Source organism: Rana temporaria, chromosome 3 (genome assembly GCF_905171775.1).
Source record: "Rana temporaria chromosome 3, aRanTem1.1, whole genome shotgun sequence".
Classification (NCBI taxonomy): domain Eukaryota; kingdom Metazoa; phylum Chordata; class Amphibia; order Anura; family Ranidae; genus Rana; species Rana temporaria.
Window position 1 is genome coordinate 424,777,963 of NC_053491.1, and position 288,358 is coordinate 425,066,320.

General features: G+C 43.4%; 2 protein-coding genes and 1 long non-coding RNA gene across 11 annotated transcripts; 1 reads left to right on the forward strand and 2 right to left on the reverse strand.

The window, feature by feature from the left end:
• Positions 1 to 15,628: 15,628 nt before the first annotated feature.
• Positions 15,629 to 213,909, reverse strand: NSD3 (nuclear receptor binding SET domain protein 3). 7 transcript variants are annotated; one of them, XM_040346229.1, is made up of 23 exons: positions 213,225 to 213,909; positions 190,076 to 190,839; positions 160,516 to 160,678; positions 158,686 to 158,840; positions 147,007 to 147,603; positions 124,480 to 124,609; positions 88,578 to 88,678; positions 82,777 to 82,822; positions 82,328 to 82,458; positions 80,953 to 81,072; positions 74,882 to 75,008; positions 71,511 to 71,708; positions 67,369 to 67,551; positions 55,885 to 56,028; positions 43,904 to 44,063; positions 43,111 to 43,313; positions 41,736 to 41,848; positions 37,644 to 37,913; positions 34,428 to 34,544; positions 34,190 to 34,331; positions 31,742 to 31,848; positions 27,403 to 27,607; positions 15,629 to 21,276 (listed from the first exon to the last, which is right to left on the reverse strand). In XM_040346229.1, exons 2-23 carry the CDS (start codon positions 190,793 to 190,795, stop codon positions 21,038 to 21,040), a joined length of 4,371 nt encoding a protein of 1,456 aa, XP_040202163.1. In that variant the 5' UTR covers positions 190,796 to 190,839; positions 213,225 to 213,909; the 3' UTR covers positions 15,629 to 21,037. The 7 variants fall into 7 exon arrangements, with proteins under 7 accessions (XP_040202163.1, XP_040202162.1, XP_040202161.1 ...); XM_040346228.1 differs by having other exon boundaries at positions 43,904 to 44,060; positions 67,378 to 67,551; positions 160,516 to 160,708; XM_040346227.1 differs by having other exon boundaries at positions 67,378 to 67,551; positions 160,516 to 160,708.
• A 7,008-nt stretch (positions 213,910 to 220,917) lies between these two features.
• Positions 220,918 to 222,528, reverse strand: LOC120930907. 2 transcript variants are annotated; one of them, XR_005747778.1, is made up of 3 exons: positions 222,445 to 222,528; positions 222,226 to 222,340; positions 220,918 to 220,959 (listed from the first exon to the last, which is right to left on the reverse strand). It is a non-coding gene; the product is annotated as an uncharacterized LOC120930907 (long non-coding RNA). The 2 variants fall into 2 exon arrangements; XR_005747777.1 differs by lacking the exon at positions 220,918 to 220,959 and adding an exon at positions 221,504 to 221,582.
• A 20,083-nt stretch (positions 222,529 to 242,611) lies between these two features.
• LETM2 (leucine zipper and EF-hand containing transmembrane protein 2) lies at positions 242,612 to 278,462 on the forward strand. Of its 2 annotated transcripts, none has more exons than XM_040346233.1 (11): positions 242,612 to 242,715; positions 248,744 to 248,813; positions 254,545 to 254,929; positions 258,531 to 258,674; positions 261,151 to 261,291; positions 261,379 to 261,582; positions 265,103 to 265,222; positions 270,929 to 271,045; positions 272,088 to 272,174; positions 275,462 to 275,536; positions 278,122 to 278,462. In XM_040346233.1, exons 2-10 carry the CDS (start codon positions 248,767 to 248,769, stop codon positions 275,531 to 275,533), a joined length of 1,317 nt encoding a protein of 438 aa, XP_040202167.1. In that variant the 5' UTR covers positions 242,612 to 242,715; positions 248,744 to 248,766; the 3' UTR covers positions 275,534 to 275,536; positions 278,122 to 278,462. The 2 variants fall into 2 exon arrangements, with proteins under 2 accessions (XP_040202167.1, XP_040202166.1); XM_040346232.1 differs by having other exon boundaries at positions 275,462 to 275,521.
• The last annotated feature ends 9,896 nt before the right edge of the window (positions 278,463 to 288,358 follow it).

Sequence of the window (288,358 nt, forward strand, 5' to 3'; positions counted from 1 at the left end):
GGACAGCAGGAAAAACCTCAGCAGCCTTTCCCTCTCCTCAGGTCTTCCAGGCAGCCATGCACATTGAGTCTCAACTCCACCCACCTCATCTAGAGGCTCCTGAAATACCTACAGAGTAGGAAGAGCTTCTCTTAAAGGGGAATTAACCCAACTCCACCTGTCTACAAACAGACTAATTTAATCCTTATGGGCATGGGCAGCCAAACATGCATCCACCTATACCCACATCTGGTCAGGCCTGGAAAAGCAGACCTGGCTTTAAGCATCTTGTGTTCAGTTTGATGAACCTGAATAGACCCGGATGAACACAGTACATATCTATGGGTGTCTCTCAGGTTACACTGAAGTCCATTTTATATCCGTCTAATTACAAGTCAAAATCAGACTGACCATATGAAAGGGGCCTTACATTACATTACACAAAATAGGTGAGGTGGGCTTGTCACCTTCAATATAAAAAAGGCAATATAAAAAAATATGAACCTCTGGTTGAAATTACATGTTTGGTGGGCAAGATCTTTGCACAATCACAGACCAACTTATGGCTTCTAATATACAGTATATATAACAGGAGGTACAGTATTTCCAGTATGCAATGCACTGACAGACTCCAGGCTGGCTGCTTTTAACAGGAAAGAAATTCATCGATTGAGAGGAAAATCTGTTCAAATAACCTGCAAATGTACACTGGTCAATGAAAATAATTCCATTGATTAGAGAAGAGAGGAAAGAGATGGAATAAGAAATGTAATTAGAATGACTTAACAATTCTGTTCCAAAAGCAATTTCCTAAAGCACTCGACATAGTTTTGATAAGGATATATAGACTATCAATAATAAATATTGTCCATTTTCAGCCCATATACCAACTCAAAGGCCTGGAGGAACAATAGAAAGGCAGGTGGTGTCATTTAGTCAAAAAGTCAGGGACAGCCAGGCTCCAGTAACAACATTTAGCTACCGTATATAAGAGAGAGGCAAAAAATATGTTCTTCTGACTACTAAAGATAATAATGAGCATTTATGCCTGTACATAGGATGGACTTTTACTTAATTAAAAAAAAAAGAAGAAGAACAAAAGAGAACTAAAACAAAAAAAACTAGTTTAGCTGTATTAAAAAGGTTGTTAAAGTGTTTTTTTAAGATAACACTGTGCTGAATATATAAGGTGAACTGCTTACCAGAAAGAATGATCCCACCATATATATGAGCTTGTATGAATCCTGTAGGTGAACGGCCACACAGATTTTAAAGCATAGAATCAGGCTTGAGTAGCACCTTATGGAAAGACCAAGAGATCGCATGAACCTGTGTGGATCCACCATGTAGGCTGATGGACAGCCAGCTTCAAAGCATGGAATCAGGCTTGGATAGCTCCTTGCTTCCGCATGTCACATCAGGAAATATGTAAAGCAATGGAAGAGGCGCATTACTGTATTAAAAATTGTTTTATTAAATGAAAATGCACCTACATCCAAAATAGATGAGCTAGAGCAATGAATCATAAAATTGTGCTCGACCGCCTGCAGAACGATTGGCACAGATGGAAGTACGCTATGCATGAAGCCATTGCTGTTTACCTGAGCGTGGCTGAATACGTTTATTCACTTGTGTTCAGCTGTACATGCCACATGTGGCTCTCTGGGTGTGGGAAAGTGCAACAGATTGTGTGCCTTGGTACATAGTAGCTGGTAAGCATCCATGTGCATGAGACTTTATGGTTATACAGAGGCATTGAAGCCCACAAAATGTCAGGTAACATTAACACAGTGTTAATGTTACCTGACATTAAAGCGCCCTCTCCCTTCTAAAGAAGGTCCTTGTTCAGGCACTTTGTGTTATGGGGTGACAGAACTCTGTTGCTGTCTCCCAATTCTTCCTGAGCTTTGATGTTGTCACAAGCTCACCCAAAAGATACTATAATTAGCCGTGGCAATGCACACTGCACAGTCATGATCTACGCAGTGGCGACCGGTGGAATTTATTTTTGGGGGGGCGGCAAACAATATGCCACCCCAGCCCTAGAGGCTTCCCCTGCTCGGAGGCAGCGGCCTCCCGCTCTCCAAGGGTCATCATTGCGGCGGCGGCAGCTTCCGTGTCCTCCCTCCTCCTCAGCAGCCAATCGGGATTCTTTTCTTTTCGGCCAATTGGAACACGGGTCTCACACCCACTTCTGGTTGACTGGATTAAGGATCAGAGTTTCCACAGCAAATATTAATTTGCTGTTCTAACACACGTGGGGTGCGATCGTAACGCATTCTCAGCGACCCAAAGCCTATTAGAGCCTCTGTCTCTGGCTCTGGTTAAAAAAAACTGTAATTTATGCGACCAGTGTCCTATCCATTGCATATAGGGGGTGGTGTGGAGAGAGGGGGCGTGGCCAAGTGTCCTTAATGGATGGGCCACCACTGGTTCTACGGTTGTCGCCAACAAAACAACTACATGCAAAGCTGTCTGGAGTCAGTGCATGTAGATGGATGAAAACAGGCTGAGACAAAAGGATTTAAAAAGGTAAAAGTAAATACACAAATTGGTTTAGCAAACTAAGAGAAGTATGGGCTAGGTTAATAATTAAATATAATCATAATCATAATCATAAATCAGCTGTTATTTCTTTCCTCCCTCCTTTTGTTTTTCCAGCAGGGGCACTTCATCTATCATGTAGGTCGGTTAATTTGATTTGATGTTTGAAAGTTTAGAGGGGGCGGTTACAACTTCAACAGTTCACCCCTTCTTTAACAGTGAACAAGTTCAGGCACTGTGCATAGTGGAAAATACATACGTGGTATAGACATGGCTGGATCTGATGCTGTGCCCCCCCCCCTCTATGGAAGCTGTGCTCGTTGGGCTCCTTCCTACATCCCTGTGTAGCATACAGTCTGGATCCAGGCAGCACGGATCCTCTCACACAGCTCAGATGGATTCTCTTACAGACAGCCTCTATCTGCAAACTGCTATGCTGCACAGCCGATCTGGGAATTTCACAGGACAAAAATGCAGCATAGTAGGCAGTTACACAGTGTGCAGACAGAGACTGTTTGTAAGAGAATTTATCTGAACTGTGTGAGAGGAGGAGCAGACAGGCCAGAGCCAACATCAATCAAACAAAGCGGAAGGAGGTGGATCACGACACGACTGTCGGCATAACCATCCTGGGAGGACTGTAGCCCCTCTCAAGTATTTACCTTGATTTTAACAGAAAGGTAAAAAGCAGCATCTTTCAATGCACGTTCATGCGCCTGCCATTAATGCATTCTATTGGCCAAAATGTTCATTTATTCTGGCCATTAGAATGTATTAACATGAAAACTAGCGTTAACGTGTGTTTAGGCGCCTGTGAGCATTTTTTATACTTAAAAGCGCCTCTCCTGAATGTGACTTTGGTGGGGGTTTTTCTGCCTCTAAACTCCTGTAAACACCTATAGTGTGCATTGACACATAGGCTAACATTGGGGGTCGTTTAGAGGCAGAGAAACGAGCCTAAAAAAAAAATGCTCAAATGCCTGTAAAAGCAGCATTCTTTTAACTTAAAGCGGTAGTTCACCCTCACCCACATGATTTTACCATCGAGACAGGCATTGTAGCGCGAGCTACAGTATGCCTGTCCCGATTTTTTTAACCCCGGACTCACCTTGTAATCGGACATCGTAGATTTCGGCTCCCGCGGGGAATGGGCGTGCCTATGGAGAGGGAGGATGATTGACGGCCGGCCCTGGCACGTCACTCTCCCCGAAGACAGCCGGAGTAGGTCTCGGCTCTTCACGGCGCCTGCGCAAAGGCTATGCGCAGGCGCCGTGAAGAGCCAAGCCTATTTCGGCTATTTCCGGAGAAGCGTGACGCGCCAGAGCCGGCCGTCAATCATCCTCCGTCTCCATAGGCACGCCCATTCCCCGGTATCTTCGATGAACGATTACAAGGTGAGTACGGGGGTAAAAAAATCGGGACAGGCATACTGTAGCTCGCGCTACAATGCCTGATTTTATGGTAGTAGAATTATTTTTTTTTTTTTTCCGTTCATAGGGTGAACCCCCGCTTTAAGTGTGCATGAGTCCTTTAATCTGAATTACAGCCTTACCTTCAGTCTTGCACAGTTGCACAACCTCCTTTTCTGTACTGAAATTGCTCACTCTGATTTCACTTTACATTGTGAGCTTCTCCCATCGTGTGTTAAACACTGCAGTAGGTTAGATAGAGAGTGTCCCTTTTATTGACTGGTAACTGTCGAGCATTATCTAGCGCTTTCCTCCATCAGCATCACATGTGGGTATTACCTAGTGTGGTCTGCATGCAAATGCCATCTGCTTAGGTATTCCCACTCCTTCAGACTGATGTCTTCCCAATAATGCATTGTTGTAATTTCATAACTCCTCCTAAGAGTTTCCCTTTGCTTGCAAAAAAAATAAGGAATTTTGACTTACCTATAAATTCTATATTTAGAAATACAGTACAGGATACAGGCTGTAAATTACATAGAATCTGAGTTATAGGCTGCTACCTTCAGGTGATCGGTCACTGGCAAGGCTTTTAGACACGTCTCCTGGACATACAGCTATAACCGTTTCCCATGTCGGGAAACCTTTAGTTTTTAACAAGCAATGCAGAGTAAGACAGGGACAGAAGGGAGTGTGGCCTGTACTGTACTCCAAAATATGGAATTCTCGGGTAAGTCAAAATGTATTTTATGGAAAACAGAACAGTGCCAACAGGCCCAATAAAACAAACAAGGGTCTAAGCCCCAACTCAGAGTTTCTCTGGAAGAACCTTGTGGCTAAAGGCTGTATGCACAGAGGCCTAGACATCCACCTGGTGGAACTTGGAGAATGTATGAACTAAAGACCAGGTGGCGGGCTTTCAAATCCGGGCAATAGAAGCTTGATGTCAAAAAGCCCAGGAAACGCCCAGTGATCTGGTGGAGTGAGCATGTAGAGGTACTGGATGTACCTTTCCCTTAAGTGCATAAGCCCCCAAATTGAGTTGTTTTATCCACCTAGCAATGGTGGACTTAGAAGCAGGGTGTCCTTGACGAGATCCTGTTGGTAAATAAGTATGTTTTTTCGAATAGAGGTTGTGAGCCTGAAAGCTCTGGCCACATCTAAACAGTGATTTCTTTGGGATGCTTTGAGGCAGGGCACAAAGAAGGAAGGATGGCGTGCTCATTAAAGGATAACTTTACTTTTGTGGGGAAAAAAAATTGCAAATATAAATAGATAATATAGCATATAAAATTGCAACACAAGTCATATTGTTACTGAATGTTATTAAAAATGACCTATCCTTTTCACTCTGCAGATATGTAATTTTTTGTAAAATGCAATGCAATGTACGGAACGTACGCGGATGTTGTACATAACCCTCCCAAGAAATGTAAGTCAGATTTTTTGCCATCCCCTGCAACAAATTTTTGGTGTGATACTCCCAAAGAGAAATCAAGTCGAAAGAGATGTAGCCCTGGCCCTTTTGCTCATTAGAACCCTCCAAGTGCAGCAGCTGACTGAAAATTATAAAATGACTCCAATTTACAATAATTTTGCACATGTACACAGCTATTTTTTTAGAATAACAAATGGTAGGAATCTGCAACACAGTTTTTTTAAATCCTTTCAATGTAAATAGATCACCCAGAGGGGATTGGCTTTATAAATATCAATCAGCACCTGATTCAGCTTCTGCACCTGCGGGGCTCTACTAACGCCTGCATCACTTTAGATGAGATATCCTTTTGGAAGCATCTCACCAAAAATTACATTTTTGTTTCAGCTAATGCCAAAAATCTGACTTGTATTTTAGCGCAGACTTCTGGGAAAATCAGTGAGCCAATCACTCAAGCAGGAAATTACATATTTGTGGGGCGTTCTGTACACCATCTGTGTACATAAAGTCTCCTGGTTGCCATATTGCATTGCATTTTACAGAAAATTACAGCTTTGCAGATTGAAAAGTAAGAGTCATTTTGAATAACATTAATTTACAATACAACTTGTGTCGCAATAGTATACGCTATATCGGGCATCACTAAATGGCGGACCGCGGTCCGGTTCCGGCCCCAGTGGCCATTCTATCCGGACCGCAGCCCCGCCAAGTAGTTTCCCGTGTGTCCTCTGTCACCGGCTCGCTCGCCCGCCTGCCTGCCGCTGCGGATGCCGCTATATACACAGCATGGCAGGTGCGGCAGGTCCGTGCCTTCTCTCACATCGCTGCACTCCCCCCTCGCTACACTCCCCCCTCCCCACACTGCCTGTCTTAATCACACAGGACACGGAGTGCGACTGCTCTGGACAAAGGGCGGGACTTTTTAAGTTAAAAAGTGGGTGATTGGTTGCTAGGCAGCGGGGGCGGTCCCAGCAATAAATCACTCACTTTTAATTGGCAAAGTCCCGCCCATTGTCCAGAGCGGCCATGCTTCATTTCCTGTGTGATTAAGGTAGGGTTCTGTGGGGAGGGGGGAGTACAGTGCAATGCAATGTAGGACAGGACAGGACAGGACAGGGGAGGTCTGTGATGGGGAGTCTGATGTGTCAGGACCCGTCTGTGATGGGGGTTTGTGATGGGGGGGTCATCCTGTGATAGGGGGTCTGTGATGGGTCAGGACCAGTTTGTGATTTGGGGGGGTCAGTCTGTGATAGGGGGTCTGTGATTTGGGGGTAAGTCTGTTATGGGTCAGGACCAGTTTGTGATGGGGGGGAGGTCAGCCTGTGATAGGGGTGGTCTGTGATGGGTCAGAAACAGTTTGTCATTTGGGGGGGTCAGTCTGTTATAGGGGGTCTGTTATGGGTCAGGACCAGTTTGTGATGGGGGGGGGGTCAGCCTGTGATAGGGGGTCTGTGATGGATGAGAACCAGTTTGTGATTTGGGGGTCAGTCTGTGATAAGGGGTCTGTGATTTGGGGGTCAGTCTGTTCTAGGGGTCTGTTATGGGTCAGCAGGACCAGTTTGTGATGGGGGGTCAGTCTGTGATGAGTCAGGTCAGTCTGTGATAGGGGGTCTGTGATTTGGGGGGGTCAGTCTGTGATGGGGAGTCTGATGTGTCAGGACCAGTTTGTGATGGGGGGGGTCAGTCTGTGATAGGGGGTCTGTGATGTGTCAGGACCAGTTTGTGATGGGGGGTTTGTGATGGGGGGGCAGTCTGTGATAGGGGGTCTGTGATGGGTCAGGACCAGTTTGTGATTTGGGGGGTCAGTCTGTGATGGGGGTCTGTGATGGGTCACGTCAGTCTGTGATGGGGGGGTCAGTCTGTGATAGGGGTCTGTGATTTGGGGGGGTCAGTCTGTAATAGGGGGTTGGGGATTTGGGGGGTCAGTCTGTGATAGGGGGTCTGTGATAAGGGGTCTGTGATGGGTCAGGACCAGTTTGTGATGGGTCAGGTCAGTCTGTGATGGGTCAGGTCAGTCTGTGATGGGTCAGGTCAGTCTGTGATGGGGGGGATTAGGCTGTAATGAGGGGTCTGTGATTTGGGCGGTCAGTCTGTGATGGGGGGGGGGGGTCTGTGATGCGTCAGTCTCTGCAAGGGCAATAGAAAACAATTGTTTTCTATGTGTCCTGTTCACACTGCAACAGCGCCCCTGCGTACTGAGCAGTGTGTTGCAAAATGCATTCTGTTTCTATGCACCGCAATTGAACTGTGGTGCATAAAAATTAATAAAAGGTATTTTTACATTTCAATAAAGTTGAAAGAAAAAAAAGTGCGATGTGTGTGGGTCATGAAGGTGTGTGCATGTGTGTGGTGGTGGTGGGGCGCTGTGATGGGAGGTTGTCAAGTGGAGGATATCATGTGGCGTCATAGCACCAATTTGGCATTCGGACCTCCGCTGGAAGAATTTTCTTCCGACTGGACCCCCGTGAATTTTAATTCAGTACCCCTGCGCTATATTATTATTATTTTTTTATTTGCACATTTTTTCCCCATGAAACCCTTTAAAAGAGATAGAAGCATCTGAGTAGAGGTATTTTGGAGGCTTTTATTGTGGGAGAAGTTCCTTTTCCCCGTGACCTCTTTGATGAACTTGTCAAAATGTATCACCAAAGAGACCTCCTCTTTCAAAAGCTATATGAATGAAGTGTCTTTTACAGGCAGCTTCAGCTGTCCAAGATTTTAGTCATAGGATTCTACACATAGGGACAGAAATTAGTCATTCTGGAAATCTGTCATGACTTGTTCTAGGGCATCAACACAGAAAAGTAGAGAGGAACACAAAGTTTGTAAGGCAGCCCATAAATGATACTTTTTTTTGGTTCGACCAGAAGGTTAAACCAAAAAAAAAGACTTGATTTCCTTCTCCACCTAGGTGCTCGGGTCTGTCACCTGATTGGCAGAAACGACAGGCGCTATGATTGGACACCTATCAGGAGGAGAGGACGGGAGGAGACGCATGGAGATCACCGCTCGCCGACGTCACCCGCTGCCCCACCAAGACAGGATTTTGTTTGCAGCCCCCCCAATTATTTGAGCACCAGCTGCCACTGACTTTACCTATACATGTTAGTATCCTGTTATATTATGTACATTTATGAAAGAATATAGGCCTTTTTTAAAGTTATAGGGGTCTAGGAATATCCAGCATGTGTCTTGTACTGTATGATTAAGATAATAATCAGATTAACATTCAGCTTTATGGGAAATCTCAATATCTATTGCTTCCTGCATATTATTACAATAAAACCAGACTCTATGAGGTTGAGACATTCAGAACAATTTTTATTGAAGTCAACAAGCAAACTTTGAAATCAGCGGAATGTCATAAAAAAAACTTTTTTCTTTTTTTTCTTTAATATTTGAACAGCTAAAACACACATTTAAAAACCAAAGAAAAACATTTCTCCATAAAAAGAAAAAGAAAATAACAATGGTATAGGCAATGTCGTTTACTGTACAAAAAGTTGATATGCACAGACTGGACATTCAGTGATTAAGTAAAGTGGTACAGGTATTCCTAAAATGACTAGTGTAATATTTGTATCGCTCTATATATACACAGTATAAATTGATCAGTCCCACCTAAGACCAAAGGTTACTATTAACTGATGGGTTTAAAAAGTAAACTTCAGTTATTAATGCCATTCATTTAAAGCACTTATGATTTTATTTGCTTGGTTAAGTGACACAGAAACTTTTAGGTACTTTAGCTATCGGGATCATACAGAAGACAGGGGTTGGGTAGTGGTGGTGGTGAGGGGGGGGGGGGGGCGTCACAGGTACTAAAGTGCAGTCTCCATCGAGGCTAATGGAACATTTTCAACATCCTATGTATTACTACATGGAATAAAGTGCCTTTTAAACTCTTAGTAATGAGATCAAACTAAAATGGCAAATTAATTTCTTTATTCCAGTATAGTAACATTATTGCCCTGACCTGAGGAGGAGAAACAATGAAAAAAAAGAAGTTTCACAGGAAACTTTTGGAATATAACAGATCACAGTCCTATAGACACAGCAGCCAGTTTTTGAGACAAGCATTATTCCTAAAAGGTATAATTCTGGGAAAATTCAAGATTGTGCTTGTAGCTAGCTATATACAATAAACCCCCAAAAAACATAACATACATAACATTTATAAATGTCTCCAAAAACAAATTTACAGACGTACGTACTCAATTTTGCATTAACCACCAACATGTATCGCCATAAACACATCAGTCTCATCACAAATTCATCTTACGTGGGACTGACCTTTGGGGGGGGGGGGGGGGGGGTAATTAAAAGGAATTAAATCCAGATTTACACAGTCAATACTATTACAATCCCACATACTCTGTACACTGTATAATTGATGCTTATCATGGTCACATCAAGTCAAAAAAGAACAGAGAACACCTGGTTCAACTGAGTGGCTCTGTTCACCTATTTAGAGTTAAATCATCATTTTAATGGTAGTTTGTACAATTCACAAGTCCAGCAGACTATCAACCACTTGAATTCTCCTGGATATTCCCTCATCCTATGTCTACAGGATAGCGATAGCATTTCAAGGTGTGAACTATTCAAAGTTCAGTACTAGAGTATAAAAATAAATGCACAATTCAGTGTATAACATTACAAAGTGTTCACTAACAACTTCATTATTTGGCTGAGTGGTGGAATAAAAAATGTACAAGGTATAAAGAAATGTGAAATGGTAATACAAAGCAGCCTTTTTTGTTTCTTGACGTTAACTGTCACTACAGTGAGAGAACACATTAATAAGTCTTGAATAAAACACCATAGTTCAAATTACAACTAAGTCAATAAAAAATATATATAAATAAAAAAATGAAATAGAAAAATGTACTTTAATACTAAATTGAAGGACATAATTGAATCCCAGTTATGCTTGCCATTAAAACAAGTAGAATATAAAGATTATTTCTAATACATTAACAATTAATGTACTGTATATGTGTTAGATGATGTTTTCAGTCACAACATTCAAACTTGACACAGTGATGTCACTTCCTAGTGAACCAGTTCTGGTTTAGCACAGAGTATCTATAGTACTGGACAATAAAACTGGGCATGATACAGTGGGTGATCTTACAACTTTAAAGAGGAACTGAACCCTCCTAACCTTCACAGCCAAGAAAGCTGCCATCTTAGTCTCTGTTTGATCTGCAGTTGCCATGGTACTGCACCGTGTGATCAGTTGACACCCTTTGACGCCTTGACAATTTTAGTTGCAAGCACAAGAAAATGTGATAGTTACCATTTACAGCACACCTTGAATGTAACTGTTTTGGGAAACAGTTAAATTGATGAGTTAGTTTAGATTTAAATGGCATGGAAAAGAAACTACTTTTAAAACTTCACATTAACTATACAATTTTTTTTAAACCGGTTTATGTAAAAAAAAAAATATGGTGAGGGATAAAACTTATTTTAGGTTTTAATGCCACCTGTGTCCCTACTGGGCATGTTTGCATTCCTCATCTGTCCAAAATTTTGAGTTGTCAGGAAAAGAGGGTAAATCTTCTACAGGGCAGGACAAAAAAAGCCTGAAAAAGTTTTTTTAATCATCCTCTGTTCTTTCAAAATGGAAAAAAAATTGCCTTAAATATACTTTAAGATGCCCGCATAAAGGGCTTTTTGGTCATCTCATGCTCTTTAACCCACACATACACCATTGTTACAGTACACCTCCACTAGTCTCCCCCTGAACTGAAAAACAATCTATATTACAGATAAAGCACTATTACAAATAATTATATAGATTATAATCCAGTCACAGGTAAGTCCTAACCATTGTGGTAAGAATAGCAAAATAAGCATATAAACAGAAACAGTTCTCCTGAAAAAAATATATAATAAATCATAAAAAAAAAACCAGGGGGAAAAAAGGCAAAATTTACTTCTATGGAAATTTAATAAATTGAATATATTTAGTTTCCGACTCATATAAATGTGCCTAACCTGCTGCAATAGTTCCTTCATATTTGTTTTAATTGTTAATGACACTTTTTATGGTCTTGCAATTGCTACCTTAACTTGGCAGTTACAGAAAATTCCTAGAAATGCTAGGTGCTTAGCTAATCCCATTGTTACTAAGTTTTCCTATCTAAACACCCATTCCAAGTCAGTGTTTCAAAGTAATAATGTTAGAGGGTCAACAGGAAGGCATTTATTAGGTCAGCAATGGCAGCCTCTGTTTTTCCCCATGATAGGTTTGTTGGAATGTTTTCATACTATTAAAGATTAAACAGTAGTATAAGTATCATTATTATTCTAGAACTATCAGTAGCCAGATATTATCATGCACAGGCATATTTCTGTACTTTTTCCCACTTTCAGTCTTCAGCATTGCTTGTTTTCCAGACGTTAGATTGGTTTTCTGTAAATAATGGTCTAATTTAAGGCAAGAGAAATGTTCAAGTTTCAGTAATTGATCAGCAAATTATTCTAATTACTCTATAATTGCGGTCCTACAGCCTACTCTACTCATATTTATTGCTCTTTGTAAGACTATCCTTGGAATTCAGTGAAGGCCTGAATAGCATTGAATCAGTCAGATTGTGATTGCTTTGCAAGTGTTAGCAATCCAGGTCAAGTATATCTCAGTTTGGTTCCATTGCTTAACTAAAAGCATGATGCAAGGAATTGAGTTGCTTGCTAATGGCAGATAACTTCATCAGTTACACCAGTTTAAGCTGGCATCCTCAAAAAGGTTTTTTCACTTGATAATGATGCTGTAATACTGGTTTAGATCAGGTTTGCAACCAGTATATTCATAGATATGTGCAGTTTCTTGATAAAGGTTGGCATATACAACTCTTGAAGGAGGTATATTGCATGTTGAAGATCTTGAAAAAAATCCTTCATATTTAGTCAAATAATTCCATGTTTTATCTTATGACTTTTTCAGTTTGTTATTTTCACATATCAGAGATAGTCTGGCTATAGGCAAATTTAACAATTGTCTTTGCATTTCCTACATATTCCATGCATTTGTTTAATACTGTTTTTCTATTACCAGGATAAAGTTAATGTTTAGATGTCCACAGAACACAAAAAGTATAGATCCACCTCCCTGACGCTGTGGCATCAGTCTCATACAGCATGGCTCCTGTTAGCCACCATACAGTTCAAGTAGACAAAAACGCTGGTGTTTGACTACAATCCTTATTTTATTGGGAAAAAAAATACCAAGGTATCCAATACACCAACATGATGCTTTTATTTTAGTCAGACACAAGGGTTTATGTCTACTAATGCTCACATGGTATAATTATAAGATATTCTACAAGCATCTAAAAAAAATTACTGTTTGGTGGACATGCTGTCATTTTGGCAGCTCCTTTGGCATGGATGTCATTTCACTGAGAAGCAGATGTGAGATGAAGATATGACTGTCCAAGAATAACTATTTCTGAATGATTAAATCAGTTAGTGTACGGTCAGCTATAATGGGATGGTTTACTAAAACTGGAGCATGCAAAATGTGGTGCAGCTCTGCATAGAAACCAATCAGCTACCAATTTAGTTGTCAACGCTTAATTGAAAAAGCTGAAGTTAGGAGCTGATTGGCTACCATTCACAACTGCACCAGATTTTGCACTCTCCAGTTTGAGTAAATCAACCCCAATGAGTCCATTACGGTAAGTAATTGCAGTAATCAGTTGCAGAAAGACTTGGAAATGTAATAATTAGCTAAGCAGCACCACTCAGTGCCATATGGGAGCTACAAAAGTAAATAAAATCTTGGGATGTACTAAAAATGTGATTGTACTATAGCGTACCCTCTGTGTAAATCACTTGTAAGTCCACATCTCCAATTGAGGTCCAGCCTTGGGCCCTATATTGTAAAATGGAAATGATTAAATGATAAGCAGCTGCATTATTAAAACAGATGCAAAAATGTACTCACTGTGAAAGATGAAAACAACTGGGTATGCGCAGTTGGAGAAAAAAAAATGTGATGCTATGATATACCCAAGGGAAGCATAAGGATTTGGCGCATATACCACGGATAATACAAATGACACGAAGACATCAGTTGTGTAAGTAAATAAGATTTGACCATTGGGTAATTAAAGTTAAGCTATGGAATGCCTTACTGCCTGATATCGTCTTGGCAAAAACAACTAATAATATCCAAAATTACAGTTACTAAGCCATAACGTTGCAATAGAATTAGGCAGACCACATTACAGGATAGGGAGGAGTTTTTTTTCCCTCCTGTGTTGCACAACTAGCGACTGGGGTTTTGGTTTTACCTTACTGTGAACCAAAGCTGCAGGAGCTTTGAACTACGTACCTATATATTTTACATGAACAGAGTGTTTGTTTTTGGTCACCTGGGGCTCAAATGAAACGGAAATTGGTGGCCTAAAGCAGTTAATTTAAATGTGTGCTATTGTATCAACTTAGATAAAGTCCATGTACACATTTGTTTTGTAGTTTGATATCTTTTGTATCCATTGCCTCAAACAGTCCAGTGTTTGCCCGGGTTCACACTCCGTGCGACTTCAGCATGACTTGCATGCGACTTCTTCAACAGAAGTCAATGCAAGTCGAACCAAAAGTAGTGCAGGAACCTTATTCTAAGTCAGAGCGACTCAAGTCACACCGATTAGAACGGTTCCCGGTTCCATTGCACAGAATGGGGTCTGACTTCTGATGCTGCAAGTGCTCCAAAGTCAGAGCGATTGTTGCAATCAGTGTGAATTGGGCCTTAAATAGAGTGTGCGCAGTTCTTCCAATCAGTAAGTATCAATATCTCCACAAATGGTCCTGCTGTTTTTCTCAGCAGTGTCAGCCCGAAACAAATCCCCATTTTACACCAATTAGCATTGGACTGTTTGAGTGAACGAGGCTGTGAAGTGCTCTGTATCAGCAGTTTATCATTTTGTTTTGTATATATTTTTTTTCCTTTATGCTGTTGCTTGTTTGACTTCTAACCGTGCCTTATTTGGATCTTTCTTCTTTTTATATAACTAGCAATTCCGAAGAATTTGTAGATAATTTGTCTTGAACTATGTTGCAAGGGATAACCTACTGATGCTAGATATGGTCTTTTGTTCTTACAGTTAAAAAAAAATGAAGACTATTGTTAAAAAAAATAAAAAATAAATGTAAATCCATGTAAAGCATGGATTCACTTTACTTCTCTAGAATTTATAAGCCCTCATGCTGATGACATCAGAAAGAAAGCCAGTATCAGAAAGACATATGAGTATATTTGTTTATTAAAATGCTCAATATATGTGTTAAAGGTCCATTCACATTGGGTGCTTTACTGCAGGCCCCTCGTGAAGGTCTGTGTTTCCCAGGCATGGGGATGCACAGATGTTGCATGCATCCCATTCATTTTTATTGGGACACACAGCTGCACGGACACAGCTGCTGTATCCTAATAGAAATGCATGGGATGCCAGCACAGGGATGCACGCAACACCTGTGCATCCCCATGCCAGGGCAACACAGACCTGCATGGTGCCTGCAGTAAAGGGTTTTCTCAATCAAAATGCAACTTGTTCTGAAAGAGCTGCAGGTGGTCCCTTGACAAATATTTCTGTGGTGTGTCAGAAGCACCTTTTTCTTTGATGTTTTGTATATTATATATCATTGACGCTACAAGGTGGTCTCTCTGACTGCTAGGTTTTCATTATTTACTTCTACTACTGTTCATTTGCAAGGAATATATAGTTTATCCAAAGCATATGGGGGGGGGGTTAGTGCAGCAGAACTCAAGCATGGAACACTGTTTTGGATTTCGGTGCAGCAGAGGCAGCATTGCCATATCACTACAGAAAGTTAGGCGCTCAGGCAGATCAGCAGGTACTTTTCTGTACTTGTGGTGTTTTTGAAGACACTAAATATTGGGAAATGTCCATGTTTTGTGGCGAAACCCAAAATATGTTTTTCTTTTAATTAGCTCAGACATGGATTTTATACATACCTCTAGAGCTAACTACACGTGTGATATTCTATCACTGGGTCTTTATGTGAGAAATGTGACAATTTATGGACCATTGTTTGAGTCCTTAGGTTTTTGAATTTAATTTGAGAATTATTTGTAGGTAAAGTAAGGCAGATGTACAAACTGGCAGATCTCATCTATGGAGTCCCAAAGAGATATGAGAAATGGGAGATTTACTGGATAACCATCGCCTTATAATGGAAATATATATTTTAGGTCAATTTACAGAAAACAAACCAAAACACATTGGGACTTACTATTGAGTATATTTAGTAATAAAAAGTACAAATATTCAGTCTTGATTTTTTTTTTTTAGAACAAAAATGTAAAACACAAATTGCATTTATACGTAGACACCAGCAAGTCTCAGTGGGTGGAAAAACACATAAAAAACAAAAAGAAACATACTAGTGTATTTTAGTAGGTCTTTATGATCTAGTTTGCCTGCAGCCAAAGTACACAAAAAAAATCTGTAGACGATATAAAATAGCAGCATGTACTGGATTTCATGGAAAGGACACTGGTATGGATGACACTATACAGGAAGAAAAAGACTTTAACACTGCTAAACATCAAACAATCTGAACAGTAAAACCTGTACAATTAAATTGTAAATACAATAATTTGTTGGCACATAATAACCAAGACAACACAATAGAAAATTCTTACTTTCTCCCCATAATAAAAAAAAAGCTTGTGTGTTTGGCACAATATGGGCAGACCCTGTAATTAAAGTTGTGTTGATTCATATATCATTTACTTCTTAAAAAAACTTTAAGGATTTTTCATTGGTAAATTTAAAATGTTACTCTTGATTGAGATCCATTTGGGTAATATCACAAATTGTAGCCCTCTCTGAAGTCCTCTTTTAAGCAACTGCTGGTCTCTCTTTCCATTGTTTTAGTTCCCTCCTAGATCAGCTTTCTAAAATATAAAAACTTTTCTACAGAAGTGATTTCTCACAACTGTCAGGAATAAGTCATGACTGGTCACAGGTTTTATAACCAATGTCACCTAAAGCAGAACACCAAACATATATAAAAGAAACAGCTTTTAGTCTATTTAACCTGTGCCTGTGCCCAAACTATGTGCATTCAGTTAATTATATTTCTAACCAGAAGTAAAGGACCTGTAAAGCAGGACATTGTGGAGAAATTCATCTCCAATATTCATAACAGAGGCACTGAGATCACAGCTCTTTACCCTTTTATAAGTTCTGCCAGAACAGACTTAGTAGTCTGCCAGTCCTCTATTGTAAACAAATGGCAGTTGCCACAAGCTGGTAAACACTGACTGGAGCCCAACTTTAGGCTGGGTTCACACTATTGCGATGTCAGACATCGCATGTGATTTGCACTGCATTGCTGCGCAGATCACATGCAGTGCAAATTTAGCCATACAAACTGTATAGCTAAATTTACATCGCATTTGGACAAAAATGGTGCAGGACCCTTTTTTTTGGTCACCACGGGAATCGGATTGCATGGTTGTTCACACCCATACGATACGATTCGATTCCTGCACCATTTTACAGTTCGCACTGCAATCTGTGAACCGATCTGGGGGTGTCATTAACTTTATATTGACACCCGCATCGGTTCGCATAAGGCAGTGTGACTTGCCTGCAGGAGACATGCGAAATGCGAGAACTCGCCCTGGAATTGCGCTGGTTCCCGCATCGCATATGTGTGAACCCAGCCTTAGAGTCTCATTTGTGGTCTTTGAGGGTCAATTTCTCCACAGTGCCTGCAGCTACAGAGGTCAGTGATGGACTTTTTTTTAAGCTCTTTTACTGTTTGTTAAGGGGATGTTAAATGTTAATGTTCATAGTCTGGGCATTTTGTTTTACTAAAAAACACATTAGCATATAGCTTATTTTACATTCCATTAAACATTTTTTGCTTTTATTAAATAATTAATTTCTGCTTCCTGGTTTCTGATGATGTAACCAGGGCCTCACAGCTCCATCCTGGGAAGTTCTATTTCCAGGATGTATTCACATGCCCTTAAGTTAAAAAGGGCAGCGTGAGAAGAATAGGGGGGAGAAAAGATTGCCATTACTAAGTGTTTCTAAAGGTGCATTTGTGGTGATTTCTATAATAAGGGCAAAGTTCCTTTTTAACGGTAATAGTTGAAAGTCTAACGGTAATAGTTGAAAATCTATCTTTATGGCACTTTATCACAGTCTCCTGCACAGTCGTAAATCATTCAGACTATGAGTGTCTGTGCTGTAAGCCAATCATGTGCTAATGTATTACCAAGGGATTTTAAATCAAACATGTTTTGGGGCAATGGAAGACAGAGGGGAAGTGTTTAGACAGCATATAAGAGGAGTACAAAGAGACTTCAGAGGTATGGTGATGTTAGTTCTCAGTCCGGTGAGCAGACACGCAACATTGGAAGCTGCTGCAGAGAGCAGGGGTGTCACCCAGCTTTATTATAACACATGGGAAATGTATGCAAGTCAAAAAGGCTGCTGAGCAGAACTAATCATTTATATTACAAACCTTTTGGTAGATAAATTAGTTCAAATATATTTATCTGAGCTGTGTATGTAGCGATCTAGCTGGAGTTCAGCTTTTATGTTACCTCTCCGCCTGCACAGAACATCACACCTTAGCATACAAGATGCATAATGTGCTGCTTCTGTTTTCTTCTACCTAAACTTTTCTGTAAATCGGAATGATGGAAAGTGTTAATTGTTTTTTTATTGTAAGATTTGAGATTTGTTTTTCTTTTAAACCAATATCATGACTATTTGCCATTATACTAGAATTTTTCATTGTCACTTGCTGCATATGCTCATATTACAGCACTGCATGGTCATTTACTTCCAATGTGTTCCACCATGACATGTGCAACAAGTGACGATGAGGCTTTGCACACCCACAAGCTGCATGTTAGGCTCACCTGAAGCCTGTACTGAGTTCTGCTCTGTTACTCATCCCCACAAACAGCAATATAAGGGAGCGGGGAGTGCACAATCAGCACCTTTTGACCCTGCAGTCTCATTTATACTTAACCATTCTGACCAATACAAAGCTCTAGTGCCAAGCATAACCAATCTTTCAATGGTCATGTCATAAGCTTCAATGTCGTTTGTTACTAAACAAATGTTCACTGGTGGGTCAGCAGTGACAATGTCACCAAAAAACACCATAAAACAAAGCTCTTATTGTGCTCATAGAGCATCATAACCCAACTGTAAAACCTGAGGCCACAAGCCCTAGTCCTTTTGAAGTAAGGGCCAGCCAGAAAGTAAAGTAAACCTGTCATCAAAGCAACACTGGGATGCTATTGCTGAACTTCCTTGCTTCAGCTGTTATGCTGTTCATCGGCTTACATATTTTTCAGATCACTGATCCAGAATAAGTATACCAATCTGGAAAGCCACAAGTCCTTATCTGCCTACTTGCTCTTTTTAAACAGGATAGGTCAGTAATGGCAACCTCCATGTTCTTTCATGACAGATTTCCTTTAAGTAAAAGTCCATTATGCATGTTCCATTGAGAAAACCCTTTATAGAAAGGTGAATTATTTACTATCTTGTACATGTCGTCTTTTATTGTTCCTAAAGCACACTGCTTCATCCTTCAGGTTTAACTATTTGCGTTCTCCTCGTGCCTATCAAGCAGCCTGTAATGCCGGTCACCGTGGCTCCCTGAATACAAAACAACTGTATTCAGAGAACGGTTCACTATCACATCTGAGCACAACAAAAAAATCTCCTATTTGATACTTGGAACAAAGGTATGGCTAGAAATAATAATATAATAAATGCACTAAAAAAAAACAAATGACCGTTGTGCTCCAATAAACGAACGTACATGATCTATGCAATTTAATTAGATCATACCAATTTTGACAGCTAATGCACCTCAAAAGACCTCATAGTCTTCGACTCATTTAATTCAACCTGTAAGCTAAAACCATCGCACCAACATCGGCACAGTGCATTCAAGCTGAAGGTTACAAAGAACAATTGCTGCTTTATAAACTAAAGCAGAATATAAAAGAAAAAAAAAACATGTAAAAATAAACTACCACCATAAACATATTTTGTACTTAATAACAATCTCAAGTCCAGACAAGGATATACATCATTAAAATGCCAGGCCAGGAGTGTCTCGCTCATATATAGAGGTGCATACATCTGCATGCATGTGCATTTCAGGTTGTGCAATTTTACTGTAGTTTGTGCAATTCGACTGTACCGCTGTCAAAAGTGTTGACAACATAAAGGGCTAGCGCAGGTCTCGAATGGTCGCCACACAAAATAGAACCTTGGAATGGAATTGTGTGCATTTAGGACTATCACACAGAATGGGGACTGTAATATGTGAACAACCCAAGACCATTAGTGTTGAAGATCTACCCTTCTATCTCCATTCCCTTCCTGTGACATAGGGTGGGTTGGTGGATGGCAACAACTGTAATTGCTTTTGATACAGTGGAATAACACCACAAGATTTGACTGTACATAGTGAGGAATGATAATCAAGCACTTATTCCTTTCTCTTAATAAAGTGAACAGTCTTGGATGGTTCTAGAGCACTGATAACTCATGTACAGGCACAATCAGAACAACTGACTATACTGTTATATTAAAGTGACAGCTGAAATCCCCTTCATGTCCTTTTACAGAAGTATAGAAAAAAGACTACATGAAGTCGCTGGAAAATGTCACTGTCCATCCTATGGTAAACCCTTTTATAGTAATAGGATATTTTTCCTATAGAAGGATCACTGTCAGTGATTGCGCCGTTTGATGGTTTTTGCTTTGTTCTTTAATACTTAATGAGTGATGCACCAGAGGGGTGACAAGAGCATCCTCTAAAAATGTACTGTGTAGATGCCAATTTCAATGCAAGAGGACAGTTATTTACCCTCAATTCCTAAAGGATAAATTCCATTTAGGTCTTGATCACTAACAAAAAGGTCATTTTAGAAGGATGGAGAATGATAGGAGGCCAAGAACATATCCATTAAAGTCACAGGGAAAAATAGGATCTCTGTGCTTTCCTCTTCACTTCATGAAGACGTTAGGCAGACATTGTTGCTTTGTTCTGTTTTTAAGTATATACTGTATAACTGTATCCGTTCACTGAATGTCCTGCTCTTGTATTCCACCAGGAGACGCAAAGGGGTTTATAATCTGTTGAATTCCCATATAGTCTTAAGAGCCAGGTAAACATATGCCTTTAATTCCTGCTGCAACCGTTTTTTGTTTTTTTTTTTCTTTAAAAGAACATTCTAGAATTCATCCAGGATCCATATTTTTATACATGTTTATGATTACAAAAAATGAAATTTTTCTGTTTCTTTCTTCAAAATACCTAAAACTGGGGAAGTTGGTTGCCCAAGCCAAAAAAATTTTTTCATCATCCAGATGAAAAATAAAAAATATAATAAATATAATAAATACAACTTGTTGACCACAACGGTGGGGAAAAGAGGGAGACCAATTCCACCATCAAAATAATAATAATAAAAAAGATGAGTTTCTAAGAACAAGGAAATGACACTAATAGGTCATGTACAATTCAATCCTGGCAATAAAACACGATGTGCACATTACGCATCCCCGCTATTGATCGAAGGGGAGAGTTCACACTGTATGAAGAAGAGGTTTCAATCTGATGTGCATCATCTTTTTTAAAACTCTGATGGTAATGAGGAATCCTCATGCTCGATTTTAAATTTAAATTTCTTCTCTCCGTATGCCGTTGGGCGCTTGGGGTCATGCTCAGAGCAGCACAGTCTCCCTTCCAGGGATGAGATTGTCAACTCTCCTTTATCATGCTCTCTGCAGAAAGACGAAGGGCAGAATTCACAGAAGGATGAGGAGGTGGATCCGCATTTGTCACACTGGTGCCAAGGACAGTCCCATTTCCCTAAAAAAAGAGAATGCAATCATTACAGCAGGCATTTAAACAGACTTTTCATTAGCTTTACAAGACTTCATGAATAAATTCCTGAAATGTTTCTATATATATATATATATATATATATATATATATATATATATATATATATATATATATATATAGTACAGACCAAAAGTTTGGACACACCTTCTCATTCAAAGAGTTTTCTTTATTTTCATGACTATGAAAATTGTAGATTCACACTGAAGGCATCACAACTATGAATTAACACATGTGGAATTATACATAACAGAAAATTGTGAAACAACTGAAAATATATTTCATATTCTAGGTTCTTCAAAGTAGCCACCTTTTGCTTTGATTACTGCTTGGCACACTCTTGGCATTCTCTTGATGAGCTTCAAGAGGTAGTCACCTGGCGCAGCACCCCATCACTCTCCTTCTTGGTCAAATAGCCCTTACACAGCCTGGAGGTGTGTTTGGGGTCATTGTCCTGTTGAAAATAAATGATGGTCCAACTAAACGCAAACCGGATGGAATAGCATGCCGCTGCAAGATGCTGTGGTAGCCATGCTGGTTCAGTATGCCTTCAATTTTGAATAAATCCCCAACAGTGTCACCAGCAAAGCACCCCCACACCATCACACCTCCTCCTCCTCCATGCTTCACGGTGGGAACCAGGCATGTAGAGTCCATCCGTTCACCTTTTCTGCGTCGCACAAAGACACGGGGGTTGGAACCAAAGATCTCAAGTTTGGACTCATCAGACCAAAGCACAGATTTCCACGGGTCTAATATCCATTCCTCGTGTTCTTTAGCCCAAACAAGTCTATTCTGCTTGTTGCCTTTCTTTAGCAGTGGTTTCCTAGCAGATATTCTACCATGAAGGCCTGATTCACACAGTCTCCTCTTAACAGTTCTAGAGATGTGTCTGCTGCAAAAGGTAGCTACTTTGAAGAACCTAGAATATGAAATATATTTTCAGTTGTTTCACACTTTTTTGTTAGGTATAATTTCCACATGTGTTAATTCATAGTTTTGATGCCTTCAGTGTGAATCTACAATTTTCATAGTCATGAAAATAAAGAAAACTCTTTGAATGAGAAGGTGTGTCCAAACGTTTGGTCTGTACTGTATATATATATATATATATATATATATATATATATATATATATATATATATATATATATTAACATGGTTAGTCAGGTTGAAAAAAGACACAAATCCATCTAGTTCAACCAAAAAAAAAAAAATAATAATAATGCAATCCCATATACACAATCCTTTACCCACAGTTGATCCAGAGGAAGGCAAAAAAAACAGCAAAGCATGAACCAATTTTCTACAGCAAAAAAATTCCTTCCTGACCCCCCTTGCGGCATATTAGGAGCAATGCACACTGGGAGATTTTGTTCGTGAAAAACTTCAATCACGTCGGGTCACAAGTTATTAACATAAAACACGCCCCCCTGTTCCAAATTTGAATTAGGCGGGCTTACGCCGGCCTTTTTATGCTACGCCGCCGCAACTTACGGAGCAAGTACTTTGAGAATACAGCACTTGCCCTTCTAAGTTGCGGAGGCGTAACGTAAATCGGATACGTTACGCCCGCACAAAGATACGCGGATCTACGAGAATCTGGCCCTAAATGTTTTTTCCTCTAGTATGTAAACAGTGCTCCCTTGTCCTGTGCGATGAATAACTCAACACCAAGTTCACTATATGGACCACTTATGTAATTGTACATGTTGATCATATCATTCCTTATTCTCCTCTTCTCAAGATTCAGTTGCTCTAATCTTTCCTCATATTTGAGCTCCTCCATGCCTCTTATCAGAGAGCAAAGTTCCCCCTTGTGGGATTTTAAAGGCCCTGGTGGTGAAATAACACCAACAAATGGTATACGTATTATGTATAAAAATATAAATGTATTATGCTATATGCAGTTCAAATAATTGATAAGGAAAACGTGGCTAATACAATTACACATCAACATGACACAATGGCTAAATGCTGTAAGGGGTTTCATGGATACCACATAGTAGAGATGGAGTGCAGTTTCTCCAGTTCCCCGATATCCTTTTGGGAACCGGTGCCCAAAACTGCATATTCCATATGAGGTATTACTAATGATTTGTACAGGGGCAAAATGATATCCCTCTCTCTGGAGTCCATACCTCTCTAAATACAAGAAAGGACTTTGCTCGCTTTGGAAACCACACCTTGGCATTGCATGCCATTATTGAGCTTATGGTCTCCCAAAATCCCCAGATCCTTCTCCACCATTAATTCCCCCAGTTGTACTCCCCCTAGTATGTATGATGCATTCATATTCTTAGCCACCAAGTGCAAAACTTTACATTTATCAACATTAAACCTCATTTGCCACATAGTTGCCCAATTAGACAATGCATTGAGGTCGGCTTGTAAATTGGAGCCATCCTTTAAGGACATTATTCCACTGCATAGTTTGGGTCATATGCAAAGACAGAAATGTTGCTTTTAATCCCAGACCCTGTATCATTTATAAAGATATTTATAAAGATATTAACTCCTTCAGACCCACGCTATAGCTGAATGACGGCTACCGTGCGGACCTACTTTGCCGGGAGGCCATCAATAGATGTAATTTGCACACTGCAGGGGGTGCGCGTGGCGTGTGATCACCAAGTCAATGAGACTCGGGTGATCACAGATCCCAGTAAGAGGTAATTATCCCACTTTTACCTCAAGAGGGGACAGTCTGCTCTCACTCTGTATAGCATGTCTCAGCTGCAGGTATCTATAAAATTGCGTTCTATCAAGAGAGAACTTTTCTCTAAGGTCAGCAAATGATTTAAAGATCGACCCTGTAAATAACTGGGAGATGTAGTATATTCCTGCCTCCTCCCACGAGCGAAAATCCGCAAGCTTAAAAAGTTCTTTATAGTAAGTAATTCTCCAAATGGGTGTAAATGAACACACACCCCTAAACTTCAGAATAGACCTAATGTATTTCCACAGGGAGTTCAACATGGTAGGGTGGGCGTGCGATAAATGAGTGGGATAGAATGGGAAGCTCAGATCAACAGGGGACTAACAATGACCTAATTGAATCGCCCGCATCTGCCCCTCCCCAGTTACCAACATGTTGGATTAGGGAGGCCACGAAGTAGTAGCAGGGCATGTGGAACTGCCATGCCCCCCTGATCTTTAGCTAACTGTAATGTGGATAGACTTATCTGCGCCACTTTGTAGCCCAAAATCAAGTCCCTAAACTGTGCATCAATTTGAGTAAACCATTTATGTGGTATGCAAATTGGGGTATTATGGAAAATGTATAGGAGCTGTGGGGCCCAAACCATCTTAATTAGATTTTCCCTTCCCGTCGCTGAAAGGGGGAGCTTCGTCTAAGCCAAGCATTTCTCCCTAAATTTACGGAGCAGCGGAACCAGGTTCAGAGTCACCTAAATAAATGCCCAAGTAACGAAATTCGTCAACTACAAGTATGTCTTTGGCGCAATTAGGTAGGGGGCTTATTAAAGGGTCTAAGGACATAAGCACCGACTTGTTCCAGTTAATACTGAAACCCTACAGTTCTCTGAAGTCTGCAATCAAACTCATCGCATTCTTCAAAGGATCATCAGTGTCTCCAAGATAAATTAAAGTGTCGTCCGCATATAAAGAGATAACATCCTGCCTGGCTCCCCTACTGAAACCGGTGACACCTGGCAAGGCCTTGAAGTGTATTGCCAGTGGCTCTAGAGCCAGGGCGAACAACAGGGCTAAAAGAGGACACCCCTGCCGTGTACCCCTAAAAAGCCAGAAGGGCTCAGATACATCTCCATTAATTCTCATTTGCACAAGGGAGAGCTATATAAAAATTGAACCCATTTTAGAAAAGAGGGACCCACCCCAAATCTACTCATTACTTCCCATAAATAGGGCCATTCAACACTATCAAACGCTTTGGCGGCGTCCATGGAGAAGATGGCCCTATTACCAGGATTGTCAGCGGGTACTCGTATATTGAGGAACGGTCTACGTAAATTTTGGGATGTGGATCTGGTTGGTATAAAGCCAGATTGATCCCTGTGCACCACGTGATGGATACACTTGGATAATCTTGTGGCCAGGACCCTGGCTGAGAGCTTCACATCAAACGTCAACAGGGAGATAGGCCTGTACGAATCCGGGGAAAGGGCATATTTTCCAGGTTTCAACAGGACTACTATCAGAGCCTCATTCATAGAGGGAGGGAGCGTGCCAGTTTCAAAGGCTGTATTATAAACTTTCAAGAGGGTAGGAATCAGTTGATCAGAATAGCATTTATACACCTCGGATGGTAGGCCATCAGCCCCTGGCGCTCGCCCATTCTGAGCATGCGCCAGAGCTTCTAGGAGTTCCTCTTCGGATAAAGGGGCATTAAGTAGGGCCACATCCGAGGCGTATAGACAAGGTATAGGGTATCTATCCAGAAAATAATGGAGCTCCTCTGGAGAGGGTTGAACTTTGGACGTGTAGACATCCTGGAATGGACTGTGTGGCGTAACATAGTACACCTTTAGCATCGGTCACTGCTACAATATGCGATGGAGGTTGTTGTGACTTAGCCAGGAGTGCTAGCATATGACCCGTGTTTTCCCCCTCCTCGAAGTGTTTCTGCTGCAAAAATAACCTTTTATTCTCTGCTAACTGTAGTGACAAATCTTTAAGCCTAGACTGAGAAGCCAACCATTTTCTCTTGTTAGTATCTGTAGGGTCTGTTACATAATCTGCCTCTGAGCGGTGCGCCTCCTCTAGTACCTGCAGCTCCTACTCCTTAGTATTAGACTTAATGCGGGAAATAACTCTGATAAATTGGCCACGTAAGTAAGCTTTAGCCGTGTCCCACACTGTACTCAAATCTGCAGAATCCATGTTAACTTTAAAGAAATCTGTAAGAAGTAATGGGATCAGGTCAGGGTCTGGTAGGAGGGACAGCCAGAATGGATTAAGCTTCCAGAGACTATTACCTTTCCTCGCCCACACCCTCAAATCTATAGTTAGCGGGGAATGGTCTGAAATCTGCCTCGGATGATTTTGAGACGATTCAACCATGGGCAGCAGAAGAGTATTACCCAACCCCAGGTCTATTCTAGATAAACCTCCAACGGAGGCTGACTGGCAAGAAAATACTCTGGCACCTGGATTACGCATTCTCCAAACATCTGTGAGGCCCATCTCCACTAGGAAGGTGTATGACCCTGTACCCCCCGTGGCTCAGCACCCAAATTAGATCTAAACTTATCTTTCCCATGATCCAGATAATTATTGAATCCCAGAGATCTTTTGACAGTGCCTTGCCACCCATTGTTAATATATATACTAAAAATATGTTTCCGTAATTCTGCATTTTAGCAATGCAGGAGGAAGATACACATACACCCAGAGATTAGAAATACATGTCAATACACCCAGGAAGAGTAAACAAAGCATGACATATACAACCTAATAGTGGGTATGGATAAGAACACCTACACTCAGTAATTGGCAAACGCAGGAGGATATACACCAATCAGCTATAACATTATGACCACCGACAATAACATGACCACCCACTTAAACTTGGGTAGGCCCCCTTTTTCCTGCAAACAACAGCCCAGACCCATCAAGCCATGGACTCCACTAGACCTCTGAAGGTATTAGAATAATAAACCAGTGCCGCGCTGCATTCACAACATTGTTACCCAGTGCCACATACAAAACAATTATAAAAATAAAATATTGCACATCAAATAAACTTATAATAAATAACGTAAGTCCTTCAATAAATATAGTCCATGCAACAGTACTCGTGTCGGTGCCCTTATTTTGCACTTATCTGAATAAAAAAGGTTCTCATGATCTCATCACATACATTCATGATCAAGATCACCATTAATTGTGCAATCCCCATCACCTATACATAAACACTTTGATGACATAGAAAAACAGAAGATTTTCCCTACAGGGTTTAAAAAAAGTAAATGGAAATAAACACATTTAAAAAAAAAAGTAAAAAAAAAAAAGATAGGAACACATGGTGGGAGAGTGTTTAGTCATAATGTGAGGGAACCCTGTGCAGGTTTTCAACAAGTACAAATATTACATCTAATTCACAAGGCTTACCATAGGGAGGCTGTGTCAGGTTAAGGCAGAGGAGATGATAAGCTTTAGGACAGTCTCTCTTATCACACATCACCAACTCCCCCCCATCACCACAGCGGAAACAGAAATCTTCATGCATCTGTTTTTGCTCAGTTTTGATTTTGCGTTTCTTTGCTTTCAAGCGGGCATTTTTGGCCTTTTCTTCTGTTGCTGTAGCACAAGCTGTCTGCATGATGAAAAAATACAACAATTTATAGATTATAACAATGTAACATAGACAACAGAGGTGTAGCACTACTCAGTGTATTCAGATTAAAACTTGTGATGTCTGGCATTTTATACTTTCAAATATTTTTGTTGTTTTAATTAGGTGTTAGTGTAATTATATTCCCTGTGTTGTTTGCCTTACCTTGTAATAATGGGCTCACATGTTGTGGTTGCAGTTTGTAGTGTCATGGCTGATCGATTCCCCTATGTTCATGTATTGCTGCAGCCAGCCTGTCCCTATGCACCAAGGGAACAGGACAACTTCCTGTTGTGGATCACACAGTACCCAATCCATACCTCACCATCCTCTCTGTGTTGTATCACAAGTGTGCTAACACATACCGTATTTGCCGGCGTATAAGACGACCCCCTAATTTTCCAGCTAAAATTTGGGTTTTGGGATATACTCACTGTATAAGACGACCCCTCACTGTGCCATTATACATGCCTCACTGTGCCATCTATACATGCCTCACTGTGCCATCTATACATGCCTCACTGTGCCATCTATTCATGCCTCACTGTGCCATCTATACATGCCTCACTGTGCCATTCCATTCCCTGCCTCGATGATCTCCCTACCTTCTCCTGTTTGCAAAGTCAGTCAGTCAGACGGCGGCCATCCATTATTCAAAAGTCGCGCCTCCTCCTCAGGCTGTTCCGTGATAGGCGGAACACTAATTTTCCCAGCAGAGCCTCTGTTCAGTGTTCCACCTATCACAGATGTCCTCTCGTCCGAGGCTGAGGATGAGAAGGCATCGGTGATAGGTGGAACACTGAACAGAGGCTCTGCTGGGAAAATTAGTGTTCTGCCTATCACGGAACAGCCTGAGGAGGAGGCGCGGCTTTTGAATAATGGATGGCCGCCGTCTGACTGACAGGTACCCGGCGTATAAGACGACCCCTGACTTTTGGGGCATGATTTTAGATGCAAAAAGTTGTCTTATACGCCGGAAAATCTCACCCGAAAGCACACTAGACTGACAGACCCAGGGATTGTGTGATATGTAGCTTATTCATAGGTAGTGTCTAATTACAGACAGACATGCATTAGCCTGTGCACAGCCATGCTGATTACCTCATGTTTCATGACAAAAAAAAATGATCATACAGTAACGGGAAGATTTACTCTATTAAATAGGCATGTATTTTGTTGGGATTTTATGTGATAGACCAACACAAAGTGGCACATAGTTGTGAAGTGGAAGGAAAATGATAAATGGTTTGAAATTTCTTTTTACAAATAAATATCTGACAAGTGTGGCGTGCATTTGTATTCAGCCCCCTTCACTCTGATACCCCTAACTAAAATATAGTGGAACCAATCGCCTTCAGAAGTCACCTAATTAGTAAATAGAGTCCACGGGCCAGATTCAGATAGAATTGCCTATCTTTAGGCGGGCGTAGCGCATCTCAGATACACTACGCCGCCGTAACTTAGTGAGGCAGGTACCGTATTCACAACGAACTTGCGTCCTAAGTTACGGCGGCGTAGTGTAAATGGGCTGGCGTAAGCCCGCCTAATTCAAATTGTCCAGGCAGTGGGCGTGTTGTATTATAATGAGCCTTGACCCCACGTAATTGACGCTCCTAACGAACGGCGCATGCGCCGTCCGTGAACGTATCCCAGTGCGCATGCTCGAAATCACGTCGCAAATAGTCAATGCTTTCGACGTGAACGTAAATTACGCACAGACCTATTCGCGTACGACTTACGCTTACGACGCAAACGACGTAAAAATCGACGCTGTCCCGACATCAATACTTAACATTGGCTACGCCTCATATAGCAGGGGTAACTTTACGCCGAAAAAAGCCTTGCGGAAACTACGTAAATCAATGCGTCGGGCGGACGTACGTTTCTGAATCGGCGTATCTAGCTCATTTGCATATTCTACGCGTAAATCTACGGAAGCGTCCCTAGCGGCCAGCGTAAATATGCACCCTAAGATACGACGGCGTAGGAGACTTACGGCGCTCGTATCTAGGCCAAATCTATGCGTAACTGATTCTAGGAATCAGGCGCATAGATACGACCGCGCTCATTCGGACATACGGCGGCGTATCTGGAGATACGCCGTTGTATGCCTTTATGAATCTAGCCCCACCTGTGTGTAATTTATTCTCAGTATAAATATGGCTGTTCTGCGAAGCCCTTAGAGGTTTGTTAGAGAACCTTAGTGAACAAACAGCATCATGAACACCAAGGAACACAACAGACAGGTCAGGGATAAAGAAGTTTAAAGCAGGGTTAGGTTATTTAAAAAAATCCCAAGCTTTGAACATCTCACGGAGCACTGTTCAATCCATCATCTGAAAATGGAAAGAGTATGGCACAACTGCAAACCTACCAAGACATGGCTGTCCACCTAAACTCACAGGCCGGGCAAGGAGAGCATTAATGAGAGAAGCAGCCAAGAGGCCCATGGTAACTCTGGAGGAGCTGCAGAGTGCCACAGCTCAGGTGGGAGAATCTGTCCACAGGACAACTATTAGTCGTGTACTCCACAAATCTGGCCTTTATGGAAGAGTGGCAAGAAGAAATCCATTGTTGAAAGAAAGCCATAAGAAGTCCCGTTTGCAGTTTGTGAGAAGCCATGTGGGAACACAGTAAACATGTGGAAGAAGGTACTCTGGTCAGATGAGACCAAAATTTTACTTTTTGGCCTAAAAGCAAAACGCTATGTGAACCGGAAAACTAACACTGCACATAGCCCTGAGCACACCATCCCCACCGTGAAACATGGTGGTGTCAGCATCATGTTGTGGGGATGCTTTTCTTCAGAAGGGACAGGGAAGTAGGAAAGAGTTGATGGGAAGATGGATGGAGATAAATACAGGGCAATCGTAGAAGAAAAGATTCTGCAAATAACTTGAGACTGGGGCTAAAGTTCACCATCCAGCAGGACAACGACCCTAAACATACAGCCAGAGCTACAATGGAATGGTTTAGATCAAAGCATATTAATGTGTTAGAATGGCCAAGTCAAAGTCCAGACCTTAATTCAATTGAGAATCTGTGGCAGGACTTAAAAATTGCTGTTCACAGACGCTCTCCATCCAATCTGACAAATGTTGAGCTATTTTGCAAGGAAGAATGGGCAAAAATGTCACTCTCTAGATGAGCAAAGCTGGTAGAGACAACCTCCAAAAAGACTTGCAGCTGTAATTGCAATGAAAGGCGGTTCTACAAAGTATAGGGGAACTGAATACAAATTCATGCCACACACTTTTCACATATTTATTTGTAAAAAATATTGAAAACCATTTATCATTTTCCTTCCACTTCACAATTATGCGCCACTTTGTGTTGGTCTATCACATAAAATCCCCAAAAAATACATTTATGTTTTTAGTTGTAACAAGACAAATTGTGGAAAATTTCAAGGGGTGTGAATACTTTTTCATAGCACTGTATGTAGTTTAATTTAAAGCGGGGGTTCACCCTAAAAACGATTTTCTAACATTACATCCAGCTCACTCTCTACATTCACAGTATGCCGTTTTTTTTTTTTTGCTGTACATACCTTGTATAGCTATTTTCTTCCCCGTCTTCCGGGTCGGGACTCCCGCGGGAGTGGGCGTTCCTATCCAGCAGGTGATTGACGTGATGACAAAAACGACCTCCCCCCGTTGCATAAGGAGCGACACGAGTTGCCGAAAGAAGCCGAACGTCGGTGCGCAGGCGCCGTATAGCGCAGACTCGCCGTTCGGCTTCTTTCGGCAACTCGTGACGCTCCTTATGCGAAGGGGGGAGGTAGTTTTTGTCATCACATCAATCACCTGCTGGATAGGAATGCCCACTCCCGCGGGAGTCCCGACCCGGAAGCCAGGGAAGAAAATAGCTGTACGAGGTATGTACAGCAAAAAAAAAAAAAAAAAAAAAACGGCATACTGTGAATGTAGAGAGTGAGCTGGATGTAATGTTAGGAAATCGTTTTTAGGGTGAACCCCCGCTTTAACTTACTTAGGAATTCTAGAAAGTTTGTTACCAAGTCCTGCTTAGCATGAATCCCATTAGTAAGTATTCGATATTTTATAAACAACAAAAAACATCAAGTGGTATAACTGACAGGATGAGAGGCCCACTTACTTTTGGTCGTACCCCCAAGAAACCACTGCAGTTATCTGCACCACAATGACACTCCGTTCGACCGTTTCCCAAACAGTCAAGGTTATAGTTAAATGTTAACTCAGTACCTGGAAACATACAATGTTTGGGAGATTTCAGATGCACAGCTGTATATGTTACGTCATATTTGATTCCATCACTCAGTATCATTCTTACATACAGAACGTTCAATCAATATATCTAGGACCTAATAGCAAAAGTGTTGTCAAACTCATACCTTTTACTCGATAACTAGACTCCATCCCAAGGCATATTCACGCTTAATTGCTTGGAAAGGTTGCAATATAGTAATTATGTATTAGCCAAATAAAGATATAATTTCAATAATATGTTTGCTACCTTTAACACTGTAGATTATTTAGACCAGTGTTCTCAATTGCCTGTCTGTGGCCTTCCTGCCACCAGATAGTTGCTTTCCAGCTTGTTTATGCAAGCTGATAGATACTGTCTAAGGCCGGGTTCACACTGCTCCCACATGAAAGTCCCATGACTTCCGATCTGACTTTGCCCTGCAAAATCGGTCAGACTTTAATGAACAGGATCTGACTTGAGATGAGTGCAACTTGGGTCTGGTATGGATTTGGGATTTTTTTTTTCAATACATTTTGCAGTGCTAACATTGCCTCTGAGCACAAGTCACAAGTCAGATTAGTTAAGATGCTGATCCGACTTCAATGATATTCAATGGGCTGAAATCCGACCAAAGTAGTGCAGGAATCTTTTCCAAAGTTGGACCAGTTTAGACGGCTCTCATAGGGAATCACTGACTTATACACATCATGCAACATGTGTTCTCTAATAGTAGGAGTGAATTTCGCACAAGTGTGAACTGGTTCAGTGCTTTCCCTCCTGCTTGGCCACTGTGATGCTATTTAAAGCGGATTTCCACCCAAAAGTGGAACCTCTGCTCATCTGCTTTCTCCACGCTTTGGTGCCACATTTAGCACCTTTCAGGGGGAAGGGGGGAATGGGTATCTGTTGTTGACAAGTACCCTACCCTGCTTGCGGGAGACTGATGTGGCTCCATCCCTTGGAAGTTTGGTCCCCCTCCTCCTTTCTTGACCGCCGGGCTAGTTAGAAAGTGCAGCATGCTTCGTGCATGCTTAGTAGGGAACCGGCTGTGAAGCGGAAAGGCTTCACTGCTGATTTCACTTGCTGCCGCTGAATGACAGCGGCAGCACCCGACAGCCGATCTGAAAATCAGCGGGGGTGCCGAGGGATTTATAGAGAAAGGTATAAGTCTAGGTTCACATCTGTGTGCACCATCACAGCAGCCAATTCCCACGTTTCCCACGGGGAAAAAGGCCCTGGCCAGAAAACCTGCCACATTTTCCAATGTGTGGGGGTGTCATTAGGAATTATTGGCACCCCTGTGCATCTGCTAAAGAGCAGAGCATTTTGGTTGTAGGTACCTGTGGGTGCAGGAACACGTGCAATTTACACACATTTCAGCACCCACAATAGTGTGAACCTAGCTTACTCTTATGATTATACAGTATTTTAAATATATATTTTATTGTATGATATCAAACTTTTTTTTATTGTTGGGGCATGGAATAATGTGAACTTTTTTTACCAAGTCATGGGGTTTCACTAAGGCCTAGTACACATTGATTGAACAAAAACAAACTGACAGCTTCGAAACCGATGTACTAACAATCCGATGTTAGTACTGTGCAGCTGCAGCCCCCCCGACTGCCATACACACTGGCTGAATGTCGGACAGTTTTTATTGAACCGGCTATTGTTGCCCCCGGCATTTTGCCCATGTGGACTAGGCTTAAGGTTGAGAACCACTTATTTCATTTAGACACATTTATTGCTGCGTAATACACTGCAACCAACTGCAATGTAACTTTTTTTTTTATGCACTGACAATGTTATACTATGCTATTGCTATAAGCTGTAGTGGCCCATGCACACTGGGCAAGAGATCCCAGTGTATTTGTATGGGTGGAAGGCATAGGTGCACCATCCAGCCAGCCTGTAAAACTCTATGAGAGGCTGAACACTGCTGCAGCTGAACAGGGCTGGACAGTGCACTTAACATTTAGTGCCGTATGCGCTAGGGAGAAATGTCCGAAACACAAGAGATCCCAGCATTTACTTTTAAGGGTTCTGCTCCCAGTGGAAACATTGGGGCATATGAGGTACACTGAAGGTTCTTGCCATTCAAAATTTCTGACGACTTTTGTGCGACCGTGTGTATGCAAGACAAGTTTGAGCCAACATCCATCGGAAAAAAATCCGCTGCATAAGAGCGGCATAAGACACTTTTAAGATATGTTTTATTATATCAACAAATCATTAAACCTGAGGGTCCTCTAAATGATATGTTATTCGGTAATAGTAAATAAACCCCAAAGGACAAAATTATATGGCAGGGTAGAAATTGTTAAATTGCTGTACCTTGAGGTATGTCACAAAGAGCAAACAGTCCGACTCGCACATCGCCATTCACCGTCCACTTTTGGGTTTCGCAGTTGGGGTTACAGCTGTGATTCATAAATCGGGAATAATTCCCCTTAGGGCCAGCATCTATGATACGATCCTGAAATTCACGGACAGAAAAAGGAACAATCAATATGCTAGATGACAGAAAATTTAAATAATGCACACATAATGTACAGTAGAAGTCTGTTCTTACCTTGGTGACAGTAAGCAAGTAGAAGTTGGTGACTCCGTTTTCATGGGCTCCTTTCAAGCGAAGTCTGCACTCTTCCTCATCGATCAGCTCCCCTACGTATTCATTCACAAACTCACCCTGAAACAAACCAACAAATACAATATTGAGAAAGGAGCAGATATAATCTTATGTTATTGAATCTTCAACAGTGTTTCTACCACATGAGGAAGCCAATCAAAAAACAGAGTCTAGACTATTGCAGTAGTAGCAAATAACACTTGCTCCTGAATGCCTAACATTGTTGATGCTGAAAAACTGATACAGGCGGTTCCCGAGTTACATACATTCCACTTACATACAACTCCTACTTACAAACGGAAGGAGACAAAAGTGAGAGGAAATCTACCCTCAGGAAGGGAAATTCACTCCAGTGAGGCCCCGTACACACGACCGGGTTTCTCGGCAAAAAACAGCTTCTTGCCGAGATTCCCGTTAGTGTGTACGAGGCATTCAGGTTTCTCGTCTGGAAATCTGGCCAGAATCTCGACGAGAAAAAAAGAGAACCTGCTCTCTTTTTTCTCGTTGAGATTCTTGTCGGCCTGTTTCCCGACGAGAAACCCGAGAGTGTGTATACTTACCTGTCGCCGTGGAAACCCGCGCATGCTCGAAATTACTTTGACGCATGCGCGGTAGCTTCCACGGCATAGGTAGGGTGAAGCAAGATGGCGGCGATGGCATCGAATGTGACGAGCGCATTTCAAGAGAACCGCGGTTCTTTTGAAATGAAAATCAGTACACTCTGGCGGCAAGAGTTTCTTGCCAAGAATCTCGTCAGGGAAAACGACGGGTTTTTCCTGACGTGTGTACGAGGCCTAATGCCGCGTACACATGATCATTTTTCGCATGGAAAAAACAACGTTTTTAAAAAATGTAATTTAAAATGATCGTGTGTGGGCTTCACATCATTTTTCAGGGTTCTGGAAAATGACAAAAAAAATATTCGAACATGCTGCATTTTTTAACAACGTTTTAAACCATGTAGTTTTTCGGGTTGTAAAAAATTATCGTGTGTGGGCTTAAACAACGTTATGAGACGGGAGCGCTCGTTCTGGTAAAACTACCGTTCGTAATGGACTAAGCACATTCATCACGCTGTAACAGACAGAAAAGCGTGAATTGTCTTTTACTAACACAAAATCAGCAAAAGCAGCCCAAAGGGTGGCGCCATCGGCATGGAACTTCCCCATTATAGTGCCGTCGTACGTGTTGTACGTCACTGCGCTTTGCTAGAGCATTTTTTTTTTTCACGATTGTGTGTAGGCAAGGCCGTTTTAATGATCAAGTTGAAAAAAAATTAGTTTTTTCTAGAGCCTGAAAAACGTATTTTTTTACAACCCGAAAAATGATCGTGTGTACACGTCATAATGCAGCGTACATACGATCATTTTCCGGTATGAAAAAAAACAAAGTTTTTTAAAAATGTCATTTAAAATGATCGTGTGTGGGCTTCACATCATTTTTCGGGTTCTGAAAAACGACAATTTTTTTTTCCGAACATGCTGCATTTTTTAACAACATTTTAAACAATGTCGTTTTTCGGGTTGTAAAAAATTATCGTGTGTGGGCTAAAACGACGTTAAAAACGCGTGCATGCTCAGAAGCAAGTTATGAGACGGGAGCGCTCGTTCTGGAAAAACTACCGATCATAATGGAGTAAGCACATTCATCACGCTGTAACAGACAGAAAAGCGCGAATCGTCTTTTACTTACACTAAATCAGCTAAAGTTGCCCCAAGGGTGGCGTCATCCGCATGGAACTTCCCCTTTATAGTGCCGTCGTACATGTTGTACGTCACCGCGCTTTGCTAGAGCATTTTTTTTAAATGATCGTGTGTGGGCAACGGCATTTTAACGATGAAGTTGAAAAAAACGAAGTTTTTTCGAGATGCTGAAAAACATCGTTTTTTTCATGCCGAAAAATGAACGTGTGAACGCGGCATAAGAGTTATCATTGGAAAAAAGTGTCTCCGATTAAGTTTTTTCTACCAGTCCTTATTTCTACAACGACCCAACATTTTCAAAATGCAATTGTCACAGGGACAGAAAGTGAGGTGAAATCTTCTGAATAGGGGCACATACAGCAAAACAAATGCTACAAAAGTGAAGCTCCACCCAAAGGGGCAAGTTCCGCTTGATCCCCCCCCCCCTCCACTGCCACATTTGGCACTTTTTAGGGGGAAGCAGGTACCTGATTTTGACAAGTACCCACTCCCAGTTTTAGCTCAGATCACTGCAGCGATCTGAGACAGAAGTGCTGACTTACCCTTTTGTGCCTTATATTACAATATCTCAGCATGAGTTCCCAGCTCTACCACCTGTTTTGACCATTATATGTGTGCCTCTTGTGAATGAATTTTCCATGCATTCTGCATTTCAGAACATGCAAACTACCATTTGGTTCAGCTGCACCAGGTTGCACAGCAAGAAAAAATGCAATTAAGGAATCTTGCCAATTAATTCTTTAACAGGTATAACAAGACAGGAGCTGACCAAACATAGCAGTATCTGCGAAATAATAGAAATGTATGTTTTTAGTGGAATATTTCATGTATTCATTATTGTTAGGTATTTAAATCTAAACCTTGGTTTTTAGTGCCGAGGCGCCGGGGGACAGATGCAGCATCAGACTGATGCTGCACCCACCTAGGTAAGTATAAAACTACAAGAAAGAAGGAACCCATAATTCTCTTTTAATGCATTCTATGCATTAAGATAAAAAAACCTTCTGTGTGCAGCAGCCGTCCTCCAGCACCCCTAATACTTACCTGAGCACCATCTCTCTTCAGCGATGTTCACGAGTTCCTTGGCCGTTCAGAACTCTCCTCTCCTTGACTCTGCTATCAATCATAGTCAGTTAGCAAATCAAGAGAAAGGGGGGGTGCGAACTGGGGCTTTGTGTCTGAATTGACACGGGGAGCTATGTTTCGGCTCGGGTGCCCCCACAGCAAGCTGTTTGCTGTGGGGGCACTTGACAGGGCACTCGACAGGACAGAAAGTGAAGGGACAGGAAGTGAAAGAAAATCTCCCCAATGGGACTAGGATGGTGAAAAAAAATCTGTCAGGGTTCATAACCCTCCCTTGCTCTATCCAAAATGAAGAAAAAAAAAGTTTTGATTATAGTTTTACCCTAAGTAAAAAAAAAAAACTCAAAGTTTCTTCTACTCGTCAGAATACTACCTTTCGAATATCTCTCTTGCACAGAAGGCCCCAGCCTCTCCTCTCAGTGCGGAACAGCTCAGTCTCTGGGTAAAGCCGTTTGGTAAAGCTCTGGTTTTGGCATTGCTCCCCAGCAGGGCACACCTGTGGGTGACACTCATAAAGCAACATACGGTTCAGGCACTGGGAGTCCAGGCCACACGGAGATTCATCAGAGGAACGACAGTTACAACGAGGTATTTCTGAGATATCGGCCACCTGGATCTGAATTTTCCCCACAGGTTTGTTGTTCTGAAATATGAAAAAAAATTATCAAAAACACGCCATTGACAGTTTACTTACAATAAAAATGACCGGTGCTGCTCAAGGCTCCACCAGGTCCTCTTGACAAACTGCTGACAAGGACAGAGCTTGTCATAGCTCAAAACATCGAGTAGCAAAAGGAAGTCCTAAAAGTCGCACATCAAAGCAAAACCCTGTAAGTAGGTGTATGACAGCCTCAGCCCAGGCTCCAACAAGGCCACGCCCCCAACGCGTTTCACACTGCCCTGGAGTTTAATCATGATTAAGTGCCGGGGCGGAATGAAATGCATTACAGTAATGTGCTACTTTTAGGATTTCCTTTTGCTACTGAATAAACAGTTTAATGTCGCCAAGGATCTGAAACGAAAATGCCTGGTTAACCTCCCTGGTGGTATGATTCTTTCAGAAAAAAACATGCTGAAAGCGGTACCATTATTTGCAAGGACATTTGGCGTTTTATATTGTAGGCCTGTAATCCTTAGAAATAACTCACTTAAATCTGACCAAACCAGAGTCTAATAGGCATCCCGGGTATGAAATTTTTTTAAAAACAAAATGATAAATTATAATATAATAAATAATTATAAATAATTATAACAAATAATAATATAATTATAATAAAAATTATTCAATAATGTAATCAACTCAAAATCACTGAAATTTGCTCAGTTGCAGAATTGTCGCTGTCATTTTTTTATTTTTTATGACGAATTTCCCCACAAATCGCTATCGCACAATTCTGCAAGTGATTATAATTTATTATCGCTGTTTTCTAGCTGATCTAAAACCATTTTTGACATAAAGGGACACTTTTGGTTGCTATGGACAATCTACAGTTTGCAGGGAGAAAGAACCGTTTTTATTATATAAAAGAACATGTAGGACACTGGGCAGACCACTAGGGACAAGGGGGGTGTATTTTTTACATACAGTACTGTAATCTATAAGATTACAGTATACTGACTGTATAGTGTTTGTTTACCTTTTTGAATTTGGCGCCAATCTCCGCCCCCATGCGTCGTAACGTCGCAGGGAACGGAGATCGGCGGCACAGGAGGACATTGTGTGGATCGAGCGAGGTCCCGCATCGCTGGATCCAGGAACAAGGTAAGCCAGCGTGCGCTGCAGGCTCTGCATAGCTACCCCGAGCGTGACTCGGGGTTACCGATTTTGGCACAAAAAATCCACCCTGAGTCACGCTCGGGGATACCGCCAGGAGGGTTAAACAAAGGACTAATTGCATTTTCCTTGGGACTGGATGATTATTTATTTTATAAAAAACAAAAGTTTCTTGAACTGAACATACTGGGGTTGATTTACTAAAGGCAAATAGACTACGTACTTTATGAAGTGCAGTTGTCCTCTGCAAGTGCAGTTGCTCCAGAGCTTATTAAATGAGGCAAGGCTGTACTTTGCAAAGAATACCCAATCACATGCAAGGGAAAAAAAAAAAAAAAAAAAAAAAAAAAAACAAGCATTTCTGCTTGCACGATTGGATGATGGAAGTCAGCAGAGCTTCTACTCAATTACTAAGCTTAGGAGCAACTGCACTTGCAGAGTGCAACTGCAGTCTATTTGCCTTTAGTAAATTAAACCCACTAGATATACAGAACACGTCTATGTTCGTTGGGAGCAAAATGATTTGAATCTATCCATGCAGAAAACAAGCATCCAGGCTCTACTTGCCTGTGAGCTGCAATTTCAGATATTATCGACAACAGCCTACTTGAGAGAGCTGGTATTGAAGCATAAGTCATATGTTATAATGGCTTTATAGATGTGCTTGTACTATCAACCTGCTGAGTAATGTATACAACAGGGATGCCGAAAAGTTAGATAAATGTGTCTGAAGACAGTAAGGGACCTGTACACAACTTTGTGGTTTTAGGTACTTGCATGTGCATTTTACATGATAGTCCAACAATAAAAGGATGTACAATGCTGCCAGAAAGATCACCATCTAGATAGATTTAGCATAAATTTATAGATGACAGTGCTCCTTACTCCCCATAGACATTGCAGGTTCAGGCTTTAATCACACCCTTTCTGTACTACGTTTCCATTGATGTCAAAATCAGAACTTTCTTTCCTGCAAGTTCAAACCCAGTCTTTGTACCTTATTCCTTTTAACAATCATTGATCAAACACAAAAGGCATGACACATACTAGTTTTGTTGTATAAGTCACAGGAATTATATCCACCATGTTTCACTTCACTTGTATCACGCACAGTCTTGGCATTCATGCGCCCAAGCTTCACTCTTCTGTGGTCCGGCTGATCGAGCTTCACTATTAGGCCCCATACACACGATAGAATCCATCCGCAGATAAATCCCAGCAAATGGGTTTCTGCGGATAGATCCTATGGTGTGTACACGCCAGCGGATCTTTTTCCGCGGAGAAATCTCCTCTGGGATGGATTTCAGCAGATCGAATATTTGCTGTGCTGCACAACAAATCCATCTGCTGGAATCCATTCCAACGGATGGATCCGCTCGTCTGTACAGACCTACCGGATCCATTCGTCCAAAGGGATTCCCCGCACGCGTCGTAATGATTTGACGCATGCGTGGAATTCCTTATATGACAGCGTCGCGCCCGTCGCCGCGTCATAATCGCGGCGACGGCGCGACACGTCATCGGCAGAGGATTTCCGCGGGGATTTCAATGCGATGGTGTGTACACTCCATCGCATAGAAATCTGCGGAAATCTTTGAGAGGATTTATCCGTGGAAACGGTCCGCTGGACCGTATCTGCGGATAAATCCTCTCGTGTGTATGGGGCCTTAGACTTTCTCCAGTGTTTCTTCCACCAACCTTGGACAGACCAGCTTCTACTGGGGCTGCAAACCTCCCACCTTCTTTTGCCCTCTCTAAGGGGTTTCCACTTTTCTTCATCCTGAAGATGCCAATTTGTTCCAGAATCCCATAGTGTGGGTGGAATAGGGCTTGGGATGCACGAGTGGCGAGATTGTAGTGATACAGGTGAAACGGTATATATGATTCCTATGACTTGCATAATAAAACATATGTGTGATGCATTATTACACAGGGAATGTGTTTGATCAATAATTGCCAAGAGGAATAAAAGGTAAAAAGGCAGGGTTTGAACTAGCAGGAAATACATTACAGAGTACAGAGAGGGTATGATTGAAGCCAGGCTCTGCAAGTGTGTTTAGAGAGAAAGAAGAGCTGTCATCTTTAAATTTGCACATTTTACTTGAGTTACCACTGAAATCCATTTAGCAAGCTTTCTGTTGCAAATCACATTAAATGCAGCAGACAGGACTTTTTAATGGCACCACACCTACAACTCATCAAAAGTGTGCAGATGTAAACAACTGCCATGTGGGACTAGCTGTCAATGAATTATAGGCATCTGATTCTTAAAATAATGCTACTGTAATCACGAGAAATATGCAACAAGTGGAGTAGGGACTCTGCTATGAAAACGTTATTTTTTTTTCAGTATTTAGAGGATCTAAACAACAGCTCTGAAAACTGGGCAGCACCAAGCATGCATTTACTATATGGTACTTGGGGGCTTGTGCCTAATGCAGCAGGAATAGAGAAGCAAGCTCAAATGCACACAATTTACATTTTTTATAGGCTTTTCCTTTTCCTCACCTGACATAGGTAAATCATAAAATAAATGAACTGGTGAAAAAAGGAGCAGAGGGTCTACTGAGAAGTGTCTCAAAATGTTTGCAAAGTTTTTCCAGTTTCCTAAACTAACTTGGCCACCAAGCCATTGTATGGGCATGCAAGTGTCAAAGTAAAGCCAATGAGGGCCTTTCCATGGTTTCATACCCTGATGTGCTTGTATGGAGGGGGTTTTCTGGAGTTTCTCTCCACTTCCAGTGCTTCTTTGCTCTCCCGCTGTGCCTTCAGTTCATGGAACCTCTTAGCAGCCTCTTCCAGAGCTGCACATAACATTAAAACAGAGGCAGAATCACTAAATGTATATACAATGTGTATACTGTATGCATTTGCACAATGGTTAACCAGATTTGCAGGACTTAGAGTACATCACATTACACAACAGAAAAATAAGGAAACTTCCACAACTGAAACACAGGCAACAACTAAAACCTTTCAGATGCTCTAACCCAGGCATGTCCAAAGTCCGGCCCGGGGGCCAATTGCGGCCCCCGTTCCAGTTTAATGTGGCCCCCTGGCAATTTGGATATATACTGTATTTATCGGCGCTGCCTCAGAGGGGACAGGGAGGGGGGAATGAGTACTGTCAAATTACATACAGGTGAATCTCCCGTTTACTCTGCGGCATCTGTAATAGGAAGTCTTGTCTCCTTGGCTGCCATTGGACGACTCCTCTGTCTATCATAGGAGGTGGGACATTGTATTAAAGAGGCTGCTGTGTAAACAGGAGATTCTCCTGTATGTAATCTGTTGACGCTCATCAGGCCCCCACCCCCCCGAGGCTGCAGATGGGCAATGGAGAGGCTGCATTTATGGCAATGGCGAGACTGCAAATTGGCAATGATTGGACTGCATTGATGGGCAATGACCCTTATTTTGCTTCACAGTTCCTTTATTTAAATTTTTCCTGAAACTTCCCTAATGTCAAGGTGAGTGTTATACGATGATAAATACAATGTATCCAAATAATACGCCCAAGATCATCTCTTCACCACACACAGCCACAAAGGCAGGAGAATTCTTATTGGGCCGTATATTAGTACTCGGGCAAACACACTTAGACCAAATTTTAATGGTTCAAAGAATGTCAGCAAAATGGTCGGCCCTGACGCATTTTCACTTCATCAAATCTGGCCCTCTTTGAAAAAAGTTTGGACACCCCTGCTCTAACCCTTCCCTATTGTAATGTTACATTGGAGAGATTCCCCCTTACTTCCTGTCCTGGTACTAAAATAGAAAGTAAACTTTACACTAACCGTAATAAAAACCATTATTGCGATTATATCTCTTCCCCACGCCTTCCAAAACAAGTACCAAATAAATTTAACAGAATTTGTGCTCTCTTATAAACTTGTATGGAAAGTATATATGAGTTTGAGGTAGCCATCGTGAATAAACATCTTTGTTTGGGATGTGGTGCCTATATAAATGGGTGTTTCTATCTGTGTTTGGACGACCTTAAAACAAATAAGTGAAGAAACAGTGTTTGAGGTAACCTTTTCTTTTCATCATTCCACATACTAACCTTTCTTAAAAGTTTTGTTCATACTGGTCTGGCCCTCTGCAAAGCTTTTATCCCCTTCTACATAGGGAAAGACACGACCATGGTGTACCCAATAATAATCATGAGAACCAAAGAAGAAAACTGGAAAATCTCCTATGTCATGTTTCAGGCCCTGGATATTGAGTGGGACGGACCTCGGATTGCAGATCTCAGCTGGCCACCATCTGGAGAAAAAAAAGCAAAATGGTATTTTAGAGTACATAACCAGAAAATCAGTGATATATAGACAAAGTATCTTTAGCCCTTAACTTAACCCCAGGAAGATTTCCCCCCCCCCTTCCTGACCAGGCCATTTTTTGCAATACAGCACTACGTTACTTTAACTGACAATTGCGTGGCCGTGTGACACTTTCTTTTGGTGGTATTTGAAAAAAAGGCTGACGACAAAAAAAAAAAAAGTAAAAAAGTCGTTACTTTTTGCTATAACACATATCCAATAAAAAAAAATTAAAAAAAACAAATTTATTTTTGGTAAAAAAAAAAATCCTAATAAGCGTATATTGATTGGTTTGTGCAAAAGTTATAGTGTCTACAAACTATTTGATATCTTTATATATATATATATTCATAAAAAAAATGTACTATTAATGGCGGCGATCAGCGACTAGGTATGTGATCTGGCTGCCCTGCCGCAGTACATGTATGGTGGCTGGTCCTCCAGTGGTTAAGAATACTGGCTACAGACATACTAGAAGGGCAAAGTACCTTGTCTACACTCATAATCACACAATGATACCATGAATTCAGCACTTGCCTGTAATTCCCAAGCTTGACCCACACAATCTGTTTGTAGTGCAGCTTCTTCCCCGTCCTACAGTCATTGCAGCTCCAGGATCCTTGTGGCATCTCTATGTTGAGACAGGAAGGGTGGAAGGCGGCTGGACACGAATCGCAGCATAGTAGCTTGCCGCCTCCTCGAATGAACACATAACACCTTATTAAGAATACTGATTAGGGTGCCATACCAACCCTTTCATTGACACCCAAACAACAAAAGGGTTACAAGCTAAGTTATGACGGACCAACTGGCTTCTGACTGGGCAGAACGGACGAGCAATCAGAGAATGTCACTCTGTAGGAAACACCCAAAATACTTAGTGGTAACACTAGTAGTTTTTAATGGTCCATGTGGGCTTTTTATGTCACGCTCTGCTGAAGGGGGGGGGGGGGGGTGTAAACCAAAAAGCTGAATGCAACCTTAAGATACATATTGGCAAAACTGTTGCATTAAGCATTGCTGGCATACACCATCATCTCTAAAATGGTTTTACACTCAGGAGATGTGCTATGCCAGATTTTGACTTGATGGGAGTAGTATGCACATGTACAGAATCAATTCCTTTCCTGATAAATTGCAAAAAGCCAAACAGTGCAAAACCTGTACAATTTAATTGCTTGTTAATGTGGGTATACTAACGACTGTGCATGAGGTGCTCTATTGTATATTATCTGTGTTCATGTGGAAGAAGCCCATCAACACAATGGATGCTGGTGGCATAACTAAAGCATGACTAAAAAGCACATATAGAGCCAAGGAGGTGAGCCAGTCCTTATTTTTTATTAAACTGCCAGATAGTCTTTTAACATGACTGGCAGGATATCTGGATGAACATATGATGCCTGGTGGAAACAAAATCAGAGAGATTTATAAAGATTTAATTATATATAGATTTTACCCATAGAACCCATTACTTATAGAGTACAGTCGGTAAGTATAGATAAAGCTTACTCAGGCATTGAAAGTGACTTTTGCATTTCAGATTTGTAAATGCTCTTTCTAGTGGTCATCTGTTGTTATTATTATTCAGACCCAAGTGAAAAAAGCCTCTTTAACCACTTCCCGACGGCCGTACGACTATATACGGCCGCAGGGTGGTTCTACTTCTCTGGGGCGCCGTGTTTCTACGGCCGCCCCTTTCCGCGTTCCCAACGCGCGCTCCCGAGCGTGCAGCGGGGAACTTCTGTGCTGGCCGTGTCCCTTGGACACAGCCAATCACAGATCGCCGTGAACGGCCAATCGGAGTGGCCGTTTGCTAGGCGATCTGTGCGGCGAATGAGAGATGATCTCATATGTTTACATATGAGATCATTTCTCATTGCCGGCTCTCACAGACAGCGGTGCTGTCAGGGAGAGAGGAGACTGATCTGTGTCTCTTGTACATAGAGACACAGATCGGTCACCTCCCCCAGTCACCACCCCTTCCCCCACAGTTAGAACACTATATAGGGAATACATTTAACCCCTTTCTCACCCCCTAGTGTTAACCCCTTCCCTGCCAGTCACATTTATACAGTAATTAGTGCATATTTATAGCACTGATCGCAGTATAAATGTGAATGGTGCCAAAAATGTGTCAAAAGTGTCCGATGTGTCCGCCATAATGTCGCAGTCGCAATAAAAATCGCAGATCGCCGCCATTACTAGTAAAAAAAAAAATAATAAAAAATAATAATTCTGTCCCTCATTTTGTAGGCGCTATAACTTTTGCGCAAACCAGTCGCTTATTGCGATTTTTTTTTTTTACTAAAAATATGTAGAATACGTATCGGCCTAGACTGAGGATAAAAAAAAAGTTAAAAAAAAATTGAGCTATTTATTACAGCAACAAGTAATTTTTTTTTATTTTTTTCAAAATTGTCGCTCTATTTTTGTTTATAGCGCAAAAAATAAAAACCGCAGAGGTGATCAAATACCACCAAAAGAAAGCTCTATTTGTGGGGAAAAAAGGACGTAAATTTTGTTTGGAAAGGCACGTTGCATGACCGCGCAATTGTCAGTTAAAGCGACGCAGTGCCGAATCGCAAAAAGTCCTCTGGGCAGGAAGGGGGTTTAAGTGCCCAGTAAGGAAGTGGTTAAAGCCCACCCTGTGACCAACTTACACTCACCAATGCAGCGCTCCTCCTCTGTTGCAGCTGCTGCAAAATATCCATGTCGAAGTTTACAGAGGGCTGATTGTATAATCTTTATGCCACATGATAACACTTGGGCCAGTCGACTGGCTGCTTGTGACCATGCACTGCATCATGGTGTGTGGTTACATACTGGAGTCATGATAGGAGCGACATAAATATTTTGTGGCAGCTGCGATAAAGAAAGGAGCAACATGGAGCCCTAGGAAGGTGAGTGTAAGAGAATCCAAGGGGTGGGCTTACAAAAAACTTTTAAACATCCACTTACATATGTCCCTAATAAAGTGTCTGTTGTCATTGTCAGGTCAGACCTCACACCTTGCAATAAAGTACAGTCTTTGAGCAGTATATATATATATATATATATATACCCCCATGTACATGCTTATCTGCCAACTATACACAATTTTTTTTTTCTGTTTTAACAAACTTAAATAAGATCATTTAGGGCCGGGGGTTTACAAACTTTCTAAACAAATGGAAAGTTTACCGCCCTTCAGACTTTAGGGGGGCAGGACTATGGCCATTGGGAGCAAACAAATATCCCGGCATCAGTAGGAATAAACAATTCCTCCTTCTTTAATGTCATTAAGATAAAGTATTCAGATGCCTTTTCCCTAGCAAGAGCATTTTATTGGGCTGCCATCAGAGAGGAATACTGCTTATCGTGGTGGTTTATTGAATGAGAGTTTACCTGTTCCTTAGTGGAGGCTGGATTTCGTTTATGCTGAATATTGATTGATCTCTGGTAAGAGTCAGTGTGTTCCATTGGTGGAGGTCTCCTGTCTGCTATTCATCACAGCATATTCATTCCGCGGACATGTTCGGTCGTCTGTACGGCCGACCGGACAGTTTTCCGGCGGATCGGACATGTTTCCAGCGAACGAATGTTTCTTAGCATGCTAAGAAACATGTCCGCTGGAAGCCTGTCCGTCGGACATGGTCGGTCGTCTGTACGACTCACCGCTCGGCCGAAAGCCCTCGCATGCGTCGAAGTGATTCGACGCATGCGTGGAAGCATTGACCTTCCAGGGTCGCGCACGTCGCCGCGTCATCGTCGCGGCGACGGAGCGGCCACGTCACAGTGTTCGCTGTCCGCGGGAAATTTGGTCTGATGGTGTGTACAGCCATCAGACCAAAATCCGCCAGCAGACATGTCCGATGAAAACGGTCCGCGGAAGGTCAATGCTTCCACGCATGCGTCGAATCACTTCGACGCATGCGAGGGCTTTCGGCCGAGCGGTGAGTCGTACAGACGACCGAACATGTCCGACGGACAGGCTTCCATGTTGTACTAAATGTTGTACCCTCATTAAACGTAACCATATTCTACACTTAGAGGCGCCTCTCTTCTGTTTAATACTCTGTAGCTCCTGCTGGATTTTGCTTCTAATCCCCTTGTGGAGGCTTCCATTTGTGGATAGACATTTTATGGTTACACAACCTTTCACATTGCTATAATCTTTTTATATGGACTATAAACTGAAGGATTTATGAATAAATGGTTGTGGAATGAATCATCTGAGTTTCCATTATTTCTTATGGGAAAATTTGTTTTGATATACAAGTGCTTTGGATTACAAGCATGCTTCCGGAAAGAAATTTTGCTTGCAATCCAATACACTGATCAGTCATAACATTGTGACCACAAAAAATAAATAAATTACAGGGTTATACAACATATTATATTGGGAAAGGGAAAATGAGGGTTTATAGAGGGAAAGACATATAGATAGTAATAGGGTGAATTATACTTCATATAGAGCAGTGAAAATTCCGAAATATTGCACAATGGTAAGTAACATATTGACAAAACCCTGAACAAATGAAGCTGTGAACATTATTGAATTGGCAAAAGAAACAAAAAAAATTCCACCAGGCAACATACATCCACAATGTTCTGCCCAGAAGCATTTCTTTCTAAAAACAGGTGTGTCCAAACCTACCAGTTATGGTGCCCATGGATCCCTCTTATCACCAGACACAAAATTCATCAAACAGTGCCACTTGAGTATAAATGGAGAAGGACGATGGAGGCGTGGCCGACAGCAACCAATCAGATGCTGCTGTTCATTTCTAAACAATAGAAATGACAGCCAGAATCTAATTGCTTTGGGAACACATCCACTTTCCTTCCCTATTAAAGAAAACCCAACAGCCACAAAGACCTCCCAGCAGGATATATTTCCTCTAAAAAAATGCCTACATTGTTCAGATTGTCCAATAACCAGTGTTTTAGAGGAAATATATTTCAAGCTCAAGCAACACAGCAGACATTGGCATAGCTTATAAGTAATGCTTCAGCATCAAAGCCAAAAGCAGCCAGCGCAAGCAGAGGGCTGAAAATAATTGTGATCGTAAGCATAAACCCACAGGGGGTATTAATAATATTATTACTAATATTACATTATTAGGCATCAAAACAAAGTTCTAGTTTTCTATCAAAAATGTTTGCAATCACTGTTCTGGGTTAAAAACAAAAAGGGAAAGATTTATAGTAGTTTATATACTATACAAGTGATTTATATGAAATAAGAGCAACATTTTTTAGGCTCTTTCAGGAAAGTGGGAAACCTACAGATGAATGCAGCTATTAGGAGGATGGAAAAGCATGTCTACATAGACTGCTTTTTAAAGGAAATGACAAATTAAAGCGGGGGTTCACCCTATGAACGGAAAAAAAAAAAAAAAAAAAAATTCTACTACCATAAAATCAGGCATTGTAGCGCGAGCTACAGTATGCCTGTCCCGATTTTTTTACCCCCGTACTCACCTTGTAATCGTTCATCGAAGATACCGGGGAATGGGCGTGCCTATGGAGACGGAGGATGATTGACGGCCGGCTCTGGAGCGTCACGCTTCTCCGGAAATAGCCGAAATAGGCTTGGCTCTTCACGGCGCCTGCGCATAGCCTGTGCGCAGGCGCCGTGAAGAGCCGAGACCTACTCCGGCTGTCTTCGGGGAGAGTGACGTGCCAGGGCCGGCCGTCAATCATCCTCCCTCTCCATAGGCACGCCCATTCCCCGCGGGAGCCGAAATCTACGATGTCCGATTACAAGGTGAGTCCGGGGTTAAAAAAATCGGGACAGGCATACTGTAGCTCGCGCTACAATGCCTGTCTCGATGGTAAAATCATGTGGGTGAGGGTGAACTACCGCTTTAAGCATTTACAAAATCTTATAAAGTAGCACTGTGGCCAGGCTATTAATACTATTTTTTTTTTTTTATTACAGGTACTTATATAGTGCTCACCTATACAGTTTAGGTAAACAGTGGCGCTAAAGTGCATGATCAAATACACAAAAAAATATATACAAAATATACTGATATTACTGATAAATACACATCAATAATGTGATAAGTGCATGAAATCACCTATGTGATCATAAACATAAAAAGTGAAAAAAATAAAAGAATATAAAATTGTAGTATAGAACTACATGTCACAGTGCAATCAGAAGTCCTCCAAATATTTAGCGTTCTTCACACCACACTGCTTGTGCGCCAATTGCCTCTTACCCATAAGAAATGAACTCACCAAAACAAATTGCCAAATTACATGCTCGGAGGACTTGAATAGAGAGTAGCTACTCTCTATTATAGAGAAAAAACAAAAAGAAAAAATGTGCCTACTAATAAGTGCAGTATGTCTGATAATATGGAATTTATTAATTCATTAAAACAGCCAAATGGCTACTCACTAAAAAGTAGTACAAAATGCGCTCATAAAAAGGGGAAGTGTAGTCACTGTAGATCGTCAGCCGATGATGGTGGCTTCTCTGGTGAAGATATTGTTGGTTGCTGTCCAGGAAAGAAGCGAGGCAGAGCACTGCGGGAACAGCAAATCCCGGAAGTACCTGTTCGGCGGCGTGCTTTCGGTCTGGAGCGCACACGGCTCTTGGCGACAGGAAGTGACGTCAGACGGGCTCATAGTGATGACGCGTTTTCATCAGATCAGTGCAATCCCAGGGAGTCACGGTCTTTCCCAGCAGTTGTCAGAAAAAAAATAATAATAATAATAATTAGAAAGCAGCAGCAGGACTAAAGCTGTACGTCTGTACAGCTTTAGTCCTGCTGCTTCCTAATTATTATTATTATTATTTTTTTTCTGACAACTGCTGGGAAAGACCGTGACTCCCTGGGATTGCACTGATCTGATAAAAATGCGGAAGCATTGAAACGCGTCATCACTACGAGCCCCTGTCTGACGTCACTTCCTGTCGCCAAGAGCCGTGTGCGCTCCAGGTCGAAAGCACGCCACCGTGGTCCGGGTTGCTGCTTAGAAAAGGAGTGAGTTGCTTCATAACCGAAGAGGTGGATATCGCTATATTGGATTCATTAACCCAGTGTGGCTAAACGGCATTATTGCCAAACATGAGAATGTGAGGCAATTTGTTTTGGTGAGTTCATATGTTATGGGGAAGAGGCGATTGGCGCACAAGCGGTGTGGTGTGAAGAACTACATATTTGGAGGACTTTTGATTGCACTGTGACATGCTTTGTCATGTAGTTCTATGGACTAGTGTTATACTACAATTTTATATTCTTTCCTTTTTCTCACTTTTTATGTTTATGATCACTTGGGTGATTCCATGCAATTACTTCATGCTTGTGTCACTTATCACATTATTTTTGTGTATTTATCAGTGTACGTGTTTATATATTTGTTTCTGTATTTGATTATGCACTTTAGTGCCACACAGAGTTTACCTAAAGTGATCTGTACAGGTGATAGTTTGAGATTTTCCCTATTTTTTATAGAAAGTGGCAGCTACACGTTAATTTAGTTTAATATGTATATATATTTTTTTTCTGTGGCGCATTGGTGTTTTATACATATAGTGCCGTCAATTTACAGAGCGCTTCACATATACAGTATATTGTACATTCACATCAGTCTCTGCCCTCAAGGAGCTTACAATCTAAGGTCTCTAACACACATACTAGGGCCAATTTAGTCTAGAGCAAATTAACCTACCAGAATGACTTTGGAGTGTGGGAGGAAACTGGAGTACCTGGAGGAAACCCACAAAGGCACAGGGAGAACATGAAAACTCTGGGCAAGTAGTACAATAGTTGGAATTTGAACAGATTGCCCTAGTGCTTCCGGGTGGAAGTGCTAACCACTTAGCCACTGTGCTGCCCATAATATTTACATATTCTTAGCAAGCAGTGAATAAAATTGTAAAACACGCCCTGTGACCACTCAGTAGTCTCTGTAGCGTGACCACTCAATGACCACTGTGGAGCAATTCTAATTCACATTTTACAACAGAAGCGCTAAAGTTGTTCAAGTTGTTCCCATAGCAGCTCAGATTATTCTCCCCCAGTCCTGGTATATCAGGTTAGCTCTGTGGGAAGGGCAGGGAACGCGGAGTACAACTTGGGCAACTTTAAGGGTGAAGCGCTTCACAATGTCCACAACTACTGAGGTCAATGTGGGTTTTCTTTAAATCTTATTTTCTGCTTGTTAGTAATATTTAAATACTATTATGTACATATGTAAATACATATAAGCTGGCTACAGGTTTGCATTAAATATAAGTACTGTTTCAGAAAAGGTGACATGTGCAGCACTTTTTGGTCTTCATCACTACACATTTACTGTTTATTACAAATGGCAGATGAAGGCATGCCACTGCCATTCTGCTGCTTTATATAGATTTTTTTTTAAATGACCACGTTTACTGGGTGCATGGTAATGTGCTTTTCAAATATACTTGGAGCTTCTAAATAGTGTAGTGTAAATAACATGAATGAGTTAATAATAAAAAAAAGTGCCAGAAGCAGAGCCCAGTCATGTGACCTGTCAAAGTTGTGACTGGAGGACTCTCCTCCAATCACGGCGTTCTCTTTACTGAGTGCGCAGCAATAAGCAGAGACAACTCCATTGGATACATCCGCAAGATAATGGCACTGCAACCCAATCAGGGCTGGCAAGAGCTTTCTGTTTCCATTCACCGTGCCTTACTTGTAGTCTCCACCCCACAACACAAGAGTCCTTTCATGTAGCTTAAAGTGATTTTAAAGCTTTTTTTTTTTTCTTTTTAAATAACAATGTTATACTTACCTCCACTGTGAAGCTCGTTTTGCACAAAGTGGCTCCGATCCTCGACTTCTGGGATCCCTCGGTGGCTCTCGCGGCTCCTCCTTGCATCAGATAACCCCCCCTAGGAGAAGCGCTCTCCTGGAGGGTTACCTTACGGGCGTGCTCCTGAGTCCAGCATTTGCGTCCATAGACACGAATGCTTGACTCGGCCCCACTCCCCACATCATTGATCAGGATTTGACTGACAGCAGCGGGAGCCAATGGCTGTGCTGCTATCAATCTATCCAATCAAGAGCCGGGCCCAGTGCAGAGAGGGACAGTGCATCTCTGCCGAGTGAATTCCAGGGCTCAGGTAAGTAAAATGGGGGCTAGGGGGCCGGTAACTGCCAGATGTTTTTTCACCTTAATGCATAGGATGCATTAAGATGAAAAAAACACAAGGGTTTACATCCCCTTTAAGTCAGCAGGTGAGGATGAATGAAATGTCTCTTTATTTAGTCGAAAGAGTACACATGTTCCAAACATAGCCAACATTAACACGTTTCAGCCTATCAAGGCCTTACACAATATGAGTAAGGCCTTGATAGGCTGAAACGTGTTAGTGTTGGCCCTGTTTGGAACATGTGACATTTTATTCATCCTCACCTGGTTGCTGACTTTATCTACATGGAAGAACTCCATTGGATGCTGTGGTGTTGAACAACATTACAGTATATAGCAGAGAGTGGATGGCAATATCTGCACTCTGTTGTAAATGAAGTCCATACTCTAAACTGACAGCTGAGTCCTGCCCAGAATCATGGCTTTCCTTGTATTTTGTACACTGGCAGGGGTCTCCTATAGAGAGAAATGGGCCATCTCCATAGACTCTGGAGGCTGCATAATTTTCCAGGAGGAGATACCTGTGTATGGTTGGGACAGCAGAGGTACAAATCCCTGCAGGATGTAAATTAAGCCACAGAAGTAATCTGTAGGAATCTAAGATCTACAGTATAACATAATCAAGATGTGATAAGGATGGTTTGGGGTACTTTTAACTATTGTTATACTGGCTCGTCTGATAAAAGGCTAAGGAGGGACAAGACCTGTAATTGTATCACTGAACTGCAGCAACAATTTATTCTTCTGGCCTGCCACACAGGGATGGTAGATGGGCCACAGGAAGTGGGTGGGCAGATACAAATACAAATCCTGTGGCAGGCAAAACAGCTCCCATATACATGAAGTTCAGATTTGTAATTAGCTGTTTGCTAATGCCGCGTACACACGATCATTTTTCAGCATGAAAAAAAAAATAGTTTTTCAGCATGTTTAAAAAAAACGAAGTTTTTCCAACTTCATCATTAAAACGACATAGCCCGCACACCATCGTTTTTAAAAAATGATCTAGCAAAGCACGGTGACGTACAACACGTACGACTGCACTTTAAAGGGGAAGTTCGATTCGCCTTTAGGCTGCTTTAGCTGATTCCGTGTTAGTAAAAGACGATTCGCGCTTTTTTGTCTGTTACAGCGTGATGAATGTGCTTACTCCATTATGAATGGTTGTTTTACCAGAACGAGCGCTCCCGTCTCATAACTTGCTTCTGAGCATGCGCAGGTTTTTTTCGTTGTTTTAGCACACACGCGATCAATTTTTACAACCCGAAAAACGACATTGTTTAAAACGACGTTAAAAAATGCAGCATGTTCGTAAGCAAGTACTCACATTTCTGCCACAAGTAAGCAAGGAAATTGGCTTCAGAACTTGCATCTTTAGCAATGGTAACTTTTATATTTCTATATATACACAAACTCCATTGTAATGGAACTTTCCATGTACATTCAATTTCTTATAGTAGTAAAGTCTCTATGACAATAAAAAATAATGTGCACCCCTGAAGTTTAAGCCATAATGTACTAGTATGCACTGCATACTAGTACATTATGATAAACTTACCAACAAACTGAGCCCTCCAGCAATATGCTGTCAGGGCTCTCCCCGATCCTAGATGCTTCCATCTTCCTCCGGTCTTCGTTTCGGGTTTCGCATCTCCGGGCACTTGATTGGCCAGGCCGTTGTGACCTCACTCCCGTGTGCGGGAGTCACATCGCTGCAGCATGCAGAGCAAGACGTAAATGTAATCTGAGCTACGCATGTGCAGCTCAGATCACATTAGTCGTTGACAGGCATGGAGGACATGTATGACAGAAGAGACCGCTAGCGAGAGTCTCTTCTTTATAAAAAGCCTGCCTGTCGGCAGATTTGACAGTTTACTACCACTTTAACACAAAGAAAAAATTCTCTAAAAATTCACAATTTGGAATTCAGTGTAAAGTTAAAACCACAAATATTGAGCTTATATTTCTGCTTATAATTATTAAAATATCAGGTGGAAGTCCATTCTTGGAAAGGTATTCTGAAATGGGAGGGGGTGACAAGTGAACACGTTACGTTTTCCCTGTATTAACGAAGTGCATGGTTACTTTAAATTTATTGCAGTCAGATCACTAAAAACGAGACTGGCTACTGAGGGCTATTGTATCGTACGTTATATTTTATTACATTTTTACAAAGTAGCCTTCTGAGGGTAAAGAAAAAATGGCGGCAACATAACATTAAGTCACTCAATTCACACACTGGGCCTTAGTGCTATGCTAAAATCTTATTTCTAGACTGTATTTTGGTAATGATGACCAACTTACAGCTTGGGTGTCAAGGCCTACTAAAACTGGCACATCTGTTTTTTTGTTTGTTTTTGAGGGGGAGGGAGGCATGCTAAAAACCCACTGTGTTTTAATGACTCTCAGGCACTCAGGCGGTATGGGAATGAAGTCCTGTGCCCACATCTGTGAGTGCTGGCCGGGAAGGGAGCTTGTCTATGCTCCAGGCAATGGTAGAGGGTGACTAGGTGTCCTGGGAACCACACATCAAGTCAAGACTTGCTATATGATAGTGAATAGCAGTCTCAGCCTGGACTCCCGGCAGGCCATGCCCCCAACGTGTTTCACTCCACCCACCAGATCTTACTCATGGGGATGGGAAGCCATCCCCATGAGTAAGTTCCGGTGGGCAGAGTGAAAAACGTTGGGGAGAGTGGCCTGGCAGGGGTCCACCTGAGACTGCCATTCACTATTGTACAGTATGTCTTGACCTGATGAGCAGTTCCTGGGACACCTAGTCATTCTCGGTCATTATTTTTTGAAGCTGGATTCCCTTATTAGTTTACATACCTGAGCTTTCAGCATGTCCTGTTTTATGAGATTTGAGTTAACCTAAGCTTTAAAATACGACTAAAAGAATTATGAATGTAATAGTGGGTAGTGGCACTAGTGGGGAGATGCCTCTTCCCCTCCTTTCCAAACCATGGAAGGGCCATGACCATGATGACCAGAGAACTGCTGTAAACCGGCCTTCAGGTCCATAAATTCCTATGTTGATTCCACAGTGACAACAAAATGTATTTTCTGAAAACAGCATTTTAGCTTTTGCCATCTGTGTTTTATAATTTAAAGCAAACTAAAGAAAATGAATTTTAAGTAAAAAATAAAAAAATAGGTAGAATTATTTTGAGCCCTTTAAGCCATAACAGCACACAGATATCAGGAAGGAGACACAACACACCCAAAATAACTCAGCATCCATTACAAGTTCACAAGGCATGCAAAGCGAGAAAGCAGCGCAAGGAAAGCCGCGTGCGAAGCAAGGATGGATTTTTTATGGTTTTATATCTTTATAAACACAGTTAAATGCAGATGTGAGTGGGTTAAATGGGAGAAAAGCTATTTTTAGTTACCTTTCTCAGATTTCTTTAGGAAAGCTGGCGAGGAAGAAGGAATCATAGGTATTTTCATCAACTCTGCACGCTTTGAGTCATTCAGTAGAAAGTGGGACTTAAAGGACATAGAACTGACCAGGGTATAATCCTGAACTATCAGCCCTATACAAAACAAACAGAGAGATGCGGTCAATGAAAGCACCCATGATTCCACAAGGATCAACACAGAGTGGGGAGGGGGTGTGGAGGTTCAGGGAAGAAGAAGAAAACAATACAAATAAATAAAAAGACACAATGAGAAAATGAAAAGTAAACATGGGTGAAAAGAATGACATAAGAACAACTAAAATTAGAAAATGACATGGGTGGTGTCAATATGTGGCTCTGATTAGGTTAAAGTGGTTCTAAAGGGAGGAGGTTTTATACCTTAAGGCATTCTCTGCATTAAGGTAAAAAAAAAAAAAAAAAGCTGCTGTTTGCAGCTCCCCCCTATACTTACCTGAGCCGGATCCCAATCCAGGGCTGTGCCCGATAGCAGCTGCTCTCTCGGTTCTCCCCCTCCTCACTGGACAGAGAGGCAGCAGCAGGAGCCAATGGCCCCTGCTGCTGTCAATTACAGCCAGTGAGCAGAGAGCGGAGGGTGAGGCCGAGACGCAATCTGTGTTTTAAAGGACACACAGAGCATGGCTTGGGATCAAGCCCACACAAGTGCCTCCATAGCAAACAGCTTGCTATAGAATGCACTGGGCAGGAGGGAGGAGCCAGAAACGTTGGAGGGGCAACCGAGAAGAAAAGGATCAGGGCTACTCTCTGTAACGTCATTGCACAGAGCAGGTAAATATAACATGTTTCTTATTATTTTTTTAAGTTGGTTTACAGTTACTTTTACTAGGACCTGCCTAGTAGGAGGCCAGATCATAGGGGTGGATCAGCTGACATCACTGTGACTGCATCATGATTGGGTTATCTCAGTGCACCCCATGAAATTGCAGTGATTGTGACATTTGGAGGGGGGGGGACACTCTCCAAACACAAGAATAGCAAGTAGAACCCCCCTGGCTGCCTTTCCTTTCAAAGGGTTAAGGGAATTTGACTGGCTGATAAAGGCTGCACATTTTCTTATGTTTTCAAAATGTAACCTATATGTTTAAAAAAAAGGACATGCAAGCACTTTGTGTTGCATGCCATAGTATGACTTCTTTAAACATTCTCTCCATGGGCCAGTGATAAAATGCATATGCGTCAGAAGCAAACCTGTTATAACAAAGACCTGTACCATCCATCAATCTTATGCAAATCCCCAAAAATTTAGCATCTACTGTTCTAATACTGAATTTCCAAAAGGAAGACTCCTGCCACTCACAGTGTAGTTCCAGTGGCTCACTGACAGACTGCTCTGTGGGATAAGATTGTAACATTTATAAGCTGGCAATACACTAGAAGAAAACTTTTGTTAGAAATTTTTCATATCAAAAACCTTTATTCAATCTTTTGTTATTGGGACCAAATAAATGTTCGTTTTAGATCGCAGTGACGAGAAAATTCAAAGAAGCAGGATGAAAAATATTTCTTGAATAAACTAATTTCTAATAGTGTATGTTGTTTTCTTTCAGAAAAGTTAATTTGTTCCAAAATATTTAAAAGAAAGTAAAATGTTCAAGTACTTTTAAATATTAATTGAACATACTGAGAATTTACATACAAATTCTACTAGTGTATGGCCAGCTTTACAGCAAAGCTGAAATAAGCCTGGACAACGCTGACCAAGCTTATGATGAGGTTACCTTCAATCTATGATCCAAAACAATCTGTAGTTTCAGATATATACAGTAGACATCTGAAATACTGGAAGAACACAAACTATCTTTTGGTAGTAAATGTCACCTCTACCTTTTCCAACAAATACAACATTTATATATAACTTAGCTTATACGGTTTTGTATGTTTATGTTTTTATGTTAGTTATGCCCATGCTTGTGGCAGGTTTAGTTTAAGGTCTGACTTTAAGGAATTCAGCATTTTCATACTAACACTAGAAAAGTATAGGCCACTCTGCTGATAAAGAAGTTATATACTGGCACTTTCATGGCGATTGTAACCTTTAATTTTCTCTTAATAATTTTCTGTTGATAATCTTTGAATTATAAGCTGTAGCAAGATTTTTTAGAGGAACCTTGTACAGGATAGTATTCTGGAACATTGGGTTATACTGCTACCTGTAACAAACATATGGCCCCTGCCCCCATCTATACCTGGTCTTCACAACAAGAAGCATATGGAAGGGCAATGCAAGAAAGACAAAACCAGGGGAAATTCCCAGCCCAACCAGTCTGCTTACCAAACGAATTAACCTGTCCAACAGTATGCGTTAAAACAGGGGTTTAGTTAGCACACATTTGCAAATGCATGTGTAAGCTACAAGGCCCCTTCAATGCACCCTATATTACTTGCAGTCCTAACCTTTTAAATGTATGAGAGTCTCCACAGTGGTAGCATAAGAATTCTAATGGATGGATAAGGGGCAGGTGGGTCTGGAAGTAGCCCAATCCCCCCTAAAGGCACAGGGGCACACTGGACACCCAGCACATACAGTGGGGATCGAAAGTTTGGGGACCCCAGGTAAAAATTTGTATTAATGTGCATAACGAAGCCAAGGAAAGATGGAAAAATCTCCAAAAGGCATAAAATTATAGATTAGACATTCTTATAATATGTCAAAAAAAGTTAGATTTTATTTCCATCATTTACACTTTCAAAATTACAGAAAACAAAAAAATGGCGTCTGCAAAAGTTTGGGCACCCTGCAGAATTTATAGCATGCACTGCCCCCTTTGCAAAGCTGGTTGATAAAGGCTGCACATTTTCTTATGTTTTCAAAATTTAACCTATATGTTTAAAAAAAGGACATGCAAGCACTTTGTGTTGCATCCCATAGTATGACTTCTTTAAACATTCTCTCCATGGGCCAGTGATAAAATGCATATGCATCAGAAGCAAACCTGTTATAATACTATCCTACATCCTGTATTTCTGTGTCCCCGTCCCCGATATGTGGCTATTGTATTTTGTAGCACATTGGAAATTGTATGTGTATGTTTTTTGTGTTTGTTTTCAATAAAAATGATCTGATAAAAAAAAAAGAAAGGAAGAAACCACACTGGGAAGAAAGGAGGCCATGGGCCTTAAAACAACCTTGTCCTTGTGTAGCACAAGAAAGGGTTCTTTATAGGTTCAGGTTGGCAACTCAAAAACTAGCCTTGCAGAAGTGGTGGTGAAGAGAAAGGCAACCCTGCCAGTAAGGACAGACAGAGGAAAATCCCTAATAGGTTCAAAGGGCCGTTACTCGAAGAGTCAACAGGTTGATATCCCACTGAGTCACTTAGGAAAGTATAGGGGGAACAATGTGAGCAACATACCTCCACAAGGGAAGGAGAAGTAAGTGGTCTTTGAAAAATAATCTTTAGGGATGAGATTTGAACCATGATGGTATGCAAGGCCAACTGTTGATCCAGACCAGACTGTAGAAAAGACAGAATTCATCCCATGAAGTACTTCCTGAGATGGAAATTCCTGGCCTCGCACCACGTAAAATATGCTTTTCAGGTGTAATCATAGACATCGCGAGAAGTCAATTTTCTAGATATCAAGATCATAGGCATAACTGAATCAGGTAGGCTGTTAAAGCCAGCAACCTAGAAGCAGTATTGTAGACTGCCACCTAGGACAGAGTATTCAAATGATCCAGAGGAGCCCACAGAGTCTGCCAGGAGCTTGACTATGTCTTGGCACCATGTTCTCCTGGGCAAGTCCAGTGAACTGATGATTACTGAAATGCCCTCTATCTTGATCCCGTGGAGCAGGCAAGGAAGAAGTATCATAGGAAGAACAGCATAGCTTAGATTAAATTGATCCTGCAGAGTCACCAGAACATCCAGTGTAAAAGCCAGAATATCTCTGGACCTGAATATAAACCAGCTCAGTTTGTTGTTGAACGTGGAAGCCAAGAGGTCCAAATACAGTACTCCCCACCTTCAACAGAGGTCTAGAAACACCTTAGGTTGAAGAGACCTCTCTCCTGAGTATAGACACCGACGACTGAGGAAGTCTGTTTGCCAATTATCTACGTCAGGAACATGCAAGGTGGACAGAGCTGGACACTTTCCATCCAAGTGAGAATCAGATTTGCTCATCTTTGAGCTGCAAGACTTTATGGTCCTTCCTGATGGTTGATGTAAGCCACACACCTATGGCATTGTCTGACAGAATCCTGGTCTGATGTCCCTGTAGTCAAGAGGTCCAGGGTTGAAGAGTTAAACAAATTGCTCAGAACTCCAGAATATTCTTGTTCAAGTCCCTAGCACCGGGAGAGTAACGAGGACTCATTGTGCACTCAGGCTGGCATCTGTCAGGAGAACTTTCCAGGCCACCAGGAGAAAGGATTATCCCATTTCCAGCACAGGACTTTTTATCCACCAGGCCATAGTAAGCCTGTTTTGGGAGTCAAGGGGATTCTGCAGCAGAGCAAGAACCAGCGCTAGCACCTTGGTGAATACTCAAGGTGCACAGAAAGTCCAAAGGAGGGGACACAAATTGGTCATGTTGCATGTCCACAGCAAAACGTAGGTAGCGTTGATGAGCTGGGAGGTGAGGATATGTAAGTAGGCCTTCTTGATGTCAGAAAAGGCCAGAATATCCCCCGGGTGGAGGGAAGTAAAGACTGGGTTGATTCCTCACATCATTTTTGAACTGGGTTCACAACTTTTTTTTTTTTATCAGTCAAAACTCAATAATATATTGTTAGCCAAACCCTTGGGAGGGGAGAAGATCTTTTTAGGCTAAGATCAGTCACTGTACAATACAGGCTGTAAAAGAGAGTGTAGTGGTAAAGTTTTAAAAGTTTGAAGCATTTACAGAGAGTCCAGGCTAGGGAACATTGCCAAGGCTGAAGCAGGGTGCTCTAAGTCCAGGTATGTGTGCACAATAAAAAAATAAGTCATGAAATTGTATCATAGCTTTTGGAAATAGTTCAATATTCTGAATCTCCTCATGTGCTGAATCCTCAAAACTGGACAAAGTACCATACTTATCTTACATTCAAATGGGTAATAGCAGTTGCTGCAACAAGAAGATCAGAGATAGACTCTGTGGGATAGAATGAAGGGACCAACTTGCCACAGGCACTCCAACAATGCCCAAAGCTTATCAATCTGTGTGTCCAAAATGGCACATGCATGGGCAGTGTGCCAGACCTAGAAGGAGATTGCACAGGGCGCCTAGGTCAAACAACTGGTAAACAATATAGTGCCAGATTTAAAATGAAAACAGTTTCACTCCTGCTGCCCACTTCCAATGTGTTGCACAGTATGCTCTTCTGTTTTACTCTTAGAGGACTGGCACAGCACACCTAGGCTTTAATGGATAAGGGTCCTTACCATATCAGTGTTCCATCCTGCATCTTTCCCCAGGCAGATAGACAGAGAGATAAGTACAAGCCCTATTCAGTGGTCTTCACCCATCTGGTGGGCATACTCTGTAAGGAGTCTTCAGGGACTGGGTTCAACCAGACAGAGACACCTTAGCCCTGGACCCCTGGCAAACTCAACACTGCGCCACATGTTTAAGCACCAAAAGCAGGATCCAGTGCCTGGAGGCTGACATTATAGGCCAGCCCCATACCTTATTTTTGGCAGGGCGAGGGTACAGTCAAAAATGAGCTTCAGTGACTTTGCAGCAATGGAAGAATCTTGCTAGAAGAAAAAATATCTTGATAAAAAATAAAATGGTTTTGTTTCTCTAGGAGCAGTGAGATGTCCAATCGGCTAAGGACACTACCAAAACCCTGAGGCATTGTGGGAGTGGGAGGCTATACCTCGCCATTATCCAGTCTCCTAAAGATGACAGCATAATCCAACATTCCAGAATACTGGCCCTCTGCCACATAACGTATGACCAAAAACGTATTTACTGTATGTAAAATTGCTGCTAATGCATAGGAAGCATTTGTTATGGCCATTAAAGTATATATACAATAGAAAAATCCCTTCTTAGGCAGCTGTCACTGGAACTGTTCTGGAGATGACTGTAAAATTTAAGATTTCCAACCACACAGTGTTAATTCCATCAGCAAGAATCTGTAAATTCCTGCAATGGAATGACGTGTGTGTGTGTGCAAGAAGTTGTGGCTGCTGAGCCATTACAATATAATGATAGTTTGATGTGAGGCCTCATCTATCCATGATTGTTTGCAGCTTTTCACACAGCCAGCGATTATCTGCAGTTAGGGACCGGTAATCATGGCTGGATGATTCTGGATGGCAGATTCATGCCTCTGGATTTAGCAGTGTTTTGTTTAGAGTGTATAGTGTGCACAGTGTGAATTAGGCCTTAGATAGCAGGGAAAGAGCATCTAACCTTTCTCAACTCAACTCAAAACCTACCTAAACAGAAAAAATGTTTTGGCTTTACATGCACTTTAAAGGCAAAAGGGTACATCTTGCTTTTAAGAGGTCTTTTGGAAGTCTATGTTTTTGCACCTACTTACAACTGGTTACAATTGGTTATTGTTTCTCAACAATCTGCTACAATCATCAGCATTTGTCTAACTTTGGCTTAAGAGTGAAATTATGACTTTGGACAATGATGTTTTAGTGTGGCCAGAAATCCTGTAATATAGCCTGCCTCATCAGCACACACAATCAAATGTGAGAGCCATCAGCTGCAGACATTATTTTAGTTCTGAACTTTTGCATGCTGAAAGGTGATTGAGCCAAAGGCTGGATAGTCCAGCTTCAAAAGTTTACCATGGATGATCAAAAAAAAAATATATATATATTTATACATGTACAGAAAAATCTACACTGCTCCCGCAGTTAAGTAAATTAAGTAAAAATTGTACCCTGTTATGTTTTGGTGGAAAAAAATCAGCCAGGCTCCACCATGTTTCTGGGTACACTCTAATACAGAGCCAATGCTGAGCTGATAAGAAAGGTCAAATTTCCTGGTATGCTGGTCCTGTGATATCAGCAACCTCCTTACATCCCAGCCCTGGCTACATTAATGTCCAAATTACCAATGTCTTTTAGCCAAGGAGGCAAAAAAAAACACCAGGAAAGCTGCGTCTATGCAGTCCAACACTGATATGAAATCTCTATTACGGTATACAATTTATATCCAGGAAATAGAGGCAATATAATAGGCTCAATGCACTAAACAAACACAAGGATAAGGATATTCATTTTCAGCTATGTGACTTTAATTTTCAATTCTCATTGGACTGTCTTTTTGAAAAGAAACATCCTTACCTTGCTGAATTGAGGCTCATGTGTGAAATAGACAGCAGTGTTTTCTGGTCAGTGGATAAGGTAATTTGAAATGCTTACATTCTTCTTTAAAGAAAAGGCTTAATATTGAGACTCCAAGTGGAAATTATCCATACTGGAGGTAAAATGCAGAATGAAATTAAATATTAAGTTGTTAAAACAGTTAAATCCCAGAAGCTATATGAAACATTCAATCACGTCTGCACGGTCATGTCTCTCACTAATGTGTGCATTATTCAATTAATGTCTATCTCCGACTGGCTGCATCACAAGGGAAACTGGTTCAGAGATTATTAGAAGATATTAGATTTGATTATTAGAGGATATTTCAAAAGAAGGAGATATCACTGGAGAAAATGTTTTAAAGTAGATACCCTGCCAGGCCCTGGCCGGTATATCTAAGGAGAGCTGCTAAGTAGGTTGGACTTGGCATTCCAAGAGAAAATAGAGGGTGAGGAACTCCTATGGGCAATTAATGACTTAGTGACAATGCTGCTAAACTTTAAAAATATGTAAAGCCAAAACATTTTCTTTGAATTTAGTGTACACTAAGGAAAATCTATCTGTTTTTTTTTTTGCTATCTATGGAGATTTCCCTTCACTTTCTGACCTATAGACGCAACAAGTGAGAGAAAAAATTCTCCAAAGTTAGCGGAATTCCCTTTTAGATAGGTGTCATCAAACAAGCGTTCCCACTGGAAAATTTTGCCTCTGTTCCTGTTCTGGGGACAACTCATACCTTGGATTTTCCCATCTCTTTCTCCACTGGAGAACAATGGTCACCAAGACAAATAGAGAGAGAATGCACCACAATACCCAAAACAAAAAGGTTTTGGCTTTATATATACTCTAGAAGCTGTGTGTAAATTGCCACAAATAGACCAGGAGATTGCATCCTATCATGCCCAAACCAAAAAGGAATTACAATTCTTGGATAACGTTTTTATTCTTAATTTCCAAAAAGGTGGAGTTGACTGCAAATATATATTTTTAAATGTTGAATTTCTCTATGAAATATAACTGTATAGCTAATAGATGAAAGTGTCTATTGTAGAGCTCTTCCCTTGCACATACTACAATAAATACAGTGTCCTGATGTTGACCTGTTCTGTGTTCTGTTCTCATCTGTGTGAACCTTTAATGAACCATTCCATGTACTGACGTTACTAGCTCATGTGATCCATGCATGGGCTAGATTCTGATTTATGGTTTTTATCATGTGTATTTGCTGTTTGCAAAGCACATTAATATGAGTAATGAGTTTGAGGAAACAAAGAAAAACGATGAAGGGAATATGAATAAATGAGAACAAAATAATCTAGAGGCTTCATCTGGTCAGGGAATTTAACACATTCTGGAACATTTGTTGCTAGGGTCTTCTATAAATCTTATTATCACCATTACACTTGCAATAGACACATATAAGTATTTCTAAGTAAGCAAAAAATTCTCACCAAGCTAGATCAAGCAGTTTTCACAATAAACATAACGTTATATACAACACAGTTTTGGAAATGTCCCCAATTCATAAAGCTCAAGATCCCAGCAGCACTAATCGAATATCACTCTGTGGCGGAGTGATCTCATGAGCAGAAAATTAGACCAGGTTTATTTTTATACATTACCTGGATACTAAGTTAAGGTGATGGCTTGCTTTAAGACACTTTCACCCAGCTATTCTGTAAACACCCACCCACATAAAATACAGACAGGATCCTTTGGAAGCTCTGGTAAAAGAGGTGTGAATGGGGGTCTAGCCTGGTGACCCCTTACCAAAAATAGCAAGGTAGTTCGTTCAAAATAGGTCAGCTAATAGGTTGATTTCACTAAGGGTTTGATAATAAAATATCATTGATGGTGCTGTTTATTAGCCATTAAGTAGAATCTACTAGAAAAACGGTGATTAATGTTCCAGTTTAGCCCTGAAGCAGGGCCTTGAGAAGGCCACTCATGTTCCTTCACGCCAAACTTGTTAAACCATGTCTATATGGAGCTGGCTTTGTGCATAGGGCACAGTCATGCTGGAACATAAAATAGCATTCTCCTAAATACAAGGTTGATGGCACAAGGGTATTCACAAACTTTTGGACACATAAAGTGTACAAAGGGATCACAAGCACCAACAAAAAATATATCGTAAGGCCCATTTACACCTTTGCATTTCAGGCGCACTGTAATGCATGTTTAAGCTGTACCTAAAAGACATGACGAGACAGGCGAGAGGCCAGTACCAATATTTTTAGGGGTACAGGTTTTATCTATGTTTTTGTGCATGTTTGATGCTTTCTATATCTTGGTTGTGGATTTCCATTATCCACGTGGTATTGCAATAGTAAAAGTAGAATGTAATTAATATCACGCTCTGAATTGGATGGTAACTAGACCAGTTATTTATGGTCAGTGTTGGATTTGTCTATAGCCAGTATAGACCATGGCCTTAGACGGTAGGGGCAGCACACAGCCAAACACAATTCATGTTGCCTAATGTGTCCATACACATAGCAAACAGCGACCAACAGAATGGGGTCACTGTTTTCCCTACTCTTCAACCTGTTGGTCTATGTATACTGAGGTAGATTGGGTAGACTGTCTCCCTAAACCTCTCAGTGTGCCTTGTGTGGCTATATAGTCTGATCTTGTGATTCTAGCCCATCAGCTGGGGTAGAAGGAAAACAGCTAGCATAGGGGGCTGGGAGTATAATTCCTGTCTTGGTTATAGGCCATCCAAATGTGGTGGAATTACAATTCTTTCGTATCATATATAAATCTACAAATCTCAGCATCCTGGCAGTGCCAGCTTCCTGAAACTAAATAGATAACAACTTCAGAATGACTAGATCTGTTCAGTATTGTACGTAGCAATGATGATGTACAAAATTCACAAACCCACAGCAATCAAACTTTATTAAAAAATAAACAAAAGACCTTTAAGTAAAAGCTATGGATTACTGAATCTTGCATAATGAACACCAGCACTGCGTACAGAATAAACTACCGGTATGTGTTAATCAAACATGGAAGAAAATTGTATTTTGGAAAATAAAGTTATCAGCATTGTTTGCATGGTTTCCCTATTTACCCTCATAGTCTAACCCCACACTAAAACAAATGTCCTTAAAAAAATAAAAAGATCAACTGAGAGACGTTACATGCCATAAAGAACTATTCTGTTCAGGCAGTAGTTCATGGCAGCATTTCCCCTAACAATGGATCTTGTTCAGTGCAAATTTCAGACAAGGACTCAGGCTTTACACAGCTTACAATATTCAAGGTTAAAGTGTAATGCCAGAAAATACTTTCTATTTTGCTTTGGACAGAATGTGGAAGAATCCAAACCTATCTGTATCATTGCCTCCTGTCCTCATAGTACCTCCCCAAAAGAAAGATTTTCCTCATTTCCAGAAGGGACGTCTCTCTAACAAGGGAACAACACAATAACACAGTGAGGGAAGTGTAGAACCTCATCGGTATTCTATTATCTCATTCTGCCCCCAGTAATGAAAGAAATAATAACCTGATAGAGGCTGTAACCCTTCCCTACTCTGTTTAACTCACAAAAAAAAGATTGTCAGGATTAATACCTTAAGCTGAGGGCTGTTAATCACGCATAAACAACCCGTTCTAAAAACACATAAGTGTGTAATAAAACAGAGAAAAGATAAAAGATAACTTGCCCATTTCAGCTATTAAACCCCCCCCCCCAAGAAATTAAACAAGGATTTATGGGCAACAACCCAACTTGTGTGGCGAATGTTTGTTTCTTACATTTTTAAAAATAATCCCCTATCTCTTTCCTGGATAACTTTTTAACTTCTAACGACTTATAAACCTAAACCATCTCTCCGTATTTCCCTCCCTGGAAGGTCACACTCCTATATCTCCATTATACACCCTGCCTTCCCTCAGTGATGCATTTTGCTTGTCCCCAGAAGTGCATGTTTCCTTTGTTTATATTTTCTTTCCTTTCTTCTCCCATTCCTAGTTTAGCATCCACTCTGACCTACTCTTTACATATGTAAAAATACTGTGTTTGGCAATATGTCTGCCCCAGTTTTGCACCTAGTAGGTGTATTTAATGCATGTGTCTCGGTTGCAGTGCCTTAGCCAATCTTTTGCACGTTACTCAAAGGGTGATTCTGATATTACCCAGAAACTGCATAGTGAAAATCATCACATAACTCACATTGCTTACCTCGAGCACAAACGAAGCAGAAGCTCACGTTGACAGCAGAGGAAGAATGTCCACTGCGCTTGGAATGGTTGCTGCAAATGATGAGATTACCAGTGAGGATGAGGCTGCCTGCAGCCACACAGTTGTCTCCACTGTGATACGCCACTGGGCATCGTACACAGCGTAACATGCGCCCTGAAAAGAGAAAGACACAATGAAAACCTCATATGAATGCCTTCAAAGGCTACTCATAAAGTAAAACTTAGCTATATATATTTTTACTGCATTATAAAGGCTACAGCTGCTAAATGCTACTTAATGCAATCATACACTTTTCTCATAAAGGTGTGCTTTAATGCCCCTCACCCCAGCAACATATACTCTTCCCTTTCTTTCCAACCACTCCATTTAGCTGTCCAAAGCAAGGAAGGGAAGCCCTGTGTAAGCCCTGAGACACTGTAGTTAAAGCTTATGTCATGTGACAGCGTTGTGCTGATCACAATGCACCAGAGCTGACACCTTAAAAAAAAGGGGAGGAAGTCCCATGCTTTTCTATATCTCAAAGTACTGGGTATTTTCTCCGAAACCCATAAATACAGCAGCGGAGAGTGGAGATAAAAAGGGAGTTTGTGCTGCTAGGCAGAGAGCAATTAAAGCATTGACAAAGGATATGTTTGCTTGAAGGCATGGTAAATATTCCCATCTGAATCATGTGTTTTTCATTTGCATAAGATATGCATTGATCCTGTAGTTTCACAGAGTCATTTGTTGCCCTGCATGAGCAGCCAATGTTGTAGAGTACATTTTCACATTCACGTGTCAGCAGTTTAGGTTTGTGTTGAAACATGAGACATTGCTCTGCAAAGGTTATTTCATAACCTCTGTCTGTAGTGTGAGACCTGACACTTACTGTACAAAAACTATATATCCTACAAACCCTGTGTCTCTCGGTGCAGGTGAGAGCTACACAGTTGTTAGATCTGATAGACACAAGCAGGCAGATCTGAATCACAGGCACACAGAGAGTTCACTTTCAGTTTGGAGACAATGGGGTTTATTTACTAAAGGAAAATCCACTTTGCACTAAAGTGCACTTGGAAGTGCAGTCCCTGTAGATCTGAGGGGAAGATCTGAAATGAGGGGAAGCTCTGCTGATTTCTATCATCCAAACACGTGCAAGCAAAAATGCTGTTTTTTATTTTCCTTGCATGTCCTTCTCAGATCTACAGTGACTGCACTTTCAAGTGCACTGTGGATTTGCCTTTATTAAATCAACCTCCATGTGTTTTACCACAAAAGCATTCCCACATATATGATGTAACACAGAGGGGGGAACTAGGCATGCATCAGTTGCTGTGTGACCCGACACAGGAAGTTGTCTCATCCCTTTGACAAACAGGGACAAGCTAGCTGCAGCAATGCTTGAACATAGAAGGATCGAACAGCCATGACAGTACAAACCTTTTTCACAAAAGGTGAGCTAGTCATTACAAGGTAAGGTGAACAAACATTACAATGAATAAAAATACACTAATGCCCAGTTAAAATATTAAAAACATTTGAAAGTTTACAATGCTTTTAAGCAAAAATATAAGTGAATTTTCAATGAGTACACATTTTAGGTTGTCAGATGTGTCATTTCTGATGTGACTTTCCCATTTTACATTTTTTCTGTTCTACACTTTTTTAATATATATTTTTTTAAAAGACTTTTCAAGTTTCTATCCACTGGAATATACATCAGAAAATCAGCATTCCAACAGAAAAACTGGAATGCAAGCCACAAGCAGCCTGACAAAGTTGAATTGGGAAAGCAAAGCAATTGGCCCAGTTATTGCATTGGTGCACTATCACAAAAGAGGAAGCGCAGCCTGCATACATGACGTCTGAATAGAACAGCCTCTGTATATTATATATAGTTTGTATGTATTAACAAAGTATACATGAAAACAAGGTTTTTTTAAACATACCAAAAGACTGTTTACATTTTGATAGACACATTTGAATATCTACTGGAACTTTCAAAGAATACAGCTCTGACCAAAAGTTTTGAGAATTACACAAATATCAATTTTCACAAAGTCTGCTGCCTCCGTTTTTATGGAGGCAATTTGCATATACTCCGGAATGTTATGGAGAGTGATCAGATGAATTGCAATTAATTGCAAAGTCCATCTTTGCCATGAAAATAAACGTAATCCTCCCCCAAAAAAAAAACATTTCCACTGCATTTCAGCCCTGCCACAAAAGGACAAGCTGACATCATGTCTCGTTAACACATGTTCCCGTGCTGACAAGGACAAGGCTGGAAATCATTCTGTAATGCTGATTAAGTTAAAATGACAGACTGGAAGCTTTAAAAGGAGGGTGGTGCTTGAAATCATTGTTCTTCTTTTGTTAACCATGGTTACCTTCAAAGAAACACGTGCAGTCATCATTACTTTGAACAAAAGGGGATTCACAGGCAAGGATGTTGCTGCTACTATGATTGCACCTAAATCAACCATTTATCCGATCATCAAGAACTTCAAGGAGAGAGGTTCAATTGTTTTGAAGAAAGTCCAGCAAGCGCCAGGGCCATCTCCTACAGTTTATTCACCTGCGTGATCGGGGCACCACCAGTGCAAAGCTTGCTCAGGAATGGCAGCAGGCAGGTGTGAGCACATTTTCCTGCTTAGTGAGGCAAAGACTTTTGGAGAATGATCTGGTGTCAAGAAGGGCAGCGAAGAAGCCACTTCTCTGCAGGAAAAATATCAGCGACAGACTCATATTCTGCAAAAGGTACAGGGATTGGACTGCTGAGGACTGGGGTAAAGTAATTTTCTCAGATGAATCCATTTTCCGATTGTTTGGGGCATACAGAAAAAAACCTTGCCCAGAGAAGAAAAGGTGAGTGTTACCATCAGTCCTGTGACCCCCAGGTGGTGTAGTGTGCCGCTCAAGGTCGATCACTATGGAGAATAGTGTGGGTGATGCTACAACCACTGCAGGAGTGCCAGCAAGGGATGGAGATCGCCCCAGCTTCTGTATTCACTGGAAGGAAGAGAGAAAAGATCCCTGGTGCTGCACATCCACGGAGTCCTATGGTGGTATGAGAGAGACAACCTCATACTGGGCTCCCACCATGCCACACCCGCTAGGGGCATGGCTGGGTGGGAGCCCAGGCTGAGGTTGTCTCTCTCATACAAACATATGACTCAGTGAATGTGTGGCACCAGGGATGTTTCCTCTCTTCCTTCCAGTGACCATAAGTCCTGTGCCATGCCAACAGTAAAGCATCCTGGTACCATTCACATCCTCCGAGAGCAACTTCTCCCAACCATCCAAGAACAGTTTGGTGATGAGCAATGGCTGTGCCAGCACGATGGAACACCTTACCATAATGCAAAAGTGATAACTAAGTGGCTTGGGTAACAAAACATCAACATTTTGGGTCCATGGGTAGGAAGCTCCCCAGACCTTAATCCCATTGAGAACTTGTGGTCAATCCTCAAGAGGCGGGTGAACAAAAAAAAAAAAAACACAAATTCTGACAAACTCCAAGCATTGATTATACAAGAATGGGTTGCCATCAGTCAGGATGGGTCCCAGAAGTTGATTGACAGCATGTCAGGGCGAGTTGCAGAAGTCTGGAAAAACAAAGGTCAGCACTGCAAATATTGACTCTTTTGCATAAACTTGTAATTGTAATTGTCAATAAAAAGCCTTTGTCACTTATGAAATGCTTGTTATTATACTTCAGTATAGCATAGTAACATTTGCCAAAAAGATCTAAAAACTCTGAACAGCAGACTTTGTGAAAATTATAGTCCTTCTCAAAACTTTTGGCCAGGGCTTACAGTTACAATTAACCAATTTCCTATGATCCTCAGCTCCACCTAGTGGCCATAATGCAGTATTTTTCTTCAAATACCTCAATCTGGAAATATGGCCCCTAGATGTATTTGGCAGTTATGGGAAATGACTGTATTAGGTAGTATAACGTGACAGCTGAATTTTCTATACATAGACCCCTAGGTAATTTAGTGGAAAATATATTATCTTTATATTGTGCATGGAATGCAATACGCTCTAGAACAGTGGTTGCCTGGAAAGTAGCAAAGGGCTGCAAGTTGTGAACCAAGGCTCTACATGCTCCATAAACCTCAATTCACCTTTGGAGGCTCTATACGTGTCCTTGTCAGCACTGCAGGAGCTGCAGCAATGGTGTGGGCACCGGAAGCCCTTTGAATCGAAGACCGTTGCTGAAAACTGGCGGGCACAGGATTCATGGAAAAACTTTCCACATGAAGGTACAGAACAGCGCTTGATACTAGTACTGGGTATCTTGCAAGAGAAACAAGTGTGGAGACCTGTTCAAAACATAAATAAACATTTAATTAGAAAAAGCATTTCAAACTCTGCTGAGAAAAAAAAGAATTCCTTTGCTGTACCTTGCTTGATTGGCATAACAGATTTAAAACCAAACACCAGGCAAAAAAAACAAAAAAAAACCACCAGTTCATGCATATAAGTATTCATTAAAAAAACATTACCAGTATTTGGCCTGGTATCAGTCTCTTGCATCCCCCAGTACAGGAGAGCTCAGGCTTGGAGAGGCAGAAACAGCACATGGAGCCAATCAGTTGTGCTGCAATGCTAATGTGCTAACCAGCTACATGCTGAAGAGAAGGGTTTTAGAGCAGGGGTCTCCAAATTATGGCCCTTCAGTTGTTCAGGAACTACAATTCCCATCATGCCTAGTCATGTCTATAAATGTCAGAGTTTTACAATGCCTCATGGGACGTGTAATTCCGCAACAGCTGGAGGGCCGTAGTTTGGAGATCCCTGGTTTAGAGTAACAGAGAGATGAGCTCATCAGTCTCCTGCTTCTTCCTTATTGCCTAATCACAGACTAGGGCAGGGATAAGACCTAGCTGACATGAAGTAAAGAAAAGGTCTGCTGGCCATGCAGTGTCACAGGGCTGTGTAAATCTGACATAAAGCTAATGTCTGGGATGCCCTGTGTAATGTGCTTGGTGTTTGGGTGATAGGACACTCGCACCCTCTGTATTAATCCCCCTTTGCATCTCCATGGGGTATTGACATCCCTAGTTTTCACTGATTTAAGATGAGGGATTGATCCTGGCAGCATACAGCTAACGTATGCCAAGACATATGTGTGTGTATGAATTTCAATACACACTTTCACTTCTTAATAGACTTCACTGTGCTTTGAAATGTTTTCGTAATCATCTCTTGCCTGTCCACATCTTTATCTCAGATATCTTTTGACAGTGCCTTGCCACCCATAGTTGATTGTTTTCTTCAGTTGCACTCCTGGGACTGAAATGCTCCAGGAAAGCTCTTTTCATGCTGAGCTAATCTATATGACCACAGCTGATCACAGTTGAAAGTCAAATGTCTTTGTTTGCCACTGAGAAGGTGATTAGCTACACCTGATAGAGTTTACAAGTAATTTTTTTTTTGGGGGGGTCATTTTTCCAACTCAGTGATTCTGTTTTATTTATTTTTTATTTTTGCATAACATGTTGGTGTTATAACTTTCAATTGGATGTTATAAGTTGCAAATACAGCTGGATAAAACAAAAACTGTGTCTGTCTTCATTTTAGGCAGCAAAGCAAGAAAGTGGGATTAGTTTAAAAGGGGGGGTTGATTCTTTTCTATACCCACTGTATGTAAGTGCATGATCTCCAACATGTTTATTTTGGTTGACCCTTTAAATCCTGAAGAAGTGGACTGTCTTGAATATGGGAAACACTTGAGCTGAATCATCTGTCACAACCACTATAGGAGTAAATAATTACATAGGAGTTGCATCACATAGGACTATAGGAGATCAATACAAAAGAGACCTTCTCCCCCAGGTTACTTATATGTACTTCAGTCAAGTGGGTGATAGAGTTACATAATTATGGACATATATATATTATATGCGATTTTATATGCGATTGATGTAATTTGTGAGGAGCCCCCTTTTATAAACCTAATCTCATTGTCATATTGGCTTTTGACCACATGATGGAGTGTCCGTCCATAAGTATTTATTATTGGGTGTCCTTATCTTATTCACCACATGAGGGAGCACCTGACGGCTAAGATCATTTAAAAGTTTTTATAGTTTTAGTTCAGCTACTTTAACATGTTCTTATTGGCCCCCTTTGTGAGATGGCAACATTCGCCATTAAACTTATTGTGTATCAACCTCTTACACATAGCCCGCCGACATGTTGACATCCGTCTCCATGACGACGCGGCACTCTATAATAGTCATCGCCTTCACCTACGGCTTCAGATCCTATGACTAAGTGGCATGACCAGCCACGTAACGCGTGAGGAAAGCTGAGCCGTCGATGATGTCATCTCCACTCTTGGCCGGGAGCGGAGAAGCCAACACATCTGATGTTCTCTATTGGAATCCTTAATGAGTGTATATTGCGTTTTAATAAAAGTTTGTTTTTGCGATTTTACACTATTGTGAGCGTTTCCTCCTTATATGCACCTTATGGGAGCCATTTGTCTGAGGAAGGAGGGACTTGAACACTGGCCAAACGCTGCTGCTGGTGTGGAATTATAAGTGACCTGCACACGTATAAGGACAGAGAAGCTGCGGCCATTGGGAATTCATTAAGGCTTATTGTAAGCCTCCTAGAGGTGAGAGGCTGGTACTACTGGTCATTCTGAGTGGAGCACGTTTTTGGATTTGTTTTCTTGAGCACTGCACTTTGAAAATTACCCTGTGGACATTCTAATAATTACCTCTGGGCTGCATGTTTTGGATTCTGCCCTGGATTGTTATTTAATATTGCACATTTGCATGAGAGACTTTTTCACCATTCCTTAATACGTTATGGACTTTTAGTTTTATTGATTACTCAATCTACCTATTGATGCACTTTATCACATAATTCTGATGCACCTGATCAGCACCTATCACTTTTATGCACTTTAAGAAACTATTTATTGCTGCACATTATTTACATGGATATTTGTGTGATCTATTTATTGCCAATTTTTTCATTGATGTTATCACTGGTTTATTTATTGGTTTGTAATTACTCATTCATTATCAGTGAGCACATTGCACTTTTTATTATTAATTGTTAGGTATTTATTTATAATATATTTTTTTAATTATATACTAGTAAGCTCCCCAACACCCCCCATTTCTCATATACTACCAGTGTGCGAACATTATATAGTTGTGGCTGCTGCCTAGGTTGTTTACCCCTTTAATTTCACTATATTATTATATGGTGGATGTAGTTTTAAATATTTGATAGCTATTCTCAATTTAGTGTGGTTTGCCCATTAGTTCCCCCATTGTTCAAATATAAAACATACAGTAAAGTGATCTTTATGGATGTGCAGTGTGACAGGTGTGTAAATCACAAGAATAGAAAAATAAACGTACAAATGTTGTGGCAAGTGAAACAGTAGACTACAACAATGTCTTTTTCTACTGTGTATTTAGCAGTATGCCTAAAATATCACTCTAAGACAGGGTAAGAGATATGGACATACCAGTTTTGCACTCCATGCAGATAAATTTCCCATCTGGCAATGCATCCATGCCCAGACACTCGAGGTGGAAGAGACGAGAGCAGTCCCCATTGCAAGCCACCAGCGAATCCCCAAAAGTTTCACAGATCTGGAAAGGTTATTTTTAGGTTACTTCTACTAGACCATATGCCATCAAGAATAAAAGTTATACTGCATAGACAAAAGTACCGTAAATATATACAACAATTCATACTTCAATGCACAGTATTCACCTATGCTTTTATTTAAAGTTATTGTAAACTATTTTTTTTAAAAACAAACAGGTTTATACAAACCTAGTATAAATAATAGATTTATAAATTGCACAGAGCGGCCCCGAACCTCCTCTTATTGGGTTTCCCACCGGTACTCCTGGCTCATCCTCTTCATGGTGTGCTCACACAGCAAGCCGTTTGCAGTGGAGGCACACCTGTGGGCTCGTTCCTGAGCCGCGCTGCATCTACAGACACACAACACAGCTTGGCCCTGTCCCATCACAGAAATTGACTGACAGTCAAGCCTGTGAGAGTGGGAATAAGGGAGAGAGCCTCTACTAATGGGCACAGCAATGAATCAAGTGAGGACTTAGGTAAGTATAAGGTGGGAGGGGGGAAGGGGGGCATACTGCTACCTATTTTTTTTTTAACCTTACTGCAAGAACCACTTTAAGATAGATGCCAAAAAAAAATGTACTGACAGAAAGCGTTATTTTCCACAAGGCATAGATTTATCGCCCTGGCAGAAGTCTTAACGTGACGAAACGTGTAGGGTGGAGGGGCTAGGTCACATCATCACACTACCCAGAAGTGAAGACAGATGTCATCTTACTTGACCGGGATTGTTTTGATGGAGACATCCACATGTTCTTTTTACCTTTGTAAGCAGTACTCATTTTTAATAAAGGATTCATTTTAAGGTTTTACACTATGCAGTGTTTTTTTACCCATATGTACTATGCTTTTGGCGGTTGCTGTTATCTGTTCCGGAATATATACCAAGATATCATCACGAGGCTGCTTGATTCTGACTGGAGTAGTGCTATAGGGGGAGAATTTCCAAAGCCTGTTTGACCTGCCTGTTTACAGGGGGTCCTTGAGCTCTGGTAAGAAGACATCTTATTTGGGTGTTGGTGATTGGCCTCTATGGTGGAGGGAAGAAGATATAAACTATCTTCGATTTTTGGTTGTTGGAACCATTCACCTCTTCACTATTATTTGTTGGACTCCTTTCTCATGTTGGACATTTATATGTTTATGATATATTTGTATTTTGATTTAATTATTAATTATTTCTTGTTAGCGCAACACTTTGAATAGATATAGAATTATGTAGATGCAAAAAACTAAATGGGTGGGACTTTAAATGAGGCGCAAGGCATAGAGCCAAGCGCTTCCATCCCCGATATTTTGAACAATAAGGAATAGGGTGGGACTTTAAATGAGGCATGCACCCCAGGAGAGTAACATATAAATATAGAATTATGCCCACATATATAGGTTTTTGGAAGAGGTTATGTGAATTTATGTCAGCTATTTTGCTGGGCTTGTTTTCAGGTCGGACGAGAAGCCACCTTTACTTTCACGGTGAGCAGCCACTAATTAAATTTGTTTTTCATAAACTGAAAGGAAAACAATTTTTGGAACTCTTTGGACAAACCAGGATACAAACATTGAAACCTTATAAAAAAACAACTTTGCCACCAAATAGTGAATAAAAAAATGCTCCTTGTAAAAAAAAAGAGCTAAAGCTCAATTCTGGCAGGTAACACATAATAAAAATTGTGGCCTTCTGTTTTGTCAAGGAGGCAATTAAACTTTGAAATTGTAGGTGTATATGAGCCTTAAAGTGGAGGTCTGCCCACCCCTGCAAAAATTAAAAGTCAGCAGCTACACAGTGCAGTTGCTGACTTTTATTAATAGGACACGTACCAGTCCTGGAGTCCAGCAATGTCGGCAATGCAGCTGATGTTTCCATCAGCTGTAGGGTGCTGCCATTGCCGGTGACTTGTCCTTAATGTTCCCCTAACGAGAAAGTTCCTTTAAGGACTGTGTAGGCGCAATCCTTGCCGATGGAAATCTCCGAACCTCGGCCGGCATCCAGGCTCATTCTTTAACATCCCCGTGGATTGGAGGATGTTAAAAAAAAGAGCCAGGAGGCCGAGCGAGCGGAGCTAACCGCCCGAGCAAAGCGAGGACGTGAGGCCGACTGGCCACTTTCCTCCACGTTGCCCTGGATGCCGGCCGAGGTTCGGAGATTTCCGTCGGCAAGGATTGCGCCTGCGCAGTCCTTAAAGGAACTTTCTCGTTAGCCGGAACCATATCGGCAGATCACCGGTAAGGGAACCCAGTAGTTCATTAAAGCATTGCGGCTTTACGCCGGGTCCCTACTGGCATCTGAGGCTCCCCTGCGCTCTCCTACTGGCCCCGGAGAAGGAGGAGGGAGCTGAGCTGCTGGCATATAATGTGCCGCATGGACAGGTATCCGCTCCCTCACAAATGAGCGGAAGTTCCACTTTTGGGTGGAACTCTGCTTCAAGCTATTTTTATTTCCTTTATATATTTATTCAAACCCAATCAGAAACATATTTTCAGCAATAAATCACTTAGAATAGTAATCCACTGCGTGTACAGCGGTATTAATACACTGCTTCATGAGCTCCTGCTGCTTAACCCTTTCATGACTAAGCCTATTTCTGACATTTGGTGTTTACAAGTTAAAATCTGTATTTTTTGCTAGAAAATTACTTAGAACCCCCAAACATTATATATATATATATATTTTAGCAGAGAATCTAGAGAATAAAATGTCGATTGTTGCAATCATTTATGTCACAAGGTATTTGTGCAGCTGTGTTTTAAACGCAACTTTTTTGGAAAAATTAACTTTCATGAATTAAAAAAAAAAATGAAATGTAAAGTTAGCCCAATTTTTTTGTATAATGTGAAAGATGATGTTATGTCGAGTAAATAGATACCAAACATGTCATGCTTTATAATTGCACGCACTTGTGGAATGGCGACAAACTACGGTACCTAAAAATCTCCATAGGCGACGCTTAATTTTTTTTACGGTTACCAGGTTAAAGTTTTAGAGGAGGTCTACGGCTACAATTATTGCTCTCGCTCTGACGATCGTGGCGATACCTCACATGTGTGATTTGAACACTGTTTACATATGCGGGCGCGACTTCCATATGCGTTTTCTTTGCTGCACGAGCTTGCGGGGACAGGGTGCTTTAAAAAAAAAAATATTCTTATTTATTTTTATAATATGAAATTGTGTTTTTAAAAAAAAAAAACATTTTGATCACTTTTATTGCTGTCACAAGGAATGTAAACATCCGTTGTGACAGTAATAAGTGGTGACAGGTACTCTTTATGGAGGGATCGGGGGTCTAAAAGACCCCCGATCCCTCCTTTGCACTTTGAAGTATTCAGATCGCCGTTTTCGGCGAATCTGAATACTGTATATTTTTTTAAATCCGGTGCCATTGGCAGCCGAGTAACCCGGAGGTGACATCATGACGCTGCTTCCGTGTTTACATTGAAGAGACTGAATCAAAGCCATTTGCGGCTTAGATTCAGTCTCTTGCTAGGCGCCGGCGCATCGTGGATCGGGTCTCCTGGTGGGACGGGAGGCCGGGTAAGAGCGGCGGAGGCGGCGGGAGAGGGGGGATGTCCCCTCCCGCTCCTCCGGGATAACAACCGAGCGGCTTTTAGCCGCATTGGTTGTTATCCCTGGAAAGCCAATCGCCGGGATGATGCCTGCAGCTGCGGGAATCACCCCCGAAAGCCGAGGACACATATGTGGGTACGCTCAGCGTGAAAGGGTTAAAGTGTTACTAAACCCACAACTGTACAATCAGTCTGTATATGGAGTAAAGCAGGCTTGTTATACTCACTGTGGAACTTAAGGGGTTAATCCTCCGAATTGTGTAACAAGGCTGTTTGATCCTGTTTGCTCTCATCCTCCCTTCCTTCCACTGTCCTCTAATAATTTCCTGATAAGACTATGGAGTCAGACTGCACATGCTCACTTTAGTGTGTATTGCTAGAGAGGTTTTTTGTTTCTTGGGAGGGTGCATGTGATCAGCACAGGGCCAATCATCACTGTCCAGACAGAGGGTCAGGGGTCCTGCAGTCTCAAAGGACAGTCAGAAAACTTCTCCTACAAGCTTTAATTAGTGCATGGCTGGACACTGATAGAAGTCACAAGACTGCTACAGTGGGGATCGAAAGTTTATAGTGGAATAGTGTATCACAACTCCAGTGTCTGTCAGATCTTTCTGGAGGGATCGTGCAGTCAAACGTGGGTTTTAAATTGCTTTTCTCACAATCCTGCGAGCTGTTCTGTCTGATATTTTTCTTGGTCTTCCAGAACTTGCTTTAACTTCCACTGTTCCTAATGACTGCCATTTCCTAATTACATTCCGAACAGAGGATATTAACATCTGAAAACACTTTGCTATCTTCTTATAGCCTTCTCCAGCTTTGTGAGCGTCAACTATTTTCAGTTTCAGTTTTCTAGACAACTGCTAAGAAGAACCCATAGTGCTGATTGTTAGGGCAAGGTCAGATAAGTCTGGGCATTTAAAACCTTTGAGATTGACATCACCTGGTCTTCCCAGACAATGATTGAGAACAATCCATGACACTGGCAGGTCTCAGCTTTGCATGCTATAAATTCTGCAGGGTGCCCAAACTTTTGCAGACGCCATTTTTTTGTTTTCTGTAATTTTGAAAGTGTAAATGATGGAAATAAAATCTAACTTTTTTTGACATATTATAAGAATGTCTAATCTGTAATTTGATGCCTTTTGGAGATTTTTCCATCTTTCCTTGGCGGTATGATTATTTCAGAAAAAAAGGTGCTAAAAGCGGTACCATTATTTGCAAGGAAATTTGGTGTTTTATACTGTAGGCCTGTAATTCTTAGGAATAACTCACTTAAATCTGACCAAACAAGAGTCTCGTGGGCATCCTGGGTATGAATTTTTTTTAAAAACAAAGTTATAAATTATAATATAATAAATATTTATAACAAATAATAATATAATTATAATAAAAATTATTCAATAATGTAATCAACTCAAAATCACTGAAATTTGCTCAGTTGCAGAATTGTTGCTGTCATTACTTTTATTTTTTTATGACAAATTTCCCCACAAATCGATATCGCACAATTCTGCAAGTGATCATAATTTATCATCGCTGTTTTCTAGCTGCTCTAAAACCATTTTTGACATAAAGGACACTTTTGGTTGCAATGGACAATCTACATTTCGCAGACAGAAAGAACAGTTTTTATTATATAAAAGTACATGTAGGACACTGGGCAGACCACTAGGGACAAGGGGTGTGTGTATTTTTTACATACAGTACTGTAATCTATAAGATTACAGTATACTGTATGTATTGTGTTTGCTTACCTTTTTGAATTTGGCGCCGTTCTCCGCTCCCGTGCGTCGTAACGTCGCAGGGAACGGAAATCGACGGCACACAGAGGCACTGTGTGAATCGAGTGAGGTCCCGCTCGCTCACACAGCGCGGTGGCATCGCTGGATCCAGGGACAAGGTAAGTAAACCAAGCCTGTGGATTCAGCGAGGCGAGCCCGAGTCTGACTCGGGGTTACCGATCGTAGCCCAAAAATCTCACCCTGAGTCAGACTCGGGAATACCGCCAGGGGGGTTAATACAAATTTTTACCTGGGGTGCCCAAACTTTCGATCCCCACTGTATATACTGCCGATGAGAAAAGGGATTTAGCAGTTTATATTTACTAAAATAATTGAATTTCCATGTTCTGTGTACTGTGGGAGACCTGAGTTTAGTAACACTTTAAACAGCAGTGGGAGCTCTACAGAAAATCCTAAAAAGAAGGACAATGTGTGTTTTGTTTAAAAAGAAGCACGAAATATTTCACCTGTCTTGCTGTGGACAGAAAAGGAAAGCATATTCTGTAAGTGGTCTCAAAAAACTAAGTTAGCTGTTTGTAGGACTTTAATGCCACAGATTATGTGATTTCCTTATAAACCAAGCAGCTTCCATACATACCTGGCACACTGTGTCTCTCTTGCTTGACCGCCGAGATACGCTGGAATCTACAGATTGCACATCAGAGGCATCTGCATCTGCATTGGCCGATGGGCTGTCCGGCTGCTTATCAAAGCTGATCTGTGTTCAGAAGACCAGGTATTACAGAAAGCATAATTCACAGCTCATGTGTATACATGTAGTAAATGTGGACACAAACAACAGGGATATTTGGGACTTGTTCAGTGATAAAAGGCTGACTATATAGTTAAAGGTGTAGTTATCCATGGCATCTATATTTTTTGCTCCATGTGAATTATAATACCGTGCACACACAAGAAAACTGTGTATTTTTTTCTGACGGAATGTTGGCTCAAACTTGTGTTGCATACACACGGTCACACAAAATTCCGACCGTCTAGAACGCGGTGACGAACAAAACTACAAGCCAAGAAAAATGAAGTTCAATGATTCCGAGCATGCGTGTATTTTTGCGCATCGGAATTGCATACAGACGATTGGAATTTACGAAAAGAACTTTTCTTGTCTAAAAAATTGAGAACCAGCTCTTAAATTTTTGCTGTCGGAAATTCCGATAGAAGAAGTCAGATGGAGATTAACACACAGTCGGAAGCTCACATCAAACTTTTCTTGTCGGAATTTCCGATTGTGTGTACGCGGAATGAGAATCTGACTAGTTGTAGTTTTTTCCCCCCTACTTGTCTTTATTCTAGTTTTTGTAAACCATGCACTCTATGTAACTATAATGCTGAACAAACACCTTAGTACAACACAAAAGGTTCTATTACTTACATTGTGAACAAAAACATTGGCATCTCCCCTATCAGGCAATCACCATAGTACAACACAAAAGTTCTATTACTTACGTACTGCGCCTAACCACACTGGTTGCGCCACGTGCCAAGGTGAGCACTAAATGCAGAATCCAGTGCCTGAAGCAAACATTACAGAAAGGCCCTGCTGATGCGGGGGTCTGGGTACAGTTCCAAACTGCTTTGAATGTGCATAATCTGGCAAAATTTCTACTTTAAGGACCTCATTCCATCAATTTGAATATGGACAGCAAAGGAATGTTATGCTCAGGAATTTTCACTAACAAATGCCAACCCTGCAATTCTGCACTGTCTCTATTTACCTGGATTTGCATACCCAGGCAAACACTAAGATAAAAGAGGTGCAAGAGCACCTGTTTTTGCCATTTGGCACCATGATGTTTTCTGTTTTGGCTATTTACATGCAGATCTCAAAAGTGATGCCAACCAACAAAGTTCAACAAATGGTTAGGAAAGACAGGAACCCAAAATAGGCTTCTGTGGGTTACTTTTGCAATTTAGACATTTATAATTTGCAGTTACGAGTAAGATGGGGAACTCACCTGTGCATCATTTAGGCCACGGGAGTCAGAGTCTGAAGCATCACGGTAGGAGGAATTCGCAAGCTCCACATCGGTGGAGGCCCGGCTTCTCTTCTTCAGGGGCTTGCATGCGTCAGAGATCTCACTGGCCCCTTGAAACAAGGAGCGTCAGGATTCACTAACACACCACGTGGTAAGTACCATTCGTTTCAATGATGGTGGATGCAGACATGTGGTAAATGTAGAAGCTATGTGATTTCTGTATCTTCTAGAGGCAATAACTTTAAAAATGTTTCAATTCAGAGCACCGCATGCCAGATAGTATGCTTGCAGTATAACCCCTTAGGGACATTCTAGAAACAATTCTTTGAGTGCAGCTTATTTAATATAGAGATGTGATGATTATGGTATAGTGTTACTGGTCTGCAGTGGATATTGTAGGCAGGAGCTCCATTCTCAGACAGACTCACCTTTCTGCAACCCAGTCTGTACCGCTGTTAGAGGAGTGTCTTCCACCTGCACATGAAGACAGACAAGAATAAACTTATACAAATAACAGCATGCATGTCTTTGGCTGTATTTAAAAAAAAACTTTACACTAGATAATTTAACAGAACATTAAAGGTGTTCTTTGGTCAAAGCACACTATTTCATTTATTACATCAGCATTGTAGTAGTAATAACATTTTTGACAGTCCGATATAAGCTTAGTAAAAAAATCTCCTTTCTTTTTGTGAGTGTTGTGTGTCTTTCCACAACTTCCAGGATTCCCTGCATGCGTTGTGTCTTCTCTACTAATTACTTTCAATTTCTAAGGACTATATGTCCCATGGTACCTTGCTGCCTGCAACCTGTGATTTCTGTACTGACTACACTTCATGAAACGCCTCCTCTCAGCACCTCTGTAGTTCAGAAGGCAGGCTCTGTGAATTCTGTGGCACAGTAGTGCCTACTAACAGTACCGTATTTTCCAGCGTATAAGACGACTGGGCGTATAAGACGACCCCCCTAATTTTCCAGAAAAAATGTTGGTTTTGGGATATACTCACTGTATAAGACTACCCCCTTCTTACTAGTCTTTCTGGAAGCTGAGGGGTAGCCGGAACCGCTGACAGAAACAGGCTTTTTCAAATCTCACTGCACTGTGCCATTACATTACATTCCTCACTGTGCCATTACATTACATGCCCCGACTGTGCCATCACTTGCCCCCACTGTGCCATCACTTGCCCCTCACTGTGCCATCACTTGCCCCCTCTCTGTGCCATCACTTGCCCCCTCTCTGTGCCTGAGCTTGCCCCCTCTCTGTGCCTGAGCTTGCCCCCTCTCTGTGCCTGAGCTTGCCCCCACTGTGCCTGAGCTTGCCCCCACTGTGCCTGAGCTTGCCCCCACTGTGCCTGAGCTTGCCCCCACTGTGCCATCACTCACTTTTTTTTCAGGCGGTGCGGTGTGGTGCGGTGACAGTCTCTGTGCTGCGCGCGTCAATGATTTAAAAGACGCGCCTTCTCCTCAGACTGTCCTGTGTTAGGCGGAACACAAATCTTCCCAGCAGCGCCTCTGTTTTGTGTTTCGCCTTCGCCAAAACTTCACAGGAGACTCTGATCAACTTAATTGTTTCTAGAGCCTCCTCCCATTCATTGGGCTGAAAGGTACTTATTCGCTCATTTCTGTTTACAAACTAGCTATGAATAAGCACTAAGGCATAGTGCGAAACGTCAGCTTTTCTTTTGTTGTGCTGTTTTTTGCTGTGGCATGCGTTTTGTGCTTTTTAATTAAAGGAGGAGTTTTTTTGGAGTGCGGCTATCCCAGCTTCTTTTCTTTCATCCCAACCTGCATTTTGATTGCACTGCCTGCACCCTAGACTCGGATCACAGGAAATAGATCACCTGGTTTTCTTTGAGCGGTTACCCACTTTCTCGTTCGATATACAACTAGCATGCAAAAAAAACGGACTATCTGTCGTCAGATTTTCGGATCGTGTGTACGGGGCATTAGCGTGTGCTTTGCCTGTGCTCTGTGCCTGAGTATGTAGTCTCTCTGCTGGGAATGACTGTCCGCACAGACAGGGAGAGGGAAATAAACCCAATGAGACGTGTAAGGAGCCTTCTGGGTGCTTTTCTTTATTACAATACAAGATATAAGAATATTAACCCCATAAACTAGGGGGACCATCTAGTTTGCTGGTATGGATACTAGGGATAGAGTAGTATATGCTGTCTGTAGGATTCACAGTTGACTGGGAGTGGGGGGGGGGGCAGAATCCCCCATGTGAAAGTGGCACTTAGCAGTAATACTCTATAGGACAAGATAGTATAGAATGTGAATTTTCAGTACTACTATAAATTGTATCAGTCACATTCAGGAATGGACACACAATTACTGTTCTTGTGAGGTTTTCATCAGTCATTACAGGGTAGTCATCAGAGAGTATGAACGTTTCTAAGGCATCTTGAAAACATTATTGAAAGCTGTATTTAGCCACATGGGCAGTATTACATTTAATGTTATGGAAAAGGAAAGCCATTGTGATGTACGCTCAGCAATGAAGAAAGGGCAGTACTAGGTCACAACAGACATTCTCACATGATGAATACTGTTGGGATGAAAGGAAAGCCACAAAAGTCTAAAAAATAAACTTCTCACAGCACACCCTTGTATTCACTGAAGAGAAGACTGCAAACATTTACTCTTGTAAGAGACCATTTACAGTGGGTATAGAAAAAAAACACCCACCTTTAAAAGAATCACATTTTGTTGCTTTGTAGCCTGAAATGAAGACAGACACTGGTTTTGTTTTATCCAGCTGTATAACTTATAACATCCAAGTGAAAGATAAAACAACAACATGTCAGAAAATAAACAAAAAAACAAAATCACTGGTTTGGAGAAAGGATCACCCCTTGTGTCAGTATTTTGTTGAACCACCTTTTGTTTTAATTACAACCTTTAGTCTTTTGGGATACGTCTCTACTAACTTTGCACATCTAGACTTTGCGATATTTACCCACTCTTCTTTGCAGAACTGCTCAAGTTCAATAAAATTTGATGGTGACCACTTGTGGACTGCGGTCTTCAAGTCATTCCACAGATTTTCAATGGGATTTAAGTCTGAACTCTGACTAGGCCATGCAATGACATTCACCTTTTTCTGCTTCAACCATGATGTGCTAATTTTTGCTGTGTGCTTTGGGTCATTACCATGTTGGAAGATAAACCTTCTTCCCATTGACAACTTTTTGACAGAGGGGAGCAGAATTTTATGGTACTTTTCCTTCTAATGGTGTTATTTGGATGGTGAGCTGTATTGGATTTCCGCCAGACATATCATATGGTGTTGAGGCCAAATGATTACATTTTAGTTTCATGTGACCATAACACCTTTTTCTATGTGGCCTCAAAATCTTCAAGGTGTGTTTTGACAAAGCTCAGTCAATGCTGCATGTGGCCTTTCTTGAGGGGAGGCTTTTTTCTTGCAACCCTGCCATACAAGCTATGTTAGTGGAGAATTTGTGATATTGATGTCACGTGCACACAATGACCACTCTTTGTCATAAATTCCTGCAAATGCCTCAGATTTGCTGTAGGCCTCTTGGTAGCCTTTCTGACCAGGGACTGAAATTCTCCAGGAAAGCTCTTTCCATGCTGAGCTAATCAAAATAACCACAGCTGATTACAGTTGAAAGTCAAATTGCTTTGTCTGCCGTTGGAAAGGTGATTAGCTACACTTGATCGAGTTTACAAGCTTTTTTAGGAGGCGGTTAATCCTTTTTCCAACTCAGTGATTCTGTTCTTGATTTTTTTTCTGACATGTTGGTTTTATATGTTTCACTTGGATGTTATAAGCTGTACTGGGTAAGTACAGCTGGATAAAACAAAAACTGTGGCTGTCCTCATTTCAGCCTGCAAAGAAACACAATTTGATTATTTTAAAGGGGGTGATTCTTCTCTATACCCACTGTATATCGTATTGTATTACAATACTAACTTATGCTGACTGCAGCAAAGAAGACTGGTTGGGGGGATACAACAATAAATTGGACAAAAAAACACAAAGAACAACTATATAGACAGATTAAAACTGATAAATATTATAAAAACATTACTTTCCAATATTTCCAATGATTATAAACACACTGGTATCTTTTTATTTGACAAGTTACCTACAAATATATTTGCTAGTACCATAAAGGATGCCACATCATAATGAACATTTTACTTTGTTGGCCTATTTTTATTAATACATTGTACAGTTGTGCTCAAAAGTTTACATACCCTGGCAGAAATCATACCAAAAAAAATGTCCTTTATTTAAGTGATAGTGATCATATGAAGCCATGTATTATCACATAGTTGTTTGGCTCCTTTTAAATCATAATGATAACAGAAATCACCCAAATGGCCCTGATCAAAAGTTTACACCCCCTGGAATGTTTGGCCTTGATACAGACACACAAAGTGACACACACAGGTTAAAATGTCAATTAAAGGTTCATTTCGAACATGGCTGTGGCTTTTTTAAATTGCAATTAATGTCTGTGTAAAAATCGTCAACGAGTTTGTCAGCTCACACGTGGATGCACTGAGCAGGCTAGATAGTGAGCCACAGCCAGCAAAAAAGAACTGTCAAAAGACCTGCATAGAAAGGTAATGGAAATTTATAAAAGATGGAAAAGGATTTATTTCTTTTCTCTCCCCTTCTTTCTCTGCATGGGTCAGTGATTGTCGATATATGTTTCTGCTCAGCGGAGCCATGGTAGGTTGTTCATGTTAAACCCACCACTTATTTTCTATTTTATGGTATAACTAACTTGTATACAACCAGACTTGTCTGTATCCTGTCATAAACGTGACTGTACTTTCCTTGCATTTTTTTTTTCTTTCATCATTCAAATGTCTGGACTTTGTGATTACTTTGTCTGATTTGAAAAATTTATAAATAAACAATTAAAAAAAAAAAGATGGAAAAGGAAATAAAAAGATATCCAAGGCCTTAAACATGCCAGTCAGTACTGTTAAATGACTTATTAAGAAGTGGAAAATTCTGGGATCACTTGATACCAAGCCAAGGTCAGGTAGACCAAAAAAGCCACAACTGCCAGAAGAATTGTTCAGGATACAGAGAAAACCCCACAGGTAACCTCAGGAGAAATATAGGCTGGGCATCTCATGAAAAAAGATGGCATGGTTGTTTCAAGGAACATAATACGATGATACTTGAACAAAAATTAACTGTCTGCATGGTCGAGTTTCCAGAAAAAAACTTTACCGTGCCAAAGTCACAAAAAAGCCTGGTTACAATATACCCAACAACACCTTCACATGCCTCACAGCTTCTGGCACATTGTAATCTGGAGTGACAAGACCAAAATAGAGCTTTATGGTCACAACAATAAGCGATATGTTTGGAGAGGGGTCAACAAGGCCTATAGCGTCAAGAATACCATCCTCACTGTGGAGCATGGTGGTGGCTCGCTGATGTTTTTGGCGGGGTAAGAGCTCTAAAGGCTTTTCTGTGCGAAAGCTGCACATCAGACGTTCGGGAACTTTCCAGCACGACAATGACCCTAAGCACAAGCCTAGTTATAGCACAAAAGTAATAAGGTTCTGGAGTGACCATCACTGTCTCCTGACCTTAATATCATTGAGCTCTCAAATGTGCCGTTAATGTAAGACGACCAAAGATTTTGCATGACCTGGAGGCATTTTGACAAGCCATACCAACTGGAAGAATTGGAGATCTCATAGTCAACTATTACAAAAGACTAAATGCTGTAATTTATGCTAAAGGAGAGGGGAGGGAATAAACATTATTAAGAACTAAGGGTATGCAGACTTTTGAACAGGGGTCATTTCATATGTTTACTTGTGCAATTGTGTTGTGAACTACAGTTGAATCCCATAAGAAATAAAATAAATGTGTTTTGCTTGCTCACTCATGTTTTATTTATGTATATATATTACCAATTTTCCAAGGTTATGCAAACAATTAAGCACAACTGTGTACTACGGGGTCTATTTTTATGTTTGCTACTGCTCTACAGTGGTCCTGCAGATTCCAGATGTACAATATATAACACTCAGTGTGAGTATTCAGCTACCTGTACGTAATACCATCACCCTGAACAACATGGATCTAACTTTAAAAGGCACCCACATACATTATGTGTTGGATTATGTGTGTGCGTGTGTATGGTCATTTGTACATGGCCTTTATTGTATGTTTGCCATTTGTCACTAAAGAATGGTACGGTTTTGGCTTCTTTCCACCCACCTGCTCTTTCTTCACTTTCTTCTTTGGCAAAGAGTCCAAGGACTTCTCAGATTCTGAACGAGTCCGATTAGATCTTCTCTGGTGTTTCTTCTCTGAGCTCCCTGGTAAAAGAAAACTTTGTTGTGCATTAATCCAGTATTGGGTCAGCCCCTAGCAGAGCTGTAATGACCCACATTATGATACATGCTTCTCCTATGTACTTTTGTCAGTAACAAATTACACAGAAGACATGAATAATAAACCACTGTATGCGGTACACTCCCTTCCCACCAGCCCCCCCAAGCTGAACTCCAGGCAAACCATGAAATACCTTTATAGTAACTGTTTTACATTACATACAGTTTTGAGAGATACACAGGTCTGCTACACAGGTCTTGTCCCTTCCCCAGTCTGTGAATAGACAGTGAAAGCAGAAGCAGTAGAATGATGGGCTCATCCTCTTGTCCCTTTGCTCTCTCCTCCTATTAAGGTGCTCATTGTTAGCACATAAGCACTGCGGCACAACTGACTGACTCTTTGTGCTGCTTCTCCCACTCCAAGAATGAGCTCTCCTGCACAGGGATTGCAAGAGACTCCTAACTGGTAGAATTCAAGGGCCTAATCCTCAAAAGAGATACGACGGAGTAACTGCTGTTACTCCGTCGTATCCCTGGTCCTAACTATGGAACTGATCCACAGAATCAGTTTTCCATAGTTAGGACGAAGATCCGACATGTGTAATTGAATTACACTGTCGGATCTTAGGATGCAGTACCGCATCCGCCGCTGGGGGCATTTCGCGTCGAAATGCCGCCTCGGGTATGCAAATTAGGACTTACGGAGATCCACGAAGCTTTTACGCTTCGTTTTTTCTCCGTAAGTTTTATTTTGCAAACGCAAAATTAGGGCTGCTTTTACAAAGTGTAAACTGTTTACACCTTGTAAAAACAGACCTTTCTTGCTAGCGACGCGATTTTTTTTTAATTTAAAAATTTTTTTTTGGCGCCGTATCTTTTTTTTACCCGACGCAACTTTATTGTTCCGTCGCAATCCACAAAGCCCGACGTAACGTAATTTCGCGCTATGCACGTCGGGAAAATGACGTCACGAGCATGCGCAGTACGGCTGGCGCGGGAGCGCGCCTCATTTAAATGGGAATCGCCCCCTGGAGAAGAGGAACGCCTTGCGCCGGCCGGATTTAAGTTACACCGCTCAAAATTTCTAGGTAAGTGCTTTGTGGATCGGGCACTTAGGTAGAAATTTTGTAACCTAAATAGGAAAAATTACGTTACGCCCGCTGGCTGAGGATTTGGCCCCAAGTTACTTCCACTTATTATATTTAAAAAAAAATTATGATTTAATAAAGTATACAAAGTTGCATTAATTTGAGTCACTTATTAATGCCTGAAGTTCAGCTTTAGGCTGGGTTCACACTAATGCGAATCGGATGCAGGTTTTCCCCAGATCCAATTTGCAAGGCAGGAGATTTTGCCCATCTCAGTATGGAGCCCGTTGACACATCTCCGGAGCGACTCCAGTGCAAATTGGACAGGAGTCCTGTGCGTCTTCTGGTCCGTTTCAGGTCCGAATTCGGCCTAAAATTTGGGCTGAATTCAGGCCTGAAAAGGTGAATGGAGACGTACCGGACTTCTGTGTTCTAGTGTGAACCCAGACTTAAAGTCCAAATCCAGTCAAATACTATCAAAAGCTTAAACCTGCTCCCACCACCATTCTATACACTATACAAACTACCCTGTAAACGGAAGATACCTATACTTAGCTATTCTGAGGACGGTTTGGTTACATGATCTCCCCAGCGGTGGGCTTCAGTGAACAGGAGAGATTGCCAACAATGGATGCAACGCCTATGCGGTGAAATCATCCATCGGCTTACTATGGAGCATCTGTTGTCGGATGTCCCTCCACTACCCTGGAACCAATCACGTGACCGGACTGGAGCGTTCTCAGAGCAGGTAAGAATAAACATCTTTCCTTTACAGGGTAGTTATTATAGGGCTTAGAATGGGGGTGGGAGCAAGTTTAAGCTTGAATAATATTTGACTACTTTAAGTATGATGTGTTAAACCATACCAATTTCTAAATATTAACTTATTTAATAAATAATTACATTATCAAACCATTTTTAAATACATCATATACCCATGGTCACACTTTCTTCCAGAAAAACAGTGGAAGATAAGTAATGCCGCGTACACACACATGACCGTTTTTCGGGTTTTAAAAAATGAATTTTTTTTTGAACGTCATTAAAAACGATCGTGTGTGGGCTTCAGAGCATTTTTCGGGTACTGAAAAACTGGCAATTTTTTTTTTGAGCATGCTCTATTTTTTCACGACGTGTTTAACGTTGTTGTTTTTCGGGCTGTAAAAAATGGTCGTGTATACGCGGCATAACTGTTTCTGGAAATAGACAACAGAAAAAATGGTTATTGCCTAATGCGTTTTATTTCTTCCTTTATTGCTAACAAGTATTATTATTATTATACACAATTTATAAAGCGCCAACAGTTTATGCAGTGCTTTACAATGTATAGGGGGGACAAGTAACAAGAAAACTTTATCTGAAATGTGGTTATGTTCTGTATTTACAATCGGATTAAACACAGTTTAAAGAGACACTAGACTCTGGTAAAAAAAAAAATACAAATAAATTGTAATCAAGTACCTTCTATTGCTCTCAGCCTCCTCCAAATCTCTCTATTTTTGTTGCAGTGATCCAAATTCCTGTAAGAGGGTGACTACGTTCCTTCTCAATGTCTCACTGTATGTAGGAACGTAGCCACCCTCTCTTGCTCACTCTTGAGATGGACTATTGGATATGTTATGTGCATAGAGCAATGGTTTGGAGATGTTTGGGAGCTCACAGAGGATGTTACAAGGAGGCAGAAGTCACAGTAATAAACAATTTCATGAAAAATAGATTACAGGATAAGTAGTGAATTTGTATGGATTAGCTTTGGAGAAAATGAATATAGTTTTGGCCCCTTTCACAATTTTCGTGGCCGCAGTTTTGCCTGTGTAAACTTGAGGTCTATGGACCTCAACTCGCATCAAAGTTGAAGTGTTGCAGGGACAACCTGAAGTCGCACAGATATGAATGGTACTCATTAGAAATCATAGGGGAACGACTTGTCATGTGTCGCTGCAGTCCCAAATCGCAGGACAAGTCGCACAAGTGTGAAAGGGGCCTTAGTGTTAATTTAAGTTAAACACATATTAAATACAATAATGTAATGCAATTAATAAGGCTGTCAGCTATGTATATTTGCCCATCTTTATCTGCTGAAGCATAAAAAGTTTATTCTGGCTTTGCTTGTGGTGATTACCCTGCAAGGGCAGCTCTGAAAATGGTTTGTACAAAAAACTAGTAATTTGTGTAAATGGTTAAAGTAAGGGCCCTTTCACATGTGCGGACAGTATGTCCGTATTTCATCCATCCATTTTCGGATGAAAAAGGAACATACGTTAATCCCTATGGGATAGAGGGTGTCAGCGGCTGAACATCGGCTGACACCCGATCTCATCGGTCCCCGCTATGGTCCGATTCTGCAGACGGAGGAAAATCCTATTTTTCCATCCGTCTGTGGATCGGATCAGGTGAACACGGACAGATGGTCAGTGTTCATCCGATCCCCCCATAGAGGAGAGCGGAGATCTGACAGGGCGGTCCCTGCACAGTGTGCGGAGACCGCCCTGTCATCTGCCGGCTCAGTGAGGATCAACGGAGCGATCCCCGCTGAGCAAGCGGATATTTAAGGAACGGATTCTCACGGAATCCGTCAGTGTGAAAGTGCCCTTAAACTGTGGGCAAGCTATAGAAATTCAAATATTTACTTATTCTTAATAAAACAACAAGGGCCCATTTACATCTATCCACTGCAGTGTGTTGCAGTGCCATTCATAACACCTCTGACACACATACACTGCAGCACACCACTAAGCATTGTAACAAAGTAGCGTGTCAAAAAAAATGAGCTTGGCTGATTCTGATGCATTAAAAGCCCATTCGACAAAATGGGTTTCCTTAAACCAACACACATCAGCACAAGACATAACATGTGTATAACTCTTAAAAGGTCAAACTGACCTATGTAGCAAGAGGCACTGTGGAGCAATTTATTATATGTGTTTGTATCAGAAAGTAGTCCACATCTCAGTTCATTCTGCCCCTCTCCAAGAAGTAACTTGCAGCCAGCCACCTTTCTGATCTAACATAAGTAATGAGCAGGTGCACAGGAAGAGGATAAAGAGCAAAGAGCTGAGACCCGACTTGAATAAATACTTCTTTTGTGAACATGGAGGGTGAGCTGTTCCAAGGTGGCAGTGACTACAGAGGCATTCTTAAAAACAAAAGGCAAATTCTGCTTCTCTGCTTGTCCAGGGTCCACTGTAATGCCAATACCAACCAAAATACTCGTCTAATATGGCTCTGCTACAGAGCTTCTCACTATGTGCTTTAGAAGTTACATCGTTACATAGTAGGTAAGTCTGAAAAAACAACAATAGTGTATCCAGTTAAACCTGTGTAGGTGTACGTGTTTCAGTGTCTATAATAATTTCCCACATCCCTGTATTTTGTGTTTTTTAAGATGCACATCCAAAAGTCTTTAAAAAATATCCATACTTCCTGCAGCCACCACTAATTGTGGAATAGAGTTCCACACCCTTATTGCCCTAACGGTGAAGAACCCCCTACGCAGTTTAAGGTTAAACCACTTCTCCTCCAGTCTCAATGTGTGGCCCCGTGTCCTCTTACACTTCCTGGGACTGAATAGTTTTTTTCCTATGCTGGGATCCCCATTGAGGTATTTGCAGATCGCTATCATGTTCCCACTCAAGTGTCACATCTCCAGTGAGAATAAATGTAATGTTTGCAGCCGGTCCTCTTATTAATTTCATTGCCCTTCTTTGGTCTCTCCAGTTCCAGCACATCCCTTTTGAGGACTGGTGACCAGAACTGGACAGAATACTCCAGATGTGGCCTAACCAGGGTTTTATAAAGTGGCAGGATTATAGTTTTATCCCTGGAGTATATCCCCTTTTTTATGCATGCTAATATTCTGCCTGCTTTGTAGGAAGTCAGATACAGCCTGCCTCATTACCTGCCTGGAGGATGTCCAGCATCTTCTACTCCTTTCCTCCACAGCCTTACTTACCCCTTTTGTTCACTGGATTTCAGTTCTTTAAGTCATGGAGGCTCAGCATTATATGTGAGTATAACTTAGGGCAGCCTGCATGCAAATGAAGGCAAATACTTTATATGGTATGTAATAAAAAGGGAAAAGTTTATTATTTTTTTTATTTCATCAAGATATTGATGAAGGGAGGGGGTGGAGGCAAACTATAAGCTATGTTATAAAGAACATTTCCAAATGTTAACTCTGCCTAGGTAGTACTTTTAAAAATGTACCCTTCGTCTTAAATTCCTTCTGAAAAACATCAGTTCTGTCTGTGACGTGGAATCTCCAATGGAACCATAGATAGCAGTAAAAACCTGACAGAGGTTTCAATCCTTCCTCACTCATTCATAATAAAAAAAGCTGCTCCACTTCACCATAGAATAGCCACAACCTTGTCAATGCCATCATATACAATGCAGACCCAGTAGTATTTAAGTGTAAGTAAACATCCCTATAGTTTTTAGACAAGGAAGTTGCCATCTTTGCCTCTGTTCCATCTACAACTGCCATGATGCTGCACATGTGATCAGTTATGACACCAGCCATTGGATGTTTAGACAGTTTGGTTGAGAGCACAACCAATGGGAGTGTTACATTTCCGTCACGTGCCGGAAATGAAACTGTTTTATGGATGGGTTTACTTCCGCTTTAAACCTAGGGGGTACCTTTGATTACAATAAAATAAACATTCCCCAGTAAACTATTTGTTAAAATTCTTACCCCAGCACTTGTAGTTTACAACTTTCAATGCTGCTGGCTCATGCTTCCCTAAACTTCCGGTCTTCACAATGGACAGTGCAGTCTCCAGCCAGTATGTTAGTTTGGTAAAGAAAGAAGGGAGGTGCATGGAGAGTACCTTTCCCTCCTAGACTACGGAGCTATGTGTTTTCATTAATGCACACAGTGTAAGGACACACCACGCTAGTCCCTGCATGCAAGTGTGGCTCCATAGGATTCTGCAAAAGAAAGGAGCCACCCTGAAAAAGAAAAACCTGGGGCCAGAGCGCCTCCCTGATGGAGGCCAGCGTGAAGGTCTTCACCAGATGGTATCTTACCCCCTCCAGATTGGCTTCCATGTTCCCTTCTGCGGATCCCCTCTGTTTTCGGGGGTGTCTGCTGCGGGGCACCATGGCGCACATATGGTGGGAATGTCCTAGAATCCGCTCCTTTTGGAGAATTATATTCAAAATTATTTTCAAAGTTACTGGGCACCGGATTACTGGGGCTCCCAATACGGCCCTCCTAAATGCCCATATACCACAACTTAACAGGCCCACACAGAAGTTGGTTCACTTTATCCTACTGAGCGCAAAGATAGCCATTGCTAAGTCTTGGAAACAACCTAGACCACTCATCTCGGTGGTTAAACGAAAAGTTTCATGGATCATGATTCAGGAGAAGTTGTCCAGCATACTGCACGATTCCTCCGAAGCATTCCGTGAGATTTGGACACCTTGGGCTGACTATGTTGGTATTACTCTTACACCTGTACCTGATTAGGTCGGATTATGATCTCAACTGGTTTTAGGCATTCAACTGCTCTCATCCCCTTGATCCCCTTACCTCTATTTCCTTTTCCTCTGTCCTTTCTTCTTTACCTCTTTAGCTTTCCTTAGTATACTTAGTATTATTCATTATTTGATTGAACAACTCTTTAAGGGTCATAGCCCTAGAGTTTCAATGCTCTTATTGTTTGGTCTCTTCCGGGGGAATATTTGTTTGCTACTTTCCCTAGAGGGCTTTTTGTTCCTTCCCCATACTAGTGAGAGGTGTGGGTGGGGGATAAAGGTTCGGGGCCCTTCGCTTGACACAGTTGGTTCCCAATTGGGGTGTCAAGGGTTGGGTCCCGGATCTTTCTTTATTAGGTCCGGCCCCTCGGGTGTCAAGTACTAACTATAGAGGCACTTAGGTCCTCTTCGGTACCCTAGCGAGTTAGTTAGGCAAGATTTCCCCAATTTCTGCCCGCTCCACCCGGAAGAGACGGTTATTTACTACATTTTATTGTAACCTCACTTTGGTCTCATTTGCCTCATGGGGCTTATGTTATGTTTACTGATTTGTCATGACTGTAACCCTTTTGATGAATATCAATAAAAATCTATTGAAATTAAAAAAAGAAAAACCTGGGGCACTGGTCATAGCACCAGCTTAAACTCGAACATAAGCAAAGTTTTAATATAAAAAGCTGCATATTTAGTAAGTGCTGAGTTGTAAAGGCATTCTATCCATGAATGAGTGCAGCTCCCCCCCCCCCCCATACTTACCTGAGCCCAATCATGATCCAGTCAAGACTGATGCTCTCCTGGTTCTCTCACTTCTCATTTGATTAGAGACAGCAGCAGGAGCCATTAGCTTCTACTGCTGTCAATCACAGCCAGTGAGGAGGGAGTGAGGGCGGGGCCGAGCCATTCTCTGTGTGTCTTATGGACAAGCCTGTAGCTTGCTATGTTGGCAAGAAGGATTAGGGCTGCTCTGTGCAAAACCACTGCACAGAGCAGGTAATTATGGCATGTTTCTTATTTAAAAAATAAAATAAAATCTGAGGGATTATTATCACTTTAGGTCTAGCCAGCATTGATTTGCTCCTCTGAGATCAACTTATAGGTCAAGCCTTTCAGTAACCTTAAGTCACTGTTATTTAAAAAAAAAATCCCTTGACTCAACATTTGAAACTTGTAACTAGTTAGAAACAGAATGAAGATAATAAAGATGTAAATGTGAAACACGTGTATTCCCCTCCAAAGAAAAAGAGGAAGAGCTGTGGGTGATGATGCACAAGATTTGGGTGAATCATTTCCTTAGACAAATAGGCACTCCCCACCTAACAAGATGACAATGAGCACAATTCTCTGAAGTTTCTGTATATCAGGCAAGTTTACTTCCTCTACTATAATATTAAAGCTGTATCTATGGGCTGCCTTAAGCCCCGTACACACGATCCGAAAATCGTACGCTTTCGAAACGATCGTACGATAATCGGATCGATAGTACAGAGCTTTCGACAGCCGATCAGGACAGTCCATCCTATTTTATTCTATCGGACATGCACGGAATTTTTTTTCGTACGATGCCAGATCCTACGTTTTTCGTTTAATCAGTACAGCTGTCGTTCGAAAATGCAATACAAATGCATTACAACACATGACATCACTTCCGATTTTTTATTCTGCCGTACGAGAATTTTCGTGAGTTTAGTAAACTCATCAGATTCGACGTGAGATTAGCATACAAAAAAAAACGGACGATCATTCGTCCGATAATCTGATCGTGTGTACCGGGCATTAGAATACAGCCAGGGAAGGACCTATGTAGACACCAGTGGAAAGCTATGTAAAAGAATCCTGCTAAGAGAGAGTCACGGAAGTTGCTATCACTGAGCTCTCTTTTAAAAAACTGCTAGATGTCTGGCCGCCATGTTGGTTCCCTTGCATCACCACCTTGAAACAATAACCTTTTTCTAATGACTTCTATTTTATCTCTGCTTTTCCTAAAATGCATACACGTTCTGTGTCGGTGACTAACAAAGTATTATGCCGCGTACACACGACCGTTTTTAATGTCATGGACAAAACAAAGTTTTTCTCGACGTGATTTTTGTCAATATGGAAAACACCTATGGAAGACCTATCCCCAATCTCTATCCATGGAGGTCCCTTTTTGGGAACCCCAAGTTTTTACCAGATTTCCAGCCTGCATGGTGGGGTAATCCACCTCAGCTCCCATGGGCTGTTGTTCCTCCGACCGGGCCCCCCACCTTCTACGCCTATACCCATAGCCACAGGCATACCTGTAAGTTACTTTAGGAATTGCTATTACTCTATTTCTCCCTCCTTCCCCACACACAGATTCAGTTTACCTATCTACCCTAAATCTTATTGCTTTCATTTTTTTAGACTCCTACTTCATATCTGCTCCTGAAGAGTGGCAGTAGCCATGAAACGCGTTGAGCCAATAAGATGCCTCCTCACATACATACTGCTACTGCATCACCTACTATCTCATACATCGATTGGAATTTACCAACCAATCCAGGTCATAACTACTTTGGAGATTTATTTTAAGGGAACTGGCTTTGTTCAATAATATTTACAAAATTTACCAAATATGCTTACTGTGAGCCAATTAGACGCCCTTTTGCATATATATATGGTAATACCATTACTACCAACCAGTCCCTATACTAAGTGGACTGTGCCAGCTTATGTAAGTTTTATATTTTTTACCATGGAGACACGTTTGAATGAATTGGCCTCCCTCTCTTTTACTGTTTTTATATATGAACCAAAGATGTTACTATACTCTAATACCATTGATTGTTATAGAATTATGTACTATTCAATTTTTGACTACCATACTAGATGTGTTATGTCATTATTGTTTTTGTTATATTTTTTATGCGATTAAAAAACTGATTGTCAATTGTCGTCATGCAATGCTCTCATGTAACGTTTTTGGTTCTATCGGACTAGATATCTGCCATATTCTATTTTTCCGTGTTTTCTCCTGGGATGCACGTTTCATTCAAAGTCCCACCCTTGTCTTTTTCTGTTTGTGATTCTTGTCAAGCCCGCCTTGCATACACACGATCGTGAAAAAAAAAAATGCTCTAGCAAAGCGTGGTGACGTACGACACCGTTTTTTTTGGGGACCAATGACACAAATAAAGTGATCAGTGCTAAAAAAATATGCACTATCACTGTACTAATGACACTGGCTGGGAAGGGGTTAACATCAGGGGCCATCAAAGGGTTAACTGTGTTCCAAGCAAGTGTTTTTCCACTGTGTGGGAGGTGCTTTTGCTAGGGTAAGGTGTGGATCCTAGTCCCTGCTTTGCAGGAACACAGGATCCATGCCTTCCCTATTGACAGAACAGCAATCTGCCTTGTTTTACACCGTTCTGTCTCTCTGTTGAATCATCTGCGCTAAAACTGCTATAGGAAAACTTAAAAGTGTATGTTCAACCTTTTTTTTTTTTTTTAACAATGTGTAAGGATTAGAACCTCTCTCAGGATGTGGAGATTTCCCCTCACAGTGACAATAGTTTCAACTGGCAGATATCAACATCTATACTACTGTGCAAATGTTTTGAGCAGGTTTGAAAAAATGATGTAAATTAAGAATGCTTTCAGAAAAAGAATTGTTAATAGTTTATTTTTTTTAATCAATTAACAACATGGAAAGTAAATAAACAGAAGAGAAATCAAATTCCAATCAATATTTGGTGTGACCACCCTTTGCCTTCAAAATAGCATCCATTCTTCTAGTTACACTTGCACAGTTTTTGAAGGAACCCGGCAGGTAGGTTGTTCCAAACATCTTGGAGAACTAACCACAGATCTTCTGTGGATGTAGGCTGCCTCAAATCTTTCTGTCTCTTTAGGTAATCCCAGATAGACTCCATGATGTTGAGATCAGGGCTCTTTGGGGGCCAAACCATCACTTTAAGGACTCGTTGTTCTTCTTCACATTGACGACAGTTCTTAAAGACATTGGCTGTATGTTTGGGGTCACTGTCCTGCTGCAGAATACATTTGGGGCAAATCACACACCTCCCTAATGGTATGGCACAATGGATAAGTATCTGTCTGTATTTATCAGCATTGAGGGCACCATTGATCCTGATCAAATCTCCGACTCCATTTGCAGAAATGCAGCCCCAAAATTACAAGGAACCGCCACCATGCTTTACTGTTGCCTGCAGACACTCATTATTGTATCGCTCTCCAGCCCTTCATAAACAAACTTCCTCCTGCTACAGCCAAATATTTTAAAATTTGACTCACCAGTCCAGACCACCTGCTTCCATTTTTCTACACACTGGTTGGTTGTTTCCACGTTGGAGATATGGATTTTTGGCCACAATTCTTCCATAAAGACCACTTATGGCCAGTTTTCTCTGGACATACTCTGCCAGTTCTGTGCTGATGGCATTGCTGGACATCTTCCAATGTGGAAGGGAAGTAAGCATGATCATCGAAGTTTCGCGTTTCTTTGTGCTTCTTCATAAGAGCTTGAACAGCACATCTTGGAACCCCAGTCTGATTTGAAATCTTTGCTGCCTGGGACAGACCTTGCTGATGCAGTATAACTACTTGTGTCTTGCTGCTTTGCTCAGTCTTGGCATGGGGTAGGACCTGTAACATGAAACTGTCTTCCACAACCTCGCCTTAGTAGCAGAGTTTGGCTGTTCCTCACCCAGTTTTGGGCCTCCTACACAGCTGTTTCTGTTTCAGGTAATGGCTGTTTCAACCTACATATGAAATTGATGATCATTAGTATCTGCTTGGTATAATTGATTAATCGTCAACCTGTCTATTCCTACAAAATCCCTGACGTTGTGCAAGCGTACAAAGTGTGCAAGTGTAAGAATTGATGCTGGTTTGAAGCCAAAGGGTAGTCACACAAAATATTGAGTTGATTTAGATTTTTCTTCTGTTTGCTCACTTTGCATTTTGTAAATTGACAAAAATAAACAATTAAAATATATATTTTTGAAAGCATTCTTACTTTACAGCATTTCTTCATAAACTAACTGTCTAAAACTTTTGCATGGTACTGGAATACAGTATAAAAACAATTTGTGTAGAGTAGATGAAGGCAAGAATCCCTATCAGCTTTTTATTTGCTATCTGTGTCTTTTGTTGCAGATTTTCCCTCGGTTTCCATTTGGAAAAAACGTTGTCAGCACAGAAAGTGAGGGGAAATCTCTCTAACAGAGCCCTGGATAGCAATAAAAATGCTACAGTAGTTCTAATCCTTCCGTTCTCTATCCAAAAAAAAAGAAAAGGAAAAGGGTTGGGCTGGCCATCCACTTTAACCTTCCTGGCGGTATGATTAATTCAGATTTTAGGTGCTGAAAGCAGTACCATTATTTTGCATGGAAATATGGCGTTTTATATTGTAGGCCTGTAATTCTTAGAAATAACTCACTTAAATCTGTCCAAACAAGAGTCTAGCAGACATGCCGGGTATAATAAAATTACAATAAATAAATATAAATAATTATAACAAATAATATAATAATAATAAAAATTATTACTTTAAATTTTTTCATGATGAATTTCCCCACAAATCACTATCGCTCAATTCTGCAAGTGATTCTAATTTATTATCGCTGTTTTCTAGCTGCCTAAAACCACTTTTGACATAAAGGGACACTTTTTGGTTGCTATGGACAATCTCCAGTTTCCAGGCAGAAAGAACAGTTTTTATTTGATAAAAAGTGCATGTAGGGCACTGGGCAGACCACTAGGGACAAAGGGGGTGTGTATTTTTTTTATACAGTACTGTAATCTATATGATTACAGTATACTGTATGTATTGTGTTTATTTACTTTTTTAAATTTGGCGCCGATCTCCACCCCTGTGCGTCGTAACCGTCACAAAGAACGCAGCTCGGCGGCACTCGGCACTGTGACTCGAGCGAGGAGACAGCTCGATCACACAGCTGGGAGGCATCGCAGGATCCAGGGACAAGGTAAGTAAACCCTGCCTGTGGACACTGCGAGGCGATCCTGAGTCTGGCTCTGGGTTACCGCTTTGGTCCTGAAATTCCACCCTGAGCCAGACTCGGGAATACCGCCAGGGGGGGTTAAAGTAGTCATGACTTATTTTAGTGGCAGACTCAGACAGACAGCAAAACTGTATAGTGATAATTTTTCTAATTGAAAGGGTCCATTCACACCAGGATAGTCTGTTGTGGTGCTTTAACACACGTTATGTCATGATAATTGGCATTACAACACGCATAATGTGCACTGCCACAGTGCCGGGGTACATATGAGTTTAAACACTTGTGTACCAGCCTGTAATACCCCCTCATTACTAGGCAGTTTTTACAGTTTTCAGTGCTACGACAGTCAGTTTGTCTGACAATCACTCAGTTATCCAACACAGTGCCCAAATTAGTTTTATATTTTTGGAGACAGATAGAGCTTAAAAGAGATTTTTTGCTAGTTATACTTACCTTAGTGGATGCAGCATCAGACTGATGCTGCATCTGTCCCCCGGCGTCTCTGCACTGAGAACCGAGCCACCAAACACTGCCTATGGCTTGTTCTCTCTCCTCCCCCAGCACAGCGATGCTGACTCTCAATGCTCATTGGAGCGCTGAGCCATGGCGGGGCGGGGAGTGGCCATCTCAGCCAATGGCTCCCGCTGCTGTCAATGAAATCATGTGACACAGGAGCGGGGGGTGGGGCCGAGTCCCACTGTCTGTGTCAATGGACGCAGCAGCGGGACTCAGGAGCAAGCCTGCACAGGAGCCCCCAAGGAAAGCGGGGACCTCAGAAGAAGAGGATCGGGGTTGCTTTGTGCAAAACCATTGCACAGAGCAGGTAAGTATAAGGCCTCGTACACACGGCCGAGTTTCCCGGCAAAAACCAGCAAGAAGCTTGCTGGGGTTTTTCTTTTGCCGAGGAAACCGGTCGTGTGTACACTTTTCAACGAGGAAACCGCCGAGGATCTCGTCGGGCCAAAAAGAAAGCATGTCTTCTTTTTCCCTGACGGCAATGGGAAAATTTGGCTCGCCGAGATCCTCGGTGGCTTCACAAGAAACTCGACAAACAAAACGATGTGTTTCGCCCGTCGAGTTCCTCGGACGTGTGTACGAGGCTTAACATGTTTGTTATTTTAAATAAAAAAAATAAACAAGGGTTTACAACCACTTTAATAACTGCTGATCACCAATTAAAGTGATCACATGGTACCCACCATGTAATGATGGCTGGGTACGCAGCAATAACCTGGCAGATAGGCTATTTATTCATGGACGCCACTGGCTAAATAAAGGGCCGCTAATCTACCAGGTTAAAGTGTGCCCAAAGCCAGTATTATATGGATTGGTTGGAATCTCTATCAGGTTTTCATGACTGCATGTGCTGCAGGGGGAATTTATTCTCTATTTGTCCTGGTGCCTAAATGGAAAATACAAAATTTGGGGTTGACACCACACAAGGGTAAGGGAAAACTGCGATGGAGCATACACACGGCCCGGATTCCCAGCCAAAAGCTCTCATGGCAGTTTTCCTGCCAGGAAAACCGGTCGTGTGTACGAGGCATAAGAGACATTTTTGGTTATGGTTGAAGAAACACATAATATGGAATGTATGAGACAGAGTCTAGAAGAAAAAAGTGCGGAATCAATAGATAAATGGGAGGGTTGGAAAATGTTTAAAAAAACATGTAGGTACGCGGAGGAATTTCCGACAGCAAAAATTTGAGAGCTGGTTCTCAATTTTTTTGACGGGAAAAGTTCTTGTCGAAAATTCAGATAGTCTGTATGCAATTTCGTGGCGCAAAAAAACATGCATGCTCGGAATCAATTTGACGCATGCTCAGAATCATTGAACTTAATTTTTCTAGGCTCGTTCTAATGTTGTACGTCACCGCGTTCATGACGGTCGGAATTTTGTGTGACCGTGTGTATGCAACACAAGTTTGAGTCAACATTCCGTCTGAAAAAAATCCACGGTTTTAAGTATTGGTAAGCTGCAATATAAGAAATGTTTTGATTTTGGGTTTAAAACTAACCAATTATTCATATTCTTGATAAGGTTAATTGTGACCGTTCTCTTAAGTTAAATTCACAGAAGAGAACAGAAGACCTTTATTACTTCTGTGTGATCACTTGGGTGATTTTTCTTCATTTATTGTTCCAGTGACTTCCCAACACACACAAGTGGGAGGAGAGTTCTGAAATGGTTGCAAAGAAGCAATAAAAACCAGACATGTTCTAACCCTTCCCATTCTGCCAGTTTTGGCTGCTTCATCAAGCATATCAAAAGTAAAGGTAGCAAACAAAAATATCACATGTTGTATCTGCACACATAAATCCATAAGAGAAAACACATCACAGGCTGTGATATATTTGTTTAGAGTATGTAGCCCTAAGAGCGGAGTCTCACTTAGTGTGTGACTTTCATGTATTTTCCATTACGGTGTATCTGAAGCCATACATTTTTTCCACTTTGGATAAATTACTTGATCCCCTGTCAATGCTTAGCACTGAGGAAACTCCCCTGCCGACTATTATATACCTGAACAGAACATGATTCTAACAGGATGCAGTCATTGTTCAATCGATGATTTTACACCCAGCTTATGTTGAGGTGGGTGGTGCCGACTGAGCCACCCACAGCTTGGCACAACAGGAAGTAAAAGAGAAATCTCTCCAAAGTAGGAAAAAACGTTTTGCCTCCAGACATTACTAAATGGCAGACAGTGGTCCAGGGTCCAGATCTGCACCAAGCGACAGTTACATCTGGGCCGGCATGGTTGCACCATTTGGGTGGCAGGATTCTCTTTCTCTCTGTCCTGGCCCCATTAAAATCCTTCTCCTGCTTCCTTCCCTACAGCTGCTGTGCCGTCATACACACAAGGCAGAGCACAGGAGAGGTGGCAGGTCTGGACTGAATGCAGGAGCTGCAAGCAGGTAATTCATTGCTAGGACCCTGTGCAGTCCTGGCAACCAATCACCAGCTCCTTATCAAGAAAAGCTGGGCAGTCACTGCCCTCTTTCTAGACCTGCCTTCTGTAAGGTAGGAATGAAAATGCTGCAGGGAAATGAAGGGGAGGGTTGAGGACACGGCTATAAATGGGTGAGGAAACTGCTATAAAGAGGGGGTGAGGACACTGCTGAAAAAGGGTACGAGGACACTGCTAAAAAGGGGGAATGTGAGGAAACTGCTATAAATGGGTTAGAAGACTGCTATAAAGAGGGGGTGAGGACACTGCTATAAATGGGTGAGGAACTGCTATGAAGAGGGGGTGAGGACACTGCTGAAAAAGGGTACGAGGACACTGCTAAAAAGGGGGGGGGGTGAGGAAACTGCTTTAAAGGGGAGTGAGGACACTGCTATAAATGGGTTAGAAGACTGCTATAAAGAGGGGTTGAGGACACAGCTATAAATGGGTGAGGAACTGCTATAAAGAGGGGGTGAGGACACTGCTGAAAAAGGGAATGAGGACACTACTAAAAGGGGGGGGGGGTGAGGAAACTGCTATAAAGGGGGGTGAGGACACTGCAAAAAAGGGGGAAGTGAGGAAACTGCTAAAAAGGGGGGGGGTGAGGAAACTGCTAAAAAGGGGGGGGAATGAGGAAACTGCTAAAAAGGGGGGAGTGAGGAAACTGCTAAAAAGGGGGAGTGATGAAACAACTAAAAGGGGGGGGGGTAATGAAACTGCTATAAAGAGGGTGTGAGGACACTGCTGAAAGGGGGGGAGAGAGGACAATACAAAAAAAGGGGGGGTTGAGGTAACTGCTATAAAGGGGGGGAGGACATTGCTAAAAAACGGGGGGAAAGGACATTGCTTTGGGGGGGGGGGGGGAGTGCTGAGGACACTGCTAAAAAGGGGGGGGGTGAGGAAACTGCTATAAAGGGGGGTGAGGACACTGCTATAAATGGGTGAGAAGACTGCTTTAAAGAGGGGGTGAGGAAACTGCTTAAAAGGGGGGTGAGGACATGAAATGGGGGGACTGTGACATAAGAGGGGGACTGTGATGTGGGGGGAACTGTGACATAAAGGGAGAGAAACTGTGATGTGAAGGGGACACTTTTATGTGAAGGGAGGAATGAGGACATTGATGTGCAGCCGGAACTGTGATGTGCAGGGGGGACTGAGGATACTAATGTAAGAAGGGTACTGAGATATAACTGTGGGGGTCTGTGATGTAAAAATCTTAGTCATCAGACAAAACATGCAAGTTGGACCGACCTCTATGGGAAGACATTTTTACTGACCAGACCTCTGTGAATTATAATTCCATACCCCTGCTCCAGACACATTTTAAAACATATGACCACAAGTTGGCAATTCATGTCTGTCAGCCAACCAATAAACATGCACGCTTTGTTCACCTAAACACACATGCTAGAGTGAATGGTTATGAAAGGAATTTCAGGAAGACAACTCGACGGGCGAAACACATCGTTTTCCTCGTCGAGTTCCTTGTTAGGCTTGTCGAGGAACTCGACAAGCTTGCTTTGTGTACACACTGTCAAGACAAAATCTCCTCGTTCTCAAACGCGGTGACATACAACACATACAACGGCAGGGGAAGTTCGATTCCACTGGCTAAACTCTTGGGGCTGCTTTTGCTAATCTCATGTGTTTGCGTGTTAAGTAAAAGTTTGGTAAGAGACGATTTGCACTTTTCAGTCTGTTACAGCTTTAAAAATGCATTATCTCCATTACAAACGCTACTTTTACTCCCGTCTCATACTTTATTCTGAGCAAGCGCGGGTTTCTTAGCATACACACACTTGAGTTTCTCGTCTGAAACCAGCCCGACCAGGAGCTCGACGAGCCAATTTGAGACTCCCGTCGAGGAAATAGAGAACTTGCTCTCTTTTTGGCTCGTCGAGTTTCTCGACAATTTCCTTGCCGAAAATGTACACACGACCGGTTTCCTCGGCAAAAAAATATCTCCCAGCAAATTTCTTGCTGGTTTTTGCCGAGGAACTCGGTCGTGTGTACGAGGCCTCAGAGTTGAAGAAAGGTTTCCAACTTGTCTGATTGATCTTTCCTGTATGAGAACGGTTGACCAGGGAATATTTGCCGCTGCCACAAACATGAGACTGTAGCCCAGTCTTGCCATAATTGGTCAAATCGGCAACAATGGCTTTCTTTTTTGTAGCCAGAACTTTTTTTTATTTCTTTATACACGGTTGAATAAAGTTTGTTAAAAACTGACAATTTGCAAGACAAACAGAACCTAGACGATAAATCTACCTTGGAGGTGTTAAATTTTTAACTTACCAGATAATGAAATGAAAGTGTATGTCTGGGCAAAATGATACCAAAAACAAAATATTGCCAATACCTGCATAATTACCCATATTTTATCTCAAATACAGATTAACACGTGTTAATTCTTGAGGGCTCCTTCTGTTTTAGCTGCAATACAGTATCAAACTTCAACTAATCAGGCTGGTGTGTATATGGGTCCTAAAAATGCTGCAAGTACAAAAAACTACTAGTTTATCTGCCAGAAATACACTGAGGGCCAAATCCACAAAGACCCGGCGTAACGGCGAAATTCTAATTTAAGTTACACTGCCTTAAAATTTCTACCTAAGTGCCCGATCCACAAAGCACTTACCTAGAAATTTCTGGTCGTGTAACCTAAATTCCGCCGGCGCAAGGCGTTCCTCATTTCATGGGGGCGATTCCCATTTAAATGAGGTGCGCTCCCGCGCCGGCCGTACTGCGCATGCTCGTGACGTCACTTTCCCGACGTGCATAGCGCGAAATTACGTTACGCTGGGCTTTGTGAATTGCGACGGGTCAATAAAGTTGTGTCGAAAAAAAAAAAAGATACGGCGCGAAAAAAAAAATTCAAATTCGGAAAAAAAACGCGTCGCTAGACAGAAGGGTCTGCTTTTACATGGTGTACTAACTTTACACCATGTAAAAGCAGCCCTAATTTTGCGTATGCAACTTAATACTTACGGAGAAAAAACAAAGCAGAAAAGCTTTGTGGATCTCCGTAAGTGCTAATTTGCATACCCGAGGCGGCATTTCGACACGAAAAGATCCGGCAGTGTAATTCAATTACACATGTCGGATCTTCTCCCTAACTATGGAAAACTGATTCTGTGGATCAGTTCCATAGTTAGGAACAGGGATACGACGGAGTAACAGCAGTTACTCCGTCGTATCTCTTTTGAGGATTTGGCCCTGACTTCCTAACTTTCTCTTTCCATTTATATAGCTGCCTCTGCTGCACTAAAACCTTAGGGCCAGATCCTCAAAAGGGATACGCCGGCGTATCTACTGATACGCCGTCGTATCCCTGTTTCTTTCTTTGGAACTGATCCACAGAATCAGTTTCCAATAGATAGGTAGAAGATCCGACATGTGTAAGGGACTTACACTGTCGGATCTTAGGATGCAGTACCTCGGCCGCCGCTGGGGGCATTTCTCGTCGAAATGCCGCTTCGGGTATGCAAATTAGCACTTACGGAGATCCACAAAGCTTTTACGCTTCGTTTTTTCTCCGTAAGTATTAGTTTGCAAACGCAAAATTAGGGCTGCTTTTACAAAGTGTAAACTGTTTACACCTTGTAAAAGTAGACCCTTCTTTCCCGCGACGCTGTTATTTTATTTATTTTTTTCCCGCCGTATCTTTTTTTTTTCCCGACGCAACTTTTTTTACCCAGCGCGATTCACAAAACTCGGCGTAACGTAATTTCGCGCAATGCACGTCGGGAAAATGACGTCGGGAGCATGCACAGTACGTCCGGCGAGGGAGCGCGCCTAATTTAAATGGGACTCGCCCCATTAAATTAGGAACGCCTTGCGCCGGACGGATTTAAGTTACACCGCTGCAAATTTCCAGGTAAGTGCTTTGTGGATCGGGCACTAACTTGGGAAATTTGCGGCGGTGTAACTTAAATGGGAAAAGTTAAGTTACGCAGCCTGGCTGTGGATCTGGCCCTTAATTTCTGTAATTTAGCAGGGGCCAAAAACACTGCTTAGGATCTCGGTGCTGCAGAGGCAGAACTATAAGTTCAAACAGTAAGTTAAGAGTTCATTGTATGTCTGTAAGTTAGTTTTCTGTATTTGCAGCATTTTTTTAGAGGCTAGTGACACCAGGCTAACCAGCAGCTGTGCATTTAATGTACACAAGGGTGTGGGTGTTTTTTAAAAAAGTGCACAGAACTGCATTGCAAAGGTGTGAATAGGCCCCTAAAGTGTATGTAAATTATTTTATTTGGTCCCTTTTGGCCTGTTAAATAGCAAATTGAAAGGAATTTGTCATTCCAGGAATTCAGCCACTTTGATAAATGTGCAGGCATACGCTGAGTTAAATTAAATGAGGTAGAGTACATACATTCTCGTAAACTAAACCCTTTAATCTAGCTCAGTTCCTTCAACTCAAGAGTCATATGCAACTGCTGTGCCCGTCCCTCCCCTTTGCTGCCCATTCACAGAAGTCTTTGTAATTTGTGAACTCATTCACAAAATACAAATGCTTCTGTGAATGGGCAGAAGAGGAGAAGGGGGGGGGGCAGAGAGGCTTTGAGAACACAATGACTCTCCTCCAGGAAAGTAATACTTAAAAATATAAGTCCATATGGTGGGATGCAACTTGTTGGCCTAAACTCATAGTGTGTCTACACATTTAACAAAATAGCTGCATTACTGGAGTTTAGCTTTAAGCTCAAAGGAAACCTGATAATCATTCCAGAAATATTATGATATCTTCTTGTGCTTTCTGCCTGTGTTGACTGGTATCAGTTAAATTGTTCTTGGAGGACTACAGAACCAAGCCCTATGTTCTGGACAGTAGCAGAGGGGTAGTGTTCAATAGTCCTATCCTGTTTTTGTTGTCTTGATATAGAAGGGCGAGAATTGTCACCCTAGGCTAGAAAGTGTGTTACTGGCAGGTGAAAATAAAAATAGAAATTTTGAATAAAAGAAAAAACAAATGCAGTCATCTCATCTAATGACTGGTAAGCGGCAGTGAATTATATAAATGTTTTTTATACAATTTAAAAAGGAATTGCAGTCTAGTCTGCTCACATATTTTGCCATTCTGAAGCTTCCCTCCAACCAATTTGCATATTATTTTATATATACTGTGATTCTGTACTAGCCAAATATGCTGCAGAAATCTCCCTCCGCTGAGTCTGGCTGCATTAATTTTAACTGTGGCTAGTTGAAGCTTCTGCCTGTTCACTTCCTGAATTTACACAGACACGCAGAGGCACACCTCCAGCTCTGCAGCTCTCATTGGCCCTCCTATGACTCACCACCCCTCCCTTCCTAGCAAACTCTCATGAGACTGAGAGAGAGAGAGCTATCCATGATGTCATAAGCCTAATGCCGCGTACATACGATCGAGTTTCTCGGCAGTGAAAACACCGCCGAGAAACCCGACGGGAAAACCGAGGACCGGCTTGGTCCCTTTTCACCGTGTACACACGGCCAGTTTTCCCGTCTGGTCGAGAAAACCGGCCGTGTGTAGGCTCCCTAGCAGTGTTTCCCTATGGAAAAACTGGCAAGCAAAAAAACGCTGCGATTCGCAAAGAGAAAAATTTAGAGCATGTTCTAAATTTTCTTGTCGGGAAAACTGCTGGAGAGCGTACACACGGCCGGTTTTCTCATCCAAGAGAAAACATGACAGTTTTCCAGACGAGAAAACTGATCGTGTGTACGCGGCATAAGACCAGACAAGAAACAGAAAGTGGGCTGTATAAGGTATTTACTGGCAGAATTTTTTTTTTACTATCCAAATTTAAAACAACAAGGGCAGAAGATTTAATAGATGGAAAGTTGAAAAAAAATGACTGAAAGTCTGCTTTAACCTCTTTACCACCAAGGACGTCCCTGGGATATCAGCGGTGATATCTCAATGATGCCTGCAGCTACAGGCATCATTCAGATATCCCCGTCTTCAGCCGCAGATTCTCTGCACCATAAGAATGATCAAAGCGGCGGTTCCCCAGCTTGATCGTTCTTATAGGCAGTGGGAGGGGATGCCCCCCCCCTCCCGCCGCCATCCGGTGCTTCTCCGGGCTCTCCTGTGCCATCGAGGGCCCAGAGAGCGAATCGGTTGGCGTCTGCTGCAGAACCATAGAGATGACTGGTGACCAGACAGTCACAGTCATCTATATTACCGTCGGAGGACCGGGCGCGACATTATGACGTCACGCCCGGTACCCGGATGTAAACAAAGCCGCAATCGCGGCTGTCAGCATGTGATTGGTGATTATTTTTTCACCGATTTCATGCTTGTAAGCCTGGAGGAGAGATGTGGGGTCTTATTGACCCCACATCTCTCCATAAAGAGGACCTGTCACACTGATTCCTATTACAAGGGATGTTTACATTCCTTGTAATAGGAATAAAAGTGATCACATTTTTTTAAAGTGTAAAAATAAAAAGAATTTAGTAAAATAAAACTAAAATTAGAAAAAAAAAAAAAAAAACGCCCCTGTCCTCGTTACCTCGTGAGCAGAAGCGAACACGCATGCAGGTCCCGCCCACATATGTAAACACCGTTTAAACCCCACATGTGAGGTATCGTTGCGTGCATTAGAGCGTGCGCAACAATTCTAGCACTAGACCTTCTCTGAAACTCGAAAATAGTAACCTGTAAAAAATGTTAAAGCGTCACCTATGGAGATTTTTAAGTACCGAAGTTTGGCACCATTCCATGAATGTGCGCAATTTTAAAGCGTGACATGTTAGGTATCTATTTACTCGGCGTAACATAATCTTTCACATTATACAAAAAAATTGGGCTAACTTTACTCTTTTGTTATTTTTTAATTCATGAAACCGTTTTTTTCCCAAAAAAAGGCGTTTGAAAAATGATTGCGCAAATACCGTGCGATAAAAAAAGTTGCAATGACCGCCATTTTATTCCCTAGGGTGTCTGCTTAAAAAAATATATATAATGTTTGGGGGTTCTGATTAATTTTCTAGCAAAAAAATTGTGATGTTTACATGAAGGAGAGAAGTGCCAAAATTAACCCGGTGGGCAAGTGGTTAAAGGGTAAACCATGAGAAAATATGCATGGATGAATGTATTGCAAAGATGTACAGAATGTTTTTTTTTTTTTTATCCTTGACCTACACTTTAATTCCAAAACCATAATTCTAAACTATTAACTTACCAGCAAGTGGGACACACACAATGACAGTAATAACTTTCTGACCCAGCAACATGAAAGGTTCATCCAACTTGTATATACTGCACTGCTGAAATTCATGCCACACTATGACACAATTATAAAGCTGTACTAGATGATTCATTCCAGATGATGTCCAAACATCCACTACAGATACTGAATGAGAAGTGAGAAGGCCTCTATGCTCGTCTCAGTGAGTGATGGTGCAGAGTGATTCCGCAAGAGGCATTCCTTGGAGTATGAGCAGGAAACCCTGTTTCTTTTCTGAAAATGTGTGCATAACAAATATGACTTTCTGCCCTTCCTTACCACCCGCCTATTATTAGGCAGCATAAGAGCGTTTCATTCACAGAGTGATCCTCATTGACCATGTGTGGGAAACATGTTTGAGACTTGATCTCCTTCTGCTTCTTTGACTTGTGATTCATCAGAATGGTGTCTGACCCATGAGTCTTATGACTGTAGGAAAAATGGCTGTGGTCACGCACAAAGGGCCATGCGCTTTATAGTGACTACTACGCAACTGGGACTCCAGGCAAACAGCGAAACACACAGGAAAAAATACACATATGGGGGGCTCTTTACCTGCCAAAGGATTTGTATTTTTTTCAAAGATCCAGTTTTGAGATTTGCATAGATGTGCCAAACAGCACAGCCCCGTCTGGCAGGGCAGAAGACCTAACTTGTTCTATGCTAAGGTTAAATCTTATCCCTCCCCCATACATTTCTCCTTCACTCTCCTCTTATTAGCATGTCCCTCTTTAGTACTACAGCACAAAAGATTTGCTCCTTTGTGCTTCTTCTCCCTCTCCCAGTCTGAGCTCCGTCGTGCCACGACCTGCACTTGTTCAGATCTGCATTCATTTCTGTCTTTATCTGCCTGGAGTTGAACTTTGAGGCCGGATTCACACTTGTGGGGTGCGAATTCCAGCTCTGTTATCTCTGCAAAGAGATAAGAGAGCTGTTTAGCAGATCATCTCCGTTTTAGCTGCAAATTTGGAGACCTGGGAGAGGGGAGGGGGAGGGGGGAAGTGTATTGAGGAGAATGAGAGAAATCCTGATGAGAAATGAACACATCCGCAAATCAGATGCGTGCCCATAGAAGAAAATGGGCCTGAATTCGCACCTGAGCCGCACCGCAATGCCTAGAAAACGCACACGGTTTTTGGGCAATGCGCAGTGCGAATGCATCGCACATATGTGAACCAGCCTCATTAAAATCATGTTATGCGAATTGGATGCGGTTTAAGTCGCACTCAATTCGCACAGGTGTGAACCTGAAAGAAAAATGACCAGGAGCTCTTTTATTCTAAAGAGCACTTCCTTTGTAAAAAAAAAAAAAAAAGATCACTTCCAATTCAGCTACCATTGCACTATTTCGTTAATTCCAGTTTAGTTGCATTTGATACATATGGTGCATGGATCTGGACATAATAATATTGTGATCAATAATATAAATAGTGCAAAGTGGTAAGCCCCAGATGAAGACACGTGACTGTGTCGTAACGCATAGGGATTGGCCGTGGACAGACGTACACCAGGAGTGACGTGAGATGGCGCTGAGGGCGCCACTGTCTATGTTTTATGCACTCGTTTTTATATATTTCATGTAAGCGTATTTACACCGCAATAAATATTCCCTAAGTTTTAATACTACACTATTGGAGGCCCGCTCTTTTGTCCCTCTTGCTCCCGGGTACGGAGATCATACAGGTACTTTTAAAGTCTGTGTGTGGAATAGTGTATGCAGGTGGATACATCTTATACTGTACTGCTGATCTGATCCATTGGTGAGGTGAGAGTTCTGGGAGACCAGACTGAAGTCTTTTGGTGCAGTTACTCATTCCTCTCTGGGATTGGTGGACATCTATTCTTTTTCTTTGTTTACTGCCACTTCACTTATGGACTTGATTACCTGCCTTTTTATTATTTGATTTATTTGGTCACCTTTACCACTTTGTACTATTTATATTATTGATCACAATATTATTATGTGTTTTATATATTTTGCGCAATAACCTTTTTCACTTATTTACTTATTGCTGTTTTGTATACACTGGGAGTTGTTGCTGCAATTTTCTCAAACTGTTTATTTTGGAAGACTTTTTATTCACTTGTAGTAGCGCAGAAGCCATTACTTATTATGGATCTGAACATAACCCAAGAGCCAGGCAAACAATGTGCTTAAAATACAAATGGTGGGGACTATGCTTTAGAAATAGTTTGTCTCACCCACAGGAAAATATACCTGAAAAACTAAAACATCCTTCTGGCACTGCTAGATTGCACAGACTGGCAAGTGTTTTGTCACTGTTTTGTCACTGTTTTGTCAAGCAATGTTCCAGGGTGATCGTACATCAATCGCAGTAGCTGTAGTCAGAGGCATAGCTTGAAGCTTGTGGGCCCCGATGCAAAAGTTGACCTGGCCCCCCCCACTACCTCCCACCACTTTCACCGTGCGTGCAGATACACACACCGCACGCCAAGATACTAAAGGTGGCTTAAAGGGTCACTAAAGGAATTTTTTTTTTCTAAATAGCTTCCTTTACCTTACTGCAGTCCTGGTTTCATGTCCTCATTGTTCGTTTTTGCTTTGATGTTGCTGTAATTCCTCTCTGTTCTGGACACTTCCTGGTTGTCTGTTTCCTCATCACCACAGTACTGGGAGATTTCTCACTGTGGTGACTAATCAAGGAGGTGTGTCTAAAACCCCTTAGCACCAATCCAGTTTCGTTTTGCAAAACCTTCACTGCCCTCTATTGGCTCTCTGGCTCTGTACATCAGAGAAGCATGAAACAGCAAAAACGAAACTAGACTGTAGGTACATTATATGATTGTTTTTTATCTATTTTTAATCATTTTTAAAATGAATCAGTTAACCATTATGTCTCTATACCCTGTAAACAGTCATTTCAGAAAAAAAAATGTTTTCCTTTAGTGACCCTTTAAGAGTTTTGCGTTCTGAGAGTTCCTCCTTACATTAGAGGATAGGAATCACCACTGGAGAATCAGAGGACAGGAATCACCACTGGAGAATCAGAGGACAGGGATCACCACTGGAGAATCAGAGGACAGGGATCACCACTGGAGAATCAGAGGACAGGGATCACCACTGGAGAATCAGAGGACAGGGATCACCACTGGAGAATCAGAGGACAGGGATCACCACTGGAGAATCAGAGGACAGGGATCACCACTGGAGAATCAGAGGACAGGGATAACCACTGGAGAATCAGAGGACAGGGATCACCACTGGAGAATCAGAGGACAGGGATAACCACTGGAGAATCAGAGGACAGGGATCACCGCTGGAGAATCAGAGGACAGGAATCACCACTGGAGAATCAGAGGACAGGGATCACCACTGGAGAATCAGAGGACAGGGATCACCACTGGAGAATCAGAGGACAGGGATCACCACTGGAGAATCAGAGGACAGGGATCACCACTGGAGAATCAGAGGACAGGGATCACCACTGGAGAATCAGAGGACAGGGATCACCACTGGAGAATCAGAGGACAGGGATAACCACTGGAGAATCAGAGGACAGGGATCACCACTGGAGAATCAGAGGACAGGGATAACCACTGGAGAATCAGAGGACAGGGATCACCGCTGGAGAATCAGAGGACAGGGATCACCGCTGGAGAATCAGAGGACAGGGATAACCACTGGAGAATCAGAGGACAGGGACCCCTAGCAGGTCACTTGGCAGAGCTCCTTTTCCATCCCAGCAGTGTATACAGCTCCTCCCAACCACACTACACAGGGCTGAAATCACATTTCTTTACACACAGTCTGTCAGCCTTCACAGGGTGTATCTGGCTTTTATGTTGCTGTTTTGACCTGTGAAATTCTCTGGTCGGAAACAACAGTGTAGTTGCAGTAGGCAGATACACCTTGTACAGATCGTGGCTAACTGGCTTTGTTGTAAAGGAATGTGATTTCAGTACTGCGGGATAGGAGCAATATAGAGTGCTGTAATGGCAAAGGAGCTGATCAGCCGGGCATAGCATCCATGGCGGAGGGGGTGATCAGTGGGCTTTGTGGGGGGAGGGGGCACAACTTAGACCTGAGGGGGCAAAGCAATGTGACACAAAATCTGGAACCTGCAGCCCCTCAGGAGGTGTTAAAGGAGTTGTAAATAAAAATAAAAAGTATGCTGAAATGACTGTTTACAGGGTATAGAGACATAATAGTTAACTGATTCCCTTTAAAAACGATTAAAAATAGATAAAAATCAATCATATAATGTGCCTGTAGTTTCTAGTTTCGTTTTTGCAGGTTTTTTCCTGCCTCTCTGCTGTACAGAGCCACAGAGCCACAGAGCAGTGATGGTTTGGAAAACGAAACTGATCCAAAGGGGAGGTGCTGTGGGGTTTTAGACACACAGTAATCACACCTCCTTGAAGTTAGTGACCACAGAGAGAAAGCTCCCAGCACTGTGGTTATCAGGAAACAGACAACCAGGAAGTGTGGAGATCAGAGAAGAATTACAGCAACTTGAGAGCAAAAACGAACAATGAGGACGTGAAAACAGCACTGCATTAAGGTAAAGGAAGCTATTAAGTTAAAAAAAAAATTCCTTTACAAGCCCTTTAAGGGATTTGTTTTAGCAATTTCTGAAGGTTTTTCTGTCAGTGTTGGGAAGTGTTGGGGGAAGGTCGCCTCCCAGAGGTGTGTGTCTTTTCCCCAGTTGTCAGGGAAGTGGGGTAAGCATACATCCCCAGGTGAGGGGGGTACAGAGAATCCTAGCTAATGACTAGGAGACACTGATCAGTGTCTTACCTCACCAGTGACATCGGCCCTATCGTGGCTACAAGATGGCACTCTCCTCCTCTTATATCACCGAGCTTGGTTACCATTCCATGCACACAGCACAGACACTTCCCCATCCTGGGCTGTTCTCACCCCGTGCTCCTCTCCATTCAGAAAATGTCTCACAGCTTATCCCCAGCCAATGAGAACAGAGGTGTGTGGACTGTGGAAGGCAAAGTGGAAGCCCAGTACTGGAGCCTAGCTGTGGGGCCCTAGGGCAGACCGGACCTGGACTTTGTAAAGGATATGATATTATGACAGGGAGGCTTCAGGGGCCCCCTGGAGCTAGGGGCGGGGATGTGACTGTGACCCCTGCAACCCCTTATGCTACGCCCATGGCTGTAGTCACAGTAAAATGCCATGATCCATTCAGTGAGGCAAACCTGTTTTGGCATTATAAGCATTCCATAGAGTAGATTTTTGTGAAAAGTAAACTAAATACTTAATGCCCATCTCAAATATAATAATCCCCCCCCCCCCCGCAGTGGGGCCCCCACTACTTACTCTAGCAGGCTCCCTCAAGCACTGAGACCAGTCCACCGCACATGCTCCGTAAGCCATGACTGAAGCCTCGTACACACGACCGAGAAACTCGACGGGCGAAACACATCGTTTTGCTCGTCAAGTTCCTTGTGAAGCCGTCGAGAAACTTGACAAGCCAATTTTCTTCATTCCCGTCAAGGAAATAGAGAACATGCTCTCTTTTTGGCTCGTCGAGTTTCTCGACAGTTTCCTCTACGGAAATGTACACACGACCGATTTCCTCGGCAAAAAAATATCTCCCAGCAAGTTTCTTGCTGGTTTTTGCCGAGAAACTCGGTCGTGTGTACGAGGCCTGACTTGCACTCTGGTTGCTGGTTGCACTCCAGCCTCCTCAGGGTACCACACAGGGTTAATGATTTCACACATCTAAGAATGGAAGGGGAATGGAAAAGTCAACATTTAATACATTCCCTTTGGGATGTGTTCCATATATATGTGTGAAAGGAAAATGGAGGTGCTGAATATATCACATTCTCATTGGCAAGAATGTACACAATGGACCCCTTCCTTGGTTCTGTCATCACAGAACATCTCAGCATGATGCTAAGTGCAGGTGAGATTTGGGCTGTAAAAAGGTGCCTTTTATTACAAGCAATATAATGCTCCTGGCTTACGATATCTAGCACATGCCATTTCCTATACTTTAATCTCTGGGGATTCTGACAACTCATGCAATTTTCGGAGCATTTGTGTTTGTCTAAAAAGTCCATCTTTTATGAGGCCACTGTACTCTTATCTAGTGCTCACAGGGACTTCCACCTTCACTATGGTTAAGGACTGGGAGCTCTATCTTACAGTACAGACTAAGCAGGGGCTGACCAGTATGACTAACCCTTGTAGAGATAAGTCACAGAATAATACTGCAAGTATGAAGGCTCAAACAATCTATTAAAAGGGAGCATTATCCTTTTTACATTTTTTTAGGCAAACACGTGAAAGGGATCGGCGTATTTTAAAGCGGGGGTTCACCCTATCGACCAAAAAAAAAAATATTTTTTTTATTTTACCTTAAAATCAGGCATTGTAGCGCGAGCTACAGTATGCCTGTCCCGCATTTTTTACCCCCGTACTCACCTTGTAGTCGTCCATCGAAGATACCGGGGAATGGGCGTGCCTATGGAGACGGAGGATGATTGACGGCCGACTCTGGCGCGTCACGCTTCTCCGGAAATAGCCGAAATAGGCTTGGTCTTCACGACGCGTGCGCATAGCCTGTGCGCAGGCGCCGTGAAGAGCCGAGACCTACTCCGGCTGTCTTCGGGGAGAGTGACGTGCCAGGGCCGGCCGTCAATCATCCTCCCTCTCCATAGGCACGCCCATTCCCCGCGGGAGCCGAAATCTACGATATCCGAGTACAAGGTGAGTACGGGGTTAAAAGAATCGGGACAGGCATACTGTAGCTCGCGCTACAATGCCTGTCTCGATGGTAAAATGTGTCGGGGGGGGGGGTGAACTACCGCTTTAAGTGTGCATTAATGCATTAGGACTTGTGCACATGGGCGCATTCGCCTGTACAGCATAAACAAATGGCCATATTTTACTTCCCTGGGGGCCCCTGGTGCTTGCATACAGCTTCCCATAGACATTAATGGGTAAAGGTGGCTGTAGGCAGCTATGCAGCACTACTTACATAAAGCTGCGTATACACATACGGATGTAATGTTCCAAACAAACGCTACCTCCATTTGAGGACTTTACGGCTTTATTCATGCACCACTTTAGACTACAGCAGCCTTAACCCACATGCATGTTTACAAATAGACTAGCAAAGATACACCACCACTGGATGGTACTGTGGGTGAATAAATAATGGTAGAAAGTGGCACGTCCTAGTAACTAGATTAATTGTATTAAAGAGGAATCATGGACTTTACAGGTACCAATGTAGTAAAAATAAATATACTTTATCTTGTGTGTTGTCTGTCCAAATTTATGTTATATGGCCTGGCTAAAACCGACATATACCTTTGTATACCTTTTTAAATGCTTAGATGACATTCTAATTGTGAGAGCTGGCCATAAGCCCGCTCTTTAGTGCTGTCTCCCCTTTCGTGCTGTATTACCTACATAGAGGAACTATACCTCATGACCGTTCTATATACATATACTTACTTTCTGGCAAGTTTGACAGTTCTATATATATATATATATATATATATATATATATATATATATATATATATATATATATATATATATATATATATATATATATATATAGAGGATATATTCCAGATTTTGGATGTGGTGTTGGTGCCGGTCATCTACTGTATCTATATGCACTACCTTTGTTTTGAGGTACTAGGTTGCTTGTTCACTCTTGAATACCTGATGTATCCCCACATCTTTCCATGCCCATTTTTGCATACTTGCTCCTAGCTATGAGATCATGAAAATATTTTCGATTTACAAATCTTATGTTTGATGATTTATTTTGGTTTATGTATATTTACTGATGTTTTCGCCATTTATTTCGTGAAAAATACTGATAAGCTTCTGAAGAAGCATCACATGTCGAGTTTGTATCCCCAAAAATTATATTCTGCCCCCACTCTGTCAAGGGAACCCCCAATGGTCATTACACCCATAGACCTGGGCCCAGCGGCCAGAGTTGGATGTGCTGATTACCACCTATATAAGTCTGTAATTTATATATATTTTTTTGTACATCTGTTATTAAAATATGCATGTTTGTTTATGCTTTACAGGAAAATACACCCATGTGCATAAGCCCTTAAAACATTGGGCCAGATTCAGGTACATCTGCGGCGGCGTAACGTAAATCGCATTTACGTTACGCCGCCGCAAGTTTTACTGTCAAGTGCTTGATTCACAAAGCACTTGCCTGTAAAGTTACGGCGGCGTAGCGTAAATCCCTCCGGCGCAAGCCAGCCTAATTCAAATGATCCGGGTAGGGGGCGTGGATCATTTAAATTAGGCGCGTTCCCGCGCCAAACGTACTGCGCATGCTCTGTTTTGAAATTTCCCGCAGTGCTTTGCGCGAAATGATGTCGCACCGACGTAATTTTTTGAACTTCTACGTGATTTACGTCCTTTCCTATTCACGGACGACTTACGCAAAAAAAGAAAATTAAAAATTCGACACGGGAACGACAGCCATACTTTAACATGGCAAGTCTAACTATAGGCCACAAAATAGCAGCTCTAACTATACGCCAGAAAAAGCCGACTAGCGACGACGTAAGAGAATGCGTACCTTCGTGGATCGACGGAAAATGCTAATTAGCATACCCGACGCGGAAAACGACGCGAACTCCACCCAGCGGGCGCCGAAGTATTGCACCTACGATCCGAAGGCGTACGAAGCCGTAAGCCTGTCGGATCGAAGCCAGATGCCGTCATATCTTGGTTTGAGGATTCAAACTAAAGATACGACGCGGCAAATTTGAAAGTACGCCGGTGTATCAGTAGATACGCCGGCGTACTTCTTCTGTGAATCTGGCCCATTGTTTCTATACAGTAAAATCTTGGTTTAAGAGCGTTTTGCAAGACAAGACACTTAGAGACGCCTCTCTTCTCTACTCTGTAGCTCCTGCTGGATTTTGTTTCTGATCCCCTTGGGGAGGTTTCCATTTGTGGATGGACATTTTATAGTTACACAACCTGGTCACCGAGCTATAATCTTTTTATATGAACTATAAACGGAAGGACCTATGAATAAATGGTTGTGGAATGAATCATTTGAGTTTCCATTATTTCCAATAGGAAAATTTGCTTTGATATACAAGTGCTTTGGATTACAAGCATGTTTCTGGAACGAATTATGCTTGCAATACAAGGTTTTACTGTATATTGTTTTAATATCATATGTACATGGGGGAAGTACCAGGGTAAATCTGATTGCCTCTCGGGGGATCAGGAAGGAATTTTTCCCCTGCTGTAGCAAATTGGATCTCATGCTCTGCTGGGGTTTTTTTTTTTGCCTTCCTCTGGATCAACTGTGGGTATGGAGTTGGGTGTATGGGATTGTATTGTGTTTTTTATTTTGTTTGTTTATTTTTTTGTGGTTGAACTGGATGGACTTGTGTCTTTTTTCAACCTAACTATGTAAGTGTACTTCACCAAGGTCTGCTTCCTGTATAGTTAGGCTGAACAGTGGTTGCGCTTTGCTCTAATCTCCCTGCAGGCTTATCAGACATTGGGGTTGATTTACTAAAGATAAATACACTGTGCACTTTTGCAAGTGCAGTTGCTCCAGAGCTTAGTAAATGAGGTAAAGCTTCACTTTACAAAGAATACCCAATCATGTGCAAGGAAAATGTTTAAAAATAGCATTTTTGCTTGCACATGATTGGATGATGGAAGTCAGCATTTACTAAGCACTAGAGCAGGGGTGCCCAACCTTTTGAAGAGCGGGGGCCACTTAAGCGTCTTGGTAACTGGTCGCAGGTCACGATGAGCGGAGCAGGCAGATGGCAGGTCCGTGCGGACACAGACACAGCCCACTATACTCTTGTTTTTTTAGCAGATCGGATTGGAGGTAGGACACAAGTCGGTTTACATCTGCCACTCCTAAGAGATGAATGGAGGGTCCAATTGGGTCGGACTGACCGAGTGAATGGGGCCCAAGGCTGTTTTCACACTGATGCGCTGCAGTTTACCCACAGTGTACCTTTGGCTTTCCTGCACTTTCCAATAGACTTCTATTATATTCTGCAGGTTTGGTGCACTTTCAGAAAGCTCACCACATGCACAGGTAATAACAGAAGTCTATGGCTCAGTGCAGGTGCACTGCTCTGCATCTGCGGATCAGTTTGAAAGCAGCCCAGTAACCAGTGCAGAACAGATATAACCATACAGTATATACACTGAGATTTTAGTAATAAACTGACTTTTATTAACAGTGTCGCTTTCAAAAGTGCACAGCCTTTAGTAAATCAACACCTAAGGCCCCATACACACGTCCGAGGAACTCGACGGGCAAAACTCATCGTTTTGCTCGTCGAGTTCTGTGTGAAGCCGCCGAGGATCTCGGCGAGCCAACTTTCCTCATTGAACAACGAGGAAATAGAGAACATGTTCTCTATTTGGCTCGACGAGGAACTCGTCGGCTTTCTCGGCCGAAAGTGTACACACGGTTTCTCGGCAGAATTCAGCTCCGATCGAGTTTCTGGCTGAATTCTGCCGAGAAACTCAGTCGTGTGTACGGGGCCTAAGTGTCTGTCTGAACACAATTAACTCTGCAGTCTCTGACAACTTGAAATACCTACAATGTTATTCAGAAACCATATGATCTTTGTCTAGACTTAAATCACATGAGTGAGGTTGCAGCAGTGTTCTTTAATCCACGGCAAACGAGAAGCATTTTATTTTTCCTAATATAATAATGTGATTTGGCAATGATGACATGAAATAATGCCTGACTGGTTCATGTAAATGGTGAATTTCAATGATAAATTCCTAGCACATTGTTTTTGGGGGATGTGTTTCCTACATAGTTTCCAGATCTAGTGCTTGGAATGAACCATATGAGCAAATTATGGAAACACGAAAGACCTGTAATAAAACCAGCTAGTGGAAAAAAAATAAAAGCTGCTTACCAGAAAAAACTCTTTGTCAGCTAGTGCTATGACTGGTAATTTGCTTGCAGGCAAATCAAGCCCAATTACAGATATCTACTGTCTATTATTCGCAGACACAACAATACAAAAGTTATCGTGGATGATCCTCTATAATTGACTTACAGCTTACCAACTCATATCTATCCCCAAATAGGAGGCCCACCCAGTACCTAACAGTGAGAAAATAGGAGTTTGTGTTGATTACCATAAACAGAAATAAGTATTCCAAAAGAAAACCATATTCAAAATATCTTTCAGACATCTTTAAAGGGGTTGTAAAGGTTTGTTTTTTATTTTCTAAATAGGTTTCTTTAAGCTAGTGCATTGTTGGTTCACTTACCTTTTCCTTTTATTTCCCTTCAAAATGTTTTTTTTTCTTTGTCTGAATTTCTCACTTCCTGTTTCTCCTCAGTAAGCTTGCCCCCATAATCCATGGGGGTTAGTCAGCTAGAACAGCTTACTGAGGAGGAACAGGAAGTGAGAAATTCAGACAAAAAAACTAAGAAAAAAAAACATTTAGAAGGGAAATCGAAGGAAAAGGTAAGTGAACCAACAATGCACTAGCTTAAAGTGGATGTAAACCCGAAAATGTTATTTTTATTTTTTGATGTCACAATGTACAGTATAAGATTTCCTATCTGTGCCCAGTCTTGCCACACGGAGTTAATTTAGCTCTGAGCAATCCTCTTTTATTGTTCAGCGAAATAAAACGGACTTACAAGAAAAAACCTTAGTCCGTTCTTCCCCCTTGCTGTGAGTGACAGGTTATTTACATATCTCATGCACTAGCCTGCAGACAGGCATTATTTTTTAATTCCCACCCCCACTCCTTTTCTGAAGTCATGTGGTTACTTTTCTGGATTTTGACTGGATGTTAGTGATCATAGCAGAATTTAGTGCAAGGAATACACAGGAGAAAATGCATATTGACAAGGGGAGTGTAGAGGTGGGCGGGGAGTGTTCTGACATCACGACTCCACCCACCAAGCTCCAGACAACAGACCCACCCACAGAATCTGCAGTTTTTTAGGGCCAGATTCTAGTAGAATTGCGGCCGTGTAACGTAACACGTTTACGTTACACCGCCGCAAGTTTTCAGTGTAAGTGCCCGATCCACAAAGCACTTACCTGTAAACTTGCGGCGGTGTATCGTAAACACGTCCAGCGTAAGCCCGCCCAATTCAAATGGGACGGGCACCATTTAAATTAGGCGCGCTCCCGCGCCGGACGTACTGCGCATTGCTCCGTTCGCAATTTTCCCGACGTGCTTTGCGCGAAATTACGGCGGCGCGACGTGTTTGTGAATCGCGACGTGCGTAACGTACTTACGCCGGGGAAAAAAAAATTCAAAAGCGACGCGGGAACGACGGGCATACTTTAACATGGTGGAGTAATTTTACACCATGTTAAAGCACCCCTAACTTTGCGACGGGAAACTAAAACTTGCGCCGACGTAACGACGGGAAAAACCTTTGTGGATCGCCGTAACTGCTAATTTGCATACCCGACGCTGGAATACGACGCAAACTCCACCCAGCAGCGGCCGAGGTACTGCATCCTAAGATCCGACGGTGTAAGTCAATTACACCTGTCGGATCTTAGGGATATCTATAGCCCTATCTATATTAAAGGAACCTATTTAGAAAATAAAAAACAAATCTTTACAACCCCTTTAAGTTCTAGCTGCAGACTAATATATATATTTATATCTATATATATATATTCTGTATAAATATCATATACAGTATATCACATGCAGACTTACTGCATACCTGGGGCAAATAACAAATGAATGTCATATAACAACATAAGTTTTGTTATCTGCACAATGATACGGAATAAGTCTGTATATATATTACTTTCCTCTGAGCCAAATAACCATTCACAACAGAAAACCCATTCAACAATGCAAACATTATCTTTGTATCGTTTATTGCACAAAAAGCAGCATATAACAAAAATATGAAGGCAGTTTAGAGAGAAAATACTGAGTGGGGGGGCATGTCCTCTCTCTCTCTCTCCGTTTATTTTAGTCTATAGATTTCAGCGCTGGGCACAAGAGTCTCTTCCCCCCTCCCCCATTCACTCTGGCAGTACGAAGGTTGTGTTAGGGGCAGACACGTGCAGTTTGCCTACCTGTGGCCCCCGATGATGTTTCAGGAGCAGGCGTGTGTTGTGCTGACGTTTTCTCAACCTTCAAGTTGGGGGAGGGTGTGGGCGTCTTTTCCGTCAATTTAATTGTGATTTCCGGCTTGGTTCCATCTCCCTTCAAAACAAACACAAAGCATATTATAACATAACTCTGAAAAGGGAGATGTTAAGATTCAGTAAATCTAAAATGAAAGTAACAAAAAAAAGTGAAGCTCCGAGACTTAAGCCGAGTACACACGGGTGTGTAGGGCAGCCGGCCCGTTTGGCTTGGCTTCTGTCGGACGAGCATTCTTAAAAAAGTCTGCAGTCTTCTCTTCACTACATCCGTTCAAACTCCTTCATTTATAAAGCTTTTGTGAGAGTTCAGAAAAAAGGCGGCAGAGAGCTGCGATTACACTCTGCAGAGCTCAGTGAGGAGAGTTCTGACAGCTGATTGGAGGGAAGGGACACACCCCCCTTCACACAGCACACAGGAACAGAGCTGAGGCTGTCAATCAGCTGGAGATCCCTCCTCCGTCACCTTTTTTTCTCTTGGTGTCAGGAAAACTTGTCAGAAGTGACTCATGCTGGTAGCAGAGGAACGAAAAAGCAGACAGAAATGACTCTCAGTGCTCTTAATTAAAATGGAACTTCACTCTCATGCCGCGTACACACCATCACTTTATGTGATGAAAAAAAATGACGTTTTTAAAAACGTCACTTTAATTGACCGTGTGTGGGGGAAAACGTCGTTTTATGTCTTCTAAAAAACGACCAAAAAAAATTGAAGCATGCTTCAATTTTATGTGTCGTTTTTCAAAACGTCGACTTTTACTTCACAGAAATTGACCGTGTGTAGCAAAAACGTCGTTTAAAACGAAGTTTTTTCACCCGTGCATGCCCAGAAGCTACTTATGAAGTGAGCTTCAATGGAAAAACGTGGTGGAACGTAACCTCGCTTTGCTAGAACATTGTGAGAAAAACGATGGTGTGTAGGCAACTTCGTCTTTGAAAATTGAAGTTTTAAAAACGTCATTTTTTTACTTCACAGAAAATGTCGTTTTTTTTTCATCACATAAAGTGATGGTGTGTACGGGGCATTACAATCAACATTGATTATTTTTAATCCTCATGTTGCTAGCATTTGTAAATAGATAGGAAAGCATATCATGTTTATTTGTTTTAAACTTTTTTTTTTTTTTTTTTTTAACCACTTAAGCTCCGGACCAATACGCTGTCTAAAGACCAGAGGTGTTTTTACAATTTGGCAATGCGCTGCTTTAACTGGTAATTGCGCGGTCATGCAATGTTGTACCGAAACGAAACTTGCGTCCTTTTCTTCCCACAAATAGAGCTTTATTTTGATGGTATTTGATCGCCTCTGCGATTTTTATTTTTTGCGATATAAACGCAAAAAGACCGTAAATTTTGAAAAAAAATGATTTTTCTTATAACAAAAAGTAAAAAAAATCGAATAAACTAAATTTTAGTCAAACATTTAGGCCAAAATGTATTCAGCCACATGTCTTTAGTAAAAAAAATCGCAATAAGCGTATATTTATTGGTTTTCGCAAAAGTTATAGCGTCTACAAACTAGGGTACATTTTCTGGAATTTACACAGCTTTTATTTTATGACTGCCTATCTCATTTCTTGAGGTGCTAAAATGGCAAGGCAGTACAAAACCCCCCCAAATGACCCCATTTTGGAAAGTAGACACCCCAAGGAAACTGCTGAGAGGCATGTTGAGTCCATTGAATATTTAATTTTTTTGTCCCAAGTGATTGAATAATGACGAAAAAAAAAAAAAAAAAAAATGTTTACAAAAAGTTGTCACTAAATGATATATTTCTCACACATGCCATGGTTATATGTGGAATTGCACCCCAAAATACATTCTGCTGCTTCTCCTGAGTACGGGGATACCACATGTGTGGGACTTTTTGGGAGCCTAGCCGCATACGGGGCCCCAAAACCCAAGCACCGCCTTCAGCATTTCTAAGGGCACAAATTTTTGATTTCACTCCTCACTACCTATCAAGGTTTCGAAGGCCATAAAATGCCAAAATAGCAAAAAAAAAAACCAAATGACCCCATTTTGGAAAGTAGACACCCTAAGCTATTTGCTGAGAGGCATGTCGAGTCCATGGAATATTTTATATTTTGACACAAGTTGCGGGAATATGACAAACTGATTTTTTTTTGCACAAAGTTGTCACTAAATGATATATTGCTCACACATGCCATAGTTATATGTGGAATTGCACCCCAAAAGACATTCTGCTGCTTCTCCCGAGTACGGGGATACCACATATGTGGGACTTTTTGTGAGCCTAGCCACGTACGGGGCCCCGAAAACAAAGCACCGCCTTCAAGATTTCTAAGGGCATACATTTTTGATTTCACTCCTCACTACCTATCACTACCTATCACAGTTTTGAAGGCCATAAAATGCCAAGATGTCACACAACCCCCCCAAATGACCCCATTTTGGAAAGAAGACACCCCAAGCTATTTGCTGAGAGGCATGTTGAGTCCATGGAATATTTAATTTTATGGCCCCAAGTGATTGAATAATGACCAAAAAAAAAAAAAAAAAAATTTTTTACAAAACGTTGTCACTAAATGATATATTTCTCACATATGCCATGGGCATATGTGGAATTGCACCCCAAAATACATTCTGCTGCTTCTCCTGAGTACGGGGATACCACATGTGTGGGACTTTTTGGGAGCCTAGCCGCGTACGGGACCCCGAAAACCAATCACCGCCTTCAGGATTTCTAAGGGCATAAATTTTTGATTTCACTCCTCACTACCTATCACAGTTTCGAAGGCAATAAAATGCCAAAACAGCACAAAACCCCCCCAAATGACCCCATTTTGGAAAGTAGACACCCCAAGCTATTTGCTGAGAGGCATGTTGAGTCCATGGAATATTTAATTTTTTTGCCCCAAGTCACTGAATAATGACCAAAAAAAAAAAAATACAAAACGTTGTCACTAAATGATATATTTCTCACACATGCCACGGTTATATGTGGAATTGCACCCCAAAATACATTCTGCTGCTTCTCCTGAGTACGGGGATACCACATGTGTGGGACTTTTTGGGAGCCTAGCCGCGTACGGGACCCCGAAAACCAATCACCGCCTTCAGGATTTCTAAGGGCATAAATTTTTGATTTCACTCCTCACTACCTATCACAGTTTCGAAGGCAATAAAATGCCAAAACAGCACAAAACCCCCCCAAATGACCCCATTTTGGAAAGTAGACACCCCAAGCTATTTGCTGAGAGGCATGTTGAGTCCATGGAATATTTAATTTTTTTGCCCCAAGTCACTGAATAATGACCAAAAAAAAAAAAATACAAAACGTTGTCACTAAATGATATATTTCTCACACATGCCACGGTTATATGTGGAATTGCACCCCAAAATACATTCTGCTGCTTCTCCTGAGTACGGGGATACCACATGTGTGGGACTTTTTGGGAGCCTAGCCGCGTACGGGGCCCCGAAAACCAAGCACTGCCTTCAAGATTTGTGTGAGTGAAATCAAAAATTTATGTCCTTAGAAATCTTGAAGGCGGTGCTTGGTTTTCGGGGTCTCATACGCGGCTAGGCTCCCAAAAAGTCCCACACATGTGGTATCCCCGTACTCAGGAGAAGTAGCAGAATGTATTTTGGGGTGCAATTCCACATATAACCATGGCATGTGTGAGAAATATATCATTTAGTGACAATGTTTTGTACATTTTTTTATTTTAATTTTTTTTGGTCATGATTCAATCACTTGGGGCAAAAAAATTAAATATTCCATGGACTCAACATGCCTCTCAGCAAATAGCTTGGGGTGTCTACTTTCCAAAATGGGGTCATTTGGGGGTTTTTTGTGCTATTTTGGCATTTTATGGCCTTCGAAACTGTGATAGGTAGTGAGGAGTGAAATCAAAAATTTGCGCCCTTAGAAATGCTGAAGGCGGTGCTTGGTTTTCGGGGTCCCGTACGCGGCTAGGCTCCCAAAAAGTCCCAAACATGTGGTATCCCCGTACTCAGGAGAAGCAGCAGAATGTATTTTAGGGTGCAACTCCACATATAACCATGGCATGTGTGAGCAATATATCATTTAGTGACACATTTTTCTTTTTTTTTTTTTTTTTCTCATTATTCAATCACTTTGGACAAAAAAAAAAAAAATCAATGGACTCAACATGCCTCTCAGCAGTTTCCTTGGGGTGTCTTCTTTCCAAAATGGGGTCATTTGGGTTTTTTTTGTGCTATTTTGGCATTTTATGGCCTTCGAAACTGTGATAGGTAGTGAGGAGTGAAATCAAAAATTTACACCCTTAGAAAGCCTGAAGGCGGTGATTGGTTTTTGGGGTCCCGTACGCGGCTAGGCTCCCAAAAAGTCTCACACATGTGGTATCCCCGTACTCAGGAGAAGCAGCAGAATGCATTTTGGGGTGTAATTCCACATATGCCCATGGCATGTTTGAGCAATATATCATTTAGTGACAACTTTGCGCAAAAAAAAAAATATATATATATATATATTTATATTTCCCGCAACTTGGGTCAAAATCTAAAATATTCCATGGACTTAAGATGCCTCTCAGCAAATAGCTTGGGGTGTCTACTTTCCAAAATGGGGTCATTTGGGGGGGTTTTCAATTGTCCTGGCATTTTATGCACAACAATTAGAAGCTTATGTCACACATCACCCACTCTTCTAACCACTTGAAGAAAAAGCCCTTTCTGACACTGTTTGTTTACATAAAAACATATTATTTTTTTGCAAGAAAGTAAAGTTGAACCCCCAAACATTATATATTTTTTTAAAGCAAAGGCCCTACAGATTAAAATGGTAGGTGTTGCAAAAAAAATTTCCACACAGTATTTGCGCAGCGTTTTTTCAAACGCATTTTTTGGGGAAAAAATACACTTTTTTTTATTTTAAAGCACTAAAACACACTATATTGCCCAAATTATTGATGAAATAAAAATTATGATCTTAGGCCGAGTACATGGATACCAAACACGACATACTTTAAAATTGCGCACAAACGCGCAGTGGCGACAAACTACATACATTTTTAAAAGCCTTTAAAAGCCTTTACAGGTTACCACATTAGATTTACAGAGTAGGTCTACTGCTAAAATGACTGCCCTCGATCTGCCCTTCGCGGTGATACCTCACATGCATGGTGCAATTGCTGTTTACATATGACTCCAGACCGACGCTTGCGTTCGTCTTTGCGCAAGAGCAGGGGGGGACAGGGATGCTTTTTTTTATTTTTTTATTTTTTTATATATTTATTTCGCTTTTTTTATTTTATTTGTTAACTGTTCCTTCCATTTATTTATTTTTTTACCATTTTTATTGTTATCTCAGGGAATGTAAATATCCCTTATGATAGCAATAGTTAGTGACAGGTACTCTTTTTTTTTTTTAAATGGGGTCTATTAGACCCTAGATCTTTCCTCTGCCCTCAAAGCATCTGACCACACCAAGATCGGTGTGATAAAATGCTTTCCCATATTCTCAATGGCGCCGTTTATATCTGGGGGGGGGGACATTCCCTCCCACTGAATGTAAAAGCAGTCTAGAGGCTAATTAGCCGCTAGGACTGCTTTTACATGAAAGCCGACCGCTGGCTGAAAAGAATGATACCAAGATGATGCCTAAACCCGCAGGCATCATTCTGGTATAACCATTCAAAGTCCTGCAACATACCAGTACGTTGATGGTTCTTGTTGGACATGTATTGTAATCTTTTTTTTTTTCATGCAGTCTGTTGGCTGAACAAAAAAAAGATTGATCGGTGGGTATGCCCACCATTAGAATACCTCCCTTCATCCACCCACTTCTAATGATGGGCATACATGCACCATTTATATATGCCGAAGCATGGGGGCATCCTCCCGCAAAAAAGTTATGCCGCGTACGGTCGGACTTTTCTATGCCGCGTACACACGGTCGGACTTTTCTATGCCGTGTACACATGGTCAGACTTTTCCACAGGAAAGCCTCCGTAGGAATGTCAACCGTATGTACGCGGCATTAGGAGCAAAATCGCTCCTCCGCCCCTAATGCCCCCATGCTCCGGCATATATGCTCTTTTTTGAACTGTAGTGGTGAAATCACCTCCTACAGCATTGGAGTCGCGGCTTTATATATCGTGGGAGCAAACGCTGTTGCTGTCACGCTAAATAAATCCGCACTGCAACTGAATGGCGTACCTGCTAAGCAAATGATGGTTAACATTAAAACAAAGTAACATTCCAGTATAACAGTAAGATCATACCATACCTGCAAAGCAAATGCCTATAAAAAAACATAGTAAAAAATAAAACATTTTTTAACGCAACCTGTGCCTAAAATATATATATATGCCAAAGCATGGGGGCATCCTCCCGCAAAAAAGTTATGCCGCGTACGGTCGGACTTTTCTATGCCGCGTACACACGGTCGGACTTTTCTATGCCGTGTACACATGGTCAGACTTTTCCACGGGAAAGCCTCCGTAGGAATGTCAACCGTATGTACGCGGCATTAGGAGCAAAATCGCTCCTCCGCCCCTGCTGCCCGCATGCTTCGGCATATATGCTCTTTTTTTTAACTGTGGTGGTGAAATCACCTCCTACAGCACTGGAGTCGCGGCTTTATATATCGTGGGAGCAAACGCTGTTGCTGTCAAGATAAATAAGTCCGCGCAACAGCTGAATGGCGTACCTGAAAACAGTAAAATAAATTACATACCTGAAAAGCAAGCATGAAAAAACATAACAACAATAAAACTTTGCAGAATAGAATACAGTAAAAAAGAGCAGAACAATAGAGAGAGAATAGAGAGGGAGAGAACAATAAAACGACAACTATTTTTGGTTTTTTTATTTTATATTTTTTTGTGTGTTTTTATTTTTTACTTTTTTTTTTTTTTTTTTTTAACACTTTTTTTTGTAACTGTGAACTGTAACTTCAACTTTTCGGTTCCAGGTTTGGGTCTCTCAAAATGCGATGGCATCTTGGGAGACCCTGTGTGAGTGTGCCTAGCCTGTGAAATGTTTCACCCTACACTAATAATTAACGTGTGTGTGGAAGCGTTCAAAACATTCACCAATACAAAGACCAGGATTGCCAGGACATTTGGGACAAAAATAACGGGTGTCACGCCTAAATCCGCGCTTGGTACAGACACGACATTTTCTTTGGGGGGCTCGTTGGGTAGGGGTACTCGGGAGGACATAAGAAAAATGCCTCTCATGCAGTCGGCTTACTGCATTTGGTAGGAGATGGTGAGGTACAATACCGCCTGGATACAGGAGTTCTGTGATGATATCCCTCTGGAATTGAAGGAAGGATTCATTCCGTCCTGAAGCTCTGTATACGACATGAGCATTCAGTAGAGCCAATTGAAATAAATGTAGAGACACTTTTTTGTACCAGCGTCTCGTCTTACGGGCAATATGATACGGCGCCATCAACTGGTCGTTGAGGTCCACCCCTCCCATATTAAGGTTATATTCGTGGACACAGAGGGGTTTCTCCACAACACCAGTCGCCGTACGAATTTGGACTGTCGTGTCTGCGTGAAGGGTGGTAAGAACGAAAACATTCCTATTGTCCCGCCACTTCACAGCGAGCAAATTTTTACATCTGCAGCAGGCTCTCGCCCCCGGCCTAACACGGGCATCTACAAGCCGCTGGGGGAAGCCCCGGCGATTAGGTCGCACGGTGCCACATGCTCCAATCTGTTGATCAAATAAGTGGCTAAAAAGTGGCACGCTGCTGTAAAAATTGTCCACATACAAATGGTACCCCTTTCCGAATAAGGGTGACACCAAGTCCCAAACAATCTTGCCAGCGCTCCCCATGTAATCTGGGCATCCTTCCGGCTCTACCTGACTATCTTTTCCCTCGTAAACCCTAAAGCTCCATGTGTAGCCTGTGGCCCTGTCACAGAGCTTATAGAGCTTGACCCCGTATCTGGCACGCTTGCTGGGAAGGTACTGTTTGAAAGACAAGCGGCCAGCAAATTTAATCAGGGACTCATCAACGCATACAACCTGCTGGGGATTAAACAAGGCTGCAAAACGTTCGTTGAAATGGTTTACGAGGGGCCGAATTTTGTAGAGCCGGTCAAATTCAGGGTCTCCACGTGGACGACAAAGTGCATTGTCACTGAAATGCAGGAACCGCAGGATCGCCTCGTATCGTCTCCTGGCCATGTGAGCAGAGAAAATGTACATATGGTCAATGGGATGTGTGGACCAATACATCCGCAATGACGGAAATTTGTGTATGCCCATGTTGAGGGTAAGGCCCAGAAAGGTCTTAAATTCGGAAACCTCGAGAGGTTTCCATTCTTTGGCAAGGCGAGACTGGGGGTTAGCGGCGATGTAAGTACCAGCATATAAATTGGTCTGGTCCACAATAGATCTATAGAGATCTTCCGTGAAATACAGCGAATAAAAATCAAGTGACATAAAGTTCGCTGTATCCACCTGAATACCGGGTTGGCCAGTGAATGGGGGAAGTACAGGTGCTGTAGAAGTGGTGGGGACCCAATCAGGATAGGCAAATTCTACAGGAAGGGCACTATGGGCACGACGGGCCTGTCTCTGTCTTTTTCTTGGTGGCAGCGGGACACTACTTGTGCTTGCCACATCGCCAGCTTCAACTGCACTTATGGGACTCGCCACGTCACCAAGTGTTACTGCAGTGCTGGATAAACGACCAGGGTGTACTAGGCCGCTGGTGCTTGCCAATTCACCAGAAGGAATAGCGGCGCTAGTACTGGATCTCTGCTCCATACGAGGGTCCTGCGGTTCTTGCTGCTCAACAACATCAGAATGGGATCGGGTACGCCTGGCCTTAGCAGGGACCTCAACTTCGTCGTGCGAGCTATCTGACATGGAGCCGCTGTCGTAAATGGGTTCATATTCTGAGCCAGAATCTGTCAGATGCGTGACCTCCTCCTCTTCACTATCTGACATGCACATGAACTCAAAGGCCTGCTTATCATTGTACCTTCGGTTTGCCATTTTGGACTCTAAATTTAGTGGTACAATGGTAAGGATTCACAGGTAAAAAAAGCACCTGACTATAGAAAAGCAAATGTAGAAAACGCTTCAAAAAAAACTGTAAGCGATCGCAGGGATCAGGCCTGTCTCTGCGAACGCTGCAGTTATGTGTCTTGTGTTTTGTAAGTGACAGTGATCGATCGATACTGCACTTGGGTGGGTTGGGCTGGGCAGAGGGGGAAAACGCAGGTGCTAGCGGGTATCTGGGCTGATTCCGCTAACAATGCGTTTTTGGGTACCCTAAACTGCTGGGTACGCTAGTATAGATCTGATCAGATCAGGTATCGATCCGTTCAGATCCTATACCACTAAGGGGGGTGTATGCTTAGCGAGTGGGTGTAAGCGGTACTGGCTCTAACCTAACGCTGCCTGGGGTGACGCAGACCCTGACTGGCGCTAAAATTAAATTTATATCACCCGCCGGGTGATCAGGGGGTTAAACCTATTGGGTTATATACGGCGGGTGCTCTGATGCTATAAACAGCAAACTAACCAACCAGCGTCAACCGTAACACTTATACGGTGATCACTGGTGAAAGGGTTAACTAGGGGGCAATCAGGGGGTTAAAACCTTTATTCGGTAATATATGGGGGTACCTAACGCTTTCTAAAAACCTGGTGGCGAACCTAAAATAACTAAATAACTAACTGGCTAACCACGTCACCAGTGACACTTATACAGTGATCAGTGGTGAAAGGGTTAACTCTAGGGGCAATCAGGGGTTAAAACCTTTATTTATGGGGGTACCTAACGCTATATAAACCTGGCGGCGAACCTCAAAAAAAACTAACTGCCTAGCGGCAACAGTGACACTAATACAGCGATCAGAAACCGATCGCTTAGTGACACTGGCAATAGGGGTGAAAGGGTTAACTCTAGGGGCAATCAGGGGTTAAAACCTTTATTTATGGGGGTACCTAACGCTATATAAACCTGGCGGCGAACCTCAAAAAAAACTAACTGCCTAGTGGCAACAGTGACACTAATACAGCGATCAGAAACCGATCGCTTAGTGACACTGGCAATAGGGGTGAAAGGGTTAACTCTAGGGGCAATCAGGGGTTAAAACCTTTATTTATGGGGGTACCTAACGCTATATAAACCTGGCGGCGAACCTCAAAAAAAACTAACTGCCTAGCGGCAACAGTGACACTAATGCAGCGATCAGAAACCGATCGCTTAGTGACACTGGCAATAGGGGTGAAAGGGTTAACTTTAGGGGCAATCAGGGGTTAAACCTTTATTGGGGGGGGGGGGTAGGGGGCTACCCTGGACCTAAAGGGGCCTAAACCTAACTGCCCTGACACTTTTTTCTGTCACACTGACACTAAAAGCAGTGATCAGAAAATAAATGATCACTGCAATCAGTGACACTGTGACAGGGGGTGATCTGGGGGTGCTGGGGGGGTGATCGGGGGGGGTTATGTGCCTATGTGTGCTGTGTCAGTGTGCTGTTGGTGCAACTCACAGTACTGACGTCTTCTCTCCTCTGGAATCAAACGAAAAGACCGCCAGAGGGGAGAAAACGTCACTTCCTCCCTGCCTGTGTTTACAGTTACACAGGCAGGGAGGGCTCTGCTGCAATCTCATTCGCCGAGGGAGATCGAGAGGGGACGGCTGGAAACCAATAGCCGCCCCCTCCTCCCGGACCTCCCGTACACCGTTCCCGGCCGCCGCATGTACCGGAGGGGGTCCCGATCGGACCCCCGAACCGAGGTAAGGCGGGGACGTACCTATACGCCCATGTGCCTGTACGTGCCATATTGTGGACGTATATGTACATGCGGTGGTCGGGAACTGGTTAACATTTCTTCAGTTATTTTCTGGTTTCTTGCCTAGGCAAATTATGTCATACATCCCAGGATTCTTCAGGAGGATCAACAACTGGGTTCCTTTTTAAGTAACCCAGGAGTCTTCAGGAGGGGTGGAGAGGAGGAGGAGGGGTTTTCTCAGCTAAGTACACCCTCCTGCATGCATGCTTGAGCTAAGGGCAGATGGATTCCAGGAAGTAAATGCTACATGAATCATTTCAATCTTTTTTCAAGATAGCCACAGTCAGAAATGCTGAGAGATTGTGATTTCTCAACAAAATAAAGCATAGAGACGTAGATGGATGGAGGCGTTTGCTTTGAAAATGAACCACTTAAGACCCGAACCATTATGCAGGTTAAGGACCTTGCCCCTTTTTGCGATTCGGCACTGCGTCGCTTTAACTGACAATGGCGTGGTCGTGCGATCTGGCTCCCAAACAAAATTGGCATCCTTTATTCCCACAAATAGAGCTTTCTTTTGGTGGTATTTGATCACCTCTGTGGTTTTTATTTTTTGCGCTATAAACAAAAATAAAGCGACAATTTTGAAATAAAATTAAATATTTTTTACTTTTTGCTATAATAAATATCCCCCAAAAAGATAAAAAAAAAAATTTTTTTTCCTCAGTTTAGGCCGATACGTATTTTTCTACCTATTTTTGGTAATAAAAATCGCAATAAGCGTTTATTGATTGGTTTGTGCAAAATTTATAGCGTTTACAAAATAGGGGATAGTTTTATGGCATTTTTATTAATAATTTTTTTTTTTACTAGTAATGTCGGCGATCAGTGTTTTTTTTTCGTGACTGTGACATTATGGCGGACACATCGGACAATTTTGTCAAATTTTTGGGACCATTGTCATTTTCACAGCGAAAAGTGCTATAAAAATGCACTGATTACTGTGAAAATTACAATTGCAGTTTAGGCGTTAACCACTAGGGGGCGCTGAAGGGGTTAAGTGTGACCTCATATGCGTTTCTAACTGTAGGGGGGGTGGGGCTGGACGTGTGACGTCAGTGATCGTCTTTCCCTATATCAGGGAACAGACGATCATTGACAATGCCACAATGAAGAACAGGGAAGGTGTGTTTACACACACCTCTCCCCGTTCTTCAGCTCCTGAGACCGATCGCGGGACACCAGCAGTGATGGGGTCCACAGGTCCCGCAGGCACGGTCACGGCGTGCTCGCGACCCCACGGCTGGGCTCTTAAAGAGGACGTACAGGTACGTGCTTGTGCCCAGCCGTGCCATTCTGCCGACGTATATCAGCATGAAGGAGTCCTTAAGTGGTTAAAAATGAATTAAATTGTATTTTTGGTTTGTGGTGATCTTTAAACGGATCTTTACTGCATTTGTATGCAGTAAAGATCCGTTTAAAGACAAGTACATACTATACCGTATGTTTATGTTTTGTTCTAGGGCTACACCAATACCAGTTTTTTAAGACCGAGTACGAGTACCAATATGTTTTTTCAAGTACTAACCGATACTGATTTTGATACCTATTTTTAGTGTCAAGTGACGTTTTTTTTAGGGCTCGTTCACACCATACATGCATGAAAACCGCACAGATTTCAGTGGCAGAGACATCAATTTCACATCAGTTTTCATGTGCGTTTCAGTGACTTTTTACGGACTGTTCACATTGTAACCAGGAAATGCAATTTATTGGCTTTTCCTCTATTCACCTTGACAAGGCGCGAGTAGAGGAGAGCTGATCAACAGCTCTCCTGGCAGGGGGGTCTGCGCTGATAATCGATTATTTGTGCAGACCCATCAAGCATGCCCACTAGAGCTCACCATGGATTTCAACCTGTGCCCACCAGGGATGCCAATCAGTGCCCATCAAGAATGGCAATCAATGCCCATTTGGGATGCCAATCAGTGCCCATCAGTAATGCCTGTCAGTGCCTCATCAGCGCTCTTCAGTGCCACCTATAAGTGCGGCCCATCAGTGCCACCTATGAGTGCCCATCAGTGCCACCAATCAGTGCCCATCAGTGCTGCATATCAGCTCATCATTGCTGCATATTAGTGCCTTATCATTAGTGCCCATCAGCGTCACCTCATCAGTGCAAGTCAGTGAAGGGGAAAACTTACTTATTTACAAACATCTATAACAGAAATTAGAAAAAAAAAAATGTATTTCAAAATTTTTGGTCTTTTTTTATTTGTTTAGCAAAAAAAAAAAAAAACGCAATGGTGATCAAATACCACCAAAAGAAAGCTCTATTGGTGGGGGAAAAAAATCATAACATTTTTGTTTGGGTACAGCGTTGCATGACTGCGCAATTGTCATTCAAAATGTGACAGCACTGAAAGCTGAAAATTGGTCTGAGCAGGAAGGTGAAGATGCCGGTATTGAAGTGGTTAATGATCATTGTATCACCAGCAAACTCGCCTGACCTAAACCCCAGAGAATCTGTGGGGTATTGTCAAGAGGAAGATGAGAGACACCAGACCCAACAATGTAGACGAGCTGAAGGCCGATATCAAAGCAACCTGGGCTTCCATAACTCCTCAGCAGTGCCACAGGCTGATCACCTCCATGCCACGCCGCATTGATGCAGTAATTCATTTTATACTGTACATGGACATACTTTTCTGTAAGACAACATTTCTGTATTAAAAATCCTTTTTCTTTATTGGTCTTATGTAATGTTCTGATATTCTGAGATACAGAATTTGGGGTTTTCACTAGCTGTAAGCCATAATCATCAATATTAAAAGAAAGAAATGCTTGAAATATATCACTCTGTGTGTAATGCATCTATATAAAATATAGGAGTTTCACTTTTTGAATTGATTTACAGAAATAAATACATTTTTTGACGATGTTCTAATTTTATGAGAGGCACACGTAGATCACACCCAGCAGTGATAATTGTGACGTCAAATTTCACTTTAGTTTTAGTCATAGTCTTTTTACTCACATGCCATTTTAGTTTTAGTCATATTTTAGTCATCTGAATTGTTTTAATTTTTGTCGTATTTAATGCTGCATACACACGATCATTTTTCGGCATGAAAAAAACGTTGTTTTAAAAAAAATTCATTTAAAATTATCGTGTGTGGGCTTCACATCATTTTTCGGCTTCTGAAAAACGCCATTTTTTTGGGTTGTAAAAAATGATCGTGTGTGGGCTAAAACAACGTTAAAAACCTGCGCATGCTCAGAAGCAAGTTATGAGACGGGAACGCTCGTTCTGGAAAAACTACCGTTCGTAATGGAGATAGCACATTTATCACGCTGTAACAGACAGAAAAGCGCGAATCGTCTTTTACTAACACGGAATCAGCTAAAGCAGCCCCAAGAGTGGCGCCATCCGCATGGAACTTCCCCTTTGTAGTGCCGTTGTACGTGTTGTACGTCACCACGCTTTGCTAGAGCATTTTTTTAAAACGACCGTGTGTGGGCAACGTTGTTTTAATGATGAAGTTGGAAAAACATAGTTTTTACTACATGCCGAAAAATGATCGTGTGTACGCGGCATTAGTCTAAAATCTCCAGTACATTTTAGTCTACTAAAATTAAATGGGTTTAGTTAACCACTTCAATACTGAGCACTCTCCCCCCTCCCTGCCCAGGCCAATTTTCAGCTTTCATCACTGTCACATTTTAAACGACAAATGCACGGTCATGCAACACTGTACCCAAACAACATTTTTATACTTTTGTTCCCCCAAAAGAGCTTTCTTTTGGTTGTATTTGATCACCACTGGGGTTTTTATTTTTTGCTAAACAAATGAAAAAATAAATTAGAAACAAACTAGAAATTTTGAAAAAAATTAAGTTTTTCTATGTTTCTGTTATAAAATTTTGTAAAACAGTATGTTTTCTCCTTCACTGATGGGCACTGATGAGGTGGCACTAATGAGGTGGCATTGATGGGCACTAATATGCAGCACTGATAGGCGGCACTGATGGGCATTGGTAGGCAGCACTGATGGGCACTAATAGGTGGCACTGATAGCACTGATGAGGAGGCACTGGCAGGCATTACTGATGGGCACCTCTAATGGGCACTGGTTGCCATCCCTGGTGGTCATGGGTGAGCATCCCTGGTGGGCATCCCTAGTGGGCATCCTCGGTGGGTCTGCACTGATAATCAATCAGCGCAGACCCCCTCTGTCAGGAGAGCAGCCGACCAGCTCTCCTCTACTCACGTCTGTCAGTGTGAGTCGATAAACGGCTCTTCCTGTTTACGCTGTGATCAGCTGTGATTGGACACAGCTGATCACATGGTAAAGAGCCTACATCATAGGCTTTATACCGAGATTGGTGATGCGGTGTGTCAGGATAACTTAACCCCTTTCCAGCCATCACTCTGCAAAATGGCGGGGGGCAAGTGGTTAAATTGAAATGCATTATTAAAGCATTTTTTACAATTACCAAACTCATTATATACTCCTGGAGTAAAAATCTAACATGTTATTATTTATGGTATTAAAGTTTGAACATGCACTACAGACACAGATTTAGCCATAGTGAAATATAAAATGAACAAATTTCGATTTAATTTAAGTCATAGTCTTATGACCAAAAGCTCATTTTAGTTTTAGTCATATTTAGTCATATTTCTAAAATAGTGTTAAAGGGGTTGTAAAGGTACAATTTTTTTTCCTAAATAGCTTCCTTTACCTTAGTGCAGTCCTCCTTCACTTACATCATCCTTCCATTTTGCTTTTAATTGTCCTTATTTCTTCTGAGAAATCCTCACTTCCTGTTCTTCTGTCTGTAACTACACACAGTAATGCAAGGCTTTCTCCCTGGTGTGGAGTGTCATGCTCGCCCCCTCCCTTGGACTACAGGAGAGTCAGGACGCTCTACGTTGCAGATAGAGAAAGGAGCTGTGTGTTAGTGGGCGTCCTGACTCTCCTGTAGTCCAAGGGACGGGGCGAGCCCACACTCCACACCAGGGAGAAAGCCTTGCATTACTGTGTGGAGTTACAGACAGAAGAACAGGAAGTGAGGATTTCTCAGAAGAAATAAGGACATTTAAAAGCAAAATGGAAGGATGAGGTAAGTGAAGGAGGACTGCACTAAGGTAAAGGAAGCCATTTAGGGAAAAAAATTGTTCCTTTACAACCCCTTTAATTTCGTCAATGAAATATAATTCAGACTAAATTAACACTGTCACCTAGAGGGAATTGTTTTTTTTTGTTTTTTTGTTTTTCAAAAAAGTGGAGTTACTTTTTTGACCAAGTATCATATCTCTATTACTAACTGGAAAGGGCGGAGTAAATTGAAAGACGAAAAGTGATAGGCCAATATTTTGTTTGGGGGACAGTCAGATAATGACTACAACCACTTTTTCTACAGGCCCAACTTAACTTTCAGGTTAAATCAGCTAAATACATTCAAGTACCAAAGCCTGTCCCCTGCTAAAAGTTGCAAAGTGGGACACTTGCTCCCTCCACACAGGAGGCAGTGGTCTCTCTGCAGAGGTGCAAGACAACCCCTGCTGAGTGAGATTTCTAGCTCTGCCATCAGCTATGCTCATGCTCCCTGCTGTAGCTCTGAGGGGCATTTTGGACATCTGCACAAGAAATGACTGTTTCCATACAGGGAGCAGGGGTCCCTTTAATGGAGTTGCTGGCAGGGCCAGGCCCCTCTATTGCTTTATAAAGAAAACAAACTGTACAGTGCCTTGAAAAAGTATTCATACCCCTTGAAATTTTCCACATTTTGTCATGTTACAACCAAAAATGTAAATGTATTTTATTGGGATTGTATGTGATAGACCAACACAAAGTGGCATAATTGTGAAGTGGAATTAAAATGATAAATGTTTTTCCAAACTTTTTACAAATAAATATGTGAAAAGTGTGGTGTGCATTTGTATTCAGCCCCCCTGAATCAATACTTTGTAGAACCGCCTTTCACTGCAATTACAGCTGCAAGTCTTTTTGGGGATGTCTCTACCAGCTTTGCACATCTAGAGAGTGACATTTTTGCCCATTTTTTTTTGCCAAATAGCTCAAGCTCTGTCAGATTGGATGGAGAGCGTCTGTGAACAGCAACTTTTAAGTCCTGCCATAGATTCTCAATTGGATTTAAAGGGGAGTTCCAGCCAATATTTATGTTTATTAAAAGTCAGCAGCTACAAAAAGTGTAGCTGCTGGCTTTTAATAAACAGACACTTACCTGCTCCAGCGTTCCAGCGACGCGCCGGCCGGGGCTCCGCTCCTCCCCCCCCCCTCCCCGGCCGGCATCTTCATTGTCACTGTGGGCACCCGGCCGTGACAGCTTTCGGCTTCACGGCCGGGCACCCACTGCGCATGTGCGAGCGGCACTGCGAATGCGCGCGCGGCCCGGCGCTGCGCTGTTTGATTGGACAGGCGATCGCCTAGGACCTGTTACGTGTCCTAGGTGATCGCCTACAGGGAGGGGCTGCCAAAAGGCGATCGCCTTACCAGCCCCTCGGCGGAAGGAGGAAGTGGGACAGGAAGTCCCACTCCTCCTGAAGCCCCCACTCCCCCCCAAAAAAATGACATGCCAAATGTGGCATGTAAGGGGGAGAGGAGTGGGTTAAGAGGAAGTTCCATTTTTGGGTGGAACTCCGCTTTAATTCTGGACTTTGACTGGGCCATTCTAACACATGAATATGCTTTGATCTAAACCATTCCATTGTAGCTCTGACTGTATGTTTAGGGTCATTTTCCTGCTGAAAGGTGAACCTTTGCCCCAGTCTCAAGTCTTTTGCAGACTCTAAAGGTTTTCATCTAAGATTGCCCTGTATTTATCTCCATCCATTTTCCCACCAACTCTGACCAGCTTCCCTGTTCCTGCTGAAGAAAAGCATCCCCACAACATAATGCTGCCACCACCATGTTTCACGGTGGGGATGGTGTGTTCAGGGTGATGTGCAGTGTTAGTTTTCCACCACACATAGGGGCAGATCCACAAAGAAAGTACGCCGGCGTATCTATTGATACGCCGGCGTAATTTCAAAATTCCTGCGTCGTATCTTTGTTTTGAATCCTCAAAACAAGATACGACGGCATCTGGGTTAGATCCGACAAGCGTACGTCTTCGTACGCCTTCTGATCTTAGATGCCATTTTTTGGCGTCCGCTAGGTGGCGTTCCCGTCGTAATCCGCGTCGAGTATGCAAATGAGCTATTTCCGACGATCCACAAACGTACGACCAGCCGTCGCATTTTTTTACGTAGTTTCCGTTCGGCTTTTTCCGGCATATAGTTAAAGCTGCTATCTGGTGGCGTACTCAATGTTAAGTATGGCCGTCGTTCCCGCGTATAATTTTAAAAATGTTACGTTGTTTGCGTAATTCGTCCGTGAATGGGGCTGGACGCCATTTACGTACACGTCAAAAACAATGACGTCCTAGCGACGTCATTTGGAGCAATGCACCCTGGGAGTTTTGACGGACGGGGCATGCGCAGTTCGTTCGGCGCGGGGACGCGCTTCATTTAAATGAAACACACCCCCTACCCGCCCAATTTGAATTCCGCGCCCTTACGCCGCGAGACATACACTACGCCGCCGTAACTTGCGGCGCAAATTCTTTCAGGATTCAAAGAAAAGAAAAGTAAGTTACAGCGGCGTAGCGTATCTCATATACGCTGCGCCCACGCAGATGTATGTGGATCTGCCCCATAGTGTTTTCCTTTGAGGCCAAAAAGTTAAATTTTGGTCTCATCTGACCAGAGCACCTTCTTCCACATGTTTGTTGTGTCCCCCACATGGCTTCTCACAAACTGCAAACTGGACTTTATTCAACAATGGGTTTCTTCTTGTCCCTCTTCAATAAAGGCCAGATTTGTAGAGTGCACGACATATACGTTGTGGAGTGCACAATGTCTACACCGTGCACACACGATTGTTTTTTCCGATGGACTTTTTTCATCAGAAAAAAACGATCGTGTGTGGGCCCCATCAGACTTTTTTCGATAGGAAATTCCGATCGTCTGTGTGGAACTCCATTGGAGAAAAATCCACGCATGCTCAAAATCAAATCGACGCATGCTAGGAAGCATTGAACTTTTTTCGGCTCTTCGTAGTTTTTTACGTGACCGCGTTTTTGACGGTCGGAATTTAGTCTTATATTGTGTAGGTAAGACTGATGAAAGTCAGCTTCATCTGAATTCCAACGGAAAATTCCATCGGAATTTCATCGTTTTTAGTCCATCGGAAATCCGATCGTGTGTACAGGGCATAATAGTTGGACAGATTCTCCAACCTGAGCTGCGGATCTCTGCAGCTCCTCCAGAGTTACCATGGGCCTCTTTGCTGCTTCTCTGATTAATGCTCTCCTCAGTTTAGGTGGACGGCCATGTCTTGGTAGGTTTACAACCAAACAAAATACATTTACGTTTGGTTGTAACATGGCAAGATGTGGAATATTTCAAGGGGTATGATTACTTTTTCAAGGCACTGTACGACACTACACATGACCTCCTGAAGGTTTTACCCCCCTTATGACCAGGCCATTTTTTTTGCCATTTAGCACTGAGCCACTTTACCTGGTAATTGCACGATCATGTAAAACTGTAACCAAATAAAATTTATATCATTTTTTTCACACAAATAGAGCTTTCTTATGGTGGTATTTAACCACTTAGGAGTACAGTGGCAGAGTGGCACTCCTCTGCTGCATCATGTATATAGAAGGAAGGGAGGAAGAGAAGGACTGACCTCTATGAATGTAAATAATACAGAGCTTTATCCTATCTGCGGTGATGTGCCAGTTATTATTTCCCTACAAAGCAGGGATTAAAAACCAGCACACCATTAGTAAAAACAGCACACAGTGAATGCATCAAGCACTGTTAGGCACATATGTTGCCCTAGATGTTTAACCCCTTCCCAGCCAGTGTTATTAGTACAGTGACAGTGTATATTTTTATTAATAGCGTGACTGGTTCCCACAAAGTGTCAAAAGTGTCAGTTAGTGTCAGACAGTATATGACACTGCCATTACTAGTATAAAAAAAAAAAAAGTATATATAGGATAGTTTGTAGACGCTATAACTTTCGCACAAACCAATCAATATACGCTTATTTGGATTTGTTTTACCAAAAATATGTAGAAGAATAAATATTGGCCTAAATTTATGGAGAATATTGATATTTTTTTATTGGATATGTTTTATAGCCGAAAATAAAAAATATTAGGTCATATTCAAAATTTTCAGTCTTTTTTCGTTTATAGTGCAAAAAAATAAAAACCCAGTGGTGATCAAATACCACCAAAAGAAAGCTCTATCTGTATGAAAAACATATATATATATATATATATATATATATATATATATATATATATATAAATTTCATTTGGGAACAGTGTTGCATGAACGAGCAAATACCAATTAAAGTGCCCCCTTGCCCAGCCCTAATGTGCCCTGTATTAGTGTACTGGACATCATAAGGCATGTGTGTGCGCTTCTCAGACCACCTCTTCTTGTAAAAAAAACAACCTAGGTCCAACATGGCTGTAGGAAGGGATGTCAGGTATCCTTGTATCACTGCCTACAGGCCAAGGACACTTCTAACTGTCTCCATGGGGCTAAAGAGCTTAATCCCATCACTAATCACCAAGCATAAATTTGGGGATCCGCCACAACCCCCACAGATACCTAAAGATTTCATTCAACATTTTCAGATTGATATAATGCTTAAAGAGTAAACTAAACTTGATTGAACTGTTTCCCAAAACAGTTAAGTTTAAGGCAGTCCAGGAATGCTAACTGTCACAGCCGATTGTCCTCTCATGAAAACTCTCAAACCATCAAATGGTTGGTGTCATAACTGATCACATGTGCAGCACCATGGCAACTACAGATCAAACAGAGACTAAGGCCGCGTACACACAGGCGGACAAAACCGATGAGAATGGACCGAGGTTCAGTTTCATCGGTTCAAACCGACCGTGTGTATAGCCCATCGGTCTGTTGTCCTTCGGTCCAAAATTTTAAAACATGGTTTAAAATCGAACAGATGGCCCGCTACCCGATCGGTTTTGGAACGATGGTGTGCACGCACTTCAGACCATCAGGCCACTTCAGCGGTGAACCGATGGAAATGGCCTGTCGGACCATTCTCATCGGTTTGGAACGGCCGTGTGTACGCGGCCTAAGATGGTAGCTTCCTTTGCTGTAAAAGATAGAGGAGGGTTTATCTCTGCTTTAATCAGTGGGTGAGCATTGCCATAATGTGGAAACAAAACAAAAATGCAGACTAACAAAATGACTTCAAAGCGGAATTCCAACAACATGTTTTTTTTTTGTTTTTTTAAATGCCAAACTTAGGATCATACCATAGATTAATGCCACTCATGTATTTAGTCAAATTCGCAGCTAGATTAAATATATTAGATAAATAAATACCTTCTATTTCGCTGTGTTGGAAGTTCCCATATTGCTTGTGGGCATGTGAAGTGCGGAATACAGTGCAGCTAAATGACCAGCATGCACCGCTTGTCCTTGCGCATGCACAGTATGAAAAGCTCACAGCGCAGTCAACTTAGCACGTTGCCATCAGAATTGGCGGCGACAGCGGAAGTGTCCGCCCCGTTGTGATGGCAATTAAGATAAGCAAAACAGCCACTTCCGGTTTCAGAATTTCGCGATAATGAGCAGTGGCCATCCACACTGACTCCTGGGAATTATGACACATAGCTCCCAGGAGACAGTGCGCCTCCAGATATAACGGACATATCCACAGGTGGCAGAGGCCAAAAACTACATTGAAAACAGTACTATCTATGTAAGCTGACGGAAAAAAAAAAAATATTACAGTGCTAAATCTATATGCTCCAATAATAATTTTGAGAATAAGTTCTAAAAGTGGGTGGAACTTCGCTTTAATGAAAGTGTACGAAAAACTGATTAAATGGCGACTTCCGTTTACATTCTGTTTACATTCGTTTGCCCATAAGAATGCTTTGCTGTCTGTTTTTCATACATCAACAGACGGATGAAAAGCCGACAAAACGCCCGTGTGAAGGGGGCCTTAGGCCTGGATCACACCTATGTGGGTTTGCAGCCCATGTTCGAGTGAAATGCAAATGGATGGGCTGCCATGCCTGTGTTTCCCGCAGAAAAAAAGCTGCATGCGCCGTTTTAAAAAAACAGTGGCAGGTTAGCACCATGCACTTGCCATGGGTTTTTGCACGCTGCATTTTTAGATGCTTGGGGGTGCCATTCAGAATGAATGCCAGCCTTGTGCATTTTTAAACAGAAGCGTATTTTGACTGCGGTTGGTTGCGGGTAAGGGAATCGCTGCGATTCCCATACCTGCAGCCACCCACATAGAAGTGAACCAGGTTTTAGGAACCAAGACATTCATGTCCTCCAAAAAGGGATCTACCTTTAATTAATTGTGAGAAGTGATGTCCAGCAGGTGTGCAATAATTCTCCTCCTTGTGTCCTGTTATGGGGTGACTATGTAAATGTATTCAAATGAACTGGTGTTAGTGAAAACCAAGTATCCCACACAGTACTCAATTGTGTTGTTAAAACATCACTAATATGGCTACAATCACTTTACCCAGTTGGAATTAATTGTAGTATATGATATTTTAAACCTTACCGATGATAGAAAAATACAGCAAAGTGGAAGTTTCTCAATGTAATACAAGTATTAATGGTTTTTGATTTCTCATTACCTTGGTTGTGAATATGAATTGGTCGATACCTTCAGAAGAGGCATTCTTGAGGGCTAAAACATTCTCTATTTTCACCACAGGTGACATATTGCACTTCTGAAGGTCTATAGTGCCCCTGTGCAAAAGAACTGAAGGAGGAAGGGATTTGCGAGCAGCTGCAGTCTTCCAGGGGGTTTTAGGAGGAGGTGGAGGCTGGGGTGGCGGTGCCTCCTCCTCCTCCGGCGGTGGCTGGACCGGTTCCAGTTCTGGTTCCGGTTCTGGTGCCGGTGCTGGTGCCGGTGCTTGTTTTCTCTGGCTCTGCCTACGGGTTTCAGGTACAGAGTCTCTAGAGTCTCTTGACGAAGAAATAGATTGAGGTGCTGGAGGAGATTTGGTAACGTCTGATGAACGGGCAGATTCTGCCTCACTACTTGATGTGGACCTCCGACACTTTTTACTAGGTGCTGGCTTTTTGGGTTCAGGAGAGCTCTCTGGATCTATGTAGATGAAAGTGTACTGCTCTATTCTCTCCTCCCGTGTCATCCGCAGGGCTTTCTCAGCATGGGCGATACCAATATCCCACTGGATGCGTTCTTTCTGCGGCCGGGGCTTCCTCATCTACACAAGATTACAGAAAAGTTAGAAAACACAAAGTCACAAGTAATGCCACATCTAAAAAAAAAAAAAAAAATGTCATAATGCACCTTAATACATACAGTAGTTCTTAAATGATGCAGCTGTGTGCTATGTACTACCTCTGCTACTCTCCTACAGTCTCTTACTCTCTTTGCAACCTTTTCCTGTGTATATTCAGCCACACCAGCGACTGTTTCATTAACGTTTTCAGGGTGGATTTCCTAATGGTGACAACACTGGAACATGCCTGTGCAATGTATGTCAACACGGCTGTTCATAGTCTCCGTTTGGGAGTATGTGTGATAAGCTGAGGCGGAGGCATGGGAAGTGCTTGCACAGGGTCTTCATGACAGGATCAAAGGCATTATTTTAATAAAAGCTGCAGATTTTGAAAAGACTTTTGAAATTACATTATAATTTTAAAGCTTTTATGAGATTCCTGTGATCGGATTTATATATACTTATACACAAACCAGGTTCAGAACTGTTGAGCTGAAATGCAGAACGGATGACAGTTATAAACAGCTGAAGCAGCCTAAAGTCTCATGCACACAGGACGTATGATTTTACATATGTTTTGGTGGGTAGCCTGATCCTGCATAAAATCTTGTCTGTACACCGTACGCATTTAATGTTTGTTGTAACGTTTACCTTTGTACAGTGCAAATGCATTGGCTGCTGCTGCTGCTGCTCAGGGTCGGCACATAAAAATCACCTATAAGTAATAAGTGGTACTTGCACTGCTGATTGCATGCTATTGATGTTTACATCTTGGCCCCGAATAAGTCATCCATGTGGTGGTGATGCAAGCGCAGAATGGATGGCCTTCAGTCATTCATAGATTTATAAATTATTGCCTAGGTCATTGTGCTGCCGCCGCATGAATGGCTTTCTGGGCTGATATGAACACATCAATAGTGTCTAAATACTTGTTGTCAATGTTTACATGTCAGCCCTGAGCAATGGAGGCAGCTTTTGCACAGTATTAGCTAGATTCAGGTACAGTTACGACGGGCGTATCAGTAGATACGCCGTCGTAACTCCGAATCCGCGCCGTCGTATATTTAAGCGTATGCTCAAACTGAGATACGCTTAAATGTTGCTAAGATACGACTGGCGTAAGTCTCCTACGCCGTCGTATCTTAGCTGTCTATTTACGCTGGCCGCTAGGGGCGTGTACGCTGATTTACGCCTAGAATATGTAAATCAGCAAGATACGCCTATTCACGAACGTACGCACGCCCGTCGCAGTAAAGATACGCCGTTTACGTAAGGCTTTTTTAGGAGTAAAGATAAACCACCAAAAAGATGGCGCAGCCAATGTTAAGTATGAACGTCGGAACAGTGTCGAATTTTTCACGTTTTACGTTGTTTGTGTAACTCGTTCGTGAATGGGGCTGGGCGTAAGTTACGTTCACGTCGAAAGCATTGACTATTTGCGACGTGATTTGGAGCATGCGCACTGGGATACGTCCACGGACGGCGCATTTACGTGGGGTCACGATTAATTTGCATAAAACACGCCCACCTCTTCCACATTTGAATTAGGCGGGCTTACGCCGGCCCATTTACGCTACGCCGCCGCAACTTACGGAGCAAGTGCTTTGTGAATACTGCACTTGCCTCTCTAAATTGCGGCGGCGTAACGTAAATAACATACGCTACGCCTGCACAAAGTTAAGCCGCCCTACCTGAATCTAGCTAAATGAAGGTAAATTCTACCACAAATGCATACAACATAAAATATAATCCGTATGCCTGTCCTCAAATGCAGATCTTTCCATTTTGGTACATGCAGCTTTTACTGCAGATCAATATGTGTGCATGGGCCCATAGAATACAACACTGCTCCATTCAGAACCATACACATGAAATCAAATGGGGAATTTTACGTCTTTTTATTAACCTTTTTCAGTTGAAGAAAAGTCTCTACAATGCTTGTTTGTGTTGTATTCCATTTTAGTGTCAGAAGTAAAGAAATTTCCAATTTGCTTACAGTGGAAATTCATCTCTGTAAAGGGGCAGAGCTAAGAGGATGTAGCAGGGGACTTCCCAGAACCACATCAAAGAATGGAAACACTAAACAAAATACAACCTTAAAGCGGAGTTCCAGTTGTTATTGTGTTTATTAAAAGTCAGTAGCTACAAAAAGTTTAGCTGCAGACTTTTAATAAACACACACTCACCTGTGCTATGATCCAGCGATGCGGCCGCCCGAACCCTTGGTTCTCTTCCCAGAGCTGGCATCACAAGTGTGGGCACCTGGGTGTGACAGCTTGTGGCCTTACAGCCAGGTGCTCATTGCGCATGTGTGAGTCGCGCTGCGCCTCCTCAATGGCCGGGCAATCTTTTGGGACCTGTGGCTTGTCTCAGAAGATTGCAGGGAGGGGGAGAGGAGAACTTCCACACATGTTGCCTAGGCAGCCCGAGCGAAAGTGGGAGCTGGGTACCTGTCAAAACTAGGTAAGCCCCCCCCCCCCCCCCCAAAAAAAAAAAAAATTCTGTTCAAATGTTTTATTGAAATATGCAAATGACAGTTCAAATTCAATTTCAATATCAATTGCAAAAAAGAGATGGGTCCAAAAACAGTCTATAAGCAACATCATGTGTAAAACAACTAGCATATTACAACCTTCAGGCTTGGATAGCAATACTAGTTATACCTTAAGAGGCGAGCCTCAGGTAGAGAAGGTGGTTATCCATAGCGATTGCAAGATAAAAAATATAAATCAACTTCAAGTACAAAAAAAATTACATGCAAATTTGTGGCATGTAAGGGGGTGAGGAGTCCTTAAAGCGGAAGGTCCACTTTTGGGTGGAACTCCACTTTAACCCTTAAATTTCACATTAGATATTTTTTTAAAAAGGTCCCTGTAGAATAAAATGATGGTAATTGCGATTTATGTTGTACAATATTTGTGTGTTTATCAAACCTATATTTTCTGTAAAAAAAAAAATATATATATATATATATATATATATATATATTCAAATGAATTTTAGTGCAAATAAATACAGAGGGGCCCAAAAAAATGTATACACACTTTAACAATTGTTATCTATGCCCTTTTTTAACCACTTGCGGACTGCCCACCTTAATGCGGCAGGGTGGTTGCTCTGTGCCAGATCACGTACCTAGCACATGATCTGACACATTCGGGTCTGGGGCGTGTGTGCAGTGGAAGCAGCCAGGAACTATGGACTCAATGTCCACTGGTGTTTCGTCAGATTAGGCGACCCGTCAGAAAGTGTAACGGAAGTGACGTATCGTCACCGCCATCTTGCTACACCCTGCACTCGTCCATAGTAAGGATACACTGAGAAGGGGGTAAGCAGACATCTTGTTACACCCACCAGAGTTTTGCATTTTCCATGTTTTTTTAACAGTAAACTGAGGTTATATAGTGAAATACAGTACTTTACAACTCCTTCTTACTGTTTAGATGTTGAATGCGAACTTGAATGTGTAACGTTTGGCTGGCTTGCCGTCCACCAATCGCTACAAGTTGGGTCAACTTTGCTGTGGGCGTGGGATATAAACACCCCTGTACGCTACCTATTGCAGCGGCACAGGGCATTTTTGCTGCCCTCAAACCGCAAGTCTAAACAAGGCCTTAAAGTGGTTGTAAGCCTCAAGCCTCAAGCCTCGTACACACGCTCGGTATACTCGGCAAGAACCAGCAAGAAAACTGCTGGCAGAGCTTTCTTGCCGAGTATACCGAGCGTGAGTACGGGGCTTTCAGGTTTCCCGTCAAGAAAACTGCCTAAAATCTCGACGAGAAAAATAGAGAACCTGCTCTCTATTTTCTCGGCCGTGTTTTCCTGCCGAGAAAACCCGAGAGTGTGTATACTTACCTGACGCTGTGGAAACCCGCGCATGCTCTAAATGACTTTCATGCATGCGCGGTAGCTTCCTAGGCATAGATAGGGTGCAGCAAGATGGCGGCGATGGCTTTGAATGTGACGAGCGCATGCTCGTCGTACGCAATGTCGTCACTGCGTTCTTGCCTTTCAAAAGAACCACAGTTCTTTTGAAAGGAGTGTCTGTACACTCGGGCGGCAAGAGATTCTTGCCAAGAATCTCGTCAGGAAAAACAACTTTTTTTCCTGACGAGATTCTGGCCCGTGTGTACAGGGCTTGAGACATGAAATCTGAACAAAGCGCATACTGTATCTCTTTAGTGTTTACTTGACTCTCTCCAAAGCACTAAGTGTAATTTCTCTCTGCTGTCCAGTTCCCCTGCTATCTGCCTGAGTCACTTCTGACAAGTTTTTCTAAAACCAAGAGAAAAAAAATGACAGGGATGGCCCTTCCCTCCAATCAGCTCTCTCGTACAGTGTGCTTAAACCTTGTAGAGAGTTTTTCAAATGCTTTGCAAAAGTTTTCTCTAAACCGGGGTGTCCAATCTTTTGACTTTCCTGGGCCACATTGGAAGAAGAATTGTCTTGGGCCACACATAACATCAAGGATAGCTGATGATCAGAAAAGGTCGGTTAACGATCACTGATATAGATAATTTATCAATATGTATGATAAAACTTAATTTCTTTGTAATATTTTTTTATTATAAAAGTAAAAGAGGGAAACATAAAACTAGTGTGATTTTTGACACGGTTTTTGATAAACGGATGCATTATTATCTGGTTCGGTGGATGGAGCAGCAATTCTCAATGAATTCTCAGGATGCTCATCAGATATTTTGGTTCTAATTTTGTCCTTTGTGTGCTTCATCCTTGAAAATAGTTGCTCACAGATAAAGGTGCAGCCGAATATTGATGACATGAATAAGGCTTGATTGTGAAGAGTGGGAGATTTTCCTTTGGGAAGGTAAAACTTATAAAAGTCCAGGGAAAAGACGCTGACAAACTGTATTTCAGCCGCATGGCTTCACTAAATGTAAACGCATTTTTAGAAACAATCCCACCCCAAAAAAATCTGCATTTTTAACCACTTGAATACCGGCCCCATGTAAAATGACGGCTTCACAGTGGCTCTGGAAACTCAACAGGACGTCAATTGACGTCCTGGATTCCTCCGGCCACCGGCGCGTCCCCGAGATGCCGATGCGCGTGCCTGGCGGTCGCGATGTCCGCCAGGCACCCACGATCAGCAGTGACAGAGCAGGGACGTGGAGCTCTGTGTGTAAACACAGAGCTCCATGTCCTGTCAGGGGACAGAGGAGACCGACCTGTGTCTCTTGTACATAGGGACACAGATCGGTTACCTCCCCCAGTCATCCCCCTCCCCCCACAGTTAGAACACACCCAGGCTACACATTTAACCCCTTCTTCACCCCCTAGTGTTAACCCCTTCAATGCCAGTCACATTTATACAGTAATTAGTGCATATTTATAGCACTGATCGCAGTATAAATGTGAATGGCGCCAAAAATGTGTCAAAAGTGTCCGATGTGTCCGCCATAATGTCGCAGTCCCAATAAAAAAATCGCAGATCGCCGCCATTACTAGTAAAAAAAATAAAAATAAAAAAAATAATAATAATAATAATTCTGTCCCATATTTTGTAAGCGCTTATTGCGATTTTTTTTTTTTTATTATTTTTTTTTTTTTACCAAAAATATGTAGAAGAATACGTATCGACCTAAACTGAGAAAAAAAATTTTGGAAAAAAAAAATTTGGCTATTTATTATAGCAACAAGTAAAAAATATTGAATTTTTTTTCTAAATTGTTGCTTTTTTTGTTTTATAGCGCAAAAAATAAAAACCGCAGAGGTGATCAAATACCACCAAAAGAAAGCTCTATTTGTGGGGAAAAAAGGACGCCAATTTTGTTTGGGAGCCACATCGCACGACCGCGCAATTGTCAGTTAAAGCGACGCAGTGCCGGAAGCTGAAATTTCACCTGGTCAGGAGGGGGGTATATGTGCCCGGTATGGAAGTGGTTAAGTAAGTTCATGATTTTGTGTTGGGCCGTATACATAGCCATCTTGGGCCACAGGTTGGACACCCCTGCTCTACACAATGCTCATCTACAAGCTGGAGCCCTTGTGATCAAGGCCTAAAGCTTGTGTTCAAAATGATTCATTTTTAAAACGTTCCTTCAATTTTGTAATCATTAGTGGGGAAAAAAAAACAGTTTTTGACCTCAGTGAGTAGAAAAGAAAATCTTTATCGAACGAATAGAATTCTAAAGCCGCGTACACACGACCATTTTTCATGTCATGGAAAAAAACAAAGTTTTTCTCGACATGATTCTTGTCAAGCCTGCCTTGCATACACACGATCGTGAAAAAAATGCTTGCGCAAAGAGCGGTGACGTACAACATGTACGACGGCACTATAAAGGGGAAGTTCCATTCGAATGGCGCCACCCTTTGGGCTGATTATGCAAATTTACCTTCTCATAACTTGCTTCTGAGCATGCGCGTTTTTTCCCCCCGTCGTTAAAGCGTACACACGACAACGTGAAAAACGACGAGAAAAAATAAAGCATGTTCTAAATTTTTAATGCCCATTTTTTACATTCAGAAAAATGCTCTGGAGCCGACACACGACCGTTTTTAACTACCAATTAAAAAAATGGCATTTTTCTTGTCATGAAAAAAACGGTTGTGTGTACGCGGCATCACAGTGAATGTGGTTTCATTTGGGAAATTAAGCTCATTCCAAAATCAAATGTTAAAGTGGTCTGAAAGCCTAATGTGTTTTTTCTTAAAGCAACTGTATACCCCGCTTGGTGATTTTTACCCACAGGTAAGCCTATAATAAGCCTTACCTGTAGGTAAAATTAATATCTCCAAAACCTGCATGGTTTAGGAGATAGTCACCCTGCATGCAGCCGCTGGCAACAATGACGCATGCGCTCTGAAGGACCGGGAGTGATGCCATTGCGGCTCCGCTCACTCACAGTGCTGGAGTCTGCGAACCCGAAAGAACCACATAGGGAACATGTCAGCCCCCTCAGCAGTGACCAAGCAAGCTGCAGGAGCTTCATTCTAAGGTAGGTAATTCATAATGTGCTGTTGTTATACATTATGCTATTACCTTGCAGGTTTTTTTTATACTTACCTGAGTCCTCATTTGATCCAGCACTGTGCCCATCTGTAGCTGCTCTCTCCCCACTCTCACAAGCTTTACTGAGTCTGTCAATCAAATCCTGTGATGAGGAAGCAAGGGGGGGCTAAGTCCCACTGTCTGGGCCAGATTCACAGAAAAAGTACGCCGGAGTATCTGCTGATACTCCGGCGTACTTTAAAATTTGCCGCGATGTATCTTTATTTGTAATTCACAAACAAAGATACAACGGCTTTTGGCTAAGATCCGACAGGCTTACGGCTTCATACGCCTTCGGATCTTAGGATGCAATACTTCGGCGACCGCTGGGCGGAGTTTGTGTCGTTTTCCGCGTTGGGTATGCAAATTAGCTGTTTACGGCGATCCACGAAGGTACGCGCGTTCGTCGCATTCTCTTACGTCGTTGCTAGTCGGTTTTTCCTGTCGTAAAGTTGCACTTTCTATTTAGGTGGTGTAATATTAGACAGCCCATGTTAAAGTATGGCCGTCGTTCCCGCGTCAAATTGAAATTATTTTTTTTCTTTGCGTAAGACGTCCGGGAATACGAAAGGACGTAACGCACGTCGCCGTTCAAAAAACACGTCGGGGCGCCGTAATTTCACGCAAAGCACGTCGGGAAATTTCCTAACGGAGCATGCGCAGAACGTTTGGCGCGGGAACGCGCCTAATTTAAATTAAGCGGGCTTGCGCCGGATGGCTTTACGCTACGCCGCCGCAAGCCCGCAAGTGCTTTGTGAATCAAGCACTTACGCCGAAAACTTGCGGTGGTGTAACGTAAACGGGGTACGTTACGCCGCCGTAATTCTACATGAATCTGGCCCTCTGTGTCTAAAGCAATACACACGTGTGGCTTCCTATGTGGGCACTCAGAGAAGAGGAGGAGCCAGGAGCGCCAGCACAGGACCTGAGAAGAGTTCCGGGCCGCTCTGTACAATTCTTCTATTATATTAACATGTTTGTTATAAAAAATTTTAAAAAATAAGACTTTACAATCACTTTAAAAGCAAATAAAATTGTTAAGCACTTTAGAAGAATTTTTGTACAAATGTTAGTACAAAAGTCTAGTAGTGCATGGCCAGTTTAGCAGTCAGGGAACACAAATAAATTGAGCATATAGTGGAGATAAGGAGATTACAGCTTTGCAGAGTCCTGTTTTAAGTTTTAAATCTAAAATGGAGTTTAAAAAAAAAAGCCTTAACTGAGATCAATAAAGAAAATTGTAGAAAAACATTCAGTAGACTATTTTGTATTGTTTTATGGATGTTATCTGACATAATATCTGTCCAGACAAACTACCACAAAATCTGTACATTGATTTTCATTTACAAACCACAATTACCACAATGGAATTGATTGATTAAATCAATTAGCTGGGAAATAAAAATCTAAAATGACCTGTAGAGAAAAATGTTTCAGTAATTCTGTTCCAAGTAGCCTGAAATGTATGACTTTCTTACTTCATTGCAATGAAAGAACAGCAATTGACTTCATCCCGTCTGAGTACAGCAGAATGCATACAAAAATGACCCAACAAACGAAGGGTTAACAATCAAAGAGAAGAGAATTGGTAGAGTATAAAATGGGAGCTCTACTCAAACCATAAAGGTCTGTTTGGTGTAGTTATAATGACCTTTACTTATCTGTAAAATCTTTTCAGTCCTTGGTTCTGTCAGTGTCCTCCATGTTAAACATCTGCTTTAAAGGGCAAGGAGACTCTGAAATGATTCCCACTCTATAAACGTCAATGTGATCACACGTCCCTGGGGTTACAATGCTTGGCTTGCCCAAGGCTGCCTCTGTGTTTTACACCATTAAGCACTGTCAGCATCTTTTAAAACCTGCCCTTGTACCGGCCATAAAGAAAAACAGCTGTCTATCTTTAATGTTCTGAGAAAAATGCCTTCATTCTTTAATGTGGTTGTAAAGGCAAACCTCTGCAACATCTGACCAGTCAGGCATAATTTGTCCTCCAGAGCTGCTCTGACTATTCCCTCAAGATGAGGTTGTCCAGGTAGCGTGCAATCAGGGGATGACTGGGCAATCAGCGACATAAAGTCCTGCATGACTGCAGTAAGCGCTTCCTTTGAGAGGGGAGCAGGCCCAGCAAATCCTGAAGGAACCGGAGAGGATACAGAGAAGGGGAGGAACTCCAACATTAAGGAGCAACAAGACTCCACTCTATGGGTATCTGCACTATCAAGGAGTGTTCTACAGGTAGACTTCAACCCATTAGTGGACATTGTGTCAGGGACACCCAGTACAGCTGAACTGTCCACACCCTCCGAGTCCAGAATCAGACATGTTGCAGCCTTGAGACCCCACAAAACATAAACAGTTGATGGCTGACAGACAGCTCAACACCAGAGGAGACCTAACATTACAGCAAGTGAACAGTAAAAACAAATCTGTGAGCAGCAGGGAGATGCTTCCTCAATGTTGTCTGGTGGGAATGAGGCTGTGTAGTGTGCATGCTTTACACTCCTCCTAGTGGAAATATATTGGTACTCAGTCACACAGCGTGAAACCCTTTAACAGTAAACCAGCAAAAAAAAAGGGGAATTGGAGATAGGTGTCCAGAGACTAAAAAAAAAAAAAAAGAGGCAGCCCTCAATGCCTCCCCAATATGATCCACTCGCAAAAGTAAAGCTGGATACAGAAATCAGTTTTGTATTGAGGGTAGCCTCTTTTAGTTCACAAATCAGTTCCGTATTGAGGGTAGCCTCTTTTATTTCAGATATCAGTTTTGTATTGAGGGTAGCCTCTTTTAGTTCAGAAATCATTTCCGTATTGAGGGTAGCCTCTTTTAGTTCAGAAATCAGTTCCGTATTGAGGGTAGCCTCTTTTATTTCAGAAATCAGTTTTGTATTGAAGGTAGCCTCTTTTATTTCAGAAATCAGTTTTGTATTGAGGGTAGCCTCTTTTATTTCAGAAATCAGTTTTGTATTGAGGGTAGCCTCTTTTAATTCATTAATCAGGTTTTGTATTGAGGGTAGCCTCTTTTAATTCAGAAATCAGTTTTGTATTGAGGGTAGCCTCTTTTAATTCAGAAGTCAGTTCCGTATTGAGGGTAGCCTCTTTTAGTTCAGAAATCTGTTCCGTATTGAGGGTAGCCTCTTTTAATTCAGAAATCAGTTCCGTATTGAGGGTAGCCTCTTTTAATTCAGAAATCAGTTCCGTATTGAGGGTAGCCTCTTTTAATTCAGAAATCAGTTTTGTATTGAGGGTAGCCTCTTTTAATTCAGAAATCAGTTTTGTATTGAGGGTAGCCTCTTTTATTTCAGAAATCAGTTTTGTATTGAGGGTAGCCTCTTTTAATTCAGAAATCAGTTTAAGAAAGGATATTGTGAAACAATCAGCAATTTCTTCATAACACAGAAAGCTATGAATCTACCAAAAAATCTTGCTAAAATCTTTGCAACCTACATAATTTACACAGAGAAAAATTGTAACTAACATGCTATTTGGACAAAGGACTGTGAACAGCTGATCATTTTGCCTACATTTTATGGGCAAAAGTTTGGGGACACCCCTCCAAATTATTGCGCTATTTCCAGTGAACGATATTGTTAGTTGTACAACATACAAACACATTTTAGACAACTTTGGACAACAGTTTAGAGAACGGCCGTTTCTACCCCAGCATGACTTTGCCCCTGTGTACAAAGCCAGCTCCATAACAGCATGGTTTGGAAAGTTTGCTGCCGTGGAAATCAGGTTGCCTAAGTTCAACCCTAGTGAGTCAGGTCTTCTCATCCAACATCAGTACCTGATCTTCAATATACAGAATGAGTACATATTTACACAAAAACACTCCTAAATTCTGTGTAAAGCTCTGAGACTGGAAGTTGTCATGGCCACTGGGGGGCAATTCGATATTAATGCCATTTTTGGGGGAATATGATGTCCAAGAAGCTCATATGGGTGTGATGATCAGATGTCCACAAATCTTTGCCCATATAGTGTAGTTTCAATGCTCAGTAAAATGTCACAATATTTTACACTTTAGATATGTCTAAGTCAAAGCGCACCTTAAGCCTGTCTGATTGGTTAAGTACTTTAGCAGCATCTTCAGCCAGCAGTTGCTCATACTGCTTCCGACCTCGGTATTCCCGCATGCGCTTCTCGTGTATCCAGGCTCTCTCTGGCTCATTGCTGAAAAACTGCACATGGTATTCACGAGCACCTGTTTTTGGAGAATGTAAGTGAGATATTAAGGTTACTCAGGGTAACTTTAGGTACTTTCAGTTTCCTCATTATAAGTTAACTACTATAACTTAACATTAATATGAATGTATGATTCTTACATATACCATATTAGCCATTAAGGCGGAGTTCCACCCAGGAAAACAACATTTGGCCAAAAGTCCTAAAAAAATAAATAAATAAATAAATAAATAAGTGGAAAAAAAAATGTATACTCACCCGAAATACCTGTTGCTATGCGGAAGTCCGTAATCTGCCTCTTAGGCACCGCGGTGTGTTTTCTTCTTCTCCTTCTTCTAGTGAATGGGGCGCGCTGCTTTCTGGGAACTGTGTGTGTTCTCAGAGAGCAGCCGCCCATTCACAAGCCGGCACGAGACTCACACAGGCGCAGTAGGAAATGGGCAGTGAAGCCGTAAGGCTTCACTGCCTGTTTCCCATAGTGTGAATGGCGGCGCGGGACCTACATCAGTCGTGGGATCGGCATCGGGGGGGCCATCAGCGCGGGCAAGTAGGACAAGGTAAGTGTCCTTATTAAAAGTCAGCAGCTACACTGTTAGTAGCTGCTGACTTTTTAAAAAAAAAAATTGTTTTAATGCCTCCATTAAAACAATTATACCCCAGTAAGATAATGGCTTAAAAGGAAAAGGCCTTGTAATATGCACCCATTCATTTTTAATATTCAAAGCAAACTCCCCCATCCATCCATGTCTCCATACTTTATTTTGCTGAGAATTTACTTTTTAAAACCACACCCTAGCATTTCTGGCCGTGGCCATCTTGAGTAAAGACAAATTATTAATGTAGCATTTACTTCCACCTGCCCTTAGCTCAAGCATGCAGGAGAATGTGCTTAGCTGAGAAAACCCCTTCTCCCCTCCTGAAGTCTCCTGGGATGTATGACAGCATTTGCCTAGGCAAGAAACTAGGAAGTAACTAAAGAAGTGTAAAAAAAAATTTAAAACAAGTAAATATGATATACTTTCCTATCTTTTTACAAATGCTAGCAGCATGAGGTTAACAAAGAATCAGTGATGATTGGAAGAGTGAAGTTCCACTATAAAGCAGAGTTCTGCAAAAAAAAAATCAGCAGTTACAAATACTGCAGCTGCCGACTTTTAAAATAGGGACACTTACCTGTCCAGGGAGTCCACAATGTCCTCATCCGAAGCCGACATGTCCCTCGGCTCTGGGGGGAGGCGCCGACATTGCTAGTAAGGGAATCAGGAAGTGAAGCTTTGCAGCTTCACAGCCTGTTCCCTACTGTACATGCGCGAGTCACGTTCTGAGTGGTCCCTGCTGTCTTCTGGGACCTGTGTGTCTCCCACAAGACAGCGGGGGGGACAGAGGAGGGGCTGTACATGGCGTAGATCGCCGCGGATACTGCGGCGAGCTTTCGCCTGAAGTGGGAGCAAATACCTGTATTGGACAGGTATCTGCTCCCCCCTCCCCCCTGAAAGGTGCCAAATGTGACACCGGAGGGGGGGAGGAATCCGAAAAGCAGAAATTCAATTTTTGGGTGGAACTCCGTATTAAGGGATGCCAGGATAGAAGGGGAAGTCTAGCTTTACTCTAGGTCCACACTGCATAGTCAAGATATGGAAAGTCTAATATGCATTTGTCCTATATTGTTATTACAATATGTCAGTCTGTCTTACCTCTGGAATTGATCTTGCTGTGAACATGAAGCTGAGGGTCGCAGGACACCATACAGGGCCACCAAGGGTAAGTTCCCACCTTAGACCAAACCAAGTCTCCAATATGGAACCAAACACCAGTCCGGACCTCAGGAGAAAGCGGAGAACTGGGGCTCTGTTCAGCCTGAAAAATAAAATTGGATCTCTGTTCAGCCTGAAAAATAAAATGAGAGTAGAATCTCAGTTGGCATTATTTGTACTACGACACACAATCCTATTGAATGCAAAGTTAAAGAGTATATAAACCCAATATTTCATATTCCTGATATGTGCCTGTTGTACTATGTACTATGTATGAAAGGTATCCTGTTCTCTTTGTATTACTTCCTTTATGTGAAATCCCTGGTGTTCCTGCCAGTCCCTCTGCTTTCCTATTATAAACTGACCACATTAAGCAGGGGACATAATATGGTCAGTTTTCTGAATGTGCTGGGAGCTATACCAGTGATCAGGCTTTTTGCTGAAATGCCCCCCTGCACAGGCATTCGCTGGGAAGACTAGTGTACTGCTGTTTCTCCTCCCTGAGCTCCTTATGCAGAGGGAAAGTGATCACTTATAAAAAAAAGAGGGGGAAAAAAAGGTATTTATAATGTATTTTATATCCATGCACTAATGTTTTTCCTTTCATTTCTTTCATATATCAGCGATGTAACATATTACCAGTCTGGTAGCTGCCTTAGTGTTCTTTTTTCAGACTCTTCACCTTTATTTTGAACTGGTGGTTTTAACAGTAAAGCACTTCCTGTTATCTATAGAGGAGCAGTGTTGTCACCCTAGGACAGGAAGTGTGTTCCGATTGCAGAACATTTCCTCTCTCTGTATCTCCAGAACAAAGGGTTGAGCTGTCCTATAGTTCACATTATTTCTTAAACATTATTTCCTTATTTTTTTATTATTACAGGTCTTTATATAGCACTGACAATATACACAGCACTCTACATAGCATACAAAACATTGTTTGTGAATTCAGTGCAGTCACATATCCATAGTAATTTAAAGCGGGGGTTCACCCTATCGACGAAAAAAAATATTTATTTTTTTCTTTTACCTTAAAATCAGGCATTGTAGCGCGAGCTACAGTATGCCTGTCCCGAATTTTTTACCCCCGTACTCACCTTGTAGTCGTCCATCGAAGATACCGGGGAATGGGCGTGCCTATGGAGACGGAGGATGATTGACGGCCGGCTCTGGCGCGTCACGCTTCTCCGGAAATAGCCGAAATAGGCTTGGTCTTCACGACGCGTGCGCATAGCCTGTGCGCAGGCGCCGTGAAGAGCCGAGACCTACTCCGGCTGTCTTCGGGGAGAGTGACGTGCCAGGGCCGGCCGTCAATCATCCTCCCTCTCCATAGGCACGCCCATTCCCCGCGGGAGCCGAAATCTACGATGTCCGATTACAAGGTGAGTCCGGGGTTAAAAAAATCGGGACAGGCATACTGTAACTCGCGCTACAATGCCTGTCTCGATGGTAAAATGTGTCGGGGGGGGTGAACTACCGCTTTAAGAACTCACTGGATTTCTTGCAGGATAAAGAGGTATTTTTTATGCACTTATCAAACTGATATTAAAAAACACTTTCAATGACATATCCATAGCTCCCAACTGTCCCTGATTTGGAGAAATGTCCCTCTGTCCCTCGTTCCCCCTTATTTGTCCCTCATTTTGGTCTGATCCATATAGTTGTATATAAAATGCACTTTTTGTCTTTCAAAAAGTGTTTCCCAGCGCTAAACCTTTCATGCAATTTTTAAATTGCTGCATTTGTACAGTTTAAAAGCCAATATAAAGGAATGGAAGTGGTAAAAAAAAAAAAAGCCCTTGTGGATTTAATTAACCTTTTTTTTTGGTTAATTCTCCTTTAAGAGGATGTGGCAGGAGGCGTGTCCTATGCCTACATACGTTTGGTAGTAGGTGTCCCTTATTCCCATCTCAAAATGTTGGTAGGTATGCATATGTACCAGGCCAAGTTCATTGTTTGGTTTACATATCCATCAAGGACTCCAGTGGAGAGCATTCACTGCCTAAACTCCAAGTGACAAGTTACATTTTCTTGTGTTTTTTAAAAGGTAGTAAACCAAGTAAAAAACAAAAATAACACCTGTAAGGCAATTGTATAATGCGCTAGTATGCATCACATGCTAGCACATTTTGAAATACTTACCATGGAACAAAGCCTTCCAGCGGCGCCTGGTCACTAGAGATCGGCCGATATATCGGCCAATATTTGTCCGTTTTGGAGAAATCAGATTTTTATGCAAAATTAGGCCGATATTTAACATGGCCGTTAGCGGTGCCATGGCTCCGGAGCTAAGCCGAAGCCGCAGCCTTTCCTGATGCTGTTACCGCGGTGGCAATCCATCTTGGTACACCCAGCGCGGCAGCCAACCAGCGGGCCTGTAACAGCCAATCGGCGGCCGCTGCTGCCGACATCCTCCACTGTAAAAAAAACGTCCCCTGACGTGCTGCGCGCCCTGCCTCTGCCTACAAACCCCAGAATGCAGCGCGGGCCGGTAACTGCCGGCCCACGCTGCATTCTGGGGTTTGTAGGCAAAGGCAGGGCGCGCAGCACGTCAGGGGACGTTTTTTTTCAGAGTGGAGGTATGTTGGCAGCGGCCGCCGCCGATTGGCTGTTACCGGCCCGCTCTGCATTCTGGGGATTGTAGGCAGAGGCGGGGCAGCACGTCAGGGCCAGGGAGGTTCTAAGATTTGTTTAGTGTCAAGGGCAAGAAATTATAGCCCAAAGGCTAATGCTGCACTAGAAATATAGAATACAGACTACAGCTGCTAGCACCTTCAAGTCAGATACAAACTAGATTAAAATAAAGTGCAGCACTAATACAGTAAAAAATTGTATGTGAAAAAAGACTGAAAAAGGAAAACTGATGAGTCCCAAATGCACAGTCCAGTCCATATGTATAAAGGAGAAACCATTTTAAGCTGAGTGAGAGCGGAAGACAGATGTCCATCTGCAAAGCTGGGGATTGCAGACATTGCTAAAGGTTCTTGGGGAGACCCATTTCCTTATGTTTGGTGAGAACATTCATAATGGTCAGGTTGGCACTAATGTGATGCACTGGTGAGATGTACTGGTGGGCAATGATGGGATGCATTGGTGGGCATTGATGAGGTGGCACTGATGGGCTGCACTGATGAGGTGGCACTGGTGGGCACTGATAGACACCAATGAGGTGGCACTGATGGACACTGATAGGCTGCACTGGTGGGCACTAATGAGGTGGCACTGACAGGCTGCACCCCACCTCTCCACCCTAAACAATTATCTCCTCCCCACCTCTCCATCCTAGATTTTTTGAGATGAGGGGAAAAAAAAAAAAAAAAGGCCTAAAATATCGGCCGCAAAAATCGGCAACACATATCAGCCATCGGCCGCCCTGATTTCCAGATATCGGAATCTGCCAGAGAAAAACCCATATCGGTCGACCTCTACTGGTCACCGCTGAAATGGCTGACATCTTCCCCTGATCTTTCTTTCGGTTCCCGCGCTCCAGCTGTGTGATTGGCCGGAGCCTTGATGATGTCACTCCCGTGCATGCTGACTGGAGACCTCGGTTCCGGCATGGTGCTCTGAAGGTCCCACAAGGTATGACGGACCTTCAGAGCACATGCACCTTTGATGTCACCGGCTGCGTAGTTTGGGAGATATTCACTTAACCTTACATAAGCCTTATTATTGAGGGTTCCTGTATCATGGGTGCTCAACCTGTGGCCCTCCAGCTGTTGAGAAACTGCAAGTCCCAACATGCCTCTGCCTTTGGGAGTCATGCTTGTAACTGTCAGCCTTGCAATGCCTCATGGGACTTGTAGTTCCGCAACAGCTGGAGGGCCACAGGTTGAGCACCCATGCGTGTAGCTAAAAATCACAAAGCGGCTTTACTAGCACTTTAAAAAGTTGCTTTGAAGGAAGCATCAGCTGTATACTATATAGTGCTGCGTTCTGACAGCAGGATGGGGACTTGCTGTCCTGCTTTTGGAACAAAACAGACTTGAATACCTGCTAGTAAAATTCTTAAAGGGGTTGTAAAGGGAAAAAAAAATCCCTAAATAGCTTCCTTTACCTTAGTGCAGTCCTCCTTCACTTACCTCATCCTTCCATTTTGCTTTTAAATGTCCTTATTTCTTCTGAGAAATACTCACTTCCTGTTCTGTCTGTAACTCCACACAGTAATGCAAGGCTTTCTCCCTGGTGTGGAGAAAGCCTCTTGATGAGGGAGGGGGGAGCAGGAGAGTCAGGACACTCTCTACTTTGCAGATAGAGAAAGGAGCTGTGTGTTAGTGGGCGTCATGACACTCCTGCTCGCACTAAGGTAAAGGAGGCTATTTAGGGAAAAAAATTGTACCTTTACAACCCCTTTAAGGCCCCATTCACAATACATGTTACATTACTATACTTGCATTAGCACAATGATCTGTTATTAACCATTACTGTACTGTTAATGTATAACTAAAGGCAAAACTTTATTTTCAGTTTTGGATACAGTGCAGAAGAAATAGAACACCAGTTTTTATTGCTGTCTGTGCCCCCCGTTAGGGAGATTCCCCCTCTCTATTTGTTCTGTGTACCGTTATCATTGAAAGTAAAAGTCCCCAGAAAAGTAATAGAGGGGAAATCTTCCAACGAGGACATTAATTCTGGTGACCTGAGGGACCCCAAGAATTTCCCTTAATTTGCAGGGATTTCTGCTCACTTCCTGTTTTGGCTTTGGAACAGGAAGTGAAGGGAAATTTCCCCAATGGGAAACAGGTGGCGACAAAAAATCTGACAGGAGTTATAACACAAAATGAAAAAAAAAAAGTTTTGTGCATAGTCATACTTTAAGGAATGCTGCGTTACTGGTGCACACTAATGGAAAAACAAATCGGACCTTTTATTTTTTAAAGCACTGCACCCCAAACACATGGCATGTTCCGGTGTCCTGCAGTCTAGTTGCATTGTAGTGTGTTATGATGCCACTGAAAGTGATTAGTACCACACCAACATGTAGTAAACTATGGGGGAGATTTACTAAAACTGGAGCACTCAGAATCTGGTGCGGTCATGCATGGTAGCCAATCAGCTTCTAACATTCATCTTATTCGATTAAAGCCGAGTTCCACCCATTTTTTATGACCTTCGCAAGACAATGTCCACCCGTAGAATGGCAATCATTTCTCTCTTTTTTATTGCTAAACACCTTATTTGAATCTGTGCACTTCCTGTCCTGACCGCCTAGGCGATTTCATCATTCAGCGATTCCCTAGGACTCTTGGGATATCAGCGTCATATATCCCAGAAGTCCTAGGGGCGGCTAACAGTGAAATTGCGCTGTATTTTGAGACAGAAAGTTCTGTGTTGATTGACAGGTTGCCATAACAATGGGACAGGGAATTCTGCCGATGCCGCCATTGTTATAGCAACCTGTAAACAACGCACCGCACAGTGTCATTACTGCACAGGCGCGAGCCAGCTGCTCGGGATCTCAGAAGAAATAAGAACGGGCTTCAGATGCCCATGTCATTAATGGACACTGCCTGCCTTCTGGGATCCTGTGGATAATGAGAAATTGATAAGTAAGAAGAAGAATTACGCTTACAGCAGCAGCTTAACCACTTGCTTACTGGGCACTTAAACCCCCTTCCTGGCCAGACCAATTTTCAGCGCCGACGCACTTTGAATGACAATTGCGCAGTCAGACAAAACACTGTACCCAAATAACATTTTTATCATTTTTTTCACACAAATAGAGCTTTCTTTTGATGGCATTTAATCACTTCATGGGTTTTTATTTTTTGCTAAACAAACAAACAAATATGGAACATTTTGAAAAAAAAATCATATTTCAACATTTTGCAAACAGGTAATTTTTCTCCTTCGTTGATATGGGCTGATGAGGCGGGACTGATAGGCACATACAAGGTGGCCCTGATAGGCACAGATAAGATGGCACTGAAGGGCACTGGTAGGTGACACTGATAGGCATTGGTAGGTGACAATAATGGGCACTGGCAGGTGACAATGATGGGCAGCACTGTTGCTGAGGAACTGATTGGTGACATTGATAGGTGGCACTGTGGGCACTAGCAGGTGGCGCTGGTGGGCACTGTTGTACACTGGTAGGTGGCACACATGGGCACAGATGAGCTGGTGGCAGCTCTCCCTGATCGGGACTGATGTCCCTCTGTCAGCCGCCGGTGATCGCTATGAGTGTTTACCTAACATGATCAGCTGTCATTGGCTGACAGCTAATCACATTGTAAAGGGTCGGGATCACCCCTTTCTCCAATCTGTGATTCAGCGAGTCTCATAGACTTGCTGATCACAGAGTGAGCCACGTGCGCTCCCTACAGGGCGCGCGCAAGCGGCTTGAGCGCGGGAAGACATCTATTGACGGCCTCCGGCAAAGTAGCTGTAGCCGTCATTCGGCTATAGCACAGGTGTGAAGTGGTTAATTATATTGTACAACTAATGAGAATCACAGGGGTGCTTTTTGAAAAACATTGCCAAGAAGGCTGGAGCTCCGCTTTAGGCATTGACAATAAAACTTGAAAGCTGATTGGTTTCTGTGCACAGCTGCACCAGATTTTACATGCTACAGTTTTAGTAAATAAGCCCCAATGTATTTGAGCCCTGGTTCACACTGGTGCGTTTTGACATGCAATTTGACATGTCATATAGGTGCCATTTGCCAGCAATGGCACCGTCCTAATTGGTGTGTCGCCGCATGTGCGGCGCTGCACCAATTTCAAAAAGAAGTTTCTATACTACTCTTTGCAATTAAGGCCCACGATTTACATTTACATCTGTGCAGAAACCTGCACAGATGTCTCTGCAATCGCGGCCAAAATCGGGGCTGACAAGCGGGAGTGAAATTGTACGAGTTCAGCTGAACTCACACGGCTTCGTTCCCGCAGCCCAGTGCGAACCTGGGCTAAATGCATAAATGTGAATGGTCCCCAAGACAAAGAGTGATTATATGCTTTTAGACAGCTATGTAAGAGTGATCAGCTGGGTATAAATAATTCAATCCGTGTTTGGTAATAATATACAAATTTTGTTTCTTTGCATTATTTGTAATTCTATATGTACGTGGAGGCAGCCATAATTAGTCATTACACATAACTTTACACTGCCGCCTACATGAACATGTGTACAAAACTAGCATTGAGGCTGGGTTCACACTACTACACTACTTTCATCCTACTTTGCTCTGTGTTCAATGTTTCCCTATGAGAGCGTCTTGTAGTGTCCTACATTGGTCCTACACAAGTCGGTCCGACTTTGAAAATGCTCCCTGTACTACTTTTGGTCCTACATTGATCCTACTTCAGGCCCATTGAATATCATTGAAGTCAGACCAAAGTAGTATCCTGTTCATGAAAGTAGGATGGATGTAGGACCAATGTAGGATAAATGTAGGACCAATGTAGCAGAGCAAAGTAGGATGAAAGTAGTGTAGTAGTGTGAACCCAGCCTCTAGGACACAATAATGTTGATGCATACCTCCCAACTTTTTGAGAGGGGAATGAGGGACACCTGTCAACAAAAGTATGCAGGCATAAGACACACCCCCGGGCACGCCCCCTTAAAGGAGAATTGTCCTGTCAGAACCCAATAGCTCAGCAGGGGAGATCACCATACTTACATTGGATTGTTAGTACAGCAGCTCCAATATGAGCTGGTAGTTTTTTTTTCCGTTCCACCCAGTGTATAATAGTAAACTCCCATCTCTGACTTTTACCTATAGGTAAGTCTAGGGCCGAAACAACTAATCGATTAATCGACAACTAATCGATTATGAAATTATCGATTACAATTTTCATAATCGATTAATCGGCCAGTAACATAATGGGGGTAAAACAACTAAAATTAGCCCTTTATAGTACAAAAAAGCAAATCGCTACTGTAAATATTACTTTCACTGTCCCACAGTAAAAAAATGAACCCCTTACAGTAGCAATTATTTGCTCTTTTTGTACTTATTTTTGTTTTTCTAACCCTCATTATGTTACTAAACATCTCAGGCCGGGGTCACACCTCTGTGTTTTGGTGCTTTTTGCAGAAACACACTACAGTTCATTTACATGTTTTCCTATGAGACACGTTCACATCCATGATTTTTTTTCAGCTGCTGCGTATTTGGAAAGGGCAAGGAGTTTTTAACGCAAAACGGTGCCATTTTGTTTTTTTTTGGTTCAATATACTTCAATGGAGAAGCTGCAGAAAAGCGTGTAATGTGTTATTGCGGCAATTTGTGTTTTGTAATCTGCCCAACAAATTGGCCCAAAAAAAATCAAATTTTTTGTTTTTAAGGCTATTATCCGATTAATCGAAACAATAATCGGCCAACTAATCGATTATGAAAATAACCGTTAGTTGCAGCCCTAGGTAAGTCTATAATAAGGTTTACATATAGGTACTGTAAAAATCTTCTAAATGTACACTGTTTAAAAGATATTTACTGTGCATGCAGCCATAAACAGCAGCTCCAGCGCACATGTGCAGGAGTTGTGTCATCAGGGCTCCGGCCAATCACACAGCCGGAGTCCGCGGACCCAGAAGGAATACAGGGTGAAGATGGAAGCGCCTGCAGTGGTGACAGCTTGGCAGTGGAAGACTTCGTTTTCAGGTAAGTATAACGTGATTGTAAAGGTTTTTTATTTAAATACCAAACATGTTATAATTACCTGCTTCTGGCTCCTCCTGTTCTGCGAGTGCCCCCACAGAGAACCGCTTTTTATGGGGGTACGCTCCCGAGTCCTGCTGCTGCGTCTATTGACACAAACAGCAGAAGTCTGTCGCGACCCCGTGTCACTGGATTTGATTGACAGCAGCGGGAGCTATCAATCCATCCAATGAAGACCTGAGACAGCGGCTGGAGCTGCTGGGCTCGCACTCGTTGCTGAAATTATCGGGGTTCAGGTAAGAAAAAGGGGGGCTCTGGGGGAGCTGCAGCACAGAAGCTTTTTTACCCTAATGCATAGAATGTAATAGGTGAAAAACCCTGAGGCCTTGTACACACGACCGAACATGTCCGCTGAAACTGGTCCGCGGATCAGTTTCTGCGGACATGTCTGACCGTGTGTAGGGCCTAGCGGACAGTTTTCCGGCCTAGCGGACAGGTTTCCAGCGGACAAAAGTTTCTTAGCATGCTAAGAAACTTGTCCGCTGGAAACATGTCCGTCGGACATGTCCGATAGTTAGTACGACTCATCGGACATGTCCGCTGGTTATGACGTATAACCAGCGGCCCGAAATCCCGCGCATGCGTCGAATTGATTCGACACATGCGTGGAAGCATTGAACTCGCATGTTAGAGAACGTTGGTGTCTTATACGTCACCGCGTTCTCTGTCCGCGGGGATTTTGGTCTGATGGTGTGTACACACATCAGACCCAAAGCTCCCAGCAGACATGTCCGATGTAAAACGGTCCACGGACCGTTTTCATCGGACATGTGTGCTCGTGTGTACAAGGCCTGAGACTTTACAACTCCTTTAACATAATGTGCTAGTATGTGATGCACAACCTTGCACAATGCAGTTATGGCGCAGTGGTCTGGCATTTTGGATGGTTTAAGCAGGCGATAGAAACCCTCCTTACTTCCAAATGCTCTCTGAAAAGGGATCTGAACATGGCTTGCTCATTAAATAGCAAAGCAAGTGTAAACAAGCCCTAGAAGAAACAATTCTGACAGAAGTTCTACATTAGGGGCCTTTCTAATTTTCATTGCATGCTTCTACTAAAAGTGATCTGCAAGACAAACATTGGTAAACATTGGCTGTGGTGCCAAATGTTTGCTTTTGTAAATTGCCCGTGGCATACTCATATGGAGGTAACGTGCATTGCTTTAACTAAAAACCAGCAAACCAGTGGGCAAGGACCATCTTTTTCCTCATTGGTCTTAAGCTGGCCATACATATATAGAAAATCATCTGAAAAAGCATTAGATGAGCCCGATCTTAACAAATGTTAGCCAGCACCAGATTGCATGGTACGAAAGTACCAAGCGATGCAGTTGCTGTGCGATTCAAAAATAGTGCATGCATTACTTCTAGTTCTGTGCAGTATGCTTTCAGCCCATTTAAAATAAAGGTATCTGAAATCATACTGCATGTGAATCGCACTGCGTTCCTGCACAGTTCACATACAGTTCCTAGTGTGAATGGGCCCTCCTTACACACATAAATTCTATAGGATGCAGAGAACTTTTTTTCCCAAGCAGGAAAAACAAGTTCTCTTACTGTTCCCCTCCAAAGCTCATCTTTCCTCCATTCCCCTGACTACTTTATACCAGCAGTGAAAAGAGTTGGCTCTACATTAGCACAGATTTGTTTGTTGTCACCTGTGTGACAGTGCTGGGTGTTTGAACAGCCAACCACAAGAACAGTCACATGGATGAAAGGGGAGTATGTCACATGCTTCTCTATACCCAGAGACAGCGAGGATTTCTCTACGCTACTGGCAGCTATTGGGGAAGCAAAGTGAAAATGAGCATGTGCAGCTGTGAAGGACAGCACTTGATTGCACCGCATGAGCAAAACAGAAAGCCTAGGTTCACATTGGAGCGATTTGTCATGCAATTTGAGAGATCAAATCACTTGACAAGTTGCAGCCTATTGGCGGCAATAGCACTGTTCCGATCGGTGCGACACCGCTTTTGCAGCGTTGCACAGATTTGCAAAAGTAGTTCCTGCACTACTTTTCAGGTGCGATTTCAATAGACATCTGTGCATGAAGCCACACAGATGCGCTGCCCTTGCTACTTTGAAATCACGCTACTTCAAGAGAAGTAGCACGATTTAAAAGTAGCATCAATGTGAACCAGGGTAAGCCTGGGTTCACCTCAATTAAAAATAATTTTATATAAAAATAAAGCCTGGGTTCACATTATAGCGATGTGTGATTCCAGCGCCGGTTCCCGCATCACATCTCTCGCAGGCAGTTCACACTTTCCTCTGCGAACCGCTGCGGGTGTCCAAAAAAAAGTTAATGACACCCCCAGATCGGTTCACAGATCGCAGTGCAAACTGTTTATTCGGACAGGAATCAGATCCGATTCCAGTGCGGAAAACAAAAAAGTCCCTGCTACTTTTTTACAATCCAATGTGAGTTCAGCCATACAACTGTATGGCTGAACTCGCATTGCACAGACATCACAAGTGATCGGCACAGCAATCAGTGCGAATCACATGTAATGTCTGTGTTTGCATATGTGTGAACCCCGGGTTCAAAGAGTATCCCGACTTTTGCAGCCAAATTGGGAGAAGACCTACTTTATATTTGTTATACAGTGCCTTTAAAAAGTATTCATACCCCTTTAAATTCTCCATGTTTTATCATGTTACAACCAAAATCATAAATGTATTTTATTATATACAAAGTGGCACATAATTGGGAAGTGAAAGGAAAATGATAAATGATTTTCAATTTTTTTTTACAAATAAATATCTAAAAAGTGTGGCATACATTTGTATTCAGCCCCCTTTACTCTGATACCCCTAACTAAAATCTAGTGGAACCAATTGCCTTCAGAAGTCACCTAATTAGTAAATAGAGTCCAGCTTTGTGCAATTTAATCTCAGTATAAATACAGCTGTTCTGTGAAGCCCTCAGAGGTATGTTAGTGAACAAACAGTAGTAAAATAATAGCAAGACTAGGCATGCTCAGAAACAAAAGAATACATACAAAACTATTCAACACACCACGTCAACTATTCAACACGTCACTTCTCATGTATTCTGTCGTACAAAAATTTTTGCATGGTGAGTAACGTCTTCACTTTCGACATGAGACTAGCATGCCACAAAAAACTGACAAGCGGTCGTATGAAAATCTGATCATATGTACGAGGCTTTCATCGTGCACTCCACAAGTCTGGCCTTTATGGAAGAGTGGCAAGAAGAAAGCCATTGTTGAAAGAAAGCCATTTTGCAGTTAGCGAGAAGCCATGTGGGGGACACAGAAAACATGTGGAAGAAAGTGCTCTAGTCAAAATTGAACTTTTTGGACTAAAAGTAAAACACTATGTGTGGCGGAAAACTAACAGCACATCACCCTGAACACACCATCCCCACCGTGAAACATGGTGGTGGCAGCATCATGTTGTGGGGATGCTTTTCTTCAGCAGGAACAGGGAAGCTGGTCAGAGTTGATGGGAAGATAGATGGAGAAAAAATACAGGGCAATCTTAGAAGAAACCCTTTAGAGTCTGCAAAATACATGAAAATTGCTGTTCACAGACACTGTCCATAAAATCTGACAGATCTTGAGCTATTTTGCAAAGAAGAATAGGCAAAAATGTCACTCTCTAGATGTGCAAAGCTGGTAGAGACATCCCCAAAAAGACTTGCAGCTGTAATTGCAGGGAAAGGCGGTTCTACAAAGTATTGACTCAGGGGGGCTGAATACAAATGCACACCACACTTTTCACATATTTATTTGTAAAAAAAAATTGAAAACCATTTATCATTTTCCTTCCACTTCACAATTATGTGCCACTTTGTGTTGGTCTATCACATAAAATACATTGATGTTTTGGTTGTAACATAACAAAATGCGGAAAATTTCAAGGTTTTTTTTTTCAAGGCACTTTTCTTGTGAGTCACAGGAGTACATTTACTAACACAGTAACCCAGAGTCACCTAATAGGGGACTATTTCCCACTATCAGCTGACGGGCAGAGCTGCGCCATCCTCAGAAAGAACCTCAACAGTATTGACAACTGGCTCTGCCAGCCATGCCCGCCACTCCCCAGCCTGGTGCTCCAACGAGTGCATACTAGCACGCTATGCCATTGTCTTGCAGGGGATTTTTTTATTAAAGCGGAGGTTCACCCATACCTTACACATTTTCCCCTTCGCTTTATGCTCGTTTTGTCTAGGGGAATCGGCTATTTGTTTTAAAATATGATCCGTACTTACCCGTTTACGAGATGCATCTTCTCCGCCGCTTCCGGGTATGGGCTGCGGGACTGGGCGTTCCTTCTTGATTGACAGTCTTCCGAGAGGCTTCCGACGGTCGCATCCATCGCGTCACGATTTTCCGAAAGAAGCCGAACGTCGGTGCGCAGGCGCAGTATAGAGCCGCACCGGCGTTCGGCTTCTTTCGGCTACTAGTGACGCGATGGATGCGACCGTCGGAAGACTGTCAATCAAGAAGGAACGCCCGCTCCCGAAGACCCATACCCGGAAGCGACGGAAGAAGATGCATCTCGAAAACGGTAAGTACGGATCATATTTTAAAACTAATAGCCGATTCCCCTAGACAAAACGAGCAGGAATCTAAGGGGAAAAAAAAAGGAATTGGGTGAACTCCCGCTTTAAATACTTTGGTTTATTACTGCTTTAAAACTTTTTTCTCTTTTTATATACTTTCATCAGAGTAGTTCAGTGTCACTATGGTAACACTGAACTACTTTGGGGGGGGGTGATCAGGTTTTTTTTTGCAGTTACCATCATGATCATTGTAACAGCAATGTTTGAGTTACATTCATGACAGCTGTGATCACTAGTAATCTGTGACTGGCTATAGCTAATCACATGGTAAAGGGTGATGTGATTGGCCCAGGTACCATATGATGGCTGTGGAACAATTTTTTTTACAGCAGTTTCTGCAGTTGACCATACAGTGTTATTTTTTTTCATTTAAGTGGAGATTCATCCATTCACATAAATGAAGTATTCCCAAGTTAAAATTTGTGTTTGCATGCAGAAATGAACTATGAGACACATTTATAAAACTGTCAAATGTGACTTTCACCAAAAATTCACTGGTGAATCAATTCTTGGTATAAAAAAAAAACAAAAAAACACATGAACCTGGTAGTTTTACCTGCAGTAAAAGTATGGTGAATTTCAGATGAACTACTTTTATAAATACGCCCCTTTGTGTCATGTGGCTTTTTCAGGTGGTGTGCAGACACAGCAACAGCATCTAAGACAGCCTACAACCTCCTGATTTCAGCTCCTCTGGCTGCACAGCTCCATTCATTATAGTTTCATAGAGCTGAAGACATCACTACACAGCACAATGGGGCCCCTCCTAGTTTAGTCCTATGTTCGCCCATGTCATTTGACCGACATCTACATTTAGGGAAAGATTTTTTTTTTTCACCATCTGTGTCCCATTGCAGAGACTTACCGTATATACTCGAGTATAAGCCGAGTTTTTCAGCACATTTTTTTGTGCTGAAAATGCCCCCCTCGGCTTATACTCGAGTCTGTGCCTGCATACCTAATGAGAGCCGTGTCATGCATACAGTCGGACAGCGGCCATCCATCCAGTGTTCAAAAGCCGCGCCTCCTCCTCGTTCTCCTCTGTGATAGGGGAACACTCAGTTTCCCAGCAGTGAGTTAGTTCTCAGTGTTCCGCCTATCACGAACACCCTCTCATCCTTGTCCGTGGGACGAGGATGAGAAGATGTCCGTGATAGGCGGAACACTGGGCACTAACTCATTGCTGCTGGGAAACTGAGTGTTCCCCTATCACAGACGAGAACGAGGAGGAGGCGCGGCTTTTGAACACTGGATGGATGGCCGCTGTCCGACTGTATGCATGACACGGCTCTCATTAGGTATGCAGATCGGCGCAGTGAGGCTGAAATGGGCACAGTAATGTATGTAATGGGCACAGTAATGTTTGTAATGGGCACAGTGATGTTTGTAATGGGCACAGTGATGTTTGTAATGGGCACAGTGAGGCTTGCAATGGCACAGTGATGTTTGTAATGGGCACAGTAATGTTTGTAAGACCCCTTTCACACTTGGACCGTATGTCCACTTTTTCATCCATCCGTGTGCGGATGAAAAAGGGACATACATTGGTCCCTATGAGATTGCGATGTTTGCAACGGACACAGCGATGTTTGTAATGGGCACAGCGATGTTTGTAATGGGCACAGCGATGTTTGTAATGGGCACAGCGATGTTTGTAATGGGCACAGCGATGTTTGTAATGGGCACAGCGATGTTTGTAATGGGCACAACGATGTCTGTAGCGAGGCATGCAATGGCACAGTGATGTTTGCTATGGGCACAGTGATGTTTGCTATGGGCACAGTGAAGTTTGCAATGAGACTGAGGCTTGCAATGGCACAGCGATGTTTGTTATGGGCACAGTGAGGCTTGCGATGGGCACAGTGAAGCTGCAAATGGGCATTGTTGACCCTCTTATTAACTTACAGTAGCTGCTACATTCTCACCCTAGGCTTATACTCGAGTCAATACGTTTTCCCATTTTTATTTTTATTTTTTAAATTAGGTACCTCGGCTTATACTCGAGTATATACGATACCTTAATTTCTTGTCCCATAGCCAAACAGGAAGTAAAAAGGAAATCCCTGAAAATAAAAGGAATTCCTTGAGACCCCCAGGTCACCAGAACTAGTGCCCCAATTGGAAAATTTTCTAGGGACAACCCCAAATTTTGGATTTTCTTTTACTTTCAATGATAATAGTAAATGTGTGTCAATAATTTATATTACTTAAAGGGGTTGTAAGGGTTCACGTTTTTTCACCTTAATGCATCCTATGCATTAGGGTGAAAAAACATCTGACAATACCGCCCCCCCCCCCCCCTTTAACTTACCTGAGGCCGCTCACCTGCTGCGCTTGCCCCCGACGTCCTCTTCACCGCTAAGCCTAGCCGTTGATTGGCTAGAGTGGATGGACTGAAAGCAGCGCAGCCATTAGCTCACGCTGCTGTCAATCACATCCAATGACGCGGCGCGCCAGAGGGCGGGTATAGCTATAGCCACCGGCTGTATCACGGGAGCATGCCCGCAAGAACTAACTACCATGCGAGGGAGCTTGCATGAAGCTGGTTAGTTCTTGCGGGCAGGAGCCGAAACAGCCGCCAAGGGACCCCAGAAGACCAGGTTCAGGGTCACTGTGCAAAACGAGCTGCACAGTGGAGGTAAGTATAACATGTTTGTTATTTAAAAAAAAAAATGTGCCTTTACAACCCCTTTAAACTTTTGGTTTGACATTACCAGCCAATAAACTATCACTGGTAAAGAAAGGTCACAATTTGCAACCTAAATACATTTTAGGTTTTCTTTAAAATTACTGTCGCTAAACTAAAACTGCCTGTAAAAAATAAAGTGAATATTTACCTCTCCTACCAACTGCACCAACGAGAAACACTCCCAGTGAGGAGAAATCAGGGCTGAAGTGTTCTCCAGAAACTGAGACTTCTGGAAGTGTGGATCTCCTGGCCCCAGCAGCGCTCAGTGGTTCCCTTGAACAATCTCCACATCACTACAGCGTGCTATAGTGACAAGGAAATCACAGAGCACCACAGTCATTTCTTGTCTGTGGAGTGCAGGCATCTGGTGAGGCAAATATTCATTCTATTTTGATCGGTAGCTCTTTTTCTGGCAACTTTAGTTTGGCGGCCATCCTGGGCAAAGTAACTGACAGCCAATAATAAAAAAAAAAAAAAAAAATCCCTGAAAAATACCCATTATTTTCAAGCCTGGTTGAGCTTGTGACCGTCTCCCCTTCCTCCCACAATGCAACGCCAGATGCCAGTCACCTATTAGCCTCACCCCTGAATGACACAGGGATCTTTCCTCAGGGCTCTAGTGGGCGAATAGAAAGCTGTGCAAGAATAGGGTGTGAAAGTTTCACAAATAATCATGACTGACATGAAACACAGGAGAGAGCAAACAAGCACTCATCTGTGCTAATGAATAAAAAGAGAAAGTTCTAGCTGCTCTTACCAGATTCCAGTACCTGTGATGTCAGGTGTATGATACAGAACCGGCTTATTTTGTGATTGGCCAAGCTGCATCCTCCCCTTGTTAAAGTAAACAAGGGACTGTAAGATATTACACCAAAATGATCTAGGAAATGTATTTAGGTAAGCACTATCGTCATATTTTTGTGAAAGGAGGCATGTTATACTCCACTAAAATAGACTTTTCTTTTAAGATATCTATACTCAAGGCTTCTAGATATGGAAAAATCAATACTCAAAAAGAGCCTGTTGTCACCGAACATGCATACATGAAAAAACAAAGATCTGGGACTAGCCTGCGTGTTTACGTTGTCTAAGGGGCAACCAGATTTTGGCAATAAAGTTTTGTTTGTTTGTTTTTTCAAGCACATTGAGATAACACCTATTTTATATTTGTTATATGTTCCCATTCACAAAGCATCACTTACAATAATATTTTAAAATTACTGCCCACCTTTTACCAGTTTAAAATATTCCTAGCTAGCTTAAAGCGGGAGTTCACCCATTAATCTATTTTTTTAAACAATCCCCCCTAGATTAATGTTCGTTTTGTCTAGGGGAATCGGCTAGTTGTTTTAAAATATGAGCTGTACTTACCCGTTTTCGAGATGCATCTTCTCCGCCACTTCCGGGTATGGGTCTTCGGGAGCGGGCGTTCCTTCTTGATTGACAGTCTTCCGAGAGGCTTCCGACGGTCGCATCCATCGCGTCACTAGTAGCCGAAAGAAGCCGAACGTCGGTGCGGCTCTATACTGCGCCTGCGCACTGACGTTCGGCTTCTTTCGGAAAATCGTGACGCGATGGATGCGACCGTCGGAAGCCTCTCGGAAGACTGTCAATCAAAATAGGAACGCCCAGTCCCGCAGCCCATACCCGGAAGCGACGGAGAAGATGCATCTCGTAAACGGTAAGTACAGCTCATATTTTAAAACAACTAGCCGATTCCCCTAGACAAAACGAGCATCCATCTAAGGGGAAAAAGTATATTGTACAGGTGAACCTCCGCTTTAAGAGCCGGTTCACACTGGGGCGACTCAGCCGCCTGACAAGTCACGTCCCATTCTATGCAATAAAGCCGTTCTAATAGGAGCGACGCAAGTCACTCCGACTTAGAAAAAGGTTCTTGTACGACTTCGGGGGCGGCTCGGGGCGACTTGCATTGACTTCTATACAAAGGTCATTTTGCAGGTCGCCTCTGAAGTCGTCTTCAGGATGCCTTGTGGAGTCGCCCCTGAAGTCGTGCTGCCCCAGTGTTAACCGGCTACTCTTCTGTGTAATGTTAAATTGGTCTTCACTCAAAAGGTGAACGTACTACTCATGATCTTCCTCAAACACATTTGAAGTATATATATTTATTTATTTTTTCCCCCAGGGACAGGTACTTTCCTTCTTCACCTCCCACCCCCAAAAGGTACCCGCTAGCACTCTTAATTCTCACATAAGCAAAAACGACATCTGCTTAGACCCACCCTCCATCCACAGCATTGTGGTAGACATCACATGTCCCAGGAGGCTGCAGGACCAGCCCCACAGCACTGCAGAGCCTTATACATGCACAGTGGGGAGACAGCTGGGATATATCAGAAAATCATAACTGGCTCCTAAATCTAAGATGGCAGCTATGGAGAGCAGAAGCCCAGCAAAGAATTAACTGCGGAAAAGATAGTGCTGGACTCCATAGGCTGGTAAGTGTTTCTTAAAAGTCATTAGACACAGTATTTAAAAAAGGTACTGACTTAAGATCTACACAGTACCTACAGGTAAGACACAGAGTGCATGCAGCCGGAGACATCACCAATGCATGCACTTCAGAGCCTGTGCGGTAAATGGCAGCTCCCACGTGGGAGTGACATCATCGCGACCCCGGCCACTCATGTAGCTGGAGGCCGCAAGACCAGGAGAAGATAGAAGCCCTCTCAGCTGTGAGAGGCAAGTCTCCTATAATGTACTGGTATGCGATGCACATTATGCCATTGCCTTGCAGGGGATTGCACCCTCCTCAACTGCTATTTACGTCTGCTTTAAAAAAATATATATATAAAAAAGGAATTGCATACCCATTGTTCTCAGCTGCATAATGAGCTCAGAGAGTCGGAGGAGAAGAGAAGCAGCACACTGGTCTTTCCAGTGAATGGCTGTGCAGGGGAAAGCTGTGTCAGGACAAGTCTGATCATTGTAGGCGAGCAGGCCGAGTTCCCAGCACAGCCAGAGAACTGACCACGCTGCGTTATCCTGCTTAGAATTGTCAGTTATTAATAGGAAAGCAGAGGGAATGGCAGGAACACCGGGGATTTCACACAAAAAGTAATACAAATTGAACAGGATACTTTTTACATGGTACAGGTCTATATCAAGAACAGGAAATGTTGGATTTGTAGATTTACATTTTTTTTTCCAAAAGAAGAGTGATGTTCCTCACGAAGAAGGGGCCTGGGAAATTAAAGAATATGTTACCCCAACATTTCATATTCCTGATATGTGCCTGCTGTACCAAGTACTTGTGTTAAAAAGTATCCTGTTCTCTTTGTGCTTCCTTTGTGTGAAATACCTGTTGATCCTGCCAGTCCCCTTGTTTCCTATTTCAAACTGACGACCTAACACATGAGAGCACATCCTTCCTAGCGTGGTCAGTTTTCTGGCTGTACTGGGAGAACAGCCTGCCTGTCATTCAATCACCAAACTTGTGCTGACCACCAAACTATTTTTTTAAATAACATGTTATACTTGCCTCCACTGTGCAGTTAGTTTTGCACAGAGTGGCCCCGATTGTCCTTTTCTGGGGTCCCCCAGCGGCTCTCGCTGCTCCTCCCCAAATTAGATAACCCCCCTCTGGGAAGCTCTTCCGAAGGGGGTTACCTTGGGGGCACGCTCCTGTGTCATACAGTCGACGTCCATAGACACCAAGTGTATCACTCAGCCCCCACACCCGGTGGCTGCATCATTGGATTTGATTGACAGCAGCGGGAGCCAATGGCTGCTATCAATCTATCCAATGAAAAGCCGTGAAACCGTGGAGAGAGAGCGACGCGGGATCGCGACCATGTTAATTTAGGGCTCAGGTAAGTAAATGGGGGAGCCAGACACTGCAAGGTGTTTTTTCACCTTACTGCATAGGATGCATTAAGGTGAAAAAACATGAGGGTTTGCAACCCCTTTAATTTGCAGGGGTTTCTTCTCACTTCCTGTTTTTTCTATTGGACATGAAGTGAAGATAAATCTCCCAAATGGGACACAGATGGGGGGAAAAAAAAAAAACTGTCCATGTTTTGTACAGAGTGGCCCAGAGCATCCTTTTCTGGGGTCCCCCCGGCAGCTCCTCCCCGCATCCTTTTCTGGGGTCCCCCGGCAGCTCCTCCCCACATCAGATCTCCCCCTGGGAGAAGCGCTCCCATGAGGGGGGTCACCTTGCGGGCGCGCTTCAAAGTCCTGCATTTGCGTTCACATACACGAATGCCGACCTCGGCCCTGGCGCCCAACGTCATTGGATTTGATTGACGGCAGCGGGAGCCAATGGCTGCTCTGCTATCAATAGATCCAATCAAGAGCCGGGACCCCGTGGAGAGAGGGACAGCGCGTCCCCGCCGAAAAGATGAAGGGGCTCAGGTAAAACGGGGGGCCGGTGACTGGCAGGTGTTTTTTTACCTTAATGCATAGGAGGCATTAAGGCAGGACTCGACAAAATCTGGTCAGCGGGGACACGCTGTCCCTCTCTCCACGGGGTCCCGGCTCTTGATTGGATCTATTGATAGCAGAGCAGCCATTGGCTCCCGCTGCCGTCAATCAAATCCAATGACGTGGGCGCCAAGGTCGGCATTCGTGTATGTGGACGCAAATGCAGGACTTTGGAGCGCGCCTGCAAGGTGACCCCCCCCTCAGGGGAGCGCTTCTCCCAGGGGGTTATCTGATGCGGGGAGGAGCAGCCGGGGGACCCCAGAAAAGGATGCTCTGGGCCACTCTGTACAAAACAAGCTGCACAATGGAGGCAAGTATGACATGTTTGTTATTTAAAAAAATCCTTTACAATCTCTTTAAGGCTGCATTCACACCTGAATGTAGCGTCTGATCGCTTTTTTATACACCGTTTTTTATTATTAGCCAATAGAGAAGACTTTTGTATGTTGAATGATTTGTTGCTAGGTAGTTTAGTCTTTTTAGTTTTTCCATTAGCTTTTATTTTTTTATTATACATTAATTATAATTTTCTTTTCATTAGGATAAGGGGTTAGAATGAAAGTTAAAGCGGTGGTTCACCCTCAGTGACACGATTTTACCATCGAGACAGGCATTGTAGCGCGAGCTACAGTATGCCTGTCCCGATTTTTTTACCCCCGTACTCACTGTGTACTCGTACATTATAGATTTCGGCTCCCGCGGGGAATGGGCGTGCCTATGGAGAGGGAGGATGATTGACGGCCGGCCCTGGCACGTCACTCTCCCCGAAGACAGCCAGAGTAGGTCTCAGGTCTTCACGGCGCCTGCGCACAGGCGCCGTGAAGAGCCAAGCCTATTTCGGCTATTTCCGGAGAAGCGTGACGCGCCAGAGCCGGCCGTCAATCATCCTCCATCTCCATAGGCACGCCCATTCCCCGAGGGGAGTCGGTATCTTCGATGTATGAGTACACGGTGAGTACGGGGATAAAAAAATCGGGACAGGCATACTGTAGCTCGCGCTACAATGCCTGATTTTATGGTAGAAGAAAAAAAATATTTTTTTTTGGGGTTTATAGGGTGAACCCCCGCTTTAAGTTTAGAATTAGGAGTTGGGGTTATTTATTTTACGAATAATAAATGTAAAATACATACATAAATAAATTATACCAAGTAACAATAAATAAATAATTAACCCTTAAAAAAAAAAAGCGAACTAAAAACACAAAATACATCAATTTATTTTTTGTTTGAGATAAATGAATGTGTAATTACACATTCATTTATTTTAATTTATGATTTTAGTTATTTGTGTATTTATTTAAAAAAAAAAAAAAAAGAAACGCACAAATGGTGAGTTTACATTAATTTCTAGGAGAATAAAAACACGACAAAAAAAAAACAAAAAAAAAAACAAACTCAAATCTGCCCGATTCAAGCTACAAAAAAAAAAAAAAAGCTCAAGAACTTTGCGAGCTTCAGGCGACATGGACTGATGGACTGGAGATGATAACAGTCTCCATAGAGAATAATTGATTTCCCCCCCCCCAGCACTTTGGAGCTTTAGGCTACAAAACACTCAGGTCTGAATGCAGTCTAAAGATAAACTCCTTCATCTCCTAGTAGATCTTGTAAAGTGCAAAAAAAAGTCAGACTGGCCAACTATCAACATTTGATCGATAAATAAATGTAACGTCTAGCGTGTTCAAATATGGTGCATTTATAAGACTTGGGGGTGGGGGCCTTTGCCCCAGTTGGCGATAACCAGTATGCAAAGACTTTTGACCTTTATCTTTTATGTATCCCATCTCTAGCTTTGGGATTGGATAATCATCCCCTTCACTCCTATTAGGTGTACATATAATTCATTAAATATTAATAAATCTGTTAAAAATAAGGCTGATCGATTCCCAGGAGCTTCATATACACCCCCCCCCCCCCCAATAGTTACACCTGACAAAAGGTGCAGTAAATATTTCTGCTGAACTTTTCAGTTCTTGTAGCCATCTGCATTCACTTTGTTGGGATTGTGAAACAGCCGAATATCAGGAGGTCACACAGTGTAGTGTCCAGCCCAACCCACATGACACAGCTCCACGTTCCTTGTATTCTAAACCTCGAGCCGTGCACTTTGTGCCTCCTACGCCAAAAGGCGGCACCACTCCTGCCTTCTGCTTATCTCCACCAGTAAGAAGCTGTCAATGTGCACAATATGCTTATGGCCGACATGAAGCGCTGCCATTTACCGATCTCATTCAGTACTGTGGTATGAGATAAGCAATGACCGTTTCACTTTTTAACATTGCCTTTTACTGATATAGTTTAATGGCAATCAGCTTCTCCCAGCTGTGGGCCTACAGATGCCAGCAGGCCCTGCCAGCCAAAGCATTGAAGGTAAGTCATGCTGGTACCTGTAGTCCCAGAGCAGCTGAAAGATTCACATTGGTTCAGTATATATGTGTCCCTGCAGCAACACTGTCCATAAAGACAAAAAACACGGCAGGCATGGCTTGCAAAAGAAAGAAAAGCATAATAATATCAGACAGGATTACCTGCACAGGTTTCAAGCATTCTTGTTCCTCAGGTGGACTTTGCTGTCAAGTAGGCATACCCCTAGGTCCCACCAATCAGTAAGTTTACATGCCAAAGGAAATCCAGCTCCTGCAGTACCTTCCGGACTGCTCTGGATCCAAGCTTTGCAAGTCTCATAGATCCCAGCTCTGTCGCCACATCTCCATTTCTTTCTTCTGGCCTTGTGAATGGTAAGCGGGAGTGGGGCCAGAGATGCAACTGTACCACTTGAGTCTATGAGACCTGCAACTCTTACATCGGGGGCAGCCTGGCATGTAAATGACTGATCAGGACAGAGGTATGCCTGCAGGACAAAAAACTCCACCTGAGCAACATTTAGGTTTAACGGCTTAAGACTTTAAAGCGGTGGTTCCCCCTAAAACTAATTTCTAACAATAGATTCGTAAGACCCGTTACACTGCGGGTAGGCTGGCTTTTTTTTTTTTTTTTTCGTACATACCGAGATCTCCCCGTCTCGTCCCTAGGCGGTGGGCGGAACTAGTTGATTGACGTTCCTCGGACGGGCGCGTACGTGACGTCACGACTTTCCGAAAGAAGCCGAACGTCGCTGCGCATGCGCCGTATAGAGTCGGCTCTATACGGCGCATGCGCAGCGACGTTCGGCTTCTTTCGGAAAGTCGTGACGTCACGTACGCGGCCGTCCGAGGAACGTCAATCAACTAGGAACGCCCACCGACAAGGAACGAGACGGGGAGATATCGGTATGTACTTAAAAAAAAAAAAAAAAAAAAAAAAAGGCCAGCCTACCCGCAGTGTAACGGGTCTTACGAATCTATTGTTAGCAATGTGTTTTAGGGGGAACCACCCCTTTAAGCTTTTGGAGACACACATGTGAACATTTGGAGTGGCTACACACAGATTTCATGGCTATTAAAGGCTTTTAAGGATCAACCATGTAACTTTTTACCATTTGCGTCCAGAAGCCGTCATTATTGCTTTGTACACAAACAAGAATATTTAAACATTCGCCACAGACATCACTGCAAAAACCCTGAACCATGCACACTAAAAGATTCAGTTTAAAGGGAAGGTTCACCTTATAGGTCAGATTCATATCTATGTGTGTGTACTAGACACACACTTTCTGCATGTGTTTTTTGGGGTTGCTCCCATTAACCACTTGCTTACTGGGCACATATACCCCCCTCCTGCCCAGGTGAAATTTCAGCTTTCGGCACTGCATCGCTTTAACTAACAATTGCGCGGTCGTGCGACGTGGCTCCCAAACAAAATTGACGTCCTTTTTTCCCCACAAGTAGAGCTTTCTTTTGGTGGTATTTGATCGCCTGTGCGGTTTTTATTTTTTGCGCTATAAACAAAAAAGTGAGACAATTTTGAAAAAAATACAATATTTTTTACTTCTTGCTATAATAAATATCCCAATTTAAAAAAAAAATAACATTTTTTTTTCTCAGTTTAGGCCGATACGTATTCTTCTACATATTTTTGGTAAAAAAAAAAAAAAAAAAAAAAATCGCAATAAGCGACTGGTTTGCGCAAAAGTTATAGCGCTTACAAAATAGGGGACAGAATTATTTTTTTTTACTAGAAATGGCGGCGATCTGCGATTTTTAATGGACTGCGACGTTATGGCGGACACATCGGACACATTTTTGGCGCCATTCACATTTATACTGCGATCAGTGCTATAAATATGCACTAATTACAGTATAAATGTGACTGGCATTGAAGGGGTTAACACTAGGGGGTGAGGAAGGGGTTAAATGTATCCCTGCTTAGTGTTCTAACTGTAGGTGGAGGGGGGGTGACTGGGGGGGGTGACCGATCTGTGTCTCTATGTACAAGAGACACAGATCCGTCTCCTCTCCAGAGACAGCACCGCTGTCTCTGTGTAAAACGGCAATGAGAGATGATCTCATATGTTTACATATGAGATCCTCTCTCATTGGCCGCACAGATCGCCTCGCGAACGGCCACTCTGATTGGCCGTTCGCGGCGATCTGTAATTGGCTGTGTCCGAGGGACACGGCCAACACAGATTTTCCCCGCAGCGCGCTCTGGAGCGCGCGCGGGGACCGCCCTAAGGGGCGGCCGTCAATTGACGGCGGTTTGGAAATTGGGATCCGCACTGTAGCCGTCAATTGACGGCAGGCGGATCCCAAGTGGTTAAAGAGTTTCTAAACCCAAAAGAAAACAAATACAGCCACATCTAAGGGCTGGTAAGCTGTAATATTTTTTTCTGGGTTTAAATATACTTTAATTAGAATGGATTCCCAACGTGCTTACACACGACACCTCGCCCTCACAGTGTAGGAACACACACATGCAGGGAAATAAGACAAGTCAAGGAAATTTTTAGTGTGTGGAGGCGAGTCAAGGTCCATTCAGAAATGGATAAGCACAGGTACCACTAAGGCCCCTTTCACACTGGGGCGAGAGCCACGGTGGCGGTATAGCGCCACTAAAAATAGCAGCGCTATACCGTCGGAATTGCCGCGGGATTCAGCCGATAGCGGTGCGGTATTAACCCCCACTAGCGGCCGATAAAGGGTTAATACCGCCCGCAATACGCCTCTGCAGAGGCGCATTGCGGGCGGTATTACCGCGGTTTCCCATTTTTTTAAATGGGAAGGAGCGGTATACATACCGCTCCTCTCACCACTCCAAAGATGCTGCTGGCAGGAGATTTTTTTCTCTCCTGCCAGCGCATCGCCTCAGTGTGAGAGCCCTCCAGCTTTCACATTAAGGTTGCTGGGCAGGAGTTTCAGGCGGTATAGCAGTGCTATTTTTAGCGCTGTACCGCCTGAAAAACTCCTCAGTGTGAAAGGGGTCTTAGCAAGTGAGTACATGAAGCACCTACCCACACTGGTGCCACGGGCAATACAGACTACCCCACCACACCCTTGGCATCAATTATTTACATATGAAAGCATACCTCAAGACCAGTATAGTTGGGGCAGTGACTTGACAATGCTTTGCATTCATTGAAAAATGCAAAAAGTGCTCCCTGAATGATGCCCATGCCGAAGGAGCGACCTCCTGTGTTTACTAAGCAGGTCAGCTGCTCGGCATGAATCACGGAAGTTAGCGGCGGTCCCTGTAGAAGCAGTGCCTACTACAGCGATCTTCAGCTTTCATGGAGTGTCTCCCAGGTATAACACATGCATTCCAAGCTAGACCAATGCAACTATGCAAAAACTAAACTTCAGCTATAATAAAAAAAATAAATAAAAAAAAAGGGGGGGGGGGGAAGGTTCTGCCTTTAGGTATATTAACCAGCCTCAGCAAATGAAAAAGGGGTTTTCAGTATTTTACAGCAACACATGTACATTCACATACATGTACTGCTGTATACTGACTAGGGGTGCAACGGATCACAGTTGATCCGTGATCCGAACGGGTCACCCCCTTCGGATCGGATCACACTGTGATCCGCGGATTGCCACGGCTCCGGAGCTAGGCCGAAGCCGTGGCCTTTCCTAATGTTACGGCGGTGGCTCCGGAGCTAGGCCGAAGCCGCGGCCTTTCCTAATGTTATGGCCGCGGCTTCGGCCTACCTCCGGAGCCGCGACCATAACGCTAGGAAAGGCCGCGGCTTCGGCCTAGCTCTGGAGCCGCGGCCATCTTGGTACACCCGGCGGCGGCCCTCCTCTGTTTACACCCACAGAGGAGGAGCCCGCACTCAGACACACCGCTCGGGGAGTGCCTGTCGGTACTAGCTGAGGGGGGGTCACTGTACTGAGGAGGGGGGGGGGGTCACTGTACTGAGGAGGGGGGGGTCACTGTACTGAGGAGGGGGGGGTCACTGTACTGAGGAGGGGGGGGTCACTGTACTGAGGAGGGGGGGGTCACTGTACTGAGGAGGGGGGGGTCACTGTACTGAGGAGGGGGGGGTCACTGTACTGGGGGATCACTGAGGAGGGGGGGGGGGAAATCACTGTGAGGAGGGGGGGGGGGAATCACTGTGAGGAGGGGGGGGGGGGGAATCACTGTGAGGAGGGGGGGGGGGGGAGCACTGTGAGGAGGGGGGGGGGGAGCACTGTGAGGAGGGGGGGGGAATCACTGTGAGGAGGGGGGGGGGAAATCACTGTGAGGAGGGGGGGGAAATCACTGTGAGGAGGGGGGGGGAATCACTGTGAGGAGGGGGGGGAAATCACTGTGAGGAGGGGGGGGGGGGGAAATCACTGTGAGGAGGGGGGGGGAATCACTGTGAGGAGGGTGGGGGAATCACTGTGAGGAGGGGGGGGGAATCACTGTGAGGAGGGGGGGGGGAATCACTGTGAGGAGGGGGGGGGAATCACTGTGAGGAGGGGGGGGGAATCACTGTGAGGAGGGGGGGGAATCACTGTGAGGAGGAGGGGGGGGGGAATCACTGTGAGGAGGAGGGGGGGGGGGAATCACTGTGAGGAGGAGGGGGGGGGGAATCACTGTGAGGAGGAGGGGGGGGGGGAATCACTGTGAGGAGGGGGGGGGGGGGGGAATCACTGTGAGGAGGGGGGGGGGGGGGAATCACTGTGAGGAGGGGGGGGGGGAATCACTGTGAGGAGGGGGGGGGAATCACTGTGAGGAGGGGGGGGGGGGGATCACTGTGAGGAGGAGGGGGGGGGGGGAATCACTGTGAGGAGGGGGGGGGGGAATCACTGTGAGGAGGGGGGGGGGGGAATCACTGTGAGGAGGGGGGGGGGGGAATCACTGTGAGGAGGGGGGGGGAATCACTGTGAGGAGGGGGGGGGATCACTGTGAGGAGGGGGGGGGGATCACTGTGAGGAGGGGGGGGGGGATCACTGTGAGGAGGGGGGGGGGATCACTGTGAGGAGGGGGGGGGATCACTGTGAGGAGGGGGGGGGATCACTGTGAGGAGGGGGGGGGATCACTGTGAGGAGGGGGGGGGATCAATGTGAGGAGGGGGGGGGATCAATGTGAGGAGGGGGGGGGATCACTGTGAGGAGGGGGGGGATCACTGTGAGGAGGGGGTCACTGTACTGAGAGGAGGGGGGGTGTCTGCACTGAGGGGGTACTATAGTTGGTGGGGGGGGGGGGGAATATTACAGTGGGGGAGATTTTTTTTTTTTTTTGCCGATCCGAAAAATGATCTGATCCGTGACTCCTGATCCGAGGAACGATCCGAACCCGTGAGTTTTTTGATCCGTTGAACCCCTAATACTGACATGCAGATTTGGTGCTTGTGTATTAGGGGTGCCATGGCTAATGCTCCACCACAATGTTACAGCAAAAAATAAATAAAACACATTGGACTTAAGAAAGTAAAGAGCATGCAGGAGATTTGCATCCAGCCTTATGTTAAATCAAAAAAAAGGTATGCAATAGATTGTACTGTACCAATGAAAAGAAGGGATGGAAAGCATTAAAACACAGTTTTGTAAAAGGTGCACCTATGGTCTATAGCAGCCTCTCTCAACCAGGGTTCCTCCAGAGGTTGCTGGGGGTCCCCCAAGCAGTGAGTAATGGTGAACTGATCTCCCGCCTTCTTCACTGGACACAAATCAAATGTTAGGGGACACCACAACGTTTACATTTCTTTTTCTGAGATCTCGATCTAGCGAGTCAATCACAGCCAGTGAGGGTGGCAGGACTGAGCCCCATTCTGTGTCAACTGAATGGCACTCGAGAGTAAGGACGCACAAGTGCCCCCATAGCAAGCTGCTTGCAAATGAGAAGAGCCAGGAGTGCCTGCAGGGGGACCCATTACAAAGAGCAGGCAAGTACAGCTTTTTTTCTTTTTACTAAAGTAAAGAAGGGGGGGGGGGGGGGAGTTATTAAAAAATATATGTGTGAAAAAAAGGTTAAAAAATTATGTATGCATACACGACTTTACGTGTTTAAATGTGTCTATATGCAAGTATTTTACTGAACATTAAGCAGGACATTTTGTCCTAGAAAATATATGCATATTAACATCAGTAAAAAAAAAAATTAGTGTGAATGAGGCCTTAAAAATTTCAATGTATGAGGAAGTATTTAAAAATGTATCTGGGCATCAAATACACATGCCACATTGATAGTTTTAGTAAAAACTTCCTGCACGTTATTGATCATAATAATGTAGTATGTACAATATTTAGCAGGGGACCTGAATTTTTTTTTTTTAGGCTTCCTCTGGGGCAATAGGTTGATAAAGGCTGCTCTACAGAAAATACATAAAAACTTTGAAAAGAATTTAAAACAAAAAAAAGTTAAAAGATCAGAACTATAGCTTAGCTTTATTTCGTGCATAGAAAAGAAAGGGGGGAATAAAAACAAAACAAAAATGTAAAATAAACAAAAAAAATAAAATAAAATGTCCCTTTTAGTTTAGCTTTATTTAGAACAGAGGGAAGAGTAAGTATAACAAAAATAAATATTTGATCAGCAAGAGAACATTAGTATGAAGACCGATTACAAGCCAAATTGCATATTAAAAAACAAAAAATTTAAATGAAGCAAGCTCAGCTCAAGCAGAACTATCTGAACTCCCTACACCATGAAACATCAAATACATAAAAGAAGCAGTGTTCCACTTCTGTAACATAATACAACAAAGGAACACATCTGAAAATCACATTAAAGCAGATACAGCAGAACTCACTATCTCTTCCTCAGGAGGCTCCAGTTTTTGAATCTTGTTGGGTTGTGGTTCCTCCACCTTCACCTCCTCACGGTGGTGGTGGTGATGGTGATGATGATGCCTGCTGCTTTTCTTTCTTTTCTCCTTCCTTTCCCGCCGCCTTTCATGCTTTTTCCGGTTTATTTCATTTGCTTGGAATTCATGAAGGAGATCCCCACATAGTGAGGATTCAAACATCTCCCGCCCATTCTGAATTGTCTTTGTGATTCTTAACTTGATCTCTGGGGAGCCAGTCTTTTTTTGAGTAAAAGTGGAAGGAGGAGGTTGAAAACTTGTTGGAGGGGAGGTGGGCTGGGGAGGGGAAGATTTAACTACCCCCTCATTAGGCCGCATAGCGGCAGTCTCCAGATGGTGGTAATACTCCAGGGTACTGAAGTTTCTGCTGCCATACCCATTGGCTGAGCCATTAGGGAACTGAGAATATGCCTGGTATTTGATTTGTGAGTCATATCCCAAAGAGGACTGATAGCCATTAGTGAGGGGTGGCAAGTCCTCGGTGGTAGGCGTGTGGTACTGGAAGTCCGGCTGCAGACCAGAATCATAGGGCGTATGACCGCCCTCGTCAGCCTGATCGCTGCTGTTGGCATCATCCTGCCGGTTGTTGGCTGAGTCGATGAGTTGAGGGGGTTGCTGGATTGTGTTTCCCATGATCCCTTGCATGAAAGAGAAGGAGAAATCCATTGTCGTGCTCAGGCATCATCAGCTTTCCCTTTCTCTCATAGGGCCTGCAGACAAAAGGAATAAAAGTTCAATCTTCACAATAAATTATGACAGTGATCATTACCTTTATTGTAACATTTTGCTATGAATCAAACCCATCACCCCCAATATGAATAATAAGCACCATCAGCCTCCTCCTTTATGCTGCAGACAATGCTAAAGTGGGTGTATCTATGTCAAGGCTGGCCAAAGACGGCTGCTTTCTTTTTTTTTTTTCAGCCAGCCACACAATCAAGGTGGATAGAGAAATCCTCCCTCATGAGACTATGTATTCTGACAGCGGGGACTCTCTACCGTCAGAACACACATTCCCCCCCCCCCCCCCATTAAGAATTTCCTTTCCAACAAGCCCAGTCAACAAAATTTGAAGTGGCCACACAGCAGCAGTACTGAACCAGATGAATTTCAATCCATCTATGGCCAGGTAACATTTTTTTCTATGAAAAGTTTAAAGCGGGGGTTCACCCGTACATAACACTTTCTCCCCTTAGATTGATGCTCGTTTTGTCTAGGGGAATCGGCTAGTTGTTTTAAAATATGAGCTGTACTTACCGTTTACGAGATGCATCTTCTCCGCCGCTTCCGGGTATGGGCTGCGGGACTGGGCGTTCCTATTTTGATTGACAGTCTTCCGACGGTCGCATCCATCGCGTCACGATTTTCCGAAAGAAGCCGAACGTCGGTGCGCAGGCGCAGTATAGAGCCGCACCAACGTTCGGCTTCTTTCAGCTACTAGTGACGCGATGGATGCGACCGTCGGAAGCCTCTCGGAAGACTGTCAATCAAGAAGGAACGCCCGCTCCCGAAGACCCATACCCGGAAGCCGACGGAGAAGATGCATCTCGAAAACGGTAAGTACGGATCATTTTAAAACAACTAGCCGATTCCCCTAGACAAAACGAGCAGGAATCTAAGGGGAAAAGAGAAAAAAAAAAACAACATTGGGTGAACTCCCTCTTTAAGGTTTTTAGTCAACTCTCCACTTCTACAATGGGGATTTTTCCCCCTCACTTCCTGTCACGGTGATAAAAATTGTCAAAAAAAAATTGTTTGTGACTTGTCCCTCTGCAAAGTTGAATAGAGAGCCTAAATCTCCAAAAAAGTCAGCAGAAAAAAAATATATATATATATATATATATATATATACATATATATACACATATATATATATATACACACACACACACAATATATATATATATATATATATATACACACACACACAATATATATATATATATATATATATATACACACACACACAATATATATATATATATATATATATATATATATACACATACACACACAATATATATATATATATATATATATACACATACACACACACACACACACTATATATATATATATATATATATATATATATATATATATATTAGCCTTTTACAGCTATCCATTACCATTGTACATTTTTTTACATTCCCTAATGAGAAGGCTGTCCCCAGAAGAGAAAGCAAGATGAAATCCCTCCCCATGAAGTCTTTCACAGCCATGAATACCTCACACCAGTTCTAACCCTTACCTACTCTATTCAAAATTATCTGGAGTTACACTTTAAAGTCATACTTCTTCTGGCTGGTAAGAGGATATTCAGGTTTCAGGCATAACTCGGCACTAACCGTACACATTTGGCATCACAGTTTTTAGCAAGCTGCTTAAAGCGGGAGTTCCGCGGAAAAACGTTTCTTTTTTAAAGACGTTTTTGTAACGCTGATGGTACAACGAAAATTGTATATACCAGTCTCCTACTCGCAGCCGCTACCAAGACGATTTCCCCCAAAAGAATATTTTATAAAAATTGATGGATGGACATTGCCATCTTAACTACGGGCACTCTGAAGCCCTCCTGTATGATCTTCCGGGATGCGGTGAATGCTGTCCCAGCATTCACCGCTCTATCCCGCGCAGAGCGACGGCGAGCAGCGCCGTCAACACTGCACCGTTGCTAGGACAACGGCCAGCAGCGTCCTGAAAAGGACACTCCCCGCTGTGACTAGCAGACAAGTTACTAGTCACTTGACCCGCGAGATATCGCGGGATTTCGAACACAGCGCGTCTCCTGGGATTCTCAGGACTAACTCCCAGGAGACATAGCGCTGATGGGGGATTTTGAAAATCACTCCCGCGGGGAAAAGTGAGTGACAGCTCACTAAAGGCCCTCGTTCAAAAAAAAAAAAAAAAAAAAAAACGGATACAGACCATACTATGGCAGCTGGTTTTAAACAGGAAAAGTTGTCAATTAGGGTGAACCTCCGCTTTAACTTGTATGACTCAGCATGGATTTTATATTTACATATCGCTAGCCACAATTTGCTTCAGATATTTGCTCAGGCACTTCAGTATGTCACACACACACACACACACACACACACACACAATGGGGGTTATTTACTAAAGGCAAATCCACTTTGCACTACAAGTGCAAAGTGCACTTGGAAGTGCAGTCGCTGTAGATCCGAGGGGGATATGCAAGGACAGTAAACAGCATTTTAGCTTGCACATGATTGGATGATAAAATCAACAGAGCTTCCCCTCAGATTTACAGCGACTGCACTTCCAAGTGCACTTTCAGTGAAATTTCAAGTGCAAAGTGGATTTGCCTTTTCGTAAATAGCCCCCAATGAGTGGTTATGTACCCCCTACTATCCTACCCATAGAAATAAACCAACCAGGTCTACCAATTGATTGCCAAAACATGTAAACCAAGCCATTCTGCATTTATGGATTAGATATTAGGACATTTAGGAAATGAAACCAAAAATGCTTAAAACAGCAACAACATTTATTTGGGGGCCATCACACAATTTGGAGTGTATGACATCAGCACGCCTCATCCAATCAGAGGAAGAATCATTAATTCACAGAATAAAAAGCATTTTATCAACTCGATTTTGTTCCGTGAGCAGGATGGGAAGTTCTTGCCCCGCTGGTGGAACAAAGTGCTGTATACATTATGTAGCGGAGGCTACATGCAGTTCATACATACAGCTGCTGCAACTGTTTGTGAAGCTCATGTACTCTTTTTCAAGCTACAACCGTCTGTACACACAGGTGTCAGCAGGTCCAATTGAAAACCATGGATTTGGGATGCTGAGCATTTTACAACTTCGAGATACAAATTGCACAGTTGTAACTAGGATCCAAGGCAGGGATCTCAAACTGGGTGCAAGGGTGACAGTTACAAGCATGACAGGTAATGGCATGCTGGGACTTGTAGTTTCCCCAACAGCTGGAGGGCCACCAGTTTGAGACCCCTGATCCAAGGTATGATGGCTGCATCTACTTTGCATGACAGGTCTTTTAGGGGCTTGGTCCTCAAGTTTGTACTTTACTTGCATCTTCCTACAGTTCATTTTACCAATGGAAACTCGAGGCCTGGTACAAATAGTCACGCAGTGTACATTTTCCCCATGTTTGCACAAGTTCTCTCTGGGTGCTTTACTTTCCTCCTACAATGCAAACACATAAAGGTAGAGGAGCTGGCCAAATTTAAACTCTCAGCTTAAAGACCCTTTTTTACTGTGGGACAGTGAAAGTAATATTTACAGTAGAGATTTGCTCTTTTGTACTATAAAGGGCTAATTTTCGTTTTTTTAACCCCATTATGTTACTGGCCGACTAATCGATTATAAAAAATTGTAGTCGATTAATCGATTCGTTGTTTTGGCCCTAATTGGAAATATATCCTCATTTCCTTTTTCGACAGGACAGGAAGTAATAAATCTTCCTATTGGCTCGAGGATTTACCCTTTTCTCTACGCTATCCAAAATTTTAAAAAAATGACTTTAGATATACTCTTCGCAAGCAGTAAAAAAAAAAAAAAAAAAAAAAAAAAAAAAAAGGGAGTTGTAAAGGTAAAAACATTTTTCCATAAATAGCTTCCTTTAACCTTGCAAATCCTCACTTCCTGTTCTTCTGTCTAACTCCACACAGTAATGCAAGGTTTTCTCCCTTGGACTACAGGAGAGTCAGGACGCTCTCTACATTGCAGAGAAAGGAGCTGTGTGTTAGTGGGCGTCCTGACTCTCCTGTAGTCCAAGGGAGGGGGCGAGCACGACACTCCACACCAGGGAGAAAGCCTCGCATTACTGTGTGTAGTTACAGACAGAAGAACAGGAAGTGAGGATTTCTCAGAAGAAATAAGGACATTTAAAAGCAAAATGGAAGGATGAGGTAAGTGAAGGAGGACTGCACGAAGGTAAAGGAAGCTATTTAGGTAAAAAATAGGATTTTTTGTACTCACCGTAAAATCCTTTTCTCTGAAGTCCATGGACGGACACAGCTCCTTAAATCTTGACAAGTGGGTTATGTTCCCTGTTTACAGGAGAGGACTAGGCAGAAACATGTTAAATAGTTAAATACATGTTACATTAACAGAGTTGAACAGCCCCGCCCAGGGGGCGGTCCCTCCAGACATAACCCTCCTCACTGCAGCTTGCAGCCTCAGTTCGTAACAAGCAGTACAAACCTAAAAAGGAGGGGTGGGAGCTGTGTCCGTCCATGGACTTCAGAGAAAAGGATTTTACGGTGAGTACAAAAAATCCTATTTTCTCTTATCGTCCATGGACGGACACAGCTCCTTAAATCTTGACAAGTGGGACGTCCCCAAGCAGTGTCAAAAAACGAGGGGTGGGAAATATATCAGTAAAAACAATTTTAACTTCACCCCAAAACAAGCAGAGCTCCTCAACGGAGGAGGTGCAACTTTAAACAGCCGCCGGCAAAAACTAGCGGCTGAAAAAAAACATCATAAGATGCACTCACAGCAACCATGTAAGTTCTGGAAAAAGCGTGAACGGACGAGCAAATCGCCGCCTCGCACACCTGTGAGACCGACGCATGATGTCGGAAAAAAAAAAAAAAAAAAAAAAAAAAACCAGGAAGCACCAATTGCCCTGGTCGAAAGTGCCGTGACCGGAAAGGGGGGCCCGCCCTTAGGAGCATAGGCCTGTATGACGGCCTGCCCGATCCACCGAGAAATGGTGGTCGACGAGACCGCCAGGCCCTTTTGTGGACCAGACACCGACACAAAAGAGAGTCAGAAGCTCCGAAATGGAGCCGTAGTAGGCTGGTATACCCGCAAAGCGCGTACCACGCCTAAAGTATGAAAGGCCGAAACCTCCTTCGGAAGAAGGGAAGGTCGCGGGCGCACCATCACCTAATCCTTATGGGGGATCAAGCATGGCGGCTTGCAAGACAAGACCGCCAACTCAGAAACCCCTCTAACAGAGGTAAAGGCCACTAAAGGGGCCACCTTCTGAGATAGTGTCAAGAGAAAATCTCTCTGATGTTTCCAAAAGGAAGGTTCCTGAAGAACCGAGAGCACCAGAGTCAAAACTCATGGGGGAAGAGATGGGCCAAGAGGGGAAAGTATATGACAAACCCCTTGCACACAAAAAAAGGGGACCCACCAGGGAACGGGCCGCAAAAAGGCCACTAAAAGAACACAGCCAAGGCTGAAATCTGCCCCCAAACGGTGCTTTAAGCAATTTTTAGATCCAATCCAAGCTTTAAAAACAGCAGGACCCTGGACATTGAAAGTACGCCCGTGGACGTCACTCCATCCCTTCGCACCAAGAGAGGTGCGACGGTAGATCCTCCGGAAGAAGACTACGGTGCCCTGTTGAGATGACCGAGTCAGACAGACCCTGGTCACCTAAAGTCTGGCTTCCAATAACCATGTTAAGCAAGTCAGTGACTGTACAACAGGAGGAAGTATGGGACCTTGAGACAGGAACCTCCTGCCCTGGCAATCGCCAGGGTGCCTCCGCTACCAGGCGCCCGATATCAGCGTACCAAGGACGCCGAGATTAATCTGGAGCGATTAGAATCATCGGGATCTCCTCAGCATCCACTCTGTGGAGCGGCCGAGGAAGCAACTACCATGGAGGAATGGCAAAAAATCACCGATACAGACAACACAGGGCCACCAGCGCGACTGACGCGTCTGTACAAGATCACTAGACCTGGCCACTAACTGACACCCTTGCGGCGGAGACAAGCTGCCAGGAGATCCATGCCATGTGAGGTTCACCTCCTGCAAGGGAGCCGAAACACCCCAAGCACAAAGACCAGTCGCCCTGGTCCAGCATCTGGCGACTCCAGTAGTCTGCCTGCCGGCATACCTGATGGTAGACTGAAGCCACGGCCGTGGCGTTGTCCGGCTGAAACCAGATTGGTCGACCACAAGGAGAAGCATAGCCTGATCGCCTAAAATAGTAGGACAATGAACAGTAGACAGCACCTGGTATTCCCAGGCGGTCTTCCACCAGGCACTAGCCAGGCCCGACCCTGGGTAGCTACCGAGACCAGACACATTCAAGGAGGTGTGGTCATAGGTCCCGCAAGTCCAGCGACTCAGGGCCGACTGGACCCCCCAGTTTTGTGAACCTCCAGGTTCACAACCCGTGAGCTGGCATTCGTCGTAAACACCGACCACTGGAAGGAAGGAACAACTTCCCGGACCGAAGAGTCGGGAATCTCTGTCACCAACTCAGAGAGACTCTGACTAGGTGGCGCACAGGAATCTAATGATTTCAGAGACAAGAGATTTTTACCACCTGGACAGTAGTTCCACTGGAAAACCAGGGTGTGGAACTGGGCATACAGTACCACCTTGAAGGAGGCTACCCACAGACCCTGAACCAGCAGGCGCCCGGAGAGAAGACCGATTGCGTGATGCCAATACCTTCTCCGCAGACTGAAGAGTCTGCAATTTCTCCAGGGGAAGAAGGACCTTTGCCACTGAGGAGTCTGGATCAACACTAGATACTCCAACGCTGAGTCGGAACCTAGCATGCCCATAATTTGAACCCTGGGTCGCACACATGTAGGGCAGGCTTGCTGCCACTGAGCTACACTTTCTGGCCTAAACGTTTAACATCCACCCGAATCTTCGGAGGGTCTGAATGGGAATAACCCATCCACTAGGTCGGAGACAGAAGCTGCTCTCAGAAGAAAGTCGTCAAAGTAGCCAATGAGGCAAAGCCTCGCTGTCCCAACAAAATTCAAATAAGTGCGAGCTCCTAGCTGAAAAGTAAAATAAAATAAAATTTCTCCTCAGGGCGCTGGGCCCAAAGGGAGCCATACGTCCTTCTCCTTTGCTAGGCAGAACGAAACTGAGGCTGCAAGCTGCAGTGAGGAGGGTTATGTCTGGAGGGACCGCCCCCTGGGCGGGGCTGTTCAACTCTGTTAATGTAACATGTATTTAACTATTTAACATGTTTCTGCCTAGTCCTCTCCTGTAAACAGGGAACATAACCCACTTGTCAAGATTTAAGGAGCTGTGTCCGTCCATGGACGATAAGAGAAATATTGTTTAAATTCTTTAACTTCCACTTTTGCAGCCAAACTGAGATAACACCCATTCTCTATTTGTCACATGCCCTCACTCAAGTAGCATAAAAAAACACACACACACACACACACACACACACACACACACAAAGAAAAAAAGCAGAAAATTGTCCAAGTGGCATCCGTACAGACAAAACCACCAAAATCAGGTTGAGATCCCATGATAAGGAGAAACAATGTGAGCGACCTAAACAATGCTCTCAGCAATGAGAGAAAAGCTCTTTAAAAAAAAAAAAAGAAGCTGCAATCTGAAGTCCAGTACACAGGCCAAACGTCAGACAGCATCAGCCGGTTCAACAGAAACTGGCCAACATTCGGCTTGTGCGTAATATAGCCGTTCAGCTGGCTTCTGTCGGAGGGGCATGGCCAAAAAGTGTCTGCTGACCGGCTCCCGATCAGTGCTCTCAGCCATCGACCGGAGTGTTTTGGCAGGGGGGGGGGGGGGGACTGAGCCCTGTCAATAAAATAAAGTATTTAGCGGGTTATTTTTTTTTAAAACTCACATACCCTGTGGCACAGCCTTTACTATAAGAGATGAGATTGTACCAAGAAGACTCACAATTCTGAAGGTTTCTGAACGCAGGGCCTACATTTGGAGTTGGACTGTACAGAGCACTTGTATTCATGTTTTTCCTGTGCCATGCATCATGCTGCCTTTCATAAACAGAGCCTATTGTATTCAGATCTGCTTCAGCTGATTTTATTCTGACATACAAGCCAATGGGAATTAAGAGACTCATAAAACATCTCAACTGCAAGCAATTTCCTCCTGATAGTATGTAACGTTTGACTTGCTCCTGCCTGCTGGCATTTACAAGGGTAGTGAGGATCATACTCAAATGCTGCAGGCAAATGGGCTTGGATTTGCTCAGTCTTATAAAAGACTCAATCACAACTATTCAGTATTGTACATCGCCCTCCAGCCCAAATATTCAGTACATCCCAATTTCCTTTCCTGCATAATTATTCAGTACAAAAAGTGCATTTTCAAAAAATTCAAGCACCTCCAATTATTGCACTCACCTTCCCCACTGATCAAAAAGAAAGTCAATTTTACATCTACAATCCTACATAATTAAATTCTCTCTCATACTAAATCTCTGTGTTCCAGGATCTCTCAGCACCTCCCATTCTAAATCTACCTACAATTCTCCTTTGCATACACAAGGCAGCCATTCAAAAATCAGATCTGTTTACCATTCAGCCAGTACATTTCTAGCTCTCTCCCCCCCATTGCTCAACCACTTCCATTACAAACATTATTCAGCTTTACCAATCCAATATTTTCTTCCCCTACGTAATCATTAAGCCCACATTTCCATGTATTCCTCCGCTACATATTCATCAACTCCCTCCTAATATACATACAGTATATCCCAGATACAATTCAGCCCTACCAATGCTACATTTCCTGCTTAATCACACCCCCCCCCCCCCCCCCCTCAATTATTGTCCATTTTACACCACTAACCGAAATATAATTCAGGCTGTATTCACACCTGAGCGTTTCAAAGTCGTGTCGAGCATTTTTACAGCGATTCTGCCACGTTTTTACCACAATTTTGTTCAGGTCACCAATGTAAATGGCAGAAAAACGCCTGTAATCTGCCCCAAAGAAGCTCATGTTCTTTTTTTGAGCTTTTGGCATTTTTCAGGCATTTTACTTCAGGTGACAAAACAGATGCCATTGACATGAATGGGATTTTGCTTGTTGGGCGTTCTATGAGCTGAAAACGCTCAGGTGTGAATGCAGCCTCAGTACTATTGCTTAATCCTTAAAGGTATAGCTCATCATTTGGAAAAAAATAAAAGAAGTACACCAACATTAATAAAAAGAAAAAAGGTCTATAATTTTTTTTTAAATCGAAGCCTGCAGAGCATTGCAGGTATAATGCACAGGCGCCTGCAGACTCCTTTCCGCATTCCCAGGTCTGTACAGAGACCTACAGTTATGGGGATGGAAGAATCAATGGACTACTAGTATGGCGATATCGCAAATATGCTCCATTGAATTCTACAAGTCCCTCTGCTGTGGTGACAGATGGGACTTGTAGTCTTTCCATTTACAGATCCCCAAAAATGGATTTGTGAATGAATGCAGCAGTGCAGGCCGAGCCACGCCACAGATTCAGCCCCCTCTACTTTTTGTCCCTCCCTCACAGGATTCTCTCATCCACTTTATATCTCCCACCCCTGCACATTCATTCAGGTCAATTCCCTCTGCTTTATAATTTCCTCACATAATAACCATTCAGCACCCCAAATCCACTACCCTTCCCAATTTATTATCTCTATTTTCTCTTTCTCTCTTATGTTACATTAACACAGTGTTTCTCAATTCCAGTCCTCAGCCCCCCCCCCCCCCCCAACAGGTCAGGTTTTCAGGATTTCCCTCAGACGAAAAGGCTGTGGTGATTACTAAGGCAGTGAAACTGATCAAATCACCTGTGCAAAATAATGGAAATCCTGAAAACCTGACCTGTTGGGGGGGGGCCTGAGAACTGGAATTGAGAAACACTGCATTAACACAAGGTGGCTCCAATCGGCCGGGAGGCCGTCAATATACGGCCTCTAGTCGCACGCCGCTTGGGGGGGGGGTGCGCCTGCCGCGTCACAGGTGTCGATGCACGTGCCTGGCGGCCGAGATGTCCGCCAGGCACCTGCGATCGGCAGTCAGAGGCAGGGATGTGGATCTCTGTGTGTAAACACAGAGATCCACGTCCTGTCAGGGAGAGAAGACCGATGGTGTGTCTCTTGTATATAGGGACAACCATTAATCACCTCCCCCAGTCAGTCCCCTCCCCCCACAGTAAGAATCACCTAGCAGGGAACATACTTAACCCCTTGATCGCCTCCTAGTGTTAACCCTTTCCTGCCAGTCACATTTATACAGTAATCAGTGCATTTTTATAGCAATGTTCGCTGTATAAATGTGAATGGTCTCAAAAATGTGTCAAAAGTGTCCGATGTGTCCGCCAAAATATCGCAGTTGTGACATACAAACACAGATCGCCGCCATTACTAGTAAAAAAAAAGTAATAATTCTATCCCCCATTTTGTAGGCGTTCTAACATTTGTGCAAACCAATCACTATATGCCTATTGTGATTTTTTTTTTTTTTTTTTTACCAAAAATATGTATAAGAATACGTATCGGATTAAACTAAAGAAATATTTTTTCTCAAATTGGGTATTTATAATACCAAAAAGTAAAAAATATTGTATTTTTTTTAAAATTGTCGCTCTATTTTTGTTTATAGCGCAAAAAATAAAAACCGCAGATATGATCAAATACCACCAAAAGAAAGCTCTATTTGTGGGAAAAAAAGGACATCAATTTTGTTTGGGAGCCACATCGCACGACAGCGCAATTGTCATTCAAAGCGAGACAGTGCCGAAAGCTGAAATTTCGCCTGGGTGGGAAGGGGGTATATGTGCCCAGTAAGCAAGTGGTTAATTCACTTTTCTGCAACTTTACTCAGTACACACTTTTCAGTCTCATCGCCCATGTTATTATACAGAAGAACTACACTCCACTACTCTCCATCTCATCCTTTTGTGTCCTTTCACAAATCATTCTGTACCCTATACTGCACTTCTCTCTCTTCTCCAACACATTATCATCATTTCGTTACAGGATAATTCAGCACTTTTTCTTCCCAGCATAGTTATTTGGCACTCCCATATCTTGTCCTTTTCTTTCCTGTTCCAATAAAGCAACCTCTAAAAATCTCACCATTCATCACCTAGCCTGCTCCATAGATTTTACAGCCATCAATAACCTTGGAAAGTGAAAAGCACATAGTTCATCCTCTCCACATCCCTATTAGAAACCCAACAGTATACTAAAAAGAGGCACCTGAATACACAAGAGATGCTGAGCTGTCCTCTCTGTTAATATACATGCACATCTAAGTAGGGCTGCAACTAACCATTATTTTCATAATCGATTAGTTGGCCGATTATTGTTTCGATTAATCGATTAATCGGATAATAGCCTTAAAAAAAAAAGTTTGCATTTTTAATTTTTTTGGGGCCAATTTGTTGTTGGGCAGATTACAAAATACAAATTGCCGCAAAAACACATTACACGCTTTTCTACAGCTTCTCCATTGAAGTATATTGAACCAAAAAAAACAAAATGGCACCGTTTTGCGTTAAAAAGTCCTTGCCCTTTCCAGATATGCAGCAGCTGAAAAAAATCATGGCTGTGAACGTGTCCCATAGGAAAACATGTAAAAGGTGCGACCCTGGCCTGAGATGTTTAGTAACATAATGGGGGTTAAAAAAAACAAAAAGGAGTACAAAAAGAGCAAATAATCGCTACTGTAAGGCTCCATTCACACCTAGGCAGACAAATTCGCGGCGTTTTATCGCCGCAAATCGCGGCGTTTTGTACCGTGATTTGCGGCGACAAAACGCCGGTATTGTCCGCCTAGATGTGCCCCAGATTGACCCCCTCTATGGAGATGCTTCCCATCTCCTAGCCGAACGCCAAAAGCCGCCTGAAAAAAAGGTCAGGGACCTTTTTTCAGGCGTGGAGATGTGAACCATCTCCATAGAGGGACATGTGTTCTCATCCCTCTGGCGGCAGCGGCGTAGCACTACAGGCGTAAAAATGCCTAGATGTGAATGGGGGCTGAGGGGTTCATTTTTCTACTGTGGGACAGTGAAAGTAATATTTACAGTAGCCCTTTTGTACTATAAAGGGCTAATTTTAGTTTTTTTAACCCCATTATGTTACTGGCCGATTAATCAATTAATTTCATAATCGATTAGTTGTTTTTAGCCCTAAATCTAAGAGACTCTGCATCTGGGCCCATATGCCTATAAAAGCAATATCAATTGCGTTTTTTGTTTTTTTTAACTATTGGATGCCGAATGAAAACAAGTGTCAATAGGCCAGAAGTTTTCAGTCCATGGTTGGTCACATTTTAGATCAGGGTTTTGTGTACTAATTTCCTGTGAGGAAACATTACATCAAAGGCAGTAGTAATACATGTAAACCTAACCTAATTACATTTAGTTTGCACTATTTGTTTCTGTTTTAAAGACCGTAGCTGTTCTGCAAATGTGAGATCTGTAACCATCATACAAAAAAAAACCCCGCTCATCGGGAACTTTTTATTTAGCCACAAGCAATCTGTGACATTTCAGTGCCATGCAGGATCCCCTTCATCAAGGTGCTCAGCCTTTACAGCTTGGTATGTTACAGTCATTCAATAACCCAGAGATCACATCATCTGATAAGGTGCCATGGGAGGGGTTCTCTCTTTTAAGCAAGCCATACTATTTTGTTTTTTTCTCTTTCAGTGCCTCAGGCTAAACAAGAAAATCAATCCACCACATTAGACAGCATGGATGGAGGAATCTCCAGTGCCAACATTGTACGCAATGACGCCACAGGGTGACCACCAGCCAAAGCGCTGAAAAGGATTCAGCCCCATTTGCAGTAGGGTTGCCACATCAGGTTGTATTCCCACATTTTTTTTTTTTTTTAACACACCTGTAAGGCAAAAGCCATAATGAGCACCGCATACTAGCTCATTATGAAATACTTACCTTAAAACGAGGTGTAGAGAACTTACCTGGTCCACGCCAAGAGAGATGTCATCTTGCTCCGGTGTGTCTTCCGGGTATCGCCGCTCCAGCACTGTGATTGGCTGGAGCGGCGATGTCGTCACTCCCGCACATGTGCGCGGGAGACTTCAAACCGGCAAGGTCCGGCAGCTGCCGGCCCTTTAGCCGAGGATCCCCGCTGCGCATGCGCAGCTGCAATCAGCGGCGCATTGCGGGGGGAATATCTACTAAACCATACAGGTTTAGGAGATATTCTTTATACCTACAGGTAAAGCCTTATTATAGGCTTACCTGTAGGTAAAAATGATAAATTGGGGTATACAACCACTTTAAGCCCAGGTTCACACTGAAGCCGTGCGAGTTCAGTTGAACTCTCATGATTTCACTCCCGCTTGTCAGACACGATTTCAGAGACATCTGTACAGGTTCCTGCACAGATGTCAACGTAAATTGCGGCCCGAAAAGGCAAATCGTAGTACAGAAACTACTTTTTGAAATCGATGCATTGCTGCACCGATTAGGACGTGCCGTTGCCAGAAAATGCCGCCGATTTGACATGTCAAAAACCCAACAGTGTGAACCAGGGCTTAATCCAGGACACACATTACTTCCACAGGTTCTGTGGCCCGATTAGGTGGTAATTAATCTCACTTGGTGCCTTATCTGCATTAAATCGGCCTCAGAACCTGTGTAAATTCATACATGCCCTGGATTAAAAAGGTATAGAAAGTGGCAATCCTAGTTTGCAGACCCTCTAAAAAGTGATCCACAGTGGATCACTTTTAAGAGTATGTGACAGGCAGCTCCGAAACTATATCAAAGCCTGTGTTAACCATAAAAAAAAACACAGCTCTGTGACACAACTACAAACATTACACGGTTTCAGCTGGGGCCCATGACTTGAATGGGTCACATTGGGTGGTAGCCCTGTTGTATAAAATTTTTCCATGTAGCAGTGCAACCGTACCAACATGCCCCTGCCAGCCATGCGAACGTGTGGCTTTGCAGTCCATAAAACAACTCAACCACCTGTTTCTGCATAGAACGCATTAGGATAAAAAAAAAAAAAAAAAACAACTTCTGCCTTTACAACCACTTAAAAGTGATAAAAAAAAAATTAATAATGAAGGGTTTGTAAACAGGCTAGCTTTTAATACAAAGGAAACTTGTGTTTCCAGCATAAAATCATTCCTTCTAAGCCTATGTACACTAAGCCACATGCAATAGAAGGTTCAAATTTTGCCCAATTCTTTTTACTATATTTAACATTTGAACGTACGTACGTATGCATGCGTGTCATCATGTGACAATCACCATATAAACACACACGCTAACATCTCTAGTTGATGGCCCTACAATCCATAGGCTATTTCAGCTAAACACTTCCATCTGAACATTCTCACAGGCATTCCAATTTGCAGCCTATCCTCTTAACCTTCCCATCCCCCGGTTCCTGATTATTACCAAGGACGGAGCTGACTAACACACGATCCGAAAATGACATGAAAAATACTGCTTGCAAAGGGATGGTACGATAATCGGATCGTTCGTAGTCAATAACAGCTCATCCGGTATTATACGATGGAACAAACACGGAAAATTCTCATATGATACCAGATTGTATGATTTTCACTTAATCAGTACAGTTGTCTTCCAAAAACACAATACAAATACACTACAACACATTACATCACTATGGAAAAAAATTTGGTTGTACTAGAATTTTCTTAAACTTTAGTAACCCCTTCAATTTCTACTTGCGACTAGCAAGCAAAATAATCTGAGTATCTGTCGTTCGATTTTCGAGTTGTGTGTATGATGGGGCATAAGACAACTCAGCCACTGTGCTGCGAGCGTGCCATCAGTTAAAGTGGTTGTAATTCCTTTACATAGGCCCAGCGAAGGGACTATCCTCAGGCGATACCCAGAGATGAAACAAATCTGCAGTCTTCTCTTCTCTTCAGCCGTTCAAAGTGTTGAATTTAGAAGCTTGTGAGAGATTTAAAAAAACAGAGGGTGGAGAGTGCACTCTGCTCAGCGAGGATCTGCTGAGAGCTGATTGGAGGGAGGGGACACACCCATCTTCACACAGCTGGAGATCCCTCCCCTGTCACCTTTTCTCTCGGTGTCAAGAAAACTTGTCAAAAGTTATTCATGCCAATACAGGAAGGAAGCACCAGACAGAAAAGACACTTAGCCCAGGTTCACACTGGGCTGCGGGAGGTTCAGCTGAACTCGCACGATTTCACTCCCGCTGGCAGTGCGGATTTCGGCTGCGATTTCAGAGACCTCTGTGCAGGTTTCCGCAACGATGTCAATGTAAATCGCGGCCCGAAATCGCAAAAAGTAGTACAGGAACTACTTTTTGAAATCGGTGCAGCGCCGCAGATGCGGCGTCGCACTGATTAGGGCGGTGCCATTGCCGACAATTGCCGGAAAATGCTGCCGATTTGAGATCTCAAATCGTAGCAGTGTGAACCAGGCCTTAGTGATTTAAATTGAGACAAGTACACATTATAGAGGGATATGCTTTGTTCCCATTTCATGTCTGATTACAACCACTTTGAGGTTTTGTTGACATCAAGCTGCACAGTGCACTGTTTACTTTTCTTCCCCTCAGCCTTGGTTCACATTGATGCGATTTGGCATGTCAAATGGGCAACAATGGCAGAGTCCGAATCCGTGTGCCATACCGTCTCCCAAAGGTAGTTTCTGTATTACTTTTGGCGATTTCGGGGTGCGATTTCCATTGACATCTGTGCAAAACCCCACACAGAGGTCTCTGAAATCGCCCCAAAGTTGGGACTGACATGCGCGGGTGAAATCGTGCGAGTTCAGCTGAACTGACACCATTTCATTCCCACAGCGAGTGTGAACCTGGGCTCAATGAACTTTACTGAAGCGTCACAGGTGACATTCATTACAGTTCTATTCACCACATCAGCGTTGTCATGGTTTAAATTCCAACCCGCTGCATTGAAAAAAAATAAAGTACTGAATGCCATTTATTCAGTCAAGCGCCCCCTGAGAACTGACTTTATATGAAACAAAATTTTGCCTTGTTTATGTGTTGTGGCTGTGCTAGAAATTGCCACTTGCCAATTCATCCGGTGTAAATGGGCCTGTATGGTTAGTGAAGCTCAGCCTTGTACTGCATCTTACATTTAAATGTGTATGAATACAAAAAGGCATCATCTGGCAAAGATGGCCATGCAACTTGCTCTTCCGTTGGTGGTGGTCCTAAAATCTATAGGCCATATCGGTTGGCCGCTTCCATCAGAACTTTCTCACAGGTTTACAGTCTATTGTTTAAAGGGGTGCCGATCCTGGAGCTTCACACTGTTTACTTTCCCCCCCCCCCCACAGATCTTTATTGAAAGGTCACAAGTGACTTTTCTATAGGGTTTTATTCACCGCAGTGGTGTTCTAATGGTTTGCACCACAACCCACTGCGCACACACACAAAAAAAAGATAGAATGCAGTTCTTTTGCACACAAAAGCAATGCTGTGACCCCATAAGAAATGAGGAATATTGCCTTGCTTGTTGGCACTGCACTGGAAATGGCTGTCAGTGTAACCACAATGCAGTGGGCCCGTGTGGTTAGTAAAATCAGATCTCCACCCCCCCCCCCCCCCCAAGTCATACAAGTGTGAAAGGGGCCTTAGTGCAGCTTTTTTTTCCCTATGCATCAAATATACAGTAATGTGTAAAACTCAACTGAAACACAACCGACGGGTATGAAGCAATCTATAGGATTTAAAAGGCGCAGAATTTTTTTTATTTTTTCACTGAAAAACTCATCAGTGCGTAAGGACCCCAAGTGCGTTCTTTTGAGTCATATGTAAAAAAAAAACTCCCAGGTGGCCAGTGATGAAGATGCATGAAAAACGCACGTGCGTCAAGTTTTAACACAACACCAGACTAAAAACGTGCCATGCATTTTCAAGAAACTATTTCACTACAAACGTGAACGAGCCCCAAGCCCCCAGACACATTGGTGCGACTTGTCGTGCGATTTGAAAGGTCCATGTCGTATGACAAGTCACACCCTACTGTCGGCAACGGAACTGTTCAAATCGCTGCGTCGCCGATTTTGCTGTTGCACCAATTTGAAATAGAAGTTCCTGCACTATTTTTGCCAATTTCAGGTGCGACTTGCATAGACATCTGTGCATCAAATCACATGGATGTCAGCCAAGGTGCACCTGAAGTCTCACCAACATGTGGCTTCGAAATTCTACGAAGTCGTATGATTCCAAAATCATATTTGGTGTGACTGGCGTGGAAAGGACACGTTGGGCTGTCCTTCTGCCTTACAAATGGATATTATTATTATTATTATTATTATTGAATACGTTTATCCTTTTGAAAAAAAAAAAAAAAAAGAAAAAAAAAAAAAACTACACATTTTATTTATTTTATGCAGGTTAAAAAAAAAGTGCATCATTTCTTTCTAAGGAACCTGCTGATCAGCAGAATGCGGGTGCCATGCCGGGCTCCCGCAGACTCTCAGGATACCTCATACAGGCAGAAAGCAAACTACAAACCATCAGCTGACATGGCAGACGGTACTTGTAATCTTTTCATTCACGGGAAATTGTGAATGAATGACGCTGCCATATGGGCAGAGCCTGGCATGGTCACACTGTATTAGAAGTGTGACAGTGGGGGGGGGGACCAGGGGGGTGCACACTGAACATGTTACACCCTACATGGGGGTGTAACATGTTTGGAAAGGTGAACTTGCCCTTTAAGCAGTTTTATTGTTGCAGCAAAGCAGCACTTGCACAATTCTCTACAGCTGTAGCTCAGGATTTCCCCCGCACCCCCAAAGACTGTTTAGAGAAGTATGGAATCCTCCATGTCTTTGCGCATGCGCAGCAAGCTCACCAGGGCCTGAAGACCATGTGGGTACATCTGCATCTCTTACATGTGCAAATACAAGTCATCACCCTGTATATGTGTCTCTCCACCTCTCATTGGGCACCCCTACAATCTATTCTAGAAGCTGTTTCAGTTGGCCACTTCCATCAGAAGCTTCTCACAGACAGCAGACGGCTCTCCATCATATCAAATCATCCAATCTACACACACCACATCTCTCACTGAAGGCCAGAACCCCCCCCCGACGGGTCACATTTCTAGGAGGGGGTGTGAAGGGACCCCGCAGACGAGTCACATTTCTAGGAGGGGGAGTGAAGGGACCCCCGAGGACGGGTCACATTTCTAGGAGGGGAAGTGAAGGGACCCCCGAGGACGGGTCACATTTCTAGGGGGGTGTGAAGGGACCCCCGAGGACGGGTCACATTTCTAGGAGGGGAAGTGAAGGGACCCCCGAGGACGGGTCACATTTCTAGGGGGGTGTGAAGGGACCCCCGAGGACGGGTCACATTTCTAGGAGGGGGTGTGAAGGGACCCCCGAGGACGGGTCACATTTCTAGGAGGGGAAGTGAAGGGACCCCCGAGGACGGGTCACATTTCTAGGGGGGTGTGAAGGGACCCCCGAGGACGGGTCACATTTCTAGGAGGGGGTGTGAAGGGACCCCCGAGGACGGGTCACATTTCTAGGAGGGGGTGTGAAGGGACCCCCGAGGACGGGTCACATTTCTAGGAGGGGGTGTGAAGGGACCCCCGAGGACGGGTCACATTTCTAGGAGGGGGAGTGAAGGACCCCCGAGGACGGGTCACATTTCTAGGAGGGGGGTGTGAAGGGACCCCCGAGGACGGGTCACATTTCTAGGAGGGGGTGTGAAGGGACCCCCAAGGACGGGTCACATTTCTAGGAGGGGGTGTGAAGGGACCCCCGAGGACGGGTCACATTTCTAGGAGGGGGTGTGAAGGGACCCCCGAGGACGGGTCACATTTCTAGGAGGGGGTGTGAAGGGACCCCCGAGGACGGGTCACATTTCTAGGAGGGGGTGTGAAGGGACCCCCGAGGACGGGTCACATTTCTAGGAGGGGGTGTGAAGGGACCCCCAAGGACGGGTCACATTTCTAGGAGGGGGTGTGAAGGGACCCCCAAGGACGGGTCACATTTCTAGGAGGGGGTGTGAAGGGACCCCCGAGGACGGGTCACATTTCTAGGAGGGGGAGTGAAGGGACCCCCGAGGACGGGTCACATTTCTAGGAGGGGAAGTGAAGGGACCCCCGAGGACGGGTCACATTTCTAGGAGGGGAAGTGAAGGGACCCCCGAGGACGGGTCACATTTCTAGGAGGGGAAGTGAAGGGACCCCCGAGGACGGGTCACATTTCTAGGGGGGGTGTGAAGGGACCCCCGAGGACGGGTCACATTTCTAGGAGGGGGAGTGAAGGGACCCCCCGAGGACGGGTCACATTTCTAGGAGGGGAAGTGAAGGGACCCCCGAGGACGGGTCACATTTCTAGGGGGGTGTGAAGGGACCCCCGAGGACGGGTCACATTTCTAGGAGGGGGTGTGAAGGGACCCCCGAGGACGGGTCACATTTCTAGGAGGGGGTGTGAAGGGACCCCCGAGGACGGGTCACATTTCTAGGAGGGGGTGTGAAGGGACCCCCAAGGACGGGTCACATTTCTAGGGGGGTGTGAAGGGACCCCCGAGGACGGGTCACATTTCTAGGAGGGGGTGTGAAGGGACCCCGAGGACGGGTCACATTTCTAGGAGGGGGTGTGAAGGGACCCCCGAGGACGGGTCACATTTCTAGGGGGGTGTGAAGGGACCCCCGAGGACGGGTCACATTTCTAGGAGGGGGTGTGAAGGGACCCCGAGGACGGGTCACATTTCTAGGTGGGAGTGAAGGGACCCCCGAGGACGGGTCACATTTCTAGGAGGGGATGAAGGGACCCCAAGGACGGGTCACATTTCTAGGAGGGGGTGTGAAGGGACCCCCGCAGACGGGTCACATTTCTAGGAGGGGGTGTGAAGGGACCCCCGCAGACGGGTCACATTTCTAGGAGGGGGTGTGAAGGGACCCCCGAGGACGGGTCACATTTCTAGGAGGGGGTGTGAAGGGACCCCAAAGACGGGTCACATTTCTAGGGGGGTGTGAAGGGACCCCCGAGGACGGGTCACATTTCTAGGAGGGGGTGTGAAGGGACCCCAAAGACGGGTCACATTTCTAGGGGGTGTGAAGGGACCCCGAGGACGGGTCACATTTCTAGGAGGGGGTGTGAAGGGACCCCCGAGGATGGGTCACATTTCTAGGAGGGGGTGTGAAGGGACCCCCGAGGACGGGTCACATTTCTAGGAGGGGGAGTGAAGGGACCCCCGAGGACGGGTCACATTTCTAGGAGGGGAAGTGAAGGGACCCCCGAGGACAGGTCACATTTCTAGGAGGGGGTGAAGGGACCCCCGAGGACGGGTCACATTTCTAGGAGGGGGTGAAGGGACCCCCGAGGACGGGTCACATTTCTAGGGGGGTGTGAAGGGACCCCCGAGGACGGGTCACATTTCTAGGAGGGGGTGTGAAGGGACCCCCGAGGACGGGTCACATTTCTAGGAGGGGGTGTGAAGGGACCCCCCGAGGACGGGTCACATTTCTAGGTGGGAGTGAAGGGACCCCCGAGGACGGGTCACATTTCTAGGAGGGGATGAAGGGACCCCAAGGACGGGTCACATTTCTAGGAGGGGGTGTGAAGGGACCCCCGCAGACGGGTCACATTTCTAGGAGGGGGTGTGAAGGGACCCCCGCAGACGGGTCACATTTCTAGGAGGGGGTGTGAAGGGACCCCCCGCAGACGGGTCACATTTCTAGGAGGGGGTGTGAAGGGACCCCAAAGACGGGTCACATTTCTAGGGGGGTGTGAAGGGACCCCGAGGACGGGTCACATTTCTAGGAGGGGGTGTGAAGGGACCCCAAAGACGGGTCACATTTCTAGGGGGGTGTGAAGGGACCCCCGAGGACGGGTCACATTTCTAGGAGGGGGAGTGAAGGGACCCCCGAGGACGGGTCACATTTCTAGGGGGGAGTGAAGGGACCCCGAGGACGGGTCACATTTCTAGGAGGGGGAGTGAAGGGACCCCCGAGGACGGGTCACATTTCTAGGAGGGGGAGTGAAGGGACCCCCGAGGACGGGTCACATTTCTAGGAGGGGGAGTGAAGGGACCCCCGAGGACGGGTCACATTTCTAGGAGGGGGTGTGAAGGGACCCCCGAGGACGGGTCACATTTCTAGGAGGGGAGTGAAGGGACCCCGAGGACGGGTCACATTTCTAGGAGGGGGTGTGAAGGGACCCCCGAGGACGGGTCACATTTCTAGGAGGGGGTGTGAAGGGACCCCCGAGGACGGGTCACATTTCTAGGAGGGGGTGTGAAGGGACCCCGAGGACGGGTCACATTTCTAGGGGGGAGTGAAGGGACCCCGAGGACGGGTCACATTCCTAGGAGGGGGAGTGAAGGGACCCCCGAGGACGGGTCACATTTCTAGGAAGGGGTGTGAAGGGACCCCCGAGGACGCCCGGGTCACATTTCTAGGAGGGGGGGGTGTGAAGGGACGCCCGAGGACGGGTCACATTTCTAGGAGGGGGTGTGAAGAGACCCCCCGAGGACGGGTCACATTTCTAGGAGAGGGTGTGAAGGGACCCCCGCAGGCGGGTCACATTTCTAGGGGGGTGTGAAGGGACCCCCGCAGGCAGGTCACATTTCTAGGAGGGGGTGTGAAGAGACCCCCGAGGACGGGTCACATTTCTAGGAGGGGGTGTGAAGGGACCCCCGAGGACGGGTCACATTTCTAGGGGGGTGTGAAGGGACCCCCGAGGACGGGTCACATTTCTAGGGGGGTGTGAAGGGACCCCCGAGGACGGGTCACATTTCTAGGAGGGGGTGTGAAGGGACCCCCGAGGACGGGTCACATTTCTAGGAGGGGGGTGTGAAGGGACCCCCGAGGACGGGTCACATTTCTAGGAGGGGGTGTGAAGGGACCCCTGAGGACGGGTCACATTTCTAGGAGGGGTGTGAAGGGACCCCCGAGGACGGGTCACATTTCTAGGAGGGGGTGTGAAGGGACCCCCGAGGACGGGTCACATTTCTAGGAGGGGGTGTGAAGGGACCCCCGAGGACGGGTCACATTTCTAGGGGGGGGGTGTGAAGGGACCCCCGAGGACGGGTCACATTTCTAGGGGGGTGTGAAGGGACCCCCAAGGACGGGTCACATTTCTAGGAGGGGAAGTGAAGGGACCCCCGAGGACGGGTCACATTTCTAGGAGGGGGTGTGAAGGACCCCCGAGGACGGGTCACATTTCTAGGAGGGGGTGTGAAGGGACCCCCGAGGACGGGTCACATTTCTAGGGGGGTGTGAAGGGACCCCCGAGGACGGGTCACATTTCTAGGTGGGTGTGAAGGGGCCCCCAAACCATGATGAGTGGGCCTGCAGTGATGGATGAGCAGTCTGTGATTGGACGATGATCAGATCCCCCATGTACAGGTTACACACATCCCCTCCCCCACCATCACCTTCAGTTTGTTCCATTCTAGATCCGGGTGTCTCGGACTTCAGCCACAGGAACCCAAAAGGGGGAGGGGCGTCAGCAAATTCGGGTCCGGTGACGTGTTTTTTCAGGGGTGCCGGTCCCCTCCGGGTGTTCCCGCCCGATCACAACCTGGATGGCCTCGTCTCTTATCTTTCGGGTGAGCCCCGTATGGAAGGGACACAAAATGGCGGCGGATGTATTATTCGGGTGTCTCCTCCGGTCACGTTATACGGGAAGGCGGAAGGACGGTTCCGGTCGGTATCGGGCCTCTTCCTGTGGGGATGACGCCAGACCCGGGCCTGAAATACGGGCTCTTTCGGGTGTTTTATTGTCTCAGGCCGATTCTGCAGGGCTTTCGGGCGTCGTGCGCGGCTCCCGGCCTGCCGAGTCCCCCTCCCTCCCCCCCGGGTATGTTCTAGTCTTTTCCGGGTGTGTCCGGGTCACCGCCGCCCGCTTCCTCTTCACACAAAAGCCGCCCGCGCGCCCCGGCAGCGCCAGTGAGAAAAAAAATCCCGAACAGAGATTGGCTGCAAAGGCCGCGAAGGGGGTGCCGGGAGTTGTAGTTCCCCTCAGCGCTGCGAGCGGGATTGTTGTCATTAAAGCTTGAGGGACACGGAGACAGCGTGCTGCCAGGCTAGAACGGCCCCTGCCGGACGGAAGACCGTATAACCACACATGGTCATAGTCACTTACTATAGGCCACACAAGTTCCACCCCCTTGTGTGGATCCATGACGGGAATTCTGGCATTCCTCTCCTACATGTAAAAATCACCATTTTTTTTTTGCTAGAAAATTCTTCAAATATTATATATATATATATATTAGCAGAGACCCCCAGCGAATAAAATGGTGATGGTTGTGATTTGTTATGTCACATGGTATTTGTGCAGCAATCTTTTAAACACAATTTTTTTTCGGGGGAAAAAACACACACACATATATAAATATATATATATATTTTTTTTTTAGCAAACATCATAGTGAATAAAATGGCGCTCGTTGCAATTTTATATGTCACACAGTATTTGCACAGCAATTTTTCAAATGCAATTTTTTGGAAAAAACAATATTTACCCCAATTGTTTTATATAATTGTGAAACATTGTGTTACGCCAAGTAAATAGATACCCAACATGTCACGCTTTAACTTTCTGACCGGGATTCAGAAAGGACTTACGACGGCGTATCTCCAGATACGCCGTCGTAAGTCCAAATGAGCGCCGTCGTATCTATGCGCTTATTTAAAAAGTTACGCCTGAATTTGGCCAAGATACGACCGACGTAAGTCTCTTACACCGTCGTATCTTGGGTGCATATTTACGCTGGCCGCAAGGGGCGCTTCCGTAGATTTACGCGTCGAATATGCAAATGACCTAGATACGCCGATTCACGAACGTACTTGCGTCCGTCGGATTTAGCTACGCCGTTTACGTAAGGCTTATGTCCCGCGTAAGTTTACCCCTCATAATGCAGGGGTAAGTCATGTTAAGGTATGGACGTCGGAAACGTTAGAACAGCGTAGTATTTTACGTCGTTTGCGTAAGTCGTACGTGAATGGGGCTGGGCGTATGTTACGTTCACGTCGACAAAGTATTGAGCCGACGTATCTTAGGGAGTATTTGCGACGTGACTCTGAGCATGCGCGCGCATGCGCCATTCGATCGGCCATGCATTTACATGGGGTCACGCTTCATTACAATACAACACGCCCACTGCCTTGCTACTTTGAATTACGCGGGCTTACGCCGGCCTATTTACGATACGCCAACGTAACTTTGGGAGCAAGTGCTTTCTGAATACAGTACTTGCCTCTCAATGTTACGTCGGTGTAGCGCATATGAGATGCGCTACGCCCGCTCAAAGATACGCCAATGTATCTGAATCGCGGCCACTGTATTTAAAGTGGAGGTCTTCCCCCCAGCCCTGCAAAAATGAAAAGCCAGCAGCTACACATACTGCAGCTGCTGACTTTAAATAATAGGACACTTACCTGTCCTGGAGTCCAGCAATGTCTGCACCACAGCAGATGTTTCCATCAGCTGTCAGGTGCTGCCACCGCCATTGCGTGTAAGGGAACCCAGCAGTCTAGCATTACGGCGGAGGAGGGAGCCGAGCTGCTGACGTAATTCGCAACGGCCTGGAAGTAGGGACAGGATACCTTTCAAAGACAGGTATCCGCTCCCCCCGAAAGGTGCCAAATGTGGCGGCGGAGGGGGGGGAGGAGACAAATCACCGGAAGTTCCACTATTGGGTGGAACTCCGCTTTAAAAATCTCCATAGGCTATCCCCTTTTTTTTTTTTTTCTTCTTCTTTTTTTTTTTTTGTGGTTTTATATTTGTAGACAGTGGCCCGGATTCAAGTAGATTTGCGCATTTTTTACGGAGGAGCAGGGCAAAGTTTTTGCCCTGCGCCCCCGCTAATTTACTGCGCTGCCCTTGATTCACGGAGCAGTAGCTCCGTAAATTGCGTGGGCGCGCCGGCAAAATGCCCGGCGTAAGCACGCGCAATTTAAATGATCCCGTAGGGGGCGGGAATCATTTAAATTAGGCGCGTTCCCGCCACCGAGCGTAGAGCGCATGCTCCGTCGGGAAACTTTCCCGACGTGCATTGCGGCAAATGACGTCGCAAGGACGTCATTTGCTTTAAAGTGAACGTGAATGGCGTCCAGCACCATTCACGATTCACTTACGCAAACTACGTAAATTTCAAATTTCACGACGCGGGAACGACGGGTATACGTAACATTGGCTGCCCCTGCTAATAGCAGCCTTACGCGAAAACCGCCGTACGGAAACAACGTAAATTGCGTACGCAGGGCTCCCGTAACGTTGTGAATCGGCGTTAGTATGCAATTTGCATACTATACGCTGAGCACAACGGGAATGCCACCTAGCGGCCATCGCAAGAATGCAGCCTAAGATATGCGGGCATAAGAGCCTTATGCCGCGCATATCTTAGGCTGCAGTCGGCGTAACGAGGTTCCTGAATCAGGAGCATTCGTTACGCCGGGGCAAGTAAGCAATTGCGCTGTGTAACTTATGGTTACACAGGCGCAATTGCTTCTTGAATCCAGGCCAGTGGCTCTCACTACTGCCCATTGTTGTAAGAGTCGGTTCACACTGCAGCGGCACGACTTCGGGGGCGACTCTGCAAGTCGTCTTGAGGACGACTTCAGAGGCGATTTGCAAAACGACTTCTGTATAGAAGTCAATGCAGGTCGCCCCGAGCCGCCCCCAAAGTCGTACAGGAACCTTTTTCTAAGTCGGAGCGACTTGCGTTGCTCCTATTAGAACGGTTCCATTGCATTCAATGGAACGCGACTCGTCAGGCGGCTGAGTCGCCTGACGTGTCGCCCCAGTGTGAACCGGGTCTAACTGTTGTATTTTTGTAATTTAAATAAAAATAGATCTTATAAAAACAAATCCCCACAGGCTACCCTTTTTTTTACAGGTTACTAGTTTAAAGTTACAGAGGACGTCTTGTGCTAGAATAATTGCTCTCGCTCTAACGTTTGCAGCAATATCTCACATGCGAGCACAAAGGGGACAAAGCACTTTCATTTTGTTTTTTATTATTATAATTATTATTTTTATTATTTTTACACTGTACCTTTAATTATTTTATTTTTTTGGATCACTTGTAGTCCTATTGCAAGAAATGTAAAAATCCCTTGTAATAGGAATAAGGCATGGCAGGTCCTCTTTATGGAGACATCTTGGGCCAATGAAACCCCAGATATCTCCTCCTCCCTGGAAAGCATGAGATGTACAAAAAAAACATTGATCTCTTTTTTCCAGGTAAAAAAAACTGGCAGTGTTAACATCTGCCAATCCTGGAAATTATATTATGATGTTGCTTCCAGGCCTCCCAGGGTCATAGAGATGGCTGGGGACCATCCAGTCCATGGCCAGATCTATAGTAATGCAGCGCCACACTTGGATCTGTTCTCCATGTCCCCTATCACACGGATGAGCCCGGAGAAGCACCAGAGGGAGGCGGGGGCAACATCCCCTCTCCCGGGGTCATAAAGATGGCTGGGGACCATCCAGTCCATGGCCAGATCTATAGTAATCCGGCGCCACCCCTGGATCTGTTCTCCATGTCCCCTATCACACCGGTGAGCCCGGGGAAAGAAAAGGAGGGAGGCGGGGGGGGGGCACATCCCCTCTCCCAGGGTCATAGAGATGGCTGGGGACCATCCAGTCCATGGCCAGATCTATAGTAATCCGGCACCACCCCTGGATCTGTTCTCCATGTCCCCCATCACACAGGTGAGCCCGGAGAAGCACCGGAGGGAGGCTGGGGGGCGACATCCCCTCTCACCACCTGTAAAAGCAATTTAGCGGCTGAATAGCCGCTAGGGTGGCTTATACATGTGAGGGAATAGTTTTTTTCTTTCAGATTGGATGTAGCCGGTGTAAGGGGTTTGCTCGGTAGCGGGGTGTGTGACCCCTTGGATGGGTTCACCACACACTGAATTTATACAGACTGGCAGTCGAAGACGGTTGAAAACAAAGTTTTTGGTTTATTTTTCCATCTTGCTGGAAAACAATTGCAAGCATCCAAACAGCATAAACATAATCAAACATAAAATAAACCCTAGCCACTCTGGGCGTCTACCTTCCACACAGGAACCTATCTATGGAGTCTGACTCAGCCTAGCGCTGGGCAGACAGTGCTGGTCGTACAGCACAAAACAATAGTCTTTTGATTTTTATCACACAGAAAAATCACTCCTCACCTCCACAGAAGAGTTTCAGTACGCTGCTTTCCTACTCACAAAGCCTTAGGAATGATGCAGCCAATTAGTGGTAACCCTCTGGACTTCTTATAGAGGCCTTAATTGCCTCACTCTGAACAGCTGAAGTCTTCCAACGCCCTCCAACCTTTCCTGGCTATTTCTCGCAGCTGACGCCTAATAATGATTAGTGTATTGTCTAAGCAAGGCAGAAATGTATGTCCCGTTTGTGACAACACCCACAGATTTACCTGACTTCCTGTCACACCGGGCAGTGTACATCCAACTGCCCATAGAATGGAGGGTCTGATCGGGTCCGGCTGAAAAATGGACAATTGGACCTCTGGTGTGAAAGGGGTCTTACCGAAAAGATTTCTAATCTATCTCCACTCTATCCAAAATTTAAAACAAAGTTTTGTCTTTAGTTATACTTTTGTGGGGGGGGGGGTTTCAGTCCCCATTTTTTTTGCTTACAACAAATACAGAGTTGTTTTGCTGCAGTTTGCTACAAAACTGTGGGAAAAGACTGTAACCATGTGAAGGATAACACATTAAGGCAGTTCCCCAACTTAGAGATGAGCCTTCACTGTGCATAGCAATAAAGTGCAGCGTTTGCATGAAAAGGGTCTTGTGTCCATTTCACTGAACACTGTACTTGTACATGGGGTTAAGAGGGACATGCTGAGCCTGCACCCACTCCACCGGTCCAACGTACCTTTATTACCTCACTCCCAGCAACAGAAAGAGGTCCCACGAGCACCTGACGTAGACCTCATCCGTGCTTTCACTTAACTCCATCCTTCCCATACCATGTGACCAGGCCATAGCTCTCAGTTTGCTAGTTTACACTAGTTTGGACCTGGTTGCTATGGGAGACGCAGGGCCGTCTTTAATGTTGATTGGACCCTGGGCAAAAAAATTCTTGGGACCCCCCCATGCAATTTTGCTCTCCACCTGTTCTGAGACATACAATAAATATCAGCTAGACTTACAGTAAAATCAGATCAGGCAGTGATTGTGATTGGTTGCCAGAGGTTACAGCATATCATTACCACTTACTGACTGGTTGCTAGAGGTTACAGCACACATTACGGCTCACTGATTAGTTGCTAGAGATTACAGCAAATGATTTCTTCTTGTTGATTGGTTGCTAGAGATTTCTGTACAGTAATAATGCTCACTCATTGGTTTCTAGAGGTTACAGCACATCATCTCTTCACTGCAGAGGGACATGATATAAATATGAATGCCGCCTTTATTTACATATGAATGTCACCTCCCTCAGCTATTTACATATGAATGCAGACACTATTTACATATGAATGGCGGTTATTTACATACACAGGGTCTGCAGGTGAGTCATGTGTACACCTCAATAGGGCAGAGCTGGACAGCATTAGTAGCAGCACACTGAGATATCAGGACACATCAAAGGACAAAAATTCAAAGGACATGGAAATTTAAACTGGGAGAGTTGGCATGGAGCACAGGAGGCCGGTTGGAAAGTCTCTATTGAGGGATCCACGAGCGACGTGTGTTAGCTGCAGCTGGAGCCTCAATAAGCCTCATGGAGACGTCGGCTGTGTGTTTCTGGGTGGGAGTGGTCCAGGGCTGCAAACTTATTGAGGCTCCAGCTGCGCCTAATACACGGCGCTCGTGGATGCCTCAATAGAGACTTTCAGGTGGCCCTCCTGTGCTCCTGTGACACTGCATGTGGAAGTTCCCACCCGCTCTAGCACTATGCAAGTGCTCCAAACATTTTCAGGCAAGTTTTTAGTGTTATTTTATACTTATATACTGAATAAATTCCTAAGCTGTTTAAAGGATTGGCTTGGCGCTTCTCTCTCCCCCTTTTGCTTTACTTTTGTTCACAGTGATCAGGTTCCCCAGCCCGCGCCTGAAGCAGCCTCGCTCCCTTTACAGCCTCCATTTAGAGACTTTTTGTCAAGGTTTGGGCTCAGCCCTTCCTTCTCTGAGCTAGCCGCTCAGCTGTCGGCTAATTGCCAGCTCCAATCTCTCCACAGTGATTCCCCTGTTGATGATATCCTGCTCGTCAGCCCTGCCTACTTAAGCCATCCAGCTCAGTTGATTTCTGCCTTCGCCTTGGTCAACATCACAGAGACTATCTTCTGCATTCCTGTTGAAGACTTGCTTGTCTGATGTTCCTTCTGGCTCCAGATCCTGCTTGCTGTTCTACTACGTTTATCTCTGACATTTGGCTTGGCTGACTATCCGATCCGGTCCCTGAACTCTGGCTATGTTTTGACTACACTTACTATGTTTATCTTTTATTATTATTATTATTATTATTATTATTATTATTAATAAACACAAGTGATTTAAGTGTACTTCTGTCTCTGTCTGATTCATGGTTTCCGACACTTTTTTAGAGACTAATTTTTAGGGGTTCATCACCCAGAACTTTCAATCCACTCACCATTAATATGGTTGCACCTTCATGTATCAGCATGCAGATGCATGCCTTTTTATTTAAAATTTAAACTTTAATCTTTTCATAAGATGGTTTAGCGCTGAGCATTATACCAATATTGGGTATGTGTTTCCGCCGCAAACGGATTTTGCATCAGTTTGTCTGTCCAGGAAGGAGGACAGTTCAGGATCCTGTACATAGGGAGGAAGTTGTCCCTGTTTATTGTTGCTGAGAAAAGAGAAAATTACCCCTAGGGGCTTTGTGCTGCAGCAAGGAATAGAAACGTACCAAAAAATGTATAAAAGTATAAATTTATTTAAATATGTTGTACGGAAAAAGCCCCAAACAGTAGGGACTCAAGATATGAGCTTGGTAAAAAACATAAGTCATACATAGCAAATAAAAACACAAGGTAGAACAAGTACAAACATAGCATAACAGTACTGTAAGTATACAAATACTATGGGCGAAAAACACCCCTACGCGTTTCGACCTTTTATAAGTAGCGGTCTTCTTCAGGGAGTATTAGTTAGACGCTGCCATAGGTTCTGTAAGAAAGAAAATACATACAAAGAGAGATACATATAGATAAGTGGGACATAATAAACAGAAGAACACAAAGAGGGCCCGCCACCCACAGCCATATAGGTAGATGGCAGGATGCGGGTAAACCTCCTACAAAAGTGGACTAGTGTAAAAAATCCCACTGCCACTCACCCAAGACGTCCAATGGAAGGCGTGGACCCGGACCAGATGAACCACTGCCGCACCATCAAACTCCCCCGGGGGGTACCAGAAGGGTGGAAAAAGGGGAGAGGAGCTCCCCTGGGTCAGTGTAGAAAAGGACTCCGAATTCAGGTGCACCACCAAGAGAGGTACCGCCCGGGCCTACGAGAGGTCACCAGATAGCGCGCCAGGGCCGCGCCCCGAGGCGGGCCGGAGGGGGGGGCGGCAGGCAAAAAGGGGGGGGGAAGGAGGGCAAACCGAGGCGGGGAAGGAGCACAGGGAGGGGGGGGCAACGGGGCCGGGGATGGCGGATCAAGGCCAAGCAGGTGGGGACGAGCACACGCGCCTGGCTGAGTCACAGGGGGGCCCAACACCACCGTGTACACCGGGATGGGCAAGTTGGGGTGCGGGGGAGCGCTCCCCTCCTAAGGTTGCGGTGAAGACCCTGTAATGTAAATACACGTATATGTATAAGACTGGGAAGCATGTCTAGAAAATAAAAAAGGTAAATATATGAGTACACGCCAGGCTGAACAAGAAGCCTGATGTGTAGGCATGGAAATTGCGTGAGGGAGATGCACAGGGGAGAAAAAGAGATGTGGGAATGAGGGGAAACAGCAGAACAACAATAGGACACAGAGTGAAAACAAACCAAAAATAATGAGCCTGGTAAAAGTACATAAAACAAAGCAAAGAAGGTGTGTAAGTGACTGAATGAATAACAATGAAGAATGCAATGTGTGGTCTAGTGAAAAATGTGGAAGTGTATGTGAAAGGGATGTGGTAGAGCAGCAGTGTGAGGTGGGAAAGCAAAAGAAAAATGGAAAACAACAAGGGGAGAAAAGAAAAGGGATAAAAGGAATATGGGGAATGTTACAGTGAAAAAGAGAAGAAAGAGGAATACAAATGAAAATATAAATAATAAAAAAATGCTGATAATAATCCTGTGACTATAAGTGTATGAGTGATCTATGGGTGTGTGTGCATGTGAATGAAATCATGAAAACAGGTGAATAAGAGGAAGGTGGGAAAAGAAACTGCAAGGGAAAGGGGCTAGTATGGAAACAAATGAAAAGGTGAAAAAATACCTGTGCTATCTGTAAAGCTCACAGAGGTAAGATGGTCAGATGGTAAAATGGTTGAAGCTGTAGCCTTCCTGTTAGGGAGGGATGTTGAGACACCTATTGAAGGAGGTGCTGACGTCTGTTGAAAAGTAAACGAAGTAGAAGAGTAAGATAATAATGGGGATACCGGGGTGGATGGCAGGTTTGCAGGAAATGGAAAAGAGAGCCAAGGCTCCCACCTACCTTCCTGCAGCCAAAATCTGTCATAACCACCAAACACAGTCGCCGTGGGATCTGGATTTGTCCCAATGGGGCTGGCTGCTTATATAAGGTATATCTTGAACAGGTGAGGGAGTGCACTCCCTCTACACCTGTAGCAACCCCACCCTATGATGCAGTAGGGGGCGGGCCCGGATGGACCCAACCCTGCCTGGGAACCACACCCACCGCTGGGGCAGGTGTAAACATCGCCGAAGATCCCCCCCACCACACACACCCCCCCCCACAGGAAACCCCCCCATCCACGGGAACGCCACACCCACCCCCCCCCCCACACGGCCAAACCCCCGCACCCCCACCCACCCACCGCGCACGCAGCAATACAGCGTTGTTTATTGTTGCAGTCAAGCTGGGTATCCCATAACTCCTATTCCCCATCCAAGTTATTACCCCTAATTGTGTCTGGATTGGGAAATGCTCGTCGCCTGGATGTGCAGGAGTGGGGAAATCAGTCATCGGTAACTCTTCCAGGGGTTGTGCTACATCTATAATATTATGTTTGAGGACCTTTGTTGTGTTCCTGTAAACTCATTTAGAAAAATGGCATGAGTTGATAAAGTGGTGGACATGGGAGAAACTATGGGTGAATTACCAGTGAAAATATCTGGGGTCATTCACATTTGGAGGGAAAAGTAAGTTGTTGGCAATCTGCAATAAAGGTATAAAGGGGGCTTACATTTGCTAGAGTAGGGAAATGAGTCCCAGAGCTTCAACATATGCAGCATTAAGGGGCTCAGAGAAGGTAGGAGCGTGGAATGTGGAAGCCAGAGCAGGCAGTTATGATTTTGTCACAGTTTGGGAGTTCAAAGAAAACCCAGGCAGGAGTAGTGAAATCTGTGCAGCTTTATAATAAATTTCTATAAATTTCTATAATGGGTACTTATGAGTATCCTTGTGAGACCAAAATGAAGGAGAAAATCATTTTCTAAAACAAACACAAAAAAGGAAGAAACAGAATTGGCCAAGTTAAAAGATAATACTATACCTTGGATAGAAAGGTCATCTTTAGAGTACATCTATAGTGTTGAGAGGGCGGCATCTGATATTTGTCCACTAGGGATCCTTCCGACATGATACCCCTATGGTCACACAGATCAGCGATTCGTAAGAAGCCCTTGTTGGTCCACCAAGCAAACGCCAGGGCAGTGAGACCCGGGGTGAACTCTCTGTGACGGTAGTGGAAGATATCCCCGTCAAACATTCCCTTCTTCCCATAAAGAAAATCACCCAATATTCCACGAGGAGGAATATTCCTGGGATCGCCCAATAATCCACACATGAGCCAAGCTTACTGCTGGAACAAGAGACACTTTAATGGCAGCATTCTCCTAGTTATATATACAGTTTACAAGCTAATCCTCAATCAAAGAACAATTAAATCTCCACCCCCTTTTCACACACTGGGGGCTTCCATACAGATCATAGGTAGACACTTCAGCGCCGACCCTGAAGACACATTTCTTTAGATAATGACATCAGTGAAGTTAATTACTAGTTGTAACAGAATGCGTTAGCTAGACAGCTTGGCCCCGCATATAGAAGAGGTAATTACCACAATGAAGCAATCAGAATAATTAACATGAGCCACTTATCTAATCATTTCAACAGTCTGTTAGGCAGAGGAATGAGTCACACATGAAATCACCTTTTACCTCTAACACACACAGCATTACTAGCAGGGAGAAAAAAACTGAAGCATATAGGCAAAAAGTCCTTCACACTCTCTATTATTCAATATCAGTGCTAGCGGAGTATGGGGTGACTTGAATTTATGTGACCTCGAGAGTCGGTCCCAAATGCCAAGCGAGAAAGAGAGAGTTGGACATAATATAATCAGTCTCTCTTTCATTGGGAGCCACATAATGTGGGAGACTGGTTCCGGGTGACAGGAATAGGATTCCATAGTCATCCATATGGCTGGAGTTTGTTGAGAGTGAAACCTAGCGAGTTGATCCAACTGGGCCGCGTAAACCTGAGAATCGTAGATTGAAAAATCTGGAGATCATAGCTAACCAGCGGCACAGGAATGGTGCAAAATAAATACAGTAACTTCGGAAGCACATTCATTTTTATTGAGTGTTGTCTGCCAAACCACAAGGGGGGATGAACCTGCCATCTTGCTAGGTGTCCTCTTTTTTTTAAATTAGTTTTGTTTAGAATGTGCAAGAGTAAAGCCCCCTACACACGATCGGTTTGTCTGATGAAAATGGACCGATGGACTGTTTTCATCGGACAAACCGATCGTGTGTGGGCCCCATCGGTTTGTTTTCCATCGGTGAAAAAAAATAGAACATGTTTTAAAATTTTCCTATGGATAAAAAACTGATAGAGAAAAACGATCGTCTGCGTGGAACTCAATCGGAGAAAAATCCACGCATGCTCAGAATCAAGTTGAAGCATTGAACTTAATTTTTCTCAGCACATCGTAGTGTTTTACGTCACCGCGTTGGACACGGTTGGATTTTTGACTGATGGTGTGAAGGCAAGACTGATGAAAGTCAGCTTCATCGGATATCCTACAAAAAAATCCATCGGATAAGATTCCATCAGATATCCGATCGTGTGTACAGGGTATTAGGCCCTTTTGGGACACAGATAACAAAAAAAGCGAATTTTCTCAGGACGGTTTTGTCAGACAAATCAGGAAGTGAGGAAACTGTCAATAGGAACATATGGGTAGATTCACGTACAATTGCCTAACTTTAGGGCGGCCTAGCCTAGTCTTTTTAGGCTACACCGCCGTAAATTAGTTAGGCTATTAGTGATTCTCAAACCACTTACCTTCAAATTTTCCGCGGCGTAGCCTTAAAACGAGCGGGCGTAAGGGCGCCTAATTCAAATGACTTGGAGGGGGCGTGTTGTATGGAAATGAGGCTTGACCTCACGTTTTCTGACGTTTTATGATACTGCGCATGCGCCAGGCTACTACATTTCCCAGTGCGCATTGCAGCTAAGTAGGCTGTACGGGCCTATTGGTTTTGACGTGTACGTAAACGACGTAAATCCCGATTCGCGGACGACTTGCACAAACGACGTAAAAAACTCGAACCTCGCGGCCGGAACGGCGGCCATACCTAACATTGTTATTCCACCTCATAGGTGGAATAACTTTAGGCGGCCTATCGCGTACGGAAACGACGTTAATCGACTGCGGCGGGCTCGCGTTCGTTCGGGAATCGTCGTAAATGCTCATTTACATAATCTACGCCGGCCGCAATGGAAGCGCCACCTAGCGGTAAACCAAAACATTGCAATCTAAGATAGGACGGCGCAAGTGTATCTCTGTTAGAGAATACACTTAAACATAGGTCGGCTTAGATTCAGAGTTAGGTCGGCTTATCTGTAGATAAGCCGGCCTAACTCTTTGTGAATCTACCTAACAGACAGTATTGAAAACCAGGCAGAAACTTCCAACCTTTTATGTACAATAATTTTTTGATACTTTTAATATTTGTTAATAAATTAATTTATGAAAAAAAAAAAACTTTCTTTATGAGTTTACAATTATTTGAGCTGCATACAAGCCATTAGGAGCATCCTTCCCCCCTTTTTTCAAATTTCCAACTTTTTCCTGCTCAGTCCTGAAGTAGAAAATAAATGGGCTTGAATTCTGGCACAAAAAAATTATGAAATTATTTTGTTATTGCATATAAAAATCTGTTTTTCATTTGTGTGTTTTTATGTAATGCTACACAAATGATACATGAAAAATGCATATTAATGTGGTGCCATCTCAATGAATTGTGCTCTATGTTTCCCATTTCATAATTTACGGGTTTGTTTAAGCTAACTGCAATGTAATACAATCGTTACATTGTAATTTTCTGATCCTAAGAGCTAGTTACAATGTCATGTCTATGTGTCCTCAATATTAAGAATTGTGGATGTTACCACAAACCTTTGGGGTTGGTTTACAAAAGGAAAATAGACTGTTCATTTTGCAACAAACTTTGCATTTTTTTTTTTTGGCACATGACTGGGTATTTTTTCCAAAGATACATTTTACCACATTCACTAAGGCCCCGTACACACGACCGGATCTGTCCGCTGATACTTGTCCGCGGACCAGTTTCAGCAGACAAGTTCGGTCGTGTGTACGGCCTATCGGACCGTTTTCCGGCGGACATTTGTCCAGCCGACCGTTTTCCAGCGGACAAAAATTTCTTAGCATGCTAAGAAACCTGTCCGCTTGAAACCTGTCCGTCGGACATGTTCGGTCGTCTGTACAGACTCACCGGACATGTACAATTGACTGCCATCCTTCGCATGCGTCGAAGTGATTCGACGCATGCGTGGAAGTATTTACCTTCCATTTCTGTTTGATGGTGAGTACACACATCAAACTGAAATCGGCCAGACGACTGTCCGCTGAAAACGGTCCGGCGGACCTTTTTCATCGGACAGTCCATCCGTGTGTACAAGGCCTAAGGCCCCTTTCACACTGAGGAGATTTTCAGGGGGTACAGCGCTAAAAATAGCACCTAAATACCGCCTGAAAAACTCCTGCCCAGCCTTCTCAATGTGAAAGCCCGAGGGCTTTCACACTGAGGTGATGCGCTGGCAGGAGTGAAAAAAATCTCCTGCAAGCAGCATCTTTGGAGCGGTGAGAGAAGCGGTATGTATACCGCTCCTTCACCGCTCCTTCCCATTTAAAACAATGGGAAACCGTAGTAATACCGCCCGCAATGCGCCTTTGCAGAGGCGCATTGCGGGCGGTATTAACCCTTTATCGGCCGCTAGCGGGGGTTAATACCGCACCGCTAGCGGCCGAATTCCGACGGTATAGCGCCGCTATTTTTAGCGCCGCTATTCCGCTACCGCGCCTCCCGTCCCAATGTGAAAGGGGCCTAAGGTCTTTTAGGTTATCTAGTTCTTTTTTAAAATGCAACATCCCTTGCAAAGTGAACAGTCCTATTTACTTTTGGCAAATCAACCCCTTTGTATTTTCCAGCTAACATAAAATAAATGTCAAAATCAATTTGAAAGAGTGGGAACCTGTAATGGTCTTAGCACACTGGGCTTAAAAAAATGTCTGTTCCCTTGTCAGAAAATAAAAAAACAATGTTCATATAGATCGTTTTGTGTACATAGTTTAGGTGAGTTTAGGAGAATTTTGTGTTTTTTTTTCTGCCAGAAAGCTCCAATCAGAAACGCAACCCAGAAATCTTTTTAAAAAATGCCTGTATGTGTCCTGATGTGTATGGACACATAGGATAACAATAAGTTGCTTCTACAGGCAGATCATAAAACTCCTGTAGAAGCAGCGATTTTTAAGCCCATTGTGCATGGAGCCTTATGCCGCATACACACGATCGGAAATTCCGACAACAAAACCGTGGATTTTTTTCTGACTAAGTTTTGGCTCAAACTTGTCTTGCATACACACGGTCACACAAATGCTGTCGGAGATTCCAAACGTCAAGAACGCGGTCACGTACAACACTACGACGAGCTGAGAAAAAGGAAGTTCAGTGATTCCGAACATGCGTCAAATTCATTCCGAGCATGCGTAGGATTTTTCTGCGTCGGAATTGCATACAGACGATCAGAATTTCCGACAAGAACTTTTCTGTTGGAAAAAATGAGAACCAGCTCTCAAATTTTTGCTGTCGGACAATTGGCTGCCTCACCTTGTTATCTACTACTAAGGAAGAAATGCACTATAAATATATAAATTAATAATTAATAGCAATAATGACCACAGCAGGTGTGAAAATCCAGCGACACAACAGCTGCTTTTGCCTCTTTGACTTTCAGTAACTTAATTTCAGTTCAACCAATAGAGGGGGGGGGGAAATTATACAATCCAATCCCCATAGCTCCCAACTGTCCCTGATTTGGACAAAATCCCTCTGTCCCTCTTTCCTTCTCATCTGTCCCTCAGTTTGGTCTGATCTATATTGTTGTATATAAAATGCACTATTTATCTTTCAAAACATGTTTCACGGTTCTAAACCTTTCATCCAATTTCTAATTTGCTGCATTTGTAAATTTCAAAAGCCAATATAAAGGAATAGTAATGATAAAAAGGCACACGTGGGTTTACCTAATAATTTTTTTGTTTAATTCTCATGGTAGGGCGTGTGTCTTATGCCTACATACTTTTTCTAATAGGTGTCCCTCATTCCCATCTCAGAAAGTAGGGAGGTAGTTGATCCAGATGAAGACACAAATTCCTCCAAATTAAAGCGGGAGTTCACCCTAAAAAAAAATGTTAACATTAGATTGATGCTCATTTTGTCAAGGGGAATCGGGTAGTATTTTTAAAATCGAAGCCGTACTTACCGTTTTAGAGATACACCTTCGCTGCCGCTTCCGGGTATGGTCTTCGGGACTGGGCGTTCCTATTTGATTGACAGTCTTCCGACAGGCTTCCGACGGTCGCATCCATCGCGTCACGAGTAGCCAAAAGAAGCCGAACGTCGGCGCAGCTCTATACGGCGCCTGCGCACAGACATTCGGCTACTTTCGGAAAATCGTGACGAGATAGATGCGACCGTCGTTAGCCTGTCGGAAGACTGTCAATCAAATAGGAACGCCCAGTCCCGCAGCCCATACCCGGAAGCGGCAGCAAAGATGTATCTCTAAAACGGTAAGTACGGCTTCGATTTTAAAAATACTACCCGATTCCCCTTGACAAAATGAGCATCAATCTAATGTTAAAAATTTTCATTTCCGGGTGAACCTCCACTTTAAGCATGATTAAATTTTCTCCAACAGGGGATAAAAGTCATGACCCTTCGTGGCCAAGTAGTTATTGAGTCTCTAACTGAGTTCAGCAGCCCCTTATGCCAGTGGACTATGGGCACAATGCCAAGGATGCAGTCCAGCAGATGAGTTCAGGGCATCACAGTCAGCCCTCCTAACCAAGGAGGCCCTGAGCTCATCATAGCCATCTTTATTTCCAGCTCAGAGGGCACCTTATCCAAGCCGTTCACCCCTGCCTTACTCCCGGCCTTGCCAAAGTCAGAAGAAGGTCAATAATTCATTAGGGGGATTAAAGCAGAGCTTCACCAAAAAGGCTTGCACCCCCCCCCCCTCCACTACCACGTTTTGCACTTTTTGGGGGGCCGGGGGAGTTTTTTGACAGGTACCCACTCCCACTTCAGGCTCAAATCACCACAGACATCTGAGCTGGAAGTTTAGTTCCACTGAAGTCCTCTGGGACACATCACAAGTCCCCGAAGTCTACAGGACCATTCACAAGGCTCAGCGCGGCTCGCACATGTGCAGTAGGAAACAGGCTGTGAAGCCGCAAGGCTTTGCTTCCTGTTTCTATTTCTAGAGATGTTGGGACCTGCACTTGAAGCCGATTGAATAATCAGTTTGGGTGAAGACATTGCTGGATCCCTGGACAGGTAGGTGTCCTTATATTAAAGTCAGCAGCTACTGTACATTATTTGTAGCTGCTGACTTACATTTTTTAGAGGGGAGACTGGAGCTCCTCTTTAAGTAGGCCCGGAATGGACGACTGTCTTCAAAGTCAGAAAATACTCCCCGTCTTCAATACATGGCCATGGTTTATTCCTGGCAGTGGTTTGTTCCTAGTAAGTTTCCAGGAAAGATGTAAACAAATACTATTTGTCTGGAACAGGTTCACAGTCTTCGCAGCTAAGCGGAACTTTGATTCTTGCAACCTGAAGGTTACCCAGTTGCTAGCTTTTTCTTTACATGGGTCTGGATTTGGGGCTAATGCTGCATACACACGATCGGATTTTCTGTTGGAAAAACCTTGGATGGTTTTTCTGATAGAATTCCGCTCAAGCTTGGCTTGGCACGGTCACAAAAAAGTTCTCTGAATTTTTGACCGCCAAGAATGCTGTGACGTACAACACAACGACGAGCTGAGAAAATTAAGTTCAATGGTTCCGAGCATGCGTCGAATTGTTTCCGAGCATACGTCGTAATTTTGCGCATCGGAATTGCTGCAGACGATCGGATTTTCGGAAAATTTGAGAACCAGCTCTCAATCTTTTGGTGTAAATTCGGACAGCAAAAGTCTGATGGAGCATACACACAGTTGGAATTTCCGTTTAAAAGCTCACATCGGACTTTTGAACGATCATGTATACGGGGCATTAGTTTCAGTTCCATAAATGTTGAAATATTTCAGCTTTCACCGGGAGAAATGTGAGCATGTTATTAGCAGCTCATAGCATGCTGTAGGACAGGGGTGCCCAACCTTTTGAAGATCGAGGGCCACTTAAGCAACTTGGTAACCAGTCAGGGGCCACAATGAGCGTAACGGGTGGATGACAGGTCACGGCTACTCTATAGGCCCTCTGATCCGCCCAGATGAAAAGGGACGAACTCCCTTCTGTTTTTCGGATTGGAGGTAGGTGGGCAAAAACGGACATCTGGCGCTCTATAGAGGTGAATTGAGGGCCCGATTTGGTCGGGCTGATCGTGTGAAAAGGGCTTAAGACTGCTTTCACACTGATGTTCTGTGGTTTGCCCACACCCCGGGTGCAGCGTAGAGCACCTGTGTCTATCCTGGGGGTTAGCTGAACTTTGCCATAGACTGTGCCTGTGTAAAAGCTGGCGCTGCAGAGGAAGCATCAGCTTATGGGGCTCTGCTCCAGATTCATTCACCACACTGATGCTGTGGTATGGTGGGTCAGCAACCTGTGATCTGGGCTTGCCAACCCATCATTCCAGAGCAGAAGGTAGCTGGCCACTGGTTGGCCACCCCTGCTGTAGGAGGTCAACTTTGAAACTTCACCTTGAGGAGGAATACCTTTCCCCATTGAGATCTCACTCTGATCCTGGATTTCCTTGCCCAGACTCTGTTCACACTAACATACACTAAGCCAGTCCTTGGTAGGACATCACTCAGGAGGCAGTGTCTCTTGATAACTTCAAACTATAACTACAGGGAGTAGAGTATCTGAACTGCAAACACCTGGGGCCATAATGCCCTACATCTTATTCTATCCAGGCAGTTTGATCACTTTTGCCCCCAAGATGGCTTCTGTTTTCTTCTCACAAACAAAATGGTACTTCCATCCTTTTTGTTAGATGGAGTACCTGGCTTACATAAGCTAGGTGTGCCAAGTGTCTAAAACACCTATCTTCAAGCCGCTTCCTTGTTTAGATGCTCCAAAAGGCTAATCATTTTTTCATCAGGAAAATTTGAAGGGGGGGGACAGCAAGAAGCTTGCCATCTTGTCAAGAAAACCTACAGTGGAGGCTAGAGCCATCAGAAGTGGTAGACTCTCATTGGGCTAGGTCCATTTCCATGTCTCTATGTTCAGGGCAGCACAGGCAAAATGTTTATGGAGATCATCTGCAAAGCAGCAGGCTGGTTGTCACAGCACATCTGCCTCAGGCGCTACAGGGAAAATCCAGGGGCTGGTATGGCAGGAGACTTCAGCAGAATAACAGTTGAGACTTCCATGTCCATTGTAATAAAGTTTGTGGATTATAGCCCTCTCTGTTTAGCTTGTTAGGTATCATGTGAATGCTGCCATGTTGGCTCCAGGAAAGTGGAAAACTGTATCAAATATGTTGCATCATTTTCCTTTCCTGATGCCAATCCATGGCAGCATATAGACCCTCCCTTTTGATTTTGTTATTTTTAATTCGAATGGGACAGGTCTCTCTTAAAGCGGGATTCCACCCGCGATTTTTTTTTTAAGTCAGCAGCTAAAAACTTTTAATAGGGCACTTACCTGTCCTAGGCGCCCGTAATGTCAGCCCCCCCCCCCCCGAGGCCGACCCCTCGATCGTGGAGAGTCCCAGCGCCGCCATCCTCAGTAAGGGAAACAGGCAGTGAAGCCTTGCGGCTTCACCACCCGTTTCCTACTGCGCATGCGCGAGTCTCACATTGATTTGTGAATAGGCGGCTGCTTTCTGGGATACACACAGTTCCCAGAAGGCAGCGCTCCACATTACCGAGAAGACACCGCGATGGAGGATGAGGAAAAAGACCTGCCGCGGTGGATGAAGAGGCAGATTGGCTAGTTTTGCATAGCAACCGCACTTTCTGGTGAGTAAAAAAACATTTTTTTTCTATTTTTTTATTTTTTAGGGTGGAACACCACTTTAACTTCCTTTTATAGATTTAAACTGGTCCTGTATGTGGAGATAGGGGAAGGACTATATCATTTGTATGCTGCCATGGATTGGCATCAGAAAAAGGAAAATTTGGGCTCCATATTTTCCTCAGGTAGCTACAACAGAAGCCTTACATGTTTAACCACTTAAGAGCCGCGCTATAGACGTCTACAGCACGGCTCTCAACTGCTGGGTGGACGTCCCTTGACGTCTTCCTGTTTACATTCCCCTCCCGCGTGGCGGGGAAAACCTGTGCTTTCCCTGCCGTGTCACGTGGTGCCGATGCGCGTGCCTGGCGGCTGCGATGTCCACCAGGTACTCGCGATCGGCAGTTACAGAGGCAGAACGTGGAGCTCTGTGTGTAAACACAGAGCTCCACATCCTGGCCGGGAGAGAGGAGACCGATGGTGTATCCCTTGTACATAGGGACACAGATCGGTCACCTCCCCCAGTCAGTCCCCTTCCCCCACAGTAAGAATCACTCCCAGGGAACACATTTAACCCCTTGATCGCCCCCTAGTGTTAACCCCTTTCCTGCCAGTCACATTTATACAGTAATCAGTGCATATTTATAGCACTGTTCGCTGTATAAATGTGAATGGTCCCAAAATAGGTCCGCTGCAATATCGCAGGCCTGACAAAAAACGCAGATCGCCGCCATCACTAGTAAAAAAATTTTTTTTATAAAAATGTCATAAATCTATCCCCTATTTTGTAGGCGCTATAACTTTTGCGTAAACCAATATCAATATAAACCATAAAAATCAATATACGCTTATTGCAATTTTTTTTTTACCAAAAAAAACAAGAATACGTATCGGCCTAAACTGAGAAAAAATAAAAAAAATTGGGATTATATTATAGCAAAAAGAAAAAAAATACTGTGTTTTTTCAAAATGTGTCTTTTTTTTTTGTTTATAGCGCAAAAAAATAAAAACCGCAGAGGTTATCAAATACCACCAAAAGAAAGCTCTATTTGTGGGAAAAAAATTGTAAAAATATCATTTGGGTACAGTGTTGTATGACCGCGCAATTGTCATTCAAAGTGCGTCAGCCCTGAAAGCTGAAAATTGGTCAGGGCAGGAAGGGGGTTTGAGTGTCCATCAAGGAAATGGTTAAGCTTCTATGTAAGGAGCATTCTCCCTTGTGCTATGCAATTTCTCAGACCTACCGTCTATTGGTGGTCCCCACGCCAGGTTTCAAACTTTCTTATATTGACAAGTGGGAAAAAGACCTTGGATTGACTTTCATGGATAAACAGGTGGAGCGAATTCTCCTGTTCTCATATAAAACCTCTATGGCCCAGATCCACGAAGAAGTTACGTCGGCGTATCTATTGATATGCCACGTAACTTCTAGGATGCTCCGGCGTATCTTTGTTTTGTATTCACAAAACAAGATAAGCCTGAAGCTGTGCCAGATCCGACTGACGTACGTCTTAGTACCCGTCGGATCTAAGGTGCATATTTACGCTGGCCGCTAGGTGGCGCTTCCGTTGATTTCCGCGTCAAGTATGCAAATTAGCTAGATACGCCAATCCACAAACGTACGTCCGCCCGGCGCATTTTTTTACGTCGTTTCCGTAAGGCTTTTTTTGACGTAACGTTACCCCTGCTCTATGAGGTGTACGCAATGTTAAGTATGGACGTCGGAACTGTGTCAAATTTTTCAAATTTTACGTCGTTTGCGTAACTCGTCCGTGAATGGAGCTGACCGTAATTTACGTTCACGTCGAAAGCATGACGATTTGCCGACGTCATTTGGAGCATGCGCACTGGGATACCCCCATGGACGGTGCATGGGCCGTTTCGATAAAAACGTCATTTACGTGGGGTCACAGTTAAAATACATAAAACACGCCCACATCCTTGTCATTTGAATTCCGCGCCCTTACGCCGACACATTTACGCTACGCCGCTGTAACTTTAGACGCAAGTGCTTTGTGAATACAGCACTTGCCTCTCAAAGTAGCGGCGGCGTAGCGTAACTACGATACGCTACGCCTGCCTAAAATTACGCCGCGCTACGTGGATCTTGCCCTATATGCGCAAAGCATCAGGAACCCGGGTTTAAAGTGTTGACCTGTTGGTATCACACACCTGACAAAATCCATAGAATGTTCCCCCAATGCTTGGATCTCTGTTGGAGGTGTGGAGAGGAGTGTGGTTCTCTTCCACAGTTTCTGGTCCTGCTGCTTAATCCAGCCTTACTAGATAGAGGTCCATAAAAGAATCCAGAAATTCACAGATCATAAGCTACTGAAGGATCCGGCGCTCTTCTTTCTACACCATCACTGGTTCTTGAGTAAGACCTACAGACGCTCCATTCTACCCCTCTTTATTACAGCACAAAAGAGCTGTATTCCACTGTTCTGGATCAGACGCAGGCAGGGCTGCTGTTAGATATCACGGGGCCCCATACAGTCTACCTGACAGGCCCCCCCCCCAAAAAAAAATATATCAAAACAATATTTTCACAAACAAATACACTGAAATCATTATTAGCGGATACAAACATAACCGAGAACCTATGTGAATTAGCCCTTTTTAAAATAGTTTTTAAAAATCTTTAAACTTTTTTTTTTATATAATTTTTTAAAGAATGTTAAAATGTATTTTATTTTACAATTTGTAATTTTTTTAAGTGACAAGTAAGCCAACAGTGCCGTGGGGGAGCAGCACAGTGACAGGGGGCACAGAGGGGGATCAGAAGCAGGCAGAACAGGAAGGGGATCGGTGCGGGGGAAGTAATTCTGTAATTGCCCCTCCATCCGACCACAATGATTCCCTCTGCTGTCTGGGCCCCCCTGTTTGCCCGGGCCCCCTACAGGAGGGCTGGTGGTCCCCCCCTATCAGCGGCCCTGGACGCAGTCATCGTCCATAACCATTTGGTTTAAAAAAAATTGTTGACTGTGGAGAAGGGCCGCCAGGAAAAATTCCTTAAAAAGTGGTTTTATTGGCATGAATTTGTCTATTCTGAGGAATACAAAGCTTTGTTCTTTTGAATCCAATTACCTAGCGTGCGTTATGGTGGGACTCCTAGTTCTAACGGCTTGGTTCCTTTCCCTAACCCCCCGTTTTTTTTTTTGGTCACGTTGTTGTGTTTTTTTCATTTTTACTTATTGTAAAGTAAAGTGTTACTTATTGTTTTTTGTGAAAAAAATAACGGTGTTAACTGTGAAAAATTCCGCACGGGGTACAGAGAATTCTTAGTACCTAGGCTTGTGGATCTCTATAGTGTCTCACTCACCTTGAATGTTTTTTCAGACGGAATTCCGCTCAAGCTTGGCTTGCATACACACGGTCAGACAAAAGTTCTCTGAACTTTCGACCATCAAGAACGCGGTGAGGTACAACTCTACGATGAGCCGAGAAAATGAAGTTCAATGCTTCCGAGCATGCGTCCAATTGTTTCTGAGCATGCGTCGGAATTGCTACAGATGAACAGAATTTCCGAATTTCTGAAAACTTGAGAACCAGCTCTCAATCTTTTGTTGGTGGAAATTCCGACAGCAAAAGTCTGATGGAGAATACACACGGTCGGAATTTCGGACCAAAATCTCACATCAGACTATTCTCGTTGGTATTTCCGATTGTGTGTACGAGGCATTAATGTTTGATACAAGTTTCTTTTTTTTTTCTTGTAGAGTCAGGGAGAATAATAAGCCATGTCAGATTTTTTTTTTATTGCTGTGTGTCTTTCTGTTGCAGATTTTCCCCCAATTCCTGCCTGATGAAACTGTTGTCAGGGGAAAAAGAAATGAGGGAAAATCTCTCTAACAGAGCCTGAGACAGTAAAAACCCAACAAGGGTTCTAATCCATTCACACTCAACCTGGATGTACACTTTGGGATATGTCCAGTGGTTTCTAAAAACTATCTTTTGAAAAAAAAAAAAAAAAAAAAAATCTACACACCGTAAGGGCCAATTTACATCAATGCAGTGCAGTTATGTGGGTGTTAACGAGCATGGTATCCATAGGTGTGCGCAGCCTATTGCATTAGGGTGTGCACCCCAAAGCTCAAACATATTTGCATGTGTATATACAGTATACTGATGGTGTCAGTTTAGGAGCCCCATTAGGGAGCTTTGGTGAAATATTGGGGGTATATTTCTGTGCATTACTGCATGTTTAACGCACTATATTCCAGTGTGTTACTGCACGTTTAATGCAGCATATTTCTGTGCATTAGTGCATGTTTAAAGTAGTATATTTTGGTGTGTTATGTGCCGTTTAATGCTGTATTTTTCTGTGCGTTAGTGCCAGTTTAATGTAGTATTTTTCGGTACAATGTGCACCACACAGGGTGATTAGGGTGTGCCCAGGCACACCTGGCACACCCTGTGCGCACGCCTATGATGGTACCATAACGTATGTTACAAACATTGTGTTGTCATTCATTTTGAATGGCTCCCAAATGCACTACTTTAAAGAGAAAGCTGGAGTCCTATAATCCAAGCATGCGTCGACTTGATTCTGAGCATGCATGTTTTTTTCTCTGTCAGAGTTCCATACAGATGAACGGAATTTCCCATAGAAAATGTTTTCATCGGAAAAAAAGAGAACATGTTCTCTTTCTAATGCCGCGTACACGGTCGTTTTTCGGCTTGAAAAAAAAACAACGTTTTTCAGCATGTCCAAAAAACAAAGTTTTTCCAACTTCATCATTAAAAACGATGTTGCCCACACACCATAGTTTTTGAGAAATGATGAACAAAGCGCGGTGACGTACACCACGTACGACGGCACTCTAAAGGGGAAGTTCTATTCGCCTTTGGGCTGCTTTTAGCTGATTCCTTGTTAGTAAAAGACGATTCACGCTTTTTTGTCGGTTACAGCGTGATGAATGTGCTTACTCCATTATGAATGGTAGTTTTACATGAACGAGCGCTCCCGTCTCATAACTTGCTTCTGGGCATGCGCAGGTTTAAAATGTCGTTTTTGCCCACACATAATAATTTTTAATAACGTGAAAAACGACATTTTAAAAAACGTTGTGAAAAAATGCAGCATGTTCGAATTTTTTTGTTGTTGTTTTTTAGAAGCGATGTGAAGCCCACACACGATCATTTTAAATGACGTTTTTAAAAACGTCGTTTTTTTTCATGCTGAAAAACGACCGTGTGTCCGCATTAGTCCTTCGGAATTTCCGATGGGGCACACACACGGACGGAATATCCGATGAAAAAATTCCATCTGACCTTTTCCATCGGAAATTCCGATCGTGATAAGAGTTGATGAGCTACAATGTAATAAAATGTTGTTCTTGGGTTTAATACCACTTTAAGTATTTTTCCTTTGTATGTCTCTTTGCTGTGCCACCAGGAACTCTGAAATAAAAATTAAATCCTAATGAAAGAAAATGAAGCAATTCATTTTATTTTAATTATAATTAAATTTTAAAAGTATACGATTCAGCCATAGGGTCCTAGAGAGGGGTGTGGAGCCCTAAAAGGTCTGAATAAATCTCAAAGCATTATGGGAAGACTCAAGTAGGTGTACTGTAACTATCACCTTATATAAATTAAATAATAAAATACTATCTTCAGGTTTTGTGTTACATTATATAGTTTGTTTGGGCCAATCTGGCCTACACAGTTTCTTTCCCACACTAAGAAATGCAGCTGCTGTCAGCGCTGTATAAACAATATGAAGTATCAGTTACGTACAATAGACGTATATGTTTTGGCAAAGGTATGAGGACTTCCTGTCCCGTTCCTGGAACAAAATCGAGTCAAGCTGAGCACTGCTCAGTCATTCCAAGGATGCTTTGTATTTTTTTTTCCTATGACACTGCTCAGTCATTCCAAGGAAGCTTTGTACTTGTGTTTGATAAAAAATAAAAAATATATAAAAAAATAAATAAAAAAGTTCTTAATCTGATTGGCTGAGGTAGAGAGGCGGGCTGATGAGGTCACAATCTCCCCAAGCTTATTGATAAAATGCAAGGCATCTTGTGAATGGTTGAGCAGCACTCAGTACCATTCGATTGTGGGAAAAGGATAGGAAGGCTCCATAAAACTGCCAGAGTACAGCGCTGTATACTGTATAGCTCCCATAGCAGCCACATTTCTTAGTAAGGGAAATAGTTTGATTACCGTTTTTTTCGCTCTATAAGTTGTACCTGACCACAAGACGCACCTAGGTATTAGAGGAGGAAAACAAGAAAAAAAATATTCTGAACCAAAGGGTGTACGAAAAATTCGAAAATTAGAAATTTCGAAAATTTGAAAAACCTAAATTTCGAAAATTCGAAAAACCTAAATTTCGAAAAATCTAAATTTCGAAAATTCGAAAAATCTAAATTTCGAAAACTCGAAAAATCTAAATTTCGAAAATTTTAAAAATGTCAAAAATTCAAAAATGAAAAATTTGAAAATTTGAAATTGAAAAATTTGAAAATTCGAATATTCGAAAATGCGAAAAAGAAAAAATTTGAAAATTCGAATATTCGCAATTTGAAAATTCGAATATTCGCAATTTGAAAATTCGAAAATGAAAAATTCGAAAATTCGAAAAATAAAAAATTTGAATTTTCGAAAATTGAAAAATTCGAAATTTGAAAATTCGAAAATGAAAAATTTGAAAATTCGAAAATAAAAAAATTCGAAAATTTGAATATTCGAAATTTGAAAATTCGAAATTCGAAAATAAAAAATGAAAAATTCGAAATTTCTAAAATGTGAGAATTAAAAACGAAAAATGTTCGTATTTCCGAATTTCCGAAAATCTGAAATTCAGAAATACGAAAATTCAGAAACGAAAACATTCGCAAATACGAAAATTCGGAAATTTAAAATTCGGAAATTTAAAATTCGGAAATTTAAAATTCGGAAATGAAAAAATTCGGATATTCGGAAGTCCGAAAATTCGGAAATAAAAAATTAGTTAATACGAAAATTCGGAATTAACGAATTTCCAAATTTTCGTTAAAAAACGAATTAGAAACTAAACGAATTTGTCTAATATCTATTAGATTGCAAGCTCTTCTGAGCAGGGCCCTCTTAATCCTCTTGTATTTTATTGTATTATAACTATATTGTCTTCCTTTTATATTGTAAAGCGCTGCGTAAACTTTTGGCGCTATATAAATCCTGTATAATAATAATAATAATATCGAAAATAAAGAGTTTAGTAAAATGATGAAAATTCTCGTACGACAGAATAAACATTTGGAAGTGATGTCATGTGTTGTAGTGCATTTGTATTGTATTTTAGAACGACAACTGTACTGATAAAAACGAAAATCGTACGATCTGGTATTGTACGAGAAAGATTTTCGTGCTTGTCCTATTGGATAATATCGGATGAACTGTCATGATCGGATCTCGAAAGCTGTGTACTAACAATCAGTTTATTGTACGATTGTTTCAAAAGTAGTAATTTTCGTAAGATTTTCTGATGGCATGTATGACCCATTAGGTCCCTTTTACACGTTCTGTCTGTCCGCTGGCTCTGATAGCCACTTCCAAAGCCAACCAGCTGCCGTTCAGATGGCCGGCGGTCACCAGGGGGACGGCCATCTGAATAGTGAGCGGCAGCGACAATGCATGAATCCATGTATTGTATTTCAGTGGCGGTGCAGGAGCGAGAGGGGGCGGCGCTCCTGCGCCCTCTATGGACGCACCGCCATTGTCCACGCCGCTCGCTCTATCAGATGGGGGACCGATCTCGATAGAACAGCGCTGGCCGTGCTCACTCAATACAGCAAGGGGCGTATGTTTTTTTCAAAGGGCGGCCTCTTCTAATCATATCTGCCCCTTTGATAAAACCATCCGCTCCTTGCTGTATTGAGTGAGCACGGGCAGCACTGTTCTATCGAGATGGGTCCCCCATCTGATAGAGCGAGCGGCGCGTTAATTGCGCATGCTCCAACTACAGGTGATGGATCAGATGTTCATTCTCTGAGATTTCCGTGATCTCCGATTGCGCATACGCAGTCTAGGCCGGGCACTATCTGATAGGGGACGCATATTGATAGAACTCCGGCACCCAGTGACTTATCTGAGTTGTCAGCGGGGATTCCCCGCTGGCAGCAGAATGTCAACACAACATATTAAAGGGGTTGTAAAGGTACAATGTTTTTCCCTAAATAACTTCCTTTACCTTAGTGCAGTCCTCCTTCACTTACCTCATCCTTCCATTTTGCTTTTAAATGTCCTTATTTCTTCTGAGAAATCCTCACTTCCTGCTCTTCTGTCTGTAACTCCACACAGTAATGAAAGGCTTTCTCCCTGGTGTGGAGTGTCATGCTCGCCCCCTCCCTTGGACTACAGGAGAGTCAGGACGCTCTCTACGTTGCAGATAGAGAAAGGAGCTGTGTGTGTTAGTGGGCGTCCTGACTCTCCTATAGTTCAAGGGAGGGGGCGAGCACGACACTCCACACCAGGGAGAAAGCCTTGCATTACGGTGTGTAGTTACAGACAGAAGAACGAGAAGTGAGGATTTCTCAGAAGAAATACGGACATTTTAAAGCAAAATGGAAGGATGAGGTAAGTGAAGGAGAACTGCACTAAGGTAAAGGAAGCTATTTAGGAAAAAAAAATTGTACCTCTACAACCCCTTTAACTGCTTGCCGACTAGCTGCTTGCAATGTACCGCAGGCAGTGGCGCCAGAATGGCAAGGTACTCCCCTGCTCCTCCCTCCCATGCCTTCCCCAAGCTAACAGACTGACACCAGACTGCACTATTAAAAAGGACAATCATACTTCTTATTTATATTTGTGATTTATTTTCCTATTTGCCTATTTTGTCCTTCCTCTGTGCTGCTTGGGTCACCATTCCAGAATCACAATTTTTAAAAACACCTTGATACTGCGCGTGCGTAAAATAAAGCGCATGACGTCATGTGCTTCATCTTACACATGAGCGACACAACATTACATGCATCTGTTGAAAAATAAGAAACTCTATTGAGAAAAAAATAGGGTTTTCGTCTAAAAAAAAACCTTAACGGAGGCGAATGTCAGCGAATTTTCATCCGCTAATGTCCGCTAGCCCATAGACATACATGTATTTCCATTTTTCATCCGCCAACGAATGGAGTAAAAACAGACATACGGAGCGCCTGTGCAAAAGGACCCTAGGGCTCTGTTCACATCTCCGCGTATGGGGACGCCCATCGCCAAAAATAAGCTCCTGTACCTCTTTTGGGCGACAGGCTTCCCGTGATTCTGTTCAGGTGTTTTTACCGCAATTGTTTTTACCGCAATTGTCGCCCAACGAATTGTGGGAAAATCGTGCAGCGTTTGGGGCGCTATTGGAATCGCGAGGCAACGCTCCAGGGACACACGGGCATCCCACGATTTGCCACTATTGCGAATTCGGGAGCACAATAATGCCGATTCCATCCCGCGAATCGGAACGTGGAGATGTGAATGGAGCCTAAATCTAAAGTGGCAACCTGTAAAGGCTTTTAAAGTGGATGGTAAAAACGCCCTATGGATAGTAAAATTTACATCATTCGACGCTGTTGCACCGATGTGCCTAATTTTCAAACATAACATGTTTGGTACCTATTCACTTGGCGTCATCTATTAAATTTTACAGGAAAAAAAAAATGTGTATGTATTGTGTTTTTCACATTAACATTCAATTTTTTTTATTTTTCTCCATAAATTGCATTTAAAAAAAACGCTGTGCAAATACCAAATACATAAAAAAAATTGAAAAACCCACCAATTTATTCTTCAGGACCCTTTAAAAAAAAAAAAAAATATATATATATATATATATATATATATATATATTATTTTTATGTTTTTGGGTTCTTAGACATTTTTCCAGCAAAAAATACTGATTGTTACAGAAATGGACTGCAGCTGAAGTGGATAAACTAAAAAAAACGCTGAAGGTTTTCAATCTGTAGCCATTATTACTGGTTACTATAATAACCCACAGACAGGGAGAAGCTAAGGCGGGGCATGCTGCCTCCCAGGGCGCATGCGCAGATGCAGCGCTGAAGCCGGGGCAGTTGTGGGTTTTTGGAGTCCGTCTCGTCCCTCCCACCGCCTCCTATGTGTGGAACCAATGGAAGAAATGCCCCGCCCACGTGCCTCGCGATTGGTGTAGGAAGAGGCAGGGTAGCAGCTTCTTCTGCTGTGATTGGCTGAGCTGGGTCTGCCGGTGACTTGTTTGTTGATGCTTGTGGCCCAGGCAGGAAGAGGATAGAAGACCCTGGTGAGTATGGAGAGAGCAGGGATCGTAATGACTGATCTGATATTCTACCATCCGGGCATACACAGAGGCTGCTGGGGGACTAGAAGGCTCAGCATGTCCTTCAGTGTCTGGCTGCCAGAGCGTGCTGGGGGTTGTATCTGGAGGCTGGCAGGGACCCCCATAGTGGGCTCACCCCTCTATACACCTCTATGGGCAGCCAGAGTTACTCTGATCTCCATAGATCTCAATGATCTGTACTTCCCATCATCACTGCAGGCTTCCTTTCTTATCAGCATTATAAACAATCACCTTCTGGTTTTATTTTATACAATGTAGCTTTCCTTTGTTTTATCCTTTGTTATGTCTTGGTGCTGCTAATCCCCTGCAGCCTCTTTACAGCCACTTATTATTGTTGCCTTTTAATGAAGTACTGCAAAACAAATGTGCCTAAAATTGCAGTTTTCAGTGCCAATGTCAATGTTTAAGCTAAAAACACGTAGCTAAAGCTATTAGCAATGTGTTTACTTTAAACAAAAGTTAAAAAAAAAAACATATTTATCCATTTACATGAAGGTCAGATTAATATTACCCAGCACAGTGTTCCCCCTTACATCAGGAGTCTGCAGTGTTCCCCTTTACAGTGCAAGGGAACTCTGACATAAAGGAGAACATTGCAGATCGTGATCTAAGTGGGAACTCTGATATAAGGGGGGGGGGGGGGGGGTGGGCACTGGTGACCAGAGACCCCCCTATATCAGTCCACTGCATTCCCCTTTACATCAGTGATCCCGCTTGCACTGTAAGATGGAATCCTGTAGACTATGATGTAAAGGGGAACTCTGGGAATGCAGGGAGGAGTCTGCTGGCCAGAGACTACCTTCTGCAGAAAGAAAACACTAAAGTAAATGGGTTTACTAATATAAGGGGGAACCTTTATATCAGTGACCCCCCCCCCCCCTTAGACTGACCTGGTGGCACTGTCACTGACCTCCTCTCAGGTGCACTGTGCAGGGATCAGTCAGTCGGCTCCAGCTTAGTGGCTCTGGTTTTCCTGTAGTCTCCTCTCCACAGTCCATACATGTCTGACTTCTCCCATGACCCCCATCCTGGCGGCGCTCCCATTCTTGACTCCTCAAGAGATGGTCAGAGGCTGCGGATGGTACGCGGGAGGTCCGAGGCTGCGGATGGTACAGGGGAGGTCCGAGGCTGCGGATGGTACAGGGGAGGTCCGAGGCTGCGGATGGTACAGGGGAGGTCCGAGGCTGCGGATGGTACAGGAGAGGTCAGAGGCTGCGGATGGTACATGAGAGGTCAGAGGCTGCGGATGGTACGGGGGAGGTCAGAGGCTGCGGGTGGTACGGGGGAGGTCAGAGGCTGCGGATGGTACGGGGGAGGTCAGAGGCTGCGGATGGTACGGGGGAGGTCAGAGGCTGCAGATGGTACGGGGGAGGTCAGAGGCTGCGGGTGGTACGGGGGAGGTCAGAGGCTGCGGGTGGTACGGGGGAGGTCAGAGGCTGCGGATGGTACGGGGGAGGTCAGAGGCTGCGGGTGGTACGGGGGAGGTCAGAGGCTGCGGATGGTACGGGGGAGGTCAGAGGCTGCGGATGGTACGGGGGAGGTCAGAGGCTGCGGGTGGTACGGGGGAGGTCAGAGGCTGCGGGTGGTACGGGGGAGGTCAGAGGCTGCGGATGGTACGGGGGAGGTCAGAGGCTGCGGATGGTACGGGGGAGGTCAGAGGCTGCGGATGGTACGGGGGAGGTCAGAGGCTGCGGATGGTACGGGGGAGGTCCGAGGCTGCGGATGGTACGGGGGAGGTCCGAGGCTGCGGATGGTACGGGGGAGGTCCGAGGCTGCGGATGGTACGGGGGAGGTCCGAGGCTGCGGATGGTACGGGGGAGGTCCGAGGCTGCGGATGGTACGGGGGAGGTCCGAGGCTGCGGATGGTACGGGGGAGGTCCGAGGCTGCGGATGGTACGGGGGAGGTCAGAGGCTGCGGATGGTATGGGGGAGGTCCGAGGCTGCGGATGTTACGGGGGAGGTCCGAGGCTGCGGGTGGTACGGGGGAGGTCCGAGGCTGCGGATGTTATGGGGGAGGTCCGAGGCTGCGGATGGTACGGGGGAGGTCAGAGGCTGCGTGGGGGTGGTGGACAGGAGGTCAGAGGCTGCGTGGGGGTGGACAGGAGGAGGTCAGAGGCTGCAGGGGGGGGCAGGAGGTCGGAGGCTGTGGGGGGGTGCACAGCAGGTCAGCCTGGGGGGGGGGCATAGGAAGAGGCACACGCGCTCCAGATGAGAACTCACTGAGCAGCGCGGTACTGCTTTATTTTTAAAAATCTCACCGGCATCGTGTCACTGCACATGCGCCTGCCTTTCCGGAAGTTGCGGAGCGTGTACGGGTTTTCCCGAGCACGGCTAGCTTCGGAACTGAGCTGGCGCATGCACAGTTGCAAGTCAGCCCGGCCGCAGCCATATTTTTTTCAGGCGCCGCTGCCCTCACAGCAGCCGGCCTACCGGGAATTTTCCCAATATCCCGGTAGGCCAGTCCGGCAATGTATTGGACCAGCTTGGATCAATGTTTCGATGTATAGATCATACCTGAGCAATACCGCTGGAAATCACTAAAGCAGACATCATTACTCCAGTGACTAAGGATGAGCTTCGGCGTGATCGCACAGCCCACGTGCAGAGCCCCGGCCAGGAAGTCGGCACTGCGCTAATCACAGGCAGGGAGACATTGTCTCGATGCACGGCTGCAGAGTTTAGGAAATGTCTCCCTGCCTGTGATTAGCGCAGTGCCGACTTCCTGGCGGTCTCTGCATGTGGGCAGTGCAATCACGTCGGAGCTCATCCTTACCCAGTGACTGGCTTCCAGATCCTGTGCTGAGTGACCAGACTGATTCATCCTGAACACAGGAGGTCGGACGCTCTGCACAGTCTGTTTGCAATCCCCCCCCCTCCCACTTTAGGTAATGACAATTTTTCCATAGTTATATTGTTCCAGCCTGTATTAATGTAAGTATGTATGTGCTATACCTGTGGAATCCCCCTGGAAGCTGGAAATCACTGTATTGGATATCACTACTCCATGCCAAGCGGCTGCCCTGCATTGTGAATACAGGAGGTCACTCACTTGGCACAGGTACCATTCAGAGAACACTTTGCTTTATCTCAATAAATGTAAAGTGTTCTCTGGACGAAGTGGAGATCATGACGTCAACCCCCCCCCCCCCCCCACCTTCCACTTTTGCAAGTGCAGTTGCTCCAGAAGTTAGTAAATGAGGGGAAGTTGTGCTGACTTCTATTACCCAATGGTGTGCAATCAAAAATGCTGTTTTCTATCAATTTATTGTTGAAGCTTAACCACAATTCGGCACTGCGTTGCTTTAACAGACAATTGCGCGGTCGTGCGACGTGGCTCCCAAACAAAATTGGCGTCCTTTTTTCCCCACAAATAGAGCTTTCTTTTGGTGGTATTTGATCACCTCTGCGTTTTTTATTTTTTGCGATATAAACAAAAATAGAGCGACAATTTTGAAAAAAATGCAATATTTTTTACTTTTTGCTATAATAAATATCCCCCAAAAATATATATATATATATATATATATATATATATATATATATATATATATATATATATATAAACAAAAAATTTCCTCAGTTTAGGCCGATAAGTATTCTTCTACCTATTTTTGGTAAAAAAAATCGCAATAAGCGTTTATCGATTGGTTTGCGCAAAATTTATAGCGTTTACAAAATAGGGGATAGTTTTATTGCATTTTTATTATTTTTTTATTTTTTTTACTACTAATGGTGGCGATCAGCGATTTTTTTTTTTTTTTTTTGTTACTGCGACATTATGGCGGACACTTCGGACAATTTTGACACATTTTTGGGACTATTGTCATTTTCACAGCAAAAAATGCATTTAAATTGCATTGTTTATTGTGAAAATGACAGTTGCAGTTTGGGAGTTAAACACAGGGGGCGCTGTAGGATTTAGTGTTCACCTAGTGTGTGTTTACAACTGTAGGGGGGTGTGGCTGTAGGACTGACGTCATCGATCGAGTCTCCCTATAAAAGGGATCACTCGATCGATGCAGCGCCACAGTGAAGCACGGGGAAGCCGTGTTTACATACGGCTCTCCCCGTTCTTCAGCTCTGGGGAGCGATCGCGACGGAGCGGCTATAAACTAATAGCGCCGTCGTCCCGGATCGCTCCCCGAGGGAATCCGACCGCCGCATGTAGCGGGGGGATCCCGATCGGACCTGCGGAATCAGACATGTTATTGGAAAACACTTATATACAATACTATATTGCCAAAAGCCCTGCTACTGCGTCCATTGACACACAGAATGGGGGGTGGGGTTGCTGCAGCACAAAAGGGTTTTTCACCTTACAACCCTTTTAAGATGTTTCTATGGGTTTCTTGAACACTGAGCCATTTCTGCCTTCCAGGTAATTCCCCCCCCCCCCCTGCCTCTTCTATACTTGCCTGATCCCGATCCAGCGATGTGCACGAGGACAGAGGCTCTCTGCTCTCTCCCTTTTATTGGCTCAGAGACAGTGGCAGGAGCCATTGGCACCTGCTGCTCTCAATCACAGCAGGTGACAAGGGAGTAGGCCAAGTCATGCTGTCTGTGTCAATGGATGCATACAGCGAGGCTCAGGAGTGTGTCCACATGTGAGCCTCCATAGCAATCGACTTGCTATGGGGGTTCTCAGAAGGGAGGAGGAGCCAGGAGCACCGGCGAGGTTTCCCGAAAAGAAGAGGATCAGGGCTGCTCTGTGCAAAACCATTGCACAGAGCAGGTAAGTATAACATGTTTGTTATTTTAAAAGGGGGGTGACATTTAGATTCACTGTAAGAGGGGAATATTTCCATTAACCACAAATGTAAGGAGCATTCTTCCCTCTATCCATCATGCTAATGTACCAGTAATTATTAGCAGGGGTTCTTCCATGTTTAAAAAGGTTGAGAAAAGGCTGGTATAGAGTATAATAAATTTGTATTATGATCATGTATAGTACATGATCATAATACAAATGTATTATATTCTATACCAGCCTTTTCTCAACCTTGAGAACCACAGGATATAATCATAATACAATTCTATTATACTGTATACTGACCTACATGGTGGTCATACTGGATGTAACACGTATGTCTGTATAAAGTATAATAGAATTGTATTATGATTATATCCTGTGGTTTTCATTTTCAGTGTCTCTATAGAACATAATAGGATTGTTTTATCCTGTCCAATGGTCAGGTCATGGTGCAGCCTTTATGGTGTTGTGATCAGGGTTTATGGAGTGTAATAAAACTGATATTGTTCAATTATTACCATGCTATGTTAAAAGTACTATTATGTGCTTCAAGGGTGTGTAATAGAATGGTGTTTTAATTGCATTCATTGGGGACAAATTGATAAAAAAATTTGGAAGACAAAGTGTGACATAGGGGACATCACCAAGGATAATGGTTACCACCGAAATCTATAAATAAATCTCAGCAAATTTGGGCTTAATAGCGCGTTTTTTGGGATTTGTTTAGTTTGTTAAAAAGTCGATATCTGTAGAGATTGTAATTGTTGTGATCGTGTTCTGATTATTTACACTGGCCATGTAAGGTTAGTTATAATATTCTCGTTCTATAAATTATAATGGAAATGTTCTGTAATCGGTCCTGTGTTCAGGTCCGAGTAAGTAGGAATGATTTAGGTGACCATCAATGGATTTTTGAAGGTGGTCCTAGGCTCTGCTTTTAACGTTTTTCTTATTTTTTCTTTTTTTTTTTTTGACATTCCAAACATCCGTTCAATTGATTGTAAGAAATGAACCTGTTGTACACTTTTTTTATTATTTTAGTTTTTATGTGTTAGGCTCCCAGTGCTTTGTATGGTCCCTCCCACAGGTCTGGCCACTACTTTCCACCTAAAATCTCAATATAATAATTTGTATATAAAGGGATGTCACAAAAGTGTGAATTATGTAGTAATTTATAGGGTGGAACTAAAAAATTACTTATTTTTTTTTTTGTCTTTGCAGCTTTTAAGGTGCTTTCAGAAGACATGGCAACTTACACTTGCAGTGTTGTTTTACCTGCTCTCCGATCTCGGTAAGCTATAAAAAAAAAGAAACGTTATAAATATAGCAATATTTTTAAACCTAAAGTGGACCTTTCACTAACTTTACAAGTGTGCATAAATGTTCAATGCACTATAAACAACAGCAGTAGCATTTTTCCAAAAAGCTTAAAGCGGTGGTTCCCCCTTAAAAACAACTTTTTTTTATTCCACTGCCCCCCCACATTACAATCGAATTAAGGCTCTTATTATTTTTTTGCTGCTGTACATACCTTGATACAGCATCTTCACCCGTGCATCCGGGTTGCGAGTCCCGGGGGAGTGGGCGTTCCTCACAGGCTGTTGATTGACGTTTTGCCCAAAAACGAGCTCTCCCCTGTCGCGTAAGCCGCGTCACGCGAAAGGAGCCGAACGGCGAGTCGGTGCTATACTGCGCATCGCCGTTCGGCTCCTTTCGCCAATCGTGACGCGGTTTACGCGACAGGGGGAGAGCTCGTTTTTGGGCAAAACGTCAATCAACAGCATGTGAGGAACGCCCACTCCTGCGGGACTCGCAACCCGGATGCACGGGTGAAGATGCTGTATCAAGGTATGTACAGCAGCAAAAAAATAATAAGAGCCTTAATTCGATTGTAATGTGGGGGGGCAGTGGAATAAAAAAAAGTTGTTTTTAAGGGGGAACCACCGCTTTAAGGCCCCTTTCACATTGAGGCGTTTCATGCGGTACAGCGCTAAAATATGCGCTGCTATACCGCATGAAAAAATCATTCCCTGCAGGCTTCAATGTGAAAGCCCGAAGGCTTTCACACTGAAGCGGTGCGCTAGCAGGACGCTCCAAAAGTCCTGCTAGCCGCATATTTGGAGCGGTATAGGAGCGGGGTGTTTACCGCTCCTATACCGCGCCTTCCCATTGAAATCAATGGAAAACCGCGGTAATACCGTCCGCAATGCGCCTTGCGGGAGGTATTAACCCTTTTTCGGCCACTAGCGGGGGTTAAAACCGCACCGCTAGTGCCCGAATATCGCGGTAAATACGACGGTATATAAAGTGAAAGAAAATACCGCTCTGAAAACTGCTGATCCCTCTGCTATGCTTCCGTCCCACTGAACCAAAAAGGGTGCTGGCTGTGCACAGGTGCATTAGATAGAGAAAATTCCTGGACTGCCGCACTCCTTGAAACAATGTCTTTATTCAGCAAAAAAAATTCAAAAACACAAAACAACCAATAACAGTGCAGTCAAAAAGGACAGGTGGACAAAAGGAAAAGGGTGGCTGACATGTTTCACATCTTTCGATGCTTAGTCGTAGCCAATTTGACTGCACTGTTTTTGGTTGTTTTGTGTTTTTTGAATTTTTTTTGCTGAATAAAGATATCGTTTCAAGGAGTGCGGCAGTCCAGGAATTTTCTCTATCAAATACGACAGTATATCGGCGCTAAAAATAGCGCTGCTATACTGTCACCGCACCTCCACTGCCCAATGTGAAAGGGGCCTAAGGGAAAGCTTCATTCTTAATTGACTTTAATTTTGCCCCCCCCTCCTCTTGGGTCATTGCAGAGCCCTGAAGCACATTTGCGCACTGGCACAGGCTCCCACGCATGCACAAAGATGGGGCTGTCATGAATGTCCCAAACTTGCATTGTCTGCGCATGTGCGTAAAATTCCCAGCGCTTGCGAAGATGTGACAAAGGGCTCTGCCAGGGCCTAAAGGCCAGGCAGAGCCCCTTGGCACATCTGCACATGCACCAGAAAGGGGGCATGATGGGAGCCAAATGAAGGGAGACTAAAGTTCCCCTTTTAATTGCTTGCTGCTTGAATATTATGTGTATATGTGAATGAAGCCTGAAGCGACGAGGATATTATCACTGCTAGTTTAGCGCTGTCTTTCACTGGGAAGTACAGCCAGAAAATCAGACGGCTTGGAGGGCAGAGAAGGGATCAGGGATCTAATAGAGTACATTTTCCTGCCCAAAGCTATCACAAGGAGTGTTGTTAAAGCGGGAGTTCACCCATTTGTAAAAAAAAAATTTTTATCCCCTTCCTGCTCGTTCGGTCTAGGGGAATCGGCTATTTGTATTAAAATATGAGCAGTACTTACCCGTTTTCGAGCTGCATCTTCTTCCGTCACTTCCGGGTATGGGTCTTCGGGAGCGGGCGTTCCTTCTTGAGTGACAGCCTTCCGAGAGGCTTCCGACGGTCGCATCCGTCGCGTCACTCGTAGCCGAAAGAAGCCGAACGTCGGTGCGGCTCTATACTGCGCCTGCGCACCGACGTTCGGCTTCTTTCGGAAAATCGTGACGCGATGGATGCGACCGTCGGAAGCCTCTCGGAAGCCTGTCAATCAAGAAGGAACGCCCATTCCCGAAGCCCATACCCGGAAGCGACGGAGAAGATGCATCTCGTAAACGGGTAAGTACTGCACATATTTTAAAATAAATAGCCGATTCCCCTAGTAAAAACGAGCAGGAATCTAAGGGGGAAAATTGCCCTCTAAGGGTGAACCCCCGCTTTAAGTGTATTTATTTTTTTCTCTGAAAATTTGCACAAATATCACGTGACCTAAAAATTGCAATAACATGTATGTGAAAAATGTAAAAATTGCCCCAGGCGACAAGTGGTTGCACAGGTACCAGCATTTACAAAATGATGTCTCTGAACCAGCATCAAAGAGCAGGAGGTGGATGCTGATCCTGGTTCTGAACATAGATGGCTCCTTTTAGGAGGAAGAAGCTGATGAAGGCAATTCAGGGGAAGAACTGTTTCTGGGCTATACTGAAAGTATAACAAAGAATGCTGAACTCTGCTAGGCTCTATTTGTATACAACATGGGCACATAAAATAACACCCTTATCATTTTAGGGAAAAAGGTTAATGTCGTGTTTTTTTTTGTTTTTTTTTTCATATGCCTTGTAATATTCCAGGTTATAATAGATAACGTCTGCGCTCAACTCCTTTAATTAAATCTACTTTAACCACTTGGCACCCATGCTATAGCTGAATGATGGCTACAGCGCGGACCTGAATTTCCGGGAGACCGTCAATAGACGTCCAGCTGTGATCACTGAGACTCGGGTGATCACAGACTGTCAGCCAATGACAGCTGATCATGTGATGTAAACAAAAGCTCTGTAATATATATATATATATATATTTATATATAATATATATATATTAATATATATATATATATATATATATATATATATATATATATATATATATATATATATATATATATATATATATATATATATATATATTTTTTTTTTTTCGCGCTGACAGCTGATCACCAGCTTATGTGCAAGGGACAATGGTCCCGAAGAGGGAGGAGGCACATTTGCTTCATCTGTGCCCGCCAGTGCCACCTATCAATGCCCACGAGTGGTACCAATCAGTGCCGCCTAGCAGTGTAACCTACCAGTGCCACTTCTCAGTACCCACCAGTGCCACCTCTCAGTGTCACCTATCGGTGCCCACCCTTGCAGCCCATCGGTGTCCATCAGTGCAGCCTCATCAGCATACATGAATGAAGGAGAAAAATTACCTGTTTGCAAAATTTTATAACAAAATATAAAAAAAATGTTTTTGTTTTTATTCAGTCTTATTTTTTGTAAAAAAAAAAAAGAAAAATGCAAAGATGATCAAATACCACTAAAAGAAAGATCTATTTATGGGGAAAAAGTATAAAAATGTAATTTGGGTACAGTGTTGTATGACTGCGCAGTTGTCATTCAAAGTGCATTAGCGCTGAAAACTGGTCTGGGCAGAAGGAAGGTTTAAATGCCCAGTAAGCAAGTGGTTAAAATCCTGGGCTCAACTGTGTGATCTATTTTTAAAGTGGAGGTTCACCCAAAAAATAAATTGTTTAACATTACATTCAGCCGAGTTGTCATAATGACAATCGGCTGTTTTTTTTTTTGTTTTTTTTTTCCCGTACATACCGTATTTTCACCGCCGCTTACGGGTATGTCTTCTGCGGGACTGGGCGTTCCTAATTGATTGACAGGCTTCCCACCGTCGCATACTGCGCGTCATGAGTTGCCGAAAGAAGCCGAACGTCGCAGCCGCAGCGACGTTCGGCTTCTTTCAGCAACTCGTGATGTGCTGTATGCGACGGTCGGAAGCCTGTCAATCAGATGGGAACGCCCAGTCCCGCAGAAGAGACATACCCGGAAGCTCCGGTGAAAATACGGTATGTACGGGGATAAAGTAAAAAAAACAGCCGATTTTCATTATGACAACTTGGCTGAATGTAATGTTAAAACATTTTTTGGGGGTGAACCCCCGCTTTAAATCCATGGTTCAACAGTTTTTTTTTTTTTTTTTTTTTTTAATCCTGGTTTCAACTGTTGGATCTATTTTTAAATCATGGGCTCAACTGTTCGATCTAATTTTAAAGGCCAAGTATAAGTACTTAAAAAAGAAATGCTATTTTTTTTATTTATTTTTTGCCATGTAAAAAGGATGCATTCTTATCTTTATTATGAGCTTACAGCACATTTCACCCGCAGTCAGCATATCATGGGTGCAATGTCAAGCTCCTGCAGACTTTCAATACATCTGTCTGCTTATACCTCCCGTATGGGAAGACGGTTATCAAATTACAGGAAATGTCAATGGACTAGGTAAAAAAACTTCTGCCTTTACAACAACTTACCCCTTCCACACTGCACATTTTTTCAGGTGCTTTTGGACAAAAAAAAAAAGCGCATGAAAAACGGCTCCCCTGCATCCCCAGTGTAAAAGCCAGAGTGCTCTCACACTGGGGTGCTGCGCTGGCAGGACTTTAAAATATGTCCTGTGAGCAGCATCTTTGGGGCAGTGAAGGAGCGGTGTATGCACCGTTGAAATAAATGGGCACCGCTGCCAAAGCGCCAGCAGCACTACACGGGCGCATTTAACCCTTTATTCGGCCGCTAGTGGGGGTTAAAAGAGTCCCACTAGTGGCCGAATAGCGCTGCTAAAATGACGGTAAAGCACTGATAAAACTAGCAGCGTTTTTCCGTCGGCACCCGCCCGCCCCAGTGTGAAAGCAGCCTAAATGCTCTATCTGGTACAGTGATATGTTTACACTTGTCTACACTCATCCACTAGTCCAAAACCTAAGTAACTTGCTATTGGTGGACAGTGGCATGACATCCAATTATTTTCCTGTGAGGATTCTGAGGGGTTTCCTTGGCAGGAGATCAGAGGCTGCTTCCATCTTTTATGGCAATTTTTTCCATATTTTGCTTTGCTATTGCAAGAAGAAACTATAGAGCAGGGATCCTCAAACTACGGCCCTCCAGCTGTTGTAGAACTACACATCCCATGAGGCATTGTAACACACTGACATTCACAGACATGACTAGGCATGATGAGAATTGTAGTTCCTGAACAACTGGAGGGCCATAGTTTGAAGACCCATGCTATAGAGCAGGGATAAGAAATTGGCGGACCTCCAGCTGTTGCAAAACTACAAGTCCCATCATGCCTCTGGGTGTCATGCTTGTGGCTGTCAGAGAATTGCTATGCCTCATGGGACTTGTAGTTCTGCAACAGCTGGAGGTCCGCTAATTGCATATCCCTGCTATAGAGGATAGAATAGAAATAGTGACGGGACGGAGCTGGCTATGGTGATTTGACTATTTGTTGAAAAAACGTTCTGAATTCTGCTACTTCAGATCATATATTCCTTATTTATTGATGAGATCATATATTCCTTATTTATTGATGAGCCCTACACTATAAACAATCTCATTGGTCTCCTTTTTAATTCCACAGGGTCTCCTGTCTTGTATTGCAGAAGAAATGCTGCCCTCTCTACACCTCCATATCCTTCAACCAAAATAGCTGGTTACCTCCCATATCAAGCTGCCGGGCGTCCTTCCCTTTGCCCTACCTCTCCACATGTGACCGGAATTACCACACATCTGTGTTACGACTCCAGAATTTACCTCCGCCGGATCCTCCTACCCCAACACCTCCTACCACAGAGCCAGAAAAAGCTCCGCAAATCGTGCGCAAGTCATTGGGCCAGAGGGTGGTGGATGAAATTAAACACTTTTATCATGGCTTCCGACTGCTCTGGATTGACACCCAAACGGCGGCTCGAATCGTTTGGAGGCTGTTACATGGGCAGGTGCTGAGCAGGCGAGAAAGGAGAAGGGTAGGTTCTTATGATGATCCTCCAAAAGTGTATTTATATAAAATGGACTCGATTGTATGGAAGTATTTGAAAGACAAGCCTCTTGTTTGGTCCAGAACAACCTATTGCACCCACCACACTTTTAATCTGCTGTGGGAGAAAGTGTGTGTGTGTGTGTGTGTGTGTGTGTGTGTGTGTGTGTGTGTGTGTGTTTTTAGTTTTTTTTTATTGTAGAAACCAACGCTATGTTGTATTTATAGTTTAAAATGAACCTGACTGCGTTTTTACAAAGTCCAGGAGCAAAGGGAAGAAGGATGCCGCTCTAGGAAGTGTGTCTGGAAATGTAACTCTCCTCAGAATAGGAACAGCAGATGCAGGCAATTGGGTGAGGAGAAAATTCTGGACAGCCGCACTCAAAATCAATGCCTTTATTAACCACTAGCCGACCAGCCGCAGGTCGGCTCAGCTGCGCGAGATCACGTAGCAATACGTCATGTCGCGATCACCACCGGGCATGCGCGATCGCTCGTTGCAGAGCGAGAACCGGGAGCTGTGTGTGTAAACGCACAGCTCCCGGTCCTGTCAGGGGGAGAAATGACTGATCGTCTGTAGGGCCGAAACAACGAATCGATTATGAAAATTGTAATCGATTAATTTCATAATCGATTAATCGGCCAGTAACATAATGGGGTTAAAAATTTTTTTTGTTTTTTTAACCCCATTATGTTACTAAACATCTCAGGCCGGGGTCACACCTCTGTTTTTTGGTGCTTTTTGCAGAAACACACTACAGTTCATTTACATGTTTTCCTATGGGACGCGTTCACGCGTTTTTTTTCAGCTGCTGCGTATTTGGAAAGGGCAAGGACTTTTTAACGCAAAACGGTGCTATTTTTTATTTATTTTTTGTTCAATATATTTCAATGGAGAAGCTGCAGAAAAGCGTGTAATGTGTTTTTGCGGCAATTTGTGTTTTGTATTCTGCCCAACAACAAATTGGCCCAAACTTTTTTTTTTTTTTAAGGCCATTATCCGATTAATCGAAACAATAATCGGCCAACTAATCGATTATGAAAATAATCGTTAGTTGCAGCCCTAATTGTCTGTTCATACAATGTATGAACAGTGATCTGTCTTTTCCCCTAGTCATTCCCACCCCCCCTTCAGTTAGAACACTAGGGAACATAATTAACCCCTTCCTCGCCCCTTCCTTGCCAGTGTCATTTTTACAGTAATCAATGCATTTTTATAGCACTGACCGCTATAAAAATGCCAATGGTCCCAAAAACGTGTCAAAAGTGTCCGCCATAAGGTCGCAGTACCGCTGATCGCCGCCATTGCTAGTAAAAAAAAAAATATATATTAATAAAAATGCCCCTATTTTGTAGACGCTATAATTTTTCCGCAAACCAATCAAACTCTTATTGCGACTTTTCTTTTTTCAAAAAAATATGTAGAAGAATACGTATCGGCCTAAACTGAGGGAAAAAAATTGTTTTTATATATTTTTAAGGGAAATTTATTCTTCTTTTCTTTTTTTTTTTTTTTTTTTTTTTTTAAATTGTCGCTCTATTTTTGTTTATTGCTCAAAAAATAAAAATCTGCATAGGTGATCAAATACCACCAAAAGAAAGCTCTATTTGTGGGGGAAAAAAAGGATGCCAATTTTGTTTGAAATGCAGTGCCGAATCGCAAAAAGTGGGCCGGTCATTGACCAGCAAAATGGTCCGGGGCTGAAGTGGTTAAAAAGAGGAGGTAATCCAAAAAATGCAAGCCACAGCAAACAACGGAATACAGGAGCTGACGCGTTTCACACTTTCAAAAGTGCTTATTCCTTACTCAAAGCTATGAATAAGCAAGTGTGAAATGCGTCGGCTCCTGTATTTCGTTGTTCGCTGTGGCTTGCATTTTTTGGATAATTACCTCTTTTTAATAAAGGCATTCATTTTGAGTGCGGCTGTCCAGAATTTTCTCCTCATCCAACTGACTGCGTTTTTAGTTATAAATTGATTCTTGCAGAGCTCCCTGAATCCTTAGCCCATAGGGGATAAAGAATAGGGCACATAACTGATGCACATGAAAACTAATGTCAATGTACATGAAAATGAGGTAAACTGATGTCTCTGGAAGTGAAATCTGCGCAGTTTTCCATTGGTTCCCTTCAGTTTTCATGCACGTATGGTGTGAACGAGCCCTCATTGAAAAATGACAATTACCACCTAAAAAGTTTGACTCATGTGGTGTTGACAGTCAGCTAAGCATCTAGATTGTGCAAAAGGCAGAACTGTGGATTAGATTGTAGCGGGCATTTAGGGACTCTTTTTGCCTTGCTAATCTGATGGCTGCGAGTTGCTACTCATCTCTGCTATATGCCAATATAATCTTAACGCTGCTGCCTTTTCACTGCTTGGATTTACACAGAGGCACACTGTCTCATTGGCCCTCTTATGACTCACCCCCCTCCCTTCCTGGCAAACTCTCACTAGAGCAGTGGTTCTCAACCTTTTAGTGCCGTGACCCCTTGATACAATTTCCCAAGTTGTGGGGACCCCTAACAGTAAAATTTTCGCAGCGTGCGTTGCCAGCACCCAAGGCAAGAAAAGTCATTTGCACCCCTAACCCACGAAAATTTAGCGCTCCCTGAGTCCCCTCCACTCGTACAGTATTAAAACCTCATATGGTACATTTTAGGATGTACCACTCTCGTTGTTCTCCTTTCTTTCCCTTTTTATCTCTCGCTATCCTAATTTATTGTTTTTTCCCCCATCCCTCTCTCTAGCCATCTTTCTTGTTTTTTCTCTTATTCTTTCTCTCCCTTTTTTCTTTCTTCCTTCCCCTCTTTTCCTCTCTCTTCTATGTAGTCTCTATTTTTATTCCTTCTCTTACTCCTTGGTGAGGGGTAATGGGATGAGTGGCAATGCTGGGGGGAGTTCTGATCAGCCAACTTAGGTGCTCTTTATTAAGGTTATCTGCTGATCTAAGAACTGTAGTGGGGACTTTTAATGGCAACTATAATCGCAGGTAGTGTTACTCGCTGTGTCTCCGACTTTGTGGCGTCTCGTAGCAGTGACACCTATGCTTAAATCAGGAGATGGGGTCTCCTCCAGCCCCTCCCACCTCACAATCCTCACCAGTCAGCGGACCTCTAGTCTGTGCCCCCCAGCCATGCTGTGAACTGAATGGGCAGCTGCGAAGAGGCTGAGTGGGTGGCCGTGGGCTCCAGAAACAGCCCAGCTGGGTGGCCACAGGCTCCAGAGACAGCCCTGCTGGGCAGCTGCAGAAAGGCTGGGAGAGTGGTGCGGGCTTCAGGAACAGCCCAGGATTTGGTGACCCCTGGCAAATCATCATTTGACCCCCAGGTTGAGAACCACTGCACTAGAGTCAGAGAGAGAGCTGTGCATGATGTCCTAAGCCTAGGCTTTTTACCAGACAAACAGGAAGTGGGCTGTATAAGGTATTTACTGGCAGAAAAAAAATATTTTACTATCCAAAGTTAAAATAACAAGGGCAGAAGATTTAATAGATGAACAGTTGAAAACATGACTGAAGGTCCGCTTTAATAAATTGTAAAGTCCCTGATTGTATGTTACATTAATTTTTATTTATTTTTATTTTTTTATAGCTGATGAGGACTTGTGCAGATCTCTTCCGACTGGTTCCGTTTATGGTATTTGTCATTGTCCCTTTCATGGAGTTTCTTCTGCCGGTCTTTCTGAAGCTCTTCCCGGAAATGTTACCATCTACCTTCGAGACAGAATCCAAAAAGGTCAGTTAGACTTGAGCAACAAATACATTGACCAAGAGGTGTCATGTCCTCTTCATATTCTGAATGCTTAGATACAGTTACAAAAGGACAAGAGGGCTTTTAATCCTAAAAGGGAGCGTCTAAAAGTATGGCTGTATAGGATGTGCCATCTGATCAGGTCCACCCAATATACATTATATTACCAAAAGTATTGGGGCATATGAACTTTTAATGGCATCCCAGTTATAGTCCGTAGGGTTCAATATTGAGTTGGCCCACCCTTTGAAGCTATAACAGCTTCAACTCTTCTGGGAAGGCTGTACACAAGGTTTAGGAGTGTGTCTATGGGAATGTTTGACCTTTCTTCCAGAAGCGCATTTGTGAGGTCAGGCACTGAGGTAGACGAGAAGGCCTGGCTCGCAGTCTCCACTCTAATTCATCCCAAAGGTGTTCTATCGGGTTGATGTCAGGACTCTGTGCATGCCAGTCAAGTTCCTCCATCCCAAACTCGCTTATCCATGTCTTTCTGGACCAAGCTTTGTGGGGGGGGATTATAGTGTGGGGTTGTATTTCAGGGGTTGGACATGGCTCCTTGGTTCCATTGAAGGAAACTCCTTAAGGTGTCGGCATACCAAGACATTTTGGACATATTCATGCTCCCAACTTTGTAGAAACAAATGGATGGCTCAGTGTGAAAGGGGTCTTACTTGATCAGTGGAGGTTTGGGAATATAAGCCTTATACAGTTGAACAAAATGTTCAATGGGAGCCTGTTTGCCATTTTTTACTTTTTGATGTCAAAGTCTGCCTAAGTGCAAATAAAGCAAAATTCCGGTTATTTATTTTGTTGGGCAGAAAAGTCATTTCTGTGCCACTTTCTAACTGGGGTCTAATGTTCAGTAAGTTCATGTCTTATTCTGACCGTAGATGGAGAAATTTTCTTTCCTGCAACCACAGCCTGGTGATCCTTCCTGTGGAGCCATTGGGCCGGATTCACATACAGCGGCGCATAGTTGTACCAGCGTAGCGTGTCGAGTATACGATACACCGACGTAGCGCAGAGCGGCGAGCACAGTATTCACAAAGCACTTGCTCCCAATGTTGCGCCGGCGTAACGTAAATTTGTAGGCGTAAGCCAGCCTAATTCAAAGTAGGTGGAAGTGGGCGTGATCCATTTAAATGAAGCGTGACCCCATGCAAATGATGGAACGAACGGCGCATGCGCCGTCCCGTGGACGCATCGAAGTGCGCATGCTCAGAGTCACATAAAAAATACTCCCTAAGATACGTCGAATCACTGCCTACGACGTGAACGTAACCTACGCCCATCCATATTCACGTACTACTACGTAAAATACGACGACTGTTCCCTGGTCCATACCTTTGCATGAGTTGTGCCTCCATAGATGGGGAATAACTATACGCTGGACGTAAGCCTTACGTAAAGCGCATATATTAATGCGCCGGGCGCAAGTATGTTCATGAATCGGCGTATCTCACACACTCACTCACTCGATTTGTATTGTGACTGTACTGTCTTCCCTGATGTAAAGCACTGCGCAAACTGTTGGCTCTATATAAATCCTGTTTAATAATAATAATTTGCATATTCGAATCGTAAATCAATGGGAGCGCCCCTTGCGGCCAGCGTAAATATGCGCCCACGATACGACGGCGTAGGAAACTTGCGTCGGTCGTAGGAAGCCTATTTTCAGGCGTATCTCGTTCTGTGGGCACGGCGCACAGATACGACGGCACACATTGACACTTACGCGGCGTATCTCGAGATACGCCGGCGTAAGTGCTACGTGAATCCAGGCCATTGTGTTCTCCTAGTGGGGGGGCCCTATCTGCCAGGAGAACATGGTACTTGCTGCTAGTGGCTATAATAGCTACTAGCAATTATCGCTTGTAAAATCCAACAAGCTGATTGTCCTCAAGTTGATCGATTTGGGTACATTCAGCCTGCCCATACATGGACATTGCTGAACCGGCTGAGATTTGAACCATCTATGGCTGGTTTAATCCCTGCTGGTTGCCGTTGCATCATTGACCAGGAAGTACACTCTTTATTTCACAGGGGGTACGTAGCAGGCATCAAAATGTAAACATAGGCCCCAATTATGGAGTGAAACTGAATCCAAGATGATAGTTTCCTCTATTGGCTAATGCAAACACCGCCAAAGCTCCAGAATACTTGAATAGCACTGTATGCATATGTACATCAAAACGGCTGGAAAAATGCACAAAATCGCTAAAAGTGCAGTATTAGTTCTAATTTTTAACTGCAGCAATACATCCAAATTTAAAATCCATCTTGTAATGATCTGACTTCAGCAGAGTGAATGTTGAGTAAATGATATCGGTTCCCACATTTACCAATCAGTACTTTAGTCTTCTCTGCTGCCTGTACCATCTTCTCCGTTTCTCAATATTGCGATGGAAGATTTCCTTTATGTGACTGTCTGTCTGTCTTTTTTGGTATGGATATTGTTCAGGAGGAAAAGTTCAAGAAGAGACTCGGAGCCAAACTGGAAATAGCCAAGTTCCTTCAGGAGACAATCTCGGAGATGGCGCGGAGGAACAAGGCAGAGACCGGGGGAGATGGACAGCAGCAATTCTCATCTTATGTTCAGCAGGTTTGATTTGTCTTTCAATAGGATGCGGAATTGTTACATTTTGTATAGAAAAAATAAACCTGACCAACATGTCTTCTCGTTTTTTAGGTACGGGTCAGTGGAGCACAGCCCTCCAACCAGGAAATCGTTCGATTCTCCAAGCTATTTGAGGATGAACTGACTCTTGAGCACCTGGAAAGGTCTCAGCTGGCAGCTCTTTGTCGGCTGCTTGAACTGCCACCAATTGGCACCAATAACTTACTACGGTTTCAGCTGCTTATGGCGCTCCGGTCCATACGGGCAGATGATGAGGTGAGCTCAGGGGACTGTCATCTGTTTGCTTTACACGCTCACATTGCTTATTTTTTTTCCTGCAGATTGTACATGCTGCTTTCTGTCTCCAGACCTTCTCTCTATACACTGGCTCCTATTAACTCTGTACACTGCTTTCATCTCCAGACTCGCACTCTACACTACCTTTATCTCCAGCCTGTCCTCCCCCACTGCCTTCACCTCCAGGCCTGTCCTTCTTCACACTGCCTTCACCTCCAGGCCTGTCCTTCCTCCACACTGCCTTTACCTCCAGGCTTGCCTTCCTCCCCGCTGCCTTCATCTCCAGGCTTGTCCTTCTCCACACTGCCTTCAGCTCCAGGCTTGTCCTTCTCCACACTGCCTTCACCTCCGGGCCTGTCCTTCACACTGCCTTCACCTCCGGGCCTGTCCTTCTTCACACTGCCTTCACCTCCAGGCTTGTCCTTCTCCACACTGCCTTCATCTCCAGGCCTGTCCTTCTTCACACTGCCTTCACCTCCAGGCCTGTCCTTCTTCACACTGCCTTCACCTCCAGGCTTGTACTTCTCCACAATGCCTTCACCTCCAGGCTTGTACTTCTCCACACTGCCTTCATCTCCAGGCCTGTCCTTCTTCACACTGCCTTCACCTCCAGGCCTGTCCTTCTTCACACTGCCTTCACCTCCAGGCTTGTACTTCTCCACAATGCCTTCACCTCCAGGCTTGTACTTCTCCACACTGCCTTCAGCTCCAGGCTTGTCCTTCTCCACACTGCCTTCAGCTCCAGGCTTGTCTTTCTCCACAGTGCCTTCACCTCCAGGCTTGTACTTCTCCACAGTGCCTTCACCTCCAGGCTTGTACTTCTCCACAGTGCCTTCACCTCCAGGCTTGTCCTTCTCCACACTGCCTTCACCTCCAGGCTTGTCCTTCTCCACACTGCCTTCACCTCCGGGCCTGTCCTTCACACTGCCTTCACCTCCGGGCCTGTCCTTCTTCACACTGCCTTCACCTCCAGGCTTGTCCTTCTCCACACTGCCTTCATCTCCAGGCTTGTCCTTCACCACACTGCCTTCATCTCCAGGCCTGTCCTTCACACTGCCTTCATCTCCAGGCCTGTCCTTCACACTGCCTTCACCTCCAGGCTTGTCCTTCTTCACACTGCCTTCACCTCCAGGCCTGTCCTTCACACTGCCTTCACCTCCAGGCTTGTCCTTCTTCACACTGCCTTCACCTCCAGGCTTGTACTTCTCCACAATGCCTTCACCTCCAGGCTTGTCCTTCTCCACACTGCCTTCACCTCCAGGCTTGTCCTTCTTCACCAGGCCTGTCCTTCTCCAGAATGCTTCTCTATAGACTGCTTGTTACTGTCACTCTGTACACTGATTTCCCTTCCAGGCCCTCACTCCAGCATCGCAACCTCTTACAGCTTAGCTGGCTAGGCTGAATGAAAGAAACTGAATTGATTACCCCATTTACACAATATAGGTGGATGGAGCATTCTCCCTGTTGCGCTATTGTATTCTAACAGCATCGGGACTCCTCTGCTGTCAGAATACACAGATTAGCGCTGCAGCTGGCAATCGAGCATTTGTTCCAAAGACAGTACAGGCCAGCAACTCGACAGCTTCTCTGTAGAAAGTGTTTATTAAAGCATTACAGCAGTAACATCTTCCAAAAATTCTGACACATTTCGGCCTCAGGCCTAAAGACCCAGCTTTACCTCCAGTAGCTTAAATAGGGTGTGCGTTGGCTCTGATTTCACAGAGGAGAAGTTTATGATTTTGATGAAGGCCCAAAGCCGAAACATGTCAGCCTTTTTGGATGATGTTACTGCTGTAATACTTCAATAAATATTTTCTATAGAGAAGCTGTCGAGTTGCCGGCCTGTACTTTCTATGGATCATTTGTGAGCTTAAAGCAGGAGTTCACCCGAAAAACTATTTTTAACATTGGATTGAGGCTCATTTTGGGAAGCGGAATCGGGTTTTTATTTTTAAATCGAAGCGGTACTTACCGTTTTAAAAATCTTCTCCGCCGCTTCCGGGTATGGTCTTCGGGACTGGGCATTCCTATTTGATTGACAGCCTTCCGACGGTCGCATACATCGCGTCACGAGTAGCCGAAAGAAGCCAAACGTCGGTGCGGCTCTATACGGCGCCTGCGCACCGACGTTCGGCTACTTTCCGAAAATTGTGACGCGCTGTATGTAACCGTCGGAAGCCTGTCAATCAAATAGGAACGCCCAGTCCCGCAGCCCATACCTGGAAGCGGCGGAGAAGATCTATCTCTAAAACGGTAAGTACTGCTTCGATTTTTAAAAAAACACCCGATTCTGCTTCCCAAAATGAGCCTCAATCTAATGTTAAAAATTGAGTTTTTGGGTGAACGTCCACTTTAATTAGCCAGAGTACCGAAGACTACTCTACACACCCAGGGCCATCTTAATGGTATCATGGGCCCCTGGGCAAAGTAATGCACTGGGACCCCTACCAGCCTACCCCAATTTACACCCCTACTCTCAATAATTAAAGTACTGTATTAATGGTTGATTGAATTAAACATATATATTAGTACTTTCCATAAAATATATTTTAAACAATAAGAAAACATGCCATAAATCAAAGGGTAATCAATACACAGGGCACAGTATGGGGGGGGGGGGGGGGCAGAAGCCCACAGTACAAGGGGAGTCAGGAGGGCACAGTACAGGTTATGGGATGCTGCCCAGGACATGGCCATACCAGCAAATCTGGGACAGTTGGCAAGTATAATGTAATACACAATTATTATGGGGCCCCCCGCGTACCCCCATGCATTAAGACTGCCCTGTACACACCAACTATACTATATAGCGGTAGAGTTTGGGTGAGTTTTCCCTCTTAATCCAGCATTTGTGTTCACTGCTTCCTGCTTAGACTGTTAAGCTGACCATACACTGATTGAAATTTGGGCATTTTAACATGAACTGGTCGAATTTAAATGACTTTATCTATGCTATGGGGTATAAAAGCTAGAGATTCATCAGCTCACATTGAGATCATGGAGTTCGATGTCTGTTCTTGTAGTTACAAATACAGTGGAACCTCGGATTACGAGCATAATCCGTTCCAGGAGAATTCTCGTAATCCAAAGCACTCGCATATCAAAGCGAGTTTCTCCATAGAAGTCAATGGAAACGAACATAATTTATTCCACATTGACTTCAGTGGCATGCAATACCGCATGTGGCCAGAGGTGGGGGGGCACCGGAGAGCTTTGGAAACACTCAGAAATGCCTGAGGATAGCTCGGCTGACCTCGGAAAGGCCTGGAAACACCCGGGAACTGAGTATTTCTGAACATTTCTGAACAGCTCTGCTCGGCTCTGGCAAAACCGAGTCAGAATTTATGTTGAAAAGTTGCTTGTCTTTCAAAATGCTTGTTAACAACGTTACTCGTAAACCGAGAATCCACTTAAATAAAGCATGTTTCTATAATAGTTCACTTATTAACATTATTCAGATCAGCGAAGTTTTTTTTTTTTTTTTCCTTCTGGTGTGCAGATGATAGCAAAGGAAGGAGTGGACAATCTGAATGTGGCTGAGCTTCAGGGGGCCAGCAGGACCCGAGGAATGCGCTCACTTGGTCTGACGGAGGAACAGCTCAAAGAACAGATGAAGCAGGTATAATGCTACTGAAGGACGGACAAGCTGCGTTACCCATTGTAACTACTTTAACCACTTAAGGACCGGACCAATATGCTGCTAAATGACCCAAGGGGTTTTTACAATTCGGCACTGCGTTGCTTTAACAGACAATTGCGCGGTCGTGCGACGTGGTTCCCAATCAAAATTGGCGTCCTTTTTTCCCCACAAATAGAGCTTTCTTTTGGTGGTATTTGATCACCTCTGCGGTTTTTATTTTTTGCGCTATAAACAAAAATAGAGCGACAATTTTGAAAAAAATGCAATATTTTTTACTTTTTGCTATAATAAATATCCCCCAAAAACATATATAAAAATTTTTTTTTTCCCTCCGTTTAGGCCGATACGTATTCTTCTACCTATTTTTGGTAAAAAAAAATCGCAATAAGCGTTTATCGATTGGTTTGCGCAAAATTTATAGCGTTTACAAAATAGGGGATAGTTTTATTATTATTTTTTTTTTATTACTAATGGCGCGATCAGTAATTTTTTTTCATGACTGCGACATTATGGCGGACACTTCGGACAATTTTGACACATTTTTGGGACCATTGTAATTTTCACAGAAAAAAATGCATTTAAATTGCATTGTTTATTGTGAAAATGACAGTTGCAGTTTGGGAGTTAACCACAGGGGGGCGCTGTAGGGGTTAGGGTTCACCTAGTGTGTGTTTACAACTGTAGGGGGGTGTGGCTGTAGGACTGACATAATCGATCGAGTCTCCCTATAAAAGGGATCACTCGATCGATACAGCCGCCACAGTGAAGCACGGGGAAGCCGTGTTTACATACGGCTCTCCCCGTTCTTCAGCTCAGGGGAGCGATTGCGACGGAGCGGCAATAAACGAATAGCCGCGCCGTCGTCCCGGATCGCTCCCCGCGGGAATCCGACCGCCGCATGTAGCGAAGGGGGGGGGGGTCCCGATCGGACCCCCGACCCACATCTAGGCAGGGACATACAGGTACGCCAATGTGCCATTCTGCCGACGTATATCTACATGCGGCGGGAAGTGGTTAATGGTCTTTTTATCAGTCACAGCACCCTTTAGAAGTGCAAAATCTCAAGGCACCCCAGTCTAAAATGGAAAAGAAAGGTAACATCACTTTATAATGGGAAACCTGAGCATGGGACGATGCACATAACCAACTTGTTAAAATGAAACGGACGCCTCCCTTTACATCAGAGGTTCCCCCCCCCCCCATCACCACACAGTCCCCTGAATTCCCATGGTGTGGGTAGGCCCCCACACCATGGCAATGAATTGTTCTGTGCGTCATTGGTTGTTATAGTGCCACGGCAACTCGTGATGCTAATCCAGGGCAAACTGGACTCCATGCTTGCAGCACCCTGGGGAACCCAAATAGCGCTTTGATTCAGAAACGCTGGTTTAGTCTCTTAATTTAAAATGGTTCTAAAGGCCGAAGGTTTTTTATTTTAACCACTTCCATACAGGGCACTTATACACCTTCCCGCCCAGAGCAATTGTTAGCTTTCAGCGCTGTTGCACTTTGAATGACAATTGCGTGGTGATGCTACACTGTACCCAAACTAAATTTTTATCATTTTGTACCCACAAATAGAGCTTTCTTTTGGTGGTATTTGATCACCTCTGGGATATTTATTTTCTGCAAAAAAAATAAAAAAATGACCGAAAATTTTGAAAAAAAAACGTTTTTTTTTTTGTTTCTGTTATAAAACATTGTAAATAAGTACGTTTTCTCCTTCACTGATGGGCACTGATGGTACTGCACTGATGGGCACTGATAAGGCGGCACTGATGGGCACCGATGAGGTGGCACTGATGGGCGGCACGGATGGGCACTGATCGGCGGCACGGATAGGCGGCACGGCTGGGCACGGATAGGCGGCACGGCTGGGCACGGATAGGCGGCACGGACGGGCACTGATAGGCGGCATGGATGGGCACTGATAGGTGGCACGGATGGGCACTATTGTATGTGTTGTACTAATGGATGCCAATCAGTGCCAAACAATGCCTGCCACTCAGTGATGCCCATTGTGGGCACTGATTGGCATTCATTGCGGCACTGATTGGCATCCATTTTCTGTGTCTTCCTCTTCCCTGGTGGTCTAGGGTGGCATCCTTTATTTTTTATTTATGGTGGTATATATGGCCATCCCTGGTGGTCCAGTGGGCATCCTCGGGGGGGCTGTGCTGATGATCGATCAGCACAAACCCCCCCTGTCACAGGAGCAGCCGATCGGCTCTCCTCTACTCGCGTCTGACAGACGCGAGTAAGGAAAAGCCGATTACCGGCTTTTCCTATTTACATCGTGATCAGCCGTGATTGGACATGGCTGATCACGTGGTAAAGAGTCTCCGTGAGAGACTCTTTACCTTTGATCGGTGTTGCGGGGTGTCAGACTGACACCCTGCAACAACAATCGCCGCGATGCGCGCCCCCGGGGGCGCGCAGCGGCTTAGAATCCTGAGGACGTCATATGACGTCCAGTGAGGATTCTACAACCACTTTGCCGCCGTCAATCTGTCATTGGCGGGCGGCAAGTGGTTAATGCATTCTATGCATTAGGATAGGCACCTGAGTAGGCACCTGAGTCCCATCTCGATCTTGAACGAGGGACTTGGCTGTCCGGGACTCCTTCCTGATTGACTGAGACACACAGCGGGCGGCATTGGCTCCCAATGCTGTCAAAGTCATTGAGCCAATGAGGAGAGAGAGGAAGTGGGGCCGAGCCACAGCTTTGTGTCTGAATGGAGACACGGCAGCGGATTGGCTTGGGTGCCCCCATAGCAAGCTGCTAAGGAAATGTAAAAAAAAAGTTTAAAACCAGTAAATGTGATATACTTTCCTGTCTATTTACTAATGCTAGCAGCATGAGTATTAAAAATAGTGAAGTTTAAGCATGCTTTTTTTCCACTGAAGTTTTGAGACTCGGTGGGGAGGCGCACCCAGGAGTGTAAAGATATAGTATTCTGGGGTCATGACTATGTTACAATAATACACATTTTATTACACAGATCCTCATCCTTGTATCATTCCACAGGTTGATCACATCTGTGGAATATTTCCTTTAAATATTGTGTATGTTGGCAAAACATTTTCTTGTTTTTTTTTTATTTTTTGTATTTTTATTTTATTTTTTTCGTGGTGTTCTTATTTTTAATCTAATAGTTGCCAGTTCTTTACCACTTGACCACTGGGCACTTAAACCCCCTTCCTAACCAGACCAATTTTCAGCTTTCGGTGCTCTCACAATTTGAATGACATTTACTCAGTCATACAACATTGTGCCCATCTGAAATTTTTGTCCCTTTTTTTTTTTTTTTTTTTCCACAAATAGAGCTTTCTTTTGGTGGTATTTGATCACCTCTGCGTTTTTATTTTTTTGCGCTATAAAAGAAAAAAACACTGAAAATTCTGTAAAAAGAAAAAAAAAAATCTTGTTTCTGTCACATTGGGGGGGGTATTGCAGAGTATTGGTGGTATTGCAGAGTATTGCGCAGGAAGGGATGGCTGGATCTGTGACTGCATTTGTCACAGATCCAGCCCACAGCAGCTGCTGCTGCTTCCGCTCTCCCCCCTCTCCTCTCACACTGTACCGATCGGTACAGAGAGGAGAGGGAGGAACCGGCGTCATCATATGACGCCGGTTTGTTTACAAGTGATCACTCCGTCATTTTACCGCGATCTGTGATGCACCGGGTCTTCTAGACCCGGCGCTCACGGATGATTCCGGGGGCGCGTGAGAGGAGGATTCTAAGAGGACGTCCCAGGGACGTCCTCCCAGAACAACTCGACCGCGCTGTAGACGTCTTTTGTCTATGGCGCGGTGGCAAAGAGGTTAATGTAAGTGGTTATTGGTGTTCCCATGAAGTGTATGCAACAGCACAATTTAAAGTGGATGTAAACCCTCACATATACCGAGTGAAGTGAACAGCCTGAGATAATACAGAGATGAAACCAATCTCCCTACATAAGTTTTACATGCATTTCTGCTGTCTTCAGCTGTGTATATTCTTTAGAAAGTGAACATGTGTTAGAGATTTTCTCTTCCTGTTCAGCACTGGGAGTGGATTCTTGGCATACAGCCAAGACATCTGATTGGAGGAAAGAACACGCCTCCTCTCTAAATAGGCAAAGGAAGGAATTGCAGAGCTGTGCTGTGAAAAGACAAGCTCTCTTCTAATCTATTTATAGCAGTGTTTCTCAATTCCAGTCCTCAGGCCCCCCCAACAGGTCAGGTTTTCAGGATTTCCATTATTTTGCACAGGTGATTTGATCAGTTTCACTGCCTTAGTAATTACCACAGCCTTTTCATCTGAGGGAAATCCTGAAAACCTGACCTGTTGGGGGGGCCTGAGGACTGGAATTGAGAAACACTGATTTATAGCAACCTCCCAGACACAGATTTCAGGCTGATATTATCTTGGTTGTGAAGAACTTGTCAGAAGTTATGCTGATAACAGAAGAATGGAGCAGCAGAAAGATGCAGGACTTTGAAAAGAGATAAGAAAACGCTACAGATATATGTGCTCAGGTCAAATTTCATGAATCGGGTTTACATCCACTTTAAGCATTGTTGTATTGTTTTATCATTAGGGTAGTGAGGAGTTATCCAGTTGTAGCTCAGCCCACTCTGCACCCCCATATCAGGTATATATATGTGTCCTGCTTGCCGTTAACCTTGACTATGACAGAGTGCAAGTGCGTGAAATGCGTTGCAAGAGCCAAGCCTGCATTCCACGCTGGTCCCAGGGTCCTCCCTTCTCCCGCACCCCTAGCTGACACCGCTCGTCATCTTGACGAGCCCATCTCATCGATGTCTCGGTTCCCCTGGCTTCCGGCTTGGGGGTTCAGTTGTCTAGTCGGCTTCCCCCGGGCCCCTGGTGTTCACACATTAGCCTTCAAGTCAGCCCACACCACGATCCCTGGCCAGTGAGCCGCTCTCTTCCTCCGGCTTCTACTCTGAAAGCATGGTTACTGGCGCCTCCCGTGCATTGCAGCTTTCATCTCATTAACTCCTCATTGCTCAGGTGTCCTACAGTGGTATCATAGTTTTTTTTATCTACATTTCCTTATTGCATTCTTATCACACGTTTTTATTGTTGTGCATTGAAGATAATATTGTTTCTACTTTCACCACTCCATGGTCCTATTGCCTTGGTATTCAGCGTTACACTTAACCCATTGAGCGCTGGTCATCCATTTTTTTCCAGCATACAAAATGTCACAATATTTCTCCAGACACGTGGAGGAGATTGTTGGGTGGAGGCTGACAATATAGAGGTATCACCATGGAGGGGGTAAAGAGAGGGATTGGATATGGGGGAGGGTAGAAGAGAAGAAAAAAAGGGGTTGGGCAGGAATGCAGGGCGTGAAAAGATGGGAATGGGGATATGTCAATGGACATAAATGGATGCTAATGTGTAAGGGTGAGGGAAGGGGACCGTGAGCAAATTGGCAAGGGTGCCATAATGCCAAAGTTTGGCAGGGTGCTCTGGAATACTGATAGGGGGTGAGGAGAGAATTCTATTAGAGTTTGAAATTGCTGCAATATTGGCTGTGGTACTCCCCATTCCACACAATTTGGGTGGAGACATCTGATGTATTAAACAGTGGCACCCAGATCTTTTTCTATACACTTTCATACATGTTGGCATTGGTACCAGTGTCACTTATTCCTTCTGTTTCTTTTCTTAGTGGTTGGATCTGCATCTGAAGGAGAACGTTCCCCCATCTCTCCTGCTCCTGTCCCGAGCCCTTTTTCTGACAGATGTAAAACCCAAACCCATCGTGCCTGTCACACCAACTGTAGAGGTGAGTAGAGTAGAGCTTGTATGATGAGTGATGGCACAAACCATTTTTGTAGTGTGTGTGTGTGTGTGTGTGTGTGTGTGTGTGTGTGTGTGTGTGTGTGTGTGAAGAAAAAACAAATATTTTTTTCAGTATGCTTGGGATCATGTCTCACTGTATCCAGTTTTAATAAGGAAATCATATTTTTTGTTTAATTTGTTAGATTCTTACCTAAAGCTTGTGGCAGTAACGGCAGTGTTGCATGCTGACAATGCTACACCACTGCCTCACAGCCTTCAGTTTTGTTAGCCTGCTACGTTTCCTATGAAGTGCACATCTGTATATCTGCCAGATCACTTCTCCTTGTTAGTGTGCCGGTGACTTGTCCTTAAGGTTCCCCTAACAAGGAAGTTCCTTCAAGGACTGCGCAGGCACAAACTTGCCAACGGAAATTTCCGAACCTCGCCCGGCATCCAGGCTCATTCTTTAACATCCCCGTGGATTGGAGGATGTTAAAAAAAAAAAAAAAAGCCAGGAGACCGAGCGAGCGAAGCGAGCCGTCCGAGCGCAGCCAGGACGTGAGGCCGACTGGCCACTTACCTCAAAATCCACGTCACCCTGGATGCCGGCTGAGGTTCGGAGATTTCCGTCGGCAAGTTTGCGCCTGCGCAGTCCTTGAAGGAACTTTCCCGTTAGCCTGAACCATCTCGGCAGATCAGATTGCGCCTGCGCAGGAACTTTCACGATAGCCGGAACCAGCTCGGCAGATCACCGGCGGGTGATTAGGCACCGCTGCCTCTGGCTGTATGTCTCAGGAAACTGGGACTGAGATTTGGTGATGTCACTACCGCGCTGCTTAATAAGGACACTTGCTTGTCTAGGGAGCCTGCAATGTCGTTTCCCTAAGGCCGATCTGTCCATCGGATCGGGTGCAGGAGCCGCCATTGTAACTAAGGAAAACCGGCAGTGGAGCCTTCGGAATAAAACACATTCACATTAAAATAATTAAAAATTCAATGTGGGAATGAATATATGACCATAAATGCACTTTAATATACTTTTATAGGTACCAAAGACAACGTCAAACCAAACACAGCCTACAGACGCTAGAGAAATCCTAACAGACCCAGCTCCAGTATTAAAAGGCATTCAGGTAATAAACTCTTTGACATACTGGGTTTACCATGTGAAATTTTTAAGGGAATTCTCTCATTTCATCTTATTACTACAAGCTTAAAACATAATGTGCAAAAAAAATCTGCAATACTCAAACCAGGTTTTTTTTTCTCAGACAATAGGTGCAGGAACTCCCTCTTTCCAAGTCACCCCTTTCTCCACCCCCTACCAACCTCCCAGTACCATCCCTTTTAGGCAATATAGAACCAAGTATCATTTTGTGGTGCTAAGTAATTTGTATGGAATTTGGTAATGATATCAAGAAAAGCAGTAAAATACAGTAGATCCCCCTAACAACAATGGACCACCCACAACAAAATTCCCCCCCCCCAGCAACAATCGACTCCCATCAGCATCAACGGATCTCTGCACTCAATGACTGCCATCAACAATAGACCCCTCCCCCAACAGTAGATCTTTCAGCAACATAAGACCCCCCCCCAGAAACAACAGGTCCCCCACCAGCAACAATAAACCTTTCCAGCAACAACAGACCCCCCTGCAAAAATAGATCCCCAGCAGTGAGCATCAATACCCTGCACCACACCCCAGCGCCCCTTGCCATAACATACAGTCAGTCCAGGAGGTGCCAAAACTGCGTTCCTGCTGAAAAAAAGCCCTGACTCAAACAATAAAAAATCAGTGTAAATAAAATTTAAAGTGAAAAAGTCAAAATATGTGATAAATATCACCCAGAGAAAGTGTTTTCCACCAACTAATGGAAATCCTCCTCACCACACGTTTTTAAGCTTGTAATAATCTGTTTTGGAGGCACTGCACTATTTTTCTTATTTAACAAAACCATGTGACCAGAAGAGTGGATAGCTATGACACAGAGCTATCATATACAGGAATCCCCTTCCCAAAATTCAGTGTCCACCAGGTTAATATATGACCAACCAATCGGTCCTTAGGTGTAAGAACCAGACTACTAAGGATCCAAAACACGCTACTGTGCACATCTTTCCCGTAGACAAGTCATGTCTGTAGATAATTGGTCAAAACATCAATTAGTAGGCCTATATTTCACCCAAAGGTCAGTGAGAAATTGTATGCTTTCCATCGTCTTTCGAAACTAAATTGGAACAGGTATGCAGAGGTTGTCCCAGTGGTTTTGTAAGATGTTGTCCACCCCTCCTGTTCAGGACACAAAGATCCCAGGGCGGGTATTCTTTCTTGCTTTTTTTATGGCTAGTGTCCGTTAACCTGGAGACGGCAGCATAACCCAAGAAGTCGTTAATGTTATACTATACTTTGCAAGGATTTCAGTAAACTTTTTTGAGTACTCTTCTTTTTCTTTTTTTTTTTTTAGTGCTGGAGATTGATAAAACTAATTTCAGCACTTTTATCAAACTGACTATTAAGTTGATGGTCCTGCTTTCATTATCAGAATTTGATCAGTCTGTGTTGTAATGAAAAGCGGCAGCCTATGCATCCTTTTAGTCTGCACAACTTCTTGAAATGTCACCCGGCTGGTCTGCCATATAGATCGGGTTTGGCCATCGTGATGGAAGTTCCAGATCTGTTGCTGTTCAAACCACTGTGACTGAAAAGCCTTGGGCGATCTTGACATGTAAGGGAGATCTTAGGTTTGCTCAGAGGAGGTCCTTTTATTGATTAGACACTGGAACAACATCCAAAGCTTTTTTTAATAGGAAATTTCTTAAAGGGGTTGTAAAGGAATTTTTTTTTTTTTTTTTTCCTAAATAGCTTCCTTTACCTTAGTGCAGTCCTCCTTCACTTACCTCTTCCTTCCATTTTGCTTTTAAATGTCCTTGTTTCTTCTGAGAAATCCTCACTTCCTGTTCTTCTGTTTGTAACTCAACACCATAATGCAAGGCTTTCTTGAGGGGGGAGGGGGCGAGCAGGAGGGTCAGGACGCCTACTAACACACAGCTCCTTTCTCCATCTGCAAAGTAGAGAGTGTCCTGACTTGCCTGCTCGCCCCTCCACCCTCAAGAGGCTTTCTCCACACCAGGGAGAAAGCCTTGCATTACGGTGTTGAGTTACAGACAGAAGAACAGGAAGTGAGGATTTCTCAGAAGAAATAAGGACATTTAAAAGCAAAATGGAAGGATGAGGTAAGTGAAGGAGGACTTCACTAAGGTAAAGGAAGCTATTTAGGGAAAAAAAAAATTCCTTTACAACCCCTTTAAAGGTCTGGGGACATCCCAACTTTGACAGTTTTCACCAGCCGTCCCTATTGGAAGATTTACTTTCACCTGAATTGATTGGTGATGACGATAGAAAGTTTATCCTCACAGTCCACCTCAGAGATTTGAGACAGGAAGTGATAGAAAATCTCCTCAGCGGAGACAGAAGCAGTGGTCCTAATCCCTCCCCATTTTATCTACAACTAAAAAAAATGGCTGACCACCATAAAAAATAATAGGATGTTAAAGCAACCCAATAAAAATATATTGGAAATCCCTACAATAGACTATGTTTTTCACTCACCTCTTCAGCTACCCGCATCCCCAACTTCATTCCAGTGCTGCAGCCTCTCAGCATATAATTTGTCTGGGATTCCTCTGTTCCTCATCCTTCTACCCTGCATGACTTCTGTATCCTGTAGTGGTTGAAGGATGGAACCACAGTGGGTAGCGGAGGACACAAACATCTGGCACAATACTGAAACAGTGATCAATGCTGAAGTCTGAAGGAGGCTACAGCACTGAGGGTGAAAATGGGTCACACAGGCTACTGGAAAGGGAAGTAAAATACCTCTTCTATTGCAGGGATCTGCCACATTTGTGTGTGTGTGTGTGTGTGTGTGTGTGTGTGTGTGTGTGTGTGTTTTTTATGTGTAAGGTCCCTACAGATGGCTTGAATTTTGGCTGATTCTTCCTGAACTGTCCAAAATTCAAGCTGTGGGTGGCCCTGCAAACACCACCCAGCTTGATTAAAGTTAATAATTAAAAAATAGACTGAGTTGTGTGGAAAACTATTTGCTAAATAGCGACTCCATGATATCCGATTCAGTCATTGTTTGACAACGCCACTATATTTGGGCAGCCTTGGATGCCATAGCTACCTGAATTACATACAGCCAGCAGTGAAGATTCCTCCATTCAGGCTGTTGGCATGGATCAGGGAATGGGATATTAGAATGTATATCTTATCAGACAAATAAGGGTTACAGATCCATTAGGCCCCTTTTTTGACTATCGTGCAACTAAACCTATCTGAAGTGTGTGGGTAATTGCATAACATTGATCCTATATTGTTCTGTTTCTTTCTCTTTGGTTTGTAATGTTGACACAGAATGAAGATATTGCCTCAAAATCTGTTGAGCATGATCCTGCACTCCCAACAAAGGAAGGTGTAAGTAATTAAAAGGTAATCTGAGCTTATTACAGTTTGATTTTCTAGAGTACTCTTCTGGTGAGAGGAATATGCAGACTTGCAGTTCTCACCCATCCTGAAAATGCTAGTTGAGTGGCTGCCATGCTGATGTATTTGGCAAAAATAGACATAAGAAATTCTCTGAGGTCAAGGCAGTGTGGCTTCCAAAATAGGTTTGCATATACTGTTGGGTCCATATATATTTGGACACAGGGACAATTTTAGTTTATTCAGGTATTTACCAAAATGTATTCAAGCTATAGTTCTATAATGGATATAGGTTGAGAGTGCACACTCCCTCAGATTTAATTTGAGGGTATGTACATCCAAATTGGAGGAAGGGTTAAGGAATTGCATCTCTTAAGAATAGCCCCCCCCCCCTTTTCAAGGGACCAAAAGTAATTGTACAATTGAATCAAAAGTTTCATGGCCAGGTGTGGGCTACTGCTTTGTTATTTCTTCATCAATTAAGCAGGTAAAAGGTCTGGAGTTCATTCTAAGTGTGGTATTTGCGTTTGGAATCTATTGCTCTGAGCCTACATCTTGTTTTCAAAGGAGCTGTCCATGCAAGTGAAACAGGCCATTGTAAGGCTTCAAACACATCCATTAGAGATAGCAGCAACATCAGGAGTGGCCAAATCAACAGTTTGGTACGTTCTGAGGAAAGAACGACGCACTGGTGGGCTCAGCAACATAAAAAGGTCTGGACATCAACAAAAGACAACAGTGGTGGATGATCGCAGGATCAAGAAAAACCCATTTACTACATCCAGACAAGTGAAGGGCACTCTCCAGTAGGGGTGCAACGTATCAAAAAACATACGGTTCGGATCGTTTCTCGGATCAGAGTCACGGATCGGATCATTTTTCGGGTCAGCAAAATTTTTTTTATAAAAAAAGTCGTAACGTGGCTTAAGCACTTTCAGCATGTGTTTAAAGCCCTTGTTTTGCACAACCAAATATGGCCTCATGTCTGCACCTATAAACACACCAATAGCGTTTGTGATGGCTTTAGCCTGGTCTGATTGTGCAACAAGGGCCTGCTTAAATTCTGCGGTGATAAGCGGTTGTTGAGCAGCTTTCGTTTTTCCTGTCGGTGAAACCCCCGGGGTGATGTCGCTTCAAATGTGTGGCCATGCTTGATGCGTTTCCACTGTCATATGGCTTTCTTGTGCCACAGTGACCAAACACCGTCACCGTTTTATCCACTAACCTCTTTCCTTCATCATTCTATTTGACAGGGAAGCCAAAATGCTCCCATACAGGGGATTTAAATGTTCAAGCTCCTCTGTTCCTCCGCTCGCCATGACCACGCTGTGTGTGGACTGAACATGCGCACAACTTTTTGTTTTTTCAGAAATCAATCCGCGGATCACGTGTGTGCGGTTCGGATCAATCTCTTTCGGTTCGGATCACGGATCAATGACGATCCTTTGCACCACTACTCTCCAGGAGGTGGGTCTATCATTGTCAAAGTCGATAATCAAGAGAAGACTTCACGAGAGAAAATACAAGGTTCAAATTATTAATAAGCCTGAATAATAGAAAAGCCATATAAGACTTTGCCCAAATTTTTTTTTAAAAAGCCAAACCAGTTCTGTAAAAGCATTCTTTGGACGGATGAAACAAAGATTAATCTTTGAAAAAAGTGTGGAGAAGGCTTGGAACAGCTCATGATCCAAAGCACACAACATCCTCTGTAAAACATGGTGGAGGCAGTGTGATGGCATGGGCATGCATGGCTTCCAGTGGCACTGGGTTATTGGTGTTTATTGATGATGTGACAGAAGACAGAAGTAGCTGGATGAATTCTGCCATGTTTAGAGATATACTGTCAGCCCAGATTTAGCCAAATGCAGCAAAGTTGATTGGACGGCGCTTCACAGTAAAGATGGACAATGAGCCAAAACACACTGCAAAAGCAACATGGGAGCTTTTGAAGGAAAAAGAAGTGGAATATTCTGCAATGGCCGAATCAATCACCTGATCTCAACCCAATTGAGCATGCATTTCACTTGCTGAAGGCAAAACCAAAGGCAGAAAGACCCACAAACAGACAGCTGCAGTTAGAGTCTGGCATCAGAAAGAAGGAAACCCGGTCTTTGGTAATGTCCCTGGGTTCCAGACTTCAGGCAGTCATTCTCAACAAAATATTAAAAATTAACATTTTATTTATGATTATATTTGTTTAATTACAGTGCCTGAAAATGGGGGGGGGGGCTGTGTATAAAAATGGTTGCAATTTCTAAAATTTGTACTTGATAGTTTATGTTCAACCCCTTGAATCTCTGCTTTTAACAAATTGCTAAATAAGAGTTTTTGCTACTTCTTTAATTTAGCAATAAAAACCTGACGGAGGGGGGGCTCTAAACCCTCACCACTATATCCAAAACTCAGTTTGGACACTTTAAAAACAGCAGAACTTTAGTATTGCAGACAGGCTATATAAATCTTTAAAGTGAACCTAACCTTCTGAAGGCAAACATTTTGGGAAGTGCATCTAAACCTGAAACTGTTTTTTCCATTCCTGTTTTAATACATTCATCTTAATCCTCTTTTCACATTTATTCACATTTTAGGCAAAAGCCAGTGCCAACGGAGTGTAATCTGGCCAGAAAGCGCGCTGCTCTATGCAAGTGTTTCACCTTACAGATCCAGCAACCAAGTCAGAACATGGACTGTTTACTGCAGGTCTTCAGAAAATGTCCTTCTGACCAATCGGCTTCCAGTCAGAATATTTAAAGAGTGCAATATGTTCAGAACGTCAATGGAGTGCTGAGTAATATATGTGGACATTTTAAGTCTCCAATAATTACCTCTATTTTTAGGGATACAGAGGAAACAAGACTGCCTTGTATCAAAAGCACATTGTATTCCCTAATCTTGCAGCCCAGTTTATTTTTTCTATAATGTATATAATGTATAAAAAAAGCTGCTACTATACTACTACACTGAACAGGGGGAGCCAAATGAACAAAGAGTTTGTCAATGAGAATGCAGCTTTAGGATCACATTCTGGTTATTTAAAGCTGATCTCTGTTTGCATATTGTTGTATGAATGGAGAAAAGGTCGTCTCCTGGGATATATGATGTTGGTATCCTTGGAGGCATTACTATCCTCCAATAATAAAACGGCATGCAAATAGACATGGCACCACGGGTTAGGGTGGGAAAGTTGGGGCTAATGGGATCGTTTTGGGAGGTTGAAGTTCCTCATTAATTTGGCAAATGTTTTTTAAATGCAACTAGTTTAGGTACATGAATCTGTCGGCCTTTTACAATCCTCTGTACAGCAGCACTGGGGATTGGGGGCAAAACTGGCACTTGCACCAGCGTTTAGCCCCGGGGCAAATGACAGGGGCAGGAATCTGCTGAATCCTGGCGCTGTTTTGAGCAGCTGGCTGTGGCCGCCGAGCCCTGTACACTTCCATTAAGGGTCGCTCACAGCTTCCTGTGGCTGTCCACACAGCCAGTAATTACCTGTGGTGATTACTGCTACACTTTGTGTGCATCCATCAGCGATTGCCGCAGGTAATCACTAGTTGTGCAGGCAGCCACTGAAAGCTGTGGCTACCGGCAACCTGTCATTAAAGTGTGCAGGGCTCAGTGGCTGCAGCTAGCTGCTTTTCAGGTTGCTAAAACAGCAACAGAATTTGGCAGATTCCTGCCCCTGTCATTCCCCCCCCCCCCCCTCCCAGGGCAAAATGCCGGTGCTAATGTAGCCTTAAAGTGGTGGTTCACCCTCAATGACAACATTCTAGCATTAAATTAAGCATAGTAGCGCGAGCTACAGTATGCCTTTATTTATTTTTTTGCCCCGTACTCACTGTTTAATCCTATAGTGAAGATTCAGACTCCCCGCGGGGAATGGGCGTTCCTATCCAGAGGGAAGATGATTGACAGCCGGCTATGGCACGTCACGCTCCCCGAAGATAGCCGGAGTAGGTCTCGGCTCTTCACGGCGCTATACGGCGCCTGCGCACAGACTAGGCGCAGGCGCCGTGAAGAGCCAAGTCCTATTTCGGCTATTTCCGGAAAAGAGTGACGCGCCAGAGCCGGCCGTCAATCATCTTCCCTCTGGCTAGGAACGCCCATTCCCCGCGGGGAGTCTGAATCTTCACTATAGGATTAAACAGTGAGTACGGGGCAAAAAAATAAAATAAAGGCATACTGTAGCTCGCGCTACTATGCTTAATTTAATGCTAGGAAAAAAAAAAAACATTTTATAGGGTGAACCCCCTCTTTAAGTGTTCTGCAGGCAGATGTGCTACCAAAAAACATTATAATAGGAGGAGAAGGAATGAGCAGAGTGATGACCTTGTTAGTCTTCTGCTGCTCTCTTACTCAATCAGCAGGCAGAGGGTGGGCAAGGTGACGCCCCTATACTCTCTTCATCCTCCTGGCTGTACTGTGTGGGAATGTTGATTAAACTTGAGATTTAAATTGGCAGCTAATACAGCTCTCTTAGCCCTAGTTCACATCAACTGCGGCTTTGAAATCGTGCGACATTTCAAAGCTGCATGTAAGTGCGACTTGGAATACCTCTATGCAGTTTCATGCATAGATGTCTATCAAAATTGCACCCGAAATCAACAAAAGTAGTGCAGGAACTACTTTTGCAAATCGGCGTGGCCCTGCAAAGTCGGTGTCGCACTGATTTGAGCAGTGCCATTGCTGGCAATAGGTGATTTGACCTGTCAAATTGCATGACAAGTCGCATATAGCTCAACTTTAGAAAAATAAAAATTAAAGCTCACTTTAGTACATTTCACATTTGTTTTTATTCTTGAGGAGGGCAGCTGGTGTACATAAGCATCAATTTTTCAGGTTTGGATGAACTTTTGGGCTTCGTTGTCTTGAATACTCCTTTGATGCCTAAAATGGGTCCCTTCCTGCTTTTGTAGTCGTGTTTTTTTTTTTTTTTTTTGCCTAAGATAAAGTTCTCTATAGTTTACACAGCAAAAAAAGGAAAAAAAACAATATCGAAACTTTATATGTAAGTAAACTCCATTTTCTTTAACTTATACTGTATGTAAATATGTACATAAGAATTTGAATACTAAACACTGTACATTTAATGCTCTGACTTGCTATATATTCTTGTACATACAATGAATATATTCTTGCAGTCTGTAATGTCAAGCCGAAAAAAAGAAAATCCCCTCTATATATAAAAAAACATATTTAAGTGTCATTATTTTATTTTTAAATACTGTGTGCATAGAAAGGGATGTGCTCGTTTTTAAGAACACAATTACAGAAACGTTTTTACCTTTTTGAAGCTATTACGGTAAAACGCTGGTTGTTGCCACTATTTCAGCAATAAAACTCATACCCTTTCTTGACTGTGGTACTGTGTGTGTGTGTGTGTGTTTTTTTTTTTTTTGTGTGCGCATTTATAAAATTTAGAAAGCAGAGAAAAACAAAGGGCTAGATTCAGAAAGAATTTACGCCGGCGTATCTATTGATACGCCGCCTAAATTCAAAGCTGCGCCGGTGTATCTTTCTGTATTCAGAAAGCAAGATACGCCGAAATTAGGCTCAGATCCGACTGGCGTAAGTCTCTTACGCCGTCGTATCTTAGGGTGCATATTTACGCTGGCCGCTAGGTGGTGCTGCCGTCGATTTCAGCGTAGAATATGCAAATTACCTGGATACGCCGATTCAGAAACGTACGTGCGCCCAGCGGATTTTTTTACGTCGTTTGCGTAAGGCTTTTTCCCGCGTAACGTTACTCCTGCTATATGAGGCATAGCCAATGTTAAGTATGGACGTCGTTCCCGCGTCAAATTTTTTTTTTTTACGTCGTTTGCGAATAGGGCTTTGTGTAAATTACGTTCACGTCGAAAGCATTGACTATTTGCGACGTGATTGGGAGCATGCACACTGGGATACACTCACGGCTGGCCCATGCGCCGTTCGTGAGAAACGTCATTTACGTAGGGTAATGTTTTATTTACATAAAACACGCCCACCTCTTGACAATTTGAATTTGGCGCGCTTACGCCGGCAGATTTACGCTACGCCGCCGCAACTTACGGAGCAAGTGCTTTGTGAATACTGCACTTGCCCGTCTAAGTTGCGGAGGCGTAGCGTAAATAGGATACGCTACACCTGCATAAACGTACGTCCCCCCCTACCTGAATCTAGCCTATTTTTGCCTGTAGACCCTATAAGTGAAGTGAGGGTCCACCCGCTCTGCAACCAGTCCTCTAAACGGCCGCCACCTTTGGTTGCACTTCAGCCTCCTCTGCAAACAATACCGGATTAATATTCCTGTATTGCACATGATGACGCAGAGACTGTGCCCACAGACCGGAGCTTTGGGTGGAGGACGAGAGCGCTGCAGCAAATGTTTTTAAGGTATGTAAAGTTTGGGGGCATTGCCCTGGTCTTTTTCAATTTTCCTGGAGTTGACTTTAAATTAGATGTAAAGAGATGGATACTCTGCTTTAATCCTCCATAAGACGATGGCATATTTTTATATACAGAGTCACTTTGGTAAATGCATATGCCATTTTCCTATGGAAGTTTGAACGGTTATGCCGCGTACACACGGTCGGAATTTCCGACAAGAAAAGTTTCATGTGAGCTTTTGGTCGGAAATTCTGACCGTGTGTAGGCCCCATCTGACTTTTTCTGTCGGAATTTCTGACAGCAAAAATTTGAGAGCTGGTTCTCAAATTTTCCGACTGGAAAAGTTCTTGTCGGAAATTCCGATCGTCTGTATGCAATTCCGACACGCAAAAAAAACATTCATGCTCGGAATCAATTTGACGCATGCTTGGAATCATTGAACTTAATTTTTCTTGACGATCGGAATTTTGTGTGACCGTGTGTATACAACATTCCATCTGAAAAAAACTCACGATTTTCTTGTCGGAATTTCCGATTGTGTGTACACGGCATTACAAGATGTAAAAAGGTGAATATGTATTATTTTCACTACTTGCTTACTGTGATGTTAAAGGGTTTGTAAAGGAAAAACATTTTTTCATAATAAGCATCCTTTACCTGCAGACATTCCTCTTTTCACTTCCTCATTGTTCGTTTTTGCTCAGAAGTTGCTCTATTTCTTCTCTGTTCTGTTCACTTCCTGCTTGTCTGATTGTTACTCACCACCGTGATGGGAGGCTTTACTGCGGTGGTCAGTGACGTGCTCGCCCCCTCCTGGGAACTACATCTGTGTGGCAGGACGCTCTCTACGTGTTAGAGACTTCAAGGAGGTGTGAATTACTGGGCGTGCCGCAATGCATACTGGGAAATGTAGTTCTTGCATGAACGAGCTCCGCAAACCAGGAAGTGAATGAGAGAACAGAAACTAGAACGCCGGAGGTGATATAGATGAAGGAATATAATAGGTATTTACTCGTTTTTTAACAGAATCATTACACTATTCTGTCTGTCTACCTTGCAGACATTTAAATTTAGGCAAAAAATATTTTTCCTTTAAGGTGGAACCAAACCCTTCTATCCTTTTCAGCCGAGGAAGTTGACCTCTTTGTTCTTCAACTGCCATGGTGCTGCACCTGTGATTATTTATGACAACCAGCCATTTAATGGTTTGACAGTTTGGTTAAAAACGCAACCAATTTGATAGTTCGCATTCCTGGCATGCTCGGAATATAATTTTTTTTGAAACTGTTAAACCGATGGGTTTAGTTCCACTTTCATGATTTGACAAAAGTCAATTTTGCTTTTGTCTTCTTCTTATTATTATTATTATTATTAATAATGTATAATTTTTATATATATATATATATGTGTGTGTGTGTGTGTGTGTGTGTGTGTGTGTGTGTGTGTGTGTGTGTGTGTGTGTGTGTGTGTGTAAAACATTTAGTATTTTACCAGTCTTTATGTGTTTTTTTTTTTGCAGCAATTCCCATGTTTTTGTACATTTTGTCCTGTAATATTTTATGTTAATTTACACCTTTTTTATATTCGTGCAATTTTGGTGACGACATATAGCTTTGTCGTCCTTTTTTATAGTATAGTCTCCACCTGAAGCCTGTGTGATAACAAGGAAGCACAATTGTGAGATGGCCAGAGCATTCTCAACTTTTAAAAGGAAGTTTCTGAACAAGGACCTTCATCGCATTACTTTGAACACGGCATTATCGCATTACTTTGGTAAATACCGGTATTTATTTTTTTCTTCTTTTTAATAGGCGGTCGGCTTTAAGACAAAAATGATCCCAGTGGCGGATTCACCGCGGGATCACTTTTTTATCCGATGGGAAAACCGGTTGCGTGTACGTGGCATTTGTACGGACCCATGTGAAGTTTGGTTCCATGAACTTATTATATGCTAAGATACTGAGAGATCCCTACAGCATTCTATCCCTTTTGGATAAGTTCTTGTTATAATATAAAGTGGTCTAACTCCAGTGGCCCCGCGACCTCCTGCTCTGGGATGGAATAGAATAGAATAGAATACTGTTATTAAAGGTTAGTTTATTACTAAAATCACAGGGTATATATAGGCATATGTGTTCTGCACTGGTTACTGGGCTGCTTTCAAACTGATCCACAGGTGCAGAGAAGTGCACCTGCAAGTTACCTGCACTGAGCCATAGACTTCTGTTATTACCTGTGCATGTGGTGAGCTTTCTGAAAGTACACCAAACCTGCAGAATATAATAGAAGTCTATGGCAAAGTGCAGGAAAACCAAAGGTACATTGCGCTGCACCCGTGGTCTGCATACACAGACATGCCATCCACCCGCTCTGCTCATTGTGGCCCCCCGGTTACCAAGTCGCTTAAAGTGGTTGTAAACCCTCTGTTTGAAGTTACACCTACAGGTAAGCCTAGATTAACGCTTACCTATAGGTGTTTGCAATATCTCCTAAACCTACTCGGTTTAGGAGATATTTGCCAAAAGGAATACACCATTGTCTACGGCGCAGGCGCACTGAGAATGCCGGTTTTCTCAATGGCTAATGCCGGCTTTGACCGCTCCCACACGCATGTGCGGAGTGACGTCATCGCCGCTCCGGCCAATCACAGTGCCAGAGCGGCGATAGCCGGAAGTAACCGGAGAGATGTCTGTGGCCGGAGGGGGAGACTAGGACGGCTTTGGGGGCTTCGATCCAAGGTAAGTAATTCATAATGATCTAGTATGCTAGTCATACTAGCTCATTATGCCTTTGTCTTGCAGGTTTTATTTTTCTTTTTTAATTTCTGGGTTTACAACTGCATTAAGTGGCCCTTGCTCTTCAAAAGGTTGGGCATCCCTGTTATAACTTTTCTTATAGTTGGATCTAGACTTTGAGGGAATTTGCCAATATGTCATTATGCACTCTTATGTGTGTAATTTTACTAATATTATGTTTCATTACTACTCCATTAGGAGTAATAAAAACACACAGTTTCAGATTGTATATGTTTATTTCACTGCCATATGTGTAAATGACATTTCTGTACTATACTGTGGTTAAAGTGGAGTTTCCATCCCAATTTTTTTTTTCATTATTGTGCTCATTAGACCTAAAAAATTAAAAAATATGTTTTTTTTACTCATCTGGAAATGCCTGTTGCTATGCAGTCCCACAAAATCTGCCATTGGAATCACCTAGGATCCTGACCTCATCTCCCTCTAATGCTCCTGGGAAATGTGTGTCATTTCCCAGGATGCAGTGCGCTACCCAATTATCACTCCCCATCCAAGACTTCCAGGAAGTAAGGGCCAGATTCACCAAAGAGATACGACGGCGTTTCTCCTGATGAGCCGTCGTATCTCTGTTTCTATCTATGCGACTGATTCATAGAATCAGTTACGCATAGATATCCATAAGATCTGACAGGTGTAATTGTTTTACACTGTCGGATCTTAGGATGCAATACCGCGGTCGACGCTGGGTAGAGTTTGTGTCGTAAACCAGCGTCGGGTATGCAAATTAGCAGTTACGACGGATTTCCGCGTTCGCTACGTCGTCCGTAGTCAAGTTTCCCATCGCAATTTTAGTCGTTATTTGACCTGCACTAACTTTAGTCAGCAATCGTATTGCTGTCTAAAGTATGGCCGTCGTTCCCGCGTCGAAATTAAAAATTTAACGTCGTTTGCGTAACACGTCCGGGAATACGGAAGTACGCTACGCGCGTCGCCGCTCGAAAAAAATACGTCACGGCGCGCAAAGCATGGCTGGAGTTAGGAAACGGAGCATGCGCAGTAGGTCCGGCTCGGGAGCGTGCCTAATTTAAATGGCACACGCCCATTTGAATTGGCCCGCCTTGCGCCGGAGGAGTTTTCATCTCAAGTGCTTTGTGAATCAGGCACTTGCGATGAAAACTTGCGGCGGTGTAACGTATCTACAATAAGTTACGCCGCCGCAGTTCTATGTGAATCTGGCCCTAAGTGCTTGTGGGCTTCACAATGCCCACAAGCAAAATGACAACGGTGTGGACATAGTTATTCAAAAAAGATAGTTTTATAAACAATGCGGAGCGGCGGCGGAGGATTGTAAAATAGTAAGTGACCGGATTTATATTGTAAAAACGCAGGATGAAAGGACATACATTTAAAAAATGCTAATTGTGGTTGGGACCCCGCTTTAATACATTCGTTCTTCTCTCACCTTTCAATAAAATAAGATTGAAAAGAAAAAAAACTGAAAGAACACTCAGAAAATGAAAAATGTAGAACAAAATGTTACTGCTGTATGTATAGATCTTACAACCTGCCACATATCTTTTTATATCGCAATAGCTTCACAAAAAAAAGGAACTACCAGAACTCTTTGTTGAAACTTTGCGATACCAGCAATGTGGAAATGGAACCAAACCCGCCCACCTGCTGTATTTACGCGGTTTCACGTAACTGAAGACTTAACTGCTTCCTTTATAATATAATTACGACAGATTTTGATGCACACGCTACGTCTGGATACAGTAATGCTGATAGACACTCGCCTCTTAAAGTAGACCTTCACCCTAAAAACACAATGTGCACCTCCAGAATCTTACCTCCTCCTTTTGTATACTTTTGTTATATATACCGTATTTATCGCGGTATAACGTGCTCCCGCGTATACCGCGCACCCCTAAAGTGACCCCCAATCCTGTGGAAAAAAAAGTTATTTTTGGACTTACAGTTTTGGTGTCTTGCGCGGCGGCCTCGTCGGGTCCGGCGTCCTTCTGCGGCTTCGGGTGTCCTCTTCGGCGGGTCCGGCATCCTTCTGCGGCTTCGGGTGTCCTTCTGCGGCGGGTCCAGTGTCCTCTTCGGCGGGTCCGGCGTCCTCCCCGTGCCGAGTTTTGAATACTGCGCCAGCATATACCGAGCACCGTACACTCGGGCAGGCTCGGCAACTGTCGCGCTCACGTCCTGTACATCCAGGACGTGACCGCGGAAGAAGCCGAGACTGGCCGACTATACCAGAGTGTACTGCGCTCGGTATATGTCGGCGCAGTATTCAAAACTCGGCGCGGGAAAGCGTGTATCGGCGTATATCGCGCACCCACGATTTTGCCCTGATTTTCAGGGCAAAAAAGTGCGCGATATACGCCGATAAATACGGTATATATTTTTTACTTTTTGTTTGTATCCTCCCCTCCATTTGTCCCTAGGCGAGAATTACATTTAGTGCCTTCTCCTATAGCAGTGATGGCAAACCTTGACACCCCAGATGTTTTGGAATGCCAACGACGTGGTCGGGACCCGGTCCTCTTTTCCGTGACCGTCCCCGCGGGAACAGCGAACCTGATCGCCGCTGGTGTCCCGCAATCGGGTCACAGAAAGGAAGAATCGGGAGAGGCAAGTGTGAACAAACCTCTCCCCGTGCTTCCTAGTGAGCCTGTCACTGATCGTCTGTTCCCTGTCATAGGGAACGATGATCAGTGACCTCACACGCCCAGCCACGCCCCCCCCCCACAGTAAGAATCGCACATTAGGGCCCACTAAGGCTCCATTCACACCTGAGCGACAAAACGCCTGAAGCGCGACGCTCAGATACGCTGGAGGGGAGAAATAACATTAATCTCTATGGAGATGGTTCACATCTCCACGCCGAACGCGTGAAGCTCAAACAAGTCCCGGACCCTTTTTTGTCGCGGGTATTCAGGCGGCTTCGGCGTTCGGCATAGCCGACCGTGACCTGTAAAAAAAACGTGGTTAAAAGCGCTGCGTTTTGACGCGGGAAATCGCGGTACAAAACGCCGCAATTTGTCGCGGCAAATCGCGGTCCAAAACGCTGCGCTAAGGTGTGAATGCAGGCTTTACACCTACAGCGCCACCTCCTGGTTAACCCTTTCACTGCCCGTGTCCTTTTTACAGTAACCAGTGCATTTTTATAGCACTGTTCGCTGTAAAAATTACAATGGCCCCAAAATAGTGTCAAAAGTGTGCGATGTGTCCACCATAATGTCGCAGTCATGATAAAAATCGCTGATCGCGATTACTAGAAAAAATAATTATTAATAAAAATGCAAAAAAACTATCCCCTATTTGGTAGACGCTATACATTTTGCGCAAACCAATCAATAAACGCTTTATTACGATTTTTTTTTAGGTAGAAGAATACGTGTCGGCCTAAACTGAGGGAAAAAAAAGTTTATATATATTTTGGGGATATTTATTATAGCAAGTTAAAAATATTGTTTTTTTTTTTTAATTGTCGTTCTATTTTTGTTTATAGCGCAAAAAATAAAAACCGCAGAGGTGATCAAATACCACCAAAAGAAAGCGTTATTTGTGAGAAAAAAAGGACGCCAATTTTGTTTGGGAGCCTCGTCGCACAAACGTGCAATTGTCAGTTAAAGCGACGCAGTGCCGAATTGTAAAAACCCCTTGGGTCATTTAGCAGCATATTGGTCCGGTCCTT

Coding starts and splice junctions, on each gene's coding strand:
- LETM2 (XM_040346232.1), top strand. CDS start 248,767: ATGGCAACTTACACTTGCAGTGTTGTTTTACCTGCTCTCCGATCTCG. Junction 261,292..261,378: donor TCTCATCTTATGTTCAGCAG/GTTTGATTTGTC, acceptor CTCGTTTTTTAG/GTACGGGTCAGTGGAGCACA. Junction 275,522..278,121: donor CACTCCCAACAAAGGAAGGT/GTAAGTAATTAA, acceptor TTCACATTTTAG/GCAAAAGCCAGTGCCAACGG.
- NSD3 (XM_040346225.1), bottom strand. CDS start 190,795: ATGGATTTCTCCTTCTCTTTCATGCAAGGGATCATGGGAAACACAATC. Junction 44,064..55,884: donor CCTAAAGAAATCTGAGAAAG/GTAACTAAAAAT, acceptor TGTTCATTCGAG/GAGGCGGCAAGCTACTATGC. Junction 21,277..27,402: donor CCTGACACAGCCTCCCTATG/GTAAGCCTTGTG, acceptor CTCTTTTTTTAG/GGAAATGGGACTGTCCTTGG.